Genomic DNA, 288,358 nt, shown 5'->3' on the forward strand with positions numbered 1-288,358 from the left:
CAATCCTTGCGCAAATTGCTGCAGATTTCAGTGCTGGGCCACCAACAAGCGTCAGTGTGCGAATCATTCAACGAAACATCACCGATATGGGCTTTCGGAGCTGAAGGCCCTCTCGTGTGCCCTTGATGACTACACAACACAAAGCTTTATGTTTCGCCTGGGCTCGTCATTACCGACATTGGAGCGCTGATGACTGACAACATGTTGCCTGGTCGGACGAGTCTCGTTTCAAGTTGTATCGAGCGGATGGACGCGTACGGGTACGGAGACAATCTCATGGATCCATTGACCCTGTATGTCAGCAGGGGACTGTTCAAGCTGGTGGAGGCTCTATAATTGTGTGGGGGGTGTGTAGTTGGAGTGATATGACATCCCTAATACGTCTCAATACGACTCTGACGGGTGAAGCGTAAGTAAGCCACCGGTCTGATCACATGCATCCATTCATGTCCATTGTGCATTCCGACGGACTTGGGCAATTCCAACAGGACAATGCGACACGCTACACGTCCAGAATTGCTGCAGAGTGGTTCCAGGAACACAATTCTGAGTTTAAACTCTTTCGCTGGCCACCAAACTCCCCAGACATGAACATTATTGAGCGTATCGGGGATGCCTAGCAACGTGCTGTTCAGAAGAAATCCCCACCCCCTTCGTACTGTTACGGATTTATGGACAGCCATGCAGGGTTCATGGTGTCAGTTCCTTCCAGCACAACTTCAGACACTAGTCGAGTCCATGTCGTTGGCTCTTCAGTATATTACGTGGCTTTAATTGGTGCGCAGCTCACACTAGCAGCTTTTGAGTGTTTACAGAGGCTGCAGTTTGACGTTGTTGGTCTTAATGGCACTTGGGACTCGAAGAGAGATACTCACTGTATTTACCGTTCCTGCTATGGCCACGGTAGCAGGCTTTCGAGTCCATGGAGATTATATTTGAGCGATTAAGAAGTTGTTCGTTATTAGCAGATTGAAATCCGTTTGCGTCGGAAGGTGTAACAGTTTTAAAACGCTGTGAAACAAGTATATCCTTTAGCTCTGTATATCTGCAATTAGTGTGTTTTCGGGTCTGAGCGCTCATTTGGTTGTTGAAATAAGTGGTTCTTAAGGTATTGTAATTGGGAGGATTCTCCAGCCCTCCACTCAAGAACTGCATATAGGATCGAGCTCGGCTTACACCACCATAACTCAAAGGCTATTACTTTGTGTTTTTCTACTTCTCCGAGCGTCCTTCTTTCATTTTCGTACAGCAGCGTACTCCAAACAAATGGCATTAAGAGCTCTTATCTCAGTTGTTTTTCTATGCAACTGGAAGTGAAAAGGTTTCTTCTCTTGTTAACAGCAGCTTTTGCCTGGTGGATTCTGTTTGTAATACCCTTCTTTGATATTCAATCGAATACGATTTCACTCACTGTCTGAGCGAAGGTTTTGACGCCCTCCAGACACTCGTTGTTAAATGAGCATTGGGTAACGGGTTTTTGTTTTAGCTTTGTTATTTTTATTGTAGTAAAAAGCGTTGAGCGTGGTTTCATCCGATCGAACAACTGCGTCAGATACTTGTCGTCTTATATAGGTTTTGCCGAACGCAGTGCCATATTCTGCCTGTTTACATAGCTCTGTGTTTGAATACGTGTGCCTAAACGAGTTTCTTCGAGCGCTTCAGTGTATGAGATATGCACGTATCAAATTTTTGTGCCAATTAGTTTCTCCGGAAACTAATAAGAAATATTTTATAGTCAAGGAAAGGCACAAATCCGAAAGAAGTGGTTTTTAATTTTTTAATGAGGAAGAAAATCTTTACCGATAAACTAATGACAGGAGTTGACGTAGTTTTGCCTCATTTAGGTACAATATTTATTACAGCAAGAAATTCGGGAAACTCGTGTTTCTCGTGTACCGCCATCAGACGCTCTGTGGGAATCACGTCCCTCGCAGCTGAAAGACTCTGCCAGGCCATTTTGTCTCTGGCCAGGCCTTTAGTGATATATGTAATACATAACTGGATCAGAAAACTGTAGTGGACTGACAAGACAGCCAGTCCACAGTGACGGGTAACCGAAAGGCACGCGTTTACACACGCAGGTTTGCTTTAGGTCTGAAACAGGATACGTAATGAATGCTATAAAGAAAAGTACGTAGCTGCTGGAATACCTAACTTTAATCCATCATTTGTATACAGCATTCTTGATGATACAAGTGAGACTCTCTCTAGATATGGTTAATGGCGCCTTGCTAGGTCGTAACCATGGACTTAGCTGAAGGCTATTCTAACTATGTCTCGGCAAATGAGAGAAAGGCTTCGTCATTGTAGTCGCTAGCAAAGTCGTCGTACAACTGGGGCGAGTCCTAGTACGTCTCTCTAGACCTGCCGTGTGGTGGCGCTCGGTCTGCGATCACCGACAGTGGCGACACGCGGGTCCGACATGTACTAATGGACCGCGGCCGATTTAAAGCTACCACCTAGCAAGTGTGGTGTCTGGCGATGACACCACAAAAACTTTTACACACAAATCAATATATGCCATTTTTACACATCTTTATAAGAATTGTAACAAAAAAGTCTTAAGTAATCATCATCCAGTTTTCTCACTGATGACTTCTTCCAAAATATTCGAAAAAGTAAATTTACTTAAGAGTGGCCTCACATTTAAATAGAAATAATTTTCTTAACGTATCAGATTTTGGACTCAAGAAGTCTTACTAGACTAAAGCTATTAATACATTCACATACCACATATTACAAGACTTAAATAACAAAATAACGCAGTTAGCATATTTTATGTTCTGTCCTAAGCATTTTGGTTGCATATATTATACTTCTCTCTTACAAATACTTAAGTTATGAGGAATTCATGCCTTTACAAATAACTGGTGTGAATCATGCTTGACACACAGAATGTAAAATGTTGTGCAAATAATTCAGACAATGTTGGAAGGAGGGAAAGTTTTAGTACTGGGAAGACGTCGTCGAATGTTACAGGGTTCAGTTTCCCACATCTGTTCCATATAAATGTCAATGATCATCCACTTTGCATACATCAAGCCGTTCGATTCTTTTTGCAGACGTTACCAGTGTTATAATTACTACAACTAGAGAGAAAGCAACAGAAGAGATGGTTGATTCCGTTTTTCAAAGAATTATTTTAAGTGATTCTCTGAAAATGGATTCTCTGTAAATTTTGAGAAAACACGGTCATCTACGACATTTGATGTAACACATGAACATGAAACAATAAACAAGGTAGCATGTACCATATTTTTGGATATGTTATTGATGGAAACTTGAACTGGAAGAGGAATATTACTGAACTGCTCGAACAATTATGTCCAGTTACTTCCGCTTTTCATAAAGTTGCTAGCTTCGAATACAAACAAATCAGTCTCCCAACATTTTTTGCATATTTCCATTCAACAGGGTATTATGGAATACTAATTTCTAGGGTAACTCATCACTTTGTAAGAAACCACGGATTTGACAAAAGGGAGAAGTAAGAAAAATTTGTGATGTTCAAAAGCTGTCATCTTGTAGCTATCTGTACAATGAGTGGGGGCTTTGAAGTTCTGGAAACACCTCCACAATATTTACAGGGTGAGAATTACTGAACTATGTGAAATAAAATCATTATTATTTCTGAAAGGTTCGTGTTAGGACGTTCAAACTGTACGGTTGGCAGTGGGAAATCACGGGAATTAGTACGCACTGTATTATTTGGTTTAACGACGGAGCCCATTTTAATTTGGATTGGTTCGTCGACAGGCAAAATTGGCGAATTTCAGGGAATGATAATCGGTATTTCGCAATCTAGAAGTCTCTTCACCCTCAATGGGTGACCGTTGGTCTGCAGCTCCAGTCACGGAATAATCGGTGCGATATTCCCTCATGGCATGGTGACTACCGAACGATACGTCAAGGTTTTGGAAGATGATTTCATCCCCATTATCCAAAGTACCCTTATTTCGACAAGATGTGGTTGATGTAAGACAGAGCTCGACCCCATCGAAGCAGAAGAGTGCTTGATGTCCTAGAGGAGTAATTTGGGCCCGCATTCTGGCTCTGGGGTACCCAGACGCCACTGGCATGGATCTCGATTCACCGCCATATTCTCTGGATCTGAACACTTTCGACTCCTTTTTGTGGGGCTATATTAAAGACAACTGTACAGCAATAACGGCATAACCTTTGCTGAGCTGAAAACAGCCATTCAGGAGGTGATCGACAGCATCGTTGTTTTAACACTTCAGCGAGCCTTGCAGAGTTTCGGTGTTTGTCTGCGCTACATCATCGCCATTGATAGCAGGCATATCGAACATGTCATAACTTAAATCCGTATATCTGTAGCGGCGTTAACATTTTGAATAAGGTATGTGCACGCCGTAGTTCGTAACTGATTTAGGTATCTTTTTTCATACGGTTCAATAATTGTCACTCTGTACATTCCTAATGATATTCGTAAACAATCCATCACAGTTTGTGAGGAGTGAGGTCCATACAGACAAACTGTAAGAAAAAAATGACCTTTATTTTACATTAATGTAGCTGTCAGTGGCTCAGATATGTGTTCAATGTGCAGCAAGAAAAAGTTTTGATCATAAGCGCAACACCATGAAATGTGTGACAGGTAGGAAACTAACCTAAAATGATTTCTTCTGGACAACTCCTTCTATTCCTTAGCCGAATTTTTGTTAAAAGGAATTATTTTTTAAGTTTGGTTGCAGGATTAGTACTGAAAAAATAAATATACGTGCACTAAGATCAAACACAGTTATATACACATATATGGTAAACTGTCTCGTTACGCATCAACCCTATAAAAGGAAGTTGTTGCAATGACTTGTGGAAGATGAAACTAAAACAAACTAAAAAATTGCTGGAGACTTGAAGGTGCTTTTCTCATCACCTTGACAGCGAAGGGGTGGTTATTGCCGGAGAGTGTGATAAATGATGGGAAGCAAAAAGATGAACAACACGTTCCTTGTTGGCGCTAGACTTACAGAAAATTCTTAAGAAGTAATTGAAAAGTTTTCATATGTATTGCTGAATATAGAATCTAATTGCAGGTGCATTCGCTCATAATCGACAAAAAAACAAGGCGTTTATGCAAAGATGCGACGTGTGATACGGTAAATTAGCTAACTTATCGCTAGTAGCGATCAGATGGAGCAGTGGTTCGGACACAGAACTCGGATTCGGATGGACTATGGTTCAATTCCGACTCCGGCCGTGCATATATTAAGCTTTTCCACGGTCTTTCCTAAAAGGTGAATGCCGGCATTCCTCCTTCAAAAACTGATATGGCCGACTAACTTCTCCAACCTTCACGCAGTACCAGCTTGAGCCCCGACTCAAATGACGTCGTCGTCGCAGGGACCTCAAAGCCTAATTGTTCTTTCCCTTTCCCAATTCCTTTCTGTTCCTGCAGCCCTCCATGTCTCCTGGAACTGTAACTTAGAAACTGGGCACTTGCTCCCATTCTAAACACTAAGGCTAGACGCGCAGGAACTATCTTTCGATGGGCCGATCACAGGATACATGTGGAAGTAGGCGCGTAGTCCATCGAAAAATCGCCCGACAAAACTGTATATAACAAGACACAAAATTATCGGCCGAGGGAGTAATGCATACAGTTTCGCACGCTGCGACGTTCATTTCTTATTTTCGCTAGGCCGATTAGCGCGCAGTGCGACAGTTCCTAAACATGGAAACTATTACCTGCGAGGAATTAATTTCTTTGATACAATGTTGACCTGCGCAGTGCGACAAAGAATTGAGATGTTATAGTGATCGCCAAATAAAGTAGAAATTATGGCTGGAAATCTTTGAAACTTTGGCAACAAGATGCACCGAACTATCATCTGCGAAAAAATGCAAACATTTTTGCTAAACATAACAACAATGTATAGGAATAGGTTTTATGTTGGGTCTAGCCCACTCGTCTGGTATAGGGTGCCTAAGGGATGCTTTATTCTCAGAATTCTACACAACAAGCAAATAACATTAGTAGTTTCATTTTTTATAAAGCAGATTGACAATACTTAACTTTTTATTTACAGCAAATGTCGCATGCGAGAGGCGACACGCAAACAGTAATGTGATCTTCGCTGTAGACAAAGTCCAAGTAAGCACTTGATACAGATCACTACAATCTGTTCTGCGAGTGCCGGTCTACAACCGGTCACTAATGTCCGCTACTGACCACTAATGTCCATTCACTTCTTGCAGAGGTCGCTCCTGTGATGGTGCGGTTCTTGTCAGCGAACTATTGGCTTGCGTCGCTGCACCACCTTCTCTGGTCTTATGTCCTTCGTTTCCGTTCCAGCGCCTGTGGTTACGCCAGAACAATTTATATACCTAATTACTGGACAAATCGTTTTATTCCATATGTACACACAACGCTGAAACGTAGTTATTTTACATTTAAATGTTTCAGAATGGAAGTTATAAAAAACATTACTAACAAAAGTGTTTATATATGGTCAAACTCCCAACGAACAAATCCTGCTGACGAAGTAAAATGATCTAAAAATATATACGATTACTTTGAGTTACATGTGAAGCACGTTCATTCGTTGAGGAAATCTGTAGTAATGCTGGCCTTATCTTCTGTTTGGTTGCCATTGTATGGACTCACAAAAATATGAACAACGTAACAGGCTTCTTAATGCTTCTAAAAAAAATAGGGACTTGTGTCGAGATGTTGGCGTAATATTTTGCACTTACTTGCGAGAATGCCAAAGGCATTGCTGACCGATTAACAAATCGGTCATGCATACGCACAGTTATCGGCCGATCGAAAAATCGTTCATGTACGCCTGACCGAAATTATATTTACAGAAGAGGCAGCCCCACACAACAATTCCTTTCGATGACGTTAGTGCTCGTTCTCAGGCTACAAATTGAGTATTACAAGCAGCAGAAAAAAAAAATGGTTCAAATGGCTCTGAGCACTATGGGACTCAACTGCTGGGGTCATTAGTCCCCTAGAACTTAGAACTAGTTAAACCTAACTAACCTAAGGACATCACAAACATCCATGCCCGAGGCAGGATTCGAACCTGCGACCGTAGCGGTCTTGCGGTTCCAGACTGCAGCGCCTTTAACCGCACGGCCACTTCGGCCGGCTACAAGCAGCAGATACATATAGCTTTGTGACAGTATTCACCATCAAATAAACATACTTTTCGTAATGGCCTCGCATTGTATCCACAAAAATAATTGTTGATGAGATTACTGTTAAAAAATAAATGAACTACAACTGTACATAAATGTCCAAATGTTAGACACAATCGACGCTTATGAGTAGGATGTCAGAGGAGTTACAGAACTTTATACACTTTGTTCAGGATACGTGTCCGCCCCTGATAGCTGAGTGGTCAGTGCGACGGAATGTCATACCTAACGGCCCGGGTTCGATTCCCGGCTGGGTTGAAGATTTTCTCCACTCAGCGTCTGGGTGTTATGGTGTCCTTATCGTCATCCTTTCATCCCCATCGACACGCAAGTCACCGAAGTGGCGTCAACTCCAAAGACTTGCACCAGGAGAACGGTCTACCCAACAGGACGCCCTAGCAACACGGCAGTTCCATCAGGATACGTTTAGCAGGGAAAAGTGGCCAAAACATGTAACTATAAGTGTTTTGAAACTTAAAATGCACACTTAATTGTTAAAATAAGACTGTATTTTCTCATCCATCATGCAATTAACCTAGTATGTGCCTAATCTCGCTCTGTTGCGAGACATGTTTTGCAAAGAAGAGGATGTCATGCTTTCCATCAGATCCCCCCAGGGGGTTCACATCCCTTCGGTGAGTAAGTGATTGGCTACTATGGGACACCATCCCTTACGGTGCTACTTCTATATTTTCCTGTTACTTTGCTGCAGAACTGTCCTTCTACCATTCTTTATTCCTCTCTCCCTTTCGATTGGATGGTCCTCTTGGTGTTGATAGTAGCCGGCTTTGGTGTTTTACTTTGGACACTCATTTTCCTCCCTTCTGGCATTCTACAACTATTCGTTCTGAACTATATGGTCGAGTTTTTATAGTTTGACTTGCCACTCCTGTTACAAATTTTGCGGAAGTGCGGACTGTGCAGGGAAGATCGCCCAGCGCGGCGTATATTCCAACTTTTGTTCCGTTCTCTCTTTGCCTCTTTGCTTCCGTGCAAAGGTACTATGCCCCAAACCCGAGCATGGTAACCATTCCTTTGTGGTGGTTCACGAAGCTCCTGCTTTGGTGGTAGCCCCCTGACCATGCAGGAATCGCGTCGTTGGTGCTTGAGCTGAAAACTCACCATGCAAACCAAGAAGTATGTGCCTGTCATGGCTGGGGCACGAGAACTCTGGGCAACGGTTCACTCTCCAGGATACTGTTGCTCTGGCCGGTGGCGCCCATGGAGGGTGTCCTCATTCGGAGAGGATGGACCATAGTGGAAGATCCGCACATGAAGGGAATTAAACTGTCTTCCACTGGTGGTCACAAGGCCCAGTAGTCTCTTCCAGTGGGAAATATTATTATAATGCAGAGAAATACAAGAACAAGACGTTTCCGTCTCTGGCTGCACCGTGGGAAGAGCGACAAGCCAGAACCATGGGTGCGAAACATATCACCCAATACTTGGTATGAACTTGGACTCATAGATATACTTTTCCTGCAATGAAACCATTATTTTTTGTCGAAAACATGAAAGGCAAGTTTAGGGAAATTGCGTCTCTGGGAAAAATGCGAAATGGTTCGTTATTAATTAAAACTTCCTCTGCTGCCCAGTCTACAACTCTTTTGGCATGTGGTAGTTTAGGTGACAAACCTGTGACCATTGCCCCATACTAAACTTTGAACATGGTTCAAGGAATCATCTTCCACAAAGATTTTACTCTCCAAATAGATGAGGGGCTCTGGATTAATCTCCAGCAGGTAGGCACACTTCATCAGACATATACGAAAAGAGCCCAAGAAACTGCATGGATACAGGCTTCTTCGCCTTTTTCTTTGAATGGAATGTCCACCCAGAGAAAGTTAAGATCACAGTATACAGATGTGAGGTGAAACAGTATGTCTCAGAATCTATGAGGTGCTTCAGATGGGCTTAAATTATTCTGCTGCATGACAGACCCAAACATGTGTATGGTCTTTCCACAAAGGTAGTCCTTTTGAACATCCACCATTGTGTATCAAGGCTTGGAATATCACCTTCCATGTTAGGCACTTTGGCAGGTTTTCAGGAAAGGACAGAAGATCTAGAAACATAAATCTATTGTCTCTCCCCCTCCCTCCCATCACATACTCAGGCTCAGAAAACGTGGCAAGTGTGGATGATCACTCTACAAAGGTAGTTCTTTTGGACATACACCTTTATGTGCCAAATGTATGGAACATCACCCTCTATGTTCGTCAGTTTTCCGAATTTTCAAGAAAGAACAGAAGGTACAACTTGGTAACGGTGTTATTGATTTTGAAATTGTCCACGTAGAAGATTAAAACACGCATTTACCTCTACATTAGCTAAGGAAAATTGAATTATAAAATCAGAAGCAACAATTTATAATTATATGACCAATATTTCTAAAGTGAATAAGAATTTGATCCATTAAAGGATGGCATAAAATTAATAAAAAAACAGTAAATATTTCAAAAAAGCTCCTTTCTATTCTGTTCCAACACCTAAAATGTGGGAAAAATTAACATATTACTTACAAAATAATTGTTGTATAGTTTTTAATAATCTTCTACAATTCGTTTGCTGGGGTAGTAAAAATACTAAAAAATTAACAGGAATAAAAATATAGATTGGAACAGATAATAAAGAAGAAACAGACAACTTCGTTAAATTAGTTTTATCTGCTTTTTGTTTCAACTTATTATCTATTAACTATACAGAAATTTTCGATGAGGCAGAGAATTTAATTTCTGTGAATAAAGATGATTTATGAAATCTGCAGAAATGCCTTTCTCAAAATCGAATAGTTTATTTTATACAATGCCAAAAGAAATAAATATTGAGGAATTAGGATCACTAAAAACCATTTGTGTCTATTAAAGTAATTAAACTAGATACTCTAGTATATTTAGAATTCACTAAAAAACAAGAACAAAAATTAGAAAATTTGAATTTACAAGAAAGAAAATTAGAATAGTTTGGTAATACACAACCTTTAGAAAACGAATACAAAAGTATTTTTGAAAAAGAACATAAAATAAGAGAAACAGAACAGGAGAAAGAAATATTTTAGGTGACAATGGCTGGATTTTGGAATAGCTGGAGTTTATAAAATTTATTATTTTGTAATCAACGATAAAGAAAATCTTACATAGGTTGGTGTTTTGGGTGAAAATGATGATAACAAATCTGTGTATATTTTTAATGGTCCAAATAAAAAGTACATTTTTAAAATTAGGGAAAATATCAATATTTGTACAAATGAAGGATTTATTTTTATTCCATGTAGTATTCTTAAAAGGACTATGAAACTTTTTACCATCCTAAAGAGGAATCATTTTTTTGAATGAAAACAGACAGTCTTTCTACTTTTAGTGGACACTCTTTCCTTAAAATGAATTTACTTAAAAATAATAACAATCTTTGAAGATAAAGAAAGAGTTTATCATGTGTTGTGGATTGGCAAGACAGCCAACCCACTATGAGGAAGCCGAAAGGCACGTGTTTAAGCTCACGCAGGGTGGCGTGAGGTCTTGAACAGGACAAGGTAATTATACTAGCAAAAAACGTACGTATCTTCTGGAATACTTAACTTTAATCCATAATTAGTGAACATTGCTCTTGACGGTACATGTTTTACAACACCAATAGTAACTGGTAATGGCGCCTTGCTAGGTTGTAGCAAATGACGTAGCTGAAGGCTATGCTAACTATCGTCTCGGCAAATGAGAGCGTAATTTGTCAGTGAACCATCGCTAGCAAAGTCAGCTGGCTGTACAACTGGGGCGAGTGCTAGGAAGTGTCTCTAGACCTGCCGTGTGGCGGCGCTCGGTCTGCAATCACTGATAGTGGCGACACGCGGGTCCGACGTATACTAACGGACCGCGGCCGAGTTAAAGGCTACCACCTAGCAAGTGTGGTGTCTGGCGGTGACACCACATCATGTAAAGACGAAGATAAAGAAATAATCAAAAATATAAAATATGGCTATATATGAGAAAATTTATAAATGAAAAACTGTGAACGAGTAGAAGATTTACAAGAAGAAATAGAATAAATTATTTCTAATATTACCAACGAAAATCATTGTGCAAATGATGAATACGTTTTAAATTGGAAAATATACAAGACTGGTATTGTTCTAATTGTTGGTTACATGGAGATGTTTGAATTAAAAAATGAATCTAACTTTTAGATTAAAATTAGAACAACTAATAAGAAACAGAAAGGATTGTGTTTGTTGTTTAATTTAAGTTGTAAGTCTATTGTTCAATTTTTATATTTCTATTTTGTTTCGAATTTTTCTGAAATAACTACGTTATGTTGTTTAAAATAGTGGACATTAAAAATTAATTCCAACTAAACTTGCTATATGCTTATAAATATAATATTTTCCAAAAATACAACAAGCATGGATTAAATTTCCAATTACTGCCGAATTTAGGTGGTAAACATTGTATCCGAAATGAAATTTTGATTTTGGAAATCTAAATTAATATATATTATAAACTGTTGCTCTAGTCTTGTAATCCCATTTTCTTTAGGTAATGAATAGGTAAGTGTTCCTTTTAAGCTTCTATCTGTACATTTTAAAAAATCAATAATATGGTTACTATGTTGTTTATTAACTTCTCAACTCAATAATATTACCAATAAATAAATTACATAATTTTGCCCTAGACTTAGAATTAGTCAAAGTTAAACAATCTTTTCCAACAGAATTATTGTTGTTTACTATTACATTACAATCTTCTTTATATTTTCATTGTTTTTGAAAAATTTTAATTACTTGTTAAGTATTTGATATATTTTCCTTTTTAAAAAATCATAAAATCTTCTGTAACGTCTAAATCCAATAAATAGTAATATTCTTTTTCTAGTTCTTCCTAAATTTATTATAATTCTCTTAGAAGTGTACCTAATTTAACATCTGTTATCTCTGTCTTATAACAAATAACATTATGATTTTTATATTTTTCTTTTATAACCTATATTAATAATTTGTTTAGTTCCATTAATTGTTTGTGTATTTGAATCTAATAAGTACAGAACTTTTCTTTAACTGTATAAATAGCCAAATTAAATTTAGAAAATCTAGATTTTAAAATACTTACTGTTTAAAAATACAGTTATTTTGCATTTTTCCTTCACAACCTATAAGCTCTATGATTTTTACAATTATAATGTTGTCAAAAAACCATCCTGTAACTGGTGTAAATTTTCATAATTTTTTCACCATTTGTGTGGATAATATCTTCAATACTTATAGTAAGATTATTGTTATCTAAATTTTCTGTAAGTGACCATAGTACAAATCTCTTGTTGGCTGGTTTCTATTTATTTCCGAAAAGTTTTCTTATAGAAGATTTCCTTCCATTAGTCACAGTAGTAGTAGTAATTTCATTTTCAACCCCCATTTATAAAGGAAAAAATTACATTAATTTTGTGTAAAACAGCAGTTGGAATAAAAGAAGTAAAAACTATTATTAAAAGACCAAAACTTTAATTGCTATCAAATAATATTTGAAACTGGGTGGTTGAAAGCATAGTGATGTGATTTTTTTACCTATATTAACTAATAATTAAGATTATTTTCTTCTTGAATTAAATGAAGGTTAACATGATTTTCGTTTATGTTTGTGTATGGGTAAGAGGATATGCAATGAATTTTTCTTCTTTTTATTAATATGTGTTAGTATTAATGGAATTATTTGATTCAAATTTATGAATGTCTCTTAACTGAACAGGAAGATTAATTTTTCCCATTTTGAATATTTCTACTATTTCTAATCTAATAGTTATTAACCCTTTCTAAATGATCATTTGCTGGATAAAAAAGCTGATTTTACTGAATAAAGGAAACAGTTTTATCTTGATTTTTACATTAATTACAGCTCTTTTTCCTTTAATTTCTTTTTTTTAATCGATGTAAGTAGAAACAGAAATTGTGTTTTGTATGTACACACATAATTGTAAACTATTCATATAAAAGAAAGACAACCAATTTTTTGTTGCATTTCATCGAATTCAGTTAATAGTCTATAGATTGGGTTTTGATAATAATCATTTAAAGTAGTTATTCCTAATAAAATTTCATTACTTGTTTTAAAATTAAATTCTTTCAAAATTTTAATAAAATCCCAAGTTAACTTTAATTGCTGTCCTTCTTAATTAAATATTCTTAGAGTTAGTGATTCATCCTTCTTTAATTTGATTAAAAAATCTTGTGATTCAACAAAATTATCGACATTACTAATTTAGAAAGTTGTTTTTCTAGATTTAAGAGAAGGAGCTTTCTATTGTTACCTGGAAAAATTTTCACTTATATTTCTTGTTTTGTTTTGTTTATTTGGTTTAATTTCGTGACATTTATGTACTAGAAGATTTTGAAATATCATTATCGATATTATTAATACTACCCTGAGTTTTATTTTTAAGACCAGTACATTGTTGTTTATTATGTTTGACATAATTTTTTTAATTGTTTCATATTCGTTATTATTAATATTGTTATCAGATCTTTCGAAGGTAGTGATTAATTGTTGTTTATTAAGTTTAGAATAATTGTTTACTTTTTTCGTTTTACAGGTTTAATGAAGTTGTTCTGAAGATTTTTATTGTATCCATTATCTTTATTATTAATACTGTTAATTGGATTTATTGTCAATGGGATTTATAATAAGATCGATTAATTTCTCTATATTATATCTGGAATCATAATTTAAATTTTTCGTTTTATAAATTCATCAAAGTTCTTTTATATTTCCCTCTTCTTCATTTCTTTCATATTAAAATAATCAATAAATTCCTAGAGATTTTGTGTAGTTACATTTGAATAACCATTTTATTTACAATAATTTTCTAAATCAGCATAATTTACTTCTCTTTGGTGTTCACAAAATTCTATGTTTTGAAATATCTCAGCTTTGGAGTACATTTCCTTTTACTTTTAATTTTCAAAGAAAAATTTAAATTTTTGAAAATTAAAATGTTTAAAGTTGAAATATAGCCTTTGGAAATATTAGTTACTCATATTGATAAAATCAATCTTGGAGAATTTATTTACAAAGAGAAAAATTTGTTAGAGTTTTGATTTTTAAAATAAAGTAAAAAATTCGTTTGTAGAAATAGATGACTTTTTGTTGTGGGATATAGCCAAATCAATATCTTCTTTTTAAATCGAGAAAATTTTTAAAGATAGGCTCTTTGGCGCAGAATTCTCATAAATATACTATTTATGGCCTTCTCATTGACCTTTATCATGCTGTATGATCATTTGCTTTCCTATAGGTTTGATGTCATGTGGCCATCTCGGGGAATGAACTGGCTGACTGCATGGCTAGGAGAGCACTTAATCCCTCCTCTTCCGATTTTTCAACCCAAGATTCGGGCTTGTAGGTGAACAAGAGATATCTATGCACTCAGAAATGAAATGATATCTGATGGGCTTAGTACTGCCCAATCTAATAAATCTGCACAATGGAGCAGACTGTAGCAACAAGGAGCTCATTCTTCTGCCTCACCTAGAAAGAATTCACAGGCCTATGTTACATCTGCATTAGTTATACCAGTATAACCCATAGTTTTATTTTTTGTAACGATCCACCCTAATGAGCCACTGCTACATTGCGGTTATGGATCCTTACAGACAGTGGCAAATGTCTTGGTTGAATGCCCTCTGCTTTTAGCCCTCCATGCTAAGGTTGTACTTCTGGACTCATTGCCTCTAATACTGGTGGATGATTCACTCTTGGGTTTCTCCATGAAAATGATATTCTCAGTTATAAGGTTTTAATCTAGCCCCAGACCTGGGGCAGAGTGGTTGAGGATAGGGAATCTCCCATTTTATGCTAAGTTTGGGGTTCCCTGACCCTACCTCCTTGTACAGGGTATTCGTTCATCCCTTTTTTACTCTATTTTAATAGCTTCTAGATTGGGTTTGCCTCGTTTCTTAGCTGTTCTAGATGTTGCACTCTGTTGAATGGTGGGCGCTCTTGACTGCAATGGATCAGAGGTGGGGCAGCTGTCAGTGATACGTTTCCTGTTGCATGCAGAGACCTAGTTACTTCCCAGTTTCCTTTACCTTTCTTTTACTATTGACTGTATAGAAGATTTCCACAACGTTTTTAGCCCACTCCCATTTACTGTTATGAATCTCCCGATTAGACCAGAAAACGTTCTTGGTAGACATCTCTACTTCAGGATGCATCACTCTTTGATCCAAGGACTGATGCTGTTGTTGTTTGGTTCCTGGCCCCTTCCTTCATGACCTTCAATCAACCAACCAAGCATCTGCAGCAGATGGTTGAAGCGCTCTTTTGGGCACTAGTTTTTATTCCTCAGAAAGGGCTTTCGAAGATGGGCTACAATTCGGCTCCTCAGTAATCCCTAGATATGCTCTATAGGTCCTACATGATATTAGGCAGGTGTACCAGTTCCTTTAATAATGTGATCCATCACGCAGCTGATGCGTACATCTCAGGTCTTCAAACCGATTTCGGAATGGTGAAATGATGAGTTTCGCTCAGCCATCAGGGAGATACACATGGCCTTGAGCCGGTTTAGATGTCAACCTCCTGCTACGAACGTCACAGCCTTTCGAATCGCAAGGGTGAAGTCCTGACCGGTAATCACAGAGAGCAGGAGATGGTCTCAGCTAGTGTTTCTGGACTCGATCAGTCGTTCCACTAGGTCTTCAAGGTATGGGAATCCGTACAGAGGATTACTGTACCAACACAGGGGTGTCTAAAATCTATATCTTGGGACATAGCGAACGCCAGTGCACACTAGTTTGGTTCGATCACTGCCATTGAAAACCATGATCCAGTTTCCTGCCTCCATCGAACATTGGTGGAGAGGGATGGTTGTAATTTTAATTCTACCAACGGCGAGGACTGTAACTGCATTTTTCCATGTGGCAGCTTGAGTGTGCCCCCAGTGAAGACTGAATCCAATGTTACAATACCTTCACCAGGAAACAAAGGACGTACTCTTGTCCCTTTTTAATGCGGTTTGGTTGAATGGGGAGTTTCCTGACTCGTGAAGGGAGTTTATTTTAATGCCACTTCTTAAACCGGGAAAGTAGTTACAGTAGATCCTCACTAGATGCATACGAAAGACACTAGAATGCTTGGTCAACCGTAGTCTTTGGGTCCTAGAATCATGGGACCTACTTAGTCGCTCCTAGTGAGTGTTTCGGAGATATCGTTAAACCCTTGACAACCTCACCGTGTTGATGGCTGAAACTCAGCAATCAGTCCTATGCAGACAGCACCTCATAGAGGTCTTCGATCTCGAGAGTGTCTGTGACACTACTTGGACGCATTAAATCCTGGAACAGCTTCACCGATGGGGCTTCAGAGGACGATTATCAATTTTCCAACAGTCTTTCCTTTCCAGACGAGTTTTTTCGCTATCAGGTCGGAGATACTCTTTCCGAGCTATTCGAGAAAGAAAATGGGGTCCCTCAAGTGTCTGGTCTAAGTATAGCTGTGTTCGTTACTGCCGTCAGTGGTATTACGTCCACAGTTAAGTCTTGTGTTCGATGTTCATTGTCTGTGGACGCCATCTTCTGCTCCTCCTCCAACCTTACAACGTCCATTCGCCAGCTGCAACTAACGATGAAGCGACTGGAGGAGTGGGCAGATAGTACAGGTTTTAAATTTTTCTGAGAGGAGTGATTGTGTGTTAATTTTAATCATTCTTGTCCTCCTTTTAATTTGACTCTTTTTATAATAAGGGGCACTGTCGTTAATTTTAAAGTTCAGTGAACTATTTGGGTTTCACTTTGGATTAACGCAACACGTCAAGGATAATAAGGCCGGTGATTTAAAGGCACTGGATATTTTAAAACGTTTCAGTGACAGGTCATGGGGAGCAGACCGGACATGTCTGCTTCAGTTTTACAAGGAGTTTGTACAGTCTCGCCTTGACTACGGTTGCACAGTTTATGATTCACTACGACCACCTCATCTCAAGATAATTGATGCTGTTCATAATGAGGGGATGCGGTTGGCAACAAGATCGCATAGGGTGATCCCAGTTCCTAGCCTCTGAGTCGAGGCTGGTGAACTACCACTTGTCATCCGGCAGCGGGTCCTCGTGGTGCAACATGCGTGCAGACTGCTCCCCACGTCACAGTCACCGGCATTCCATACCGCTGCTTGCGCTCCACTGGACCAACTGTTTAGAAATGGGTCACGAGCAACGAAGCCATTCAAGATTCGCGTGCGGCAGGACTTAATGGTTCTGGGTACAGACGATATTTCTGTGCTTCATTGTGGCTGGGGTCGTTCGGCATCGTAGTTAATACGTAGATCAATGATTATTTTAGATCTCTCAGATTTCTACTATGACCTCTGTTTTTAAATCCATTCTTTACAGAATTTTAACTGAACACTTTGACTGTGTTGTCGTTTACACAGATGGGTCTAAGCAGGATGATTCCATCGGCTGTGCTTTGTTATTTACTTAGTACATTGACAGTGTATAACGATAAGTTATATGCGATCTTGATTGCACTGGAGAAGACGCTGCGCCTTCCTGCTACCGAATTCCTCATCTGCACCGACACCCCAGGTGGCTTTCAGGGTATCGATCACATGTATCCAGCCGAAAAGTATCTTCAGCTGATTCACGACTCCCCTTTCAACTTACAGAGGCAGGAAATGGATGTGTCATTCTGCTGGGTACCCTGGGTACCAGGGCATGTGGGTATTCAGGGTAATGAAGCAGCAGACACATCAGCTAAAGATGCCAGGTTGAAAGTAACAATCCTCAATGTGATGCTCGTATCCATGCAGTTTCCTCACTATTGAGACAAAACATCTTGCTTCTGTGGGAGGGGAAGTGGTTAGGGTTGGCGGGACCAAGTACTTTTAACGCTCCTCCAACTGTCCTCTGACCCGTGTATTTTTCCTTCTTCTGGAAGACCGACTGGTATGCAGGGCTTGTGGTGTACAGGTTACTGTACGCCACAGTTTAACTGAATGCCTTTTATACCAAGCCACGAGGGCTGCAACTCACTTACCAGCTGACCTATTTTAGGTGATGCTGAATCAAACGTCGTTCGTGCTTTAATATTCAATGTGATGTCTGGTCTTCTCAATAGTGTCTGAGATGGAGGGTTTTAATGTGTTAGTAGGATGGTTGCTCCGTCTTTTGTTTTCCATTTGATCGTGTAGGCTCAGTTCCTTGCTGTACTATTTTAAATGTTGTGCGCTTGTAGTCTACACACACTGAAACGTCCCCTTTGAAAAATTATATACGACTGTGCTTAAACTGACACACAATATTTTTTTAGCGCAAAGCAATCTGACTTTCAGAAATCCCTACAAAGGAACGGCCCTGACTAACATTAACCTGTACCTTTCACAAATCACTTACCTCACCAAAAATCTTCGTTACTCGAACTACTGCAATACAGCGAGCGCCACTACTGCCAGCTAAATAAAATATTCAAACTACGAAGGCACTAACTACTGATAGGCATAGTTAGCAAATGAAAGATTTTAATAGAGAAAAAACAATGTATTTACCTTAATAATCATAATATATATGCCATCCAGTCTTACAAATTTCAAGTCTCCGCCATTTCTCTCCCCACATCCACCACTGCTGGCGGCTCACCTCCAACTGCGCAACGCTATGCGCTGTTAACATCCAGCTACCGCTGCCCAACACTACAATGGCAGACAACAATGCAAACTAGCCACAGACTGCACACAGCACAGCCAGTGATTTTCATACAGAGCGCTACGTAACGTTGCCGATAAGAAAATATAAACAGCCTACTTACAACACACCGCCCTGAGGCATGCTTCTTTTGCTGTTTCGTGTGACAGTGTGATTGAGGGACTTTAGGATGACTGCGGATTACATTGTGTAATTTACATTTTGTTACGTGCTTCTCACACTCACAACCACACTTCCGTTCTCTGAGTTTAGTACGGATGCTGATGAGCTCGCCGTTGAGCCCCCTACACATACCACCACCACCATCGCCCTGCTCTCAGTTGCTGAAAAGCTCATACGCTTGATTTATTAAAGAATAATTGTTGCACGTAATGAGAATCCTATCTGGAAAAATGGTCCAGTGGTTACCCATACTCAGCAATATCAAACTTCCTCATGTCAGCCAGTGAAACGCCCTTGTCTGATTTTGGCGCAGGACTCTAGAGAACGCGCCTCTCGCCTTCCACGAGGAAACAAAGCGTTGCACTGTGACTGGAATGTCGTAAAGCGTCCTGGAAGACGACTTAAGAATTAGCTAACACAGGTGTAGGGTTCGTTATGAATAGGAAGGTAGGGCAGAGGGTGTGTTACTGTGAACAGTTGAGTGACCGGGTTGTTCTAGTCAGAATCAACAGCAGAACAACACCGACAACCATAGTTTAGGTATACATGCCGACGTCGCAAGCTGAAGATGAACAGATAGGGAAAGTGTATGAGGATATTGAAAGGGTAATGCAGTATCTAAAGGGGGACGAAAATCTAATAGTCATGGGCGACTGGAATGCAGTTGTAGGGGAAGGAGTACAAGAAAAGGTTACAGGAGAATATGGGCCTGGGACAAGGAATGAAAGAGGAGAAAGACTAATTGAGTTCTGTAACAAGTTTCAGCTAGTAATAGCGAATACCCTGTTCAAGAATCACAAGAGGAGGAGGTATACTTAGAAAAGGCCGGGAGATACGGGAAGATTTCAATTAGATTACATCATGGTCAGACAGAGATTCTGAAATTAGATACTGGATTGTAAGGCGTACCCAGGAGCAGATATAGACTCAGATCACAAAATAGTAGTGATGAAGAGTGGGCTGAAGTTCAAGACATTAGTCAGGAAGAATCAATACGCAAAGAAGTGGGACACGGAAGTACTAAGGAATGACGAGATACGTTTGAAGTTCTCTAACGCTATAGATACAGCAACGAGGAATAGCGCAGTAGGCAGTACAGTTGAAGAGGAATGGACATCTCTAAAAAGGGCCATCACAGAAGTTGGGAAGGAAAACATGGGTACAAAGAAGGTAGCTGCGAAGAAACCATGGGTAACAGAAGAAATACTTCAGTTGATTGGTGAAAGGAGGAAATACAAACATGTTCCGGGAAAATCAGGAATACAGAAATACAAGTCGCTGAGGAATGAAATAAATAGGAAGTGCAGGGAAGCTAAGACGAAATGGCTGCAGCAAAAATGTGAAGAAATCGAAAAAGATATGATTGTAGGAAGGACAGACTTAGCATACAGGAAAGTCAAAACAACCTTTGGTGACATTAAAAGCAACGGTGGTAACATTAAGAGTGCAACGGGAATTCCACTGTTAAATGCAGAGGAGAGAGCAGATAGTTGTAAAGAATACATTGAAAGCCTCTATGAGGGTGAAGATTTGTCTGATGTGATAGAAGAAGAAACAGGAGTCGATTTAGAAGAGATACGGGATCCAGTATTAGAATCGGAATTTAAAAGAGCTTTGGAGGACTTACGGTCAAATAAGGCAGAAGGGATAGATAACATTCCATCAGAATTTCTAAAATCATTGGGGGAAGTGGTAACAAAACGACTATTCACGTTGGTGTGTAGAATATATGAGTCTGGCGACATACCATCTAACTTTCGGAAAAGCATCATCCACACAATTCCGAAGACGGCAAGAGCTGACAAGTGCGAGAATTATCGCACAATCAGCTTAACAGCTCATGCATCGAAGCTGCTTACAAGAATAATATACAGAAGAATGGAAAAGAAAATTGAGAATGCGCTAGGTGACGATCAGTTTGGCTTTAGGAAAAGTAAAGGGACGAGAGAGGCAATTCTGACGTTACGGCTAATAATGGAAGCAAGGCTAAAGAAAAATCAAGACACTTTCATAGGATTTGTCGACCTGGAAAAAGCGTTCGACAATGTAAAATGGTGCAAGCTGTTCGAGATTCCGAAAAAAGTAAGGGTAAGCTATAGGGAGAGACGGGTCATATACAATATGTACAACAACCAAGAGGGAATAATAAGAGTGGACGATCAAGAACGAAGTGCTCGTATTAAGAAGGGTGTAAGACAAGGCTGTAGCCTATCGCCCCTACTCTTCAATCTGTACATCGAGGAAGCAATGATGGAAATAAAAGAAAGGTTCAGGAGTGGAATTAAAATACAAGGTGAAAGGATATCAATGATACGATTCGCTGATGACATTGCTATCCTGAGTGAAAGTGAAGAAGAATTAAATGATCTGCTGAACGGAATGAACAGTCTAATGAGTACACAGTATGGTTTGAGAGTAAATCGGAGAAAGACGAAGGTAATGAGAAGTAGTAGAAATGAGAACAGCGAGAAACTTAACATCAGAATTGATGGCAATGAAGTCAATGGAGTTAAGGAATTCTGCTACCTAGGCAGTAAAATAACCAATGACGGACGGAGCAAGGAGGACATCAAAAGCAGACTCGCTATGGCAAAGAGAAGTCTACTAATATCAAATACCGGCCTTAATTTGAGGAAGAAATTTCTGAGGATGTACGTCTGGAGTACAGCATTGTATGGTAGTGAAACATGGACTGTGGGAAAACCGGAACAGAAGAGAATCGAAGCATTTGAGATGTGGTGCTATAGACGAATGTTGAAAAGTAGGTGCACTGATGAGGTAAGGAATGAGAAGGTTCTACGCAGAATCGGAGAGGAGAGGAATATGTGGAAAACACTGATAAGGAGAAGGGACAGGATGATAGGACATCTGCTAAGACATGAGGGAATGACTTCCATGGTACTAGAGGGAGCTGTAGAGGGCAAAAACAGTAGAGGAAGACAGAGATTGGAATACGTCAAGCAAATAATTGAGGACGTAGGTTGCAAGTGCTACTCTGAGATGAAGAGGTTAGCACAGGAAAGGAATTCGTGGCGGGCCGCATCAAACTCTTGTAATCTTAGCACCATTCATGACCCCGGCAGATTTCAACTTTCCGAGTTTCATTTTGTACGAACTCAGTAATATACGCTGTGAGGTGAGGCGGAATGCTTCTCGTCTATACCTGTGGGCCTGATCAGAGTGTTCTCCTTGCGATTGGGGTACTGAAGTGTAATCATCCCACATCGTAAAGAACTGATATCAGTGAGTACTCACAAGTTTAGTGGAAGTGGAAGTTTAGTTTAGTGGGACTGAAGATACCGTTTTTCCATTTTTCCTTTTTATTTCCTGGCATACAACGGCATGGGCTGTTTGACACCTCGACGCACTGAGATTTCGAATCGCTTCAACTAGCCGTGTTTTATACTAACATTTCATTCTCTACCCCTAATGAGTGAGTGATCTGTCTTAGATCCGAACTTCTGTCCAGGTGGATTGTTCTCAGGCAAATGACAGTAAAATTGTACCGGGGCAGAGGGGACACTAATAGAGAGGTTTCACTGACTTAGTTGAACACGTTGCTGTGCACCCTGCCGGAGTAAGCGGATCAACATTTTTATTCTTTTGTTTTGCCTTTCACTCTCCACCCTGAAGTTCAGAGTTGGGTATTTGATATCAGACCGACTGTAGAGTTGGGACCTTTTCAGCAGAATAAGAACGAGAAAGTAGCAAGACACAGAAAGCTTCCAGTTGTGATTATTTGCCACATCTTTCTTAGTACAGACTGGTACTGTAGCATTGTATACTAAGTAAACAAATAAACCCAGCTCATCACAGTGTTATTAGAAACAAAGAAAGCTGCTTAGATGATTGGTAGCCCTGCTGAATTTCGTTCGGTCTCACGTTGTGGCATCTCTACTGGAAAATAAGCTCGCCAGAGAAAATTTTAGTCATCCCCTTACTGCTCGCTTTGCAGCGCTTATGGAAACGCCGTCGTTAGATCGCTCGACGTGGAGGCGTAAGAGATTGGGAAGAAGGAGCTATAAGTCTTGTGACTGAAGCACTCTTTCTTTCCGGCAGCGTTTGCCTCGTAGTATACAGGGTGTATCAAAAAGAATCATTCGATATGGCACGTCTATATTCCTGATACTAATAAACATATGCAATGAATTTTGTTTTTGATGAACAGGAAATTCGAAACTTTTTTTCATACCTTTTTACAGGTGTTCGATACGTCACCCTTGAGAAATCGTTCCGACACTGCTGCGAGCATGTCTTAAGTTACAATTTCCACAGCAGCTGTTATGTGATGTCTCAGTTCATTCATTGTTGTTGGCAAAGGAGACACATAAACGGTTTTTTTTATAAGCCCCCACAAGAAATAATCACATGCAGTCAGGTCTGGTGACCTAGGAGGCCAGTAATGTGGGGCTGAATCATTTGGTTTAGTGAAATCCTTTGATTTAAGAATTCCCACATTTCCAGATGCCAGTGTGGCGGTGCCCATCCTGTTGGTAAATGAAATCTTTCGAAGCCGTCTCCAACCGTGGGAAATTAAAGTTTTCAAGCAGATGTGCTTCCTGTAACTGTGTTCTCAGCAGAGAAAAATGGACCACATCTTTTCACGTGAAACTGCGCGAAACACATTAAATTTTGCAGAGTCCCTCTCATGTTGTACAACTTCATGTCGTTCTTCCGTACTCCATATTCCCACATTATGACGGTTCACCATTGCATTTAAATGGAATCTTGTCTCGTCACTGAACACTAAGCGTGGAAGAAAACTGTCATCCTCCATCTTGCCAAAAACGAAATTACAGAAATCCACTCGTTGTTGTTTACCACCTTCACGAAGAGCTTGCAGCTGCTGAATTTTGTATGATTTCATGTGTAAACGTCGACGCAACACACGCCAAACGAACATCGGGGGCATGTTGAGACGTCGAGCTGAACGGCGAACGGATTTCTGCGGGCTCCTTGTGAAACTGTGGCGGATGATTTCGGTTTCTGTGTCAGACACTCGGAGACGCCCCGGTGATTTAACTTTACACAGACAACCTGTTTCTCGGAACTGTTCATGCCATCGTTTAACGCTCTATGGTGTAGGAGGGTCCACTCCATGCCAAGTACGAAAGTCACGCTGAACAGTTATTACTGACTCACACCGTGCAAAACGTAGAAAACAAAAAGCTGCTGTTGTCCCTACACCATTTTTACTAGAACTGAAGTGGACCTACACTGTTGCTACCTAGCGGAAACCGTATAAAACAGGATAGTTTGCTCTTTCCAACAGTACGTTGTTCATGCACATATCTCGAATAACGTAACAGTTATAATTTTTTAAGGTCAGACGATTCTTTTTGATACACGCTGTATATTTATGGAAATGCGGACATGCCTCGAACAAACAAAAATTCTTCCTGTTTAACACCCAAACGTGTTTCGGTGATGTTTTACCATCGTCAGTGGGTTCATTTGTTCTCTTAGTACCACATACGGATGTTTATCCATACACATTAGTATGTGATACTAGGCGAAAAAGTGAACCCAATGACGGTAGTGCAACTTTACGAAAATACGGTTGAATTTTAAACAAGAAGAATTTGTGTTTGACAGATTCGTTGGTGTATCAACGCCGACTGTCAAATGGCTCTGAGCACTATGGGACTTAACAGCTATGGTCATCAGTCCCCTAGAACTTAGAACTACTTAAACCTAACTAACCTAAGGACAGCACACAACACCCAGCCATCACGAGGCAGAGAAAATCCCTGACCCCGCCGGGAATCGAACCCGGGAACCCGGGCCGACTGTCCTATGTGTCTACAAGAAACAGCGCACGCCTCGAAGCACTGCAACACGACATAAAAACAATGGTCGTCAGAAGGCCACAACTGAAAGGGAGCGGAGGGCAGTGTCACGGGTTGCCAACGATAAATAATCGGTGTCAAATCTGAAAGGAAATGCCGCTGTCAGTGAAAGCAGGACAATCTCAACCAGTTTCCGAGCCAGCATTGCGAAGTGAACTGCACAAAATGGACATTCGGTGTGAGGTACTTCCTAAAAGGCAATTGCTCCCATATACAGCTGCACGTCATCAGTACGTGGAACAACAAAGAAGTTACACAGTAGCTGGCTGTAGGCGGACAGTGTAGTCAGACGAGCAGCCATTGTTCCTCATTTGGAATGTCGCATGGCGCCGTGTGCACCGAAATCCCTACGACGTGTTTCACGCGCAGCATGTGTACAGTCTAGTTGATGCCGGAGATAGTTCTGTGATGTCTTGGAACTGATTTCCCATTGCATGACTTGGGTGCAGTCATTCAGGTTGCCGCGAACATGAACCAGAATCCAGAATGAATTTTCAATACGCAGCCGAGTGTGTGCTAACCTGGAACAATGTTCTACCAGCTGAGCTACCCGAGCATTTCTCACGAACCGTCCTCCTCGTGAGACGAGCTCGGGTAATCATTTGGTAGTGCACTTGCTCGCGAAGGCGAAGGTCTCGGATTAGAATCTCAGTCTGACTCACAGCTTTAATCTGTCAAGACGTTTTACGGATCAGGATGTCTAACGCTACCGAATGTTGCCTTCTCGTCTGCAACTTCATTATGGGCATGCTGCGGACATTCTTGGCGTTCCACGAAGGCAACTACTGCGTCCGAAGTGTTGCACGCGTGTGTTCCTGATTTGATGAACACTCAGGAGTGTCGCATCACGACGAGCTCCGTGAGTCACTCGTTCTTAGCCCCAGAGTGTGGAACAGGAGATGAAAATTATCGCTCAACATCCCCGGTATTTGGTAACTCTCCAGCGGCTACTCGGCAATGAGTAGTTTCAGCTGGATATAATATACGCTACAAAAGTACAGACCGTCTCTCTCGCAGAAATGAGCCCCTTACTGAGGCTAAAGCCGTCGGCACACGGACCGTGCTGTTGAACGTTAACGTGGAGCGTGGCAAGTTCAACGTGCTGCTCAACGCTCAGAAACGATGCGACTTGTGCATACGGTACGTGGGCCCCAGCGTGGTATACGCGATCGCAACGCACTCCAGCGGCAGTTGAGGGATGCTTCTAGTTCGTAATCACACTGTTCACTCAACGAGAGCGCATAAAATTCCCACGCTAGCTCTATTAAAACGCACATTTCCTCCATCGTCCACGAAAAGGAAAGTACCATGTCCAATTAATAAGGACACAGGCTTATGGAAGTTCCATTACAAACAGTGCATTACAAATTTGGAATACTTCTCCGCATAAGATTTCATCATTCCCACATTTTAGTAAAAACCCCAAGGTCAGTCTTACACCTTGGCCTCACCATTGACCGTCACCTCACCTGGATCCCTCATCTCCGATCCATCCAATCCAAAGCCCACAACCGCCTCCGCCTCCTCAAACTCCTCTCTGGCCGGACATGGGGGTTGCACCCCTCTACCATCCTCCACACCTACCAATCCTTAATCCGTCCCATCCTCTGTTATGCCAGTCCTGCCTGGATATCTGCCCCCCCCAAATTCTATCAGTCCCTCCAGATCCTTGAGCGTCATGCACTCCGCCTCGCCTTCCGTATCCGCCTCCCGTCCCCCACGCGGATCCTCTATGATCTCATTCCTTTCCCCCATCTGCTCCTCTTCCTCGAACATATCCGCATCCTCTACACCTCCCGCCGTCTTGAACCCCCTCACCCCCTGGTTGCTCCTCTCCTCTCCCATCCTCGCCCCCTGCCCCGTCTTCACCGTTGTGTCCCCCCTACCCTCCATCTATACACCCTCCATCTCCTTTCCCAAGGTGGCTTCCGTCAACTCCCCCTCCCGGATGATGCCCTCTCTCCCTCCATTTATCCTTCCTATCAACTCTGATCCTCCCTCCCCCTCCTTTCCTCTGTCCTTTCCCTGGGCTCCCTCTTCCCCCCCCCTTCCGTCCTGTTTCCTCCCCACTACACCTCTCCCTCCCTCCCTTCTCCCCCCCAGTCCTTTTGTATTCCCCTCCTCTGCCTACCCCCCTCCCTGTCGCGTCTGCCCCCCACCCCTCTTATGGGTCCTCCTCCTCCATCAGCTCCTTTCCCAGTTCCCCCCCCCCTTCGCTTTTACTCTCCTTTCCCCCCCTTTTGTTTTCCCATCTCCTGTCCAGTTTCCCCCCACCTGCTCTCGACTGTGGTGTCACCTTTGCCGACTTTTTCGTGCTGTGTTCTAGTGACTATTCAGTGTTGTGTTGCGAACAGAAACCATGCTGTCGCTGGGTGTGCATTTTATATACTTTGCGAACAGAATCCAGACTGTCGCCGTGTTTTTTTAATTGTCTATTGTTTCCCCTGTCTGCTCCGTATGTATTTTTATTCGCTTCATCATCCCTCTGTTGTTTGTTTTAATTTCCCCATTTTCTTTTCACCTTGTTACTCACTAAGTCCCCGATTTTATCGCCTGTTTTTTATTATTATTTATTCTCCTGCTCTTTGTCAGACAATCTGTAGGCTGCAGAGCGGCGTCCTAAGCTGCTGCCAGCCCGCCCCCTTCGGGGGGAATTGAAATTCAATAAAGGAAAAAAAAAAAAAAAAAAGGTCAGTCTTACTTGATCACTGTTCCTACGCAGTAGCAGAAACTTTGCAACATGTGAACTACGAGGCGTAAAAGAAAAAGGAACAAAATATCTTCATACAAGTAGCGCAAGCTGTCCTGTAGATTAAGCCAATCCAACAAAGTCACCCCTAAAAAAAAGGTGAACTTATATTTACATAACATCAAATATTATAATATATGCTTATATGAAACTAATAAGCTAAAATTGGTCTTCACATCTCCTCTGAAAAAACTAAGATATTGACAAACATCAAGCACTCATGTAAATACCTCAAAGTTCAAGAACAGAAGATTGAAATAGTAAAAGAATTCAAATATCTCGGAGAATGGAGTACTTGGAATGCTGGGGAAAGCAAAGCAATGGAATCCAGAAAAAATAAACTTGAATTGGCCATCCAACTAACAAAAAATACATACAACAAAAAATCCCTTTCATGGGGGTCCAAAATTACACATTACAAGACAGTGATTAAGCCAGAAGCACTGTATGCAGCAGAAACACTTAACATGAATTTCAAAGGCCAAATGGAGAAACTTGAGGTAAAGGAAAGAAAAATTTTAAGAAAAATCATTGGGCCAAAATTTCAAGACAATAAGATTAAATACATCAAAAATGAAACTCTCTACAAGAAAATTGAAAAACTTTCAGATTCTATGCGAAAAAGGAGAATAAATTTTTATGGTCATCTTCTCAGAATGAATTCCAACAGATTAACTAAACAAATCTTTGACTTCTTCCGTAACCGAAAAACGAAGCCCAACTGGTTTAAAGAAACTGAGAAAGACCTAGTGGAATTAAATATTTCAGAAAGTTCACTTATTGATCGAACTGCTAAATTAATTACTAAAGATGAAAACATAAGGTTCCAAGACAAATCCACACAAAAGTCCAAATCCTTCATCTGGGAAGAAGAGAGGAGAAGAAGATCAGAAAGAATGAAGAAATACTGGGCCCTAAGAAAGGAACAAAGCACAAAGAAATGATTGATCCAGCGTACCCCAAAGAGGGTGAAACGAAAGAAGAAGAAAACTAATAATAAAGTATCAGAACCTAATAAAAACACGAATGTTAGGAAAAAAATTTCGGGAGAGTGTAAACGCGAACCACGGCCTCGTTATAAAACTCTTCACTGGCCAGTAACTCTACTCATTACGCTAAACCAACATCACACCTTTGTCAACTAATCAGGTTATGTTATCCCTTGCTGAAATCCTTAATCGTAGATATGTTACTAAGCAAAATTTAATCATAACGAATTGTACCAAGAAAAATACATTTTGGGTCGATCTTCAGTGTGTCGCTGCCTTCAAATAGCCTACTCTCACAATACGCAAGTTACAATAATTCTTTTGTCACGAATATGATGTTTCTCATTATTTTATTGTAACGAATTACACAGTTAACAACGGGTTTTCCTGTGATTCTCAATTTGCATAAACGGCAAATATACATATAGGCTTGAAATGAATGCCAATATGGCGCCTCACAACTCTGTACTGAAGGGAGACGCCGAGACGGAGTGCATGTGACGTAGGTGGCGTTGTGTCATCTCATTGGTCAACGGTCAGACGCACGCTCTGAATATCTGACATGCTAGATATTGCTCTGCACGATCGGAAAGACTCCCGAGCGTGCTATACCACGCTATGACGTCAGAAACTCGGCACGCTCAACGCTCAACGCTCAACGTTCGGATGCACGGTCCGTGTGCCGACGGCTTAACGGAGTGTTACACGGTGCTAGGGTCATGTCTCCTGGAGGGGTGAGTCCGCCGTGGCTTGCGTCGCTCCGCCTCGGCATCGGTACTCATGACGGCAGTCAGCAGCAGCAGACGGGGGAGGGGAGCGGCGCGCACACATAAACACGGCGCGGGGGCAGCGCCGGGGCTCCCCACCGCCTCTCGCAGGCGGCAGGCGGCGCTATCGCGGCCCCCCGTCGCCAGATAGCGGGTGTTTTATGGCGGGGCGGCTGGGGGCGGCGTCGCGACAAGGGGTCGCTTTGTCGGCCGCCGCGGGGGCGCTGTTCTGCCGCTCTCCGCCCCCGGGGGCCGCTCCCCGGCTTATCTGCCGCCGCCGGCGCCGGCGCCGCCTCCGTCTGCGCGCTGCGACGTCCACCTTCCGTACTGCCGGTCATCGCCACACCTAGCAGCCGCCCTCTCTGACGTCCACACGCGCGATTGAAGGGCTCGCCGCAAGAAAGTGCTAACCTTGAATTCACGGGCACTAGTCTGGTCACATTTTCTGTTGTGTTCTCCAGTGTACCGCGCGCTGGTAAGAAGTAGTTACATTTGTACAACTTTAAAGAACTGTCCACGGTATAAACTGTTTTCTGCTATTGCATATATGTTCTTGTCGTCGAATTTAGCAAAAACATTACACGCAGCATCTCAAAATGCTTTCTCTGTTAATTAAATGAAACAACAAGTTTACTAGTCACAATATACATAAATGACCTGGTGGATGACATCGGAAGTTCACTGAGGCTTTTTGCAGATGATGCTGTGGTGTATCGAGAGGTTGTAACAATGGAAAATTGTACTGAAATGCAGGAGGATCTGCAGCGAATTGACGCATGGTGCAGGGAATGGCAATTGAATCTCAATATAGACAAGTGTAATGTGCTGCGAATACACAGAAAGATAGATCCTTTATCATTTAGCTACAAAATAGCAGATCAGCAACTGGAAGTAGTTAATATCATAAATTATCTGGGAGTACGCATTAGGAGTGATTCAAAATGGAATGATCATATAATGTTGATCGTCGGTAAAGCAGATGCCAGACTGAGATTCATTGGAAGAATCCTAAGGAAATGCAATCTGAAAACAAAGGAAGTAGGTTACAGTACGCTTGTTCGCCCACTGCTTGAATACTGCTCAGCAGTGTGGGATCCGTACCAGATAGGGTTGATAGAAGATATAGAGAAGATCCAACGGAGAGCAGCGCGCTTCGTTACAGGATCATTTAGCAATCGCGAAAGCGTTACGGAGATGATAGATAAACTCCAGTGGAAGACTCTGCAGGAGAGACGCTCAGTAGCTCGGTACGGGCTTTTGTCAAAGTTTCGAGAACATACCTTCACCGAAGAGTCAAGCAGTATATTGCCTCCTCCTACGTATATCTCGCGAAGAGACCATGAGGATAAAATCAGAGAGATTAGAGCCCACACAGAAGCATACCGACAATCCTTCTTTCCACGAACAATACGAGACTGGAATAGAAGGGAGAACCGATAGAGGTACTCAGGGTACCCTCCGCCACACACCGTCAGGTGGCTTGCGGAGTATGGATGTAGATGTAGATGTTTACTTATCACCACGACTGGTTTCAAAGGTTTAAACCTCCATCATCAGGTGGATTTACATTTCTTAATACGACATTTGTGGGTGTGTGTTGGTTACGGTTTTTAGAGGAACTTGTGGCATTCTCTGATGGAGAAACAAAACACTATTTCAGAACATGGTTTTCGGTTTCTTTTGACAAAAAATTTAAAGTGTGTCTAACGTTAACTACAAAATAAGTAAAATAAAGTACCGCTAGTGGTTCAAATGGTTCAAATGGCTCTGAGCACTATGGGACTTAACATCTGTGGTCATCAGTCTCCTAGAACTTAGAACTACTTAAACCTAACTAACCTAACGACATCACACACATCCATGCCCGAGGCAGGATTCGAACCTGCGACCATAGCGGTCATGTGTTTCCAGACTGAAGCGCCTAGAACCGCACGGCCACACAGGCCGGCTACCGCTAGTGATCACAGGTTCCTTTCACTGTCGTAACACATCACATGTATACCGTCATATTTTACAAAGAAATTTGGCGTCGGAAACTATTTGGTGCATGGGTCGTATAGCAGAAGAGAAAACATTGTTACAAAGTAAAAAGAATATACGTCCTAACAACATTATTACAGAATAAATTTTTTAAAGGATTTGGAAGTGTTGTTTGAAGTACTGAATACATTCGTTGGAATAAATACTTCAGGTGGCACGAAACAAAACATCATGTTAACAACACAAGTATCTTCATTCTATACATCCAACCAAAAGGCAGAAAACTAGACATCCTTAAAACACCCCAAATATACAAACACCAAACAAAATAACCTGAATCCATCTTAAATGACAAAGACGACAATATTTACAATAGTATCATCTATGTTTTCAGCAACTACCTACGTCATGTGTACATCAACTACCGGCACAAATTGTACATCCATCCGCATGTCTTTAAGCATTAACCAATGTATTACCGCAACCTTTATGCAGTTATTACATGTAACACATGCAATCTTAAGACCCCTTACCTTGTAAAGTTTGCTCTCATACAATCACACTTTCGACCCTCTCTCTCCCTCTCACTTTCTCTTTCTCCAACTGCCTCCGGCCTTTCATATCTGTCTATGAACCCCAACAAAAATTGTTATTTGTGTATAATTTTACCACTGTAGCCAACATGATTATTGTACTTAAAGTTTGTAACACTTCACCTGATTGTATAAATGAGTATGAAGTTTAAGCTATTTTAACTTGTCAAAATCCGATTTATATACCACCTGAAGTATTTATTCCAACGAATGTATTCAACACCTCAAACAACACCTCCAAATACTTTAAGAAATTTATTCTGAAATAATTTTGTTAGGACGTTTATTCTTTGCACTTTGCGACAATGTTTTCTCTTCTGCTATACGATCCATGCACCCAACGATTTCCAAAATGGAATGTCCCAGCGTCTACCCCCAAACTATCATTCCGCATTCAAAGTCTGTTAATTCCCGTCGTGCGGTCATAATAACATCGGAAACCTTTTCACATGAAGCTCTTGTGTATAAATGACAGCTCCGATAACGCACTGCTCTTTTACCTTGTGTAAACAATACTACCGCCATCTGTATATGTACATATCGCTATCTCAAGACTAGTCATCTCAGTACAGATATATATATATATATATATATATATATATATATATATATATAAATTTTCTTTTACCCTTTTTGTTGTAATTTTTGTTTTTGTATGTTTTTAGCCCTTACATCCACACGTCAGTAACGTTCAGGCATAATATTATAAAAATTTTTGCACACAAACAAAACCGGCAATCTAGGAGGGTTCCCGAATTTGTAAGACTGACGTCACAAATTATGACAGTAGAAGAGTGTGTTTCAGTGTGTTAGGGCAATTACTAGCGGAGTGGCGGGAGAAAAAGGTGATGCTTTGACCTGCCAGTTTCAAGTATCGTTGTGCTCTTCTACTTATGACCAGTCCTACTGTGGCTACATTGACGTCGGCTATACGTTTTTATCAAATCAACGAAAAACTCCTCTTGTTCCTGTTGACATATATATATATATATATATATATATATATATATATATATATATATACACTCCTGGAAATTGAAATAAGAACACCGTGAATTCATTGTCCCAGGAAGGGGAAACTTTATTGACACATTTCTGGGGTCAGATACATCACATGATCACACTGACAGAACCACAGGCACATAGACACAGGCAACAGAGCATGCACAATGTCGGCACTAGTACAGTGTATATCCACCTTTCGCAGCAATGCAGACTGCTATTCTCCCATGGAGACGATCGTAGAGATGCTGGATGTAGTCCTGTGGAACGGCTTGCCATGCCATTTCCACCTGGCGCCTCAGTTGAACCAGCGTTCGTGCTGGACGTGCAGACCGCGTGAGACGACGCTTCATCCAGTCCCAAACATGCTCAATGGGGGACAGATCCGGAGATCTTGCTGGCCAGGGTAGTTGACTTACACCTTCTAGAGCACGTTGGGTGGCACGGGATACATGCGGACGTGCATTGTCCTGTTGGAACAGCAAGTTCCCTTGCCGGTCTAGGAATGGTAGAACGATGGGTTCGATGACGGTTTGGATGTACCGTGCACTATTCAGTGTCCCCTCGACGATCACCAGTGGTGTACGGCCAGTGTAGGAGATCGCTCCCCACACCATGATGCCGGGTGTTGGCCCTGTGTGCCTCGGTCGTATGCAGTCCTGATTGTGGCGCTCACCTGCACGGCGCCAAACACGCATACGACCATCATTGGCACCAAGGCAGAAGCGACTCTCATCGCTGAAGACGACACGTCTCCATTCGTCCCTCCATTCACGCCTGTCGCGACACCACTGGAGGCGGGCTGCACGATGTTGGGGCGTGAGCGGAAGACGGCCTAACAGTGTGCGGGACCGTAGCCCAGCTTCATGGAGACGGTTGCTAATGGTCCTCGCCGATATCCCAGGAGCAACAGTGTCCCTAATTTGCTGGGAAGTGGCGGTGCGGTCCCCTACGGCACTGCGTAGGATCCTACGGTCTTGGCGTGCATTCGTGCGTCGCTGCGGTCCGGTCCCAGGTCGACGGACACGTGCACCTTCCGCCGACCACTGGCGACAACATCGATGTACTGTGGAGACCTCACGCCCCACGTGTTGAGCAATTCGGCGGTACGTCCACCCGGCCTCCCGCATGCTCACTATACGCCCTCGCTCAAAGTCCGTCAACTGCACATACGGTTCACGTCCACGCTGTCGCGGCATGCTACCAGTGTTAAAGACTGCGATGGAGCTCCGTATGCCACGGCAAACTGGCTGACACTGACGGCGGCGGTGCACAAATGCTGCGCAGCTAGCGCCATTCGACGGCCAACACCGCGGTTCCTGGTGTGTCCGCTGTGCCGTGCGTGTGATCATTGCTTGTACAGCCCTCTCGCAGTGTCCGGAGCAAGTATGGTGGGTCTGACACACCGGTGTCAATGTGTTCTTTTTCCCATTTCGAGGAATATATATATATATATATATATATATATATATATATATATATATATATATATATATATATATATGTCCATTACCGGTTTCAGCCTTCATATAGGACATTTTCAAGTGGATATGAAAAGTGGCATAAATGTGATAAATATACGGGGTGTTAGGGGTGTAAGTACAGGTAATCTCATCATTGGTACCTTAATATGTATCCATTTCAGTGTAGTTTATTCGTGTCTAACAGTCTTTCAAATATGTCACAGAATTTACTACCAGATGTTTTCTTCGTGGTCGTAACTGTACCGCTAAGTCAGTCTGTCAGTATACACTAACCGTTTTGCGTGCAGGCGTCCAGACTTGACCACCTGACCTGCCGTCCAGGGGAAGACAGCCATTGTGGCTTGCTTTTGCCACCCACTTGTAGGTACTAATCAGCCTAAAAACGAACTATTCATAATATCTACAATTATTAGTCTGCAAATGAAGTAAATACTGATGCAAAGTTGTTCGGTACACTATTCTCAGTCACCAAGAAAAATATCTGCACTTGTAACCCAACACCGTGTATAAGACGTGAAGGAAAGACGAGGCCTACATACGTATAATGTAAGTGCAGCGAGAAAGTTAACATCAGGATTGATGGTCACAAAGCAGATGAAGTTAAGGAATGCTGCTACCTAGCCAGGAAGATAACTAATGACGGACGGAGCAAGGAGGACATCAAAAGCAGACTAGCACTAAGAAAAAGGGCATTCCTCACCAAGAGAGGTCTGCTAGTATGAGACATAGGCCTTAATTTGAACAAGAAATTTCTGAGAATGTACGTTTGCAGCACAGCATTGTATGGTAGTGAAACACGGACTGTGGGAAAACCGGAACAGAAGAGGATCGAAGCATTTGAGATGTGGTGCTACATACGAGTGTTGAAAATTAGATGTACTGACAGGGTAAGCAATGAGGAGGTTCTTCGCAGAATCGGAAAGGAAAGGGATATGTGGAAAATACTGACAAGGAGAAGAGACTGAATGATGAGACATCCGTTAAGAGTTCAGGGAATGACTTCTATGGTACTAGAGGGAGCTGTAGAGAGCAAAATCTGTGGAGGAAGACGGAGACTGGAATACTTTCATACAAATAATAATGACTCAAAAAAAAAAAAAGAAAAAGAAAAAAAGAAAAAAAAAGAAGGAGCAGCAAGTGGAGTGGTTTTGCATTACTTACACAGACAGATGCGGAATCAGCACATGGGAAACCTATGATTTTATCTTGTGATGAATAGTAAAATCATTAAACATAATCAAACCATTTCATATGAAGGAATGTGCTTCTAACCCTGGATAAAGGCTCACCCATGGTAGTTGTGAATTTGTGACTCTCTCGCGTGGGGGTTGGACTTTACGCCGTCAACTTTAGACTTTACCCTCGTGAGCTGTTCCCAGTGACATATTCTCCGGGAAGGAAGCTGCTCCCACGGCGCCTCATCGGCAGCTTGGTGGGACTGAGTCTACTCGAACTCGAAAATATATCCTGCGGTAGCGGATGGTCTGACCCACAACTGGTTGGTTATGTGCACAAGATTACATAATGTTTCGCTGTGTAATTTAAGTTAGCCATTTAAAGTAAAATTGTGCCAGAGGCAGATTCTGCAGTGTTTCTGTAAGTAGGCTGTTTAGGTTTTTATGTTGGTAACGCCACATAGCGCTCTGTATGAAAATCACTGACTGTGCTGTGTGCAGTCTGTGGCTGGTTTGCATTGTTGGAATATTTGCTATTATAGTGTTGGGCAGTTGGATGTGAACAGCACGTAGCGTTGCGCAGTTGGAGGTGAACCGCCAGCAGTCCATCAGAAAGAGTAAATTTGAAATATTGGATATCATGAACTGATTATACAGGGTGAGTCACCTAACATTACCGCTGGATATATTTCGTAAACCACATCAAATACTGACGAATCGATTCCACAGACCGAACGTGACGAGAGGGGCTAGTGTAACTGGGTAATACAAACCATAAAAAAATGCACGGAAGTATGTTTTTTAACACAAACCTACGTTTTTTTAAATGGAACCCCGTTAGTTTTGTTAGCACATCCGAACATATAAACAAATACGTAATCAGTGCCGTTTGTTGCATTGTAAAATGTTAATTATATCCGGAGATATTGTAACCTAAAGTTGACCTTTGAGTACCACTCCTCCGCTGTTCGATCGTGTGTATCGGAGAGCACTGAATTACGTAGGGATCCAAAGGGAACGGTGATGGACCTTAGGTACAAAAGAGACTAGAACAGCATATTACGTCCACATGCTAACACATTTTACTGGTCTTTTTCACTGACGCGCATGTACATTACCATGAGGGGTGAGGTACACGTACACACGTGTTTTCCGTTTTTAATTACGGAGTGGAATAGAGTGTGTCCCGACATGTCAGGCCAATAGATGTTCAATATAGTGGCCGTCATTTGCTGCACACAACTGCAATCTCTGGCGTAATGAATGTCGTACACGCCGCAGTACATCTGGTGTAATATCGCCGCAGGCTGCCACAATACGTTGTTTCATATCCTCTGGGGTTGTAGGCACATCACGGTACACATTGTCCTTTAACGTACCCCACAGAGATAAGTCCAGAGGTGTAAGATCAGGAGAACAGACTGGCCAATTTATGCGTCCTCCACGTCCTATGAAACGCCCGTCGAACATCCTGTCAAGGGTCAGCTTAGTGTTAATTGCGGAATGTGCAGGCGCACCATCATGCTGATACCACATACGTCGACGCGTTTCCAGTGGGACATTTTCGAGCACCGTTGGCAGAGCATTCCGTAGAAACGCGATGTATGTTCCAGCTGTTTGGGCCCCTGCAATGAAGTGAGGACCAATGAGGTGGTCGCCAATGATTCCGCACCATACATTTACAGTCCACGGTCGCTGTCGCTCTACCTGTCTGAGCCAGCGAGGATTGTCCACGGACCAGTAATGCATGTTCCGTAGATTCACTGCCCCGTGGTTTGTGAAACCCGCTTCATCAGTAAACAGGTAGAACTGCAACGCATTCTCTGTTAATGCCCATTGACAGAATTGCACTCGATGTTTAAAGTCATCACCATGTAATTGCTGATGTAGCGACACATGAAACGGGCCAAAGCGGTGACGATGCAGTATGCGCATGACTAGTTTGACTCAGTCCACCGGCTCTCGCAATGTCCCGTGTACTCATGTGTGGGTCCATGGCAACAGCAGCTAACACACCAGCTGTACCCGCTTCTCCTGTGACGGGCCTGTTACGGATACGTTTGCGTGCTACGACCATACCTGTTGCATACTGTTGGCGGTAGATGTTTTGCAATGTGCGGCACGTTGGATGCTCTCTGTCCGGATACCGTTCTGCATACACCCTGCAGGCTTCAGCTGCATTTCGTTGACACTCGCCATAGATGAGTATCATCTCCGCCTTTTCAGAGTTCGAATTCACCATGGTCACAGTTCCTACAACACTACACTGTCACAGACGTCTGGTAACACGGTGTACTACAGTTGGTCTGCGAGCGGAGACGAATGCAGAATAACAATAGCAGCAAGCGCTACATGCGGACACTGCGACAGCTAGACCAAACCACAACAGTGCACTACAGCCACACTCGTAAACACGGTCGTCATCGTAAACATGTCCCTCCAGATGCTGCTCGCCGACCGTGGCCCGTGTTTGTTACAACACGCAACTGAACGTCGGAGGTTTCAAGCGTCATGCCGGCCGCGGTGGTCTAGCGGTTCTAGGCGCTCAGTCCGGAACCGCGAGACCGCAACGGTCGTAGGTTCGAATCCTGCCTCGGGCATGGATGTGTGTGATGTCCTTAGGTTAGTTAGGTTTAAGTAGTTCTAAGTTCTAGGGGACTTATGACCACACATGTTGAGTCCCATAGTGCTCAGAGCCATTTTGTTTCAAGCGTCAACTTTAGGTTACAATATCTCCGGATGTAATGAACATTTTACAATGCAACAAACGGCACTGATTACGTATTTGTTTATATGTTCAGATGTGCTAACGAAACTAACGTGGTTCCATTTAAAAAAAATGTAGGTTTGTGTTAAAAAACACACTTCCGTGCATTTTTGTATGGTTTGTATTAAACAATTACACTAACCCCTCTCCTCACGTTCGGTCTGTGGAATCGGTTCGTCAGTATTTGATGTGGTTTACGAAATATATCCAGCGTCCAGCGGTAACGTTAGGTGACTCACCCTGTATATATATATATATATATATATATATATATATATATATATATATATATATATATATATAATGGTGTTTGAACATTATTAAGGTAAATACATTGTTTGTTCTCTATCAAAATCTTTCATTTGCTAACTATGCGTATGAGTAGTTAGTATCTTTAGTAGTTAGAAACTTTTATTCAGCTGGCAGTATTGGCGCACGCTATATTTCAGTAGTTTGAGTAACGAAGATTTTAGTGAGGTAAGTGATGCATGAAAGCTATAGGTTATTGTTAGCCAGGACCATTCTTTTGTAGGGATTATTGAAAGTCAGACTGCGTTGCGCTAAAAAATATATTGTGTGTCAGTTGAGTGATGATCGGAATAAGTAAAGAGAGAAATGTCTGAGTACGTTCAGTTTTGCTCAGCTGTTTTGAAAATCAAATAACGTAGAGGTTTTCCAGCACTGTCATTTATAAATTTTTTCTACGGGGATGTTTCATTATTAATGATCGTTCTAACGTACATTTACTATCTTTTGCAATGAGAAGAGTTATAGAACCTGAGGTACTATGGCAATGCTTTCTTAGGTATTCCCGGTGCTTTTAATTTATTTGCTGGGGACAGCGAAAACTTCTTTTTGCGTTTGGAAGACGATCCGACCCTACACCACCTGAAGGATGTTTATTAAACAGAAGAATATCATGGAATTCTGTTACATGCGAAGATTTGCACGACATGTTTTCAAAGCTTATTCGTAACGAAGTCGATAAGAATCAGACAACATAGAAAAAAAAATGGTTCAAATGGCTCTGAGCACTATGGGACTTAACATCTATGGTCGTAAGTCCCCTAGAACTTAGAAGTACTTAAACCTAACTAACCTAAGGACAGCACACTACACCCAGTCATCACGAGGCAGAGAAAATCCCTGACCCCGCCGGGAATCAAACTCTGGAACCCGGGCGCGGGAAGCGAGAACGCTACCGCACGACCACGAGCTGCGGACACAACATAGAACACGATAAGTAAAAAGGATGTAAGGTTTTGTGTATTTTATGTAAAGAACCTTTTTCGCGGAATTCTGCAGTACTACTCAAATTTTGTGCAGAGGAATCTCAGTACTGTGGGATATCTACAGGGTGTTTCAAAAATGACCGGTATATTTGAAACGGCAATAAAAACTAAACGAGCAGCGATAGAAATACACCGTTTGTTGCAATATGCTTGGGACAACAGTACATTTTCAGGCGGACAAACTTTCGAAATTACAGTAGTTACAATTTTCAACAACAGATGGCGCTGCAAGTGATGTGAAAGATATAGAAGACAACGCAGTCTGTGGGTGCGCCATTCTGTATGGCGTCTTTCTGCTGTAAGCGTGTGCTGTTCACAACGTGCAAGTGTGCTGTAGACAACATGGTTTATTCCTTAGAACAGAGGATTTTTCTGGTGTTGGAATTCCACCGCCTAGAACACAGTGTTGTTGCAACAAGACGAAGTTTTCAACGGAGGTTTAATGTAACCAAAGGACCGAAAAGCGATACAATAAAGGATCTGTTTGAAAAATTTCAACGGACTGGGAACGTGACGGATGAACGTACTGGAAAGATAGGGCGACCGCGTACGGCAACCACAGAGGGGCAACGCGCAGCTAGTGCAGCAGGTGATCCGACAGCGGCCTCGGGTTTCCGTTCGCCGTGTTGCAGCTGCGGTCCAAATGACGCCAACGTCCACGTATCGTCTCATGCACCAGAGTTTACACCTCTATCCATACAAAATTCAAACGCGGCAAACCCTCAGCGCCGCTACCATTGCTGCACGAGAGACATTCGCTAACGATATAGTGCACAGGATTGATGACGGCGATATGCATGTGGGCAGCATTTGGTTTACTGACGAAGCTTATTTTTACCTGGACGGCTTCGTCAATAAACAGAACTGGCGCATATGGGGAACCGAAAAGCCCCATGTTGCAGTCCCATCGTCCCTGCATCCTCAAAAAGTACTGGTCTGGGCCGCCATTTCTTCCAAAGGAATCATTGGCCCATTTTTCAGATCCGAAACGATTACTGCATCACGCTATCTGGACATTCTTCCTGAATTTGTGGCGGTACAAACTGCCTTAGACGACACTGCAAACACCTCGTGGTTTATGCAAGATGGTGCCCGGCCACATCGCACGGCCGACGTCTTTAATTTCCTGAATGAATATTTCGATGATCGTGTGATTGCTTTGGGCTATCCGAAACATACAGGAGGCGGCGTGGATTGGCCTCCCTATTCGCCAGACATGAACCACTGTGACTTCTTTCTGTGGGGACACTTGAAAGACCAGGTGTACCGCCAGAAACCAGAAACAATTGAACAGCTGAAGCAGTACATCTCATCTGCATGTGAAGTCATTCCGCCAGACACGTTGTCAAAGGTTTCGGGTAATTTCATTCAGAGACTACGCCATATTATTGCTACGCATGGTGGATATGTGGAAAATATCGTACTATAGAGTTTCCCAGACCGCAGCGCCAGCTGTTGTTGAAAATTGTAACTACCGTAATTTCGAAAGTTTGTCCGCCTGAAAATGTACTGTTGTCCCAAGCATATTGCAACAAACGGTGTATTTCTATCGCTGCTCGCTTAGTTTTTATTGCCGTTTCAAATATACCGGTCATTTTTGAAACACCCTGTATGAACAAGTGTGAGAAGAAATGTATGTTTCTCGTAAGCCGGGCGCCAGCTTCGCACGAATGAGGCAGCGGGCCAGCTGACTGAACGCCAAGCGGTAGCCGAGCCGGCGGGCAGCCGGTGATGCGTAAGCCGGCGGCTGACAGCCACGCCGCTCCCCGGCTCCACGCCTCTGCCTGGGATCGGCGGGCGCTGCCGCTTCCAGATAACGCGGGCCACTCTCCCTCTCTCTCTCTCTCTCTCTCTCTCTCCCACTCTGCCCGCACCGCCAGGCCTCGCGGAATTCTTTCCCCCTTCGACGGCGGCCGCTGTGACTTCCGGCAAGAGCGCGTGCCGCCCCCGACTTATCGCGAACTCGCCAGAACTGGGCGCACCTCAGTAGGGAAGTGGTGGCACCACTGCCTCGCCCACCTAACTCGATCGCCGACTACATTTTACGAAGAAGCTCACAACTAACGTCACAGAGGAAACCGTTTCTTTTTTTTTTTTAATAGTTATTTTTTAAATGTACAGGGTTATTACAAATGATTGAAGCGATTTCACAGCTCTACAATAACTTTATTATTTGAATTATTTTCACAATGCTTTGCACACACATACAAAAACTCAAAAAGTTTTTTTAGGCATTCACAAATGTTCGATATGTGCCCCTTTAGTGATTCGTCAGACATCAAGCCGATAATCAAGTTCCTCCCACACTCGGCGCAGCATGTCCCCATCGATGAGTTGGAAAGCATCGTTGATGCGAGCTCGCAGTTTTGGCACGTTTCTTGGTAGAGGAGGTTTAAACACTGAATCTTTCACATAACTCCACAGAAAGAAATCCACCACGACCGATCCATCGGTTTTCCAATATCCTGTTTAAGAAATGCCGAACATAATGATGGAAGTGCGGTGGAGCACCATCCTGTTGAAAGATGAAGTCGGCGCTGTCGGTCTCCTGTTGTGGCATGAGCCAATTTTCCAGCATGTCCAGATACAGGTGTCCTGTAACGTTTTTTTCGCAGAAGAAAAAGGGGCCGTGAGATTGCACAAAACACGTTAACTTTTGGTGAATTGCGAATTTGCTGCACGAATGCGTGAGGATTCTCTACCGCCCAGATTTGCACATTCTGTCTGTTTACTTCACCATCAAGAAAAAATGTTGCTTCATCACTAAGAACAAGTTTCGCACTGAACGCATCCTCTTCCATGAGCTGTTGCAACCGCGCCGAAAATTCAAAGCGTTTGACTTTGTCATCGGGTCTCAGGGCTTGTAGCAATTCTAAACGGAAAGGCTTGTGCTTTAGCCTTTTCCGTAAGATTTTCCAAACCGTCGGCTGTGGTACGTTTAGCTCCCTGCTTGCTTTATTCGTCGACTTCCGCGGGCTACGCGTGAAACTTGCCCGCACGCGTTCAACCGTTTCTTCGCTCTGTAAGGGAAACCCTTACAGAGGCATCCAGAAGCTCTAACTGCGCATACCATCGCCGAATGGAGTTAGCAGTTGGTGGATCTCTGTTGAACTTCGTCCTAAACTGTCGTTCCACTGTTATGATTGACTGATGTGAGTGCATTTCAAGCACGACATACGCTTTCTCGGCTCCTGTCGCAATTTTGTCTCACTGCGCTCTCGAGTGCTCTGGCGGCAGAAACCTGAAGTGCGGCTTCAGCCGAACAAAACTGTATGAGTTTTTTTCTACGTATCTGTAGTGTGTCGTGACCAGATGTCAATGAATGGAGCTACAGTGAATTTATGAAATCGCTTCAATCATTTGTAATAGCCCTGTAGTTCCGTGAGTGTCAGTGAAAAACGGCGTCTTCGCTAACGTTAAAACTAACCACTCACTGCGGTCAACAAGAAATGGAAACACGCTGGAAATGCATGGCTGAATACACACCGACACTCAAAACATTATGACCACCTGATTAATAGTTTGTTTGTCCATCTTTGGAACGAAATACGCCGCTGATTCTGCGTATCAGGGATACGACAGTTGGTAGTTTTGTGAAGGCATGTAGCACTAGATGTCTGCGTACAGGTCATGTAATTCGCGCAAGTAATGGGCCGCTGATTTGCATACACTGTGATGACCCTCGACAGCGATTCAGATAGGTTCCATAATATTTGCATCAGACGCATTTGGTCGCTCAGACATCAACGTGAGTTCACTACAAAAAAAATGGTTCAAATGGCTCTGAGCACTATGGGACTTAACTGCTGAGGTCATCAGTCCCCTAGAACTTAGAACTACTTAAACATAACTAACGTAAGGACATCACATACATCCACGCCCGAGGCAGGATTCGAACCTGCGACCGTAGCGGTCGCGAGGTTCCAGAATTTTTTAAAAAGAGGTGGAGCCCCTCCACGCCCACACCGGCATGATGGCCAACACAAAAGGTCTACTGCCATCTCTGCATAAGGGTTAGTATTCGCTAAAGTGAGGTGTCCCAGGATGTGGGTACTGCGATGTTTGCGTACGTCTGGTTAGGATTAACCATTAATACGCGGTCATCTGGTGATAGATTGGTCGAAATCTGACGAAGGGTAGCGGTTTGAAGGGCAGAGGAAAAAAAGTGCCAAAGCAAGAGCCAAGGGAAAAAAACCTCTGCGAAAGTTAGGTCGGGCGGCAAGAGCAGTAGCGGTTGTCTTGCTGCCTGCGATAGGTTGTGCAAGGATAGGCTTTGTTAGTAGTGGGTATCATGCATGTCGATACCTTGACGTTGTGCGTTTGTGCTGCTCGGCGGCTGGCGCTGGGTGCTGGTACAGAGTCCTCGTTCAGCGTCAGCAACCTGCAGCAGTTAGGTTTGTTATCGGTCTTGTGTCCCAGAAGGTAGCCCCTAGAACCGCTGGCCACTCTGGCCAGCATTTCACTACAATGCTCCTCAAACCACTGTAACACAGTTGTGGCTCCAGGGCATGGAAAGATGACATCACCGTCGGGGAGACGTAAACCATGAAGCGATGTAGGTGGTTTGCTGCTGTCAGCGTGTCTTCGATTACTACCACAGGTCCCATTCAAGCGCAGGAGAATGTCTCGTGTAACATAACACAGCTCCCACCAGCCTGTGTCTGTGACACGCAGCTCGTTTGGAGCGGCCGTTCACCTCGATGACGGCTTTTGTGGGTGTAATACGATGACCGGAGTGGGTGACGTGGTCGGGGTTGGTGGGTAGAAGAAGGTGGCTGTTTTTAGCAATCTTCCTCTTTATTGTTCGTTCTCCCAATACATTTTCCGGTAGCTCAGCCCCACCGCTCGTGTCGTGGTGGAGACGAGCTGATGCAGGCTCTCAGGTAGATGCTATTTTTCTTGACTTCCGGAAGGCGTTCGATACAGTTCCGCACTGTCGCCTGATAAACAAAGAGCCTACGGAATATCAGACCAGCTGTGTGGCTGGATTGAAGAGTTTTTAGCAAACAGAACACAGCATGTTGTTATCAACGGAGAGACGTCTACAGACATTAAAGTAACCTCTGGCGTGCCACAGGGGAGTGTTATGGGACCATTGCTTTTCACAATATATATAAATGACCTAGTAGATAGTGTCGGAAGTTCCATGCGGCTTTTCGCGGATGATGCTGTAGTATACAGAGAAGTTGCAGCATTAGAAAATTGTAGCGAAATGCAGGAAGATCTGCAGCGGATAGGCACTTGGTGCAGGGAGTGGCAACTGACCCTTAACATAGACAAATGTAATGTATTGCGAATACATAGAAAGAAGGATCCTTTATTGTATGATTATATGATAGCGGAACAAACACTGGTAGCAGTTACTTCTGTAAAATATCTGGGAGTATGCGTGCGGAACGATTTGAAGTGGAATGATCATATCAAATTAATTGTTGGTAAGGCGGGTACCAGGCTGAGATTCATTGGGAGAGTCCTTAGAAAATGTAGTCCATCAACAAAGGAGGGGGCTTACAAAACACTGGTTCTACCTATACTTGAGTATTGCTCATCAGTGTGGGATCCGTACCAGATCGGGTTGACGGAGGAGATAGAGAAGATCCAAAGAAGAGCGGCGCGTTTCGTCACAGGGTTATTTGGTAACCGTGATAGCGTTACGGAGATGTTTAACAAACTCAAGTGGCAGACTCTGCAAGAGAGGCACTCTGCATCGCGGTATAGCTTGCTCGCCAGGTTTCGAGAGGGTGCGTTTCTGGATGAGGTATCGAATATATTGCTTCACCCTACTTATACCTCCCGAGGAGATCACGAATGTAAAATTAGAGAGATTAGAGCGCGCACAGAGGCTTTCAGACAGTCGTTCTTCCCGCGAACCATACGCGACTGAAACAGGAAAGGGAGATAATGACAGTGGCACGTAAAGTGCCCTCCGCCACACACCGTTGGGTGGCTTGCGGAGTATAAATGTAGATGTAGATGTAGATGCACGCAGTCCGGAGAACGGACGCCACGTTCGGTCAGCGGCTGCGCAGGCGGTAGGAGGTTAGCGGCACGAGGCCCGGCCCAGCTCGCCCCCTGCAGATGCGGCGGCTCGTGACGACGCCGGGAGTCGCTGGTGCAGCAGCGGGCAACGCCCTCGGAGGCACCGTCACTGATGACGACGACGAGACAGCGACCGAACACCCAGTCGGTCGAACCGAATGCCGAAATCCACCTCTGATGCCGTAAAATAGTGCAGACCGCTGCTGAATCCGCCGGTTACGCGGCGGCGTGTTTATTAGAAGGTTCTCGGTGAGTTGGCCAACGCAACCGCGCCGCACGCGGCCCGCGTCTGGGTAATTCTCCTAATGCTGCATTCTGCCTGTTGATGGCTGCCGCGCACGTACACACATACCGATGCTCGTTGCAAAACTGTGTCACCTGCATAACGCGCCGGCCGGCCTTCGTCCGCCGTTTGCCGTGAGGCTGGCGCATCGCGCACTGAAAGACACTACATCACATCGTACCTTCTAAAAGTAACCCCTTGTCTTCCACATGGAGACGACCATCGACCCTGCACCGAATAAAGGATTCACCCAAAGAGTCGACACGTTTCCATTGTTCGACGGCAGAATCCCGATGGTCCGGTGCCCACTACAATCGTAATTGACGATGTCGTTGGGTCAATATGTGAACTTGCAATGGAGGTCTGTTCCGGAGTTCCATGTTGTAACGGAACATATTAAAGGCTTTACTGTACCGAAGTATGCGATACCCTCCAAATTCAACCAGTTTAACGAGGATTTATGATTATAGAAAAGTTATTGTGTATGTTAACAATGATTGCATAACATATCTCCATAAACAGTCAACCCATTAAATTATACTCAATAACTGACCCACACAAGAGTTTATATCACTTGATCACTGATACAGCAAATGTCATCATGTAAAAACACTAAGTTCATCTTAAATAATTAATATGAAGTACGAAAATTAATGGCCAACTTAGGTATTTTGGATCTACTTAAATAAAAATCACCCAGTGAAACCTATTTGTTCACTAGGAGCGTTTTCACTCAGTATTCACGTAAGCAATCCTATTTTAGACGAAAACTAATGTAATTCTTAATAATTCATGTTATTTACTTATTTATGCAAATTAGAGAAGTCAATTGACAAACTTCTAAAAAACGGCCTTTTTGTAACAAAGAATTATTCTGTCAAGTCAACAAATCTGTCCGTCATTTTAATAACATGTTAAATTATGTCACTCGATGCAAATTAATAACTTTTCTGTACAAATTATGATAACAGATGTACATGTGACTTATAAACTATATCTCTTTTTAGTAGTTATTTGACAATGTTATAAATACAAGCAGCAAGAAGAGTCGGGGGGCAGTCGGAAGTCACTTTGGTAAAGTGTGTTTGTGTGTTATTGTTTGAGGTGGATAAACAAAGCAAAGAACATGTAAAGGAAGTACTACTTTCTGTTGTGTCATGGTCTTTGGTGGACAGTGGAATTAAGATGGCCACCAGAGTAATAAATATTTGAAGTTTACATATTTGTTGGTTTCGCTCGTTCTTTATCATCAAAAGCACATAAAAAACACGGGACCTCATGTTTTTAACCCTAGACAACCAGATGTAGAGCCAGCATCAGCATCGAGAGACAGCAGCGATCCAGCAAGTAGCAGCGATTACCACAACACAATGCATTTCAATGGCGCCAACCTAACATCAAGTGCTAACAAGCTCCGTAAATGGGAGTGAAATAGTGCGATTATAGCAATTAGCAATATCTACGACCAGGCGACCATTACAATGTTCAACAATGTACTATGAACAGAGTGCTCCGAAACACTTTTGCGTGCACCAGCAGTGTGCTGTTCCGGTAGAGATGCCACACATCACCATCTACTCTGTTTTACACAGGGGACAAGCCTCCGAACCCCACGTTCTATGAAGATTCGTGGACGTCCTACCATTTAGCACTTTGTGGTAGTTTCACTCTCCTTTCCGTAGATGCTCACGACCGCGTCACGGAAACAATTGACCAGCTTCACCGTTTACGAGATACTCGTTCACAGGCTCTGTGTAATAATAATCTGCCCTTCGTCAGTCCCTTATCTCAATGGATATCCCCATTTGAGGGCCAAATCTTCTCTAGGTTGATGCACTGTCCCTGTCTGCTCCGCTTACATACTTTTGTTACCGCGTCACCTACCCCCAACGCCACCAGCAGGTATCCAATTTCGTGGTAAGTAGTGGTCATAATGTGTTGCCTGATCAGTGCAAATGCCGATACTTGCCTATCCTGGAGGTTGCGCTGATGTATTTGACCACGAACGGCACCTGTACAACGTCCCCAGTAGTTGTCGGAACAGTGTTCTGAGTAGTTGTGTAAGTAGGCTGTTTACATTTTTATATTGGCAATGCCACGTAGCGCTCTGTATGAAAATCACTGGCTGTGCTGTGTGCAGTATGTGGCTGGTTTGCATTGTTGTCTGCCATTGTAGTGTTGGGCAGCGGCAGCTGGATGTGAACAGCGCGTAGCGTTGCACAGTTGGAGGTGAGCCGCCAGCAGTGGTGGATGTGGGGAGAGAGATGGCGGAAGTTTTGAAATTGAACTGCTATTATATTATGACCTTTGATGATATTAAGGTAAATACAGTGTTTGTTCTCTATTAAAATCTTTCATTTGCTAACTATCCCTATCAGTAGTTAGTGCCTTCTGTAGTTTGAATCTTTTATTTAGCTGGCAGTAATGGCGCTCGCCGTATTGCAGTAGTTCGAGTAACGGAGATTTTTGTGAGGTAAGTTATTTGTGAAAGGTATAGTTTAATGTTACTCAGGGCCATTCTTTTGCAGGGATCTTTGATAGTCAGATTGCGTTGCGCTAAAAATATTGTGTGTCAGTTTAAGCACAGTCGTGTATAAATAGTTCTAAGGGGACGTTTCATATGTCGACCCTTAGCCGAGGATACCTCACTGGAATCTTCTAATTTTTTCTTGTAGTTTGTGTAATTAGTGTAGATTTTGTTTATTGCTATTGCGTAATTGTAGAGAGAATCTCCTTTGTAGTTGCAGTCTTTCATTGTTGTACAGTAAAACAGTTGTGGCATGCATGTAGATTTGCACCAAGTATTTCGCAGCTACAATTAACTAGATATTATTTTCAGTTCTATGTTAATGTGTTCTCTTATTTTTGCTCTTAAAATTGTACTTTTCTGTGTTGTCGTGTGAAATATTGTGACAATAATGGCGTGTGAAAAACGTAATACTAGGCTCCAAAGTAAACTGAGAAATGACAGTGAAGACGAAAGCAGTGTGTTAACGCCACCATGTAATGAATTAACAAATATTCAAAGTAGTAATTTGGTAACTGTGCATAGGGAAATGGAGCGGGCGTCAAATAATGGTGTAGGCAGTGAAACAATTAGTGAACAGGGAAGCATTATCGATCGATCGGTCGGCAACAGCTCGCCTCAGGATTCCGAAATGACAGGACACAATCTTGCAAATACTGTAGATTCAGGTTTTGCGTCCTCACCCTTTTCTCAAATAAGTCAAGACACATTTTCTGCTTTTCAAACTGCAAATATTGCCGGTTCAAATGCATTGCCGAATAGCACTGAGGAACATGTTTCAGACACCAGTGCACTGTTATTACAGTTAATGCAACAAATGGGATAAAGTGTACAAAAGTTAGACACAACGCTTCAACAAAATCACAAACACAGCAACAGTTAGACGCAATGGAACAAAATCTTCACACCACACTTGAACAAACACGTGAAGATTTAACTACTGAGTTACATAACATTGAATCGAAATGTCAAAAAGTCTGTAATGACGTAAAAACACAGATTTGTGAGCATTTTCAACCTATTTTTTCGTGGCACGAAAATGCATTACAGAATCACGAAGCAGCCATAAAAGAACTGCAAACCATTGTTCATGAAAATCATGACTCAGTTGCATCTACCGATTCGGTTACGCAACTTGCAAAAACTCAGGAAAACTTAAAGGGCACAGTAGATTCGATTTCAACACAAATGGACACTCTGAAACTTGGTTCAGAAAAACACACTGAGGAAATGTGTTCACTATCGGAGAAAGTAGCCGAACTTTCGGATCAGGTCACTAGCTTATCTACAAAGGTAGATGATGATCTGAATGACACAAGACCTGTAGCCTTTACTGACACAGAAGAGTATGAACAAATAAGAAAATTCAAACAAAATCAAAATCAAATCAATACACAGTACAAAAGAGAAATCCGGGAAGTACAAGATCAGTTGACGCAGGTGATACAAGAATTACATATTTCAGAGGACACTCGCGCTCCAAAACGGGAAGAGGAACTTAGAAATACGGAAAAGCCACAAAATAATAACACAGGGCATTTCGGTAATTATGAAAGGAATTGGCAATGTGGACCGAATTTTGAGATGGAACCGCCGACACGACGTAACAATGACCGATATGCTACTCGCCGACACGATGACTTTGACTATAAGCTGTTCATTACTACACGTAAATTCAAAACGTTTAAGAATTCTGGCAACGACATTCATCCACAAGCATGGCTCCATCAATTCTCTCATTGTTTTCCTCCCAACTGGTCATTGGAGCACAGGTTAGAATTTATTTGTGGCTACCTGGAGAATGAACCAGCTGTAAGAATGTGATCGGTCATTCACGATTGCCACAGTGAAGGAGAATTTTACCATGCCTTCCTCTCAGCATATTGGTCTCAAGCCACACAAGACCGAGTAAAACATGGCATCATAATGATGAAACATTTCGAACAATCTGAATTTTCCAGTCTTGTGAAATATTTTGAAGACATGTTGCACAAGAATCAGTACCTGTCAAACCCATATAGCCCCTCAGAACTCATTCGCATTTGCTTAATCAAATTGCCTGAACATTTACGACATATTATTTTGGCAGGATGTTGCAAAGCCGACATTGAAGCTTTTCAGGGACTCTTACAAGAATTAGAAATTGACACAGACAGTCACGGGATGCGAAAACAGGAAAACAATCACTACAGGTCACATCCGTCACAATTCCCTGACGACAGAAACAATAAATGGCCACGACAAACCTATTCTTACAACGTAAATCGTGACCAAAACAGACACCACCCATATGACAACCACTGGCAGAGTAATAGTTACAGGGAAAGATCACCTTTCCGCAGTAATGACCATCACAGAGACACAGACGAGAAACAGACGATATGGGAACCAAAACAATTATTATCAAGGGAGACAGAATAACTTTAGATGCAATGGTACAGCGCGCAGTTACGACTCAGGGAGAAATTCTCCACCACGTGACCGACAAGAAAGGAACTATGGAATCTACCGACATGACAACAGACGATATGATCGTAACGACAGACCTGAATTCCATCAGAACTGGCGAGCTTTAAACAGAGCTGTGCCTTCTCGGCAAGGCGAATTTGTGGAAGTTAGGCCTCCTAATCCGAGTAACGATGCGCGGCAACAAAGAGGCAGACAATAACTTGCACCGCAGGCAGCCACCTGCGCCCGCTGGCTCAGGGAAAAATAACATAGACGCTAACCTTGAGAAAAATTCCAATATTCTTTACCGACATATAACACATGTTAATTGCATTAAAGTTGAAACTCTGCGTACTAGGAAGAGTAAAGGTTTACACCACATTTCACATGTAAAACCGTTTATTGAAAGATAATCTGCTTTTTAACTTTGTCTTTGCCATAAAATTTTTCACTTCACATTACTAGTATGGTTTAGAAACTGTTACCATGCAACAATGTTTGAAGTTAAATATCCAGTCAAGAACCAAGAGAACTTATTCAAACAGAAATTACGAATGCATTGTTATTGCGAACAGATGACACAGTGGTTAGTTAATGTGACAGATACACGATTTTATCATGACGCTACTAATGAGCGACAATTTACAATGTTGCTTTTGCGGTGTTTCTGTTTCATATCTGCACAGTTTTTCTGAATTCTTTTGGAAAGTAAAACATGTTTTAGTAGTAACTTTTGTGGTACAGCTACAATGAGACAGCCTTTTCTGTAGCACAACAATACGTTACAGCACAGTAATTTCTTCATCACAATAATAAGCGTAATAACTAAGATATCTATATGCAAAGCATTTCACTTTTGTTTATCATGAGGTAAGTACATTGGCTTCTGCAGAACTTAGCTTTCAGAGGAAAATAACTATGATACTTCCACAAAGATTATCTTACAACAAGATGCACCTTTAGCGCTACAGGACACGCATTTCAGTGATTAATTTTGTACTTAAAACATTTATTTTTAAAGATTTTTGAATTACAAAGAAAGTTTTCCATGATACATTTCATTCCATTGCTGTAATCTGTAACACCTGAGGGTATAATTACATTAATCCTCAGGGGGGTACACGCTTACTTTGTGTACCATGTGTTTGGCAAGCACAAGGAGCCCTAGCTAATATGGTATTTGCTTATACAATTTAACACATCAGTACCATATTTCTCTAACACACAAATTACACAGCTATCTGATCCTTTAACTGAGAGAGACAAACTTTTTTACTACGGCAGTGACAGATGTTTACGTAATTACACCGTTGGATAACTTCACACTTACGAAATTGTATTTTGTCTGTAGTTTGTGAACTGTTCATATTTTCTTGGTACCATTGTGATACTATGAGAGCTTTGAATGATGTATTTGGTAAGGGAGAATGATTTTAAAGTACGTTTGAGGTAGATGACGCTATTTAAATGAGCAGAGAATTTTTTTAGGTTTTGAAATTATTGCAGGAAGCTACGACGTTTTTGAGATTTGACTGAGGTGTTATGATGTTATTTTTACGACGACAATGTGTATTATGCTGTTGAGGTATGTTTATGATCAATAAGCTGATGCTATATGAGTTATTTGATTATGCTACGTATGTTATGATGAAATATTGAAGAAGTGTTGACGAATAAGGTAAGGAATAATGAGTAGTGTTTAGGGACTCTTGACTTGTGAAAAAGGATGTTGGAAACCAAGAATCGTACTTTAAGAGTTATGAAATGTGTGTAAATGCCTGAATGTATCACAATGCCGGCGAAAATTTTTTTGACACTGTTATATTCATAAGATTTTGTTTCTACACATTTGCAACACTAATTCTCGACCTGTGAAATTTTTATATGAGACTGTCACTGTAGCGGAAACTGCTGTTGTAAATATTTCCATAAGAAAGTTAAGTGACCACCTGCACGTGCATCGTCGGCACACAGCTGTGTCAGACACCTGGAGAACAAGCCATTAGGGTGTGCCTTTCCGGAAGCACAGGTAGAAAAAAAAAAGGGAGGCCATTATTCTCGCTATTGACATTTCCTTGTTGAAAGCATACTGTGGCGCTCGTAATTTATGATATTTACTGAAATGCCTAATGAAATGACGAGAAATATTTTTACATCTGCACACCTGATTACGACAAGCGTCTTTCTACGAGAGTTGAGAGAATTTCTACTAACTTATGAAATGTCACATGACTATTGAATGATATTTTTATGCTTTGCTTTTCGTAGTTGCTTATTTCATTTGATATCTGGTTTCCAGCTGTGTTGCAGCATTGCTTTGATAAAATAAAATGCATTTGCTAATGTGAACACTTTCTGTCAACAGAAATAATTATTTTATGATCCACATTCTTTAAAAAAGGAGCATTTGGAAAGGAAAGAACAATTAGAAGGGACTAGTAACAGTAACTGGACACATAATTTTCTTTTCAAGTACATGGTAATATTTTTTTTACAATAAGTTGTTGTGGTGCACCACTTTAATTACATAGACATTAAGATGTGAATAGACATTTCCCTTATCTGCATTGTTGTTTTTACTGTAATATTTTTTTTTTGCTTGAGCTATGTCATGTTTAGGTATAAATTATAGCATTTGCTGCTGCTGTTTGCCACGCATAGTGCTACAAAATTTCACTTTGTATTATTCTGTTAAGCTAGTTTTACTAATTATTTATTTTTATTGTTTGCTGCACAGTGCCTTATCTTAGTTGTAGTACTGCAATTGCTTTGCCTATTTAAAATTTTTTGTCCTTGTGGTTTGTGTTAATTTATTATGTGCTGCTGCATAGCCTTGTCCCTTAGTTTAGCATCTGAGCTCAGTAGATTTAAGTTAGCTTAAGAGGGAGTAGACTATATAAGAAACAAACTATGATGACTTGGAAGAAATGTATTGAGAAGCTATATGAAAATGGTTTGGGCAAAAAAAAAAAAAAAGAAAAGGGTACTGTACAGTGGAGAAAAAGTATTTTTGACAGAGGATGTGAACAGAATACAGAAAGGAGGCTTAGATAGGACTTTTTGTGAATAATGATGAACGAAGGGAGATCTCCATGCAAAATACTGCAGTAAAACAAACCCTGTCCTTTCCTTTTGTCTTATCCCTCTATGTGTTTGTGTACCATTGTGTGTCTGTGTTTTTCCTGTCTTTATGTGTTTAGCTGATGAGAGCTATGTTGTAGAATTTTTCTAATACTCCACTACATGAACTATGATGAGGAATACTGTTATCCTCAAATATAATTGGCATTAATAATATGTTTTTTTACCTTGTAAATATGCTTAGACATTATTTATTCTGTTTTGTTTTAATGCTCATGTGTGAAGTTGATGTTTCGAAAGTGATTCTGATCTTTTATTTTTGTACTCATGTCATAATTCCTGTAACACTGATGTATATGTTTATTTCTATTCTGTTGTAAAGCCTGTACTACAAAATGTTATCTGTATTGTTATGTTTTTTAATGATGTATTTTGTACCTTTGTAATTGTATTCTCATGTTATAATATTGTAATTGACACCAGTTAATCAAATTAAGTAACTTGTAAGTTCCATTTCACTGCACACGTTTCTGTTGGTCATAGTATATGGACAATATGTGAGAAGTAGGGACTGTTAGTGTTTGCACGTGTGTTGATAATTCAGCAAGGGACTGGATAACAGCATTGCTCGTTCTAAGGACAATTCCAAAAAAACTTTGTGAGTGCACAAGTGGTGGTTATGGACTTGCTATATTAACTGCAAGACTTTTCACTGGTGATTGTGCACCCACACAGTCACAACAGATGGCTGCTGGTCATCTCTACCAGGACTACAGTGGGCCTGTCCACACTTTCTACAAGGACTGCAGTGGGTCTGCACCTCTGGTGGCCCACCAATACCACAATCTCTACCAGGACTACAGTGGGTCTACTCTGTGATGACCTACCTACCAATATTCATCAACTTTGACTGACTCTGCTGTGGGTTTGCTCCATTGTGGCCCATTACCTGTCAGCATGTCAAGAGTCAGCACTGTCTTTCCGTTGGAAGGACACCACAACTTCTTCAAGACTGCATGGAAATCCACTACTTCTGTGTGCAATTTTTTTTACTAATGAGACTTTGTAAAAAAACTGTAATTACTATTATGATGAATGATCAGGACTGTCTTTATGGGCTGTGAGAATATTTTAGCTTTTGACCAACATTGTATCAATAAGTGTGTGCATTGGATATCTTTGTTAGTGTAATTATAAAAAAATTTTATGAAATCATTATTGGCCACTGCCCAAAAAAATTTGTAAAATTTTTTGTGGGGAGCATGAGGGCTATGTAAGTAGGCTGTTTAGATTTTTATATTGGTAATGCTACGTAGCGCTCTGTATGAAAATCACTGGCTGTGCTGTGTGCAGTATGTGGCTAGTTTGCATTGTTGGCTGCCATTGTAGTGTTGGGCAGCGGCAGCTGGATGTGAACAGCGTGTAGCGTTGCACAGTTGGAGGTGAGCCGCCAGCAGTGGTGGATGTGGGGAGAGAGATGGCGGAAGTTTTGAAATTGAACTGCTATATATATTATGACCTTTGATGATATTAAGGTAAATACAGTGTTTGTTCTCTATTAAAATCTTTCATTTGCTAACTATCCCTATCAGTAGTTAGTGCCTTCTGTAGTTTGAATCTTTTATTTAGCTGGCAGTAGTGGCGCTCGCTGTATTGCAGTAGTTCGAGTAACGGAGATTTTTGTGAGGTAAGTTATTTGTGAAAGGTATAGTTTAATGTTACTCAAGGCCATTCTTTTGCAGGGATCTTTGATAGTCAGATTGCGTTGCGCTAAAAATATTGTGTTTCAGTTTAAGAACAGTCGTGTATAAATAGTTCTGAGGGGACGTTTCAGTTGTGCGTGCATCATTCAGAGCTCAGTGCATTCGAACGTGGGGAAATTGTTCGACCTCGTAATGTGTGTGCTTCCGTAACCAAGGTAACCGAAGTGTTCCGTGTTCAAGGATCACCATATCGAAGATTTAAACTGCACTCAAGAAAAGCGGAAAACTTCATCTGCTAAGCAACACCATGGCTTAAACTGCGAGTTGAGTGATCCTGACGGACGGTTGTTAGAGGACTTGACTAAAAATAGGAGTACGACTGCTGCGAAAGTCACTGCAGAACCGGATGCTGCACTCGCAAAGCCTGTCAGCAGCAAAACAGCGCGAAGGAAGCTTCATGAGCAGCGAACTGCGAGGCGAGCTGTAATTCTGAGGCGGCCCATCCGTGATGAAAACGTGATGCCGAAGCCGTAACAGCTGGGAATATGAAGCAACGGAAGAATGTCATTTTGTCGTTTGAATCTTCTTTCACACTGTTTTCAATTTCTGGTCGAGTTTACGTCCCAAGAGTGAAACATGGCGGAGGTTCGTTGATACCATCTATAATGAATCACGAACATCCATCTAGTCTGGTAATACTATCAATACAAAATGTGACAACACGAAATATTAATTTTTGTTGGATAATAGAGCAATTTGGGTATGGGAATAGAGGAAGATGTCGTTTAATGAAGAATAAAAGTTAAGTCACTAAGCACAACATTTAATTAGTTGGCGCTATTTTAACATGGATATTAATTATGAGGGAGTTAGAAGTTCAGCCACTAGTGTACTCGATCGCTTCTGCCGTTTTGACTGGGAAATAATTGATGGTCCAAGAAGAGAGGATATAAAATACATTCTGGCAATAGCACGAAAAGCATTTCTGAAAATTACAAATTTCTTAACATCGAACATAAAGTTATATCTTAGAAAGTCTTTTCGGAAGGTATTTGTCTGAATGAAGCCTTTCACGGAAGTACAACATGGACAGTAAACAGTTCAGACAAGAAGACAATAGACGCTGTGATTCCACAGAAGAATGTACACGGTTAGGGAGGTAGATCGTACGCTACTGGCCATTAAAATTGCTACACCAAGAAGAAATGCAGATGATAAACGGGTACTTATTAGACAAATATATTATACTAGAACTGACATGCGATTACATTTTCACGCATGTTGGATGCAAAGATCCTGAGAAATCAGTACCCAGAACAACCACCTCTGGCCGTAATAACGGCCTTGATACGTCTGGGCATTGAGTCAAACACAGCTTGGATGGCGTGTACAGGTACAGCTGCCCATGCTACTTCAACACGATACCACAGTTCATCAAGAATAGTGACTGGCGTATTGTAACGAGCCAGTTGCTCTGCTACCATTGACCAGACATTTTCAGTTGGTGAGAGATCTGGAGAATGTGCTGCCCAGGGCAGCAGTCGAACATTTTCTGTATCCAGAAAGACCCGTACAGGACCTGCAACATGTGGTCGTGCATTATCCTGCTGAAATGAAGGGTTTCGCAGGGATCGAATTAAGGGTAGAGCCACGGGTCGTAACACATCCGGAATGTAACGTCCACTGTTCAAAGTGCCGTCAATGCGAACAAGAGGTGACCGAGACGTGTAATCAATGGCACCCCATACCATCACGCCGGGTGATACGCCAGTATGGCGATGACGAATACACGCTTCCAGTGTGCGTTCACAGCGATGTCGCGAAACACGGATGCGACCATCATGATGCTGTAAACAGAAAAAATTACGCTTTGCCATTCGTGCACCCAGGTTCGTCGTTGAGTACACCATCGCAGGCGCTCCTGACTGATTCAGCGTCAAGGGTAACCGCAGCCATGGTCTCCGAGCTGATACTCCATGCTGCTGAAAACGCCGTCGAACTGTTCGTGCAGATGCTTGTTGTCTTGCAAACGTCTCCATCTGTTGATTCAGGGGTCGAGACTTAGCTGCACGATCCGTTACAGCCATGCCGATAAGATGCCTGTCATCTCGACTGTTAGTGATACGAGGCCGTTGGGATCCAGCACGGCGTTCCGTATTACTCCTCCTAAACCCACCAATTCCATATTCTGCTAACAGTCATTGGATCTTGACCAACGTGAGCAGCAATGTCGCGATTCGATAAACCGCAATCGCGATAGGCTACAATCCGACGTTTATCGAAGTCGTAAACGTGATGGTACGCATTTCTCCTTCTCACACGAGGCATCACAACAATGTTTCACCAGGCAACGCCGGTCAACTGCTGTTTGTGTATGAGAAATAGGTTGGAAACTTTCCTCATGTCAGCACGTTGTAGGTTTCGCCACCACCGCTAACTTTGTGTGAATGCTCTGAAAAGTTAATCATTTGCATATCACAGCATCTTCTTCCTGTCGGTTAAATTTCGCGTCTGTAGCACGTCATCTTCGTGGAGGAGCAATTGTAATGGCTAGTACTGTACAACTAATGAGGTACTGAATCGCATTGTATAAAAAAAGAAATTTGTGACACAACTTGAGTGTAAGAAGGAAGGGTTCGACTGACACGACACGTCCAGAGACACCAAGAAATTGTCACTTTAGTAATGATTGAACTGAAGTTCATGGCAACGGTTTTATATTAATGAACGTGATTCAAGTCATCTTTTAATTTTTTTTTGTATTACTCGCTGCTGTAATTGGTCATTTCAATGATTTTATTCTGAACATAAGACACTATCTTACTAGTTAAATGCAAAGTTTCCTAAATATATATGTTGAACAGTGCACAGTATATGTTATGCACAATGATGGAGGGACATATTATGTTAAGAGACATCAGATAAAATATTTCAAAGATTACATCCGGTAACTATCAAAATAAAATTTGGATCTATGAAAAAAAAAATGCTGTCTGCAAACCAGGGATTGCATTTTACTGGTGGAACACTTAGAAGATGGATCAAATCTACTAAACAGACTGCCTACACACCACTTGCCCGTCCTGTGCTGGAGCATTACTACGCGGTATGAGATTGTCGGAAGATATCGAAAAATCTCAAAGATGTATTGCTCGTTTCGTAATATCGCGAAATAGGGGAGAGACTATCACAGATGTTGTGGTGGAATCATTAAAACAAATACGGTTTTCCTTACGACGACATATTTTCTAGATATTTCGATCGTCAACTTTCTTCTTCAAATGTCAAAACATTTTGTAGACTCCATAAATATTTAGATACTCATTTTTCGTACCTAATGTTGTAGGGTGGAACTACAGAGAAGTAATCAGACAGTGACTCTTTGAACCGCCTGGCAAACACTTCAGAGTGAATTTCAGAGTAACCTTGTTGACTTAAAAGTACGTCTGTAACTACATAATTAGTCTCTAATTCATACTTAAGTGCCTGGCAGAGGTTCATCGAACCACTTTCATTCCATTTCTCTTCCATTCCACTCTCGGACAGCGAGCGGGGGAAACGAACACCAAAAATCTTCCCGTGCAGCCTCTGATTTCCCTTACTTCTTTAAAGCGATCATTTCTCACTGTGTAGGTGGATGTCAACAAAATATTTTCGCATTCGGAGAGGAACGCTGGGGATTGAAATTTCCTGAAATTCTCACGCCGCAACGGAAAAACCTTTGTTTTAGTGATTGGAACACCAATTCGAGCATCATAACCGTGACACTCTCTCCCGTAATTCGCTACAGTAGAAAACGAGCTACCATTCGCTGAAATATTTCGATGTCCTTCATCAATCCTGTATGGTAAATACCCCCTTCCCCCAAGCAGTACTCTAACGAAGCACGAGCAAGCGTAGCGTAGGCTTTCTCTTTAGTATACCTTTTGCATCTTCCAAGTGGTCTGCCAATGAAACGCAGTTTTTGGTTTGCCTTCTCGGCAACTTTATTTATGTGATCGTTTCAATTTTACTTTTTACTAATTGTAATTCCTAGGGATTTAGTTAAATTGACAGCATTGCGATTTATCATGTAACCGAAATTTAGCAGGCTCCTTTTAGTACTCATGTGGATGACTTCATACTTTTCATTATTTAGGACCAATTTCCAGTATTCACACCATACAGATGTCTTTTCTAAATCATTTTGCTATTGATTTTAGTCTTTTGATGGCTTTACTAAACGGTAAAAGACAGCATCATCTCCAAACAATCTGATTGCTGCAACAGTTGTCTCCTAAATCGTTTACATAGATTAGAAACAGTAGAGGACCTGTAACATTTTCTTGGGTAACGCCAGATATCACTTCCATATATATAATGTATTTGCATTTGCGAATATGGACAACCATCAAGTAGTAGAACTGAATGACGACAGTGAAAATTTGTGCCGGACCGGGACTCGATCCCAGATTTCCCGCTTCACATACCACCAGAATGTCTTTCCCCTACCTGCCAGGTTTCGGGACAGAGTTAAGTCGTGAACATACAATAAGCATATCGCAATGAAGTTCAGGCTAAGTTTCGAGCTTCACTATAACTTCAACAATACTGGCGAATGTTGTTCTTTTAAATTTAGTATGTTTTTTTCGTTGCTTCTCCAACAGTGTTCAAACCTCCAGAATGAGATTTTCATTCTGCAGCGGAGTGTGCGCTGATATGAAACTTCCTGGCAGCTTAAGACTGTGTGCCCGACCGAGACTCGAACTCGGGACGTTTGCCTTTCGCGGGCAAGTGCTCTGACATCTGAGCTACCGAAGCACGACTCACGCCGGATACTCACAGCTTTACTTCTGCCAGTATCTCGTCTCCTACCTTCCAGACTTTACAGAAGCTGTCCTGCGAACCTTGCAGAACTAGCACTCCTGAAAGAAAGGATACTGCAGAGACATGGCTTAGCCACAGCCTGAGGGATGTTTCCAGAATGAGATTTTCACTCTGCAGCGGAGTGTGCGCTGATATGAAACTTCCTGGAAGATGAAAACTGTGTGCCTGACCGAGACTTGAAATCGGGACCTTTGCCTTTCGCGGGGAGGTGCTCTACCTTCTGAGCTACCGAAGCACGACTCACACCCGGTACTCACGGCTTTACTTCTGCCAGTATCTCGTCTCCTACCTTCCAAACGCACAGTTTTAATCTGCCAGTAAGTTTCATATCAGCGCACACTCCGCTGCAGAGTGAAAATCTCATTCTGGAAACATCCCCCAGGCTGTGGCTAAGCCATGTCTCCGCAGTATCGTTTCTTTCAGGAGTGCTAGTTCTGCAAGGTTCGCAGGAGAGCATCTGTAAAGTTTGGAAGGTAGGAGACGAGATACTGGCAGAAGTAAAGCTGTGAGTACCGGGCGTGAGTCGTCCTTCGGTAGCTCAGATGGTAGAACACTTGCCCGCGAAAGGCAAAGGTCCCGAGTTCGAGTCTCGGTCGGGCACACAGTTTGAATCTGCCAGGAAGTTTCAGTGTTCAAACCTGTTTTGCGTATCATTGGAGGTCTGTTCCGTTAGATGAGTAGTAGAACAGACACAATGTCATGTTTTGAAAAAATGTTTATTTGACTTTTGTCTGTCGAACGAGGGTATCTCCGTCGTCAACGACGTAACGTGCTACGTTTGCTAGGTGCATGAGTGGCAAGTAACGTGTGATATACACTGATCCGCCATAACATTATAACTACCTTCATAATGGTCGGTATGTCCACGTTTGGCACGGATAACAGCGTGGCATGGAAGCAATGAGGCTTTGGTAGGTCGACGGAGGGAACTGAAAGCACATCTGCAGTCAAAAGTCATGTAATCCCCGTAAATCCCGGGGAGGGTGGCGATGAGCTCTGACGTCACATTCTGTCCCATCGCAGATGTGTTTAATCGGGTTCAGATTTGGCTAGTTGGGGGAGGGGGGCAGCAAAAAATTGGTTCAAATGACTCTGAGCACTATGGGACTTAAAATCTATGGCCATCAGTCCCCTAGAACTTATAACTACTTAAACCTAACTAACCTAAGGACTGCACACAGCACCCAGTCATCACGAGGCAGAGAAAATCCCTGACCCCGCCGGGAATCGAACCCGGTAACCAGGGCGTGGGAAGCGAGAACGCTACCACACGACCACGAGCTGCGGACGGGGGGCAGCACATCAATTGCATCTCGCCACTGTGCTCCTCGAACCACTCCATGACACTTCTAGCCTTGTGACATGGTGAGTTATCTTGTTGAAAAATGCCGCTGCCATCGGGAAATTTGATCGCCGTAAAGGGCTGCACGTGGTCTGAAATTAGTGTACAATACTCCCTGGCCGCCATGGTGTCTTGCACGACTTCCAATAGACCCATGTATGCCCACGTGAATGTGCCGCAGAGCATAATGGATTCACCGCCAGCTTGTCTCCGTCACGAAGTACAGATTTCAAGGAACTGTTCTCCTTGAAGATGTCAGATTCGCGCTCTGCCATCGGCTTGATAAAGAAGGTATCGGGATCCATCAGACCGTGCAACGCTCTGCCACTGCGCCAACTTCCAGTGCCGGTAGTCACATGCCCATTTCAGTCGTGGTTGCCGATGTCGACTGCGGCGCCGCATCGTTAGGACTGCTCCGTGCATTGTGCGTTTAGACACCGTTTTACTCTGCCCAGCGTTAGAGTCTGACGTTAGTGCCGCCACAGTTCGCAACCTGTCCTGTTTTACCAGCCTGCGGGAATTACGACGTCCGACATCGGTAATGAGGGGTGGCCTCCCAAACTTACGACGTCTGGATATGGTTCCGCCAAGTGTTGAATGTAGTACAGCACTCCTCGAACAAAAGTCAAGTCGTTCAGTCTCTGAAATGCTCGCGCCGAGCCCCCGGGTCATCACAATGTGCCCTCGGTAAAACTCAGATAGATCACGCACCTTCTCCATTCTGCATCTACATCTACATCCATACTCCGCAAGCCACCTGACGGTGTGTGGCGGAGGGTACTTTGAGTATCGGTTCTCCCTTCTATTCCAGTCTCGTATTGTTCGTGGAAAGAAAGATTGTCGATATGCCTCTATGTGGGCTCTAATATCTCCGATTTTATCCTTATGGTCTCTTCGCGAGATATACGTAGGAGGGAGCAGTATACTGCTTGACTCCTCGGTGAAGGTATGTTCTCGAAACTTCAAAAAAAGCCCGTACCGAGCTACTGAGCGTCTCTCCGGCAGTCTTCCACTGGACTTTATCTATCATCTCCGTAACGCATTCGCTATTACTAAATGATCTTGTAACGAAGTGCGCTGCTCTCCGTTGGATCTTCTCTATCTCTTCTATCAACCCTATCTGGTACGGATCCCACACTGGTGAGCAGTATTCAAGCAGTGGCTGAACAAGTGTACTGTAACCTACTTCCTTTTTTTTCGGATTGCATTTCCTTAGGAGTTTTCCAATGAATCTCAGTCTGGCATCTGCTTTACCGACGATCAACTTTATATCATCATTGCATTTTAAATCACTCCTAATGCCTACTCCCAGATAATTTATGGAGTTGCTGACCTGCTATACTGTATCTAAATGATAAAGGATCTTTCTTTCAATGTACTCGCAGCACATTACACTTGTCTACATTGAGACTCAATTGCCATTCCCTGCATCATGCGTCAATTCGTTGCAGATCCTCCTGCATTTCAGTACAATTTTCCATTGTTACAACCTCTCGATATATTACAGTATCATCCGCAAAAAGCCTCAGTGAACTTCCGATGTTATCCACAAGGTTATTTATGTATATTGTGAATAACAACGGTACTACGACACACCCCTGCGGCACACCTGAAATCACTCTTACTTTGGAAGACTTCTCTCCATCGAGAATGACATGCTGCGTCCTGTTACCTAGGAACTCTTCAATCCAATCACACAATTGGTCTGACACTCCATATGCTCTTACTTTGTTCATTAAACGAATGTAGGGAACTGTATCAAACGCCTTGCGGAAGTCAAGAAACGCAGCATCTACCTGTGAACCCGTGTCTATGGCCCTCTGAGTCTCGTGGACGAATAGTGAGACTTGGGTTTTTCACACGATCGTCTTTTTCGAAACCCATGCTGATTCCTACAGAGTAGATTTCTCGTCTCCAGAAAAGTTGGTATACTCGAACATAACACGTGTTCCAAAATTCTACAACTGATCGACGTTAGAGATACACACGGACAGCGCGCTCAATGGTACCCTATTCACCATGCGTGTGTCTGACTAGCAGTCATTCCTCGGCAGGTGACGCTGCTACCGCCTGGACAGGTTTATATCGATACTAGGCCGTAGGTCATAGTGCTATGGCCTCTTGGTGCATTATTAATTGCCTATAATGTGCGAAACAGTTATAACGTTGTCGCTTTATTTTGTGGTGTAAGCGGTGCTGCTAGCCAATAAAAGCGGTTTAAAAGCTGTGAGCTTTCTGGGAAAGTTAACCTTGCATTACTGCGCAACTGTTTCACCAGGTATCCAGGCTAGCTTACCAAATTCCCAAGCAGACTAACATCAGTTATAATCTTTTAGTAGTCATCTTACGATAACCGGTGATATATGTATGAAAAGACAATTTAAATAAAAAGAAATAAATCGGTTTATATTTGGACATTTATTTTAACATTGATCATTGTTCCGTTAAAATTTCAGCATATTAAACTTGATTCATAACTAAACTGGAGCCTTGTTTAGGATTGTGAAAATGTGAGTTTGTAACCTTACGGAACACATCAAATATCGAGGCAAGATTGGGAGACTGCATACAACACTGCATTCATAAAATAACACACGAAGAACGTTGAAACATATTCAAGAGGAAATTAACCACAACCAACCGATTCAATTTTCACCCAAAGAAGTTACGTTCTTAGAACAATCCTGTCCGTCATGCAATTACCACACACACACACTGGCATATTAAATTCATACTAACTCTCTGTGAAATCTTCCCACATGCTTTCCACATGCTTCACGTGGTCAACTTGGTTTACGCAAAGAGTGTAATTCCACAATAATTTTGATAATTAAAATAAATTAAATCGAAAAGCAATTTACAAAGGAAAACCTCGAACTGGTTACTAACGTCTTACTATTAACCTGATGGGTCAAACAATTGTATAAGCACGTGGTACTGGTCTCACAAAGTACACCCCACGTGGGTTGAACATAAAGAAAAGTTGATATATTGAAAAATATTGTCAAGACGAGAAGTTATAATATCACGCACATTCGCATTTAAGATTGATGATCTTAGTTAGAGTTACTGATCAACACGTGGTTCCACTTTACTCACAAAGTAGTGACAAAGCAACTACCGGAATATATTCTGAACTTCACACGAGAATTACACTGCGCTGCAATTTAAGATAACATTAGATATTTTAGAGCTAAACCTGAAATAAAGGTGATTAAATTTTCAGTTAGGCTGAACTTAAGAAATCCTTTGTCCTACGGACTTAGCAGACACGCGCTTAGCTGGAGATCTTACCACTTCAGACGCTCACCACGGACAGACTGACCTGGTCCCTTCCTGAGGGGGGGCTCACAAATACAAACGGAAGTGGCCAGAGGGGCAGCTTCCTATACCAACATGACATGGATGGACAGGACCATACTAAGGATAGAAACCTCTTTGCTTTTAGAAAGCGTAGCTACCTGTTCCGACGTTGGTCCTACTGTTCTCTAGCAGACAGGCTTGTCTGCTACCCTCAAGCATGCAACTAGAAATACCTGTACATTTGCTCATTCCCCCCCATGAACCATGGACCTTGCCGCTGGTGGGGAGGCTTGCGTGCCTCAGCGATACAGATGGCCGTACCGTAGGTGCAACCACAACGGAGGGGTATCTGTTGAGAGGCCAGACAAACATGTGGTTCCTGAAGAGGGGCAGCAGCCTTTTCAGTAGTTGCAGGGGCAACAGTCGGGATGATTGACTGATCTGGCCTTGTAACATTAACAAAACGGCCTTGCTGTGCTGGTACTGCGAACGGCTGAAAGCAAGGGGAAACTACAGCCGTAATTTTTCCCGAGGACATGCAGCTCTACTGTATGATTAAATGATGATGGCGTCCTCTTGGGTAAAATATTCCGGAGGTAAAATAGTCCCCCATTCGGATCTCCGGGCGGGGACTACTCAGGAGGACGTCGTTATCAGGAGAAAGAAAACTGGCGTTCTACGGATCGAAGCGTGGAATGTCAGATCCCTTAATCGGGCAGGTAGGTTAGAAAATTTAAAAAGGGAGATGGATAGGTTAAAGTTAGATATAGTGGGAATTAGTGAAGTTCGGTGGCAGGAGGAACAAGACTTTTGGTCAGGTGATTACAGGGTTATAAATACAAAATCAAATAGGGGTAATGCAGGAGTAGGTTTAATAATGAATAAAAAATAGGAGTCCGGGTAAGCTACTACAAACAGCATAGTGAACGCATTATTGTTGCCAAGATAGACACAAAGCCCATGCCTACTACAGTAGTACAAGTTTATATGCCAACTAGCTCTGCAGATGATGAAGAAATAGATGAAATGTATGACGAGATAAAAGAAATTATTCAGGTAGTGAAGGGAGACGAAAATTTAATAGTCATGGGTGACTGGAATTCGTCAGTAGGAAAAGGGAGAGCAGGAAACATAGTAGGTGAATATGGATTGGGGGGAAGGAATGAAAGAGGAAGCCGCCTTGTAGAATTTTGCACAGAGCATAACTTAATCATAGCTAACACTTGGTTCAAGAATCATGAAAGGAGGCTGTATACATGGAAGAAGCCTGGAGATACTGACAGGTTTCAGATAGATTATATAATGGTAAGACAGAGATTTAGGAACCAGGTTTTAAATTGTAAGACATTTCCTGGGGCAGATGTAGATTCTGACCACAATCTATTGGTTATGAACTGCAGATTGAAACTGAAGAAACTGCAAAAAGGTGGGAATTTAAGGAGATGGGACCTGGATAAACTGAAAGAACCAGAGGTTGTAGAGAGTTTCAGGGAGAGCATTAGGGAACAATTGACAGGAATGGGGGAAAGAAATACAGTAGAAGAAGAATGGGTAACTCTGAGGGATGAAGTAGTGAAGGCAGCAGAGGATCAAGTAGGTAAAAAGACGCGGGCTAATAGAAATCCTTGGGTAACAGAAGAAATATTGAATTTAATTTATGAAAGGAGAAAATATAAAAATGCAGTAAATGAAGCAGGCGAAAAGGAATACAAACGTCTCAAAAATGAAATCGACAGGAAGTGCAAAATGGCTAAGCAGGGATGGCTAGAGGACAAATGTAAGGATGTAGAGGCTTGTCTCACTAGGGGTAAGATAGATACTGCCTACAGGAAAATTAAAGAGACCTTTGGAGAAAAGAGAGCCACTTGTATGAATATCAAGAGCTCAGATGGCAACCCAGTTCTAAGCAAAGAAGGGAAAGCAGAAAGGTGGAAGGAGTATATAGAGGGTTTATACAAGGGCGATGTACTTGAGGACAATATTATGGAAATGGAAGAGGATGTAGATGAAGATGAAATGGGAGATAAGATACTGCGTGAAGAGTTTGACAGAGCACTGAAAGACCTGAGTCAAAACAAGGCCCCGGGAGTAGACAACATTCCATTAGAACTACTGATGGCCTCGGGAGAGCCAGTCCTGACAAAACTCTACCATCTGGTGAGCACGATGTATGAGACAGGCGAAATACCCTCAGACTTCAAGAAGAATATAATAATTCCAATCCCAAAGAAAGCAGGTGTTGACAGATGTGAAAATTACCGAACAATCAGTTTAATAAGTCACAGCTGCAAAATACTAACGCGAATTCTTTACAGACGAATGGAAAAACTGGTAGAAGCCGACCTCGGGGAAGATCAGATTGGATTCCGTAGAAATGTTGGAACACGTGAGGCAATACTAACCTTACGACTTATCTTAGAAGAAAGATTAAGAAAAGGCAAACATACGTTTCTAGCATTTGTAGACTTAGAGAAAGCTTGTGACAATGTTGACTGGAATACTCTCTTTCAAATTCTGAAGGTGGCAGGGGTAAAATACAGGGAGCGAAAGGCTATTTACAATTTGTACAGAAACCAGATGGCAGTTATAAGAGTCGAGGGGCATGAAAGGGAAGCAGTGGTTGGGAAAGGAGTGAGACAGGGTTGTAGCCTCTCCCCGATGTTATTCAATCTGTATATTGAGCAAGCAGTAAAGGAAACAAAAGAAAAATTCGGAGTAGGTATTAAAATTCATGGAGAAGAAGTAAAAACTTTGAGGTTCGCCGATGACATTGTAATTCTGTCAGAGACAGCAAAGGACTTGGAAGAGCAGTTGAACGGAATGGACAGTGTCTTGAAAGGAGGATATAAGATGAACATCAACAAAAGCAAAACGAGGATAATGGAATGTAGTCAAATTAAGTCAGGTGATGCTGAGGGAATTAGATTAGGAAATGAGACACTTAAAGTAGTAAAGGAGTTTTGCTATTTAGGGAGTAAAATAACCGATGATGGTCGAAGTAGAGAGGATATAAAATGTAGACTGGCAATGGCAAGGAAAGCGTTTCTCAAGAAGAGAAATTTGTTAACATCGAATATAGATTTAGGTGTCAGGAAGTCGCTTCTGAAAGTATTTGTATGGAGTGTAGCCATGTATGGAAGTGAGACATGGACGATAACTAGTTTGGACAAGAAGAGAATAGAAGCTTTCGAAATGTGGTGCTACAGAAGAATGCTGAAGATAAGGTGGGTAGATCACGTAACTAATGAGGAGGTATTGAATAGGATTGGGGAGAAGAGAAGTTTGTGGCACAACTTGATTAGAAGAAGGGATCGTTTGGTAGGACATGTTCTGAGGCATCGAGGGATCACAATTTTAGCATTGGAGGGCAGCGTGGAGGGTAAAAATCGTAGAGGGAGACCAAGAGATCAATACACTAAGCAGATTCAGAAGGATGTAGGTTGCAGTAGGTACTGGGAGATGAAGAAGCTTGCACAGGATAGAGTAGCATGGAGAGCTGCATCAAACCAGTCTCAGGACTGAAGACCACAACAACAATTGCTCATTCATCCTCTCACACAGAAGGGAAGGGGGATGACAGTATCTTATCATATACAGTATATAAAAGAAAGCGGATGTAGGTTCCGTATGAGACTGTGTGACATGAATTACATATAAACTGTGTTTTAAAGTGTAGTAGTGTGACAGATCGTTCTTGTTTATGTGTAAAAGTAACACGTTCCACTACTCAGTCTCCTCCCAGATAGTCAGAAACGCCACAGTAAATTTAGACGAGGAATTTATGCCATAAATGACAACAGCTTTAAGAAATTAAAATGAAAGGAATCCAACAGAGACCTTTCACAGTTAAGGCACCCGTACTTGTACCGTCGCAAAAGGGGTGACTCTAAATTGACTTCATCTCTTGGGACAGCAGTTACTGCGTGATCATAATGAGTGAGGCATTGGCGGTGATTCGTTTCGACGAGGTGGGGAGGCGGAAGCCATCATCAATCGGTGCGCTCACTGAGTTAATTGCTGCGCCCTCAGAGGGAAAGGGACTGAATGAAGAGGGGGGAGAAAAAAGGCAAAGCAGCCGCTTCACGCACTCGCCGACGTCGCTACTCGCAGCTTCCCCCGCAAAGCCGCGCAGGAATGGAATGCGTGAATCACGGCGCGGGTGCGCGGGAAGTGGTGCAGTGTAGCCAGCCGGGTCGCCGCTGTTTGATTTGGCCGCCCGACGCCTCTTGAAATACGATAGGCGCCGTGGGGCGGCGCCGCGCCGCGCACAGTGATGGATTGCCGCCAAAGGGCGGCCGTGATGAATGGCCGCCAAAGGGTGGCGCCGAGTGTGCTGTACAATGTGCGGTGTGAGCAGGGCGAACCGGTCGCCTGCGACCCGCGTCACCGCCACTCCCTCCAAAGGGCCGTATAAAACACATCCATAAGTCGCGCACCGATATCCTTTTATTCGGTCGGATGGGCTGTTAAATCTCTCTCGAGGATTTTTGACGGTGGTCGAACATGGCACTCACGATTAAGCAATTATCTGCGTGACTCCAACGTTCGGAGGCGGGCAACTGTTGTACTTTCACGCGGACCACGCAGTATTCAAACGCGTGGCTGGTAATCATGATATCTCAATTATCCCATCGAAAAAAATATTTGAACCGTGATTTTTTTTCAGAGAATATTCTTAAGATATTATTTTACACTCCTGGAAATTGAAATAAGAACACCGTGAATTCATTGTCCCAGGAAGGGGAAACTTTATTGACACATTCCTGGGGTCAGATACATCACATGATCACACTGACAGAACCACAGGCACATAGACACAGGCAACAGAGCATGCACAATGTCGGCACTAGTACAGTGTATATCCACCTTTCGTAGCAATCCAGGCTGCTATTCCCCTATGGAGACGATCGTAGAGATCCTGGATGTAGTCCTGTGGAACGGCTTGCCATGCCATTTCCACCTGGCGCCTCAGTTGGACCAGCGTTCGTGCTGGACGTGCAGACCGCGTGAGACGACGCTTCATCCAGTCCCAAACATGCTCAATGGGGGACAGATCCGGAGATCTTGCTGGCCAGGGTAGTTGACTTACACCTTCTAGAGCACGTTGGGTGGCACAGGATACATGCGGACGTGCATTGTCCTGTTGGAACAGCAAGTTCCCTTGCCGGTCTAGGAATGGTAGAACGATGGGTTCGATGACGGTTTGGATTTACGGTGCACTATTCAGTGTCCCCTCGACGATCACCAGTGGTGTACGGCCAGTGTAGGAGATCGCTCCCCACACCATGATGCCGGGTGTTGGCCCTGTGTGCCTCGGTCGTATGCAGTCCTGATTGTGGCGCTCACCTGCACGGCGCCAAACACGCATACGACCATCATTGGCACCAAGACAGAAGCGACTCTCATCGCTGAAGACGACACGTCTCCATTCGTCCCTCCATTCACGCCTGTCGCGACACCACTGGAGGCGGGCTGCACGATGTTGGGGCGTGAGCGGAAGACGGCCTAACGGTGTGCGGGACCGTAGCCCAGCTTCATGGAGACGGTTGCGAATGGTCCTCACCGATACCCCAGGAGCAACAGTGTCCCTAATTTGCTGGGAAGTGGCGGTGCGGTGCCCTACGGCACTGCGTAGGATCCTACGGTCTTGGCGTGCATCCGTGCGTTGCTGCGGTCCGGTCCCAGGTCGACGGGCACGTGCACCTTCCGCCGACCACTGGCGACAACATCGATGTACTGTGGAGACCTCACGCCCCACGTGTTGAGCAATTCGGCAGTACGTCCACCCGGCCTCCCGCATGCCCACTATACGCCCTCGCTCAAAGTCCGTCAACTGCACATACGGTTCACGTCCACGCTGTCGCGGCATGCTACCAGTGTTAAAGACTGCGATGGAGCTCCGTATGCCACGGCAAACTGGCTGACACTGACGGCGGCGGTGCACAAATGCTGCGCAGCTAGCGCCATTCGACGGCCAACACCGCGGTTCCTGGTGTGTCCGCTGTGCCGTGCGTGTGATCATTGCTTGTACAGCCCTCTCGCAGTGTCCGGAGCAAGTATGGTGGGTCTGACACACCGGTGTCAATGTGTTCTTTTTTCCATTTCCAGGAGTGTATTTCATGAGATTTCGATATTGCAGCCCGATAATTACATATTGCCGTAGAATTTCGGCTGACCACCAGATACCCATTTTCGGGCGAGTTTTACAGCTGGAGATTACCGCACACAACAGCCTCTGAAAGACTACACTGGTGCAAATCTGCAACACACCAGATAACTTTAAACTAAGAGTTTTAAAAATTTACACAAGCACACAAACTACGCGCCCCCCTCCCCCCTTGTAGGAGGGATGGAAATGATACAAAACACTAACAATTAAAATATTAACCTTGCCACGGAAGGTGCAACTTGATTTTAACTTCTGAGAAAAGTCTTACAGTGAAAGGTTGGCAACTTTATATAATAAAATGATCATTTAAATAAAAGCCCATGAAATGCAATCTTATATAAACTTCTACAAGGTTGGCCAAACAATAGTTAAGATGCTCTACAGTACACAGATACCGCCTCTCAAGATCATAGGCTATAGTATCAAAGTTTCCAAACATCGAAACATATTTCAGGTATTAGGCCGTTACACTCCAAGCAATAAATTCGTCAACACACCAAATCCGACAAACATGACAGAGGCAGCTACAAACGTACGGTAGATTGATAGGGAGATTACCGAACAACCCCAACCACGTTGCTCTAACCCACCCTTGCTCCACAAGGGAAAAACGGGCTACCCAATTTATAAACAACCACCTTCCCGCGGGTGGGCAAACGGAGAAGAATGGTGGGACTACCCGAAAGCAAAATGTCTGGTGACCTCACCAAGAAAACAAGTAGAATTTAACAAGAGTAAATCAAACAACGTATCACCAAACACTTAACTTCTAATAAACTGCAGTTTTTCGAGAAGACCTGGCGCAGCACTCTCAAATCGCTCTCCCGAACCTTGCGCTGCCAGCCGCTTCAACGGACGCAGGAAGGCGCGCCGATCTCCCGTCTCACGGTTTCGCAGCTCGCACCGGCCATACTTATGTCGTGGGTTGACTCCTGTTGCTCTCGTGTCGACTGCGAAGTTGCTACCCGTCGCTACACGCCGCGGCCCACTGGACTCACGTGGCGACCTCACATGCGCCGACGCTCAAGACGGACAAGTCATCTTGTGTCTTAGTGCGCGACCGACCAACCGATCGATCCAACCGCCAATTAGCAAGCTGGGGACGAGAGACTGACCCAGACTGACTGACTGGCGAGCTCATAGCGCCCCTCAAATGCACGTGAACAGGCAACGTTTCCCCTTTCCCACCAGAGGGAGACACCAAAGCTGCGATTGCCACAGCGGCGCCACCGCCAGAAACGGACGGCGACTGCTTCACACTACGCGCTGCGGCGCACTCTTCAAAACAGCAATTTTTACCACAACTCAATATTATTACGTAAATAATGTTTGGTTTAATGGTGTGTCTCTCTTAGGGTGTTCTGGCGAGTTGTTCTTTCCACTTGTTGCACGATATTTCCACAACCGACTCAGTCACCTTCTTCAGATGCTGCGAGGTTTGATGTTAATGGGAACTCGCTGGCTGGACTCCAACCGCTTTTGGCTTTTAGGATAGGTGCTCCCATTATCAGTCCCTAACCTTACACACTAGTTAACCTCCCTGCTCGAAAAGCTCCAAAAGCAAGTGAGCAACTAAAATTATTTTCTTCCAGCAGTGAGAATGGTAGAAGTGCTACACAATTAGGGAGATCGTGTATTGGGTCTCGGTTTTGAGCTGGAAGGAAAGCTTAATGGTAAGGCCTAGGAAATCATAGTAAGTAATTATTTTCTTTCGTTTGAACAGACATTTATTGAAATGAAATACGTCTTCCGAGAAAACAAACGCTTAGACGCACATTCTTTCCATTTCACAGACCTAGAAATATGTGTATGGGTTCATGAACTAAATCGACACATCTTATGTAATCTCCACAGGGCAGTATTTGGATATAGTGAGCGGCTGCGGTCTGTAATGCAGAAATGATTAAAAACTTGTTACCATGCGTGTGTGTAAGTGTGTGTGTGTGTGTGTGTGTGTCTGATACAAAAAATAACAAGAGAGGAACAATAATGACGCAGATGGTACTAAAATTGTGACAAGAAATATAAACACACTTAAACAAACATACGAAATAATGGAAGCGGAATGAGCAAAAATTGAACTTACAGTGATCGAAAACAACACCAAATTAATGGTAAAATCCAATTTTATGACAATGAAAACGTCATATGATCTCGAAACCTCTAATAAATGCTGTAAAGCTGTCAGCTGCTTCTGTTATTTAAGTGTCTTCTTAACCAGCGACAGTAACAAGACGTACTGTATTAGGTAAATGACACAAGCAAGACAGAAAGGCTATTATGAAAACTTGCGGTTATTAGTAATTCTCTATTATAAGATCAGTCAAGTTAAGATTATAGTATTCACTTGCGCGACCAATTGTTACATGAGGGTTAGAAATGTGGACGATGACAGCAGAAGGTACGAGCAACCTAATGGCATTTGAAAGGAAAATCCTGCGAAAAACTTACGGTCCCGTTAGTAAGGCAGTACTGGAGAGTAAAGTTCAGCCATGAAATACAAGAGCTTATGCAAGGGAAATATTTAGTGAAATTTGTTAAATCTCAAAGAATTCCCTAGTTAGGACATATTGAGAGGATGACAGATGAATGATGCATAAAGGAATAATGAAAGGCAGATTGTATTCCGCTAGAAGGACGGGCCGTCCAATATGTGTGGCTAACCTTACCAAGATGGATATCCATGAATGGAAGAGAAAAGCAGAGATATATGGAAGAAGATTGTTGACGAGGCCAAGGACCATTAAGAGCTGTAGTGCCCAAGAAGAAGAAGAAGAAGAAAATCCCTAAGCGAGATATTCGACTATCTCACCCGGATAGTCATACAATCTAATGACGCGCTGCACTTTTATAGAACCCTTCCAAGGAATCTGCCTCTTCCAATCGCCTTCCCTAATGCAAATGCAAATGTATCATATTCGTCTCACTTCATATCACTCCTACACATACATCTACATCATACTCTACAAGCCACCTAATGGTGTGTGGCGGAGGGTACTTCTGGTGCCGCTATCTGATGCCTCCAACCCTGTTCCACTCGCGAATAGTGCGTGGGAAGAATGATTGTCGGTAAGCCTCTTCGTTGGCTCTAATTTCTCGAATTTTCTCCTCATGGTCAATACGCGAGATGTATGTGGGGGGAAGTAATATGTTGCCCGACTCCTCCTCAAAAGTGCTGTCCCGAAATTTCAATAGTAAATCTTTCCGTGATGCAGAACACCTCTCTTGTAACGTCTGCCAGTGGAGTTTGTTTAGAAACTCCGTAACGCTCTCTCGCCAGCCGAACGATCCCGTGACGAAACGCACGGCTCTTTGTTGGAACTTTCTATCTCCTCTATCAGTCTTACCTGATAATAGATTAACAATACTCAAGAATCGGACGAACAAGAGCCTTATAAACCACTTCTTTCGTGGGTGAGCTACATTTCCTTAAGGTTCTTCCGATGAATCTTAGTCTGGTATCTGCTTTTCCCACTATTTGTTTTACGTGGTCATTCCACTTAAGGTCGCTCTGGATAGTTATGCCTAGATATTTTACGACAGACGTTGTCTCCAGCTGTTTGTCATCAATAGTGTAGCTGTACAGTAGTGGATTTCTTTTCCTATGTGTGCGCAATATGGTACACTTACTTACGTTCAGGGTCAACTGCCGGAGCCTGCACCATTCATCAATTCTCTGCAGGCCGTTCCGCACATTCTTACTATCTTCTGGCGTTGCTACATCATCTGCAAACAGCCTTAAAGAGCATCCGACGCTTCCTACTAGCCTAGCGTATGTACACTCCTGGAAATGGAAAAAAGAACACATTGACACCGGTGTGTCAGACCCACCATACTTGCTCCGGACACTGCGAGAGGGCTGTACAAGCAATGATCACACGCACGGCACAGCGGACACACCAGGAACCGCGGTGTTGGCCGTCGAATGGCACTAGCTGCGCAGCATTTGTGCACCGCCGCCGTCAGTGTCAGCCAGTTTGCCGTGGTATACGGAGCTCCATCGCAGTCTTTAACACTGGTAGCATGCCGCGACAGCGTGGACGTGAACCGTATGTGCAGTTGACGGACTTTGAGCGAGGGCGTATAGTGGGCATGCGGGAGGCCGGGTGGACGTACCGCCGAATTGCTCAACACGTGGGGCGTGAGGTCTCCACAGTACATCGATGTTGTCGCCAGTGGTCGGCGGAAGGTGCACGTGCCCGTCGACCTGGGACCGGACCGCAGCGACGCACGGATGCACGCCAAGACCGTAGGATCCTACGCAGTGCCGTAGGGGACCGCACCGCCACTTCCCAGCAAATTAGGGACACTGTTGCTCCTGGGGTATCGGCGAGGACCATTCGCAACCGTCTCCATGAAGCTGGGTTACGGTCCAGCACACCGTTAGGCCGTCTTCCGCTCACGCCCCAACATCGTGCAGCCCGCCTCCAGGCGTGAATGAAGGGACGAGTGGAGACGTGTCGTCTTCAGCGATGAGAGTCGCTTCTGCCTTGGTGCCAATGATGGTCGTATGCGTGTTTGGCGCCGTGCAGGTGAGCGCCACAATCAGGACTGCATACGACCGATGCACACAGGGCCAACACACGGCATCATGGTGTGGGGAGCGATCTCCTACACTGGCCGTACACCACTGGTGATCGTCGAGGGGACACTGAATAGTGCACGGTACATCCAAACCGTCATCGAACCCATCGTTCTACCATTCCTAGACCGGCAAGCGAACTTGCTGTTCCAACAGGACAATGCACGTCCGCATGTATCCCGTGCCACCCAACGTGCTCTAGAAGGTGTAAGTCAACTACCCTGGCCAGCAAGATCTCCGGATCTGTCCCCCATTGAGCATGTTTGGGACTGGATGAAGCGTCGTCTCACGCGGTCTGCACGTCCAGCACGAACGCTGGTCCAACTGAGGTGCCAGGTGGAAATGGCATGGCAAGCCGTTCCACAGGACTACATCCAGCATCTCTACGATCGTCTCCATGGGAGAATAGCAGCCTGCATTGCTGCGAAAGGTGGATATACACTGTACTAGTGCCGACATTGTGCATGCTCTGTTGCCTGTGTCTATGTGCCTGTGGTTCTGTCAGTGTGATCATGTGATGTATCTGACACCAGGAATGTGTCAATAAAGTTCCCCCTTCCTGGGACAATGAATTCACGGTGTTCTTATTTCAATTTCCAGGAGTGTATATTGTAAACAGCAACGGTCCTGTCACATTTCTACATCTACATCTACATCCATACTCCGCAAGCCACCTGACGGTGTGTGGCGGAGGGTACCTTCACTACCTCTATCGGTTCTCCCTTCTATTCCAGTCTCGTATTGTTTGTGGAAAGAAGGATTGTCGGTATGCCTCTGTGTGGGCTCTAATCTCTCTGATTTTATCCTGATGGTCTCTTCGCCAGATATACGTAGGAGCGAGCAATATACTGCTTGACTCTTCGGTGTAGGTATGTTCTCGAAACTTTGACAAAAGGCCGTACCGAGCTACTGAGCGTCTCTCCTGCAGAGTCTTCCACTGGAGTTTATCTATCATCTCCGTAACGCTTTCGCGATTACTAAATGATCCTGTAACGAAGCGCGCTGCTCTCCGTTGGATCTTCTCTATATCTTCTATCAATCCTATCTGGTACGGATCCCACACTGCTGAGCAGTATTCAAGCAGTGGGCGAACAAGCGTACTGTACCCTACTTCCTTTGTTTTCGGATTGCATTTCCTTAGGATTCTTCCAATGAATCTCAGTCTGGCATCTGCTTTACCGACGATCAACATTATATGATCATTCCATTTTAAATCACTCCTAATGCGTACTCCCAGATAATTTATGCTATTAACTGCTTCCAGTTGCTGACCTGCTATTTTGTAGCTAAATGATAAAGGATCTATCTTTTTGTGTATTCGCAGCACATTACACTTGTCTACATTGAGATTCAATTGCCATTCCCTGCACCATGCGTCAATTCGCTGCAGATCCTCCTGCATTTCAGTACAATTTTCCATTGTTACAACCTCTCGATACACCACAGCATCATCTGCAAAAAGCCTCAGTGAACTTCCGATGTCTTCCACCAGGTCATTTATGTATATTGTGAATAGCAACGGTCCTATGACACTCCCCTGCGGCACACCTGAAATCACTCTTACTTCGGAGGACTTCTCTCCATTGAGAATGACATGCTGCGTCCTGTTATCTAGGAACTCCTCAATCCAATCACACAATTGGTCTGATAGTCCATATGCTCTTACTTTGTTTCTTTAAACGACTGTGGGGAACTGTATCAAACGCCTTGCGGAAGTCAAGAAACACGGCATCTACCTGTGAACCCGTGTCTATGGCCCTCTGAGTCTCGTGGACGAATAGCGCGAGCTGGGTTTCACATGACCGTCTTTTTCGAAACCCATGCTGATTCCTACAGAGTAGATTTCTAGTCTCCAGAAAAGTCATTATACTCGAACATAATACAAGTTCCAAAATTGTACAGCTGATCGACGTTAGAGATATACGTCTATAGTTCTGCACATCTGTTCGACGTCCCTTCTTGAAAACGGGGATGACCTGTGCCCTTTTCCAATCCTTTGGAACGCTACGCTCTTCTAGAGACCTACGGTATACCGCTGCAAGAAGGGGGGCAAGTTCCTTCACGTACTTCATGTAGTACTCCGGATATTACCCTTGCCTCTGTCGATTTAGTTCCGTTAAGAGCGACGTGCTGAGTTCTGTTTGCAATAAAGTCTTGACTACAATCGCAAGTCTGCTCCGATACTCCGTAAGCTCGTATTTTTTTCATTAAATGGCAATGCGGGACGGTGGCAAATACGTTACTGAAATCAAGGAACGCGGCTTCACCCTGAGTGTCGTGTTCCCGTGCGCTGTAGATCTCGTGGAGGAACAGAGCGAGTTGAGTTTCGCAGGATCTCTGTTTGCGAGATCCATGTTGATTTTTATGGAAGAGATGTTCAGTTTTCAAAAACGTCACAATTCTTGAGCATGAAACATGTTCCATAATTCTACAACAGATTGAGGTCAACGATATCAGTCTGTAATTGTGTGGATCTGTCTTACGGCCTTTCTTAAAAACGGGCATTACTTGCGCTTTTTTCCATTCGTTCGGTACCTTTCCTTGCTCAAGCGATCTACGGTAAATTACTGCTAGAAGGGGAGCAAGTTCTTTCGCTTAATCTTCATAGAATCTTATAGATATCTGACCTGGCCTCGATGCCTTTCCACTACTAAGCGACTGTAGCTGCTCTTCAGTTCCACGATCGGTTATGTCAATATCTGCCATTTCGACGTTCGTACGACGATTGAAAGGAGGGACGGTGTTACGATCACCCGAATTCACTATTTCGGCCTTCTCTCTGTTATCTTCCGTTTCGGTGACGGTGTGGTCGCTGAGAGAATGAACAGATGATTTTGACCCTCTTACTGATTTTACACGCGACCAAAATCTCTTAATGTTTTTAGTCAGGTCGGTTGACAACCTCTTACTTTCAAAATCATTGGACGCTTCTCTCACTGCTCTCCTTATGCTCATTTTGGCTTCGTTCTGCTTTTGTTTGTCAGGTTTTTACTTCTCTTGAATCTGAGATGAAATGCTCTTTGCTTACGTAGCGCTTTTCTAACACGCCTATTAAACCATGGTGGATCTTTCCCATCCCTTAAAACCTTACGCGGAACATACTTGTCCAGGGCATATTGAACGATGCCTTTGAATTTTTTCCACTTGTTCTCCATATATCCGTCCTCATCACCGAATATTTGATGCTGACTGCTGAGGTATTCTGAAATTCGTATTCTGCCATCCTTGCTGAGCAAATATATGTTCCTACCTTTCTTAACATTCCTTGTAGGACCCGTCGTCATAATGCTTTCACAGCCTTATGATCACTAATATCTTCCTCTACGTTAACTGGTTCGATAAGTTCAGGTCTGTTTGTTGCCAGGAGGTCTAAGACGTTACCCAGAGCAGTTGTTTCTCTAACTATCTGTTCAAGGTAATTTAGGTACAAGATATCCAGAACAACGCCACACGAATCCCTGTCTCTGGCATCAGTTCCAATCTATACCTAGCAAGTTAAACGTCACCCCCTATTACAAAGGCGTGATCAGGAAAATTCCTAACGATATTCTGCAAATTCTGTCTGAGGCGCTCTACCACTACATATTCTGATCCAGGTGTTCTATAAAAGCATCCGATCACCATTTTTGACCGTTCTTTGTTACTCAGTTTCACCCAGATCATTTCACATTCGGAATCCGTGATAACCTCGCCAGATTTTATCGAATTTCTTACTACAATACCACGCCGCCACCATTGGCGAGTAACCTATCCTTACGATAATCATTCCAGTCTGAACTTAGAATTTCGCTGTCATTGATGTCTGGCTTCAGCCACATTTCTCTTCCAAATACTATCTGTATCGCTTCAGGAACCGATACTAATTCTGGGAGCTATCCTTGGATGGTCCTGCAGTTTACTGAAACCATATTTATCTTTTCTATCTCTGATCTGCGATGACCAGGATTCTCTGAGGTCACTGTGGCTGATTTAACAGGCAAATCGTCTTTCATCCCAAGGGAGGGGTTCTCTAACCTAAAAAAGCCCCATGTGCACGCCACACGTGCACGAATACAACCACCTTGGTTCTGCGTGCCAAACGGATGTTTTGCACTGACTCAGTTAGTGAGAGACGGAAGATTGCTAACATAGGTGTCGGTGCGGCACAGCGACGCAGTCGCAGTAAGCAGAGAGGCTGTGCGTTGGGATGGCAGGTACAGAGGCGGCGGAACGGTGCCCTGTGGAACAGCGGCGCGCCCACTGCAGCGGAACGGCCTCCGGCGCCGTGCTCGCTCAGGCTCGCCTAAAATAAATCGAAATCCGATCCCCTCACCCCTCGCCGCCACCCCTGCCTCTGCCACCCCAGCCTGCAGCCACCGCAGCGGCTTCTCCATCCCCCCGCCCCCCTCTCTTTCTCTCCTCTGCTGCCTGGTTCAGTTTCACTTCTAGCCAAACACTACACTACTCCTGTACTGGCAGTGAAGTTATCGCGCAGGCGTTAACTCCACCACTACCCCAATCATACACGCTTGTAGCCATACACACACTACTATCTGGAAATCTCTGCTTCTTTCTTCAGTTTATCAGCTTTGTACGGATTCGGTACTGTTATTGATATCCAGTATAAGATCAGGAAAGGGTCATGAGACTCAGGTCAACTTACTTCGTTATAATACAGGGTGATTCAAAAAGAATACCACAACTTTAGGAATTTAAAACTCTGCAACGACAAAAGGCAGAGCTAAGCACTATCTGTCGGCAAATTAAGGGAGCGATAAAGTTTCATTTAGTTGTACATCGCTGGAGGCGCTGTTGACTAGGCTTCAGCATCAGTTGATGCTAAGATGGCGACCGCTCAACAGAAAGCTTTTTATGTTATTGAGTACTGCAGAAGTGAATCGACGACAGTTGTTCAGCGTGCATTTCGAACGAAGTATGGTGTTAAACCTCCTGATAGGTGGTGTATTAAACGTTCGTATAAACAGTTTACAGAGAATGGGTGTTTGTGCAAAGGGAAAAGTTCTGGACGGCCGAGAACGAGTGATGCAAATGTAGCACGCATCCAGCAAGCATTTGTTCGCAGCCCAGGAAAATCGACTCGAAGAGCTAGCAGAGAGCTGCAAATTCCACAATCAACTGTATGGAGAGTCCTACGAAAAAGGTTAGTTATGAAACCTGAACGTCAACTTCCCGAGGCGATGGATCGGCCGCCAGGCAGCCCGCGACAGAGCACTTCATCACTGGCCTCCAAGAAGCCCTGATCTTACCCCCTGCGATTTTTTCTTATGGGGGTATTTTAAGGATATGGTGTTTCGGCCACCTCTCCCAGCCACCATTGATGATTTGAAACGAGAAATAACAGCAGCTATCCAAACTGTTACGCCTGATATGCTACAGAGAGTGTGGAACGAGTTGGAGTATCGGGTTGATATTGCTCGAGTGTCTGGAGGGGGCCATATTGAACATCTCTGAACTTGTTTTTGAGTGAAAAAAAACCTTTTTAAATACTCTTTGTAATGATGTATAACAGAAGGTTATATTATGTTTCTTTCATTAAATACACATTTTTAAAGTTGTGGTATTCTTTTTGAATCACCCTGTATACTCTCGCCTGAGTATTTCGATGTGAGGTTGGCCGTAGCTAATTACTGGGTAATTCCTTCGAAAACCATGTCCCGGTCACTGTTTGTGGTCTCGTAAGAGATACAATGTCTGCACACCAGTCCAAATAAATGTAATAGGAAATGCGTGTCGTGTTTGAAAGATGTGGTGTTTGTAGTTTACATCGCGAAATGCGATCTCGGCTCTTCACGCCCACGTTTGAACTTTGGCAATGGTAGGAATCAACAATACTTGCAGCAACTTATAAAAAAACTTACAAAACGAAAGATAAAGTAATCCGGCAACAATTTTGTCGTTAAGGTCAGTACACTCAAATACTGAACTTCCAATATGAGTTGCTGTACAACCAGTTACGCTAACAGCGCAGATACTTTGTATATCTACCATGAAGAAACACTTTCGCAAATTTTTGAGGCTTTGCCAACGGACAAGTTGTAGAAATGGCTTTCAGGTGAGATGTCGGATGTTGCCGTGATAGCGCCACAATATTTCAGCGACGCAACTGATCCACATCTCAGGTGGGACGAACTCACTGCTGTGGCATGACTAAAGTCAGTCTAAATAAGAAATGTGCAGGTTTCGAGGCGCCAAATTAGGTGGCTAATAGCGAAGATTTCCTGATCGGTGGCAGGATGGACGGACTCACTTCCTGTCGGCCGATAAACAAAGGACTCCGAGCACGAGCAGAGGCTGTCGTTGGTGTTGTGCGCTACAGCTGGCTGCCCCAGCGCCCTCTGTTCGAAGCCTCCCGCCGAAATGAGCGTCTGATATGGCTAGTGACCATCCTCGCCATAAGCGTCCGCAAATTTAAGTCGCCACCGAAACATCATCCCGTGAATGATCAATAGTTCCGTCTTGTGGTCGCTTTGGCAGTAACACTGCAAGCGCTTGATCCGATGCTGTTGTAAGTTGGATACGTGCGTCTATGTTAACGAGATATTTTTCGAGCCACGAATTTCCACCGTTTTTATAAATACATCATCCCAGTACGAAGACGTCGACAAGAGACTTTTAGTACTCTTGTGGCCCATATTGCGCCCCATACAGCAATCGACTGCTGCAGAACTGGATGGTCCAGACGTGAGTGAAATTGATGTTGGGCGCATCTATCTTCCACGGTGCGACAAGTGTATAGGTTCCCGAAATGACAAGGAATTTTGTAAACACCAGACCTTCTCGAACCGAGTTAGTACTTCACTGAGCCTACAAAAGCTCTTAGTTCCATTGGTGAACTTAAGACGTGTTTAACTTCATGTTCCTTCAGTAATCCTCCTATTTTCGACGTAACACCGCCTAACACCGCCGACCTACGACAAGACTGCCACTCCTCTTTCTTCATCACTGTCTTCTAGCTCCTGAAACGCGTCAGGCCGTAGTCAGTCTCGCGTTTCATTCTTTTTTTTTCACTCAGCACATTCAATCCATCGATGTGTTAGGTCAAATCAGCCAATAATTTCCGATGTATATTCAAGAGAGCGGTATTATCCGTGAGAGTGGGTAGTGACTGTAGACGATTTCCTATAACTTCTCTTAATTCTAACGTACATGCTGAATTAGTCATCAATTCTGGTAGTTAGCGGCGAGTGAAGACATCGCTCTCACACATGACGCTCACGTTGACCCGACGGACAACACGGGCGGCTGGGGGTTAGCGCAGGCCACATGAGTCCTGTCGCATTCACCGCGGCAGAGGCGGTGTGCGCCTTTCACAGGATTAGCCACGCTCGGGAAAGGATGCGCCTGCATACTGAGTTCAGCAAACTCGCCCTGACCTCGCCAGTTTGCGAATATGGTCTCTCCAAAATACAAACCACCCACGCAAATGACCTGTCCCGTAAAGTAAAATTTCAATCTTGTCCAGTAGCCAAGGGGTGCTTCCTATGTAAGTAGGCTGTTTATGTTTTCTTATTGGCAACGTTACGTAGCGCTCTGTATCAAAATCACTGGCTGTGCTGTGTGAAGTCTGTGGCTAGTTTGCATTGTTGTCTGCTTTTTGAAGCTTTTGCTGTGTTTGTCTCTGATTTTGTTCCATTATGTCTAACTTTTGAAGATTTTGTCCCATTTGTTGCATTAATTGCAATAATAATGTATTAGTGTGAGGAATCTGTTTCTCTATGATTTTTGGCAGTGCATTTTCACCGGCAACATTCACATTTTGACAAGCAGAAAATGTGTCTTGACTCATTTGAGAAAACGGTGAGGACCCAAAACCTAAGTCTACCGTATTTGCAATATTGTGTTCTGTCATTTCGGATTCCTGAGGCGAGCTGTTGCCGACCGATCGATCGATAATGCTTCCTTGTTCACTACCTGTTTCACTGTCTACACCATTATTTGCCGCCCGCTCCATTTCCCTATGCACAAATACCAAATTACTACTGTGAATGGCTGTTAATTCACTACACAGTGGTGCTGATAAGCTACGCTCGTCGTCACTACTGTTTCTCAGTTTACTTTGAAGCCTAGTGTTACGTTTTTCACACGCCATTATTGTCACAATATTTCACACGATAACACAGAAAAGCACAATTTGAAGAGCAAAAATAAGAGAACACATTAACATAGCACTGAAAATAATATCTAGTTAATTGCAAGCGCAGCTGCGAAACACTTGGTGCAAATCTACATGCATGCGACAACTGTTTTACTGTACAACAATGAAAGACTGCAACTACAAAGGAGATTCTCTCTACAATTACTCACTAGCAATAAACAATAGCTACACTAATTACACAAACTACAATTAGCGCAACGCAATCTGACTTTCACAAATCCCTACAAAAGAATGGCCCTGATTAACATTAACCTATACCTTTCACAAATTACTTACCTCACAAAAATCTTCATTACTCGAAGTACTGCAATACAGCGAGCGCCACTACTGCCAGCTAAATAAAAGATTCAAACTACGGAAGGCACTAACTACTGATAGGGATAGTTAGCAAATGAAAGATTTTAATAGAGATCAAACAATGTATTTACCTTAATAATCATAATATATATAGTAGTTCATGCCATCCAGTATTACAAATTTCAAAACTCCGCCATCTCTCTCCCCACATCCACCACTACTGGCGGCTCACCTCCAACTGCGGAACGCTACGCGCTGTTAACATCCAGCTGCCCAACACTAAAATGGCAGACAACAATGCAAACTAGCCACAGACTGCACACAGCACAGCCAGTGATTTTCATACAGAGCGCTACGTAACGTTGCCAATAAGAAAACATAAACAGCCTACTTACAACCGCGGCAGAGGCGGTGTGCGCCTTTCACAGGATTAGCCACGCTCGGGAAAGGATGCGCCTGCATACTGAGTTCAGCAAACTCGCCCTGTCCTCGCCAGTTGGCGAATATGAATACAAGGGTCTCTCCAAAATACAGACCACCCACGCAAATGACCTGTCCCGTACAGTAAAATTTCAATCTTGTCCAGTAGCCAAGGGGTGCTTCCATAAGCGACTTTTTGTGTAGTTTTGACCGGCTGCTGACACCTTGAGCGCAAAAAACTGAGAAGGCAAAGTTAAGAGAAACTTTAGCAGGACGCCCCTTGATAGGTCGGAACTCGGAACCTTTGGGAGCGGGGATATGCCGTAGGACGGCGCACACAAGTTTTTTGAACGAGCAAATGGGGAAGTTAGCATTTGAAGTTTTTCAGCAAACGATACCGAATCTTCCGGAGCAAAAGACTGTTAGAGTATTCAGACTGGAGAAATGCGAGGGCAGTTCAATAAGTAATGCAACACATTTTTTTTCTCAAACAGGGGTTGTTTTATTCAGCATTGAAATACACTAGGTTATTCCCCAATCTTTTAGCTACACAACACTATTTTTCAACGTAATCTCCATTCAATGCTACGGCCTTACGCCACCTTGAAATGAGGGCCTGTATGCCTGCACGGTACCATTCCACTGGTCGATGTCGGAGCCAACGTCGTACTGCATCAATAACTTCTTCATCATCCGCGTAGTGCCTCCCACGGATTGCGTCCTTCATTGGGCCAAACATATGGAAATCCGACGGTGCGAGATCGGGGCTGTAGGGTGCATGAGGAACAACAGTCCACTGAAGTTTTGAGAGCTCCTCTCGGGTGCGAAGACTTGTGTGAGGTCTTGCGTTGTCATGAAGAAGGAGAAGTTCGTTCAGATTTTTGTGAACAATTGTGACAGCACTACCAACAGAGATGTCAAGTTGAGCACTGAGTTGTTTGATGGTGATCCGTCGATCATCTCAAACGAGTGTATTCGCACGCTCCGCCATTGCAGGAGTCACAGCTGTGCACGGCCGGCCCGCACACGGGAGATCAGACCGTCTTGCTTGACCTTGCGGCGATGATGACACACGCTTTGCCCAACGACTCACCGTGCTTTTGTCCACTGCCAGATCACCGTAGACATTCTGCAAGCACCTATGAATATCTGAGATGCCCTGGTTTTCCGCCAAAAGAAACTCGATCACTGCCCGTTGTTTGCAACGCACATCCGTTACAGACGCCATTTTAACAGCTCCGTACAGCGCTGCCACCTGTCGAAAGTCAATGAAACTATACGAGACGAAGCGGGAATGTTTGAAAATATTCCACACGAAATTTCCGGGTTTTTCAACCAAAATTGGCCGAGAAAAAAAATGTGTTGCATTACTTATTGAACTGCCCTCATACAATGATAAAAGCACTGCCTGTCGAGAGGCGGGATGTGGCCTGATGGCGTTGCGGGAATGTAATGCGTTAAGAGTGGTGCTTAAGCGGAGCAGAGACGAATGGGGTGATCGCTCTAGAGACGATACTGGTCGAAAATGGACAAATTCTCTGACATAAGCATCTTTGACAAAGGCCAGATTGTTATTATCCGGAGCCTAGGTATCTCGGAAACGACAAAGCTGGTCGAATGTTTAACTGCTACTGTAGCAAGCATATACGGCGGAATGAAGTGGAGGGACAGTGAAATTATTACCAGGCACTAAATGGGTGGACTTCCACAATCTTCAAAGAATGTGGAGTTTGCAGGCTTGTCGGCTCTCTGAAGTAGGACAGACAGTGATCTGTGGCATCTCTGCCGAAAAAGTCCAATACTGGTGCACGTGCAAGGGTTTTGGGGCACACCGTTCATCGTGCATTCTTGAACATGGAGCTCCGCAGCAGACCATCCCTATGTATTCCCATGACGACCCAACGACACTGTTAATTACTATTGCAGTGGACACGAGACCATCGGGATTCAGCCGTCGATCAATGGTAACGCTTCGGCACTTCCGGTGAATCACATTTTTGCTACACTAGGTCCAGAAACGCTGTCATCGTGGTGAATGGTGGCCCGAAACGTGGAGCGTGCCACGGACACAGGCTGGTGGGAGCAGCATTGTGCTGTGGGAGACATTCTACTGCGCTCGCATGGGACCTGTGGTAGTAATCGAAGGCAGGCGGACAGTTGCGAACCACCTGCATCCCTTCAGGGGTGATGTCTTCCCCGACGACGGTGTCATCTTTCAGCAGTAAAACTGTCCGTGCCTCGGAGCCAGAACCGTGGTACAGTGGCTAGAGGAGCATTATCGTGAACTCAAGCTGGTGTCTGGGCGACCAAATTCACCTGATGTAAGTCCTGAGGAGCGCGTCTAGGTCGTAATCACCGGGTACGCAGATCAGAGGCCCGTTATTTACACGAGTTACATGACGTGTGCGTAGATATGTAGTGCAACATGTGGTGTCACCGCCAGACACCACACTTGCTAGGTGGTAGCTTTAAATCGGCCGCGGTCCATTAGTACAGGGCTATTACAAGTGATTGAAGCGATTTCATAAATTCACTGTAGCTCCATTCATTGACATATGGTCACGACACACTACAGATACGTAGAAAAACTCATAAAGTTTTGTTCGGCTGAAGCCGCACTTCAGGTTTCTGCCGTCAGAGCGCTCGAGAGCGCAGTGAGACAAAATGGCGACAGGAGCCTAGAAAGCGTATGTCGTGCTTGAAATGCACTCACATCAGTAAGTCATAACAGTGCAACGACACTTCAGGACGAAGTTCAACAAAGATCCACCAAATGCTAACTCCATTTGGCGATGGTATGCGCAGTCTAAAGCTTCTGGATGCCTCTGTAAGGGGAAATCAACGTGTCGGCCTGCAGACAGCGAAGAAACGGTTGAACGCGTGCGGGCAAGTTTCACGCGTAGACCGCGGAAAATTGGCTCATGCCACAACTGGAGACCGACAGCGCCGACTTCATCTTTCAACAGGATGGTACTCCACCGCACTTCCATCATGATGTTCGGCATTTCTTAAACAGGAGATTGGAAAACCGATGGATCGGTCGTGGTGGAGATCATGATCAGCAATTCATGTCATGGCCTCCACGCTCTCCCGACTTAACCCCATGCGATTTCTTTCTGTGGGGTTATGTGAAAGATTCAGTTTTTAAACCTGCTCTACCAAGAAACGTGCCAGAACTGCGAGCTCGCTTCAACGATGCTTTCGAATTCATTGATGGGACATGCTGCGCCGAGTGTGGGAGGAACTTGATTATCGGCTTGATGTCTGCCGAATCACTAAAGGGGCACATATCGAACATTTGTGAATGCCTAAAAAAACTTTTTGAGTTTTTGTATGTGTGTGCAAAGCATTTTGAAAATATCTCAAATAATAAAGTTATTGTAGAGCTGTGAAATCGCTTCAATCATTTGTAATAACCCTGTACATGTCGGACCCGCGTGTCGCCACTGTCAGCAATTGTAGACCGAGCGCCACCACACGGCAGGTCTAGAGAGACGTACTAGGACTCGTCCCAGTTGTACGACGACTTTGCTAGCAACTACACTGACGAAGCCTTTCTCTCATTTGCCGAGAGGTAGTTAGAATAGCCTTCAGCTAAGTCCATGGCTACGACCTAGCAAGGCGCCATTAACCATTTCTAGAGAGAGTCTCACTTGTATCATCAAGAATGCTGTATACAAATGATGGATTAAAGTTAAGTATTCCAGCAGCTACGTACTTTTCTTTATGGCATTCATTACGTATCCTGTTTCAGACTTAACGCAAGCCGGCGTGAGTTGACGCGTGCCCTTTCGGCTTCCTCGCCTTGTGTCTAGACTGTCTTGTCTAGACACAACACAACATACCTCCAAAAACCTACCAACCAACTGGAGGACCCCTGATTCGCAGAATCAGTGACGTATTTCGTTCCAAAGACCAACAACCAAGCCATTGATCAGACAGTCAAAATGTTTTAATTCAACAGTGTAATCTTCGTGGTTTCAAACTGTCCAAAACGGGCAATTTAGAGGGTTCACGGCCCAAAGGAGCAGGAAAGGGAAGTATGAAGGACTTCGTCATTGTGATACGCAGAGGAGAAGCTGGTAAGCGTGAGAGAGGGGCGGAGCTGTGGATTCACGAGCAGACGGGCAGCGCAGTGACAGCCCCCGTCCCCACCTGTGACCTAACCGCGCCTCGCCTCCCTCAAATGGCAAAGTGTCGCAGCAATGGCATACGTGTGGGATGACAGACGCGGTGGTTCAGATTAATCAATCAGCCACTGTGTGGTGACCTTTCCGCCAAAATTTCATTTTGTGGTGTTCTATTTCTCTTTACTCACTGCTTGCCAATTGAATAACCACCAGTACTTGAATTTTGCCATTAGGAGTCAGTTAGCAGGATTTTGTGTTCGTTTGGCCTATTTTGTGATAACTTTTCCAGTCCCGTTTCCCTCCGAAGATCATCAGTTATCGCACTTTCACATGTGTATATGCAAGCGTTCTCCCGTGATGAGTATTTGATCTTTGTTTGTTTGTTCTCAGCACAACGCATGTGACTTGTGATCCTTGTTTCATTACACTACCTGACAGTCACTATCACTACTTAATAATTATTAAAATTTAATCGTGGCAGATAACTACATTCCAAGTGATAGGGGCAAGCGTTTCCTTCCTTTTCCGTGCGCGCAATTCCTTTCTGTACACCTTGAAAGGGTACAGTACCACCCGACATTGAAAATAGGTACAACATACTTCATTATTTTTGTCAGAACAACACATTTTTTTTTGTAAAATATCTCAATTTCAATTAATACAGCGAAGCCAGATACCAGTGTGGGAAAGAATGATAGTTTATTTATTTAATTGATCACATGTGCACTCCCACAAAGTAAATCCCTACATCCAGTTTGGTGAGATCTGTGAAATGAATGAATGTATGGTCGTCTGCGAACCGCAGATAGTGAATGTGAATATATGATCATCTTCGAGACGATCCTTTCGTGGGACCAAAGAGATGAAACTTACCTGAGCTTTGAGCGCCTGAAATGTGGCTGACCACTACGGTAGCAAGGTGCTCCCCCACTTCAGCAGAGGTGCAAGAGGACCTCGAGAACGGCCATGTTTCAGCACTCTGCCGCTGGATCTTGTGCTGTTATGACCAGTTTTAGTTGTGCTCCGTAATGACGAAAGAGTGGAGACATGGTATGCATGTGGAATATTTAAGAGTAGTTTGAAATAATAATTTCTCTATTTCAGGAACTTTTGTGGGGAGAATTAAATGTCAGGCAGGTAATATTAATGGGATTGTAGTAATCTTCGGAAGTGACCAACGGTCACAATGAAACCACGTGTAGCAATAAGTTGAAATACTTCCGTGTGCTTAAGTTAAGCTGAATTACTAGCGTGTGTACAATAAGTTGAAATATTTAAGAAATAGCGTGTGTACCATAAGTTGAAATATTTAAGAAATGGCGTGTGCAGGACTTGAAATTAGAGACGAGTACTTCAGCGTGGTGAGTACTGTGTGAGTCTCAAACTGTGTATGAGACAAAAGATAAAGAGAAGTACTCGTCCATGGTATCAGTTGAGGACCCACGTGTGTGATGAATATGTTCTTAATATTACTTTGCGTGATATGATTCCGTGTGACGCTCGATTCGAACTCTGAGAGAGAAGCAAGGTGAGTCGGCCATCTATCCAGCAACGCCACTTGGCTTGCATTGCACAGGAAGACGTGCATATATCTCCAGAGTTCATAGTAGGAAAGTAGAATTACGAAGTGGGGCAGTGTCGTGTGAAACTGGGATAAATATTAATTGAAGTGGGAAAGCTGAAAGTGATGTTGTGACTATTACCTGTGTAGTATTTCATATTGTAGTGTGGTGTATGTCATGTAATTTGGGTATGTGTGGTTTGCATGGGAGAGTAGCGAGGTAGTTTCAAAAGATTAGTGGGTTATGCTTGTTCCTTCTGTACCGCTCGGTCTGGAGGAAAGTTTCGTGATGATGATTGTGAGAGTCGAAGTGTGAGAAATAACAAAAGATCCACCATCCTATCCAGAGAGTGCACTGTAGCGTTAAATAATTACGAGACCATAATATAGAGATTCACCAATGTTAAGCCATGCCAACTGGGCGGAATTTCTCATGTGTTATTGTTGTAGGTTATAGAATTTGCGTGTTTAGGTTATAGAATTTATCGGGTAAATAAGATAGTGAAAAGAAAAAGATTGGTGGACTTTTCCTTCGAATTGTATGTTGTCATGATGTCCCGAATTTATAATGTGTGCGCCATTCATATTGAGTGCGGTGGCCACGTGTTGATAAAAGCCGTTAAATAAAAGACACAAAGAAAATGTGGTATTGCCAGTGCGTAGTGAACAGTCTGAGTTCTGTAAGTCAGATGTGCGCTTCCGTTGCGTATTATTCATACAGGAGGATAATTTGTAACTTAATTGTGAGTACGAGAGTTCATGTTACTCGATAAATAAGAATGAATCCCCTCGCTTGGCAGACCACTCATCTTGTAGGCCTGACTGCTTGATGCCACAGTATGAGGAAGGCATGTGGGTGCGTCTCAACCTGAACCGTAGTGACGGACTTGCACCTTTAGAGAGAATACTCAGTGCATGTCAGTGGCAGAACAGACTGACTAGAGGCTTACCCCAGTGGTGCCTCGCACACCTCACATTATCTGACGTGAACCAGGTGGAAGTCACGGTGACACTTCGTGCGGAATAACCATGTTGCAGGAATACGGTGCTGTGGCGAGGCTCATACGATAAGCTGTCTCAGACGGATATGGCTCGTGCTGTGTGAAAAAACTTTCTAAGCATGCAATTTCGTTGCAAAGAGTAGTGACATCTGGTGACCTGTAAACGTTCCGTCTCTGGTTGTCGGTTTACAGTACACTGCGTGTCTCAAGGACCCATCCGCATGTCCTGGCACTGTGAAACGTCCCCTTAGTTCAATTATACAAGACTGTGCTTAAACTGACACACAATATTTTTAGCGCAACGCAATCTGACTTTCAAAAATCCCTGCAAAAGAATGGCCCTGACTAACATTACCCTATACGTTTCACAAATCACTTACCTCACCAAAAATCTTCATTACTCGAACTACTGCAATACAGCGAGCGCCACTACTGCCAGCTAAATAAAAGATTCAAACTACTGAAGGCACTAACTACTGATAGGCATAGTTAGCAAATGAAAGATTTTAATAGAGAACAAACAATGTATTTACCTTAATAATCATAATATATATACCATCCAGTCTTACAAATTTCAAGTCTCCGCCATTTCTCTCCCCACATCCACCACTGCTGACGGCTCACCTCCAACTGCGCAACGCTACGCGCTGTTCACATCCAGCTGCCGCTGCCCGACACTACAATGGCAGACAACAATGCAAACTAGCTACAGACTGCACACAGCACAGCCAGTGATTTTTATACCGAGCGATACGTAACGTTGCCGATAAAAAAACATAAACAGCCTACTTACATAGCCCCCATGCTCCCCACAAAAAATTTTACAAATTGTTTTGGGCACTGGGCAATACATATTTGTTAAAATTTTTCATAATCGCAATTACAATAACAAAGAAATCAAATTCACACACTTATTGATACAATGTTGGTCAAAAGCTAAAATTTTCTCACAGTCCATAAAGATAGTCCTGATCATTTGTCATAATAGTAATTACAGTATTTGTTTTTCACAAAGTCTCATTAGTAAAAAAAATTGCACACAGAAGTAGTGGATTTCCATGCAGTCTTGAAGAAGTAGTGGTGTCCTTCCAACGGAAAGACAGTGCTGACTCTTGACATGCAGACAGGTAATGGGCCACAACAGAGCAAACCCACAGCGGAGTCAGTCGAAGTTTTGAAGAATATTGGTAGGTACAATGGCAGACAACAATGCAAACTAGCTACAGACTGCACACAGCACAGCCAGTGATTTTCATACCGAGCGCTACGTAACGTTGCCGATAAGAAAACATAAACAGCCTACTTACAACTGTAGTTCGTCGTTTTACTCCTGCTCCGTTGTAAATCTGATGTTAGAAACAAGAAGATTTAAATGCTGTGGAAATACATCCACTGGTTCAAAAATGGCTCTGAGCACTATGGGACTTAACTTCTGAGGTCATCAGTCCCCTAGAACTTAGAACTACTTAAACCTAACTAACCTAAGAATGTCACACATATCCATGCCCGAGGCAGGATTCCAACCTGCGATCGTAGCGGTCGCGCGGTTTCAGACTATAGCGCGTAGAACCGCTCGGCCACTCCGGCCGGCCATCCAGTGGTGCAGTGCCGTGGGAAGCATATTACAAAGGTATCATCCACGTATCGCCAAAACACTGTATGTCTTAATAGGTCGAGATGAGCACGTCCTCGAAAAAATGTTACTTTATCTGGATAATAAAAAAACAGCGATTTTTTCAGTGGTATTCGAGTGAAAAATGAGACTAGAACTCACAATATACACTGAAGCGCCGAAGCAACTGGTATAGGCATGCGTATTCAAATACAGAGATATCTAAACGGGCAGAATAGGGCGCTGCGGTCGGTAACGCCTATATAAGACAACAAGTGTCTGGTTCAGTTCTTAGATAGGTTACTACTGCTACAATGGTAGGTTATAAAGATTTAAGTGAGTTTGAACGTCGTGTTATACTCGGCCTACGAGCGATGGTACACAGTATCTCAGAGGGAGCGTTGAAGTGGGGACTTCCCCGTACGACCATTTCACGAGTGTACCATGAATATCATAAATCCGGTAAAATATCAAATCTCCGACACTGGTGAGGCCGGAAAACGATCCTTCGAGAACGAGACCAACAACAATTGAAGAGAATCGTTCAGTGTCACAGAAGTACAACCCTTTCGCAAATTGCTGCAGATTTCAGTGCTGGGCCATCAACACGTGACAGAGTGCGAAACATTCGACGAAACATCATCGATATGAGCTTTCGGAGCCGAAGGCCCACTCATATACCCTCGATGACTGAATGACAGAAAGCATTATACCTCGCCTGGGTCCGTCAACTTCGACATTGGACTGTTGATGACTGGAAACATGTTGCCTGGTTGGACGACTCTCGTTTCAACTTTTATCGAGCGGATGGACGTGTACTGGTATGGAGACAACCTCATGATGCGGTGACCGAGCGGTTCTAGGCGCTTCAGTCCGGAACCGCGCGACTGGTACGGTCGCAGTTCCGAATCCTGCCTCGAGCATGAATGTGTGTGACGTCCTTAGGTTAGATAGTTTTAAGTAGTTCTAAGTTCTAGGGGACTGATGACCTCAGATGTTAAGACCCATTGTGCTCAGAGCCATTTGAACCAACCTCATGAATCCATGGACACTGCATGTCAGCAGGGGATTGTTGAAGCTGGTGGAGGTTCCGTAATGGCATGGGGTGTGTGCAGCTGGAGTAACACGCCACCCCTAATACGTCTAGACACGGCTCTGAATGGCGGCACATACGTAAGCATCCATTCATGTTCACTGTGCGTTCCGACGGACTTGGGCAATTCCTGTAGGACAATATGACAACCGACACGTCCAGAATTGCTACACAGTGCTCCAGGAACATTCTTCTGAGTTTAAAGACTTTCTTTGGCCACCAAACTCCTCAGGTATGAACGTTATTGAGCATATCTGTCACGCCGTGCAACGTGATGTACAAAAGATATCTCCACTCTCTCATGCTCTTACGGATTTATGTACAGCCCTGCAGGATTCATGTTGTCGATTTCCTCCAGCACTACTTCAGACATCCGTCGAGTCCACGCCGCATCGTGTCGCGGAACTTCTGCGTGCTCGCGGGGGCCCTACACGATATTAGGCAGGTGTACCAGTTTCTTTGGCTCTTGAGTGAATGATAGGGTGCGTCTAAGTTCTTGAGTCGGCAAATCTGAGATGCATGTGTGGTGCTGATATTTCCCCTCCAAAGGCCAAAATTGCGCTGCCAGATGTTTTTCCAACTTCCATGTTGGCTCCCCAATATTACTCATGATTGGGTTATATAGCACGCTGTCTTAATGAATTTCAGTCACTCCGTATAGCTTGGGAGCCTGCGTAGGCGGTTACTCGGACACAACATTAGAGATCTCGCTGTTCTTTAGGATCTCTGAAGTTGTTCACTGTATGGTGGCACATTGATGCTAGCGCGTGTCTTACGTAGCTCAGTACCGTGTTCGCCCCACATCAATATGTCGGCCAGTTGCGCCAACGAAGCATTGTGGGGACGCCCGACGTCTTGTGCGAGAACTACACTCCTGGAAATTGAAATAAGAACACCGTGAATTCATTGTCCCAGGAAGGGGAAACTTTATTGACACATTCCTGGGGTCAGATACATCACATGATCACACTGACAGAACCACAGGCACATAGACACAGGCAACAGACCATGCACAATGTCGGCACTAGTACAGTGTATATCCACCTTTCGCAGCAATGCAGGCTGCTATTCTCCCATGGAGACGGTCGTAGAGATGCTGGATGTAGTCCTGTGGAACGGCTTGCCATGCCATTTCCACCTGGCGCCTCAGTTGGACCAGCGTTCGTGCTGGACGTGCAGACCGCGTGAGACGACGCTTCATCAAGTCCCAAACATGCTCAATGGGGGACAGATCCGGAGATCTTGCTGGCCAGGGTAGTTGACTTACACCTTCTAGAGCACGTTGGGTGGCACGGGATACATGCGGACGTGCATTGTCCTGTTGGAACAGCAAGTTCCCTTGCCGGTCTAGGAATGGTAGAACGATGGGTTCGATGACGGTTTGGATGTACCGTGCACTATTCAGTGTCCCCTCGACGATCACCAGTGGTGTACGGCCAGTGTAGGAGATCGCTCCCCACACCATGATGCCGGGTGTTGGCCCTGTGTGCCTCGGTCGTATGCAGTCCTGAATGTGGCGCTCACCTGCACGGCGCCAAACACGCATACGACCATCATTGGCACCAAGGCAGAGAGCGACTCTCATCGCTGAAGACGACACGTCTCGATTCGTCCCTCCATTCACGCCTGTCGCGACACCACTGGAGGCGGGCTGCACGATGTTGGGGCGTGAGCGGAAGACGGCCTAACGGTGTGCGGGACCGTAGCCCAGCTTCATGGAGACGGTTGCGAAAGGTCCTCGCCGATACCCCTGGAGCAACAGTGTCCCTAATTTGCTGGGAAGTGGCGGTGCGGTCCCCTACGGCACTGCGTAGGATCCTACGGTCTTGGCGTGCATCCGTGCGTCGCTGCGGTCCGGTCCCAGGTCGACGGGCACGTGCACCTTCCGCCGACCACTGGCGACAACATCGATGTACTGTGGAGACCTCACGCCCCACGTGTTGACCAATTCGGCGGTACGTCCACCCGGCCTCCCGCATGCCGACTATACGCCCTCGCTCAAAGTCCGTCAACTGCACATACGGTTCACGTCCACGCTGTCGCGGCATGCTACCAGTGTTAAAGACTGCGATGGAGCTCCGTATGCCACGGCAAACTGGCTGACACTGACGGCGGCGGTGCACAAATGCTGCGCAGCTAGCGCCATTCGACGGCCAACACCGCGGTTCCTGGTGTGTCCGCTGTGCCGTGCGTGTGATCAATGCTTGTACAGCCCTCTCGCAGTGTCCGGAGCAAGTATGGTGGGTCTGACTCACCGGTGTCAATGCGTTCTTTTTTCAATTTCCAAGAGTGTATTTCATGAGATTTCGATATTGCAGCCCGATAATTACATATTGCCGTAGAATTTCGGCTGACCACCAGATACCCATTTTCGGGCGAGTTTTACAGCTGGAGATTACCGATGCTCGTCGCTATGTTTTTGTACCAAACGTTGTTGTATGTATGTATATGAATGTTTGAGTTTACGGTAGACGGAGTGCCCTAATGACCCATCCACATCCCGATTAACTAAGACGTCTACAAACGGTAGATCTTTTTCATTTACATAAACTTGATGTTTTGAAATGCGTGACGTCGCTTCTTCACCTTGGAGCCACACTACAAACCAACTCACTTCCAGAAAAATTTGGTTTCAGTTCCGCCTACTCGAGTGTATTCCCCTCATAGTCATGAACGAGAAAGTTTGGTAGCAGAGAGGACAACTTACTTCCCGAGGAAACGTCATCAGTGTGTTGAAAATATTCACTGTTGAGCAAATATTAAGTTGAGGAGAGGGCATTAAGGAACAAATAATGGCGTTGCCCTTATCCACTGGAAGGACAACCATGCAGAGATCTTGTAGCTTGCTTAGTGCGGCCCTCTCTGAGGAGGAAGTGTGGCTTTTGTCAGGAGGAACTCTCGTAACTGCCCGGCACGCTTCACGTCTCATTTCGTCTGCTGCGCCACTGAAAAGAGGTCTGATAGCTATTTAAGGACGTCTAATACAATCAGTTTAATAAGCCACGGCTGTCAAATACTAACACGAAATCTTCACAGACGAATGGAAAAACTGGTAGAAGCCGACGTCGGGGAAGATCAGTTTGGATTCCGCAGAAATCCTGGAACACGTGAGGTAATACTGACCATACAACTTATCTTAGAAAATAGATTAAGGAAAGACAAACTTACGTTTCTAGCATTTGTAAACTTAGAGAAAGCTTTTGACAATGTTGAGTGGAATACACTCTTTCAAATCCTGAAGGTGGCAGGGGTAAAATACAGGGAGCGAAAGGCTATTTACAATTTGAACAGAAACCAGATGGCAGTTATAAGAGTCAAGGGGCATGAAAGGGAAGCAGTGGTTGGGAAGGGAGTGAGACAGGGTTCTACCCTCTCCCCGATGTTATTCAATCTGTATATTGAGCAAGCAGTAAAGGAAACAAAAGAAAAATTAGGAGTAAGTATTAAAATCCATGGGGAAGAAATAAAAACGTTAAGGTTCACCGATGACATTGTAATTCTGTCAGAGACAGCAAAGGACTTGGAAGAGCAGTTGAACGGAATGGACAGTGTCTTGAAGGGAGAATATAAGATGAACATCAACAAAAGCAAAACGAGGATAGTGGAATGTAGTCGAATTAAGTCGGGTGATGCTGAGGGAGTTAGATTAGGAAATGAGACACTTAAAGTAGTAAAGGAGTTTTGCTATTTGGGGAGCAAAATAACTGATGATGGTCGAAGTAGAGAGGATATAAAATATAGACTGGCAGTGGCAAGGAAAGCGTTTCTGAAGAAGAGAAATTTGTCAACATCGAGTTTAGATTTAAATGTCAGGAAGTCGTTGCTGAAAGTATTTGTATGGAGTGTACCAATGTATGGAAGTGAAACGTGGACGATAAATAGTTTGGACAAGAAGAGAATAGAAGCTTTCGAAATCTGGTGCTACTGAAGAATGCTGATGATTCGATGGGTAGGTCACATAACTAATGAGGAGGTATTGAATATAATTGGGGAAAAGAGGAATTTGTGACACAATTTGACTAGAAGAATGGCTCGGTTGGTATGACATGTTCTGAGGCACCAAGGGATCACCAATTTAGTATTGGAGGGCAGCGTGGAGGGTAAAAATTGTAGAGGGAGACCAAGAGATGAATACACGAAACAGATTCAGAAGGATGTAGGTTGCAGTAAGTACTGGGAGATGAAGAAGCTTGCACAGGATAGGGTAGCATGGAGAGCTGCATCAAACCAGTCTCAGGACTTAAGACCACAACAACAATACAATCAGATAGGTGGAGGAGTGCTTTAGGCGTAAGCGCGAAGCTCAGGTATCATGTTTACTCTGTAGCATAACAGCTATCTATTAAGTTTCGTGTCAGAATTTTTACTTTTCATATCCACAGCTTTTTTATTTTTGTATGAGATAATCTGATTGCAGGAATGATGTCTTCGTGTGAGAATCTGTGACATTCAATATTCAATCTTGAGTCCTGAATCCCAGAGTTATAATAATTGTGTTAAACAGAGTGTCTTCATCCGTTTTCTTTGCCTGGAGAGATGGTTTCCGAACATCCAATAATAGTCTCTGTTTCATCCGAAACATGGTGGCGAGCCCTGATTGAATGCATTGCTCCTTTAATGATGTAGTTTTGTTGAAAGATAATTAAATTAAACAGCGAAAGCACAATTAGTCGTTTTGAACTTATAATTGTTATTGGTCACGTTGCTTTTTCGCCACCAACTGTTAATATACAAAAGTAATACCGATTGCACACTCTTGATTAATCACGATCGAAGAGACTTCGGCCCGCATCTCGTGGTCGTGCGGTTGCGTTCTCGCTTCCCACGCCCGGGTTCCCGGGTTCGATTCCCGGCGGGGTCAGGGATTTTCTCTGCCTCGTGATGGCTGGGTGTTGTGTGCTGTCCTTAGGTTAGTTAGGTTTAAGTAGTTCTAAGTTCTAGGGGACTGATGACCATAGATGTTAAGTCTCATAGTGCTCAGAGCCATTTGAACCGTTTTTTTAAGAGATTTCGGGATTGCAGCTGGTCGTCGTAAACTTCACGGTATTTCAAATGGACACCTGTCAGTCACCTTCAGGTGAGCCATCGAAGATTTCGAAGATTGTCTTCGATCGCTCGCCTGAAGATGGCTGGCATATGTCCAGTTGAATTATAGTCGAGTGAAGTTCACGACGAGCGGCTGCAATCCCGAAATCTCTTCGAACAGTTAATTAGCCGGGAAAATTTTAAACTTGATCCATCATGTTAAATATTTAATCAACCTTGACATAATTTTCGTACTTGTTTCTTTATTTTACTTGTAATACTTGCGACTTTGTTGCACCATCGATGTTCTCTCCCGAATGTGAAGTTTACCAATACTTCATACTCGCTTTCACGACATTCATCGACGCTCCCTCTCCTGCTACCGTCCGTGAAAGGCAGTGCTAATCTGGAGAATTTCTTTACGTTACAACTACATCAAAGAAGCCCTGAGTAAAGGGACGAATTTAGATGTTCACTTATATACAATGGTGTTCAAAATTAAAGCAAAAAACCGAAATTTTGCATGGTTGCGTTTGTTTTGGCACGAAACAGTTTAAACAGGCGATAGCAAAGTAGAAGCAATGCAAAGAATACAGAATGTAAACAACTGCAACATGCACAGCAATAGACGCAAATGTTCTACGTTTAAAAATAAATGGTTGAAATGGCTCTAAGCACTATGGGACTTAACATCTGATGTCATCAGTCCCCTAGAACTTAGAACTACTTAAACCTAACTAACCTAATGACATCACACACATCCATGCCCTAGGCAGGATTCGAACCTGCGACCATAGCAGCATCGCGGCTCCGGACTGAAGCTCCTAGAACTACTCTACGTTTTTTTCCCAACTTAAAGCATTCGCACACAAATTCTGACAACTGATTAATGCGCTCAATATGGGGTCCGACCACCTCTATCAGTAAGTCAGGGCTTACAACGACGGAGCATGCTGTGAATAACGTTACCAATGTCATGTTGAGGCAGTAATGCTCATTGTTCCTGCGGAGTTGCCTGCAAGTTTTGGAGAGTGGTTGATGGAAGTTGACGTGATGCAACTGGACTCCCTAGTGCATCCCAGATATGTTCTATGGGATTCAAATCGGGAGAGCGACCAGCGCACGTCATGCGTGCGGTGTCTTCCGTTTACAAGAAAACATCAACCACTCGCGCTCCATGAGGTCGAGCATTGTCGTCCATCGCCGGCCGCTGTGGCCGAGTGGTTCTAGGCGCTTCAGTCCGGAACCTCGCTGCTGCTACGGTCGCAGGTTCGAATCCTGTCTCGGGCACAGATGGGTGTGATGTCCTTAGGTTAGTTAGGTTTAAGTAGTTCTAAGTCTAGGGGACTGATGACCTCACATGTTAAGTCCCATAGTGCTTAGAGCCATTTGAACCATTGTCGTCCATCAATACTAAGTCTGGGCGCATAATACCTCGCAACAACCATACGTGAGGTCCCGGGACCTCGTCACGATACCTGGCAGCAGTTAAACCTTACCGATTCACCCGCACAAGTTCATGAAGAGCTGTTCGAGTGGTCAACATAATCCCTCCCCACAGCATTAGTGTTCCTACTCGATATCGGCCTCTTTCCACAATGTTTAGGTCTCGAAACATGTCATCAGTCCCCTAGAACTTAGAACTACTTAAACCTAACTAACCTAAGGACATCACACACATCCACACATTCCCTTCAGATCTGTTCCGTCGAGAATCACTCTCTAGACCAGATCGGGACTCATCTGTGAAAAGAACATTGGCCCACTGTTCGACTTCCCAGGTGTTATGTTGACGACTCCACACTAGACGTTCCCTTCGGTGAAGATGCGTCAGAGGCACACACACAGCAGGTCTCCGACAATAATAGCCACTCTGCCGAAGCCTTCTCTATACCGTTTGCTTCGCTACAACACGTCCAGTGGATGCTGCGAGATCAGCTGCCAGTTGCAGTGCATTACTATGGCGGTACCGTCGTGCCTTTACAGCCCACCTTTCCTGATGTCATACGTCGTCGTCCCTGTCCTAGTCTTCAGAATAAAGTTTCAGTCTCTATAAATTGTCCCCTCATCCGAGAAACAACAGAACTATTCACATTAAGCCATCGGGCCACATCAGTTTGCGACTCTCCTGCTTCTTACTATGACCCCCCGACAGCAGAGAGTCTGCTAGGCGTCTTCTCTGTGCCGTAATGCACCGTCTGCGGCTGTATACACAGAGATTGTGGATGTGAGACAACCCTGCAAACATTAGCCCGCTTTATAGGTGACCTGTTGTCATTGCTAACGTGGTTCTCTGTTGACCTGACACCCATCTTCCGTACAGAACACGTTCGCACGGAAATCTGGTTAGCCGGCCGAAGTGGCCGTGCGGTTAAAGGCGCTGCAGTCTGGAACCGCAAGACCGCTTCGGTCGCAGGTTCGAATCCTGCCTCGGGCATGGATGTTTGTGATGTCCTTAGGTCAGTTAGGTTTAACTAGTTCTAAGTTCTAGGGGACTAATGACCTCAGCAGTTGAGTCCCATAGTGCTCAGAGCCATTTTGAAATCTGGTTAACAATTTGTATGATTATATCGTGAATTAGACACAGGACAGGGAAACACATTACATTTTGGACACCATTCCACCTGCCGCAATGAATGACAACTCTCTTTAACTGTGGATACATGTAATACAATTGCTATAACAACTCTAAAGAAAACGATAATACCTGATTACAAGATGGTCAACATCTTCAGCATTTCAGGGCGTGTAAGTGTTTGGGGGTAATACTGAGAAGAATGTGAAATGGGATGTTAACGTAAAGTCAGTATCAGAAACGGCGAATGCAAAACTTGGATCTGTTGCTAGGGTTCTGCAGTGCGTTTGTAATGGAACTCTCACACAAGACACTAATGTGACCAATTCCACAACACTGTTCCAGTATTTGGAGTACTTATCGAGCAAGCGAGACAATAAACATTGAAATAATTCATAGACGTGTTTCTCCTATCGCAACAGACCCATACAGCCGTCAAGAAGGGATTGTAGAAACGCTCGCGGGAATTAAACGGGTAACTTCCCGCAGAATGCGATTGTGCAGACGTCAATTGACAGTTTGTGCTATTATATCGTGAAGTAGACACTGCACAGGAAGGGAAAATAGCGCATTATTGCTTTAATTTTAGACACCTGTGTACAAATAATTTTAATATCAGTGCATCAATAAAAATATGAGCTGACAGCTGTATATGGCGACCTTACAGTGGGATCGGTAGGGTAGATTATGATTGGAAAAAGGGTTAAATGTCGGATATGATGCCACTTTCTGGGAGTGGAAAGCGACTGAAATTCCTCTGGGAAAGGAGAGGAAGTGCATGCAAATGGAGAGAAGGTGGGATCTATAGGCATAGGCGCGGCAAGTGGTCGGAGAGACATGAGGGTGCAGAAACTCGAGTTTACGGAAGAGGTAGGTAAAGCGTAGATGATCTCTGTATTAAAGGAGACGTGGGGATTTGATTAACTGATAAAGGCTGTGGGGAAGCACGGTAGGTGGAAGCGGAAGATAAGGCGGAGCGCAGAGCTGTGTAGGATTCCGTGAGAGAGCTAAAATTTAGCGCGGTGGAGGTCCATGCAGTGCTGGCAAAGTACTTGTACGATTCGCACCAGTAGCCTCCTCTTTACGGAACAGTAAAGCTGGCGAATGTGCGCGGATGTCGTAACTGAGTCAGGAGCTGCGATGGAAACGGCTGCGGCAGATGCGAGGTGCCAGACGCGATAGCGGCCAGGTCTCGGCCTGCTGAGGGAAACGTATGAATGAATCGGGGGTGGCGCGTGCCGCAGTTTGTCGCGGAGTGCCATCTGGCGGCGGCCTGTCGCGCCAGCGAGCAGGTTTCCACAAAGGCGGCGCTCGCGCGGAGGCGGAGCGGCCGGAAACTAATGGCGCAGCGAGAATTCGGATCTGCTATTGAGATGTTTGGTACGGGACGATGGGCGGCCTGGCGAGGCCGGCAATAAACCGCACGCGCCACTCTTCACTGTTTTGGGGGGGGGGGGGGGGGGCTGCACTGACGGTGCCGGTGGAAATGTTGCGTGTTGCGGGCAACCACTGCTCTTCTCTCTTTAGCATTTCCCGCACCTTAAGCAGATACCACCAGCAGTACACGATCGCCCATCTACGCTTTGGTGAATATTTTATGCAAGAGTCCGGACGATTTTTGCAAGGTCGTACGGAAACATTCCTTTCCTTCATTTTCGTAACATCCGTGGCTCCACTCGAATTAATTCTGCGCACTGCTGCTAGATCAGTGTAAACAAGGAACGTCACCAGCCTCGCTTTGAACTGCATGGTAGGGTTAAACAGTTCACGACTCCAAAGCGAAGAACTAAAAGTCCTGTAACAAGCTTATTTTGCACACCTTCGTACACAATAGTGGGAGGTGGACCGCAGAGTGGTGCGGCAACTGTCGTCGTAGGAAAGCTGGACAAGAGCAAAAATGATTAATGAACAAATGAACACAGTAAGCAGAAGACTTATTTAACTTGTATTTCTCAGAGCACACAAAGGCTCATTACAAATAATGGGATAAGGACCAGAGTCCTATCACAGCTATCACTGTACTAAGCGCAAACGACGGTGTCGCAACGAAGAAGTTTCGAGGGCGAGTGCGTCAGTGTCTGCCGTCGGCCGTTGTGTATTGCGTTGGCGGAGGGCGCTCGTAGTCCGGAGCCACTGGAGGTGTGGCTCAGCGGGTGTGCTCCATTGTTCCCGCCAGGTCCCACACGACTGCTATCGGCGTCGCATGGAAACTTGCAGTTCCGCTGTCAACCCTCAAAGAGCTCACGACTCCAACAACTACGAGGGCAGTTCAATAGGTAATGCAACACATTTTTTTTCTCGGCCAATTTTGGTTGAAAAAACCGGAAATTTCTTGTGGAATATTTTCAAACATTCCCGCTTCGTCTCGTATAGTTTCATTGACTTCCGACAGGTGGCAGCGCTGTACGGAGCTGTTAAAATGGCGTCTGTAACGGATGTGCGTTGCAAACAACGGGCAGTGATCGAGTTTCTTTTGGTGGAAAACCAGGGCATCTCAGATATTCATAGGCGCTTGCAGAATGTCTACGGTGATCTGGCAGTGGACAAAAGCACGGTGAGTCGTTGGGCAAAGCGTGTGTCATCATCGCCGCAAGGTCAAGCAAGACTGTCTGATCTCCCGCGTGCGGGCCGGTCGTGCACAGCTGTGACTCCCGCAATGGCGGAGCGTGTGAACACACTCGTTCGAGATGATCGACGGATCACCATCAAGCAACTCAGTGCTCAACTTGACATCTCTGTTGGTAGTGCTGTCACAATTGTTCACCAGTTGGGATATTCAAAGGTTTTTTCCCGAACTTCTCGTTCTTCATGACAACGCAAGACCTCACACAAGTCTTCGCACCCGAGAGGAGCTCACAAAACTTCAGTGGACTGTTCTTCCTCATGCACCCTACAGCCCCGATCTCGCACCGTCGGATTTCCATATGTTTGGCCCAATGAAGGACGCAATCCGTGGGAGGCACTACGCGGATAATGAAGACGTTATTGATGCAGTACGACGTTGGCTCCGACATCGACCAGTGGAATGGAACCGTGCAGGCATACAGGCCCTCATTTCAAGGTGGCGCAAGGCCTTAGCATTGAATGGAGATTAAGTTGAAAAATAGTTTTCTGTAGCTAAAAGATTGGGGAATAACCTGGTGTATTTCAATGCTGAATAAAACAATCCCTGTTTCAGAAAAAAAATGTGTTGCATTACTTATTGAACTGCCCTCGTAGCTGACCTGTCGATCGACTCCTCATTTCGCGAGCTCCAAACCTCTCAACAAAAGTTTTTAACGTCCCTACGCTTCAGCCAGTCAGACTTAGTGGCTGCGTGCAAACATTTTCATCAGCCACTTACCGCCCGCGCTAGATAAACACCGCAAGACGCTGCTTCTATCGAGTACTGGTCAACACCTGGCGTCTATGCTAAATCCCTCGCTTTTCAGGCACCCGCGTAGGCACCATCACAACCCTTTTAGGAGGGTCGGGGAAAGAACTGACCACCACCTGTCCGTTGGAGAGAGCCTGCTTCCCGCCAGAGCTGACTCCACCGCAGACAAAGAATAGCACACACGTGCGGCCACGGAATGAGGTGCGACAGTGTTCATTCAGTCTTGCTACTTCCATTAATATGTGCACATGTTTCTGATTCATTTTTGTCCTATTTTAAACGTTCGAAAGATATACATGCGACATGTTAGCAGATGCTACTAACATGTAAAATCATACATACACTCCTGGAAATTGAAATAAGAACACCGTGAATTCATTGTCCCAGGAAGGGGAAACTTTATTGACACATTCCTGGGGTCAGATACATCACATGATCACACTGACAGAACCACAGGCACATAGACACAGGCAACAGAGCATGCACAATGTCGGCACTAGTACAGTGTATATCCACCTTTCGCAGCAATGCAGGCTGCTATTCTCCCATGGAGACGATCGTAGAGATGCTGGATGTAGTCCTGTGGAACGGCTTGCCATGCCATTTCCACCTGGCGGCTCAGTTGGACCAGCGTTCGTGCTGGACGTGCAGACTGCGTGAGACGACGCTTCATCCAGTCCCAAACATGCTCAATGGGGGACAGATCCGGAGATCTTGCTGGCCAGGGTAGGTGACTTACACCTTCTAGAGCACGTTGGGTGGCACGGGATACATGCGGACGTGCATTGTCCTGTTGGAACAGCAAGTTCCCTTGCCGGTCTAGGAATGGTAGAACGATGGGTTCGATGACGGTTTGGATGTACCGTGCACTATTCAGTGTACCCTAGACGATCACCAGTGGTGTACGGCCAGTGTAGGAGATCGCTCCCCACACCATGATGCCGGGTGTTGGCCCTGTGTGCCTCGGTCGTATGCAGTCCTGATTGTGGCGCTCACCTGCACGGCGCCAAACACGCATACGACCATCATTGGCACCAAGGCAGAAGCGACTCTCATCGCTGAAGACGACACGTCTCCATTCGTCCCTCCATTCACGCCTGTCGCGACACCACTGGAGGCGGGCTGCACGATGTTGGGCCGTGAGCGGAAGACGGCCTAACGGTGTGCGGGACCGTAGCCCAGCTTCATGGAGACGGTTGCGAATGGTCCTCGCTGATACCCCAGGAGCAACAGTGTCCCTAATTTGCTGGGAAGTGGCGGTGCGGTCCCCTACGGCACTGCGTAGGATCCTACGGTCTTGGCGTGCATCCGTGCGTCGCTGCGGTCCGGTCCCAGGTCGACGGGCACGTGCACCTTCCGCCGACCACTGGCGACAACATCGATGTACTGTGGTGACCTCACGCCCCACGTGTTGAGCAATTCGGCGGTACGTCCACCCGGCCTCCCGCATGCCCACTATACGCCCTCGCTCAAAGTCCGTCAACTCCACATACGGTTCACGTCCACGCTGTCGCGGCATGCTACCAGTGTTAAAGACTGCGATGGAGCTCCGTACGCCACGGCAAACTGGCTGACACTGACGGCGGCGGTGCACAAATGCTGCGCAGCTAGCGCCATTCGACGGCCAACACCGCGGTTACTGGTGTGTCCGCTGTGCCATGCGTGTGATCATTGCTTGTACAGCCCTCTCGCAGTGTCCGGAGCAAGTATGGTGTGTCTGACACACCGGTGTCAATGTGTTCTTTTTTCCATTTCCAGGAGTGTACATCAAAAAAAGTTTTGTATCGCTCCGGTTCCCAGAACTCCTGAAGACAGATGTTGACTGTGGATATTGTATCACAGACATAGTCCTTTTGACTGTTCCGAGATGTCACTAAACACGCCCAAAGAAATAAACAACCATGCATGAGCAGCGCCTATTGCATGAACGGGGACCGACTGTTGATGTTTCAGTCCTTCCTCCAGGTAGGAGGTACACGGCTGGTGTTGCCTGTAGTTCAACAATGCCTAAGACGGTCAACACCGCTGATGGATCGCGTCCGCATTGTTACTTTGTGCCAGGAAGGACTCTCAACAAGGCAAGAGTCCGGGCGTCTCGGAGTGAACCAAAGCGATGTTGTTCGGACATGGAGGAGATACAGAGAGACAGGAACTGTCGATGACATGCCTCGCTCAGGCCACGCAAGGGCTACTACTGCAGTGGGTGATTGATACCTACGGGTTATGGCTCGGAGGAGCCCTGACAGCAACGCCACCATGTTGAATAATGCTTTTCGTGCAGTCACAAGACGTCGTGTTCCGACTCAAACTGTGCGAAACCCATTGCGAGGTCCATCTTCGAAGGTGTCGCTGTATGGTGGTACAACATGCAATATTTGGCTTTCATGAGGAATAAAAAGGACGGAAATGATGTATATGTTGATCTCTATTCCAATTTTCTGTGGTTCCGGAACTCTCGGAATCGAGGTGATGCAAAACTTTTTTTTGATATGTATATATCCGTTCTAGATTATCATTTAGTTGGAAACGGCTTGTACTAGAATATGAAGCTATGAACATATACACATGAAAGAGCTGAGCTTTCTTATATGTTACCTGTTTTGTAAATGTGCTCTACTTTGTAACGTATTGCTGCACCAACATCCTCACAGATGTACAAACTGTAACCAGTAATCTTTTATCTTTACTATTTAGACGAAATATTGCTGTATTTTACGTCCGTGATACTCAAACCATATTTCCAAATATTGCATCCAGATTCACATACATAGCTTTAAGGATTAGATAGTAAAGACATCAGAGGATAAAGTGGACAAAAAGACAATGACAGGTGTTAAAAGACGGCATCATTTTCCACTTTTGGAAAAAAAACGGAACCAAATGAATATACTAGAAGAAATTGAAATTTTCAATCACTTAAAAATCAACCTTACGCAATTTTTAGTAAGCAAATAGATCATCTGAGCAATACATTTATTGAGAACTTCAGTCACAGTCTGACTACACAGGAATCACCCGTACAATAAAATGAAATTTGAAATTAAGTTCAACGTCACCTTATGTTTTAATATTTATTTTCATTTTATTTTATTTTCCATACTCTTTCATTTTTCTTACTGTTTTAACTTTCCTCAAGTACTCACACACTATTTTAAATTATTATTCCATTTATTCCATGATTAGCTTTGTTATTTGATCAGTGTAACACATTTGTAAATGTCAAGTTACCAAACCAACAAGAGAGCAACTGTGAATCAAAACATTTCGATATGAAAAGCATAGTTTTCTATTTCAGAACTACAAAATCCCTAAAAGGCTGACAGCAGTCGTCAACAATGAAAATTAATGAAGCAAAAGTGGTACATGACATCGCCTTTTAATGACTTTGTAACTGTGGTAGCTGCTATGAAGAAACGCATAGCATCTTCATAGCAGCTACCACAGTTACAAAGTCATTAAAAGACTATGTCATTTCCCACTTTTGCTGCATGACCAAACCACTAGTTTAATAAGTCATTGTTACCAAATAATTACACAATTATTTGCAAAATAATGTAGAAACTGGCCGAAACCAATCCCGCCAAAGACTAGTTTACAGAGAGACATATTAACACGCGAGGCTATAATGACTTTGCAACTCACACCGATCACCCATAACATTACGACTACCTACATAATAGCCGATATGTATCTCGTTTGGCATGGATAACAGCGGCGACGCGTCGTGGCATGGAAGCAATGAGGCCTTGTGAGGTCGCTGGAGGGAGTTGGCACCACATCTGGACACCCACGTCACCTAATTCCCGTAAATTCCGGGGAGAGGGACGATGAGCTCTAACGCGGCGTTCCACACATCCCAGATGTGATCGATCGGGTTCAGATATGGCGAGTTAAGGACCGGTACATGAATTGTAACTCACATCTGTGTTCCTTGAACCACTCCATCAAACTCCTTGTGATATGCCGCGTTGGTGTACGTGGTCTGCAACCAGTTGGCCATAATGGTGCCTTACACGAGTCCGCTGGACCCATAGATGCCCACGTGAATGTTCCACCGAGCATATTGCAACCGCCTCCAGCTTGTCTCCGTCCCACAGTACAGGTGTTCTCCTGGAAGACGACGGCTTCGCCCCCTCCCATCAGCATGATGAGGAAGGTATCGGGATTCATCAGACCATGGAGCGCTCTGCCACTGGACCAACGTCCAATGCTGATGATCGCATACCCGATTCATAGTTGCCGATGTCCTGGTGTTAACATTGGCACATACCTTGCAAGGTGCCGGGGCAAGCAGTGTATTCAACACTAAATTCTTCTAGAATCTACATATGTAAATGATGCTCTAAGCCCCCCCTATTTTAACTCCGACTTTTGCTGTTGCACAAGGATTAAAAAAAATACGCGAACTGACTCTAATCAACCCTGCCAGTGGAGTAGAAGAGAGTTTGGCACCTGCAATAATTTAATTTGATAAATAAGTTAAATAAACGAAGGTTTCATTAACATAGTGAGGAATGATAGGGTTGCTCTAGCAATTAACAGAATGAAAATTCTGTCCAAAATAACAATATGATTTAATTAAGACTAAACACAAAATAATAAACAAAAACACATGAAACATTTACAATACATCAAATTGGCTCAAATTGGATACTCAAACAAACGCTGTGAATGTGAAGTTGTCCCTAAACTAGATTGTGAGGATTATGACGAAGTGGTATGTGCAGCCAATTCCTTGCAACTCAAATCTTAGAGAAAACACATAGCCAACCCAACATTAATTGCTGCTACCCAAGACAGAACAAAGTTAGAAAAAGACGAACAAGCGCGCTCTGCTGAGCTCTGATTATCACCTAGGAAAATCCCTGTCTGCCGGTGCTGCGGACATACCTTACCAAACTGTCTTCTTAACTGCCAGAACACGATCTGGCGTACCGGAGGCGATGGCTGGTTGCTTCGACGTCCTCGACCGAAAGGCGAGAGCCGACTACCTAGGGCATCCGTACAGGCCGAACACAGAACATTCCCGCCCCCACGACAGTGGCCATGGTTAAACGTTCCAATCAGCAACTCGAAAACCGGCGGAAAATTCCACTCTATTGCCGGAGCACTACCATTCCACCAATGGAGATTCTTGGCGCCAATTTCTGCGCTGATTTTGCTACGTCACGGAGCTATGCCCTGAGCAAGCCAATCACAGTTACTATTTTGCAGAAAGCGCGGGAATTTTCCCCCCACAACTGCCTGGGTACACAAGTCATTCCCACGCCTCGCTGGTAGCCCGCCAGAAAGTGTTTTCGCTAAGTTTTTGCGAAGTAACGGAACCTTTAGCCCAGCCGCTACTTCAGACCCCTCCGGGCGTGTCTTTTGACAATGTCGGCGTCTGCAAAGCATTCACTCAACATCCTCACACCCGTCGGCTTAACACTTTCCAGATCATCAGAGCCCGCCTGTCACCGGACCACCCGGGTGACGAGAGACGCTGCGTAGGAAGTCCGCGTGTGAAGGAATAGCGACTTTTCACTGCATGCAATTAGAGAGGAAAATCGTAAGATAGAAAATGAGAGGGGGCTCATGCCACCTCTCAACCTGGGTCGTCTGCTGCTGAGGCCCAACTTTAGGAGTGTTTGGTGCACTGTGTGTTCCGACACACTTGTTCTCTGTCTGAGGTTCCGCTACAGTTTTCCGCCTGTCCTTTTTCACCAGTCTGCCCAGCCCAAGGCTTTCGGCATCTGTAATAAGAGGAGACCGCCCAACCCCACAACGTCTGGACGTGGTTTCATCCTGCTTTAGCCAAGTTTTGAAGACACTCACCACAGCACTCCTCGAAGACGCGAAATGTAGATTCAGACTTGCTCGTGCCGAGCCTCCGGGCCATCATAGTCAGCCCTTGGTCACGCTCACATTGGCCGCGCCTTCCCCATTATACACACGGGCAGCAGATTCACTGGCACCATATACACTGTGCGTGTGTCTGAATACAGCCATTCCTCGCCATATGACGCTGCAATCGCCTGGACGGTTTTACGAGGGCAGTTCAATAAGTAATGCAACACATTTTTTTTTCTGAAACAGGGGTTGTTTTATTCAGCATTGAAATACACCAGATTATTCCCCAATCTTTTAGCTACACAACACTATTTTTCAGCGTAATCTGCATTCAATGCTACGGCCTTACGCCACCTTGAAATGGGGGCCTGTATGCCTGCACGGTACCATTCCACTGGTCGATGTCAGAGCCAACGTCGTACTGCATCAATAACTTCTTCATAATCCGCGTAGTGCCTCCCACGGATTGCGTCCTTCATTGGGCCAAACATATGGAAATCCGACGGTGCGAGATCGGGGCTGTAGGGTGCATGAGGAAGAACAGTCCACTGAAGTTTTGTGAGCTCCTCTCGGGTGCGAAGACTTGTGTGAGGTCTTGCGTTGTCATGAAGAAGGAGAAGTTCGTTCAGATTTTTGTGCCTATGAACACGCTGAAGTCGTTTCTTCATTTCTGAAGAGTAGCACAATACACTTCAGAGTTGATCGTTTGACCATGGGGAAGGACATCGAACAGAATAACCCCTTCAGCGTCCCAGAAGACTGTAACCGTGACTTTACCGGCTGAGGGTATGGCTTTAAACTTTTTCTTGGTAGGGGAGTGGGTGTGGCGCCACTCCATTGATTGCCGTTTTGTTTCAGGTTCGAAGTGATGAACCCATGTTTCATCGCCTGTAACAATCTTTGACAAGAAATTGTCACCCTCAGCCACATGACGAGCAAGCAATTCCGCACAGATGGTTCTCCTTTGCTCTTTATGGTGTTCGGTTAGACAACGAGGGACCCAGCGGGAACAAACCTTTGAATATCCCAACTGGTGAACAATTGTGACAGCACTACCGAAAGAGATGTCAAGTTGAGCACTGAGTTGTTTGATGGTGATCCGTCGATCATCTCGAACGAGTGTGTTCGCACGCTCCGCCATTGCAGGAGTCACAGCTGTGCACGGCCGGCCCGCACGCGGGAGATCAGACAGTCTTGCTTGATCTTGCGGTGATGATGACACACGCTTTGCCCAACGACTCACCGTGCTTTTGTCCACTGCCAGATCACCGTAGACATTCTGCAAGCGCCTATGAATATCTGAGATGCCCTGGTTTTCCGCCAAAAGAAATTCGATCACTGCCCGTTGTTTGCAACGCACTTCCGTTACAGACGCCATTTTAACAGCTCCGTACAGCGCTGCCACCTGTCGGAAGTCAATGAAACTATACGAGACGAAGCGGGAATGTTTGAAAATATTCCACAAGAAATTTCCGGTTTTTTCAACCAAAATTGGCCGAGAAAAAAAAAGTGTTGCACTACTTATTGAACTGCCCTTGTATATCGATTTTAGGTCGGTGGTCATAATTTTCTGGTTGATCAGTGTATATTAAAAGACAGGGTGAAGAAAGGCAAACCTACATTTATAGCAGTTTCAGATTTATAGAAAACTTTTGACAAAACTGACTGGGGTACACTCTGTGATGTACCTTTTGCATTTCTTGCTTAAGTCTCTTTATTTAGGGAGACAGTGTAACTCCTTGAAATTATGAATATGGCGCGGATGAAATACGGGGACAAAACGTTATTTGCAATTTGTACAGAATGGAGTTTTGAGTCGAACGGCATAAGGGGAGTCAGTAGTTGAAAAGGGAGTATTGTACCCTCTGCCACATGTACGTTCAGGAAGAAGTAAAGGAAATTTCGGCGAAAATTTCGGACCGAAGCGGCAAAAGCTTTGAGATTCTCCTGTGTCATTGAAGTTGTGACAGAGACGGCAGAGTAGTTGGAAGAGCAGTTCAACGGTTCGGATTGTGCCTTGAAATGACGTTATAAGATGAATATCATCTACAGTGAGGAAGGGTAATGGAGTGTAGTCGAATTTCAGAAGGGAATTATAGACTTTTTCATTGGAAGTACGTGTCTGAGTATATTCTCTTGTTTGACCTATACCGGTGGTGTTTTAATAAATGTGTGACATAGAGCTTTTGTCTCAAACCGTAATTTTATAACACGAAAATTTTATTATATCTAAATTTTAACCAAATTGGCAACTCCTGGAGCCATGACTGTTAAGCATTCGTAGAATATGAATGGAAGAACATCAGTCTCCATTCACACACGTGGTTTCCAGTCAGAGCACGATGAACTTACGAGCCATGAATATGCAACTTCCGGTGCCCAAACACATTAGTCCGATGACGAAAGACACGTGACAAAAATTTATAAAAATAACTGATTTCTTTACAATTACACAATACTGCGAATTTTTCCTTGAGAAGTTAGCATTTCCAATACCGGTGTCCGTCAGAGAAATCCGAACTTGTCAGTATACAAATATTTTCCCCTTTTTCAATATTTTTAAGGAGAAATAAATCTGTAAAGTTACTGAAAAAACTGTGGCTATCAATAGTACATATACCTGTAGCCATTCACGCACTTAGTTCAAGTTTCCACCACTAGTTGTCGCTATAGTAGTGGCACTGCAGTCACTGGCGATAGCAGGAAATGCAAAAAACCAAGACAGAGGATTCGAAATATTTAAAAATCAAAGATGGCGGAAAGCACAAAACTCCGAAAAATGCAAGATGGTAGGAAATTAAAAAACCAAGTTGGCGAATGGTGAGAAATTTAAGAAGTGCAAGATGGCAGCAGTGTACCGCTCCTCATGTGGCACTCTCCCCTCATCCTCTCCCTCTTTGCCGATCACAACAAAGTATTAAAATGAGGCACACAATCAGAATGTAGACGCAAGCTTGTATCATCAACTTCGAAGATATACAGTAAAATATAACCTTACTTTCACCTCAATATACGCCAAGATCAAAAATGTGTATTATTTGATCAGTGTAATATTAAAATGATGCAGTGACTTGCATAAAAATGGTGACAAGTTCGAGGATATGCCTTATTTCCATGACCATTGATTTTACAGTCAAAGATATTGCGTGGAGTTGTATATATATATACACATTTCCGTATTTAGTAAGCATAATGTTAATATGATGCGTAAACATATGCATCATTTCTGTAACCTTGATTCGAACGTAAACTGAATTGCACACATACCTCTGAATTTAATCACCTCTGAATTTAATCACCTCTGAATTTAATCACCATAATGTAAAAATGACTATTTACATAACGTAGGATAAGATATTTGCATCTGAATCCAGTACGTACATTACTTAAAAAATAAGTAACTTCCATCTGAATTGCGTAAATTGACGCTCAAACTATGTTTTCATTCCTCACTACAAAAAATTTTATATGTCGCATCTGTAAATTTTATTGGAAAACCATAATCGCCATAAATAATTAAAAATCAACATTTGCTGATGGACTGTTACTAACGATATAGAAGTACGTAGCTACTACTGATCAGTTTTACTTAAAAAACAATATCGCAAAACTTCAAAAATCTGAAATAATATCAATTGCCACCTTACGCTCTTGCTGCAGAGGGCTGCAATTTTAAACACTCATAGTTCGATTGATGTACCATAATATAAGGCATGACAAAGCCTAAAATTATTTATTTTCCACATCTTTGGCGCTTGCCAAATGTTTCAATGCTCTTTTCATGTCAAAAATATCTATTATTTTATCTTGATACAAGCGTATGTAGTGTTTGTATCAAGTATCACAATGTTCACACACACACACACACACACACACATACACAACTGCAGTGTATTTCTTCTTTCACTTCCTGTATTTTGTTACTGACGACGTCAGGATATGAAATAGGTGATATTAAGGCAATTTTTAAAGTTAAATCTGAATGCATTATAGTACGACAAGTCTGTTAAACAATAAATAAGATACAAATCATCTTTTTATTTTTAATTATTCTTATTGTAACGTAGAGGTAGGTATACCGGATTTCCATTACCATTTTGCCAGAAGTTTCCTAGATTTTACCTTGTCTCTACAGTCTTTGCTTTCTAACTGTGATGCGACTGTCCGTAGAGAAGTTGAAGGGAACTGAACATTGCTGCAGTCTGTATGTGACTACATTCGAGTTCTTGGCCGTCAGATGAAGGTGGCAATTTTTAGCTTAAAACTAGATGAATACTTACAAACTTACAGCACAGTTTTTCATATATACTATGCGAAAAACCACTGGTGAATGCAATATAATCAAACTGGCATTTTTCCTGCCGCTACTTGCTCCAACAGAAGTAGCACTTGTACGCTGCTAGTATATAGTGCCCATTAGAATTTTCGCTTTGGCTGCTTCACTGCCGTGCTTTATCTGTGTCATCAGTTTCTTCATCAGCAATCTCTTCTGGTTTCTCATGGTTCGGGATATAATGCTTAAAATCGTGATACCTTGCTCTATGCTCATTTCCAGTGAATGCCACTGGGTATGCGAAGAAGACAGTAACTTACGAAAGTGCCTAGGTACAGCTACGTCTTCCACCTCAGATGCCTCATTTGTTTTCCCAGGCTGCATGCCAGTTAGGTACTGTGTATATTAGCGAGGACCACGACACCAAATTCATTGGGGAAAGCCATCAGCAGCAGCGAACGAGACAGAATCTTCAATAGTCCTTTCCGTCTCCTTCTTTTTTCCCACCTCATATTTTCAGTAGTTGCACTGCTGAAATGTAGTCTGCATACTGTATGTTTCCCGTTCGGTGCGTTTGACGTGTCGTGTGGGTGACTGGTCGGGGATTCGGCAGTGGTAAGTGCAAGTTATCTGCCATACTTACCAACTCAATATTACGCTGTGTAGGCAAAATAACATCATGAAATACAGTGGTAATGAAAGATCACTCACGCTGCTCTGTGCACATACAGGTGACGGTCAATTACCCAAAATAAAATAATTACATCAATATCCTTACACTTGAGAATGTTCCTAATAAAGACATCTGTTTTGCAAGGAAAAACACTGTCACAGCAAGATCACAGTTTACCAATGTATAAATATGCTGACGACATTAATTAATTATTGAGTCGTCTCATCAGTTAGCTCCAAGGAAGAAAAGATGACATTAAAGACATTCATATTCAGTTAAAATATGTAATGCAGTTACAAACTATTGAGTGCGAGGTCAACATTAATAGATGTACAGTTAAACGAAAATTAATGATATTTGTTAACAGATGAGATTATTCAGAGCTATTAATTAATTATCTTTACATGCGCCGAAGGCATCTTAATTTTGTGTGGAAGACTTCTGCAGGATAAATCATAACGACCAGTCCAGGGTTCGATTTGAGCTTTTACCAGTGGCGGGGATGTCTTAGTAGAATCTTATATGTTACTAGCTTGGACTGTGGCGTTACGCATGGTGAAACAGCTATTTATAAATAGATGTTAATGCCGAAACTCACTATTCACGCGTATGCACTATCAGAAAAGCCATCCCTTGTTATATCTTTAAAAGTACATTATAGGTAAAGCTTATTTACAAAATCATCTACATACAGGTATACAAGGGGAATTCGAAAAGTAGAGGCGCATTTGTGAAAGGCTGTACTTATTCTGATGATAGAAAATTGAAACATATTAATAGTATTAATAGTAAGACTTATTAAAAACTTTCAGTGTTCGGCTCCACAAATTTAAATTATATGTAAAGTTTTACTCCAGTGCGTGGGAAATAAACGTCCCAGGTTGGGATGCATAAACTGAAACCAGAGGAGGGGATGGTCTGATGCAGAGGGGGGGGGGGGAAATCCCCCCTGCAGATCGCACACTGGACCAGTCTAAGTCTAAGCAGCTCACAAACGCTACTAAACTGGGGAACATCGATTCACAGTTCTAGGAGTGAATTCTCTCTGCGATAAATAAGAAAACAACTCCTTCTGCTGGATAATTACGCAACCTGCGAGCTGCACAGGGCAGAAAGCTGCTCCAGGACTCACTCCCACAGTCACTGAAAACAACCGCTTTGCAAAAACAGACATAATGTCTTATGGGATAACAGCAATCAGTGATTTTATAATGTTGCTTAAAATCCGTGTTGATTGCAAAAAATATTTTTTTTTTTATTATTCATATGACCGGTTTCGGTTAATTCAGAACCATCTTCAGATCTGATATTTCAGTTACAGGAGTAACCCGTCCAATCCTGCAACTTTCACATGCTACTTCACATAAAATGACGTAGCATGTGAAAGTTGTTGGATTGGACGGTTTACTCCTGTAACTGAAATATCAGATCTGAAGATTGTTCTGAATTAACCGAAACCGGCCATATGAATAATAAAAAAAAAATTTTTTTTTTTGCAATCAAGACGGATTTTAAGCAACATTAGAAGACAACCGCACCGGAACAACATCAGGCTGCTGCCGGACGCGTCTGGAGCTATGTGTAAGCGCTCAGCCTGTCGTCCAGGAGTCTCGAACGCCGAAAGCTAAGTGTCGAACACCAAGTTCGGTACCGAAGAGAGCCTAACACACACGTCCGTATTCATCACGTGTCAAAGACGTGGTTGACTTGCAAGTTTTGCCACACTGACATTCGAGAAATTCTCCGCTTCCTTCGAAATATCGGGAATATAACGTAGGATTTTCTCAACAGGCCACTACAGTATATCTGGAAACTCAGTAGGGCCTGGCATTGTACAAAACTCTCGCCGTTATTGACTGAAAACTTTTTTAGGGGAAGGAGGCAGCTGTTTCCCACACTGTGTGCGGGAAACCGACGGATGCTCTAATACGCATACTCTAGGGGAGAGCGTGTGGCCAGTTCTAGCTCAGCCCAGGACCCCTACTGGATCCTCGTGCCTTTTGGAAACACACTTCGCATCTCCGGCCTAAGGACACCGCCACCAAAAGCGAGACCGTAACAGTGTTTCCGGCACAGAAACACGGGTGTCCCTTCTCGTAATCCTCGCTTTGTGCCCACACATCCCGCAGGCATGCCTCCAGTCACTTCCGTGTCAAACCAACAGCGGAGAAACTCTGCTATGACCTTCCACACTTTACAGACCTTGTGTCTTTTTCCCAGGAAATCTACGCGTAATACCGTCACAATGTATTTTGTGTGATGTTGCTGTGCGACATTTGACTAAACAGTGTTAGGACTACCTTTGCAAGCTCTGTGGTTCTCTAGTGTGTACAGGATCGGGAAATTTATGCCGTCCAAACTTGAGATATTAATTTATTCAAAAATGGTTCAAATCGCTCTGAGCATTATGCGACTTAACTTCTGAGGTCATCAGTCGCCTAGAACTTAGAACTAATTAAACCTAACTAACCTAAGGACATCACACACATCCATGCCTGAGGCAGGATTCGAACCTGCGACCGGAGCGGTCGCTCGGAACCAGACTACAGCGCCTAGAAACGCACGGCCACTCCAGCCGGCATTAATTTATTGTAGATCTAATATGAAGTAATGAAAATAACGTTTAACTTTGTTGCTGAAGTTGCAGCGCCAGTTGCTAAAAGTAGATTTCAATGTAGAAACATATACAGACACAAAAGATGTATAAATGTCTCACTATTTAATACAGTGTCTAATCAGAAGACGTCGAGACCTCGCCACTATGAAAGTATGTAAATGATATTTAGCTGGCGAAGACACAAAATGGGGCTCTGTCCATGAATAATCGAACTTTAGTACAGCCGCCGCTGGAACTCGGGTGAGGGGATGATTCCATGTCGTTGGCAACGGCGTAATCGTTCGTGGCAGCGGAGTAGATGACGGCGCGCGTATTTTAAAGTGCGGCGGACAGGATAGCGCGCGATACCCAAGAAAGTCGCGACACAGTACTGTCACTTGCACTTGCGTCTCTTTTCAATAGTTGTGCCTGGGTCTCGAAGTATACTAAACAGACCGGACACGATCTTCCACGCTGGTACTTGCTGAGTAATGCTGAGTTTGTCGTAACAACGGTGTCCAGGTATTTTTCCTGGAACACCGATGTTAGTAAGATGTGCTGTCTCGTTCTTCTGCAGATCGAAGCCTGAATCTTTGTACACTACTGGCCATTAAAATTGCCACACCAATAAGAAATGCAGACGATAAACGGGTATTCATTGGACAAATATGTTATACTAGAACTGACATGTGATTACATTTTCACGCAATTTGGGTGCATAGATCCTGAGGAACAACCACCTCCGTCCGTAATAACGGCCGTGATACGCCTGGGCATTGAGTCAAACAGAGCTTGGATGGCGTGTACAGGTACAGCTGCTGATGCAGCTTCAACACGATACCACAGTTCAAAACGAGTAGGGACTGGTGTATTGTGACGAGCCAGTTGCTAGGCCACCATTGACCAGACGTATTCAATTGGTGAGAGACCTGGGGAATGTGCTGGTCAGGGCAGCAGTCGAACATTGTCTGTATCCAGAAAGACCCCTACAGGACCTGCAACATGCGGTCGTGAATTATCCTGCTGAAATGTATGGTTTCACAGGGATCGAATGAAGGGTAGAGCCACGGGTCGTAACACGTCTGAAATGTACAGTCCACTGTTCCAAGTGCCGTCAATGCGAACAAGAGGTGACCGAGACGTGTAACCAATGGCACCCCATACCATCACGCCGGGCGATACGCCAGTATGGCGATGACGAATACACGCTTCCAATGTGCGTTCACCGCGATGTCGCCAAATCCGGATGCGACCGTCGTGATACTGTAAACACAACCTGGATTCATCCGAAAAAAAGGCGTTTTGCTATTCGTGCACCTAGGTTCGTCGTTGAGTAGACCATCGCAGGCGCTCCTGTCTGTGATGATGCGTCAAGGGTAACCGCAGCCATGGTCTCCGAGCTGATAGTCTATGCTGCTGCAAACGTCGTCGAACTGTTCGTGCAGATGGTTGTTGTCTTGCAAACGTCCCAACCTTTTAACTCAGGGGTCGAGACGTAGCTGCACGATCCGTTACAGCCATGCGCGTAAGATGCCTGTCATCTCGACTGCTAGTGATACGTGGCCGTTGGGATCCAGCACGGCGTTCCGTATTACCCTCCTGAACCCACCGATTCCAAATTCTGCTGACAGTCATTGGATCTCGACCAACGCGAGCAGCAATGTTGCGATACGATAAACAGCAGTCACGATAGGCTACAATCCGACCTTTATGAAAGTCGGAAACATGATGGTATGCATTTATCCTCCTTACACGAGGGATCACAACAACATTTCACCAGGCAACGCCGGTCAAATGCTGTTTGTGTATGAGAAATCGGTTGGAAACTTCCTCATGTCAGCGCGTTGTAGGTGTCGCCACCGGCACCAACCTTGTGTGAATTCTCTGTAAAGCTAATCATTTGCACATCAAATTGCATCTTCTTCCTGTTGGTTAAATTTCGCGTCTGTAGCACCTCATCTCCGTGCTGTAGCAATTTTAATGGCCAGTAGTGTATATCATTCCTATATGACGTTGTTTTCTATACAGACGTACCTGTGTAGCAGGCTATCGAAGAGATTACAACTCTACACTTCCCAGTACCCGCCAAATGTGGTGGTGGTGGTTGTTGGGATGTTTAAGGGGGACTAAACAGCTAAGGTCATCAGTCCCCCATTCCAAAAACAGGCGAGACAGAAATGCACGAAGCAGGTAAAACCCCAAGGGGAAGGAGACTCCCCCCAGGCCATAAAAGAACACAAGTGTGGTAACGAACACTACAGACACGAAGAGTACAGATGAACACCAGACAAACAGAAACAGAAGAAAAGAAGACGGCCGGAGACTGGTTGACTGACCACGACTACAAAAAAGGGAAAGAGTCAACCAACCGACTACACACTAAAATCTGGAGCCAAATACGAGAGACTCGAGGACAAGAGACACACAAAGGGAAAGGTGCAGGACCTCCCTAAATGGAACCACAAAAAGGACTACCACGGATAAAATGTAAAACGTCATCAGCCACGGAGGCATTGTCGCTTAAAACTAAAGGCAAAGTGCCGGGGAGATTAAAAGACTGCCGGAGGGTGCGCAGTTGGGGACACTCCAATAAAATGCGGGCGACCGTCAGCCGGGACCCACACCGACACACGGGGGGGATCCTGCAGACGCAAAAGATGGCCGTGCGTCAGGTATGTATGGCCAATGCGGAGCCGACACAGGATAACAGAGTCCCTGCGAGAAGACCGCAGGGAGGAGCGCCACACATCGGTCGTCTCCTTGACAGCCCGCAGTTTATTAGGCGCTGTCATGAATCGCCACTCAGCAGACCACATCCCAAGCACCTTACGGCGCAACACCAGCTGCTGATCGCGAGCCGTGAGGCCGATTTCCAAAGCTGGGGCGTCTATCGCCCCTTTGGCCAGCCTGTCAACACAAATGTATTTTGCGAAGTTTTCCTTTCGTTCGCGTTGTTTCATTAACTATTTTGTACCAAGGTGACTTATGTAGGTTCCTAGAACCTGATAGTGTTCCAGACTTCATAGGAGATTACTTCGACACGGCTGAGTCCTCCGCTGTTGTTTGTTAGTCCGTGCGGTTGGGCGGCGTTCGGATGTGGCTGTGCGCTTTTCGGAGGTCTTGCTCTGGGGCGGTTACCAGCGAGCGCCGATCCCGCGCCCGCCGGCGGCCAGGGAGGAGTAATACGGCGTAAAAACAGAGTGGACGCCGATGCGGACGCCGGCCGTTTCATTAGCCGCCCCGGGCGAGGCGAGGCCCGCGCGCAAACAGCGGCCCGCTGTTTTCCCTGTGTAGCGGCCGCCTGCCGCTCTCCAGGGGGCGCCAGCCCGGAAAAATGATCGCCTCGCGCTCGCTCACTTCTGCCGGCCTGTTTGCAACGCAAACACTGCCGCGGGCGCCGGCGGTCGGCTCCCAAGGAGCGGGAAGGGGCGCGAAGCCGCGGCAGGAAGACTGCCGGAGGAGGCGCGGCGTGGCGGCTACGGCGACGAGGCGCCGGTCGCCGTGTCGTGTCGGCTGCCGCGGCGAATCTGGTTGCTTGCCGACCATAGTTGACCAGCCGCTGACGGTAGCCACGGCGGAGACTAGAAATGTTAGTCTACGACGTGCGCTGCACTACAAACCAAAATTAGAACAGAATGAGATTTTCACTCTGCAGCGGAGTGTGCGCTGATATGAAACTTCCTGGCAGATTAAAACTGTGTGCCGGACCGAGACTCGATCTCGGGACCCTTGCCATTCGCGGGCAAGTGCTCTACCAACTGAGCTACCCAAGCACGACTCGCGCCCCGTCCTCACAGCTTTACTTCTGCCAGTACCTCGTCTCCTACCTTCCAAACTTTACAGAGGCTGTCCTGTGCGTAGCTCAGATGGTAGAGCACTTGTCCGCGAAAGGCAAAGGTCCCGAGTTCGAGTCTCGGACTGGCACACAGTTTTAATCTCATATCAGCGCACACTCCGCTCCGGAGTGAAAATCTCATTCTGGAAACTTCCCCTAGGCTGCGGCTAAGCAATGTCTCAGTAATATCCTTTCTTTCAGGAGTGCTAGTCCTGCATGGTTCGCAGGAGAGCTTCTGTAAAGTTTGGAAGGTAGGAGACGAGGTACTGGCAGAAGTAAAGCTGTGAGATCGGGGCGTGATTCATGCTTGGGTAGCTCAGTTGGTAGAGCACTGCCCCGCGAAAAGCAAGGGTCCCGAGTTCGAGTCTCCGTCCAGCATGCAGTTTTAATCTGCCAGGAAGTTTCAAAATAAGAACAGTTTGGTCTGCTTGGCGGTTCCCTCAAAAGGCAAACAGCTATTGAATCCAGCAAGCTCATGTACGAGGACTATTCGGAAAGTAAGATCCGATCAGTCGCGAAATGGATTCCATGGTAATCGAAAAGGTTTTAACTGCAAGAGTTACCAACACATTCCAGCTACGTCTCTACATAGTCGCATCTCCAACTTAGGCTTTTCGCTAATCCTGAACACTCGACTAGAAATCGTTGTCTGTGCGAAAATATTTGTCTTCATAGCCAGCGGTTCTGAAGGAGCCGTTTACGGGATGTGTGCCGGGCGATCAGACGCTTCCCATCGAGAACGCTGCAGGAGCCTCTTTACTGCCCCTGCAGTGTGCGATCCTGAGTTGCGACCGTAGCGGTCTTGCAGTTCCAGACTGCAGCGCCTTTAACCGCACGGCCACTTCGGCCGGCTCTGATTGTGTTGTTTATGTGTTTACTTGTTTTATTATAGTGCATTTGTGTCAGCGACTTCTGTCTCATTTTCCGACCGACTTTCCGTCGTTGCTAACGGCGTTGTCGTATTATTTTTGTGTTGTTTACTACTTTTGTATTTGGTTGTTTTTGTTTCTGAAAATGGTTCAAAGGGCTCTGAGCACTATGGGACTTAACATCTATGGTCATCAGTTCCCTAGAACTTAGAACTACTTAAACCTAACTAACCTAAGGACAGCACACAACACCCAGCCATCACGAGGCAGAGAAAATCCCTGACCCCGCCGGGAATCGAACCCGGGAACCCGGGCGAGGGAAGCGAGAACGCGACCACACGACCACGAGATGCGGGCTTTGTTTCTGAATCTGATGTACTACTGTCATTGTATTATACTGCGTATATCTTGTGAGTTAGATAACAGGTTGTCCACGTGTTGCAGATAACTAAAGTTGTTGTTTACAGAGACTCTGAATGATAACGAGAAGCAGGGCTAGACAAGTAGACTGTGAGCGGGAAAATAAAGCATACGTCATGGAGGAAGAGCGCAATGAAACGGTTGAGGCACAGTTTGAACGTAGGGAGGCGTTGCTGTTGAACAGAATTAGTAACAACGAGGTCGCACAACAAGGAAATCAAGGAGACGGAAGCGATATGTCTTTTCTTGAGGAGGCAGACAATGTCAGATCACGTGTGGTAGAAAATGTGAGCGTGGCTTTTTCATTTGGTGCCCACTGCGTGGATCGTTTACTTCATTAACCGGAATCGTCTTTCATTGCGGAACCAGTGCCGTGTCTACAAGATCGGGACTCGAACCCGGGATCTCCGTCTTCACAAAGGCAGGTGGGTGAGCTACTGGGCCATAAGGAACTGCGCGGACTATCTCGGGCGCCTCACGTTCTCGGCGAGCGCCGCTTATCCGAAGTGCCTATCCGTCACACTCCGGTTCGCAGCTCTTTTCCCGTAGGAGCTAGGACGCATTTGTGCATCCTCACTGAAGAAGGTCGATCCATTGCCAGCTAGGTGTATCAATTATAGGAATTACGGCATGTTCGAAAAAGCAGACACCGCGCATTCATATAACTCTTAGTAACGTTCCGCCGCTTCGGACATCGACAACCACCTAACGAAAAAGTAAAGAACTTTCCTAGTTCAGAACAATAATTTGGACTCTGAGCAAATCTTCTTTTCTCTCCATATACACTGCAGAGCCACAAAACTGGCACACCTACCTAATACTGGAACGCGTGAGGCAATACTGGCCTTACGACTTATCTTAGAAGAAAGATTAAGGAAAGGGAAACCTACGTTTCTAGCATTTGTAGACTTAGAGAAAGCTTTTGACAATGTTGACTGGAATACTCTCTTTCAAATTCTAAAGGTGGTAGGGGTAAAATACAGGGAGCGAAAGGCTATTTACAATTTGTACAGAAACCAGATGGCTGTTATAAGAGTCGAGGGGCATGAGAGGGAAGCAGCGGTTTTGAAGGGAGTGAGACAGGGTTGTAGCCTCTCCCCAATGTTATTCAATCTGTATATTGAGCAAGCAGTGAAGGAAACAAAAGAAAAATTCGGTGTAGGTATTAAAATCCATGGAGAAGAAATAAAAACTTTGAGGTTCCCCGATGACATTGTAACTCTGTCAGAGACAGCAAAGGACTTCGAAGAGCAGTTGAACGGAATGGATGGTGTCTTGAAGGAAGGATATAAGATGAACATCAACAAAAGCAAAACGAGGATAATGGAATGTAGTCGAATCAAGTCGGGTGATGCTGAGGGTATTAGATTAGGAAATGACACACTTAAAGTAGTAAAGGAGTTTTGCTATTTGGGGAGCAAAATAACTGATGATGGTCGAAGTAGAGAGGATATAAAATGTAGACTGGCAATGGCAAGGAAAGCGTTTCTGAAGAAGAGAAATTTGTTAACATCGAGTATAGATTTAAGTGTCAGGAAATCATTTCTGAAAGTATTTGTATGGAGTGTAGCCATGTATGGAAGTGAAACATGGACGGTAAATAGTTTGGACAAGAAGAGAATAGAAGCTTTTGAAATGTTGTGCTACAGAAAATGCTGAAGATTAGATGGGTAGATCACATAACTAATGAGGAAGTATTGAATAGGATTGGGGAGAAGAGAAGCTTGTGGCACAACTTGACCAGAAGAAGGGATCGGTTGGTAGGACATGTTCTGAGGCATCAAGGGATCACCAATTTAGTATTGGAAGGCAGCGTGGAGGGTAAAAATCGTAGGGGGAGACCAAGAGATGAATACACTAAGCAGATTCAGAAGGATGTAGGTTGCAGTAGGTACTGGGAGATGAAGAAGCTTGCACAGGATAGAGTAGCATGGAGAGCTGCATCAAACCAGTCTCAGGACTGAAGACAACAACAACAACAACAACACCTAATATCGTGTAGGGCCCCCGCGAACACGCAGAAGTGCCGCGACACGACGTGGCATGGACTCGACTAACGTCTGAAGTAGTGCTGAAAGGAACTGACACTACGATGAACTACAATTAATTTATGAAAACCACGAAATTGACACCTAACGAAGAGCTTTCACGTCTCGAGAGAGCAACAGCGCCTTGAGAATGCAGCAGGCAGGAATCTGAGTCTGCCTAGCGGCAACAGCACCTCATGGGCCGAGCGTAAAGGATGCTCGCTGCTCATTCTCACCGGCAGCATCGAGCGCGCATCGACAGCTTTTCGTCAGTGTTGCTTGTGTTGTCGTGTGTGTGACATCGTGTCTGGTCCGTGTCTGCATTGCGTGTGTCTGTTCGTAGCGGCATAGTCCGCTCATAATGTCGGCCAAGGGTTCCAAGTCTGCTCCGAGAAAAGGGACAGTCAGCTTTAGTTCAAATGGTTCAAATGGCTCTGAGCACTATGGGACTTAACATCTGTGGTCATCAGTCCCCTAGAACATAGAACTACTTAAACCTAACTAACCTAAGGACATCACGCACATCCATGCCCGAGGCAGGATTCGAACCTGCGACCGTAGCGGTCACGCGGTTCCAGACTGAAGCGCCTAGAACCGCACGGCCACACGGCCGGCTCAACTTTAGTTTCCACAAATCCACGCGTTCCGCGAAGCCCGTATCTTCGCAGATTCATGACTGGCTCGTCGATACCACTCATGGAACATCTAATCAACCACATACTGCCGATTTTTATTTTGCTAACTATGTTCTTTTCGTTAAGTTTTAGGATACGCTGCAAGTGTATAGGTTTCTCTTGCACCATGCTTCTCATTTTTTTTTTAAGTATCATGATGGTCCTAAGTATGGCCCTTCTTGCTGACGTGAAACTCAATTGTACACCGGAGCGCCAAAGAAACTGGTAGAGACATGTGTATTCAAATACACAGGTGTGTAAACAGACACAATACGACGCTGCACTCGGCAACGCTTTTATGAGACAACAAGTGTCTCGCGCAGTTGTTAGATCGGTTACTGCTGCTACAATGGCAGGTTATTAACATTTAAGTGAATTTAACATGGTTGGCGCGCGAGCGAAGGGACACAGCATCTCTTAGATAGCGATAAAGTGCGGAATTTCCCATGGCCGGTCGCTGTGGCCCAGCGGTTCTACACACTTTAGTCCAGAACCGCGCTGCTGCTATGATCCCAGGTTCGAATCCTACCTCGGGCGTGGATCTGTATGATGTCCTTAGGTTAGTTAGGTTTAAGTAGCTCTCCAAGTCCAGGGGACTGATGACCTCAGATGTTAAGTCCCATAGTGCTTAAAGCCATTTGAGCCATTTGAATCACTTCAAGACCGTACCGTGAACATCAGGAATTCTGTTAAACATCAGATCTCCAAATCAGTGCTTCTGGAAAAAGTTCTTGCAAGAATGGGACCAATGATGATTGAAGAGAATCCTTCAACGTGACAAGAGTGCAGCCCTTCCGCAAACTGCTGCACATTTTAAAGCTGGGGCATCAACAAGTGTCAACATGCGAACCATTCAACGAAACGTCAGTGATATGGGCTTTCAGAGACGAAGGCCCACTCGTGTATCCTTTATGAATGCACGACACAAAGCTTTACGCCTCGCCTGAGTAGGGGGGCAACAAGGACGCTGCCCCACATCCCATTATTGTCAGATGTATCCAACATGGCGGCGTGTAGAATTGGCAATAGTGCATGACGTCAATCAAGATGCCTGCCGTGTCGTCAATCAAGATGGCGGATTTCGGTGGGAAGAAGGTCAATTGGGCTACCTCAACTAACCTAAACCCCTCCCCAAGAAAAATGCAGTGAAGTTCCAACAGCATAATCAAGCACACCTCTGTTATCTATCCTAAGCAAGGAAAGTGGCGAGAAAAAAGGACTTGTCTTTATTATTTACCCAATTTCATATACATAAGAAAAGGTGTTCACTATACTTTCAACTACATAGTTTCAACCACATTTCAAGGTCGAGACCGCCACCTCTTCCTAGGAACCTAGTAAAGAAAGGTCATTTGGGCTTTCACTACCGACCTAAGAAAGTTATTGTAAACGAAGCTCACCATCACTAACCTAAGCCTCCAGGGCGCAACCACTTCCTAGGGGTTGCTGGTAAAAGGACTCATCATCAGGCTGATGGAGGGAGGAAGTAGTGTATTTATTTGGGAGCAATTTCTTTAGTGATGGAGTATATGTATCACAGAACACACACTCTGACATGCCCCAGAGCATACAGACCTGCAAACTACTCCTACATAACTCATCTATAAGGCTCTACACACACGCTTGCTAATTGTAAACCGTCAAAAGTAAGGCATTGCACAGCCTACAGACATGCAAACCACTCGTAAATATTGCAATACATTTACGTCCACATAGCCAAACAACTCGTAAATTGTCAAAATAATAATCTATCTAAAAGACTCTGCTTGCTAATGGTCAACTGTCGAAATCATACACCAGCCTTTATTTAAACAATTAGAGGCAGCACCACCACCCATAGCCCAACTGACTTAATTCCTATCGATGCCACTAGAGGACGCTGTAGTGACGCCAGGTGATGACGCAAGTACTGTAATCTAAGATGCGCCACCTAGTGGGTTCACCACAAGCTCCAGAGCCCAACTGGCTTAGTTCACATGGTCGCCACCAGAAAGTGCTACCGTGACGTCAGGTGATGATGCAAGTACGGTTATCCATGATGGTGTCAGACAGCGTGTTCTCCACGAGGTCAAGTACTCAGTACCACCAGCAGAGGACGCTGGAGAAGGAAACGTCTTAAACCTCCTAATAACAAACAACTCTCAACTTATTCAACCTCTTAACGTAGAGTAAGGTATCACTGATCACAAGGGTGCTACGACTACGGGCATTCCAAGGAATTTTAGAAAAGATAGGAAAATATTTTTGGTTAGCAAGAGTGACAGGATACAAACTCCAGAGTATCTGTCAGCATCAAATATTCCTTGCTGAAGACGAAGATGTGGACAACAAATGGAGAAAATTCAAAATCATCGGTCAATATGCCTTAGACAAGTTAGACAAGCGTGTTCCCAGCAAGGCGTTAAGGAATGGAAAAAATCCGCCGTGGTTGAACAGTCGTGTTAGAAAGCTGCTACGAAAACAAAGAGAGCTTAATCACAGATTAAAGAGAAGACAAAACCTAGCGAACAAATAAAAGCTGAACGAAGCAGGAGAGCAATGAGAGAAGCGTTCAGTCACAATGAAAGTAAAATTTTATCAACCGGTGTGGGTAAAAACCTCAGAGGTTTTCGTCTTACGTAAAACAGTAAGGGGTCTAAATCCTCTGTTCATTCAGTGGTACTAGTACGGAGGAGAAAATAACAGAGATGAGGCTGAAATACTGAACACGGTTTCCAGAAATTGTCTCACCGCGGCAATTGTAATTCGGTCCCTCCTTTCGCTTACTGTGTCAACGTCGAAATGGGAGATACTGAGATAATCGATCACGTAACACAAAAGCAACTAAGTGACTTAGCAGCGGAAAGGTCTGAGGACGAGATGAGATAACTAAAACATTCTGCAAAGATTATGCAAAAGAACTTGCTCCCCTTGCACTGGAGTAACGAAGGGTTCCTAGCGACTGGAAAAAAGCCCATGTATTACCGTTTTCGAGAAGGGCCGTAGGACAAATGCACAAAGTCTTACACTTGTGTCGTTGACGTCAATTTTTCTGGAATTATGGAAAATGTTTTATTCTAAAGAATTATGACGCTTGCAGAACGAAAATCTCCTCTGTAAAAATAAATATGGATTCTTCAGAGATCCTGCGAAACTAGGCTCGCTCTGTTCCTCCATGAGATCCATAGCGCTATAGACAAAGGCGCTCAGTTTGATTCCGCGTTACTTGACATCAGGAAGGCATTTGACACCATCCTGCACTGCCGTTTTCTGAAAAGGAGGCGAGCACATTTTTGACTGATATAAAACTCCCTTAAGTTAACAAAATCGACAGTTGTAACTATAATTTCCAGAGTACCCCAGGGAAGTGTGATAGGACCGTTACCATTTACAAAATATTTAAATGATATATAAGAAAGCGTCGGAAGCTCTTTAAGCCTGTTCGCAGAAAATGTGGTTGTCTATAAGAAAGTAGGAACGCCAGAAGACAGTATCGATTTGCAGAATAATCCACGCAGGATTTATGAATGGTACAGGCTCCGGCAGCTGGCCCTGAGCGTGAATAAATGTAACAAATTGTTGATACATATCAAAAGAAATCCAGGACTCTATAATTATACTGTTGATGACAAACTGGTGGAAACAGCATCTACCGCAAGATACACACACCAAAAAAAGTTTTGCGTCACTCCGGTTCCCAGAACTCCGAAGATAAACGTTAGCTGTGGATATTGTATCACAGACACGGACTGTTCCGAGATGTCACTAAACCCACGCAAAAATGTACAGTCATTCCACCTGGAAGGAGGTACACGGCTCGTGTTTTCTGTAATTCAACCATGCCTAGACGGTCAATACCGAGATTCGATCGCGTTCGCAATGTTACTTTGTGCCAGGAAGAGCTCTCAACAAGGGAAGTCTCGAGGCGTCTCGGAGTTAACAAAAGCGATGATCGGACATGGAGGAGATGCAGAGAGACAGGAACTGTCGATGACATGCCTCGTTCAGGCCGGCAAAGGGCTACTACTGCAGTGGATGACCGCTACCTACGCATTATGGCTCGGAGGGAACCTGACAGCAAAGTCACCATGTTCAATAATGCTTTTCGTGCAGCCACGGGACGTCGCGTTACGACTCAAACTGTGCGCAATAGGCTGCATGATGCCCAACTTCACTCCCGACGTCCATGGCGAGGTCCATCTTTGCAACCACGACACCATGCAGCGCGGTACGGATGGGCCCAACAACATGCCGAATGGACCTCTCAAGATTGGCATTACGCTCTTTCTACCGATGAATGTCGCACATGCCTTCAACCAGACCATCCTCGGTGACGCCTTAGACGTCTTAGACGCACCGTCCAGCGAGAGCAGCAAGCTGGAGGTCCCTGCTGTTTTGGGGTGGCGTTATTTGGGTTCGAGTACGTCGCTGGTGGTCATGGAAGGCGCCATAACGGCTGTACGATACGTGAAAGCCATCCTCCGACTTGTAGTGCAACCACATCGGCAGGATATTGGCATTCGTTTTCATGGACGACAATTCGCGACCCTATCGTGCACATTTTGTGAATGACTTCCTTCTGGGTAACGACATCGCTCGACTAGAGTGGCCAGCATGTTCTCCAGACATGAACCCTATCGAACTTGCCTGGGATGATTGAAAAAGGTTATTTATTGACGATGTAACCCACCAACCACTCTGAGAGACCTACGACGTTGAGGAGTGGGACAATCTGGACCAACAGTGCCTAGATGAACTTGAGGATAATACGACGAATACAAGCATGCATCATTGCAACAGGACGTGCTACTGGGTGTTAGAGGTAACGGTGTTTACAGAAATCTGGACCACCACCTCTGATAGTCTCGCTGTATGGTGGTACAACATGCAATATGTGGTTTTCATGAGCAATAAAAAGGGCCGAAATGAAGTTTATGTTGATCTCTATTCCAATTTTCTTTACAAGTTCCGGAACTCCAGCAACCGAGTTGACGCAAAACTTTTTTTGATGTGTGTATCTGCGAATAACTATTGTAGTGAACTGCTTTCGAATAACCCCATCAAATAACCACAGTAGTAGGAAAAGCAGATGCCTGACAGAGATCCACAACAAGATACTTACGGAAATGTTACTCATCCACGAAGGGAGTGACTTATAAGGACCTTTATCGACCGCTTCATGAATGCCGTTCATCAGTATAGGATGCTTACCGATAGATCTGATAGAAGTGATAGAGAAGATGAAACGAAGTGCAGCGCAATTCCTCACGGGGTCGTTTAGTCGGCGCGATGCTCAACTAACTCCAGAAGCAGACGTTATAAGAGAAGCGTTGCGCATCACGGAGAGTTGTTTCCAGGAAGCGTAAAACATCACATTACTTCCTCCCAGATACATTTCGCGAAATGAACACTACGAGAAAAGTCGAGAAGTTAGAGGCAATACAGGAGATTACTTACAATCACTCTTCCCTCGCCATTCGCGAGTGGAACATGTTAGGGGGGACCAGATCGTGACATCGGTCGCATCTCCACTACGACCATTGGGTGGCTCGCAGAGTGTGATGTAGAGTAGATGCAGATATCGTGTGCCGAAAGACTTTTCACGGACGCAGTGTGGCGCACCGAAGTGTCAATGTAGTTTTTTGACATTGACATCTACATTTACGTGGATACTCTGCATATCACACTTTAGTGCCTGGCAGAGGGTTCGTTGAATCACCTTCACAATTATTCCACTCTGGAAGAGCGCAGAGAAAAAACGAACACCTATATCTTTCCGAGCGAGCTGTAATTCTCCTTATTTTATTGTGATGATCGTTTCTCCCTGTGTAGGTCGGCGACAACAAAATATTTTAGCATTCGGAGAAGAAAATTGATGATTGAAATTTCGTGAGAAACTCCCGCCGCAACGAATGTTCTAATGATGCCCATCCCAATTCCTCTATCATATCCGTGACACTCACTCTCCTATTTCGCGGTAATACAAAATGTGCTGCTCTTCTTTGGACTATCTCGATGTACTCCGTCAACCATATCTGGTAAGGATCCCAGACCCCGTAGTTGTTGTTGTTGTGGTCTTCAGTCCTGAGACTGGTTTGATGCAGCTCTCCATGCTATTCTATCCTGTGCAAGATTCTTCATCTCCCAGTACCTACTGCAACCTACATCCTTCTGAATCTGCTTAGTGTATTCATCTCTTGGTCTCCCCCTACGATTTTTACCCTCCACGCTACCCTCCAATACTAAATTGGTGATCCCTTTATGCCTCAGATCATGTCCTACCAACCGATCCCTCCTTCTGGTCAAGTTGTGCCACAAACTTCTCTTCTCCCCAATCCTATTCAATACTTCCTCATTAGTTATGTGGTCTACCCATCTAATCTTCAGCATTCTTCTGTAGCACCATATTTCGAAAGCTTCTATTCTCTTCTTGTCCAAACTATTTACCGTCCATGTTTCACTTCCGTACATGGCTACACTCCATACAAATACTTTCAGAAACGACTTCCTGACACTTAAATCTATACTCGATGTTAGCAAATTTCTCTTCTTCAGAAACGCTTTCCTTGCCATTGCCAGTCTACCTTTTATATCCTCTCTACTTCGACCATCATCAGTTATTTTGCTCCCCAAATAGCAAAATTCCTTTACTACTTTAAGTGTCTCATTTCCTAATCTAATACCCTCAACATCACCCGACTTAATTCGACTACATTCCATTATCCTCATTTTGCTTTTGTTGATGTTCATCTTATATCCTCCCTTAAAGACACCATCCATTCCGTTCAACTGCTCTCCCAAGTCCTTTGCTGTCTCTGATAGATTGAGACCCGTAGTAGTACTCCGAAGAGGACGGACAAACGTACTGTACGCAGTCTCGTCAGTAGAGCTGTTACATTTTCTAACTGTTCGGCCAATAAAGCGTAGTCTTTGGTTTGTCTTGCCCACAACATTGTCTATGTGTTCTTTCAAATTTAAACTGTTCGTTTTCCTTAGGTATTTAGTTGAATTTACAGCCTTTAGATTGTACTAACTTATCGTGTAACCGAAGCTTAACGGATTTCTTTTAGCACTCAAGTAGATGACCTCGCATTTTTCAGTATTTAGGGTCAAGTGACACTTTTCGACCATTCAGATATCTTTTATAACTCGTTTTGCCATTTTTTTTGACCTTCTGATGAGTCTACTAGATGATAAACAACAGCATCATCTCCAAAGAATCTAAGACGGATGCTCAGATTGTCTCCTAAATCGTTTATGTAGACAAAGAACAGCAGATGGCTATAACACTACCTTGGGGAACGCCATAAATCACATGTTTTACTCGACTACTTTCCGTAAATTACTACGAACCTATCTGACAGGAAATCACCCAATCCAGTCACCCTCCTGGGACGATATTCCATAAGCACGCAATGTCATTATAAGCTGCTTGCGTGGTGCAATGTCAAATGCCTTTTTGAAACATCCCCTTAGGAAAATTAATGAATGACAGTGCTGGTAAACCCCTTACGTTATTTGATTTTCAAACAGCTGAGCAGAATTGAACGTACTCAGACATTTCTCTCTTTACTTATTCTGATCATCAATAAACTGACACACAATATTTTCAGAGTAACGCAATCAGACTCTCAATAATGCCTACAAAAGAATGGCCCTGACTAACAATAACCTATACCTTTCATGAATCACTTACCTCACAAAAATCTTCATTACTCGAACTGCTGCAATACAGAGAGCGCCAATACTGCCAGCTACATAAAAGATTCTAACTACTGAAGGTACTAACTACTGATAGGCATAGTTAGCAAATGAAAGATTTTGATAGAGAAAAAACAATGTATTTACCTTAATAGTGTTCAAAAGTCATAATACACTCCTGGAAATTGAAATAAGAACACCGTGAATTCATTGTCCCAGGAAGGGGAAACTTTATTGACACATTCCTGGGGTCAGATACATCACATGATCACACTGACAGAACCACAGGCACATACACACAGGCAACAGAGCATGCACAATGTCGGCACTAGTACAGTGTATATCCACCTTTCGCAGGAATGCAGGCTGCTATTCTCCCATGGAGACGATCGTAGAGATGCTGGATGTAGTCCTGTGGAACGGCTTGCCATGCCATTTCCACCTGGCGCCTCAGTTGGACCAGCGTTCGTGCTGGACGTGCAGACCGCGTGAGACGACGCTTCATCCAGTCCCAAACATGCTCAATGGGGGACAGATCCGGAGATCTTGCTGGCCAGGGTAGTTGACTTACACCTTCTAGAGCACGTTGGGTGGCACGGGATACATGCGGACGTGCATTGTCCTGTTGGAACAGCAAGTTCCCTTGCCGGTCTAGGAATGGTAGAACGATGGGTTCGATGACGGTTTGGATGTACCGTGCACTATTCCGTGTCCCCTCGATGATCACCAGTGGTGTACGGCCAGTGTAGGAGATCGCTCCCCACACCATGATGCCGTGTGTTGGCTCTGTGTGCCTCGGTCGTATGCAGTCCTGATTGTGGCGCTCACCTGCACGGCGCCAAACACGCATACGACCATCATTGGCACCAAGGCAGAAGCGACTCTCATCGCTGAAGACGACACGTCTCCATTCGTCCCTCCATTCACGCCTGTCGCGACACCGCTGGAGGCGGGCTGCACGATGTTGGGGCGTGAGCGGAAGACGGCCTAACGGTGTGCGGGACCGTAGCCCAGCTTCAAGGAGACGGTTGCGAATGGTCCTCGCCGATACCCCAGGAGCAACAGTGTCCCTAATTTGCTGGGAAGTGGCGGTGCGGTCCCCTACGGCACTGCGTAGGATCCTACGGTCTTGGCGGGCATCCGTGCGTCGCTGCGGTCCGGTCCCAGGTCGACGGGCACGTGCACCTTCCGCCGACCACTGGCGACAACATCGATGTACTGTGGAGACCTCACGCCCCACGTGTTGAGCAATTCGGCGGTACGTCCACCCGGCCTCCCGCATGCCCACTATACGCCCTCGCTCAGAGTCCGTCAACTGCACATACGGTTCACGTCCACGCTGTCGCGGCATGCTACCAGTGTTAAAGACTGCGATGGAGCTCCGTATGCCACGGCAAACTGGCTGACACTGACGGCGGCGGTGCACAAATGCTGCGCAGCTAGCGCCATTCGACGGCCAACACCGCGGTTCCTGGTGTGTCCGCTGTGCCGTGCGTGTGATCATTGCTTGTACAGCCCTCTCGCAGTGTCCGGAGCAAGTATGGTGGGTCTGACACACCGGTGTCAATGTGTTCTTTTTTCCATTTCCAGGAGTGTATATATAAATATGTATCAGTTCATGATATCCAGTCTTACAAATTTACTCTTTCTGATGGACACACGTCCAGATCGTCCGCTCTCAAAATTCCGCTGTTTCTCTCCCCACATCCACCACTGCTGACGGCTCACCTCCAACTGCGCAACGCTACGCGCTGTTCACATCCATCTTTCCAACACTACAATAGCAAATATTCCAACAATGCAAATCTGCCACAGACTGCACACAGCACAGTCAGTGATTTTCATACAGAGCGCTACGTGGCGTTAACAACATAAAAACCTAAGCAGCTTACTTACAATTTGAAAGCCCTTGCCAATAGCACTCAACACTGCGTGTGTGTGCAAAGAGCTAGATGTGTTTTGTAACAGCTTCTTAAACTATAAATTATAAGGAGGGCTTGCATTTATTTTGTAGGTATAGCTGTACCAGTGTGACTGTACCACATGACTGAAAATTTATATTTTTTAATTAGCAGAGTAGCAGGTCATTGTCCCGCCAATTTTTTAAATCACCAGTCCTTAAGTCACGGTTTTCTGCGAATTGGAGAGTGGGAGTGAGTTGTAGTGTCACTTCAGAGTTGGAGCGTCACTCGCCTTGCAGACGATTCCCCTCGATGTATTCAGTAACAGGCTGCGGTTTCTCTGACCACTGCACTTCATACGCTTCACCACGCCGGAGGACGCAGCTCGGTAGCGCGGATTTGCAGGACGGTGGGAGCCGGCTAAAGCCGTCGGCACACGGACCGTGCTGTTGAACGTTAACGTGGAGCGTGGCAAGTTCAACGTGCTGCTCAACGCTCAGGAACGATGCGACTTGTGCATACGGTACGTGGGCCCCAACGTGGTATACCCGATCGCAACGCACTCCAGCGGCAGTTGAGGGATGCTTCTAGTTCGTAATCACACTGTTTACTCAACGGGAGCGCGTAAAATTCCCACGCTAGTTCTAGTAAAACGCACATTTCCTCCATCGTCCACGAAAAGGAAAGCACCATGTCCAATTAATAAGGACACAGGCTTATGGAAGTTCCATTACAAACAGTGCATTACAAATTTGGAATACTTCTCCGCATAAGATTTCATCATTCCCACATTTTAGTAAAAATCCCAAGGTCAGTCTTACTTGATCACTGTTCCTACGCAGTAGCAGAAACTTTGCAACATGTGAACTACGAGGCGTAAAAGAAAAAGGAACAAAATATCTTCATACAAGTAGCGCAAGCTGTCCTGTAGATTAAGCCAATCCAACAAAGTCACCCCTAAAAAAAGGTGAACTTATATTTACATAACATCAAATATTATAATATATGCTTATATTAAACTAATAATAAAGTATCAGAACCTAATAAAAGCACGAATGTTAGGAAAAAATTTTCGGGAAAGTCAAGACACGAACCACGGCCTCGTTATAAAACTCTTGCGTTGTCAGTAACTCTACTCATTACGCTAAACCAACATCACACCTTCGTACACTAATCAGGTTATCTTACCTATTGCTGAAATCCTTAATAGTAGATATGTTACTAACTGAAATTTAATTATAACAAATTGTACCAAGAAAAATACGTTTTGGTCCGACCTTCAGTGTGTCTCTGCCTTCAAATAGCCTACTCTCACAATACGCAAGTTACAATAATTCTTTTGCCACGAATATGATGTTTCTCATTATTTTATTGCAACGAATTACACAGTTAACAACGGGTTTTCCTGTGATTCTCAATTTGCTGGTGCTCAGAAACGGCATATATACATATAGGCTTGAAATGAATGCCAATATGGCGCCTCACAACTCTGTACTGAAGGGAGACGGAGTGCTTGTGACGTAGATGGCGTTGTGTCATCTCATTGGTCAACGCTCAGACGCACGCTCAGAATATCTGACATGCTAGATATTGCTCTGCACGTTCGGAAAGACTCCCGAGCGTGCTATTCCACGCTATGACGTCAAAACTGGGCACGCTCAACGCTCAACGTTCGGATGCACGGTCCGTGTGCCGACGGCTGAACACCTGGGGCGCAGCCCGCTGTGTTATTCACGGCGTGCCGATCCCTCCCTGCAGTGTCGGGTGCGCCGCTCCTGCAGCCAGGCAGGCAACGTTCCCGCGCTAAATTTTTCCGGGCAGGCGCTGCAGTTTCCGGGTCAGCGGTCGGCGGGCTGTGATCGCGGGTCCTTGCAAATGAGGCGCGCCCTGTGAATACAAATTGCAGATTGCCGCGCGCGGAACGGCGTCGCTCCGGACCGAGCCGCAACGGAACCGCAGCCAAGAGCCGGCGGGGATTGGGCGCGCCGCCGTTGCTGTTGACACGGCGCGGTCGACGTGTCTGTGGGAGGAACAACGCGACCCGCGAAATTACACACCACCCGTTCAGACTGCCGCTTCTGAATCTGGTATGACATAATTACGCCACACACGTCGTACATCCTGTCCTCTCGTTTATACACACGGGAAAACCGCGCGCAGCTATTACAGACAATACTCAGACTCCGGAATCTAGAAAATATCTGCGATGTTCCGTTAACTATTTGCAGCTGTCCTGGATTACGTCGTCTATGATGTGGAACAGCATAAACAAAAATTTCGGACTGAAAATAAGTAAAAACCACCGACAGGCAAGGAACAACCGCAAATATATTTCTAGAAGCAGTTAAAGTTGAATCTGTTTCATATTTCAAGTACCTAGGAACCATGATCTCAGAAGATAACAGCATTAAGCAGGAAACTGCCGGCCGCGGTGGTCTAGCGGTTCTGGCGCTGCAGTCCGGAACCGCGGGACTGCTGCGTTCGGAGGTTCGAATCCTGCCTCGGGCATGGGTGTGTGTGGTGTCCTTAGGTTAGTTAGGTTTAAGTAGTTCTAAGTTCTAGGGGACTTATGACCTAAGATGTTGAGTCCCATAGTGCTCAGAGCCATTAAGCAGGAAATACTAAGCAGGACGTATAAAGCATCCAATTTTTACAGTCAAATCAGAAATCTTCTCTGATTCTCTGATGATAAAATTCCACGAAAAGTAAAAGCGACCGTGCATCACACCTATTTTGCACCAATCCCGAAATATGGTTTAGAAACATGTAGCCTACTAAACAAAGACGTCATCAGCATTCAGGCAACAGAAATGAGATTCATTAGAACTACATACGAATCAAACAACTAGAAAGCACAAATTCAGGAATAAGGTCAACAGAAAAGTAGCTGGTATTGAGGTTACTGTTACCAGTGTCGTAAAGAAAAGCAGACTTCAGTAGTCTGGACACATAATGAGAATGAATAGACAAAGACCTGCCAAAAGGTATTTCAACCTGAACCTCGTAGTAATAAGACCACGTGGAAGACCAAGAAAAGTGAAAGAGAAAGGACACAAATGGGAGCTGTCCTGGAACAGAGGGGCTATCAAGACATAACGAGATGACGAGCACTTCTACACCAGACCCAAAAAACTGGAGTTGGGAAATGATGATGATGATGATGATGATGATATGGTGTCAGTAAGTTTTCTGTTTAGGTGTATGGCAACATGCTGACCATTTACAGCATTTATTAGGTGCTCAAAAATTCAACGCACATACCGACAGATATGATGACCAGAGCCACCAGTGCATTCCAGTAAGTAACTAGCTGTCAGGAATGCAACTTTATTGAATAAAGAGTATTCAGGAGGACACTGAATGCTATTGAGAATAAAGCAATGTGACATGTATTGCTGTCATTTACTGTTATATTAAGTGATATACATATACAAAAAAGTGTGTGTGTGTGTTTGTGTGTGTGTGTGTGTGTGTGTGTGTGTGTGTGTGTGTGCGTGCGTGTTCCACATATCTTCCTAAACTACTCTATCAATTTGAACACAATTTGGTAGACATGCTGCCTATTGTCTGGCAAGAAGTACTGCAGGGCTAAGAATAACATAGCTCCTATAGTGGCTGCGGTCGGGTGACAAGGTTGGTAACCCCGACATCTAGGCTGTCCTGCATAATGGGCATGTTGTGTGGATGTCATTGGAAGACATTAAGGGGGCTAAATGTGTGGATAATCACAGCTGAGCAGAGATACACGTGGCGAAGGACATGGATAGTGTCAGGAGGAGGATGAGGTTGGCAGATAAAATGGGAGATGAATGATGGGGAAGGAAAAGGTGTAGAGATGTGGGGAGCAGCAGGTGGTCAGGGAGATGGGGTAAGAGGAAATGTAAAGAGAGAGAGAGAGAGGAGGTGGAGATAGACAGGGAGTGAGGCGAGGAGGAAATGTGAGCAATGTGTTATGCATATGGGCATAGTCACGTGTGAAACGCTAGTGCTACAATAAATTTTCGATATGAGCATCATTAACGTGTAGAGCCACTATCAATGTGGCAGGGCACCCCATGCTCGATGGAAAAAGGGTTTCATGTTCTGTATGTGTATGGCCACCGAGAGAAATCTTGCAATTATTGTTCCTCTGACTTCACGAAAATAAATACACTTAGATTTTCACGTGATCCTAGTGAAAGAAGGATAACAGGGCGTAGTCTCGCAGTTCTTGCCATGTGTAGCTCTCCGTGTTATGTACTCCGACCATCAAGCAGGCACTACAGTGCCACATGCAGTTTACTGCTTCAGTGCGAACATCAGGACATCATTACACGTTATACCTCAAAAAAATGTGTGTGAAATCTTATGGGACTTAACTGCTAAGGTCATCAGTCCCTAAGCTTACACACTTCTTAACCTAAATTATCCTAAGGACAAACACACACACCCATGCCCGAGGGAGGACTCGAACCTCCGCCGGGATCAGTCACACAGTCCATGACTGCAGCGCCCTAGATCGCTCGGCTAGTTGTACCTCATATCAATACTTCGGTCACGACTGTAAACGACGATAGTCAGCCAAAGCCATTGCTCGTAAATAGAGAAGACATTGAGGCCGATGCCTTCATGCCACATTCACTGCCCAGTTCGCTCCCTGAGGTGCATGAGAGCCACTCGTTGCGTCAGCTGAACACTGTCTGGTAACGATACACACCATAACATTTTTCTTAGTCTTCTCCATTATCTTTGGAGGAAAATTTTGTTTGTGACCCTGCAATTGATAAGGTATTTTTTGGAAATTAAAGTTTTACATCTGTAGTTTTCTGTTTTATTTTATGCATACAAATTACATTCTTAGTGACTGGTTTTGGGATTGCAGCCCCATCCTCTAATTCGTAGTCTTGTAAACAGCGGAGCTATCGAAGTGGGACCTAGCTTCATCACTGACCAATGATTATTTTAAAAATATGCTGAATCAGTAATGTAAAAGTCATCATCATTAGGGATTAGGCCCTTCAGTCTGTTGAGCCGGCCGTGGTGGCCCAGCGGTTAAAGGCGCTGCAGTCTGGAACCGCGAGACCGCTACGGTCGCAGGTTCGAATCCTGCCTCGGGCATGGATGTGTGTGATGTCCTTAGGTTAGTTAGGTTTAAGTAGTTCTAAGTTCTAGGGGACTAATGACCTTAGAAGTTGAGTCCCATAGTGCTCAGAGCCATTTGAACCTTCAGTCTGTTATAGCTTCACTCCATCTTAACCGTGGTCTTCTTGCTTCTCTTCGGCCAATAGATATTGTTGTGAATTGGCAGGAGCCAATTCACGGGGTTTGGAGGAAGCCGAAAGGCACGCGTTTAAACTCACGCAGGCTGGCGTGAGGTCTGGAACAGGTCAGAGAAATAAGACTAGCAAAACAGGAGGTAACTGGTAGAATACTTAACTTTAATCCACAACTGGTGAACATCTCTCTTGAAGGTACATGCATCACAAGATAAAAATCAATTTATAGTGGCGCCTTGCTAGGTCGTAGCAAATGACGTAGCTGAAGGCTATGCTAACTATCGTCTCGGCAAATGAGAGCGCAATTTGTCAGTGAACCATTGCTATGAACGTCGGCTGTACAACTGGGGCGAGTGCTAGGACGTCTCTCTAGACCTGCCGTGTGGCGGCGCTCGGTCTGCAATCACTGACAGTGGCGACACGCGGGTCCGACGTATACTAGCGGACCGCGGCCGATTTAAAGGCTACCACCTAGCAAGTGTGGTGTCTGGCGGTGACACCACAGATATATATATATATATATATATATATATATATATATATATATATATATATATATAACAGGGCCATTTTGGCAGTCCTTGTGTTATCCACTCTTTCTAAATGCTCTTGCCATTTGCTTTTGTATTCGCACATTCTTTCCCGTATTGCGAATATTCCTAACTATTTTCGTACGCAAGGCTAGTGTGATCCAGTAATAAAGAAATTTCATTCCTGTGGCTTGTAATTAGCTATGGTCTTTCTGTTTTAATGTCCACGCGTGTTTACTATGTAGAATAACCAGCACAGCCATCATCTCGTAGATCTACACCTGTGTTTAGCCGCGCGGGGTAGCCGCTTGGTCTTGGACGCCTTGTCACAGTTCGCACGGCTCCCCCCGCCGGAGGTTCGAGTCCTTCCTCGGGCATGTGTGTGTGTGTGTGTGTGTGTGTGTGTGTTGTCCTTAGCGTAAGTTAGTTAAAGTTAGATTAAGTAGTGTGTAAGCCTAGGGACCGACGAACTCAGCAGTTTGGTCCCATAGAACTTACCACAAATTTCCAATTTTTCACCTGTGTTTCGGTCTGCGCTGCTTTCAGTGTTTTTGCAATAGCTCCACATATTGCCTGGTATCTTGGTATTTATTATTTATATACGTATCGTTATCGTATGAGATATCGCAGCCTACATAGTTAAAATGTTGTATCTGTCATAAAATTCTATCATCGAAATCAATCTTTGTTCTTATTGCGTGTTTGTCTTGAATGCCATGGTTACTGGTTTTGAGGTAGAGTTTATAAAGTTATGTTCTTTATAAATGTTACGTAATAAATAAGTAGCTCTTTGAATATTATCTGCAATGCTTTTCATAATCACTCAGTCTACAGTGTAAGCCAGCATATTTAAAGTGGTCCTTCATAACTTAATTCCAGATGGTACCTGTTTCTTCCATTTGTGTAGGAGACTGTCGGCATAAGTCTTAAGGAGCGTTTGTGATAATACACACCCTTGTCTTACTGCCTGATTAATAACTAATTTTCCCCTGTTGTAATTAGAAGGAATAGGTGCCATTATATGAAGTTTTTACACACATTATTATGCACTGAGGGCAGCCCCTTTCAGCCATTATATTCCATTGTTCCCGCCTTTCTACCTCTTCGAAGACCTTCTTCAGATGTACAAAAGCCATATGCGTCGCCAAATTTCGTTCTCTTCTATTGCTTATTAGCTGTTTCTTCGCAAATACATTGTCAATGCTAGTTCGCTCTTTTCGAAATCCATTTTGTTCGTCTAGTAAGAGTGAATCTGCTATTGACTTTATTTGGTTCCTTAACATACCAGTGCATAGCTGATAGTTTTATACGTTGATTTTAATATACTTATACGTCTGTAGTTTGTATTTCTTTCCCTGTTCTTAAACACAGAAAAAAAACATTTGCCCTTATCCTCACTGTAAGCTAACAGCTCTTTAATGGATGAAGAAGGTGGAGTTTGAGTAAAACTCGTTCGTTCTTTATAAGTTCCAAATTTATGCTCTCTAATCCTGGTGATTTTTCATTCTTTTTTTCTTCTTGTTACTGCCTCTAACTCTCTTAATGTCAATATTTTTTGCTAATTCTCGAGTCCTATCTTCGGGATTATTAGAAAGAGACTCTGAGGTAATTAGTTATATAATTATAGGTTGGTCTCCTTTCTTTAATCTCAACGTTTGTGATCAACAGATGTGGCTTAAAATAAGCCATGTGAAGGAGAACTGTTATGCTGTAATTAAAATAAATAAGCTTCCCTAAATCGTGCCGCACAGTTTTTATAAAAAGCACAAGTAGCTAAAAAATACTACATCAGCTTGCGAATAATCTGGTGGACTTATAAAAAGTATGCCATGTACTCGATAATTGTTTTAAAATTCGCCATATTATGACTCTTTCCGTATCCTCCAGACGATGTAGCACAGAACCTACGTAGAGGAGTGCTGAGCTATCAACAACGCTGGTACAACGTAATTACAGCTGGTCTCCAGAGAGGACGAACACGGTAGAGGGTACGTTACATCCATCGGCCAAAGGCGAATATAAACAGACGTTTGCTTCACTTGGTTGGTCAGTCAGTACAGAACCTGAACACAGGACGGTGCCTCAGCTAGTGTTTCAGAACTCATCTACACTCCACCAAGAAGGAGAACATTGAACACTATAAAAGTAATGTCAGTCATCGTTCATTCGATGTAGAACTACTCCAGTGAAGATTGATCTATATAGCAACGCACGATCTGCATGCGCCAGTTAAGTGCTGTAAAACATCTTTCAGATAATAATTGTAAATTGTTGCTAATGTGTGTTGCCATCTCTTTCTTGCCTTAGCTGTTATCTAACACTATTTCGCCCTGTGACAAAGCTGTATTGTTGCAGCATACATGCAAGAAACTCAATATGTAACCCGACCACTACTATTGTAATTTAGTATGCGTTTACCTAATAACAGAAAAGTTGCCACGTATAACCCTGTTACTAAATTTAATTTAATTTCCAAATAAAGTACACTAGGGGAGGATTGTCCTGTTAATAGGAAAAGCTAATCAATAGAGTTACCCTTTCAACAGGATCCGACCATGTGTTGTGTCTAATGAATAAGTAAATCAGATTATTCAATTCTTTTCCTAAGATATTACCCAGCGGTTAGAAAGAAACGCATTATGAATAGTATTATACTGAAGCTAGGACAGCTCAGCGCAAGTTCATTTAGTGGTTTAAAACATATACTAACAGTCGCTAGCCTATTCAGGCAATGAAACAAGGAAGTATTGGAAAAGCAGAAGGATGAATTTTGCCTCCTTTCTTGCTACTCTTTGCTTCCCCGGATAAATATTACTCCACGTAAACAATGTTGGTGCAGACACTGGAATTTCTTTTGTTTCCTACACCCTTATACATTACGTTTTTAAAAGAGGGAAAGCTCAGTAGATAACTTCAAGGAAGCCACAAAAAATTTGACCAGCAGGATCTTCAGGAAAGCATATTTCATAACCAACAAACAGTTTCTTTAAAGTTCAAGAATGATTGTTCACTAGTAAAATACGGTATAAATTAACCACGTTGTACAAAAGTAGAATACCAAAAAAACCTTATCCGGTGGTTGTAGGCTTGAGTGTCGTGAACGATTACGGTGGTAAACTACCCTCTGAACAGCCTGCAAGTATCTTGCTGTATGGGCTCAGTTTCTCTTCTTGGCGTCGTTCAGTTTTGCGTCCAGTAGCCCAACAGCTTGCAGCTATGCTGTAAGCCGTTTGCAGTCTTCTTCCGAGGCATTTTTGTGCAAATTTGCAGGCAAAGCTTCTCCTGTTCCACAAAGATGTTGCCCCAATCACTGCTGCCTGCAGACTGTGAGGCTTACTTGGCTTACTTCCCACGCTTGCTCTAGGTAGCGCACCAATTCGTCCTTGATATCTTTTACACTCCCCAGAACCACTTTCGTTTCAAACAAAAGCACAATGGGTTTACATAACACATATTTCTTATATTGTTCACAAGCGTGACCATTTCTTACAATTGTCAAATTTTCATCAACATGAACAGTTTATTCACACAAACATTTTAAATACAAAACGTCATCAGAAAATTATTTAACGTAATAGACAATTTACATAGTGTTTTACATACATTGCTCACATAGAATGCAAAGAACTTCAACCTTCAATGCAGCACACTTTACTTTACAGATATAGAAAATATAGTACCAACATCCGAAAATTTTAGAGCAAAAAAATTATGAAAATTTAGATGAACCATAAACAAAAAGTGTCATAGCTGCAGTAACTAATTTCCGGTGGTAGAAGGTTCTGTTCCTCCTACATTTATGTTTGACACCAAAAGCATTTACTGAATACAAAAAATTTAACGCCGAAACTACGTATAAAAGAATTAACAAATGGCTCTGAGTACTATGGGACTTAACATCTATGGTCATCAGGCCCCTAGAACTTAGAACTACTTAAACCTAACTAACCTAAGGACATCACACAACACCCAGTCATCACGAGGCAGAGAAAATCGCTGACCCCGCCGGGAATCGAACCCGGGAACCCGGGCGTGGGAAGCGACAACGCTACCGCACGACCACGAGCTGCGGACAAAAGAATTAACATCTTGTGGTGGTTTTCCATCAAAATGTGCAAAATCACAGGAAGGAAATTACTTAGGAAAATTTTGGACCAATTATAGTGAAAATACGGTACAGAGTACGCCATAATAGTGAATTTTACACAAACACTGAAAAATTACACACATGATTAGCAAAAGAAGGACAGCTTTCTGTAGCCACATATAAATAATGAACACCCACAGACTGACAAAAAAGAGTGTTCACTTAACTCGATAAAAGGAATTGGGACATGGACGATCTCGGATGGTTGTATAATGTAACAAATGCATCAACCCTTCATTTACTTTCAACATGAAACTAACGACAAACTCTCTCACTATACTATACAACTGCAGTAGCGGACAATTTTATGCATGGTGTCATGTTCGCTTCCCTCCGCGGCTCAAGAAATCAGCCTATATATAAAGGCAACACCCTTTTTTTTAAAGTATGGTCGTCATCAGTGCGAACAGTGTTTCGAACATCAAAGTGTTGGCATCGTCCAGTTTGAGACGCTATGTCGCTGCCTTCCTCCGACCTCTGACCTGGCTTACGCAGCTAGTTGTAGTGGGACCTGCAGATTAGCGTGGAATCTGAACCACTGCGTGACGCGGCATTTTTCAGGTCAATATACATTGCCAGAAGCGAAACAAGTGATAAGCGGCAGATTAATATCCTCGGAGTGACCGTGGACCGAACTCACGACCTCTGAGTTTGCAGTATTTATTAGATACAAACAAGGAAATTCCCATTACGAGAAAGGCAAATCCAAAAGGGCGTTACGTTAGGTTACAAATGGAACAGCCGACAAGTAAACTGCCAGGCGTTTCCAGACGACCTTCCTATTTTTACAGACTCAATGGGAATAGCCCTTAGACAAATGCAGTTGTTGGCAGAACAAGCTGAAAAAGTAGGCTTAGAAACCACCTATGAAGAAACCAAACTTATGTCAAACATAAAGGCCGACATATTGAAAACTGAATATGGATAAAATTGAGAGAATCGACACATTAAGGAAGCTAGGAGAAGAAGTGAACAGGACCTTTTTTGCAAGTAAGCCATTAAAGAGAGCGTTAATAAGATAGAAACAGGGAATTACGTCACTGAGGAAGCATATAATAAGAAATCAGTATTTGCTCAAAGCTAAAGTTAGACAACACTCAACAGTAAATCGCCGAAAAGCGCTTTAGGAACAGAATGTTTAACTGTAAATAAAAAAGTGTTGATGGAACCATTATAAGTCACAGGAAGGAAATTACTTAGGAAAATTTTGGACCAATTATAGTGCAAATACGGTACAGAGTACGCCATAATAGTGAATTATACACAAACACTGAAAAATTTCGCACATGATGAGGAAAAGTATAGCTTTCTATACACATGTATTAATAATGAACACTCACAGACTGACAAGAAGAGTGTTTACTTATTTCGGTAAATTAAAAATTGATAGCGGACAGCGAAAAGAAAATGGAAGGGAGATGGACGATCTCGGAATTACTTAACAACATGTTCAACGACTGCCACCTAGAAAAAAAAAATGCAATATGCAAAGGTTTCCATGAGAAAGCCAAGACGATGAGACCAACGTGTATAGAAAAAAGAATAGAGAAAGATCAAGAAATGATGAGAGAAATGTTGAAGGAAAAAATGCAGAAATATTTGAAATAAACTTAGCCCATAGTGTGGATCTTCATATTTTCTCGGCGCAAAGATTGGGCTTCTTCTCCTAATATTTCGGCTGAATACCGTCCAGCCATCTTCAGAGTGAGCCGAGGGGACTGACGCTCAAGCACTTGTTCCGTCCTTTTAAACCCAACCCACGGTCCGCACCACTGCGCATGCGGCCACAGATACGCAAAGTTCCAGAGACGTTCATTGGCGGCGAAGAGGTATGATATATGCATGGAATTAGATCTAAGGTTCCTGCAGGAACGGGACTGAAGACAATCGTTCAAAGCGACAGAAGTGCAACCCTTCCTCAAACTGATGCAGATTTCAATGCTGGACCGTCGCCAAGTGTCAGCATGCGAACCATGCAACGAAACATCATCGATATGGTTTTCGGAACTGAACGCCCCCTCGAGTACTCTTGATGACTGCATGACTCAATGCTTTGCGCCTCTCCTGGGCCCGTCAACACCGACAATAGACTGTTGATGGCTGGAAACATATTGAAACTAGCCTGGCAGATTAAAACTGTGTGCCGGACCGAGATTCGAACTCGGGACCTTTGCCTTCCTCGGGTAAGTACTCTACCATATTTCTGCAAGTGTCTCATTTCCTACTTTCCTCAGCATCACCCGATTTAATTCGACTACATTCCATTGTCCTAGTTTTGCTTTTGTTGATGCTCATCTTACATCCTCCTTTACGGACACTGTCCATTCCGATCAACTGCTCTTCCAGGTTCTTTGCTGTCTCTGACAGAATTACAGTGTCTTCGGCAAATCTCAAAGTTTTTATTTCTTCTCCAAGCATTTCAATTTTGTTTCCTTTACTGCTTGCTCAATATACAGATTGAATAACATCGGGGATAGGCTACAACCCTGTGTCACTCCCTTCCCAACCACTGCTTCCCTTTCACGACCCTCGACTCATATAACTGCCATCTGATTTCTGCACAAATTGTCAATAGCCTTTCGCTCCCTGTACCTGCCCCCAGCCACCTTCAGAATTTGAAGTCTTCTAGTCAACTTTGTCAAAAGCTTTCTCTATATCTACAAATGCTATAAACGTAGGTTTGCCTTCCCTTACTCTTAGATAAGTCGTAGGGTCAGTGTTGTCTCACCTATTCCAACATCTCTACGGAATCCAAACTGGTCTTCCCCGAGGTCGGCTTCTACCAGTTTTTGCATTCGTCTCCAAAGAATCTGTGTTAGTATTATGCAGCCCTGACTTTGTAGTATCATTGCCACAGATACCACGACAACGCCGCGCCAACACAAGGTTGGCAGCCCGTCCGTCGTCTGCCGAGCACAGCGTACTCTAGCGGGCTGTACAGCTCGACGGGACTGGAGTGTGCCTCGTCCACTCCTTAGCTAGATTTCAACCTAGGCAGACGCGTTTCATGAGCGGCCCTCAGCCACTTCCGTAATGTTGGCATTGATTCTCTGAGGAGGGCCCATCAGGCTTAGTCCCTGAGAATTTGTTGTCTTAGTTCATAGGCACCGCTGCAGTCCTACAAACTACTGAAGATAAGTAATTTTCATTGTACTATGTGTTTCTTAAATAACAATCCTTCTCTCTAACAGTGTGCCGTACCGCATTGCAACCTGGACTCGTTCAGCTCCTACCAACTCGGCCTCTTACTTATTTGCAGTCCGCAGCTCGTGGTCGTGCGGTAGCGTTCTCGCTTCTCACGCCCGGGTTCCCGGGTTCGATTCCCGGCGGGGTCAGGGATTTTCTCTGCCTCGTGATGACTGGGTGTTGTGTGCTGTCCTTAGGTTAGTTAGGTATAAGTAGTTCTAAGTTCTAGGGGACTGATGACCATAGATGTTCAGTCCCATAGTGCTCAGAGCCATTTGAACCATTTGAACTTATCTGCATTTAGTAACGAGCTGAAAACACCCATGCGTTTTGTGCCTCTAAAGAGGGAGGCAAAATAGTTCGGTAATTTTCACACCTATCGACACCTGCTTTCTTCGTCTTTCAGCCTTGCATATCTGCTGTTAGTGAGTGCCCCAGTGACGCAAGTGCATCATCGGTTCTGGGTGCTGATGTTGTTGTTGTGGTCTTCAGTCCTGAGACTGGTTTGATACAGCTCTCCATGCTACTCTATCCTGTGCAAGCTTCTTCATCTCCCAGTACCTACTGCAACCTTCTGAATCTGCTTTGTGTATTCATCTCTTGGTCTCCCCCTACGATTTTTACCCTCCACGCTGCCCTCCAATACTAAATTGGTGATCCCTTGATGCCTCAGAACATGTCCTACCAACCGATCCCTTCTTCTGGTCAAGTTGTGCCACAAACTCCTCTTCTCCCCAATCCTATTCAGTACCTCCTCATTAGTTATGTGATCTACCCATCTAATCTTCAGCATTCTTCTGTAGCACCACATTTCGAAAGCTTCTATTCTCTTCTTGTCCAAACTATTTACCGTCCATGTTTCACTTCCATACATGGCTACACTCCATACAAATACTTTCAGAAATGACTTCCTGACACTTAAATCTATACTTGATGTTAACAAATTTCTCTTCTTCAAAAACGCTTTCCTTGCCATTGCCAGTCTACATTTTATATCCTCTCTACTTCGACCACCATCAGTTATTTTTCTCCCCAAATAGCAAAACTCCTTTACTACTTTAAGTGTCTCATTTCCTAATCTAATTCCCTCAGCATCACCCGACTTAATTCGACTACATTCCATTATCCTCGTTTTGCTTTTGTTGATGTTCATCTTATATCCGCCGGCCAGTGTGGCCACGCGGTTAAAGGCGCTTCAGTCTGGAACCGCGCGACCGCTACGGTCGCAGGTTCGAATCCTGCCTCGGGCATGGATGTGTGTGATGTCCTTAGGTTCGTTAGGTTTAAGTAGTTCTAAGTTCTAGGGGACTGATGACCTCAGATGTTAAGTCCCATAGTGCTCAGAGCCATTTGAACCATCTTATATCCTCCCTTCAAGACACCATCCATTCCGTTCAACTGCTCTTCCAAGTCCTTTGCTGTCTCCGACAGAATTACAATGTCATCGGCGAATCTCAAAGTTTTTATTTCTTCTCCATGGATTTTAATACCCAATCCGAATTTATCTTTTGTTTCCTTTACTGCTTGCTCAATATACAGATTGAATAACATCGGGGAGAGGCTACAACCCTGTCTTACACCCTTCCCAACCACTGCTTCCCTTTCATGTCCCTCGACTCTTATAACTGCCATCTGGTTTCTGTACAAATTGTAAATAGCCTTTCGCTACCTGTATTTTACCCCTGCCACCTTTAGATGTGGTTGTTGAAAAATGTGAAATATCGTATGAAACTTTTCAGTACGGACATTTCTATTTCATATTTATCATCAGCGACCTAACAATACTTTAGACCCGAAGTTTTATTCGAATTCGTTAAATTTATGAGTATCCGCCAAACTGAATCCACCATTTTGCATTTGGTAATTCCGTCATGGGATTCCTGCGAGCCTGAGAATCTCAAAAGTACACAGTTTTGTAGGATCTTACAGATGTACATTTTTTCTCTTACGTCCAAGTTTTGAAGAGAGTTGGTCCACTGTGAGCCGGCGCAGCCCTGAGATAGGCCGTGCAGACGTTAAGCCCCGGCGCTCGGGTTTCGCCGCCCCACGACCGACGGCCGAGCGCGCGCCCTACACCCTCCGGCGTGTTGTCGCAGAGCGGTAACCGAGCCGCCGCTATCGGCAAACAATGCCCGCCACCCCAGCAGGACTGGCCAGTGGCACGGTGGGGAAGGGGGGCAGGAGGGGGAGCAGTCCCCTGGGGCGCAGGGATTACACAGGCCAGATCAGAGCGGCCCAGCCCGGCCGGGCCGTGACGTCATGCGGGCGCAGATCGCGTTTTAAGCGACCGCCGCCGCGGACAGCCGACAGCTTTGCATTTGTTTGGCAGGGGGAAGGGGGCAGGGGGGGAGGGAGTGGCAGGGGATCGCTAGACGCGGAACCTCTGAGACTATGGAACCCGCTACAAAAATAAACGTAATCCAAAAGTTAGCCAGATTCTTATAGCGTTCGAGACCGATCTTCTACATGTACGAGGGCAGTTCAATAAGTAATGCAACACTTTTTTTTCTGAAACAGGGGTTGTTTTATTCAGCATTGAAATACACCAGGTTATTCCCCAGTCTTTTAGCTACACAACACTATCTTTCTACGTAATCTCCATTCAATGCTACGGCCTTACGCCACCTTGAAATGACGGCCTGTATGCCTGCACGGTACCATTCCACTGGTCGATGTCGGAGCCAACGTCGTACTGCATCAATAACTTCTTCATCATCCGCGTAGTGCCTCCCACGGATTGCGTCCTTCATTGGGCCAAACATATGGAAATCCGACGGTGCGAGATCGGGGCTGTAGGGTGCATGAGGAAGAACAGTCCACTGAAGTTTTGTGAGCTCCTCTTGGGTGCGAAGACTTGTGTGAGGTCTTGCGTTGTCATGAAGAAGGAGAAGTTCGTTCAGATTTTTGTGCCTACGAACACGCTGAAGTCGTTTCTTCAATTTCTGAAGAGTAGCACAATACACTTCAGAGTTGATCGTTTGACCATGGGGAAGGACATCGAACAGAATAACCCCTTCAGCGTCCCAGAAGACTGTAACCATGACTTTACCGGCTGAGGGTATGGCTTTAAACTTTTTCTTGCTAGGGGAGTGGGTGTGGCGCCACTCCATTGATTGCCGTTTTGTTTCAGGTTCGAAGTGATGAACCCATGTTTCATCGCCTGTAACAATCTTTGACAAGAAATTGTCACCCTCAGCCACATGACGAGCAAGCAATTCCGCACAGATGGTTCTCCTTTGCTCTTTATGGTGTTCGGTTAGACAACGAGGGACCCAGCGGGAACAAACCTTTGAATATCCCAACTGGTAAACAATTGTGACAGCACTACCAACAGAGATGTCAAGTTGAGCACTGAGTTGTTTGATGGTGATCCGTCGATCATCTCGAACGAGTGTGTTCGCACGCTCCGCCATTGCAGGAGTCACAGCTGTGCACGGCCGGCCCGCACGCGGGAGATCAGACAGTCTTGCTTGACCTTGCGGCGATGATGACACACGCTTTGCCCAACGACTCACCGTGCTTTTGTCCACTGCCAGATCACCGTAGACATTCTGCAAGCGCCTATGAATATCTGAGATGCCCTGGTTTTCCGCCAAAAGAAACTCGATCACTGCCCGTTGTTTGCAACGCACATCCGTTACAGACGCCATTTTAACAGCTCCGTACAGCGCTGCCACCTGTCGGAAGTCAATGAAACTATACGAGACGAAGCGAAAATGTTTGAAAATATTCCACAAGAAATTTCCGGTTTTTTCAACCAAAATTGGCCGAGAAAAAAAAAGTGTTGCATTACTTATTGAACTGCCCTCGTACATCTACATGGATACTCTGCAAATCACATTCAAGTGCCTGGCAGAGGGTTCATCGAACCACCTTCACAATTCTCTATTATTCCAATCTCGTATAGCGCGTGGGATGAATGAACACATATATCTTTCTGTATGCGTTCTGATTTCCCTTATTTTATCGTGGTGATCGTTCCTCCCTACGTAGGTCGGTGTCAACAAAATATTTTCGCTTTCAGAGGAGAAAGTTGGTGATTGGAATTTCGTGAGAAGATTCCGTCGCAACGGAAAACGCCTTTCTTTTAATGATGTCCAGCTCAGACCCTGTATCATTTCTGTGACACTCTCGCCATATTTCGCGATAATATAAAACTTGCTGACCTTCTTTGAACTTTTTCGATGTACTCAGTCAGTCCTATCTGGCAAGGATCCCACACCGTGCAGCAGTATTCTAAAAGAGTACGGACGAGCGTAGTGTAGGCAGTCTCCTTAGTAGGTCTGTTACATTTTCTAAGTGTCACGCCAATAAAACGCAGTCTTTGGTTAGCCTTCCCCACAACATTTTCTATGTGTTCCTTCCAATTTAAGTTGTTCGTAATTGTAATACCTAGGTACATAGTTGAATTTACGGCTTTTAGATTGGACTGATATATTGTGTAACCGAAATTTAACGAATTCCTTTTAGCACTCATGTGGACGACCTCACACTTTTCGTTATTTAGGGTCAATTGCCACTTTTCGTACCATTCAGATATCTTTTCTAAACCGTGGTTCAGTTTTTCTATCTTCTGATGACTTCATTAGTCGATAAACGACAGCGTCATCACCAAACAACCGAAGACGGCTGCTCAGATTGTCTCCATAATCGTTTATATACTAGATAAGGAACAGCAAAGGGCCTATAACACTACCTTGGGGAACGCTTAGCTACATCTAAAATGTAATGCAATATTGACTGTCAATCGACAGTGAGTTTCAGTTACAATTTTTTGTTGGTTTCTTCAGCTGTTCTCAACCCCCCCCCCCCCCCTTTCCAACCACTTTCCGACATAGCAATGGAATTATATAGAAATTTATTGATACAATTTCCAGGATCGCTAGATGTGTCATTTTGTAGCAAATAACCTCAAGTTTCACATAAAAGTGGCAAATGTTATTTTTGGTTCGATGTGACTACCATTTCTGACGCGGCAAACACCCCACGCGTAGTCAATTTCTTCCCACACCCGTTGCGGCAAATCGTGCGTAACTTGTGAAACGGCAGCGTAGATTCCATTTTTCGGGTCGGCTACATTGTTTGCTAGGGGAGGAACATACACAATACGCACAGTCTTTAACAAAAACCCAAGAGAAAGAAATCCAGTTGTGTCAAACCTGGAGGGTGAGGTGGCCATGCTATTTGGCCTTCACGGCCAATCCACCTACCTGGGAAGCAGTTATCGAGGAAATCTCGAACTTTTGCCAAGCGTAAATTGCAGGCCTACTTGGAGGTTTTTAGCGTATTCAGTGTAAAATCCGTACCGAACAGTTGTTGCAGAGTTCGTTTCATGACACGCCAGCGAAAGTAGCCATTTTAACTGTGTTGTTCTAATCACCATTATCATCATTTCATCTCCATCGACGGGCAAGTCTCCGAAGTGGCGCCAAATCGAAAGACTTGCACCCGGCGAACGGTCAACCCGACGTGAGGTCCTAGCCACACAACATTTTTTTGACTGTGCTCTACGCTGGCGCTGCTGGTGGCGGAATAGGGTTCTGATTCACTACGTGCATCAAACTTGAGCTTGTTTGCTACAAAATGACGCACTACCGATTCTGTAAGTTATCTCAATAAAGTTCTATATTATTCCACAAAGTTGTAATATTGTATTTTGATGCTAAAATTACAAAGTTGCCAATATTATAAATTACCACAAATAAGTGAATTTATTGGTGTTTCGCAACACTGGTCAGCCACACTGACAAAACCAGAATAGACGCCTCTCTCTGGTCCTCTGTCTTACAGATACTCCTGAACGTCTCTTAACTGCTGAAGAAGTTCTCATAGACTACACGGCAAGTGGCCAAATCGAAAGACTATTTAGTAACAATCGCTCTTTCAGTTTTGTGCATGGTGGACTCCTGAGTGTTCTGCACTAAAACAGGAGCATTTCGTATACTACTACCATTTTCAAGACCATGATTTTGCGAAACTGGATTTTCTGCTTTGGTTGCTTTGAAGACAGGATAGAAATCTCCACTAGGTACAAAAGAACTCAGAGTATCTAATTCTGACATTAAACCCTCGTTCGACAATCTTTGTTCTGAAAGCCAGGATTAAGGGAGTCATTAATAATTAACTTGTTTTTAATTTATTACTGAATAGTTATTTATTAAATGCATTGTACAGTACTGATATAATTATATTTATAAGCGTACTATATCAGTGTAAATGCGGATTTTAATTTATAAGTGAGAATGTATTTTGATTGGCTTTTCTTTCAGTAAATTGATAAATTTTGATCCATATCGTTTTTCCTTTTCGATAAACTGACGCCCCACTGTTAGTGTTATCATTCCTCCCAAAGAGAATGGAGGTGCGTCCTCCCCCCCCCCCCCCCCTTCGGCATGAGACTCGCTGGTTTTGAGGTACAACTGGCAGAAAACTTTTTAAATTATATTTCAAGGAACTCATTGGCTGTTTCAGACTTGATGAAGGTAACGAATCAGCTATAGCGAAGCATTTAGACGAAACAAGACTCAGTGCGTCAATAGATAACGGTCTTCAAGTGCTGCACAGTTTAGAGAATAGTGGAAAATCGACTCTTGGAGACAATGGAAACGTACATAGATGGCCAAAGGCGGAAAATAAAGATCCTAAACGAAATTACAGATTTCAAGAATCCACATTTCTTCACCAAATTCAATTCAGTACTTTTAAAATAGAAAGTATGCAAAGATTAAGAATGTATTCCAGTAGCGATATCTCTGCAGTACTCTAAAATATATTTTATACTGTTGCTATTAACTGTCACTATCTCTACTAGTTACAAATGTTCCTTCAGTCAACATCATGATGCATCAGCTAGGTAAGAAAAAGACATTGCAACTGACATACAGGGTTTCCCAGCTATCTTGTCCACCCAAAATATCTCTGGAACAATAACAGCTATTGGAAAACGACTTTCACCGGTATCAATGTAGGGCTGGGGCCCATGAATGTACATATTTGGAAACATTCTAAAACGAAAGCATAAGTGTTTTTTAACACAAACTTATGTTTTTTTAAATGGACCTCCTATATTTTTTCTTCAGCAATCCATAGCATGACAAAGCACATACACAATGGCGTGGATTGCATCGCAATATTCCCATTACATCCCGAGATATTGAGATGCGAATTTGACGCTTGAAACACCCGACATGCGCACGTCCTGAGGCTCAGGCGTGAACCCCGTAATCGCGATGTGATTGACATGTGTAATCACACCTCCATACTTATCAAGAGGTCTGTATAACGCGAGTACCGACGCATCGATAGCAAAATGGAGACAGGCTTTGTTATTTCTACTATTTTTGTCAGATATAGGAAAAATGTCTAAGTGGAACTGGACTCAAAAGCTTCGAAAATTTTTGGGGAAGAGATCAAATAACCAATTTGCAAACCGTATAAAGGAATTTCAAATATTAGTTAGCGAACTTGTGTTAGTCTGATCTGTTTTAAGAATGAATTACGACGAAACGAAGATCATGATGAATGAATGAACGTGGGAGGGAAATTTGTATGCTGGATGTACACAACTGCAAAGTGTCACAGGATATGTCTGTATGGATGAGATTATAAATACGAAAGGAAACCAAACAGAAACATTTAGACGTGGTAAATTGGGCTGGCAGGCTTGATTAACATACCTTACTCTTCAGTTTTCAAGTGTAAGATGTCTGCTGGGGTAAAGCTAGCACGTTTTGACGAAAATATAATACGAGTATTAACTTACGGCTCTAGCACTGCCTTTAAATGAGAGCATTGTTAGAAAAATCATAGCACCTCAAAGACGAATAGAAAGATCAATGTTGTGCTACACAAAGAACGACAGAAACAAAGCATTAGATATCAGACGTACAACAGAGATTAGTGAAATAATGGAAAGGGCAATATCAATGGACTGATCACGTCCCTCGAAGAAAGGAAGGCAGACGGTCAGAACAAATACTAGAATGGAGCCTAATTAACCGAAAAGACCTAGAGGAAGAGAACTAGGTAGATGGGACGCAGACTTAAGAAAGACAGCTGGATTCAGTTGGCAGTGGGAAGTTCAAGATGGACAGAAATGAGAGAACCGGCACAGATCCTGTGTAGCACACTGACTCAAAGAGGCAACATGAGCGACTGACTGAAGTGGCTGACGATGAATTATATGCGTTGCATTGTTATAATTAAACCGACGGTGTTCCAAGTGCTGCAGTACGGGCTGTATACATCACAGCACGCTCAAACAAGGTATGTTCATTAGTCGGTGCGCTCGTGAGGTACGCTAAAAAAAATAATAGTTGTATTTTCTGCCACCAGGTGAAAATATAGCGTTCCAATAAGTCAGGATGTGAAATGTTTCCTACTTCAAAGTTCGTATGTTCATTTCTTTTGTGAAGCGGTTGTGTGTGTAGTGTTGGGAAGGTTTAAGTTCCCCACACGAAACGCGATGGATACTGAGAATAAAGACCGTGAATTGCTGGTAAAGTTGTTTTATGAGAACGTGTAAAGTTGATGCATTAAGTTGTTCTGAAAGCTGTGCTGATATTCAAGATAATAAAAGCGGGTTAAAAGCTGTGAGCTATTTGGGGAAGTTATCCTTGCATTACTCTGAGCAACTGTTTCACCAGTTATCCAGTCTAGTTTACCAAATTGCCAACCAAACTAACATTAATTATAATCTCTTAATAGTCATCTTACGACAACTGGTTATATATATATATATATATATATATATATATATATATATATATATATATATATATATATATAAAGAGAAATAAATCAGTTTATATTTGGACATTTATTGTAACATTGACCATTGTTCCGTTAAAATTTCAGCATATTAAACTTGATTCATAACTAAACTGGTGCCTTATTTAGGATTGTGAAAATGTGAGTTTGTATTCTGACGGAGCACATCAAATACGGAACCAAGATTGGGAGACTGCATACAACACTGCATTCATAAAATAGCACACAAAGAACGTCGAAACATATGCAAGAGAAATTTAACCACAACCAACCGATTCAGTTTTCACCCAAAGAAGTTACGGTCGTAGCGCAATCCTGTCCGTCATGAAATTACCACACACTGGTATACTAAATTCATACTAATTGTCTGTGAAATCTTCTCAAAAAGAATAGCTGAGGGCTACTTTGAAGATTACACCACATGCTTCAAGTGGTCAACTTGGGTTACACGAAGACTGTAACTCCACAATAATTTTGATGATTAAAATAAATTACATCTAAACGCAATTCACAAAAGAAAAACCTCAGACTGGTTGCTATCGTCATACTATTAACCTGATGGGTCAAACAATTGTATAAGCACGTGGTACTGGTCTCACAAAGTAACCCCACGAGGTTTGAACATAAAGAAAAGTTGCTACATTGCAAAATATTGTCAAGACGAGACGTTATAATCTCACGCACATTCGCATTTAAGATTGATTATCTTAGTTAGAGTTACGGATCATCAACATGTGGTTCCACTTTGCTCACAAAGCAGTGACAAAGCAGCTACTGGAAAATATTGTGAACTTCACACTCGAATTACACTGTGTTGCAATTTAAGATAACAAGATATTTTAGATCTAAACCTGAAACAAAGGTGATTAAATTTACAGTTAGGCTGAACTTAAGAAATCCATTGTCCTACAGACTTACCAGAGACATGCTTAGCTGGAGATCTTACCACTTCAGACGCTCGCTGTGGACCGACTGGTGTGGGCCCCTACTGAGGATCCCTCACAGATACAATCGGAAGTGACTAGAGAGGCAGTTTCCTATACAAACATGACAAGGGACAGACAGGGCCATACCAAGAACAGAAACCTCTTTGCTTTTAGAAAGTGTAGCTACCTGTTCCGATGTTGGTCCTACTGTTCTCTAGCTGTTCTCTGTTCTTGTCTGCTACCCTCAAGCATGCAACTAGAAATGCATTTGCTCATTCATCCTTTCAGACAGAAGGGAAGGGGGACGACAGTATCTTATCATATACAGTATATAAAAGTAAGCGGATGTAGGTTCCATATGAGGCTGTGTGACATGGATTACATATAAACTGTGTTTTAAAGTGTAGTAGTGTGACACATCGTTATTGTTTATGTGTAAAAGTAACACGTTCCACTGCTCAGTCTCCTCCCAGATAGTCAGAAACACGACAGTAAATTTAGAAGTGCAATTTATGCTGTAAATGACAACAGATTTAAGAAATTAACAAGAAAGGAATCCAACAGAGACCTTTCAAATGGCAGCAATGGAAGTGCTGCATTGCGGGAATATCGGACACAAACAGCTGTGAAGGGCCCCCAGGTCAATACATGGGCTTAAGGAATACATCAAGAACTTAGAAGAAACAGGTAAATGAGATGATACGTCAGGGAGTGGGAAGAGGCCTGTTCCCATAGCAGCTGTTGATTAAGTTTCGTTACTATAGTCGCCCACGCAGCTCATACCTTATATTCACAGGAACTGCCTCTCCCTTCGTCAGCTGTGCCCATATCATGATTTTCATGAATGATGTGGCCACGCCACTTGTCGCTTTCCAGGTGAAAGATTTGCTTCGAAACCTTCGGTAACGACCGCATCACCTGTAGGCGATTTCAATATCTGTGGCCTTTCAGATCCCCCAACCTAAACTCATGTGGCTTATCGTATATATGGAAGATCATGTCTATCAGAGATTTACCATAATCCTTACTGATCTGGAGAATAGCACACGATGACCTATCACTCTGATCACACCGGATATGCTGCGAGCATGTTGTGTTACGGATGCAGCATGTTGCTGAGTTGGGAGACACATGTCGTAACTTGTGGCCATATGCTAATAAACGTGCCGGGACCACCGTTATTATGTTTGATAGTTCCTCCCCATTTTCTGCATCCACACCACATTCTGGCTACTCACAGCGCCATATTTTCGCCTGGTGGCAGGAAGTGGAACAATTATTTTTCAGTACACTCCGTGAGCACACCGATAAATGAAAATACACACGATGTTTCTGCGTTCTGCGATGTATGCAGACAGCGCTGCTGCACTCGGAAGACCGTCTTTTTACTGTAACCACCCGACTTACTGAAATGTTTCAGTACAGTGTTAGAATGGGACATCTCATATTTCATTACGTTTAATTCAGCCCATCTGGTTAGCTGGCTGTACACGTGCAGACTTCTGTGACAACCCAAAACCGTGGGATATTTGTAACGGATCTGGCCCGCCTGTCTCAACTCCATCGTTTCCAATAACGTGTAACGCCCAGTCTTCCCATCCGCATCCAGTCTCTCAGCTCCGCCCCCACACGTGTGTGGCGCAGATCGGCGGATTGTCGTGATTTATCCGCGCACCCGGTACTGCGGTGTGTGGTCGACAGGCTAAAGGCGATGGGTGACCAGTTTCGGTAGCTGCGACCGTGTATCACCGAAAGTACGTTGTTACAGTGCGGCTGCGTTTTATACATTATTTTATTGTAATACATTTTTATAGTTTGTAACTTGTTTTTGTTGTTGAAGGGAAGTTAGTACGGACGATACTAGGAAGAAACCTGTGGCAGTCGTAGGCGATTACTACGATAAGTACTGATATATTTTTCGAAAGAAAAAATGGGTCTAAAATGGAATATCGAAAGGAAACGTTGCAGAAATGTGGACCTGATGTAGAACCGTGGCCGTTCCTCCGACAATCTGAAGGTTCGATAAGCTAGTATGAGGGTGTTCCTGCTCTTGTGTGAACTACAGTAATTCGCTGTACTTATAAAATAATGGGCATAACAAAGTTATGATTAAAACGATAACCAACTCAGTACAACAATTTTTTTTATTGGCACTCACCATACACAATTCATCATCCCCCCCCCCCAACCCCTTTGCCCTTCTTTCAGGACGCCTGTGCCTTTGGGAGATACTTTATGAAATTATGTACACTGCGTTCCTTAGGTTGGCCAACACGCTGTTAGCCCTAAAACTCTAAAGGTGGGAAAAGTTACATTGTTAATAAATCATTGTTAATTTTACTACTTCATATTTTATGCAAAGGAAGCCATCATTTTCAGTTTATGCACAAGTTACCAATAATTAAAAGGTCTCCAGTGGTTTATCGCATACAAAATGAGTACAAAATGCCCTGTTTTACACCCCTTACTGACAATACCAGATTGTCGTGAATCACGAAATAGTACATCAACATCTACATGGATACTCTGCAAATCACATTCAAGTGCCTGGCAGAGGGTTCATCGAACCACCTTCACAATTCTCTATTATTCCAATCTCGTATAGCGGGTGGGATGAATGAACACATATATCTTTCCGTACGAGGTCTGGTTTCCCTTATTTTATCGTGGTGATCGTTCCTCTCTATGTAGGTCGGTGTCAACAAAATATTTTCGCATTCAGAGGAGAAAGTTGGTGATTGGAATTTCGTGAGAAGATTCCGCCGCAACGAAAAATGCCTTTCTTTTAATGATTTCAGCCCAAATCCTGTATCATTTCTACGACACTCTCTCCCAGATTTCGCGATAATACAAAACGTGCTGCCTTTCTTTGAACTTTTTCGATGTACTCCGTCAGTCCTATCTGGTAAGGATCCCACACCGCACAGCAGTACTCTAAAAGAGGACGGACAAGCGTAGTGTATGCAGTCTACTTAGCACGTCTGTTACATTTTCTAAGTGTCCCGCCAATAAAACGCAGTCTTTGGTTAGCCTTCCCCACAACATTTACTATGTGTTCCTTCCGATTTAAGTTGTTCGTAATTGTAATACCTAGGTATTTAGTTGAATTTACGGCTTTTAGATTATACTGATTTACCGTGTAACCGAAGTTTAACGAGTTCCTTTTAGCACTCATGTGGATGACCTCACAATTTTCGTTATTTAGGGTCAACTGCCTCTTTTCGCACCATTCAGATATCTTTTATAAATAGTTTTGCAGTTTGTTTTGATCTTCTGATGACTTTATTAGTCGATAAACGACAGCGGCCAGCCGCGATGGTCTAGCGGTTCTAGGCGCTCAGTCTGGAACCGCGAGACTGCTACGGTCGCAGGTTCGAATCCCGCCTCGGGCATGGATGTGTGTGATGTCCTTAGGTTAGTTAGGTTTAAGTAGTTCTAAGTTCTAGGGGACTGATGACCACAGATGTTAAGTCCCATAGTGCCCAACCAAACGACAGCGTCATCTGCAAACAACCGAAGACGGCTGCTCAGATTGTCTCCAAAATCGTGTATATAGATAAGGAACAGCAAAAGGCCTGTAACACTACCTTGGGGAACGCCAGAAATCACTTCCGTTTTACTCGATGACTTTCTGTCAATTACTACGAACTGTGACCTCTCTGACAGGAAATCACAAATCCAGTCACATAACTGAGACGATATTCCATAAGCACGCAATTGCACTACGAGCCGCTTGTGTGGTACAGTGTCAAAAGCCTTTCCGAAATCCAGAAATACGGAATCGATCTGAAATCCCTTGTCAGTAGCAGTCAACACTTCATGTGAATAAAGAGCTAGTTGTGTTTCACAGGAACGATGTTTTCTAAACCCATTATGATTTTGTGTCAATAGACAATTTTCTTCGATGTAATTCGTAATGTTTGAACACAATATATGTTCCAGAACACTGCTGCATATCGTCGTTAACGATATGGGTCTGTAATTTAGTGGATTACTCCTACTACCTTTGTTGAATATTGGTGTGACCTGTGCAACTTTCCAGTCTTTAGGTACGGATCTTTCGTCGAGCGAACAGTTGTATATGATTGTTAAATATGGAGCTAATGCATCAGTATACTCCGACAGGAAACTAATTGGTATACAGTCTGGACCAGAGGACTTGCTTTTATTAAGTGATTTAAGTAGTTTCACTACTCCGAGGATATTTACTTGAACGTTACTCATGTTGGCAGCTGTTCTCGATTCGAATTCTGGTATATTTAATTCGTCTTCTCTTGTGAATGCATTTCGGAAGGCTGTGTTTAATAACTCTGCTTTGGCAGCACTGTCTTCGATAGTATCTCCATTGCTGTCGCGCAGAGAAGGCATTGATTGTTTCTTGCCACTAACATACTTCACATACGACCAGAATCTCTTTGGATTTTCTGCCAGGTTTCGCGACAAAGTTTCGTTGTGTAAAATGTGGCATCTCGCATTGAAGTCCGCGCTAAATTTCGAGCTTTTGTGAAAGGTTGCCAATCTTGGGGATTTTGCGTCTGTTTAAATTTGGCATGTTTGTTTCGTTGTTTTTGCAACAGTGTTCTTCTAACCCGTTTTGTGTACCAAGGAGGATCAGCTCCGTCTTTTGTTAATTTATTTGGTATAAATCTCTCAACTGCTGCCGATATTATTTCTTTGAATTTAAGCCACATCTGGTCTACACTCATATAATTAATTTGGAATGAGTGGAGATTGTCTCTTAGGAAGGCTTGAAGTGAATTTTTATCTGCTTTTTTGAATAGGTATATTTTTCGAAGATTTGGGGATTACTATATTCAGTCTCGCTACGACAACTGCAATCGTAAATTTTACGAGTGTTGTAATCCAGGGTTAAGCACATGATCATAATGTTTTGGCTCAGCAGCGAGTATAATAAATGTGCTGTGTGTTTTGCAACTCTTGCTACGATTTTAGTTGCAACTGGATCCACAGCTGAAATAAGTTTACGAAGAACAACAAGCAGCCACATTGTCATTACTTTGATTAGGATATCTGTTTATTTTCACTTTCACTACCGTAAAGTTTCTTCTGTGTAGCTGTTTTCACGTGTGTGATATAACGCCGCAAACGGACAAATTCGTGTTAGGGTCCAAACTTACATTGTTTTAATAATGAATGACTAACGACAATTTTATTCCTAAAAGAAATAAGTCCGTGTACGGTGTTATAACACACACCTGAAAGTAGCTGCACAATGAAAACTGTGGAGCAGTGAAAGTGAAAAGAAACTTACTTTGTTTTCTGTGGCGCTAAGTTGTAGCAGAAACGTTCTGCATCCAGGTTATCGACTGCTAAGCATACTACAGTCTTTTGCTGGAAACGTACGTCTCTAGGCGATACTTTGGAGGTATAGTGACCTGACAAATGGGACGTTCGCACAACAGATTTGTGGGACACGATACACAGGCGTACTACTTCTCAGTTCCGCCTTTCGCCTGACGACTTGTCCTGCTTTGCAGCGCTTGTCGGACCTCTACTTTCGACGCTGTGTTTTGAGTTGAGGATACTTTCCGATGGCGATTACGGTGAGGTCGCGGCCTGCTCGTGCCGTTTGGCATCATATTTTGTTTGCGCCGCTTTCAGGTCTATAGGGCTACTTTCAGTCGTGTCCAGACTTAACTTCGGCTATTGGAAGAGAGAGATCTTGTTCATTACTAGCGGAAAAGTGTCAATGTTTAAACCGTCCATCAGTGAGGTTACTGTATGGGCTTCATTACATTCCCACTGACTTAACATTGCTTAAAGGACTTTGGTGTGTATGGAGTTTTCTTTTGTTCTGTTGTTGATACATCGTGGACTTAGAAACAGGACAAGCGCCAATTTTTTGTTTGTTACTGTTTATTGAATTTCTTATTAATTATTAAGAATTTATCTAAAGCATCATTGATCTGTACCCCTTCCCCAGTAATTTAGGAACACTGTACAATATTTGAAAGGCATACATGTGCTCGTATATTCATATTTCATTCAGACTTGAGTCTAGAACGAACTTTTCAATGTCTCATGACTTCAGTGGAATTAGTAGCGAAAGCGAAAGCGAGTGCCTTCAGCAGGAATGTTTGCATTCCTTGCATGCATTTACAGCTCGTAAGGTAAGTCAACGTCGCCGAGACTTTGAGACGTCTTGCTTCTTGAGATTATGTTCGGGGTGACTGTTATATTTCATATTCTCTGTAGATAAACGTTAGACTTTCAACATGACGTTGTTCATCCTTGTAGCACCTATAAGGCAGGTCACATTCACAGTTCTGATTCATGAGAGGATAGTAGCAGATGTAACTACGATCCTACGTTCTGTCAGATGTTCGTTAGCACCCCGTTTTCTTCCGCATTTCGCAATAGAAGCATCTTGAATATTTCAAGTAAACTGTGGTCGCATAGAGCTAATAATAATTCTTGGGACAAATCATTGTATAAAACGTGATAATATTCAGGGGAATTCACCGAAGTCACATACGGTATTTCATGTACTCAATTCGTTTCAAAGAAAAGGGTACAAGGCTTTCATTGTAATTCAAAAAACTTTAGTTTTCCCTCGTATTTTAAGCGCATCCAATGCATAAGATGGAAATTAAAGTATAATACATCCAGTAGTTAACTAGCACGACTATTGTAAGTCACAAGTGTTTGAAAACCCTATAACTTTTTACAGTTGTGGAAGGGGATACGTGTATTGTGCTGGTGATGGATAATATTCTTATTTCTCATTCAAGATCAGTTTTCGTCCGTCGGATGCAGACTGCATGGGCACAACGTGCCAGGTATTGTTTTACTTTGTACTATTCAGTGCTTTTATCATCTGTTTCATTTACTGAGTGAAGTACTGGACCTATGTTTAATCTGCAGTAACACAGCAGACTACAAAACTAGCGACGCTCTTTTTAAAACGGTGTAACATCACTGCTACCTGGTAAATGAGTGTGTTAATCAGACAGGGCCTATACCTGACCTGACCGCCCCCAGACAATAAGCGGAACCAGTTTCCCGTGAAAACAGGTCGGGTTAGTGAACGCCCTTCTGAGATGTGGGCTCATTCTCAACGTCTCTGGGGTGGTCGCGCATCCACATATTCATGCTATTAGCTCCTCTTCCAGAAACGAAGAAGACGTTACAAAGGACACTGCAGTTGGTCTACTCATGAAGGCAAGTTTGCGAATCATAAATGAACAGGCATTGAATCTCGAAGGATTATCGATGGTAGCCACTGACAGTGAAATATGGTGAATGTGTCAATGATCTATTTTATCTCATTACGCTCATCAGTGAATAGTTACTGTATGCTGAAGTATGCAGTAGTCTAAGAAGTGTTATAAAAATTAATAAAACATGAGTTGTACAGTTGACACTGCGTAATCACGAAACATGAGCACGCTGATTTTCGGAAGTAAATATTAAACTAAAAGGAAGCAACCTAACTTCTATAAGATCATCCACACTAAATCAAGCACTAATCCAATAAATAATATTCATTGTCTACAGAAAACTCACTGGCAATGCACATGAAGCAACACAGTAAATTGTGTTGAGCGCAGAGGAAACACTCTCAAAACTGCGGCTTAATTAATTAATAGTCTCGAGCTGCTCCAAGCATTGGGTAAACTGGATAACAGTTCTTCAGCTTTTAAAATATTATGGGCTATTGTGCTCCTGTCGAAAGAATTCCTATGACATACCCATCGTTTCGTCCTCACCTGCGTAGGACATCTTCAGTCGAATGTTGTACCGTCTACGTCATCAGATACACCTTCAGGCTCTTTAATGACTGCATTAAAAGCTCATTTCCTGATTCTTCTCACACAGTTGCGTGACGTCCGCTACTGCTGTCGCCTGACATTTAAACACTGGCACTACTCAGTCATTCAGTTATGCACCGTCTTCTTTCCGATTAAAACTAACATACAGAAATTTCAAAGAAGGGCGGCTTGCTTTGAGTTATTACGAAACAGAGGAAAGAGTTTCACGGATCTGTGTGCCAGTTAGGGCGGCAACCATTAAAACAAAGGCGTTTTACGTTGCGGCACGATCTTTTCACGAAATTTCAGGCACCAATTTTCTCCTCCTAATGCGAAAATATTTTGTTGCCGCCTACCTAGACATGGAGTTGTCCTCGTAATAAAATAATAGAAATCAGTGGTCCCACGGAAACATTTAGATGTTCCTTTTTCCCCCGAGCTGTTCGAGAGTGGAACGGTAGAGAAATGACTTGTGAGTGGTTCGATGAACCCTCTGCCAGGCACTTAAAGTGAACTGCAGAGTATTCCTGTGGATGTGTATGCAGACTGTCGTACTTAGCAAAGTTTATCGCCTCACTACGTAGTCTACGGTAGTACGCGCTCGTGGCAGCCAGTACCTGAGCCTTATCAAATCGAATCTAATGGTCTCGTGGTTGCAAAAGCGTGTTCAGCAACGTCCGATCGATCTTTTCGTGCACTTTCACAGTTACCTTTCTGTTCTTTCAGTCGTTTTGTAGCACCCAGAGACACGTCTCCACAACTATGGTCTCTGCTTTTTGCAGCTGCTTATATCCTTGGCCAATCTTAGATGTTCCTGTATGTTTCTAGTGGGTTTGTAGAATATGGCAATATTTTTTTTTCCATTTCGATCTTGCCTATGCGTTCAGTGACGCCTCCAATGAACGGCTTGTAATATTTGTACTTCGCAGACAGCCCCTCAACGTTTTCTGCGAGGTGGTCTTAACACCAATTCTATTTTAGTTCTTTCACAATGGCTGATCTGTGAACACTTACGACCACCGACGACCAGTTTAAATCTGGGGCATCACGTCTGTAGGCGGCACTCATTTAAATTACTTCTGCGGTACGTCTGGTTTACCTACACTGTTAGTCGGGTAATTTCATTAACAGTTTTCATTGAGGCATTAAATTCACATAGACAATAGTTTACATTTGTACAGCTTCTAAACTCATTTTTTCTTAAATAAAATTGGCACTTTTCACTTGTTTATTGATTGAGAACCACACAATTAGGCCTACTCTCACAATTTCGATACTTGTACTGTGTTGCTCTTCTTTCCACATCACTATTGGTATAAATGGCCCTTCAAACTGTAATACTCTTTCCTGTTTCCATTCTAATCAGAAAAATTATCCTTCAGACTCTGACTGTCAGCTCACTTTACAATGCACTTCACAGAGGTGATTAATTTTTAGCATATTGTACTGTAGCTTTCCGTATATCTCGTGCAACGTGTCACCAGCCCTTATCACAAGCGCCATTATTTCTGTCTCAACTTGTAACACCATAGGTCTAATGCTCAACTGATTTACACACCTGGAAATGGAAAAAAGAACACATTGACACCGGTGTGTCAGACCCACCATACTTGCTCCGGACACTGCGAGAGGGCTGTACAAGCAATGATCACACGCACGGCACAGCGGACACACCAGGAACCGCGGTGTTGGCCGTCGAATGGCGCTAGCTGCGCAGCATTTGTGCACCGCCGCCGTCAGTGTCAGCCAGTTTGCCGTGGCATACGGAGCTCCATCGCAGTCTTTAACACTGGTAGTATGCCACGACAGCGTGGACGTGAACCGTATGTGCTGTTGACGGACTTTGAGCGAGGGCGTATAGTGGGCATGCGGGAGGCCGGGTGGACGTACCGCCGAATTGCTCAACACGTGGGGCGTGAGGTCTCCACAGTACATCGATGTTGTCGCCAGTGGTCGGCGGAAGGTGCACGTGCCCGTCGATCTGGGACCGGACCGCAGCGACGCACGGATGCACGCCAAGACCGTAGGATCCTACGCAGTGCCGTAGGGGACCGCACCGCCACTTCCCAGCAAATTAGGGACACTGTTGCTCCTGGGGTATCGGCGAGGACCATTCGCAACCGTCTCCATGAAGCTGGGCTATGGTCCCGCACACCGTTAGGCCATCTTCCGCTCACGCCCCAACATCGTGCAGCCCGCCTCCAGTGGTGTCGCGACAGGCGTGAATGAAGGGACGAATGGAGACGTGTCGTTTTCAGCGATGAGAGTCGCTTCTGCCTTGGTGCCAATGATGGTCGTATGCGTGTTTGGCGCCGTGCAGGTGAGCGCCACAATCAGGACTGCATACGACCGAGGCACACAGGGCCAACACCCGGCATCATGGTGTGGGGAGCGATCTCCTACACTGGCCGTACACCACTGGTGATCGTCGAGGGGACACTGAATAGTGCACGGTACATCCAAACCGTCATCGAACCCATCGTTCTACCATTCCTAGACCGGCAAGGGTACTTGCTGTTCCAACAGGACAATGCACGTCCGCATGTATCCCGTGCCACCCAACGTGCTCTAGAAGGTGTAAGTCAACTACCCTGGCCAGCAAGATCTCCGGATCTGTCCCCCATTGAGCATGTTTGGGACTGGATGAAGCGTCGTCTCACGCGGTCTGCACGTCTAGCACGAACGCTGGTCCAACTGAGGCGCCAGGTGGAAATGGCGTGGCAAGCCGTTCCACAGGACTACATCCAGCATCTCTACGATCGTCTCCATGGGAGAATAGCAGCCTGCATTGCTGCGAAAGATGGATATACACTGTACTAGTGCCGACATTGTGCATGCTCTGTTGCCTGTGTCTATGTGCCTGTGGTTCTGTCAGTGTGATCATGTGATGTATCTGACCCCAGGAATGTGTCAATAAAGTTTCCCCTTCCTGGGACAATGAATTCACGGTGTTCTTATTTCAATTTCCAGGAGTGTATTTTGCTTTTGTTTCATTTAATATTACGTCATTGAGCTTCTGTAAATGTGTTTGATTGAACATATAACACAAAATTGTATACTCTTTTCTTTGTCAAACCTTTGATGTCGTGATTTGATTCTAATGCAAAGTAGTGTATCTTTCATTTAAACTCTTTGTCCCATTTGGAGGGAACAAAACTTACTGTACATAATTGTAATTTTGTGTGAATAATTTTTTGTAGAGATGTCAATATGTGTAAATGTTTTGTTTTATTTAATGCATTTGGTTGCTGTTATGTAAATTGCTGATCCTCACTTAGGGTTCTTAGTTAGTTTGTATGTAAATGGTGTAGTGGTTCCCCTCGGGAACGGAACTGTGTAGCGTGCGCAAATTGTGGTTGGCCTAGGTGTTAAAGGTGGAACTGATAGTCAGTCGGAGACGAGCTACGAGTCGGAGACGAGCTACGAGTCTGTGCACTGCCATGTAAATGTGGCATATTGTGCTGGTTCCGAGAGAGTCTTTTTCCTGCCGCTTTCCAATGCCTCTGAAGAATGGATAAATAGCTCGAAATATTCTGGGATTGGTATCAATCATCGCCACCAAGAAATGACATAATCCAGCAATTCTACCTGCAATTCCACCTACCAACATGCAGTTGCCACCACATTGCGCAATCATTACATCGGAATACTACAATGATGTACAGTGAAGGATCAGCTTAATGGATGTGTTAGTGTGCTCAAATATAAGATAATTTATATCTGAATTTATGTACCTACCCTGATTTTTCTCCTCATCATAACACCTCTCAGGTTCCTCTCCGTTTGAGCTAAAGTGATATCCGAGTGTCCTTACTAAAAGAACATTAAAGCCCAATATTTTGCTCATTAATGCCTCTTCAACATAGTAAAAAGAAAGTTAAAGTTAATGTGACAAGAGAGTGAGTTAAATTCAATGATGCTTGCTGAAAATAATTTTCCTAGTAAAACTGCTTATTAATGTGTTGTTGGCAACTTCAAATTAAAAGTCCTTAAGACTGAGGCTTATAAAGTTTTGCTTAGTAAATGATCACATTACTGCCTGTTGTAAATCGCAGAAGGTGAGTCAGTATCTTACATATATGTTAATTTTGTGTCTCATTGTAGTAAACGTAGAAAGCTGCAGTTGTGAAACGTTATATATTCATGTTTGCTAATTGTTTGTCTCTCTTGTGTATTAGAAGTGCATATTAATAGTAATGTTATAAAAACCATTCACTTTGTGTAAGCCCTGAAAGTAATAGTGTGTTTCGGTATCTGTTACAATTTTGCAAATAGTTTCTGCTGCTCTGTTAGTTTCAATCTTACTGTAAACATATGTGTGTGTCAGATTTCACTGCACTCGCGTGTGACAAAGTATAGGTTGTGTTGGTCCGTTATAGTTACTTATACCTACTTTCTTAAACGAGAACGTTAATCTTTATCTTGCCTAATTAGGCTGGCGACCGTTTTCCTTATTCTATAAACAGCTAGGCAAAATTTTGTTTGTTACTGTTCAAATATTTACGTAATTCTGACTTTCACTTCCGATAAGCCACCTCCGTTAGGAACAACACGGTCAACCTAGCAAAATTCCTCTCAGAGGGTAACACTGTTCTGTTGCTTTATACCATTATTAACCCAACAAAATAATTCTGTTTTGCAAATTGCCTCCAGTTTTGAGGTTATGGTATAACAGTAGCAGACGGTAGTGTTATAAACTACATGTCCCTCAACGGACTCTATCTCTTCTGTTTTTCCAATTTTTACATTAATATTACATTCTATGGGCACAGTAATTAACTATCATAAGAAGTGCGTGTACTCTGACTGCACAGATATAAAATTTACGTTGATCATGTCACATAATAAGATTAATTAAAGAAGAAGAACAATCATAAAGCCGGCCGGAGCGGCCGAGCGGTTCTTGGCGCTACAGTTTGGAACAGCGCAACTGCTACGGTCGCAGGTTCGAATCCTCCCCCGGGCAATGTGTGTGTGTGATGTCCTTAGGTTAGTTAGGTTTAAGTAGTTCTAAGTTCTTAGGGGACTGATGACCTCAGAAGTTAAGTCCAATAGTGCTCAGAGCCATTTGAACCATTTGAACAATCATAAACACGCGTAGATAAATTCCTTCGTGAAACGAAGGTTACTTGAACATTTCTATGCCGTTATGACGGGAGCTTTATTTTCAGTTTTGATGATATGTGTATAATAAAAATCCAGCAGCTTAGAACATTTTCACCATGTAGCAATGAACAACGTCTCGCAGCCAGAATGAGATTTTCACTCTGCAGCGGAGTGTGCGCTGATATGAAACTTCCTGGCAGATTAAAACTGTGTGCCCGACCGAGACTCGAACTCGGGACCTTTGCCTTTCGCGGGCAAGTGCTCTACCATCTGAGCTACCGAAGCACGACTCACGCCCGGTACTCACAGGTCCTGAGTTCGAGTCTCGGTCGGGCACACAGTTCTAATCTGCCAGGAAGTTTCAACGTCTCGCAGGTTATAGGTGCGGGCTACTTTACCAATCCGTTGTGAAAACCGCAAGTTAAACGAGGAGATCATCATGACAGAGCTTTCGCTCCCTAATGAAAATCGAAATACAGATACTTGACAGACTTTTGTTCATAAAATACAGTGATGGCAGTGGAATGTGTCGCACTGAGAAGCACCAGTTCCGTGTTTGTCGCATTTTGTGGGTGTTCATCACGACAATCTATACCGTTTTTGTAGAGAATTTCTCTCGACGGTACGTCTCTAGGAGACGAACAGGTCTGAGTGTCGAGAATCGCTACTTCCTCTGATTTTTCTGTGGGTCGTCTAGGATTCGTTGACATCGATCTGACTGCCACCAGAGGGCACGAGAGATCCGTCACTGAACTCCACGTAGTGCCATTCTGTGTTCCAGTTGTCTCTGGCACTACACTTATGTTACCTGTGCTATGGTGAAAGTTGTAAACGACGCATGGCAAATCGAGGAATCAACCCAGTTTCCGGTAAAGTGTTTGCGACGGTTCGTGTTGGCACTCCGTCTATTAGTAAGTGCCAGCCGAAAGGTGTAGTCCTTGCGAAAGGACCTATGTCCACTCTTCTCGCAATGTTGTCCTGAGTTCATCCCGTCGAACTGTAGCCAACTGTGTGAAAGATCTGTCGGTATGATGCTTCCCATCCACTTAAAAAGTTCCAATAACGTTGAATACCCAGAGTGATAATTATGTAGTCACACCGAACTTAATCTGTGTGGATGGCTTCTTCCTGTACTGAAAATAAGCTCGTATAAGAATGAAATTTTAACCAACAGATTATTTGAGTGAGAAATTTTTCCGAGACGTGGCGTCACTGTTCTAAAGGAACAGGAATGTAAAGCATCGTGCCTTATTCTGCCGCGTTTGGTGGGCGAACAACCAGTAATACACCACTGGCCATTAAAATTGCTACACCAAGAAGAAATGCAATTGATGAACGGGTATTCATTGTACAAATATATTATACTAGAGCTGACATGTGATTACATTTTCACGCAATTTGGGTGCGTGGATCATGAGAAACCAGTACCCAGAACAACCACCTCTGGCCGTAATATGGCTCTGAGCACTATGGGACTTAACATCTATGGTCATCAGTCCCCTAGAACTTAGAACTACTTAAACCTAACTAACCTAAGGACAGCACACAACACCCAGCCATCACGAGGCAGAGAAAATCCCTGACCCCGCCGGGAATCGAACCCGGGAACCCGGGCGTGGGAAGCGAGAACTCTACCGCACGACCACGAGATGCGGGCTGGCCGTAATAACGGCGTTGATACGCCTGGGCATTGAGTCAAACAGAGCTTGAATGGCGTGTACAGGTACAGCTGCCCATGCAGCTGCAACACGATACCACAGTTCATCACGAGTAGTGACTGGCGCATAGTGACGAGCCAGTTGCTCGGCCACCATTGACCAGACGTTTCCAATTGGTGAGAGATCTGGAGAATGTCCTGGCCAGGGCAGCAATCGAACATTTTCTATATCCAGAAAGGCCCGTACAGGACCTACAACATGCGGTCGTGCATTATCCTACTGAAATATACGGTTTCGCAGGGATCGAATGAAGGGTAGAGCCATGGGTCGTAACACATCTGAAATGTAACGTCCACTGTTCAAAGTGCCGTCACTGCGAACAAGAGGTGACCGAGACGTGTAACCAATGGCACCCCATACCATCACACCGGGTGATACGCCAGTATGACGATGACGAATACACGCTTCCAATGTTGCGTTCACCGCGATGTCGCCAAACACGGATGCGACCATCATGATGCAGTAAACAGAACCTGGATTCATCCGAAAAAATGACGTTTTGCCATTCGTGCACCCAGGTTCGTCGTTGAGTACACCATCGCAGGTGCTCCTATCTGTTATGCAGCGTCAAAGGTAACCGAAATCATGGTCTCCGAGCTGATAATCCATGATGTTGCAAACATCGTCAAACTGTTCGTGCAGATGGTTGTTGTCTTACAAACGTCCCCATCTGCTGACTCAGGGATCGAGACGTGGCTGCATGACCCGTTACAGCCATGCGGATAAGATGCCCGTCATCTCGACTGCTAGTGATAAGAGGCTGTAGGGATCCAGCACGGCGTTCCGTATTACCCTCCTGAACTCACCGATTCCATATTCTGCTAACAGTCATTGGATCTCGACCACCGCGAGCAGCAATGTCGCGATACGATAAACTGCAGTCGCGATAGGTTACAATCCGATCTTTATCAAAGTCGGAAACGTGATGGTACGCATTTCTCCTCCTCACACGAGGCATCACAACAACATTTCACCAGGCAACGCCGGTCAACTGCTGTTTGTGTATGAGAAATCGGTTGGAAACTTTCCTCATGTCAGCACGTTGTAGGTGTCGCCACTGGCTCTCTGAAAAGCCAATCGTTTGGATACGACAGCATCTTCTTGCTGTCTGTTAAATTTCGCGTCTGTAGCACGTCATCTTTGTGGTGTAGCAATTCTAATCGCCAGTAGTGTACATAGACATAGCCTGAAGCGAAGAGTGAAAATTTGTATCAAGGTCAGGAAACGAATCCGGGACTCCTGCTTACGTGCGATGGTGAGGTGTTATTCCAGAACATGGGGAGCCTCAGCAATTCTGTTCGTGTGTAAACAGCAATTTAAACTAGACTCGGGCACCAGTAAGAGTTTGGATCGAGGAGAGATGCGTGCCAGGGTAACCCGTCCAGTTGTGAAATGCTGTGCCAAAGTTACTTAGTGGGTAGTAAGATGGAAAACTGGATTCGATTCCAAGTCGTGGTAAAAATTTTCACTCGCCGCTTCAGTCTGTACACATAAAACCTTTACACACTGTTTAATCTTGAGGGGCAGCTGCCACTCTTTCCATCACACAGTGCATACCTGCGAGTTTCTCAAAGTCTTGTGATAAGTTTCTAGTGCAGTCACCACCATGCAAATTGTTTGGGGCTGGGTTGTTTAGGGGAAGAGACGAAACAACGAGGTCATCGGTCTCATCGGATTAGGGTAGGATGGGGAAGGAAGTCGGCCGTGCCCTTTCAAAGGAACCATACCGGCATTTGCCTGGAGCGATTTAGACAAATCACGGAAAAACTAAATCAGGATGGCCGGACGCGGGATCGAAACCGTCGTTCTCCCGAATGCGAGTCCAGTGTGCTAACCACTGCACCACCATGCCTGTAGCAGTGTCAGTGTAAGTCGAGCCCTGACAGTTTGGAGTGGGCTGGCCGCGGCAGCTTTCCAGGCGTACCAGCAACGTAATGCGATTTTGTAAACACGTCTACGCCAATCCCTCAGTGTTGTCACAGCTCTGCAGACGGCTACAGTTTTCGCCTGCAGCCGTTAGCACTTGAGAACTGAAAGCTGCCAACAACAGTACGAGCTCTCAGGGATCTACTTTCGCCCTATGAACTGTAGTAGAGGAAGACGTGATTGTATTCCGCTCGTCTTTCGACGCAACTCAGTAGAAGGAAAAACTAGGAGGGCTATTTTTATTCAATGTCGGAGGCGCGGCGAACGGCGGCGAAAACCACCGACGGCACCTCGGCGAGTGTGTCGGCTCGCCGGAAGAGTCTGTCGCACGCGTGCTGTGCTGCAGTGCGCGGCGTGCGCCAGCCACCAGCCGCGATATAGCCAATTAATGAGGCAATCTAAATGCATGATCAGCGGCTATCAGTCATTAATCAGAGCCGCCCCGCGGTCGGCTGCGGCGAGGGTGGCGGCGGCCCCAGGACGGCACGGAACGGGGGAGCCGAGGGCGGCGTGGGGCGCGCGGGGGCGGCGCGGCTCGGCGGAACACAACGGAACACACGGGGGTGGTGAGTGGGTGGGGGGAAACGGGGGTGCCCTGCGCGTCTGCCGGCCTGCCGAGCGGAAAAGGCGCCGGGGCAGCCCTTCTGGTGGCTGCAGCGTGCCACATGCGCACAGTTTCGTGAATGGAGGGCGTAATATCAGAAATACGTACCCCACATGTAGGCTGCAGACAACATTTCAACACGTCGACCAACTGCCTGCTTGTTCTGTCTCGGGTTCTTTGATCGACGTTTGTTTGATGATTTTTCAGCCGTTTCGCCAGCAAGAGTGATTGGAACAGTCAAAGCTTCACCTTCCATTGAATCCTGGAGTCGATCTCGCGGCCACAGATTACACGTACCTGATGGCCTAACGTCTGAGGGCTTGTCTGAGGTTATTTCCAGTGCAGTTCTCCCCTTGCTCCCTGCGATGGTCATTTGCTGCTGCACAAGACTCCAAGGACCATTCACCTGCAGGATTTCTTCTTTCTTGTTGAAGCTGTTTTCATGCTTCTGTATTTCTATAGTGTAATAGGATGACCGGAGCAGGTGACATGGGGTTGTACGGCGTGGCTGGGTAGAAGAAGATGGCTTTTTTTTTAGCAATCTTCCTCTTTATTGTTGGTTTTTCCAATACATTTTCCTGTAGCTCAGCCCCACCGCTCGTGTCGTGGTGGAGACGTGTTGATGCACGCAGCCCGGGGAATGCGACGCCGCGCTCGGTCAGAGCCTGTGCAGGCGGTAGGAGGTTAGCGGCACGAGGCCCGGTCAGGCTCGCCTCCTGCAGACGCGGCGGCTTGTGACGAAGCCAGGTGTCGCCGGTGCAGCAGTGGGCAATAGAGATGGGGGATCCGCTCTTGAACTGATTCATAGAGTTGAATCTTTCAAAGGAGTGAACAATCAGTGATTCAGAAAAAAAGAACGGTAGCTCCAAACGTTTCCCACAGCAGAGAGAGAGAGAGAGAGACGGAGCATATCAGCAGCGCCTCTGCTGGTCACAGCACGCCACACAACACAGCCAGCGCCGGCCTCTGCCCTGCTTCTACCTTGGCTGCCTGCATTGTGCAGTGCCCCATTGGATTTTGTGTTTCACATATGCCGTGCCGTCTCTGTGCGTCGTCTGCCGCGTGCAGTGTCTGGCGCAGCTTAACTTCGCATCGCACTCTGTCGGCGATCGTTTCAGTCGCACGTCCTGCCCTCTGGGCAGTTGATGCGAGCAACAGGACAGAGAGCCACCTATCGGATAACATAGGAACTACTTGCAACAACCTGCTCACAAGGGAACGGACGATTTGTCTCGGAGCGGGTGAGTGGTGGCCGTTCACCGCTCCCCCAACCCTCGGAACACGCCCGCTCAACGCTCACCCCACCGTTCTCGACTCTAGCCAGAGCGTTGAGCAAAGCGACTCAGGTGTCACTCTGGTCTCTGCGGTCTTAGCTCACGCAGTAATACAGCTCGCGGCTCGACCTGCTCGACTCAGCGCCTCTGCATCGGAGTTCGTCTCTACTGGATATTGTTCTTCGTAGTAATACCGCTATGTATATTACATTATTATGTTATGTATACATAATTTGTTTTTATTTTATTTTTATTTGTTTAAACTGATCAGATTAGGTTCCTGACGACTCCTCTTACTATAGGATTTTTATTATGGACACTCGAATTTACGCTTTAATTACGAGCGAACAGATAAACGTATCGCAAAATGTGATACACCAACATTTTCCTTGTTGTATTCTGCGTAAGGCTATATGCAGCACTTTCGTTTTACAGTCAAATTTATATTTTTTTTCTTATTCTGGTACGGATTTTGCGATTTTAGGCGTCTTCGGAAGGAAACGTTCAATTTAAAAATATATGGCTTGCAATGTATTTGTATGAGGTTAATGAAATTTTAATACACTATAGCCAAATATATTGTTAATGTAAATCTCAAGTTACAACATTTTCCGATCACCCAAAAAACCACGATAGTGCAAAATAAATCAATAATCAAAAACTTTGTCATATCGTGGAAATTTCAATAAACAATACAAAATTCTTACTCATTATCTGTGTTACTTCAAAATAGGATCAAACAAGATCAAAATACAGGTATAGTCCTGGAATAAACCAAGTTTAAAGGGCAATGTGCCTTCCATTTATTTTCTATTGTAAATGAGTGGTGAGTCATGAAAAAGGGCTAATTCATTTCAGGCAGTGAACAGTTCTGATCCGATCTCTGAAAAGAACAGTTTTGCCCATCTCTAGCGGGCAATGCTCTCCGCCAGCCGGTCCTCAGGGACAGTGTCACAGATGACGACGACGTAACAGCGACCGAACGCCCAGTCGGTCGAACCACTGCCGACGCCCACCTCTGATGCCCTTAAATAGTGCAGACCGCTGCTGAATCCGCCAGTTATGCGGCAGCGTGTTTATTGGAATGTTCTCGATGAGTTGGTTAACGCAACTGCGCCTCAAGCGGCCCGTGCCTGCGTAATTCTGCTAATGCTGCGTTCTTGCTGTTGATGGCTGCCGCACACGTACACACATACCGACGCTCGTTGCAAAACTGTGTCACCTGCATAACGCGCCGGCCAGCCTTCGTCCGCCGTCTGCCGTGAGGCTGGTGCATCGCGCACTGAAACACACCAAATCACAATTTCGCACCATATTTCCTCAAAATAGCCCCTTGTCCTCTGCAATAGCGTGTGGGGATGTGATAACTCTTCCCTACAGCAAGAACTTCCTTGTCAGCGAATTTTACTATCTGGTAGGTCTCCCACAGCACGTGCTCCGCCATGGCCGATTTCTTCATCTGCCTGAATCTGCGGTTACGCTTATGTTCAGTGAATCTGGTGTTAACTGATCGTCCTGTCATTTCAACACAGACTTTCCTGCATATTTTTTTCCTTTCCTGACCTGAGACGCTCTTTGTCTGTTTAAAAATAGTCTTTCCTCCCCGTTCACGCAATATACGACCGATTTTGTCAGTTATTCTGGCAGGAAGGCTGTATGTGACACTTGTTTTTCCGATGTGTCGCTTTGTGGAGTATCTGATTCTGTGACACTTCTTGTGCAACTGGTGGAGAACCCAATGCTCCTTGCACTGACATAAGCTGACGCCAGCACACCGATCAGCAAATACGAAGCGCGAAGAATGATTAGTAAGCGCTCGATGAAGTGCACCTATCACGTTAGTGGCCAGAGACACACCCACAAGTAACAAGCCACCTACGCCCTCTCCACAGCATGTATTTAGGCCGCCGCGGTTGACCAGAGGGTCTTACATGTTCACTCACTCACTCACTTATCCAGTTCGGTGTTTGTCAGTTTACTCACAGAACAGGTTTAATTCATCACAGGGTACTACAGTACATAGTGACCAGACTATAGCGAGACTGTTACTAACCTGGCCTGTACCACAAACATTGACTCCAGTCAAGTTAAATAAATGTTCGAGTTCATGTAAATAAAGAACCGTATTAATCCACGTGTGCATTTGTGTTGTAAAAAGAGGATACCGCTCACTCGTAACAACATCCTTTCCCCTTCTTCCTCGCGACGCAAGGCTCTACACTCCTCAGAACGCTTTTCAGGTGTTATATATCTCGTCTGAACTGCTGTGGCTCACATAATCGTCTTGCTAGCGCCACGAGAGTATTAATCATACCTGTTTCTGGGCTCAGATGGTGATTTGACAGTGATTCGTCGACACACAAGTTGTTGCTGTAGAGAAGACCTGTCACACCCACTTATTCAGAGAAATTACAGAAATGCACAAGCATGACAACAGATTAAACGAGAAAGAAGAAAGCCTCATGGTGGATGGTTCCTAGATTCTAGAGTTGCGGTGAACAGCTATTGCAGATGGTAAGGGGAGAAACGCACCGAATTTGTCCACGGAGGGATCAGTAACATTCAAATCAGTTGATGGCCGAAAGGAAGCAACTGGACCATCTCCACCTATCCATCACACAATAAAAGTTCGATCCAAGTACCAGTGATCCGTATGGCTAAAGTGTGCAGGAGCGCCATGATGCAAGACGTGTTCAAAGACCTGATGTATGTTATTATCGAACAAGTTTGTGTCCTGACCACATACTGAGGGAGACACGCAACTGCTGACGATATGAAACAATATTTCTCGTGGATTTTCGTTTGTCCGTATTCACTGAGGTGACAAAAGTCATGGGACACCTCCTATTGTCGTGTCGGACCTACTTTTCCCAGTGTAGTGCAGCAACTCGACATGGGACGGATTCGACAAGTTGTCAGAAGCCACTGCAGAAATATTGAGCCATGCTGCCTTAATAGCAATCTATAATTGCGAAACTGTTGCCAGTGCAGAATATTGTGCAGGAACTGACCTCTCGACTATGACCCACAAAAATTCGATGGGATTCATTTCGGGCAATCGATGGCCAAATCATTCAATGGAACTGTCCACAATGTTCTTCAAACCAATCGCGAACAATTGTTGTCTGGTGACATGGTGCATTGTCTTCCATAAAAATTCTATCGATGAATCGCTGCAAATGGCCTTCAAGTAGCTCTGATCAGTTCAGTTTGATGAGAGGCCCCATGTAAACACAGCCCATACCATTATCGTGTCACCACCAGCATGCACAGTGCCTCATTGGCAACTTGGGTCTGTGGCTTCATAGGGTCTGTGCCACTCTCATACGCCACCAACAGCTCTTACGAAGTCAAATTGGAACTCATATGAACAGGTCACGATTTTTTACTAGTCTAGGATCAACACATGTATTCACGATGCAAGAGTATTGTGACAAAGCTTGTTCTGGCACACTTTGCATTTTGATAGCTGTATCCAAGATGGCGGCTATGACGTCATCCAAGATGGCGGCTTGTATACTTGGAGAGCACATGACATCATCCAAGATGGCGGCAGTGACGTTATCCAAGATTTCAGTTTAATGCAAGAAGTTTGAATTTTGGCGAGAAGAAGGTCAATTGGGCTACCACCACTAACCTAAGCTCCATCTCCTCCCCCCCTCCATAAAATAGCGGAAAGTTCAAATACCAACAGGATAATGCATCACACCTCTACTAACCTAAGAAAATCGCAGGAAGATAGATCACTTAAGCTAACCTAAGTCATCCGACTTACTCATCTTCCTAGGAACTGGCGCCAAATTTGAATTTTGGTGGTAAAGGAAGTTCAATTCGTGTATCTCTACTAAGCTAAGAAAATGATTTGAAAGAAAGGACACTTGGTCTACCTCCACTAACTTAAATCACCCAACCGCCACCTGCTCCTAAGGAATCATGAAAAAAGGACTAGAACAGTGCTGGATATAAGTCTTTATTTTGCATGCACCAGTCTTTATTTGAACAATTTCATGCAGCACAGCCATCCAGTAAGTTCACCACGAGGTCTGGACTCCAACTGACCTATTACACGGTACTACCACCAGAGGGTGCTCTCGTTGTTGTAGTTGTGGTCTTCAGTCCTGAGACTGGTTTGATGCAGCTCTCCATGCTACCCTATACTGTGCAAGTTTCTTCATCTCCCAGTACCTACTGCAACCTACATCCTTCTGAATCTGCTTAGTGTATTCATCTCTTGGTCTCCCTCTACAATTTTTACGCTACACGCTGCCCTCCAATACTAAATTGGTGATCCCTTGGTGCCTCAGAACATGTCATACCGACCGAGCCATTCTTCTAGTCGAATTGTGTCACAAATTCCTCTTTTCCCCAATTCTATTCAATACCTCCTCATTAGTTATGTGATCTACCCATCGAATCATCAGCATTCTTCAGTAGCACCAGATTTCAAAAGCTTCTATTCTCTTCTTGTCCAAACTAGTTATCGTCCATGTTTCACATCCATACATAGCTACACTCCAAACAAATACTTTCAGAAATGACTTCCTGACACTTAAATCTATACTCAATGTTAACAAATTTCTCTTCTTCAGAAACGCTTTCCTTGCCATTGCCAGTCTACATTTTATATCCTCTCTACTTCGACCATCATCAGTTACTTTGCTCCCCAAATAGCAAAACTCCTTTACTACTTTAAGTGTCTCATTTCCTAATCTAATTCCCTCAGCATCATCCGACTTAATTCGACTACATTCCATTATCCTCGTTTTGCTTTTGTTGCTCTCATCTTGACATAATTCAAGATAGTGGCGGGAAATGGCGGGAAACAGTGTCTTTGCCATGAGGTCTGGGCTCAAACTGACCTAGTACACAGTACTGTCACTACGTAATCCAAGATTATCGTTAGAAGTATGCGAAAGTCCCGTCACCCCCCCTCCCCCACCCTACCTGCATACAGGTGCTGAGAGAGAGATGCTACATAAAATAAATGTCATGTGACCATGGCCTCCTGCTGGGTAAACAGATCGCCAAGTGCAAGTCTTTTGATTTGACACCACTTCGGCGACCTGTGTGTCAATGGGGATGAAATGATGATGATTAGGACAACACAACACCCAGCCGCTGAGCAGAGGAAATCTCTGACCCAGCCAGGAATCGAACGGAGGTCCGTAGGATTTACATGCTGTCGCACTAACCACTCAGCTATCAGGGGCAGAATGCAATGGATGCCTCTCAAGTGATTCTAATGGGGAATGCACCACATGTATAGCCTGTGAGTGCGCGAATAGTGACGTAATGGCCTCTAGCTCGCACGCAAAAACTGATGCCACAGATCGTCTTCTAGAAATATGCTAGCAATTCTAACAGAACACACGTGACACATCGCGCACCTAATGTATGAAATAAGTAAGTACTTAACTCCAATATAATTTTGATTGTATTCAATAAAAGAACGTATCATTTGGAGATTCAATGATAAAATGAGAAGTTTGAGGTTTTGTCACTAGGAGCACAGTCATCATTCACTCATGACGTAGAACCCCCCACTCGTAGAATGCTGTGGTCGTATTGGCTACTGCATCAGTGACATGATTCGACATCATAGAAGCTATATAAACTAAGCCACAACTGAACTCGCCTTCAGTCTCCTTCTGTACTTCTAGGAGTTTCCCAGAGGTCAATCGTCGTACTTTCATCATCATCATGAAGCATACCACCAGAAACAGAAGAAACAGCAGCAGCAGCGGCAAGCGCCGCCGAGTAGATGAAGATCAGTTACCTGGTAAGTACTTTTTTGGTGTTCAAATATTCTTTTGAGCCACACACCACAGACTGCCGTGTCCTTTAACGGATTCTGTGCCTGTGTTATGTGTTTTCTGTGAATATCAAATATCTGTTCTTCATCTACATTTATACTCCACAAGTTACCCAACGGTGTGTGACGGAGGGCACTTTACGTGCCACTGTCATTACTTCCCTTTCCTGTTCCAGTCGCATATGGTTCACGGGAAGAACGACTGCCGGAAAGCCTCCGTGCGCGGTCGAATCTCTCTAATTTTACATTCGTGATCTCCTCGGGAGGTACTAGTAGGGGAAGCAATATATTCGATACCTAATCCAGAAACGCACCCTCTCGAAACCTGGACAGCAAGCTACACCGCGATGCAGAGCGCCTCTCTTGCAGAGTCTGTCACTTGAGTTTGCTAAACATCTCCGTAACGCTATCACACTTACCAAATAACCCTGTGATGAATCGCGCCGCTCTTCTTTGGATCTTCCCTATCTCCTCTGTCAACCCGACCTGGTACGGATCCCACACTGATGAGCAATATTGAAGTACAGGTCGAACGAGTGTTTTGTTGATGGACTACATTTTCTAAAGACTCTCTCAGCGAATCTCAACCTGGCACTCGCCTTACCAACAATTGATTTTATATGATCATTCCAATTCAAATCGTTCCGTACGCATACTCCCAGATATTTTACAGAAGTAACTGCTACGATTGTTTGTTCTGCTATCATATAATCATACACTAAAGGATCCTTCTTTCTATGTATTCGCAATACATTACATTTGTCTATGTTAAGAGTCAGTTGCCACTCCCTGCACCAAGTGCCTATCCGCTGCACATCTTCCTGCATTTCGCTGCAATTTTCTAATGCTGCAACTTCTCTGTATACTACAGCATCATCCACGAAAAGCCGCATGGAACTTCCGACACTATCTACTAGGTCATTCATATATATTGTGAAAAGCAGTGGTCCCATAACACTCCCCTGTGGCACACAAGAAGTTACTTTTACGTCTGTAGACGTCTCTCCATTGAGAACAACATGCTGTGTTCTGTTTGCTAAAAACTCTTCAATCAAGCCACATAGCTGGTTGGATATTCCATAGGCTCTTACTTTGTTTATCAGGCGACAGTGCGGAACTGTATCGAACGCCAACCGGAAGTCAAGGAAAATGACATCTTCCAGGGAGCCTGTATCTAATATTTTTTGGGTCTCATGGACAAATAAAGCGAGTTGGGTCTCACACGATCGCTGTTTCCGGAATCTATGTTGATTCGTACAAAGTAGATTCTGGGTATCAGAAATGACATGATACGCGAGCAAAAAACATGTTGTAAAATCGATGTCAGAGATAAAAAAAGTGGTTCAAATGGCTCTGGGCACTATGGGACTTAACTTCTGAGTTCATCACTTCCCTAGAACTTAGAACTACTGAAACCTAACCAACCTAAGGACATCACACACATCCATGCCAAAGACAGGTGGACTTTCCTGGTTCAGCTTTGCGGCAGAGGCCTGGTAACGGGAGTGGAGATCAACGTTCAAAGCCGACATGTAGCGCCACGCGGGTGGCACGACGGGACGTCACCTATGCGGGTTTCCCGTTACAGGTGCCCTCGCGATTGGCTCTTTTACATCCACGAGTTATGGACATTTTCGTTCAAATTTCAGACGTTGAACCAACTGAAAATTTCTCTCTTATCTTCTGAATGGAGGAAAGCTTGGTCTTGTTAACTGATCAGTTCGTTCCTCTGCAGGTTCTTTGGTCTCCGCCCGTGGAGGCGAGGCAGACTGGAGTTTACGCAGAAATTAGCTAGGCGCGGATCTGTCGAGTCTGAGAAAAGTCGATGTGCTGATGATTATGACGCGTTGCCTCTGTATACACTTAACTGGTGAATCTGGATGGGAATTAGTCCAGAGTTTTCGAGTAGAGAACTCTGTGTAACTTTACAGTTAGTTGTTAAAAGCAGTATGGGGTTCATGCGAGTGATAATTCGCCATCATTCAACTAAACTTCAAATGTGCCAGAACTTGATCTATGCCTAGTAATGGTTCACCTCGTGGATAGTGTTTCTGATTATGTTCTGTTTTTCCTTTGTGCTGCGATGCGCAAGCCTTTTTTAACTACTCAACATTGGTCAGAATTTGGTGAACAGTATCTTTGGTAATTCTCAGAATGCCGCATCATTTAGTATTGGTCCATCGTAGAAAGTTAATGGTAGACTGTCACATGAAACGTGACAGTCGAAACAGGTTTCTGTCTTCAAAGTAGTGTCAAAAATAAGGCATGAGGATAACATACACTCCTGGAAACGGAAAAAAGAACACATTGACACCGGTGTGTCAGACCCACCATACTTGCTCTGGACACTGCGAGAGGGCTGTACAAGCAATGATCACAAGCACGGCACAGCGGACACACCAGGAACCGCGGTGTTGGCCGTCGAATGGCGCTAGCTGCGCAGCATTTGTGCACCGCCGCCGTCAGTGTCAGCCAGTTTTCCGTGGCATACGGAGCTCCATCACAGTCTTTAACACTGGTAGCATGCCGCGACAGCGTGGACGTGAACCGTATGTGCAGTTGACGGACTTTGAGCGAGGGTGTATAGTGGGCATGCGGGAGGGCGGGTGGACGTACCGCCGAATAGCTCAACACGTGGGGCGTGAGGTCTCCACAGTACATCGATGTTGTCGCCAGTGGTCGGCGGAAGGTGCACGTGCCCGTCGACCTGGGACCGGACCGCAGCGACGCACGGATGCACGCCACGACCGTAGGATCCTACGCAGTGCCGTAGGGGACCGCACCGCCACTTCCCAGCAAATTAGGGACACTGTTGCTCCTGGGGTATCGGCGAGGACCATTCGCAACCGTCTCCATGAAGCTGGGCTACGGTCCTGCACACCGTTAGGCCGTCTTCCGCTCACGCCCCAACATCGTGCAGCCCGCCTCCAGTGGTGTCGCGACAGGCGTGAATGGAGGGACGAATGGAGACGTGTCGTCTTCAGCGATGAGAGTCGCTTCTGACTTGGTGCCAATGATGGTCGTATGCGTGTTTGGCGCCGTGCAGGTGAGCGCCACAATCAGGACTGCATACAACCGAGGCACACAGGGCCAACACCCGGCATCATGGTGTGGGGAGCGATCTCCTACACTGGCCGTACACCACTGGTGATCGTCGAGGAGACACTGAATAGTGCACGGTACATCCAAACCGTCTTCGAACCCATCGTTCTACCATTCCTAGACCGGCAAGGGAACTTGCTGTTCCAACAGGACATTGCACGTCCGCATGTATCCCGTGCCACCCAACGTGCTCTAGAAGGTGTAAGTCAACTACCCTGGCCAGCAAGATCTCCAGATCTGTCCCCCATTGAGCATGTTTGGGACTGGATGAAGCGTCGTCTCACGCGGTCTGCACGTCCAGCACGAACGCTGGTCCAACTGAGGCGCCAGGTGGAAATGGCATGGCAAGCCGTTCCACAGGACTACATCCAGCATCTCTACGATCGTCTCCATGGGAGAATAGCAGCCTGCATTGCTGCGAAAGGTGGATATACACTGTACTAGTGCCGACATTGTGCATGCTCTGTTGCCTGTGTCTATGTGCCTGTGGTTCTGTCAGTGTGATCATGTAATGTATCTGACCCCAGGAATGTGTCAATAAAGTTTCCCCTTCCTGGGACAATGAATTCACGGTGTTCTTATTTCAATTTCCAGGAGTGTATAAGAAGGAAGCTACACAACGCGCATCAGTTAGTTAGAAGCTTTAATGAACAAATCAGAAACATACTATCCTATTAACACCCTCGTTTGTTCAACTCATTCGTCCTTTGGACGGCTGTGCATTACATCTTCATTTATATCTACTTCTGCATGACACTTGTAGGCCGAAACATTATGAGAAACCGGGCATGGCGAGGGAGAATGCCACCGGTTGACGCTGTGGGCTCGTCTATCAGTCGACCGTAATGTTATTGCACCTGGCTGTGAGGGTTCTGCAGTCTCCTTATGGTGAACTTTGATCGTGATATTTCACAAGGATCCGCTGAAGCACTGGATAGTATATGCACAAATTTCTTGAAATCAATCGCAGTGCTATGTGTTTTCCTCAGGCACCACTGTACTTACAGGGTGTTTCAAAAATGACCGATATATTTGAAACGGCAATAAAAACTAAACGAGCAGCGATAGAAATACACCGTTTGTTGCAATATGCTTGGGACAACAGTACATTTTCAGGCGGACAAACTTTCGAAATTACAGTAGTTACAATTTTCAACAACAGATGGCGCTGCAAGTGATGTGAAAGATATAGAAGACAACGCAGTCTGTGTGTGCGCCATTCTGTACGTCGTCTTTCTGCTGTAAGCGTGTGCTGTTCACAACGTGCAAGTGTGCTGTGGATAACATGGTTTATTCCTTAGAACAGAGGATTTTTCTGTTGTTGGAATCCCACCGCCTAGAACACAGTGTTGTTGCAACAAGACGAAGTTTTCAACGTAGGTTTAATGTAACCAAAGGACCGAAAAGCGATACAATAAAGGATCTGTTTGAAAAATTTCAACGGACTGGGAACGTGACGGATGAACGTGCTGGAAAGGTAGGGCGACCGCGTACGGCAACCACAGAGGGCAACGCGCAGCTAGTGCAGCAGGTGATCCGACAGCGGCCTCGGGTTTCCGTTCGCCGTGTTGCAGCTGCGGTCCAAATGACGCCAACGTCGACGTATCGTCTCATGCGCCAGAGTTTACACCTCTATCCATACAAAATTCAACCGCGGCAACCCCTCAGCGCCGCTACCATTGCTGCATGAGAGACATTCGCTAACGATATAGTGCACAGGACTGATGACGGCGATATGCATGTGGGCAGCATTTGGTTTACTGACGAAGGTTATTTCTACCTGGACGGCTTCGTGAATAAACAGAACTGGCGCATATGGGGAACCGAAAAGCCCCATGCTGCAGTCCCATCGTCCCTGCATCCTCAAAAAGTACTGGTGTGGGCCGCCATTTCTTCCAAAGGAATCATTGGCCCATTTTTCAGATCCGAAACGATTACTGCATCACGCTATCTGGACATTCTTCGTGAATTTGTGGCGGTACAAACGGCCTTAGACGACACTGCGAACACCTCGTGGTTTATGCAAGATGGTGCCCGGCCACATCGCACGGCCGACGTCTTTAATTTCCTGAATGAATATTTCGATGATTGTGTGATTGCTTTGGGCTATCCGAAACATACAGAAGGCGGCGTGGATTGGCCTCCTTATTCGCCAGACATGAACCCCTGTGACATCTTTCTGTGGGGACACTTGAAATACCAGGTGTACCGCCAGAATCCAGAAACAATTGAACAGCTGAAGCAGTAGATCTCATCTGCATGTGAAGCCATTCCGCCAGACACGTTGTCAGAGGTTTCGGGTAATTTCATTCAGAGACTACGCCATATTATTGCTACGCATGGTGGATATGTGGAAAATATCGTACTATAGAGTTTCCCAGACCGCAGCGCCATCTGTTGTTGACAATTGTAACTACTGTAATTTCGAAAGTTTGTCTGCCTGAAAATGTACTGTTGTCCCAAGCATATTGCAACAAACGGTGTATTTCTATCGCTGCTCGTTTAGTTTGTATTGCCGTTTCAAATATACCGGTCACTTTTGAAACACCCTGTATTTACTGTGATGTCACATCTGTTACCGATAATGGCCAGAGGAGGCCAAGTGCAGTGATATCGTGGTCGGGTAGAACGTGGTAAGGGAAGTACACAAGCGGAGCGGAAATGAATGGGGTAACAATCGTGGTGACGACACGGGATGCAGATGGGAAAGCTACTGACACAGGTGACTTTGACGACGTGTGGACTGTTACGGCCTGGCCTCTTTCAGTAACTGTGCCAGATGAGGGCGCTGCTTAACAATATATACAGTAATGAACGTATCTGTAATGTAATTGTCAATTGACAATAAACTGTAGTGTTTTTTTAAATCTTGAATTCATTATCATAACCTTTAAATGATAATATTATGCCAATTCTCAATCTTCCGATTCACTACTAGGGCCACTCAATGACAGCATTAGTAATTCAGTTGTGCACAGTAAACTTAGTGCTAGGTCTCAAGGATATGGCTGAGTCTTGATTAATCTCAGGTTCAGATAGGTTTCACTTTCCTCTCATACTCACACGAAGTTTCGCAAGGAAATTAGCAGAAGTTGCGTACACACATTATTTCATATTTTACTGTAACGTACTGGTCTTTAGTAAGACTTTGCACATAACAACTTTTTATTCTATGGTTTTGCACAACTAATAATGTGACTGATTCGTCTCCAACTTTTAATAATTATATCTTTGCAAATTTTTGTATGGAGGGTAATCGCTGCTCTTCTCAAGAAGGAAGATAGGAGAATGAACGTGCTTTGTATAGCATCTGTTACAGTATACAATGTAAAATGAAAATTGTTACGAAAATAATGCTGTGTTTACTTACTACAGTTCACCATTTTATCCAGATGCTTTTTCATCACTGCCATTGCTAATAAGAAGTTGAGAAGCTACGCATGGATTTGTCACATACTTTGCTTTAGGAACGTATTATACAAAAAAATGTCACAAAAATGTTATCAGATTGTTATTGTAGCCAAGTGATAGAAGATAAAAAAGGGATTGAATACTGGAAAAATTCCAAGTAGCTGCTTATATTTTTACAGAGTCAGGAGGGACTCCACTGAACAACATACCAAAAATGCCAACTGCTGGGGTAAGTCCAAGGGGGCATGTGTCTAACATTCTGCGTGGTGTCTGTCTGTTCTAAGTCGTGTCTCCCTATCATTTTCGCGCAACGACGCTCTGAGCGTGTTTTTTAGTGAATTGACTAGTTTGAAACTGAGACCTGTTGCTGGTAAGGAGACGCCAGATCACACATGACATGTAGAGTTCAGAAGAGTTCAGTGAGACAAGCGATGATATAATCAAATACTTAATGATTTCAGCGTCAGCTCCACTGCACTCCCTGTAAAAGAATCTTAATACTAACTAAATTTAGTGGAAGGGGTTCAAGGCTTTCCTATTTTTAGTTAGCGGGTAAAATAACGTCGAAACAGCAGTTAAGTTTACCATTGGAATTTTTATTCTACTCACAAAACATTGTTTATAAATTGTATTATTGATAAAAGGAAATATTTTAATACAGGATGATAAAAACCAACTGCGTTCAACAAAAATATGAACGAATATTCAATGAATGGGTTTCCAAGTTCTATAATGGATCGAAGGATGACCTATGCCATATTACATCTATAATCTAGGTTTAAATTAAGTTTCATAAAAGAGAAAACTATCAAAAATGGTCTACAGTGACGCACAATTATCTTTAATTGCTTATTTAACTTGTCGTAAGTTACAGAGGCTGATGTGGCTTCTCAATAATTATGTAACAGAAAAATCATCGCATTTTATATTTTAACTTCAAGTAGCTAACGTGAATACCACAATGTTTAATTGACGATCGACACTATTATTACGTAAAAAGGGGATGTAATAGATGAGACTTCTGCAGTTCTGAGTGAAGCCTTATGCGCTCTTATGTAGCATTGCGTGCTTTCATTACCTTGTCGGTGGTTAGGCAGCGTCAGGGGCAGCTGGTGGCGCAGCTCCACACACCTCACCGTCTCCGTAGCAACTCTCTCGAACTTATCCTTACTACTGTTTACCGAAGTTGGTTTAAGAAAAAGGCATCTGGCTGTGTTTTCAACTGACCAGTCAGCGCCTCAATGTTAACCTCAAGAACCGCCTACAAAAATTCTGTCTATCCAATGAGAAACGTTATACTTTTCGCGGTGGGGCAATGTTTTTAATGTTTGCTACGTAACAGAGACGCGTATAGTCTCACGCTAAAACTTGCAGCTGGTGTGGCCCTTTTAGTGTTATCGTAAGATCTATACTGTTCTTATGCAGGACTCTATCTTTTAACGTCCGCCGCTCGTGGTCTCGCGGTAGCGTTCTCGCTTCCCGAGCACGGGGTCCCGGGTTCGATTCCCGGCGGGGTCAGGGATTTTCACCTGCCTCGAGATGACTGGGTGTTTGTGTTGTCCTCATCATTTCATCATCATCCAGGAAAGTGGCGAAATTGGACTGAGCAAAGATTGGATAATTGTACGGGCGCTGATAACCACGCAGTTGAGCGCCCCACAAACCAAACATCATCTCTATCTTTTAACATGGGCTGGGTATGGACCTCTTGGCGGTCGGCTGGCGATGCTGGTGTCCCATTGTTCCGCTCTTATCGTAGGGCCTCCTAGCCTACACGGCTCTGCTCTCGGCTTCTCTTCTCGTGTCTCCCTTCGGAACTGCGTCTGTTTCACGGTGGGAAGGCTTGACATGCATTTAGACGTTCTTGTGTTAGTCTGTGGTATTCCATTTGCTCACTCGTTGATCGTATTACTTTGGTTAATTTAATGTCAGGATTTATTCGGAGATATGTGACATATTGCCAGATTTGCTATCATGTCAGGGTTTCCGTGGAAGGTGTTGGATTTGCCTGACACCTTACAGGTGATCAGTCTTTTAAGGATCTTTCTTTTATGTTTTTCTTGAAAAACTTGAAAACAGTGCTTTCTGGAGAAAACGTTTCCCAGTATGAAATGCAATTACATAAAATTTGGTACAAAAAGTGCCATTCATCTTTTCTCTAGGATTTATCGTTTCGATGTTACAGGAGATGGAAAGATCACTGATTATTAAAAACAGAATTTTAGTGGAATATTAGACTAATGTCATTATTAAATGAACTGGGTTAAGGTCAAATATTAAATACTTGGGCCATTTCCGAGTATAATGGAATAAATTGTATTCTGACGGTGTTACAGGAGGGGGAGAGGGGATGGGGTGCAAAATAGAAGCGCAAGGAAAGATAGATCACAAACATTCGCTATGCATATCCGCTTTTCATAGATGTGCGACGTAAAGAACGAGCGGTGATTCCTCGCCCTGGCTGCCACACTACTTGATATGGAGTAGCTACAGGGTTTCTCTGAAAGTTACACAGACTCTCTGCACTGCGCCTTACGAATCAGCGTCGACAGGGTACACAGACATGCCTGGGGGTGTCTTTTTTCCTACATGCTGCATTAACACTAACTACATGGAAGACACATATGAGTAACTTGCAATACTAATGCAAGAAACGCATATGGACAGAATCTATGTAAACCTCTGCACACTGTTCTGCACTGATAGAGGAGAAACCGATTCTCTGTGATCCTGTACGGCAGCTGTAGCTGGGATATTAACTGAGTACTTGTTTGCACTTGTTGAGTGAGTTTTTATGTAAAAAGCCTAGACAGCTGAGGGTGTCAACTGTCTACACACTGAAGAGCCTGTCACAAGTATAACATGCATTCAGTGTGTACTCGTTAATCTCGATATCATTGTCTTCACTGTCACAAGCCGAAATACTATTCACAGCACGAGTGCTATCAAATGCATCACCCCAGCCTCTGCTTTTCCAACATCTGAAGTGGCCCAGAGTCTCAAATTGTCTCCCTCTGCAACAGAAGCAGGACGCATAGACGCTATGGATATCAGATGTTTCAACACTAGTCAAGCAGTGAATTTTAGCAGGTTACTGTTCTACACCTTTACGTGATGCGTCCCATTCCACCATATATATTCACATAATTCATAGCCAAGTGATTACAACAGGGATACACGGCTTTACGATAGGCTGACAGAGACAGACAGCAGCAAAATTTCATATTTATTTATCCAGACCCTTCCTCACGAGCACTACATACATCACTGACAACATCACACTTAAAAACTAATCACTTCTCAGCCACTGTTTATAGAAACATATTTTATATACCAGCTCACTTAACAACTGCAAGTAAATACTCATTTAATAAATTGTAAGTAGCTCCGTGCTCACGGTGAGCACGATGTATGAGACAGGCGAAATACCCTCAGACTTCAAGAAGAATATAATAATTCCAATCCCAAAGAAAGCAGGTGTTGACAGATGTGAAAATTACCGAACTGTCAGTTTAATAAGTCACAGCTGCAAAATACTAACGCGAATTCTTTACAGAAGAATGGAAAAACTGGTAGAAGCCGACCTCGGGGAAGATCAGTTCGGATTCCGTAGAAATGTTGGAACACGTGAGGCAATACTGACCTTACGACTTATCTTAGAAGAAAGATTAAGGAAAGGCAAACCTACGTTTCTAGCATTTGTAGACTTAGAGAAAGCTTTTGACAATGTTGACTGGAATACTCTCTTTCAAATTCTAGAGGTGGCAGGGGTAAAATACAGGGAGCGAAAGGCTATTTACAATTTGTACAGAAACCAGATGGCAGTTATAAGAGTCGAGGGGCATGAAAGGGATGCAGTGGTTGGGAAAGGAGTAAGACAGGGTTGTAGCCTCTCCCCAATGTTATTCAATCTGTATATTGAGCAAGCAGTAAAGGAAACAAAAGAAAAATTCGGAGTAGGTATTAAAATTCATGGAGAAGAAGTAAAAACTTTGAGGTTCGCCGATGACATTGTAATTCTGTCAGAGACAGCAAAGGACTTGGAAGAGCAGTTGAACGGAATGGACAGTGTCTTGAAAGGAGGATATAAGATGAACATCAACAAAAGCAAAACGAGGATAATGGAATGTAGTCGAATTAAGTCGGGTGATGCTGAGGGAATTAGATTAGGAAATGAGACACTTAAAGTAGTAAAGGAGTTTTGCTATTTAGGGAGTAAAATAACTGATGATGGTCGAAGTAGAGAGGATATAAAATGTAGACTGGCAATGGCAAGGAAAGCGTTTCTCAAGAAGAGAAATTTGTTAACATCGAATATAGATTTAGGTGTCAGGAAGTCGTTTCTGAAAGTATTTGTATGGAGTGTATGTATGGAAGTGAGACATGGACGATAACTAGTTTGGACAAGAAGAGAATAGAAGCTTTCGAAATGTGGTGCTACAGAAGAATGCTGAAGATAAGGTGGGTAGATCACGTAACTAATGAGGAGGTATTGTATAGGATTGGGGAGAAGAGAAGTTTGTGGCACAACTTGACTAGAAGAAGGGATCGGTTGGTAGGATATGTTCTGAGGCATCGAGGAATCACAAATTTAGCATTGGAGGGCAGCGTGGAGGGTAAAAATCGTAGAGGGAGACCAAGAGATGAATACACTAAGCAGATTCAGAAGGATGTAGGTTGCAGTAGGTACTGGGAGATGAAGAAGCTTGCACAGGATAGAGTAGCATGGAGAGCTGCATCAAACCAGTCTCAGGACTGAAGACCACAACAACAACAACAAGTAGCTCCGCTGCGTGAACATGTCCTCGGTCAAGTTATTTTATCTATTCACATAATACAACTGGAAAGAAAATGCTGGGGAGATAAAGTCCGACTGTAAACTGAAAATGGGGGAAATTGCGTTTCCTAGAAGGACGCTACAGTGCACAGATTACCACTTATTCAAGAAAAACGTAAAAAAGTCACCTGAAAACGCCTCTACCTCTAAGATAACACTCCACAGCTCGGGAGTTTTAGAGTGCTGTTCATCGCACTCCCTCCTACCACTGTACAAAAATTTGCGACTGCACGAATTTTTTCCCTAAATTTCCTTTGCTGTAACAACTTGTACTTACTATACCATCCAGTATCTTTGTGTTAAGCTTAATACTGATCTTATTACATTAGATTACAAGTATTTTTTGTTCCATAGAACCACAGCGTGGAGATGCTCAAGGGCGTAGAACATGTACTAAAATTAAAATACACGACAGTTTTTTAAAAGATATATTTGATGTTCCTTCCAGATATACATTGAGTGAAATGATACTCATTGATGTGAAAGAAGTCAGAAAATCTTGAACACGTTTTGGTTTAAGAAGTTATTACAAACATGCCAAAAATATGTAAATACATTGTGCTATTGCAGCCACGTGTCATCAGAGAGAAAAACGGTTTACAACGCTTTTCACTTTTTTACGTTGGTAACATAACTTCACCGGAACAGTGCACAAGTCAGATTTTCCGTAACATTTAGATCATGTTGTCATCTCGCGAATGGACGCAACCGGAGCTGGTGCGCCGAGACAGTTTGCGACTGGCGCCATCGGTGGCGCTGGAAGTTCTCCGCCAACCACAAGTTCGGCCCAACCAGCAACCTCCGCGCCGCCGTCAGTGAGATGGACTTCTGCGTTGTGACAAGCGGCGGCCACAGGCAGCAATGGACGTTTCATAATCGCCGTTGGTGTCCGACAGTTCTAGTACGGAGTTCCAGGGTTGCTGGTCGCAGCTACAGTTCGCAGTGGAGATCAGCCTATAAGTCGAGTCACCTACAGCCTTCGCATAGGGATTAACAGTTTGGCGCCCTGGAGGGACGTAGTGTAGTTGACACTGTATCCAGTAACACAGGCCTTGATAGGCAACTGCTTAGTTGTATCTGTCCACTCGCAAATCCAGCGAATTGCTGTACATCCTGAGCGTCGCAGCACAGTAAAGTGTAAACAGAGGGGTCCAAAAAAATGTATCCACTTTTTAAAAGTCCACAACTGGCCAACTAATTGACGGAGTTGTCTCATCTTTGGTAGTGTAATAGTTTGTAGTTCCGGCAATCGCCACACAAACGTTGTATTGCGTTGTTTTGTTTTGTCAGATGACAGTCGCCAAATAGTCAATGTTTTGTTCTTAATTGCACCTAGTTACTAGAGTAAACATAGCTGGCGCAAGGCTTACATTTGATGAAAGGAAGTCCGTTTTTACGTACGAAAACATTAATGAAGTTCAACGGCAATGGCAAAATGAGTATCAAACAGAGCCACCAACACATTTAACGATTCGTCGCATTCGAGACAAATTTGAAGCCAAAGGCTGTGTTAAAGATGTACACAAACAGCGATCTGGACGACCTGTAACAGAAACAAGTCCAGCTAACTCCCGTCGTGTGTTACAACAATTCACTCACTCACCACAGAAGTCTGTGAACAGTGTGCCCGTGAAACTGGAGTGAGTCGCTTAAGTGTTCGGTGAATTTTGAAGACAGCAAAGTGGAAGTGCTACATCCCACGATTTCTACACGCAGTGAACGAGGACGGCCCAGATCGTAGAATGAAGTACTGCGAGTAGTTTACTAACATGGTGCGCAACGATGAAGAGTTTGCAGAGATGATTGTGTGGTCTGATGAGGCACAGTTCAAACTCAATGGGACAGTAAATCGCCACAATTGCATCTTCTGGGCCGAAGAAAATGCGAACGTCCGTGTAGACAAAGCCATGAATTTTCCAGGAGTAAATGTGTGGTGTGGGTTGTCTCACCGGGGCTTGATTGGGCCATTCTTCTTTGACGACACAGTTATCAGTGAGGTGTACCTTCAAAATCTTCAGACATCCATTTTACCTGCCATCCGAGACTTGTATGGAGACGGAAGAGTTGATTTTCAACAAGATGGTGCCCCAGCCCACCACCAAAATCGTGTTAGGGCGTATCTCGACGAAAATCTACCAGGAAGATGGATAGGCCTTAGAGGTGCTGTGGAGTATCCACCACGTTCCCCAGACCGAACTCCTCTGGATTTTTACCTGTGGGGAACAGTAAAGCACGTCGTTTATGCACAAAAGCCACGCACATTGGATGAACTTCGACAATCCATCGTACATTCATGTGCAAATATCCAACTGAACACGTTACGGTCAGTAGTTCGTGCTGCAGTTCGTCGGCATCGTTTGTGTGTGGATGTTAATGGTGACCATTTCGAACACCTACAGTAATATCTTCAAGTTGTACTTTAAGCTACACTTTCACCAAAAATGAGACATCTATTAATTTGCAAGTTATGGACTTTTAAACAGTGGATACATTTTTTGGACCCCTCTGTATTTGTGTGTCACTAACTGGTTTACACAGTCACAGTTCTTCCATCAGCCTCGGAGCACCTACACCGAATACGACATGAGTGAGCCATTCTACACAGATGACCCGTACACATCACTTTACTTGTCAGTCAGTTCTACTAGAAAATTGGGCAAAGGAGCAGAAATAATCACCGGTAAATAGATCGTCTGGTCTACTTTTAAACAGAACTTCATTAGCAGTGTAACTTTTCATGGCTGCTGGCAAGTTATTCAAAATGTCTGTTTCTGAATAATGGACACTTTTACGTTCCAAAGTAAGTGACTTTAAATATTTGTAAAGGTTATTATTATTTACAGAGTTGATTGTATGAACTGAGCTGTTGTTTCGAGGAATAAACTTAATAATTTTGACAAAATTTATTAAAGAATAAATATATGGCAGCAGTAGTTAGTATGCCCAGTTCCACAAATAGGATCTTCTTGATTATATACAACAAATAATTCATATTACAAGCTTTTTGACGCAGAGAACTTTGCTTGACTTAATGAGTTACGCAAAAAAGTGATGCCGTGTTACATTATGGAATGAAAGTAAGGAGAACATGACACTTATTTTGCTCTTATATACCCTGTGTCTGACAAAATTCGCTGTTCAAGCTGAAATTTGTTGATGTGCTTCAGCAGTTATGTGACATGCTCTCTCATATGAATTTATCATCGAACTGAAATTCCGAGAAAACTGTAACAGGATGTTATTTCTGTATTTGCTTTCTTATACAGGAGCTTTATTAATTCCAGCATATTTCAGCCAATCAAGAAATGTTCCAGTGATAAATGACTGATAACAGAAATAACTTCATAAGTCACTGTGTTCACAAGGACACTCTTTAATTAAGTTTGTTGATGTTTTATGATAAATATTAGAATTTTTTGATTTTGAATGTTTTATGATGGACATGACTTCGCTATTTTCTTGAGGCTGTATCCAAATTATTCATATTACGTATGTACCCTGCACAAAGCATAAAGAATTGTTGATCATTTTCTCTTCCTGACATTCACTTTCATAAGTCAATAAAGACTACTATAACTTGTTTAGAAAGACGCTTATAACATAGATTAAATTAGATGTAGGCTATTTTTCGTTGCAATAGGTCGATAGTGACGAGACCCTTCAGGATGTAGAAGATGTAAGAAAACTAAAATATCCAATAAATATTTTCAACCAACAACAAATATGTTAGTGCACCTTCCACAGGTCTGAAATGAAATGGTGCTCATGGAAGTGGTATAACTAAAAAATTCTTAAACACATTTTCATTTAAAAGGTCATGAGTTCCTTTCATACAGCTCCACCCACTTCATAACTTACCCCTTTGTAATTCTTTCCCTCCCCCTCCTTCAAACATGTCACAAAACTTATAAATGTTCAACACAATGAGGTGCGTATCATAATTCTTAGGGTATTGCAGCCATGCATCACCAAACAGCAAATAGAGTAGAAGTTGTCCACCAATAAATCCTTTAGGTTCCTCTAAAACGGAACGTTCAAAAATGGTTCAAATGGCTCTGAGCACTATGAGACTTAACTTCTGAGGTCATCAGTCCTCTAGAACTCAGATCTACTTAAACCTAACTAACCTAAGGACACCACACACATCCATGCCCGAGGCAGGATTCGAACCTGCGACCGTAGCGGTCGCGCGTTTCCAGAATGTAGCGCCTAGAACCGCTCGGCCGGCAACTGAACTTTATTTATGGCTGCTGGTACGTTGTTGAGAATATGTGTTCCAGCATAATGGCCATCTTTCTGAGCGAAAGTAAAGGTCTTTAAATCTTTGTGAAGAATTTTCTTATTTCTGTTGTTTATTTCAGGACCTGAGCTGTTGGCCTGTTAAAGAGATATATTTTAATGACAAATTTCACCAAGGGACAAACATAATGGGAAGCAGCAGTTAGTATCCCTAGTTCCCTGCACAGACCTGTGCTGGACCTTTCGGTCGCTCAGCTGTTACTCATCAGGTGACTGCGAGGTGTCATTGTACACGGACCAAAATGCTACTACACCTACAAGCGGAGTGCTGCACCACAGCTACTGTATTTAGGAAATGTGTGTGTGTCGTGTCAGTAGTTGTAACATGTGGTAATGTGGTAAAATACTTTGTTATATGATGTTCCCTCTTACTATCCACCAACTATTTTTGATTCTGCTTAATTTGTGTTTAATGCTATTGTATAATAGGTAAATTTCCAGTGTTTCTTTCAGTGTTATATGAATTCACGAACATTTCGACAGTAACCCAAGGATTTTGTAAGTTTTCATACGCAAGTCCTGCTTTAATTCATTTGACTAAAGGCACAGTAGTTTAATATTTGGTCCTTTGGCTATGATTCTGTATGTCTGCTATGTATTTCGGAACTGGACGTGAGAATCCCTACATATTCGATATTGCAGAGTAACTGTGAACCCAAAGAAGGTGTATTCTAATGCAGCCAGTAACAGCGGGTTTGGCAAACTGTTATCATTCATTAAATTACCACTCCTTCATGCACCGGGGGAGACGAAGTTTATACATCATGAGGTACAGTTGGGATAACATACCACCGCTTCTGGAATGAGAAAATTGCCACCAAGCTATTCCCTGATGTAGATCTTCAGTAATTTCCCTAAATCGGTCCAGAGAAATGCACAGATGGTTCTTTTGATCGAAGGACACGACCGATTTCGTTCTCCATCCTTTCGTAATGTGAACTTGCGGTAATGACCTGGCCATCGACGACACGTTAAACTCTAATCGTCGTTATCGTAGGCGAAGTAAGAGGTTCAAATGGTTCAAATGGCTCTGAGCACTAAGGGCCTTAACGTCTGAGGTCATCAGTCCCCTAGAACTTAGAACCACTTAAACCTAACTAACCTAAGGGCATCACACACATCCATGCCCGAGGCAGGATTCGAACCTGCGACCGTAGCGGTCCCGCAGTTCCAAACTGTAGAGCCTAGAACCGCTCGGCCACTCAGGCCGACGAAGGAAGAGGTATAGAGACGTTACGATTGGTGCAGTTTGTACACTACATTTGTTGCTTTTCTGAGTGCAGATAAAGATGTACATGGTGAACCCAAACTCCATTGGTAAACTTTCGGAGGTTGTTCAGGAATATTTTCTTAGTATTTTGGAATAAAGGAGCCACGGTCTCTGATGGCTCGCTACAGAGTAAATGCATTTCTTGTGATTCATTACCAATATTTGCCTTTGATTGTGTATTGCTCGTAAAATATTTACAAGGAGAGGTCGCCAGTCGTGGGAACGAAAGAAAAAAAAAAAAAACACCTACACGACGATGTAGTTTAAGGTCAAAAGTCCCACGTCCTGCAGTCATTCATCCTGGTGTGCCCTAATGTCCCAGTAATCGGCGAATAGAGTTCTGAATTTTGCATTATGATCTTCTTTTTAGCTTTGGAACAGGGATATTTAACAGACAGTTTGCCCAGCGTAATGGTTAACTAAAGGGGTCAGCTACAAAAAACTGTGAGTTCGAATATCATCCGGAGCTTCGAATTTTTTATTTTTAAATCTTTCTCGAAATGACTTCGGTCATTACTTTTATTCAAGTAATTGGGTTAAATTTTTTTTAATTATTGTACCTTGTCAACTACTTCGCTCACCGTATTAATTTTTTAAATAGCTCTCATTTTTTCTTCCTGCCATTCTTTTTTCAGTTGGATTATTTACACATGTGTTTTAATTCTTTTTAGTTATCTTTGACTATATTCAAACATTTGAAACTGCCTATGCATCACTAAAAAAAGGAAGAGGAAAAGATAGAGACGAAACAATCTCTTTATATTGACTGTACACTGGTGTCAAACACATTTTTTTCATTACAGGATGTACTTTTCTATGGTAATCGTCACAAAAACATTTAAAACATAAATTCTTATTACAATATTTGCAAAGTAATACACCGGGAGATTTAAACGAAAGGAGGGAATATAAACAAGACGAAATTCAGACAAACTGAGGAGTAAAAATAATGAATGCAATAACATGGACAGAAACACAGGATTGTAAACGGAAGAGATTAAATCGAGGTTAATATATAATTGTAGTTAAAATCAGATAAACAAAGATTCCAATTGGACAAACAATGATAGGAAGGAAAGTAAAAGCAAATGAAAAAATTATACAGTGATTACAATGGTGTGACAAAAAAACACAATTAAAAATTACATTTAAAGAAAATAATCGAATAAATACAATCACAAAAGTCAGCACATGAATAGATTCGAACCTACGACCTTTCACACGTGAGTATCATACCTTAAACATTACTCTGCGAAATATCTTTTTTTCGAAATTGTACACGATCATGCGAAATTCCAAAACTATTTTTCGTCCGTTACTTGCAAACAAGGGTCCACCAAGGGAATGGTTGCAGGGTGTGATATCTGGGACTTTAACCGTTATCAGCGTATCGGTAATTTCAATATGTCGACCCGTCGCTGGGAACCACTCCTTGTTCGACGAGAAAGTAAGTATCGACGGTATGAGCTAAGTGTCTTAGTTGGAAACAAACTTGTTCCATTCGCTCCCGGTGATACCTGTTGACAACAATAACACCTACTCTATTCTTCGCAACGAAGTGTGCATACGCTACTGCTCGGCCCTGTATCGGTTTGTTTTTCCCGGCGGTGCTAATTTAGTTTACCAGTGATACACAACGGTGCGGAAAGATTTACTGGTGGGGAGATGGCCGGTACGCGCTTCCTGTGTGTGCAATGCAAGAGCGGCGCAACGACGCCTATACTGGCTGACCTCATACCGCAATGACGGCGACCACATCACAATACTGTTTTGAACTCTTGTCGTTGTCGTCCTCTGTCTCAAAACTGATTTGCTGCAGCTTCCCACGCTAGGTTGTTCTGCACAAATCTGTTCATTTCTACGCAACTGCTGCAACCTACATTCTTTCTGTGGTCGAGACTCGGCCTCCCTCTTCAGCTTCTACCCCCCCCCCCCCCAAGCTACCCTCCACTACCTGACTGCTCATCAGTATCCTACATACGTATTTAACCTTCAATATTTTCCAGCAATAGCTTCCATTCCACTCTCGTATGAAGCGTTTGTCGTTCACGCTTCTCTAGTCCAGACAAACAGTTCCTAAAAGAGATTGCTAACAATTAAGAGCTATATCTGTGGGGCCCAGGACCACTTTGTGATCACTGGGGCGTCACGGTTGTTTCCATTTGTGCGGTTACATGAGCCAATCAGCGCCCTACGTATGACAACACAAGCAACGTCCACTTACGAATGAAGACATCATTATCACGTGATATGTCACACCATGCTAATCTATGACGTCATTCACGTTCAGAGAGTGCACAACTAATTCTCTTGGAATGGCGGTGGCCCTTAAAACGAAATAGATCAACGCAGTACAGAGTTATAGCAGTCATTAGAATGAAACAGTCAATCACAGAATAGCCCCAGCGCATCCAGTTCGCTGTGCCTAAATGTATCTGAATGATCTCTAATTTTCTGCACTACATTCAAAAGTATTTATCCAAAAATTTCTATAAAGAGAGGGTCATGCACTCATACTCATACACTCTCTCTCTCTCTCTCTCTCTCTCTCTCTCACACACACACACACACACACACACACACACACACACTTGTCTAGATAGCGTAAAATGACGTCATCTAAAAATGCCAACTATATTTTCATACACATATGTTATATACTCTACTGCCTCGTCAGTAAATTTCATCTCACATCAAGAAATATCATTGGAATCTATGTAGCATTCTCTATGGAATGTGGGAAAGAGTATAAAACACACTTTACAAGACAATGTTTGCACCAGTTGCATTTTTCAGTTTGTTTAAAAAACCAACGACTTCTGCCCCCAATGCCATTATCTAGTGCTACATATTATCAAACAGTAAAATAGAACAGAATTTATCAAATGTTAGGATTAAGCAGCAGCAGCAACCAAAATACATAAATGTTCAAAAAACTGTTCTATGATGCTTGTCAAGTGTTACAGTGGTATCTCCACATCTAAAATCCGAAAAGGATATTAGCATTTCAGTCTGAGGCTACGTTACAGGTAGTTCATAAAATGAACTCAAGTGTCCGTATTACATATTAAAATACACGTGGCTGACTTATTGGCACTACTTAAACAAATTATAATGTAATTGCTGACCACTACTCAATCTTTGAACTCCCATTAAATTCACCAAAATACATAAAAACTTTCAGAATAACATTCCGAATCACACAAGGGCATTACTGCTGGTCTAAACTACATTTTAAAGTGCACATTAGGAGAGTAAACAATGTTATTCCTAAATTTTTGCGTGTACATTATCTCAAGTTTGCAAAAAGCAGTTTCAGCTAGTTTACCATTCATCCATAAATCTTCCCCAGGCCTGGAAAGCTTTTAGCACAGGAATATAATAGGAATACTTACTTCCAGCCAATCCTTTTTGGTTATACGTCGAACGACGATTGTCCAACAAAAATTTCTGCGAAAATGGAGCCTCTGAAACACGTTTCCCCCATTAGCACCGTCTTACACAGCCTTGGTTCATTTGGCAACTTAGCAAGTTCATCATTATTTCCCTAAGCACTTCAATCCTCGAAGCAACATGTTCTCCTATGTGACTTACCATTCTGCAACTGAGTCATTCGCTTTGTTTTCCACATCAATTGTTACCTTAAAACAATAATTGACGCTTCTCTAATTTCTTCTTCAATGGATATTATTTCATTATCGTGTGAATTATCGCCTACCGCTTTTGAAGTTAACAAGGAAACGTATCAGTTCACCAATTGATTTGGATTATGTCAGTTGTGAACATGAAGAGCGTTTTAATTGCTTCCCAAAGAGTAATTTATGTCATCATCTCTCAATTTGTATTTAATGCTGTGTTAAAGAGTTGGATGTATTTATAGCATATGTTTGGATTTAATGCTCTGTAGAAGAAATAGCTTTGTTTGAAGTCATTGTTAGGACTGGGAATTTTCTTTTTTGACGATTCGTCAACATAATTACCATAATCTTTATCGTATTCATCATCAACTTCTTCTTCTGCATCACTTTCTTCTGCTTCTTCTCAACTTTCTACTTTCATAAATACATTTTTCCTTCCTACATTCTGAGCCTTCATCAACATCATCACCAACCCCCTCATCACATTCATCTCCTTCTTCTACTTCTTCTTCTCCACATTTGCTTTCATAAATACACTATTTTCTTACTCATCCTGTTCGGTCTTCTTTTCGATTATTTCCTCTGACAAAAAGTGGTGAAATGTTTTGTATCCTACTATAGGCACAGCTTGTTTAGGGTCTAAAGTTGATTATAATATAATATCTCTATTAAGTGACAGTAAGATAGCACATAAATATTGTATTTACTGTTTCTTTAAATATTGATTCACTGTACTCACTGTGAATGATAGGAATAAATTTGAAAATTAAATAGTGTTAAAATATTATCTCGATTACATTATAGAAACTGATGTTTTCTTGTCTAATTAAACTATAGAATTATGTATGACTATAAATATTATAACCAGCAAAATCAGTTTTCCTTTTTGGGTAGAGCTGCTGAAGTGTCATGAAACGTATTCCACATTTATTAGCGACCTTCCTCAGTTAAGAACTAATTATTACTTCTTTTGTCCCTTAATTACACAGGGTGTCCGAGAAAAAGGTTCCAGTACTTACAGATGATGTAGTGTGCAACGAGGGAGGAAAACATGTTCGTGGAAATATTGGTCGTAAGTCTCATATATATGGAATTATGGCACGCGTGTTTATTGGGAACGTATCTGTCACATGGAGCACTTTGGCACGAGACAAATGAGGAAACAGCGTATCTACTATACGTATGTACTAGACACTTATGCAGCTCAAAGTGTTACCGTTTATATGAACTACGCACGCAACACAAGAACACGCACAGTGTTTCACAGCATACTACAGTAGGTAGCATATTAGTGAGGTACATTTTTTTCGTCTGGTGTACCTTTCTTGTTCATATGGTGCATTCTTTGTTATGACACAGTAGTAAATTACTGTAATTTGTTTTCTTCTCCATTACTGGAGGTACACCTCCCAATGGAGGCTCACTATTCGACACTGAAGATGGCAGATATGGTCTTCTGCTAGGGGCAAGCAAATGGAAGCAGCCTACGTCCATGTAACCTGTATGTTGTCAAATATCCGCGACGATGTACGCTATCTGCAAAGATTTTTAGTGTTCTGTTGCAGCAACTTTCGGAAACGAGATCCTTTGTACCACGTACACGGGATCTTGGCAGATCTCGAACAACAGGCGCACCTGATATGGAGTAACAGATATTAGAACATGTGGAGGACATTCTGGAACGAGTGTCTGAAGAGGTGTTGGAGATGCTGCTATGTCTGGACTGTTCTGCAAGAACAGTTGCGTTATCCCTACCATGTATAACGAGTCCAAGCTCTGCTGCCACACAGTCGGCCCGCCATATTAGGATTCTGCCAGTGGTCTCTCCAAGCGTGTGCTCATGATCTGTAGTTCTTGCCGAAGGTGTTGTTTACTATTGAGGCATTGTAAATTACCATAATACGTACATATGGGCAGATGCCAACGCACAGGCACCTGAAGAGAGACAACACCAGCACATTTAGTATCACCATTTGGGCAGGCATCCAATGCAAAGACTGCTAGATCCCTATGTTCTGCACAACACACTGAATGGTAGGTATCGTCCTTCCTTAGGAACCAATTATCTGTGTTGCTGGAGAATTTACCACTACATGAATGATGGGACACCGTCCCATTTTCAGCTTCTGGTGAGGCCATACTTGATACGAGTCTTTTAGAAGCGATAGAGGGGGGGGGGGGAGGGGGCGGGAGGGGCAATACCTGGCTCTGAGCGCTCTCGTGACCTTTACCTAGTGGACTTTCAACTATGGGGACATGTAAAGACCTTGATGTATGCGGTCCCAATAAAAGGTCTTTACTACTGGAAGACGTGTCAATCCCTGCGACAGAATCTGCCCACAACGACGGGTGTTCCACCAACTGTCATTCCGTCATTCCTTGAGCATGAGACATAGAAGACTGCATTGTGCAAGTTGGCGGTCACATGTTGTGAAGAACAGTGAAGAGAAATCGTGATCATGGTAGTAGACCATAACTCCAAAGATATAAAGTTGATGACCAATGTTTATAGCAACTTGTTTCTTTCCGTTTCTTCCCCTGTTGCCTTTTACATCTTCTGTAAACACTATAACATTTTTCCGTACACCCTGTGTGTTTCTTTTTGTAATTTTTCAAGTGGCCTTCACAAGGGAAACCAGGTTGTTACACCAGTAGAAATCAAAACAAAATGCAACAAACTACATGTACGTGAACATTTTGTATTCAGATACGAACTGCCCCATATTTCGCGAAATATACATACTTGAGGGTTTCATCAGTGCATATATGCAGACGTCATCAAGTCTAAACAAGATGTCGACTAAGCAAGCAGAGAGTTGTTTTGGTGGGCTGTGACTTAGTGAATAACCAGCAAGCTTAGACTTACAAGGTCAGGATTTGTTCCCACAGTCCTGTTCTTGTCAGCTACTGCAGGTTTGAGAGTTCGGCTACTGGAGGATGTCAGCTACTGGCGAAAAACTGCACTCATTTCGTTCCGTCTCTGCTATATTATAATGTCGGTGCCTCGTTAATAAATGCTTCAAAGAAATATGGAGAGAGATGGAGGAGAGGGGGGGGGGAGGAAAGAAATTTACGTGTTGCATTATGATGATGATGACCACGAGCAGATGTAGACATATTGTGTGTAATTTCAGAGACTGTATTAACTCACCCACAAAACTGTATCAACTTGTCACAAAATTGTAATATCTTGTCTGCCTCCTTGGTTGTGTGATCAGCGCATCGCACCCGCGCAGCAGGGCCCGGGTTCGATTCCTGGCCGTGTCGAAGATTTTCTCCGCTCAGGGACTGGGTGCTATGTTGTCCTCATCATCATTTCATCATCATCACGCAAGTCGCCCAGTGAGGCGTCACAGGAAAAGAATGGCAGCTCTGCAGCCTAACTTTCCCAGGAGGGAGCTCTTGGCCATTAATGCCATACGATCATTTCATTTCATTCCTTTGAAGCATCTTGACCCTGAAACTATATCAACTGGTCCCTCTTTTCCCACAAATTCTTTTTTTCCTATTCACAGTGTGGATTTTCTATCCGCTGCAGTCCAGCCGTCATAACTTATTTTATGTCCAAACGTAGAAAATTGTGGAGACTACTTTTCATGCCACATTTCGCAATAAAATTCTCTGAGGAACACCTGATTTAATTCGACTACATTCCGTTCCCGTTGTTATACCGGGTGATTAAAAAGTCAGTATAAATTTGAAAACTGAATAAATTACGAAATAATGTAGATAGAGAGGTACAAATTTACATACATGCTTGGAATGACATGGGGTTTTATTAGAACCAAAAAAATACAAACGTTCAAAAATGTCCGACAGATGGCGCTTCATCTGATCAGAATAGCAATAATTAGCATAACAAAGTAAGACAAACCAAAGATTATGTTCTTTACAGGAAATGCTCAATATTTCCACCACCATTACTCAACAATAGCTGTAGTCGAGGAATAATGTTGTGAACAGTACTGTAAAGCATGTCCGGAGTTGTAGTTAGGCATTGGCGTCGGATGTTGTCTTTCAGCATCCCTACAGATGTCGGTCGATCACGATACACTAGCTACTTCAGGTAACCCCAAAGCCAATAATCGCACGGACTGAGGTGTGGGGACCTGGGAGGCCAAGCATGACGAAAGTGGCGGCTGAGCACACGATTCCCGGCGGGTTCAGGGATTTTCTCTGACTCGTGATGACTGGGTGTTGTGTGATGTCCTTAGGTTAGTTAATTTTAAGTAGTTCTAAGTTCTAGGGGACTGATGACCATAGATGTTAAGTCCCATAGTGCTCAGAGCCATTTTTTTGAGCACACGATCATGAAAATGGTTCAAATGGCTCTGAGCACTATGGGACTTAACTGCTGAGGTCATCAGTCCCCTAGAACTTAGAACTACTTAAACCTAACTAACCTAAGGACATCACACACATCCATGCCCGAGTCAGGATTCGAACACGATCATCACCAAACGACGCGTGCAAGAGATCTTTCACGCGTCTAGCAATACTTCGTGTTTTTTTTATTTATTCTAATAAAACCCCATGTCATTCCAAGCACGTGTGTCAATTTTTACCTCTCTTTCTACATTATTCCGTGGTTTATTAAGTTTTCAAATTTATACTGACTTTTTGATCACCCGGTACTTTCCTCGATATTTATCATATCTTTTCAAGACTCTAACCATTCCATTAAACTGACGTTCCAGGTTCTTTTCCCTCTCCGGGAGAATCACAGTGTCATCGACAAACATCTACGGGTCAATATCTTTTTGGTCTGAAGTTTAATCCCGTTGCCAAAGTTCTCAATGTTGTGCTACACCGCGTTTCGTGTTATTCATTTTGGTAATCCTGTATTACATTTTTTTTCAGAATTGCGGGTTTATCTACACATCTACTGCTGATCACAGCATCTGCTGTAGAGGGAGGAGCTTAGAGCCGAGAACAGGACGTCAAAACGCAACGCTGCCGAACAGACTGCATATTGCAGCAGTTCGTTTTGGCACAGGACCGCAAAAAATGGTTTTACTCGGGAGAGAAAAAAAAGGGGCAGTGAAACATGCGAAGTTTCGTACTGTGGTACTGTTGGCAAAAAAAGAGGAAACACGAAGGAACTAGAGAGAGAGAGAGAGAGAGAGAAAGAGTAAGGTGGGAGCGAAGGACGAGGTGGAGCCGATTCGAAAATTTGCGGAATAAACTTGGAAGACAAAAGGGAGACTTGGACAATTCCGCGGAGCCGGTGCGGGGTGGAGACGGCAGAGGTGGCCGGCGTCGCATCAGCGGCGAGGGCGGAGCAGGCCGAATAATTTCCAGGGCAGCGCGGGGGCGGGGTGCGGAGAGGACGGAGGGGGTGAAAAAGGCGGCGAAGCGGGCGGCCGAGAGCGGCCGCGAAGGCGGGGTAATGGAAGAAGCGCGGAATGAGCCGGCCCTCGCTCGCAGCACGCAGATGGAGTAATTTAGCGGCGGGCCGACCGGGCACCTGGACGGCGCAGAGCGCGGCCGGACGCGGCCAGCATCCCGCGCACGTTCCGCCGAGACGCGCCAAAAAGGAGGGAGGGGCGGAAAAAAAAAGAGGACGAAAGGAAAATGTGTGTCCTTCATCTCTTCGCGCGAACCCATCTCTCTTCTCGCTTTCATCAGCGCTCTCGGCCATTCTGCGTCGAGGGCTCCGCTGCGCCATCGAAGCTGTGTCCGAGCATAAGTGACGGAAATTTGTTACCGCACTCGCAGCGGTGCGTTCCACAGGGTCCCTTCACTTCCCTTCCGCGCAGCACGGTTCTCCGGAGCCGTAGCGCGTGTAAGTAAGGGTGCTTCGTCCATTCACCCCGTCAAAATACTGCGCTCAACTGTCTCATCTTCTCCCCGGCCCTGAAATATCACTTGATGACGGATATACACTCCCTCCTATGCACTTCCAGTACCGCATTGTGTGAGGTGAGGTAACAGTATCAACGACTATCAGTATCGCTTCCTTCTCCTCCGATCTTCTAATTTACGAATCCCGTTCGACAAATAATGCCTCATATATATTTTCACTGAAATTACAACTTGCACTTTAGGGAAAAGAACTACGTACCACCGAGGAATTATCCGAATGAAAGGAATCGGTAGATGCTGAAACGTCCCCTTTAAAAAATAAATGATTTACTGTGCTGATAAACCTCTTACGTTATTTGATTTTCAAACAGCTGAGCAAAGCAGAACGTGCTCAGACATTTCTCTCTTTACTTATCCTCATCATCACTAAACTAACGGCCGTCCGGTGTGGCCGAGCGATTCTAGGCGCTTCAGTCTGCAACCGCGCGACCGCTACGGTCGAAGGTTCGAATCCTGCGTCGGGCATGGATGTGTGTGATGTCCTTAGGTTAGCTAGGTTTAAGTAGTTCTAAGTTCTAGGGGACTGATGACCGCAGCTGTTAAGTCCCATAGTGCTCAGAGCCATTTGCACTAAACTGACAGACAATACTTTTAGCGCAACGCAGTCTGACTTTCAATTACCCCTACAAAAGAATGGCCCTGACTAACAATAACCTATACCTTTCATGAATCACTTACCGCACAAACTACTCGAACTACTGCAATACATCGAGCGCCAATACTGCCAGCTAAATAAAAGATTCTAACTACTGAAGGCACTAACTACTGATAGGCTTAGTTAGCAAATGAAAGATTTTGATGGACAACAAACAATGTATTTACCTTAATAATGTTCAAAAGTCATCGTATATATCAGTTCATGATATCCAATATTACAGATTTACTCTTTCTGATGGACACACGTCCAGATCGTCCACTCTCAAAATTCTGTCATGTCTCTCCCCACATTCACCACTGCTGGCGGCTCACCTCCAACTGCGCAACGCTACGCGCTGTTCACATCCAACTGCCCACCACTACAGTAGCAAATATTGCAACAATGCAAACCAGCCACAGACTGCACACAGCACAGTCAGTGATTTTCATACAGAGCGCTACGTGGCGTTACCAACATAAAAACCTAAACGGCCTACTTACAGTGTGATGTGCATTTAAAGATAACCAAATGCTTACCATTTCACAACAATTCAATAAATTATTCAAGACAGCTTCACAAATTGAGCAAGTCAGTAACGTGTTGGTCTACCTCTGGCCCTTATGCAGGAAGTTTTCCGGTTTTAGCACTGATTGATAGAGCAGTTGGACTTCGGATACTGCGTTAGATGGTCATAATGCCGAGCTGGTTCGAGGAACCTGCCCATACTGGTCCAAACGCTCTCAATTGGAGAGGGATCTGGTGACCTAGCAGGCCAAGGTATGGTTTGAAAAGCACGAAGACAAGCAGCAGAAACTCTCGCCGTATGCGGGCGGCCATTATCTTGCTGAAATATAAGTCGTGGATGACTTGCTACAAAGGGCAACAAAATGAGGCGTAGAATATCGTCGACGTACCATTGTGCTGTAAGCGTGCTGCGGGTAACAACCAAACGCGTCCAGCTATGAAATTCAGTGGCACCTCAGACCATCCACTGCCAGTTGTCGGGACGCATCGCAAGAGACATTTCACCGCTGTCTGGGACGTCCCCAGAAGTGTGCTCTCTGGTCAACGGGGATCAGCTCGAAAATTCTACTCCAGTCAACGAAATTCCAGGCCGAATGTGTCCGTCACCACTGTATACAGGCTTATTGATTCACACAGGGCAATGGCAGTCGGCGCAAGGGCCGCCGTGAGCTTGAGAGGTGGCACGAGCCCCCTCTCATTTTCTGTCTTACGATTCTCCTCTCTAATTGCATGCGATGGAAAGGTGCTATTCCTTCACACGCGGACTTCCCACGCAGCGTCTCTCGTCACCCGGGTGGTCCAGTGACAGGCGGGCTCTGACTTTGAAAGGGTAAGCCGACAGGTGTGAGGGGGTCGAGTGAATGCTTTGCAGACGCCGACATTGTCAAAAGACACGCGCGGAGGGGTCTGAAGTAGCGGCTGGGCTAGAGGTTCCGTTACTTCGCAGAAACTTAGCGAAAACACTTTCTGGCGGGCTACCAGCGAGGCGTGGGAATGACTTGTGTACCCAAGCAGCTGTGGCGGGAAAATTCCCGCGCTTTCTGCAAAATAGTAACTGTGATTGGCTTGCTCAGGGCATAGCTCCGTGACGTAGCGAAATCAGCGCAGAAATTGGCGCCAAGAATCTCCATTGGTGGAATGGTAATGCTCCGGCAATAGAGGGGAATTTTCCGCCGGTTTTCGAGTTGCTGATTGGAACGTTTAACCACGGCCACTGTCGTGGGGGCGGGAATGTTGTGTGTTCGGCCTGTATGGGTGCTCTAGGTAGTCGGCTCTCGCCTTTCGGTCGAGGACGTCGAAGCAACCAGCCATCGGCTCCGGTACGCCAGATCGTTTCTGGCAGTTAAGAAGACAGTTTGGTAAGGTATGTCCGCAGCACCGGCAGACAGGGATTTTCCTAGGTAATAATTAGAGCTCAGCAGAGCGCGCCTGTTCGTCTTTTTCTAACTTTGTTCGGTCTTGGGTAGCAGGAATTAATGTTGGGTTGGCTATGTGTTTTCTCTAAGATTTGAGTTGCAAGGAATTGGCTGCACATACCACTTCGTCATACTCCTCACAATCTAGTTTAGGGACAACTTCACATTCACAGCGTTTGTTTGAGTCTCCAATTTGAGCCAATTTGATGTATTGTAAAAGAGTTCACGTGTTTTTGTTTATTATTTTGTGTTTAGTCTTAATAAATCATATTGTTATTTTGGACAGAACTTTCATTCTGTTAATCGGTAGAGCAACCCTATCATTCCTCACTATGTTAATGAAACCTTCGTTTATTTAACTTATTTATCAAATTAAATTACTGCAGGGGCTAAACTCTCTTCTACTCCACTGGCAGGGTTGATTAGAGTCAGTTCGAGTATTTTTTTTATCCTTGTGCAACAGCAAAAGTCGGAGTTAGAAAAGGGGGGGCTTAGAGCATCATTTACATATGTAGATTCTAGAAGAATTTAATGTTAAATACACTGCTAGCCCCGGCACCTCGCAAGCTCAGCTCCCTTTCTGTTCCTTGTGGCCACTGACGCACCAGGTGCACATCGGATCGGTGATAATGACGAATCCGGGGCTCTGAGTGCCTCTCTGAGGATTGCTCGGTCCTCACCTACTGCCGTCTCCCTGCGTCGACCGCTTCCTTCCTTCTTGACGCCGTGTCCGGCTGTGATTGACCCACTCCTGCCAACATCGTCGAATAGTTTCAGCGTTCTTATTCAAGTGTCGAGAGATTCGCCAATTACTCCAACTGCCCTCTTTGAGCCCAACTACTCATCCTCGCCGGCCGCTGTGACCGAGCGGTTCTAGGCGCTTCAGTCCGGAACCGCGCTACTGCTACGGTCGCAGGTTCGAATCCTGCCTCGGGCATATACGTGTGTGATGTCCTTAGGTTAGTTAGGTTTAATTAGTTCTAAGTTTAGGGGACTGGTGACCTCAGATGTTAAGTCAAATAGTGCTTTGAGCCATTTGAACCATTTTTACTCATCTTCTCTCAAAAGCTGACGCCTGCTTACGTTGATCTCATGCGTGTCGGTCAGCCACAGTTACTGTCCAGCTAACTACACGGAATGAAATTCACGAAGACTTTTTATCCTGAAACTTCCTGACAGATTAAAACTGTGTGCCGGACCGAGACTCGAACTCGGGACCTTTGCCTTTCGCGGGCAAGTGCTCCTGCGAAGGAGAGCTTCTGTAAAGTTTGGAAGGTAGGAGACGAGGTACTGGCAGAAGTAAAGCTGTGAGGACGGGGCGTGAGTCGTGCTTGGGTAGCTCAGTTGGTAGAGCACTTGCCCGCGAAAGGCAAAGGTCCTGAGTTCGAGTCTCGGTCCAGCACACAGTTTTAATCTGTCAGGAAGTTTCATATCAGCGCACACTCCGCTGCAGAGTGAAAAATCTCATTCTCGACTTTTTATCCTTGTATGAGCAGGTTGTTTGTGTACTATCCTAACCAGATGCAGCGTCACAAATTCATCCGCTGTCAGCTAAAGTTTTCAGTTTTGCATTTTACGTCGATACCTGTAAGAACATCCATTTGAGGCCGATTAGCCTAAGTACTTCGTGGTGCGTGAATTTTTTTGTCTTTGAGTGTATACTCACATAGTTAACTAGAGTAAGTTGGACAGTTATAAGCATTTCACTCTCACGTAGAAAAAATAGAGCAGTGTTTAGCACACTGGACTCACATTCGGGAGGACGACGGGTCAAACCCGCGTGCAGCCGTCCTCATTCAAGTTTTCCGTGATTTCCCTAAATCACTTCAGGCAAGTGCTGGAATGGTTCCTTTGAAAGGGAACGGCCGACTTCCTTCCCTATCCTTGACTAATCCGATGGAACAGATGACCTCTCTGTTTGGCCTCCTCCCCCGAATCAAGCAACCAACCACCGAGAAAATAATGTTAAGCAACAGTTTTCTCGTTTGTTTGCACGAATGAGTCTGCAGGACACACTGGAACCCTCGCGTATCTGCGCCACAACACGCCACCAGAGGCGGCAGAACAAAACGAAGAATGGCCGATGATGAAGTGCTGTATGGTGAGCTAACACGCTGATCTTGAGGGGTAACAATGCTGCAACAGTCAGTGCTGAGTTGGTGGAGATCCACAGCAACAATGCGCCGTCATACGACTCAGTAGTTAGGTGCCACAGACGCTTCCATTGTCAGAAAACAGGTCAGAATGTGGTAAACCGTCCCTCTTTGAAGAACCGAGAAACGGCAGTGAATCGAAGCCTTGGCACCCGGAGACCGGCGCCACACAAATCGAACCAAAGAGGAGAAAAGTGAAAATCAGTCGTGCATCCGTCCCCGACATCTTGAACGACTTTCTGGACATGGACCGAACAGCCACAGCAGCATACGACTGAAATCTCTCGACGCACTGACGAAAGGCTGTCAACCTGAAGCTGTCCGCAGCCGCTGCTTGCTGCAGAAGTACGCCACAGCTCATTGTGCGTAGCACGGTCGTGACAGCGGCTTCTCTCGGACGTCGCGTTTTTTTTTTTTTTTTTTTTCTTCCTGAAATGGCAGTTAGTGACCTCTTCTGGCGTCCTCGGAACCAGTGCGTGGTGGGCAGTTCCAGATTGCCGACGAGGTGACTTTCGTGTTTGTAAGCTCCCCACTACGTGTTTCTGCATGCAATTCGGCCCAAATTTACCTCCCACTATATAAAAGGTTTACGTATTACCCACACTATGTACCCACAAACTTGTATACTAACTTTTCACTAAACAGAACCTAATTTGAACTGAACTGTAACTGGTCTGAACACAGTCTGTCATTTCATTAAACGCGCAACTGAAGTGAAATAGTTATCTGGCCCTAATCAAGATTTCCACTAACATCGCGTCTTCACAACATTGTTGCAGATTGCTCGAAAGCACAACAGCAAATACCAGTCAGGTAATGGCTATGTTAGGTTTAAATTTTTAAATTTTCCGAACAATGTTCAAACTGTTTGCTTACCATATGGTGCAATGTGGTAAGGCGTAATGATAGACCTTCTTTAAGCAGTGGGATGGGAAAGGAACTATCCCCAATATAATGTTATTTGAAGGCAGTGATTTTGGAATGAAGTATGTATTCAAGAAGACAGAGTAAAACTTAACATGCTCTTCACACATAGCATTGGTATGAACAATACTATGCTTAACAAAGTGAACAATGATTTAAAAAGGGTACAATGTCCCAATGTCCCATAAGATTTAACACACATTTGAACATTTTGAACGCATGACTGAGGGAAGTGGGGTGGTCTTTCTGTCAGCTCCGAGGAAGTGAACGGCGTTAATTAGCTGACAATAATCATTCTGATAATCATTCTGACAGATCAGGTGATCAGTGTTACAGTCTTACCTCAAACTTCTTCTCTGAAAAAGAAGAAAAATCTTTTCGCCGTTCAATATATACATCATATTCATCCTGGTTGGCAGCTTGTTGAACAGCCAAAACTCAGACTTCCACAACTAAAATCTCCTCCAATTCAAAGATGTTTGGGAAAACTGTGTCGCACTACAGGGTCAGTACGCAGAGGAGAACAACACCATCACGAGATTTGGTGGCACATGCTTGGCTTTTTCGAGGTGATGAGTAAATCGTTACGACCAACCCCAATAGCCACCACCATTCGTTATACACTTGTGCACATGACGAACAAGAGAGTGCGTACTGCGCTCCCAAAAATCGGTATTAACGGGCAAACAGGCAGATAAAGCTGCGAGCCTTCAGTGGAATGGAAATGATCGAACGTGGATTGTAGCTGGCTGACGGTGTGGTCTCACGAATCATGTTGTTGCCTATAATCAGACGACGCACGCCATCGAGACCAGCGAAGGCCAAATGAAGCATTTCGTCACGAATCCGTGCAAGATCTGGTTTAAGTCGGAGGTGTGTCTGTAATTGGGTCCGCTCTCAAAGGTGACCAGTAACATGAATCAGGACGTTTATTTAGACAATCTAAATAATCAAGTCTTGCCTTTCAGTCAACATCTACATGATGAGTGTGCATTTGTACCACTATTTTTCAAGACGACAACAGCAAAGTTCATCGGGCTTGAAGAATACGTGACTGCTTTTATGAATAATCCCCCACGCTATTACATCTCTACTGGGTTCCGAAATCACCTGACCTGAACGCCACAGAAAATCTGTAGGACATGTTGGGACAGCGGATAAAACGCCGACATCAGCATCCCCACAATTTGGTGGAACTGCGCGATCAAATCCTCAGCAATTAGCTGTTCCTGTATGCGACGTACGTGCACAATCTTATGGACTTACTTGCTTACCGAATCCCGGCGGTTATCAAGTCCAGGGGCTGAATTACGCGGTAATAAATAACGGTTTTAGTGATTTGTATAGGGTGATTAACAACAGCAAAGTTCATCGGGCTTGAAGAATACGTGACTGCTTTTATGAACAATCCCCCACGCTATTACATCTCTACTGGGTTCCGAAATCATCTGACCTGAACGCCACAGAAAATCTGTAGGACATGTTGGGACAGCGGATAAAACGCCGACATCAGCATCCCTACAATTTGGTGGAACTGCGCGATCAAATCCTCAGCAATTGGCTGTTCCTGTATGCGACGTACGTGCACAGTCTTATGGACTCAGTTCCTTAGCGAATCCCGGCGGTTATCAAGTCCAGGGGCTGAATTACGCGGTAATAAATAACGGTTTTAGTGATTTGTATAGGGTGATTAACCTTTTGTGCGGTAAGCTTGCGTGAAGTAGTGTCTCTGACGTTCGTCTGCTTTTGAGTTTGATCAGAAGAAATCTATTACTTAAATGTTCACAATAACTCTCTCTCTGCCCTACCTTCCTATTCATAACGATTCCTACTCCCGTTATACCATTTTCTGTTGCTGTTGATATTACCCTACACTCGTCTGACCAGGAATCCTCATTTGCTTTCCATTTCATTTCGTGAAACAACTAAATCAGGACTAAGCCTCTGGATTTCCCTTTCCAATTTTTCTAGCTTATCCATCGCGTTCAAATTCTGACATTCCACGCTGCAATTTGTAAAGTGTTACATTTTAATTATTTTTCCAGTCTTTTTGCGATGTCGCCTCCCTGCTGGCAGACCACTCGCGTAAGTCCGAATGGGACACATCCAGAATATTTTACCAATGAAGAAAAAACCTTGACACTAATTCCATTACAGGCCATTTGCCGCGTGGATTTGTTACGTTTCTTTAACGAAGCGATATTCGTTAAGTTCTGCATTCTAATGCCGTTGATCATCGGAGGTTATTTTATCTGTCAGGGGCAGCTTTCTACGTCAGGGGCAAGTAGGTGTCCAGAATCTTCACCCTCTTTGACAAGGTCGTTAACAGAATGCAGACGGATTCTTATGCGGGGATCGAACCCGGTACTGAGGACGTTTTGGTTACTAGTCGATGAGGCTACCTCAGACGACGCTCACAAAGTAGTTTCGTAATCCTCCTATATGGGTTGCCAGGAGGCATAAGGGCCTCGCTTACCAGGATGGCAGGTGTTTTGAAGCGCTTACTTTGAAATAAACGTTTCAAAAGCACTGGAAGCAGCCAGTATTTTGGAGTGAAGTGGTAAAAGCGACCGGGGGAAGACCACTGAAATTTCCGGCATGCGTTTGGTCAGTCTCACTGGCCGAAAGGTCTGAGTGTTAAATAACTTCGCGTAGCTGTTTGGGGGTTCTCCACCTCGGGGCGGTTGACCGACAGCCGTGGCGCATGATGAAGTTGCAGAATCTGGAGTGGGGGCGTTGATTGGAGAGCGGAATTGATTTCGGCTTCCGAACTATTTGTTTCAGCACGTTGGCGTTCCCGAGTGCGGGTGTTTAATGCTCAACGACGTGACCGTCTGGTAGGCGAGTGTTGCCGGGTATCGATCACGCACACTCGCAGTGGTCGGAATGCTAAGACTAGGCTGTCGAGGACAGCAGCTGGTTGATCGGTTGGTAACCGAGACGAACTTGGAGAGGTTTTCGTAGGAACAAATAAATTACACTCCTGGAAATTGAAATAAGAACACCGTGAATTCATTGTCCGAGGAAGGGGAAACATTATTGACACATTCCTGGGGTCAGATACATCACATGATCACACCGACAGAACCACAGGCACATAGACACAGGCAACAGAGCATGCACAATGTCGGCACTAGTACAGTGTATATCCACCTTTCGCAGCAATGCAGGCTGCTATTCTCCCATGGAGACGATCGTAGAGATGCTGGATGTAGTCCTGTGGAACGGCTTGCCATGCCATTTCCATCTGACGCCTCAGTTGGACCAGCGTTCGTGCTGGACGTGCAGACCGCGTGAGACGACACTTCATCCAGTCCCAAACATGCTCAATGGGGGACAGATCCGGAGACCTTGCTGGCCAGGGTAGTTGACTTACACCTTCTAGAGCACGTTGGGTGGCACGGGATACATGCGGACGTGCATTGTCCTGTTGGAACAGCAAGTTCCCTTGCCGGTCTAGGAATGGTAGAACGATGGGTTCGATGACGGTTTGGATGTACCGTGCTCTATTCAGTGTCCCCTCGACGATCACCAGTGGTGTACGGCCAGTGTAGGAGATCGCCGGGTGTTGGCCCTGTGTGCCTCGGTCGTATGCAGTCCTGATTGTGGCGCTCACCTGCACGGCGCCAAACACGCATACGACCATCATTGGCACCGAGGCAGAAGCGACTCTCATCGCTGAAGACGACACGTCTCCATTCGTCCCTCCATTCACGCCTGTCGCGACACCACTGGAGGCGGGCTGCACGATGTTGGGGCGTGAGCGGAAGACGGCCTAACGGTGTGCGGGACCGTAGCCCAGCTTCATGGAGACGGTTGCGAATGGTCCTCGCCGATACCCCAGGAGCAACAGTGTCCCTAATTTGCTGGGAAGTGGCGGTGCGGTCCCCTACGGCACTGCGTAGGATCCTACGGTCTTGGCGTGCATCCGTGCGTCGCTGCGGTCCGGTCCCAGGTCGACGGGCACGTGCACCTTCCGCCGACCACTGGCGACAACATCGATGTACTGTGGAGACCTCACGCCCCACGTGTTGAGCAATTCGGCGGTACGTCCGTCCGGCCTCCCGCATGCCCACTATACGCCCTCGCTCAAAGTCCGTCAACTGCACATACGGTTCACGTCCACGCTGTCGCCGCATGCTACCAGTGTTAAAGACTGCGATGGAGCTCCGTATGCCACGGCAAACTGGCTGACACTGACGGCGGCGGTGCACAAATGCTGCGCAGCTAGCGCCATTCGACGGCCAACACCGCGGTTCCTGGTGTGTCCGCTGTGCCGTGCGTGTGATCATTGCTTGTACAGCCCTCTCGCAGTGTCCGGAGCAAGTATGGTGGGTCTGACACACCGGTGTCAATGTGTTTTTTTTTCCATTTCCAGGAGTGTATAATCGTTTCCGTGGAATTCTGAGTGTGGTGTTTTGCGCTCTTCTTTCGCTATTGACCCTGAACTGTACTCCTGTTCTGCTGCTCTGCAGATTGTGGGGAATATCGCTAGCAGAGAGTTTGGTGCGATTTATGGACTGTTAGCTGTTTACACATCGCAGTACATTAGTCGGACCTCGGAATCTTTCTGAAAGGCCGGCCTGTGTGGCCGAGCGGTTCTAGGCGCTTCAGTCTGGAACCACGCAACCGCTACGGTCGCAGGTTCGAATCCTGCCTCGGGAATGGATCTGTGTGATGTCCTTAGGTTAGTCAGGTTTCAGTAGTTCTAAGTTCTAGGGGACTGATGACCTTAGAAGTTAAGTCCCATAGTGCTCAGAGCCATTTGAACCATTTTTCTGAAAGTACCTCGCTATAAATAAACTTCCGCTACCTGAGCTAGTGTATGAGGAAACCTATACACCGTGTGGGCACCCAATTTTATAGGAATGATGTTCAGACTGTGCGCCGTAGGTACTACGTTGTTAGTAGTCATGATTTGCCGCTGGGCACCAGTAGTGGTACGGCGACGTAGGATGTAACTCTAGCATCAGTGTGCATTCCAATTGATGGCAGTCAAGTCGTGTCTGGATGAAGTGAGCAATGCTTTACTCGTAAAGTTGTTTTATCAAAATAATAGCTGTAGTGCTGCTGCTTTTAGCGAATTATCGTCGTAAAAAATTACAGAGCGCTTCTCTTTACACACCGGCGTTGAAGAACACGGTTTGGAAGTTCGAAGTAACTGGTGATTTGGGGCTTCCTACTGAGAGAGCCACAAACTGTTGGAGTTACTATTGCTGCGGCTAAGAGCGCTGGACTCAGTGTGCAATCTTCAAGCAGTGAGCTGTGTCACGGCAGCTGAACGCTCCACGTTGCACCCTTTTGTTTCGGGCAGCAGGTGAGAAATCTATGGTGTGGTTTTAGGCTGTCGTTGATGTCCGTCATACTAAGCAACGTTTGTAACCTACAATGTAATAGTGGTTCAAATGGTTCAAATGGCTCTGAGCACTATGGGACTTAACTTCTGTGGTCATCAGTCCCCTAGTACTTAAACCTAACTAACCTAAGGACATCATGTGGTATCACCGCCAGACACCACACTTGCTAGATGGTAGCTTTAAAGCGGCCGCGGTCCATTAGTAGATGTCGGACCCGCGTGTCGCCACTGTCAGTAATCGCAGACCGAGCGCCACCACACGGCAGGTCTAGAGAGGCGGACTAGCACTCGCCCCAGTTGTACGACGACTTTGCTAGCGACTACACTGACGAAGCCTTTCTCTCATTTGCCGAGAGACAGTTAGAATAGCCTTCAGCTAAGTCCATGACTACGACCTAGCAAGGCGCCATTAACAATATCTGGAGAGAGTCTCACTTGTATAACCAAGAGCGATGTACCACAATGATGGAATAAAGTTAAGTATGAACGCAGCTACGTACTTTTCTTTATAGCATTAATTACGTATCCTGTTCCAGAATTCACACCAGTGGGCGTGAGTTGACGCGTGCCCTTTCGGTATCTCCGCCTTGTGTCTAGACTGTCTTGTCTAGACACAACACATCACACACAACCATGCCCGAGGCAGGATTCGAACCTGCGACCGTAGCAGTCCCGCGGTTCCGGACTGCGCGCCTAGAACCACTAGACCACCGCGGCCGGCGTAAAAGTGGTACTGATTAACAAATATTATCTTCTCATATGGAAAAGGTTTTTTTTCTTTTACTGCTTTGTATTTTCCCTTCTCTATGTCTTTGCAAACGTTTCCACAAAGTTTCATTGTACTAAGATTACTCGTTTGTAATGCAATCCCCCTAAAGTAGCGAAAGTTTAATCATAACCACGCTGTAACTGGGTTGCTGGAGGGTTGCAGGGATCAGCGACACGTGCATGGGATCACTTCATAGATCGCAAGTGTCTGTGTGCAAATTGCAGAGATCGCCGCTGATCGCTCATAGAATGAAAATCTCGGGAGATCTGATGAATCGCGTGAGACCTGTGGCTATGTGGCTGCCTGAGTGCGACCTATTATCCTGATTGTCAAGCATGGATGGGGACTATGGTTTGCCCACGACGAATAATAAATGTACAATTATTCACGGAGAGTGAACTACTCTGAGAAGTGAAGCTGAGGCCCTCGGAGTCTGTCGTGATTAGCATTTTCAAGCTCATGTTGTAATAGTAGAACTGACAAGAAGTTCCTATTAAGAATCACGAAGCACTGGGCACCATCTAACGAATCCGTGTTATTTATGAAACAATTAACCCGCCAGGGTAGCAGAGAGCGCTAACGCGCTGCTTCCTACACTCGGAAAGGCGCGCCGGCCCCGGATCGAATTCGCCCGGCGGATTAACTCCAAAGGGCCGGTGTGCCGGCCCTCCTGGATGTGGTTTTTAGGCGGTTTTCCACATCCCCCTAGGTGAATACCGGGCTGGTCCCCACGTTCCGCCTCAGTTACATGACTCGCAGACATTTGCAACAAATTCGCACTGTTCCATGGCTTACATTAGACACAGACAGCTGGGGTACACTGATTCCTTCCTGGGGGATATGGGGTGGCGGCAGGAAGGGTATCCGGCCATCTCTTAAACTTACCATGCCACAATCGATTAACCATGGCCAACCCTGCGGGACAAGGCTCAGACAAAGAAAGATTAAAGTATTTTACTTCTAAAGAAATGACTTACCAAAGTATTAAGTGAGACTTCATATAATAGAACTCCCAGTCATACATCTTATAACAAGATCTATGGCAATCAGCATTGGTGCTAATGACAACATTTCTACATACGAGGAAATTGCGAAACAAATTGTTTAAATAACTGCAGTTAAAGTATAATACTAATGAGTGAAAACAGAATTGAGAACTTGCGAGGTGCCAGGGCTAGCAGTGTATTTAACACTAAATTCTTCTAGAATCTACATATGTAAATGATGCTCTAAGCCCCCCCTATTCTAACTCCGACTTTTGGTGTTGCACAAGGATTAAAAAGATACGCGAACTGACTCTAATCAACCCTGCCAGTGGAGTAGAAGAGAGTTTGGCACCTGCAATAATTTAATTTGATAAATAAGTTAAATAAAGGAAGGTTTCATTAACATAGTGAGAAATTATGGGTTGCTGTACCGATTAACTGAATGAAAGTTCTGTCCAAAATAACAATATGACTTATTAAGACTAAACACAAAATAATAAACAAAAACACATGAAACATTTACAATACATCAAATTGGCTCAAATTGGATACTCAAACAAACGCTATGAAGGTGAAGTTGTCCCTAAACTAGATTGTGAGGTTTAAGACGAAGTGGTATGTGGAGCCAATTCCTTGCCACTCAAATCTTAAGAGAGACACACAGCTAACCCAACATTAATTGCTGCTACTCAAGACAGAACAAAGTTAGAAAAAGACGAACAGTCGCACTCTGCTGAGCTCTGATTATCACCTAGGAAAATCCCTATCTGCCGGTGCTGCGGACATACATTATGGAACTGTCTTCTTAACTGCCAGAACACGATCTGCCGTACTGGAGGCGATGGCTGGTTGCTTCGACGTCCTCGACCGTACAGGCCGAACACACAACATTCCCGCCCCCACGACAGTGGCCGTGGTTAAACGTTCCAATCAGCAACTCGAAAACCGGCGGAAAATTCCACTCTATTGCCGGAGCACTACCATTCCACCAATGGAGATTCTTGGCGCCAATTTCTGCGCTGATTTTGCTACGTCACGGAGCTATGCCATGAGCAAGCCAATCACAGTTACTATTTTGCAGAAAGCGCAGGAATTTTCCCGCCACAACTGCCTGGGTACACAAGTCATTCCCACGCCTCGCTGGTAGCCCGCCAGAAAGTGTTTTCGCTAAGTTTCTGCGAAGTAACGGAACCTCTAGCCCAGCCGCTACTTCAGACCCCTCCGGGCGTGTCTTTTGACAATGTCGGCGACTGAAAAGCATTCACTCGACTTCCTCACACCCGTCGGCTTAACGCTTTCCAGATCAGCAGAGCCCACCTGTCACGGGACCACCCGGGTGACGAGAGACGCTGCTTGGGAAGTCCACGTGTGAAGGAATAGCGACTTTTCACTGCATGCAATTAGAGAGGAAAATCGTAAGATAGAAATATGAGAGGGGGCTCATGCCACCTCTCAAACTAATAAATTATTATTATTAGCACACTGAAAAAATGTATACAACGCTCTTGGCGTCAGTGGCAAATCTGTTATAACCAGACGAAATTACTTGTATAGTCGTCTAGCCATAGCTGTGGGTTTTCTGATTGGCCCATTAGAACTGCGACATATGAAATATTATTTAACTTTTTTACATGAGTGAATGAAACGATTTACTTAACTTGATATCATCCTTTGCACAAGAGCACTTGCTGATTTACAGCTGACTATGAAAGCGTCACTTTATGCACTAATTAACAAGCTGATTTCTGGAATTACAAAGTTCAACGTTTACAAAAGTACGTTTCCATCTGTTACTTCAGTTACTCTTGAGTCCTAATCGATGCCGTTGACTGCTTTAGCTGAGGTCACTAACTGGGGCAAAGCGCTGTATATTGACCTCCGTGCGAGGGCACTGCTGGCAGAGAGAGAGGGTGTGACTTCCTTCAGCCTCTCCCATCCGTCGTTGCAGATTGCAGCTACACCTCACTATCTTCTGTGGCATCAGCATGCATTGCTAATTTGGTTCAAATGGTTCAAGTGGCTCTGAGCACTAAGGGACTCAACTGCTGTGGTCATAAGTCCCCTAGAACTTAGAACTACTTAAACCTAACTAACCTAAGGACAGCACACAACACCCAGCCATCACGAGGCAGAGAAAATCCCTGACCCCGCCGGGAATCGAACCCGGGAACCCGGGCGTGGGAAGCGAGAACGCTACCACACGACCACGAGATGCGGGCTGCTAATTTGGATCTGGCACAGCGATCTCTGGAGGATTCAACAAAATTGAATTTCTTCTGTTAGAAAAAACGTTTCTCAACAAGTTCAGTAAACTACAGTCGTGTTCTTTGTTTTATAAATTTACTTTTTTGAAGCATCCATGATAATACGGAGATAAACTACAACTGCTACCAAACATAGCAGTACACTTTTCGTAGCTGAACTTCTCCACACAATGACGTTTGTAGCACTGACTGAAATTGCTCGGCAAATACGTCGTGTGTGGTGCGGTCGTTTCGGGCGACCGACTGCAGTGACATGCCATGAGATGGATGGCTGCGATCCAACGTTCACGTGCGAGGCCCTTTAGTCCTTTTGTACATATGCATTCTTCAACGTAACACGTTTTCTCCGACAATGGATGGTACTTTGCAGGGAGCTTGGTTGCAGAAAGCGTTTTGGCTGTGTAGGTAATGGACCTCCTGGAAAACAACTGACCGACTTCTGGAAGTGCTGGCTGGGCAATGTCTTCTTCATCCAAGGAAAGAGAAAGAAGTCAGTGGAAGCCAACTGAGAGAATACGGAAGACGAGCCAGAAACAGCATGTGTAATGTGTTGTGAGATGGTATGTCGTCGCGCATCAGATATATCCCCCTGAACAGTCTACAGCGACGCGTCGTACTGAGGGCCTGTCGCAGCCTCGTGATGAACTTTCAGTAGTGCGCTCCTGTGACGGTGTGCCCATTGGGTACATAGTGCGTTAGCAACAAAAAGCACTCAAAATTGTCTTCCCCGATCATCGTATGTTCTCGGACGGCGGTGACCTGTATGCGCTGCTTGCTTTGCTCCTCCATCTCAGAGTCGTAGTGATTCACCCAGCACTCGCGCTGTGTGATCAGGCGGCTAAAGAACGCGTCTGGATGGTTCTGACACAGCTGCAATATTCCCGTCGCTGCCCCGCATCTACAGGCTTCTTCACTTAGTGTGAGCAGTCGCGGAATCTAGCGGGCGGTTGACACGGTCAAAATGTCAATCAAGTTGTGAGGAACTGATTCGTGATTGATTTTAGCATTTCCTACTATCTCCTCGATTGCGATACGCTGGTCTACAAGCGCTAAAGCCTACACCTCCCTAGTGACTTCCGTCTCATCGTTGTTCGACACTCGGCCTTGTTTGACGACGCAAAAAGTGCGACACCTAACGAGATGGCGGATTCTCACTGTTGTTGTTGTTGTGGTCTTCAGTCCTGAGACTGGTTTGATGCAGCTCTCCATGCTACTCTATCATGTGCAAGCTTCTTCATCTCCCAGTACCTACTGCAACCTACAACCTTCTGAATCTGCTTAGTGTATTCATCTCTTGGTCTCCCCCTACGATTTTTACCCTCCGCGCTGCCCTCCAATACTAAATTGGTGACCCCTTGATGCCTCAGAACATGTCCTACCAACCGATCCCTTCTTCTGGTCAATTTGTGCCACAAACTTCTCTTCTCCCCAATCGTATTCAATACTTCCTCGTTAGTTATGTGATCTACCCATCTAATCTTCAGCATTCTTCTGTAGCACCACATTTCGAAAGCTTCTATTCTCCTTTTGTCCAAACTATTTACCGTCCATGTTTCACTTCCATACATGGCTACACTCCATACAAATACTTTCAGAAATGACTTCCTGACACTTAAATCTATACTCGATGTTAACAAATTTCTCCTCTTCAGAAACGCTTTCCTTGCCATTGCCAGTCTACATTTTATATCCTCTCTACTTCGACCATCATCAGTTATTTTGCTCCCCAAATAGCAAAACTCCTTTACTACTTTAAGTGTCTCATTTCCTAATCTAATACCCTCAACATCACCCGACTTAATTCGACTACATTCCATTATTCTCGTTTTGTTTTTGTTGATGTTCATTTTATATCCTCCCTTCAAGACACCATCCACTGTATGCTTTGTAATGTACCCCTTCTATTCAAGCTACAGTTTCTTTCCTTATTTTTCAGTATTACAATTTTGTATCGCATCTGCAGATATCATGTCGTATTCAATTCCCACGGTGGCTGTCGGAGCCGGTGGAGCATATGGCGTTGCCAGTGGACGGTGGTGTAGGGCGCTGTGGCTAGATTAGATTAGATTAGATTTACTTTCATTCCAATTGATCCGTAGTGAGGAGGTCCTCCAGGATGTGGAACATGTCAGAAAAACAACAATACATGACAAATATTTACAACTAAAACAAATAAGCTAATGTACCATTCCACAGGTCCCAAGTGAAATGATCGTCATTTTTTAATGAACACTAAGAGTCATTTTACAAATACTAATGCACTGAATTTAAAATAAAAAGTTTTCTATTTATTTATAAGGTAATAAACATGTAATACAACTACTGTAATACTTATTTACAATGAACACATTACTGCACTGAAATGGTGCAGAAGTTAGATTATACTTACACACTTACACACACACACACACACACACACACACACACACACACACACACACACACACACAAATTTTCAGTGAACACATTACTGCGCTGAAATTGTGCAGAAGTTATGTTGTACTTATATACAAACCAGTTGGTTTTACTAAGAAATTCATCAATGGAGTAGAAGGAGTTGGCCACCAATAAATCCTTTAGGCTTCTCTTAAACTGAATTTCATTGGTTGTTAAGCTTTTTATGGCTGCTGGCAAGTTATTGAAAATGTGTGTTCCTGAATAATGCACACCTTTTTGTACAAGACTAAGTGACTTTAAATCCTTGTGAAGATTATTCTTATTTCTAGTATTGATTCCATGAATTGAGGTGTTGGTTTGAAAAAGTGATATATTTTTAATGACAAATTTCATTAAGGAATAAATATATTGGGAAGCTGCAGTTAGTATCCCTAGTTCCCTAAACAGGATTCTGCAGGATGTTCTTGAGTTCACACCACATATAATTCTTACTGCACGTTTTTGTGCCCGGAAAACTTTAGCTTGGCTTCATGAATTACCCCAAAAAATAATCCCATATGACATTATGGAATGAAAGTAAGCACAGTATGCCAGCTTTTTCATTTTTATATCCCCTATGTCTGACAAAATTCGCATTGCAAACAGAGATTTGTTAAGATGCTTCAGCAGTTCTGTGGTGTGCTCCTCCCAGTTGAATTTATTATCAAGCTGTAATCCCAAGAATTTAACACTGTCCACTTCTTCTATCTTCTTGTCATCGTATGTTAGACGTGAGAACGTCCGTTACGTCGGCAGCGAGGTACGTAGGGAAAGCGCAGTTACTCTGGCGCGAAGCAAGTTATCTTTCTTAATGATGTTTGGTTTGTGGGGCGGTCAACTGCGTGGTTATCAGCGCCCGTACAATTTCCCAACCTTTGCTCAGTCCAATTTCGCCACTTTCCTGGATGATGATGAAATGATGAGGACAACACAAACACCCAGTCATCTCGAGGCAGGTGAAAATCCCTGACTCCGCCGGGAATCGAACCCGGGACCCCGTGCTCGGGAAGCGAGAACGCTACCGCGAGACCAAGAGCGGCGGACTATCTTTCTTAATATCTGTTAGTAAAAGTCGCTTTTTGGAATACAAATACTAGGAGTAGTTACAGGCCAGAAGTACTCACAACAACTGTACAACCCAGAAATCGATCGTCTTAGTAAATAAATGAATAATGTTTCAGCTAGCAAAAATTTACGAACGTATACGAAAAGTCACGAGTGTTAAGTACGGGGTACAGGCTGCGCGCCATAGTCGCCAGACGCCGATAGGCCGCCTTCCGATCTACACTCATGCTCATAAATTAAGGATAACTGCAGAATGTGGAGCCACACAACGTGGCACTGCGCAAAAACTGGCGCTAAAAGCATAGGCACATAGGGAACACATAAGACACAGATTTGTAAGTCCACGGTATTGGCGATAAGTTGAGAAAACCGTCCCGAAACACATGTGCTTCAAAACGCCACTGTTTCCTGCGTATGTACCCCGATATGAATATGGGATATGATCACCATGCACACGTACACAGGCCGCACATCGGGCTGGCGTACTCTGGATCAGGTGGTCTAGCAGCTCCTGGCCTATAGCCTTCCATTCTTGCACCAGCGCCTGTGGGAGCTCCTGAAGTGTCGTAGGGGTTTGAAGGCTTGCAGTGATATGTCGACCGAGAGCATCCCAGACGTGCTCGCTGGGGTTTAGGTCTGGAGAACAGGCAGGCCACTCCATTCGCCTGATATCTTCTGTATTCAAGGTACTCCTCCACGACGGCGGCTCAGAAGGAAGGTGGAACCCACTGCACCCCTGAAAAGGCGGTCATACTGGTCAAAACGACATCCCGATACACCTGACCTGTCACAGTTCCTCTGGTCAAAGACATGCAGGGGTGTACGTGCACCAATCATAATCCCACCTTACACCATCAAACCACGACCTCCATACAGGTCCATTTCAAGGACATTAAGGGGTTGGTATCTGGTTCCTGGTTTACGCCAGATGAAAACTCGGCGAGAATCACTTTTCAGACTGTACCTAGACTCGTCCGTGAACATAACATGGGACCACTGTTCCAGTGACCATGTACTGTGTTCTTGGCACCCGGCTTTACAGGCTCTCCTGTGACCAGGGGTCAGTGGAATGCACCTTGCAGGTCTCTGGGCGAATAAACCATGTCTCTTCAGCCGTCTGGAGACTGTGTGTCTGGAGACAACTGTTCTAATGGCTGCGGTAAGGTCCCGAGCAAAGCTACCTGCAGTACTCCGTGGCCGTCTGCGGGAACTGATGATGAGATATCGGTCTTCTGGTGGTGTTGTACACTATGGGCGTCCCGTACTGTAGCGCATGGACACGTTTCCTGTCTGCTGGAATCGTTGCCATAATCGTGAGATCACACTTTGTGGCACACGGAGGGCCCGTGTTATGACCTGCTGTGTTTGACCAGCCTCCAGTCGCCCTAGTATTCTACCCCTCATAACGTCATCAAAATGTGTTCTCTGAGCCATTTTCAACACGGTCAACGTTAGCACACTTATTCGCTGCACCGTAGTCTGACATGCACCAGCACACCTCTGCATATGTGGACTGCTGCCAGCGCCACCGTGCGACGACCGCAGGTCAAATGCACCGCATGTTCATACTCCGAGGTGATTTAAACCCGCAAACCGCCCACGCGAGCGTTGTTTCACCATTTATCAAAAAAATGGTTCAAATGGCTCTGAGCACTATGGGACTTAACATCTGTGATCATCAGTCCCCTAAAACTTAGAACTACTTAAACCTAACTAACCTCAGGACATCACACACATCTATGCCCGAGGCAGGATTCGAACCTGCGACCGTAGCAGTCGCGTGGTTCCGGACTGAGTGCCTAGAACCGCTAGACCACCGCGGCCGGCTCACCATTTATCAGCATTATCCTTAATTTACGAGCTTGCGTGAAGTTCTGCAGTAGGACGATGCTCTAAGGAAATTGTTAGTTTAACGTTATTAATTGTGTGTATATTATCTGCTTATGGTGGTTAGTAAATAAATACGTCATAATGGCACCCCTTTTGAACGTTATTCGGAATAATATCGTTTCCCGCTTCTTCAATTAGGATCACTGAAAGTATAACTGCACGTTACAGAGAAGCCGACGACGTTAATACTGCTTCTGCGACGGACATAAACTTCGAGAGCTTCTCGAAGAAGAATCCTGCACGACGACTCTCTAAGACAGTCCAAGGACAGATTGCTTAATCTTCACAAAACTTTGATGAACGGCTACTCATACTGTATGCCTCTCATACCAACCTTTACGGACTCACTGGCTAAACTGAAACATTTCGGGAGGTTTAGTACAAGCTGTGGGTTCTCGCACTAGGCATCCCTTGCGAGGGATGAGCTGATCGCATCTGGGTAAATTGCAGCGGTTGTGTCAGACATCTTTTGAGTGTAAAATTGGATCGCAGTTGGATAACTCGTGAGGCAGACAGTATTTGTAACAAATTTGTGTGAAGAACAAGAGATGCAGGTCGACATAAAAGGAAGCACAAAGAGAACCATAACTGTAAAAAGTGACTGAAAATTGTGATTTCAGCATAGCAGCATTGGAACAGTGTGAGTCGCGTAATGCAGAAAGTGTGTCGCCGGTCGTAATACACAATTCGCGTCAAGGATTACGAAGCTTTCCCGAGTGAAACTTAACGGACGATCGTGTAGAGGACGTCGTGGCGGACAAAAAGGGATGACAGCGACTTCTAGCGTGGCAAGGCAAACCGAACAACGCAACGCGATGGCATCGCGCGGCAGGCACGTCAACACAAGATTTTGGTACACACATTGTGTGCGAACACAATAAATTAACTCGAAGAAAACGGTCTATTGAAACACAGTCAATATGGGTTTAGAAAACATCGATCCTGTGAAAGACAACTAGCTCTTTATTCACATGAAGTGCTGAGTGCTATTGACAACGGATTTCAGAAAGAAAGACGAGTGACCTACGTTTAGAACCAAATACCCCCTGATATGTCTCCGCTTGTAAAATCTAGAAAAGGACCAGTAATTAGAAGGAGTGATACGACAGGAAACGAGGAGCAGGAAGTGACAGTAGATAGTTTAAGGGCAACAAAAACATGGCTGAGTCAAACACTCAGGCAGGCGTCAGTGAGTGCACGAGTGAAGCTAACATAAATAAAGACACAGAATTTAGTTTGCAATAAATGTTCGCAGCTGTGATATCTAAACTAGAAGCAACTAACGACAAAATGGAAGACACTAACAACAGTTAATTGAAACCAAGCAAAAGCTACAAGCGACTAACAGTAAGAAGAAACTGCTAGGGATACTAAACGACAGTTAATGAAAGTCATTTAGGAACCTAACAAAATAGCCACGTACAAAACAGAGAAATACATCATGGAGATTGAAAAAGAATTTAAAGCTACACGAGAAAATATATAATGTATTAAAGGACCAAAGGGCAGTTCGATTTCACAAGGAGTACTCTACAGTGAAACTTCCTGGCAGATTAAAACTGTGTGCCCGACCGAGACTCGAGCTCGGGACCTTTGCCTTTCGCGGGCAAGTGCTCTACCATCTGAACTACCGAAGCACGACTCACGCCCCGCCCTCACAGCTTTACTTCTGCCAGTACCTTGCTTCCTACCTTCCAAACTTTACAGAAGCTCTCCTGCGAAACTTGCAGAACTATCACTCCTGAAAGAAAGGATATTGCGGAGACATGCCTTATCCACAGCCTGGGAGATATTTCCAGAATGAGATTTTCACTCTGCAGCGGACTGTGCGCTGATATGAGACTTCCTGGCAGATTAAAACTGTGTGCAGGACCGAAACTCGAACTCGGGACCTTTGCCTTTCGCGGGCAAGTGCTCTACCAACTGAGCTACCCAAGCACGACTCACGCCCCGTCCTCACAGCTTTACTTTTGCCAGTACCTCGCCTCCTACATTCCAAACTTTACAGAAGCTCTCCTGCGAACCTCGCAGAACTATCACTCCTGAAAGAAAGGATATTGCGGAGACATGGCTTAGCCACAGCCTGGGGGCTGTTACCAGAATGAGATTTTCACTCTGCAGCGGAGTGTGAGCTGATATGAAACTTCCTGGCAGATTAAAACTGTGTGCCGGACTCGAACTCGAACCGGCACACTCGGTCCGGCACGCAGTTTTAATCTGCCAGGAAGTTTCATATCAGCTCACATGCCGCTGCAGAGCGAAAATCTCATTCTAGTGCTGTACAGTACTGGCGCCTTTTTTTACCTAGCTTGCATTTATCATGAATCTCGCGCCCAGCGCTAAGTCCCAAGCAACTGGAAAAAAGCTTAAGTGACTCCAGTATATAAGAAGGGTAACTTATGTTTGCTGCAGAATTCTTGAACATATTCTCACTTCGAATATAATACACTTTATTGAGACTGAGAAGGTTATGTCCACGAATCAGCATGGTTTTAGAAAGCATCGTTCGTGCGAAACTCAGCTTCCCTTTTTTCACATGATATAATGAGAACTATGGATGAAGGGCAGCAGTCAGGCGCATACGGAATAATATAAGTCACAAAATTCACGCTATATAGTAGCACAGTCAGAGTGTATGAGTATTAAGAGAAACTAAAGTTTTAATAATTTTGGGATGATTTATGACAGTTTAAGGAACCAGTGCAGACGGTGCAATGCTAATGACCTCTCAATGGCATAGCTGAACGTGGCCGGGTGAGTTAATGAATGGTCACCGTCGTGACGGGTTCATCTAATTGGTTTGTTAGTAAATAGATAAGGTGAAGGGTATTGACCCCAAGAAAGGGAACACAGAAAAATTGTAAACACAACTGTTTCATGTAAGGATTTATAGTTGTTGATAAATAAATAAGTAAAGAACAAATATAATGTAATAAGAATTACAGTTGGAAAATAATTTTAAGCCGGCCAGGGTGGCCGAGCGATTCTAGGCGCTACAGTCTGGAACCGAGCGACCGCTACGGTCGCAGGTTCGAATCCTGCCTCGGGCATGGATGTGTGTGCTGTCCTTAGGTTGGTTAGGTTTAAGTAGTTCTAAGTTCCAGGCGACTGATGACCTTAGAAGTGAAGTCCCATAGTGCTCAGAGCCATTTTTTGAATAATTTTAAGGCAATAGTAAAATAGCAGTGTTTCGTGTAGTGAATTAGTTGTTTATTATGGACTAACTAACTATATTTAAAAACAAATCACTAGTTAATAAAAATAGCAGTTTATAAAGTTTTTTAATTTGTCGCTTGGGCGGAATTACAAATAAATTATTAAAATATTCGACGTATGAGAAATACTATTCTTGTTATTTTGTTTCTAATATATGTGTTTTTGTTGCGTGTCCTCATACTATGGTAAATGTAATCATGGATGGGAACACGGGAAATGTCGGAGCACTGAGAGCTGAATCAGATGAACAATCTGAAACAAGAGACAACTTCGACCGTCGAATAACAGTGTTTCGCGCAAAGAACGGGCCTGAATAGTAAGCAGTTTTTAAAATACAGTTATGATTGGCAGTAAGACGAAGAGACGTGAATTTCCTGACTGCATTGTGTATATTGCGTTTGTTGATTTTGTCTCTGTATAGCGTACATCGTGAAAAAGTGCGTCAATGGATTTCTTTGTGATGGCCAGTTAGACGCTGAAGAATGTGAGCGAAATGCATTTATTATTTTTCTAAAAGTATGGTAAATCAGACAACATTTTGCTGATGTTCTGAGCAAATTTATTGTAGATAATCAGTATCCTGAAATTTACAATTACTCTCTTTTGTGTATATCTGAATTGTTATATTTGATATGTTACTGGTGTTCAATGATTTTCCGTTTGAAAGAGTGACGATATTTAGTTTTGCGAGAGCATGGGAGGTAAAATTCAAAGATTATCTTAATACAACTAATCAGAAGGATAAGAGAAGCTGTTCATTATCTAAAAAATGTGACCGTATCTCACGAACAATAAGATTTTGCGTTTATAACATTTAAAAACGAAGTACTGAAATTATGTTGATGAAAATAATTAACATAAAACAACTTGCGTAAAATGCGAACTGACCTAACTGCACACGTTCTTCCTAAGAGCTAAAAGTCTGCGTTGCTATTGTTTCCAAAGTTACAACTTTGTTTAAAATAATGTCGCAATTTTGAAAATAAATTACCGAAGGATATGTGTAACGTACCTTTTCTGTCCCTGCCCCATTTTAATTCTTTATTTTCCAGTTTCACAAATTTCTATCGCTTTTGTAGCACTCAGTGAGTAAAGCGGTACTGCAGAACGCACACAATCGGGACTGTGGACCATATGGCGTTAACAGTGGCCGCCGCTGTGCGGCGCTGTGGCTAGATGGCTAGACCTGAGAACGCCCCTTACGGGAGTAGCGAGGTATGCAGGGAAAGCACAGTTATTCTGACGCGAAGCAATTAATTTTGTCCGACAAATATTTGCTAATAAAAGTCGCTTTTTCCAACGAAAATATTATGGTAGGGGTACAGGTCATTACTACTTCCTTATAACAATATTACAATTCCAGAAATCAATCAAGTTAATAAATAAATTAATAATTTTTAAGCTAAGGAAAATGTATGAACACGTACGAAACATCACGGGTGTAAAAAAGAGGTACACTCAGTGAGTAGTCAGTCGCTGATAGGATGGCTTCTGATCTAGTTTTCTGTGAAGACCATTCTCTCAGGAAATTGTTAGTTTTCAATTAATCATAATTAATGGGCCAGTATTATAAGTTTAAAGTGATTATTAAATTCAAATGGCTCTGAGCACTACAGGACTTAGCATCTGAGGTCTTCAGTCCCCTGGTTGTTAAATTATATACGAGGGCTGTTCAGAAAGTAAGCTCCGATTGATCGCGAAATGGGAACCACAGTGAAAATTAGAAATGTTTTATTTTTAACAGTTAGCTACACCATCCAGCTACTTCTCTACGTAGTTGCCGTTCTGACTAAGACATTTGTCGTAGCGTTGTACCAACTTTCCAATACCCTCATCATAAAAGACAGCCGCCAGTGCTTTCCGCCAATTCTCTACGCTGGCCTACAGCTCGTTTTCTGTGCCAAAAGGTTGTATTCATAGCCAGCGGTTCATGTGAGCAGAAATGAAACGCAGGGGGAGTCAATTACGGGCTGTATTGTGGGTAGTCAAACATTTCCAATTGAAAACGATGCAGGAGCATCTTCATTGCCCCTTCAGAATGCGGCTGAGAATATTGCCTTGTAGAAGAAACTGCACGACAGTTATGTAATGTTGGCTGTATAGCTTCAGGCGAAATTCCTCACCAGGTCCTCGTACTTGGCGGGAGACACTATTCTCTAGACAACTTTACGCGATCACTGTGAGCTCAGAAATGAGAGGAGTGACGTGATGCTATCTAGGGTCATACTAGAGACACTGCCGAACACATCTGTGCAAAGCTTTATCGGATTATCATAGTCGTTTCCATTTCGCGATCAATCGGAGCTTACTTTCTGAACAGCCCTCGTACATCGTAATGGCATCCACTTTGATCGTTATTCCGAACAATATAGCTTCTCGCTTCATCACTTAGAATCAAGGGAAGTAGAACAGAACTTTACAGAGAACCCGACGGCGCAGATACCGCTTCTGCGAGGGACATAAGCTTCGAGAGCTTCTCGGTAAAACAGGTAGAAAGATTCCTACACGACGACTATCCAAGGATTGCCTTAATCTCCGCAAAACTACTATGGAAATCCACGCCGTCATACTGTACGTCTTTTGTACCATCCTCCACGGACTCACTGGGTAAACTGAGTCATTTCTGGAGGTGTAGTGGAGGCGGGAGCTTCTTGGAACTTCCACCAACTCGAGAAGGACTGCTGCAGTGCTGACCCCCTTCGGCTCCAGCATCAATTTACGCACGATACACGCGGTTATGTGTGTTCAAGTATCGCTAGCGGCATGTTAAGGTAGTGTGACGCTCGTATTTCAATCTGCACCTAGGCCACCATTATTTCCTTGCAACCGATCAAAAATTAGTTAGGTACCTTTACTTTTTCAAGGTGGTAGTGTAAGATTACTGTCCCTATCAGGGCGACAGATGTGCAGCTGCTCCTGGCGGTTATTTTAGTAATTTTTCCTGCTATCGTTCTCTGATATGAAAGCTTTACCTAGATAACACGTTTCGTTATTAGAGAAACGTGGGCATATCGCCTAATACTAACACGTGACTCTTACACTTTTAAAATATTAAAGTTGTCCTGTTGAAAATGGAAAATGTCAGTTTGATATAATAACAGTACAATTAATATTACTTCAGTTTATTGTCAACAGTGCCTAAGCTAACCCACCCTTGTGTCAGCAGTTAAGCTCATTTCACGGTCGTAGTGCAGAAACTGTTGATTTATTGTATTTTCACATTTATTAAACAGGTAAACGCTGATCATGGAAGCATTTTCATTTACCTTCTACTGTCCACATTTTCTTACTGATTAACAGTAAATTTCATAACGAATACCGTGCGCCTTTCCGCGAAATTGTTGATGTACTTACACACATTTTATTGCGAAACAACGTGACACGTTCGACTCTTAATTATTCCTTCTAGCAAATTTGCGCTCAACTTCGAAAATTCTAGAAACTAGCGATATGTAAGGACTATTGTACCGCTTCGTCATAACATCAAAAGCAACAGTACTCCTTATAGTAACCAAAACTTTATTACTATCCCTTGTAATCAGAGTATCACCAATGAACAACGAAAATTCTACATATTAGCATACGTTGATCTATATGGAGAACACAGTCAGTTCCCACAACAGACAGCACAAATAAAGGAAAGAAAGCCGGCCGGAGTGGCCTTGCGGTTCTAGGCTACAGTCTCGAACCGAGAGACCGCTACGGTCGCAGGTTCGAATCCTGCCTCGGGCATGGATGTGTGTGATGTCCTTAGGTTAGTTAGCTTTAATTAGTTCCAAGTTCTAGGTGACTGATGACAATTTTCCATCCAGATTAAGAATCGGCATAATTGTATACGAATGTGTTGTGGCATTGATGATAGTTGAACTTGAGCACTGTCATGCACGTCATATAAACTGTATCGAGCACTTCGAAACGCGCAAACATCAGCTTTTGTAACAATGCCTTGTCCGTTCTTGAATATCTGTAGTTTTTCTTATGGACTACACAGTTATATTGCTGTGGACATATTCGAATTCTATTCATAGTTGTTTTTTTTACTGTACTGTGGATTATCTTCCACGTACGTAATTATGTTTCGTACCCATCCCATCGGCAACGATTATCTCTATTACATTTCACTGGAGGCGGTATTTCTGGCTCCCCGTCCGACAAGGATGAACTACATGTTTTAGTCTCACTTTCACTTGTTAAGCACGTATCGTCACTATTTTAATTCTCATGTACATTGTCTGCACAGTTTAGCGTATACGACACCACACATTACACTGACTCATCTTGCAGAAACGCTGATATTTCATTGTCTGCTACCTCTTTCTCACTCCGTTACTTTCTGACGCAATGTAATCTTCGGCAACTGTTGTTGTCGATGTACCGCAATGTTTGCTTTGTTTATCGTTGCCATTGCTGTGCTGTGTATCAACACCACTAGCCTTGTAGCACTAATTACTCGTCGACTAAGCAGTTCAGCTACGCTCCATAGCCTCGTGGTGTGATCCAGTCCCTCCCATTGTTGCCATTATAAAATGGTTCAAATGGCTCTGAGCACTATGGGACTTAACATCTATGGTCATCAGTCCCCTAGAACTTAGAACTACTTAAACCTAACTAACCTAAGGACATCACACAACACCCAGTCATCACGAGGCAGAGAAAATCCCTGACCCCGCCGGGAATCGAACCCGGGAACCCGGGCGCGGGAAGCGAGAACGCTACCGCACGACCACGAGCTGCGGACGTTGCCATTAGCAGCCAATTTGTGGTTGCACGGTAGACAATATGTGGGGCGTCGCATGCCACGAAGGTCATTGGACTTTCGCGAGCCGGCCGGAGTGGCCGTGCGGTTGTAGGCGCTACAGTCTGGAACCGAGCGACCACTACGGTCGCAGGTTCGAATCCTGCTTCGGGCATGGATGTGTGTGATGTCCTTAGGTTAGTTAGGTTTAATTAGTGCTAAGTTCTAGGCGACTGATGACCTCAGAAGTTAAGTCGCATAGTGCTCAGAGCCATTCTTTTGACTTTCGCGAACTCGCACTCAGGGTATTCCTTGTTACATGAGAATCATTGTACTTTGTTTTGTAAATATCGGTTTTTTCTTTGCAGTAATTTTATTTTATTTTATTTTTTTTCTCAGGACCTATCAGCTCGTAGATCAGAGTCACTGCCAACAGAATCAGCTGTTATGGTGCATTCGAGAGGAGTGTCTATGTTTATACCAGTGCTGAAAACTTAATTCGTGTCTTCAACCTGAAAGACAGTAAGCTCCATTAAAATTTAATTTATGCAAATGTTCTGAGTAAGGACCAGACCTATAAGTTCGCTCTGAAATACTATGTAATATGAATCATATTCGTTTGATAAATGACGATTAATAAACGTAAAGAAACTTCTGTCAAACTTTGTCTTAAGTATGTTTTTCAGCTTTTCCACTATGTAACTTTTGATGTAGAGCCTGTCTTCTCCATCTTTTTCTTCCAGCAGTGAGTACAAGCATAAATCACTGTCTGTAATTTGAGAAACGTGCGTATTTTTCCACAAACCGCTGACAACTGGGCAACAGGATGCTTGGCACATGCAAGCAGCGGCTGTTTCCTGCACACTTTAGGGTGATGTTGCTTTTCTTCCAACTTGAAAACTGTTTTATGTGTTAGGCATATTAGTACGCATCATCGTATCACCTAAAAGGGACCAAACATTAAGTAGTCGTGACCCCATTTTTCATTGTAAACAATTCATATTTTTTGCTACAGACTACTTAGAAATTACGTGTCGCCAATGTTGAAAAAGACACTTCACCATGAAACTGTAAGGTACGAAGGAAATCAATGTTGTTTGTGAACTGGTTTCCACACAATCGAATATTAGGTATTATACAGGCTGATTCTGATTGACTTTTGAAAACCCCCGAAGCGACGTAGATGACAGTGAGACAAGAAATCTGAGACAGTCTGGGTCGCAATAGTCCGGAAAAAACCCAAAAAGTGGATGACAAATGTTGAAAATGTGACGTCACCAGATGAAGTAGCTCGCCGCACTTGCTGCCTGTCGCACCTAGTCATCCCAACACAAGTCAAGTGTTCACATTAGTGTGACGCCGGGGCTATGTGCGCGACTTAAGCGCGTGGGGTTCACGGTTCGAGTCATGTGTTTGGCAGGCAGTAATTACTTCACTGCGTTAGGCAATTACATGTGTACATTGAGAGAAGATTCATTGTTTTATATACCAGTATCGCGGTCTCCGCTAGTGTACTGCACAGCACAGTAGAATAGTACCCTACTGTACTGCGTCGCAAGCAAATGAATATAAGCTTCCGGACAGCTTCGTCACCAACAAACGACCTACGTTTCCTTCACTACATAATGTCTGCAAATGAAGACAGAAGAGACAAACGAGAAGAAACACCAAACATAAACAACGTTCAAATGGTTGAAATGGCTCTGAGCACTATGGGACTTAACATTTGAGGTCACCAGTCCCTTAGAACTTAGAACTACTTAAACCTAACTAACCTAAGCACATAACACACATCCATGCTCGAGGCAGGATTCGAACCTCCGACCGTAGCAGTCGCGCGGTTCCGGACTGAAGCGACTAGAACCGCTCGACCACCGCGGCCGGCAAAAACAGCATTCACTTGCTTACAGCGAGGACAATGATTTTGTGAGTTCTACGTTTACAACAGATCACATTTACAAAAGGTGTTGGAAACCTGCACCATTTTCTCGAATACAAGAGTTGCATCGAAGAATCATTCCTTCACGCCAAAGGCTAATCGTTGCACGTGCGGCGAGGTACGTCATATGGTGACGTCAGATGTTCAACATTTCTCAACCAGTTTTGGGGTATTTCCCGACATTTGCTGCCCCATCTGTCTCATATTAAATCACTTGTCTCAACGTCATTTTCGTCGCTTCAGAGGTTTTTAAACGTTAATAAGAATCTCTCTGGCTGTGGTAAAGAGAACACTCAAATTCGAAGGAATTCGGGTTTTAAGTGTATAAAGAAAATACTAACATAAGGAGTTGATATAGCTTTGCTTCATTTGAATACAGTATTTTTTACGGCTAATGAGCTTTTGTTGTTTACAGCAAGAAAACCAGAAAACTCATTTTTCTCACGCACTGCCATCAGCCGCAGTGTGGGAACCGCTCGTTAATTTTCTGTGCGGGAAATCTCATTACTACAATGGTAAAGGTTGAAATATTGACATATATATTTTTTTACTTTTACGGTCCATCAAACAACTGTTCACTAATAGCCGGCCGGGGTGGCTGAGCGGTTCTAGGCGCTACAGTCTGACTAGGTGCGGCAGACAGCACGTGCGGTGAGGTACGTCATCTGGTGACCTCACATGTTCAACATTTGTCATCCACTTTTTGGGGTGTTTCCGGACTATTGCGACCCAGAGTGTCTCGTATCAGATTACTTCTGTCAGCGTCATCTACGTCGCTTCAGGGGGTTTCAACCGTCAATCAGTATCACCCTGTATAATACCTAACATTCGAGTAATACACAAGATTTCAAACATACAGAGCGTATTCGCCCACATTTGGCATCAGACACAGCTGTTAACTCGGTTGCAATATGGCACACTTTGCATGCGCGCTAAATTTTGGCGAACTTTATACCGTCATTTCTGTGGCCAGGTTGTGGTTAAGATTTCGAGCAGTAAACGTATCGGCGCAGCAGGGACCGGTACGTGGGATGCTGCCCTCACCGCGACCAGGAAGCGGCGGCGGCCCGTGCGGCGCAGTCTGGGGCCCCGCATCACATCACGCGGACGCCCCGCTGGCAGCGGCGGCAGGTACAGCGGCGCCGCGGCCGCCCTTTGTCCCGCCCAGCGGGCGGCCGGCCTCGGCCCTTAATGAGCCGCCCTAATGACGCGGCGCGGCCTTACAAGGCCACCACGGCGCGCCCGCACTCCCCAGCTCCGTGCAGCAACAACAACAACGACAGTACACCCACCTACTTGTTGCCACCTCGACGGGTTGTAGCAGTCTTGCGTCAGCCCTAAACAAGTTGTTTCAAATGGCTCTGAGCACTATGGGACTTAACTGCTGAGGTCATCAGTCCCCTAGAACTTAGAATTAAACCCAACTAACCTAAGGACATCACACACATCCATGCCCGAGGCAGGATTCGAACCCGCGATCGTAGCGGGCGCTCGGTTCCAGACTGTAGCGCCTAGAACCGCAAGGCCACTCTGGCCGGCCTAAACAAGTCTGTCATCTGACAAGGGAACCTCCCCGTCGCACCCCCGTCAGATTTAGTTATAAGTTGGCAAATTGGATAGGCCTTGAAAAACTGAACACAGATCAATCGAGAAAACAGGAAGAAGTTGTATGGAACTATAAAAAAATAAGCAAAATATACAAACCGAGTAGTCCATGTGGAACATAGGCAACATCAAGGAAAGTATAAACCTAAGAGCGCCGTGGTCTCGTGGTTAGCGTGAGCAGCTGCAGAACGAGAGGTCCTTGATTCATGTCTTCCCTCGAGTGAAAAGTTTACTTTCTTTATTTTCCCAACTTATGATCTGTCCGACGTCTCTGTTCACTGTGATAAGTTTAGTGTCTGTGTTTTGCGACCGCACCGCAAAACCGTGCGATTAATAGACGAAAGGACGTGCCTCTCCAGTGGGAACCGAAAACATTTGATCGCAAGGTCATAGGTCAAGCGATTCCTTCACAGGAGAACACGTCTGATATGTTCTATACGACACTGGTGACGGCATGTGCGTCACATGACAGGAATATATGTCGACCCACCTAACTTGTACACTTGGGTAATGGGTAAAAAGATTCTTCTACCTTGCCCGATTTAGGTTTTCTTGAGCATACATACTACGGCGCACTTACCTCGCATCGGACGGACGGACAGATAATAATTGTCTGAAAATAAAAAATTATACTCTTCACTCGAGGGAAGACTTGAACCAAGGACCTCTCATTCTGCAGCTGCTCACGCTAACCACGAGACCACGGCGCTCCTGAGTTCGCACTGTCCTTGATGTTGATTATCTTTTGCATGGACTACTCAGTTTTTTATATTGCTTATTTTTTTCATAGTTACACACAACTTCTTCCTGTTTTGTCGATTGATCTGTGTTCAGTTTCTCAAGGCCTATCCACTGTGCCAACTGATAACTAAATCTGAGGGGGGTGCGATGGGGAGGTTCCCTTGTAAATACGTGCGGCACTGCCGGAGTGGGAGGGGGGAGGTCGTGCCACGGAGGTGGAATAACACCGCCGACCCCACCCCCACCCCAATATTTTTCGAAAAGCAGGTCCAAGTTTTTACTCTTATTTGACAGAGATCAACATCACTGAAGGAATATATTCAAGCTTAGCTAATTATACATACTGGAAGTTCTTCTCCATTAAGAATTAATAGATTACACGATTTACTAACATGCCAGTAAATCACTTAGGCTGAGGTAATACAAGTCATGGGATATCGATATGCACATATGCAAATAACGATATTATCGCGTACACAAGGTATGAAAGGGCATTGGCGGAACTGTAACCAGGTGATTCACATGAAAAGGTTTCCGACGTGATTATCTCCTGGCTGCACGACAAGAATTAACAGGCTTTCAGCGCGGAATGGTAGTAGAAACTAGACGCATGGGACATTCCGTTTAGGAAATCGTTGGGAACTACAGTATTCCGACATCCACAGTGTCAGGGTGAAACATCCACTTTGAAAAATTAATTAATTACTGTGCTGATAAACTTCTACCTTATTTTTCAAACAGCTGAGCAAAACTAAAAGTACTCTGACATTACTCTCTTTTCTTATTCTGATCAACACTAAACTGACACACAATATTTTCAGCGCAACGCAACCTGACTTTCAAATATCCCTACAAAAGAATGGCCTCACTAACAATAACCTATACGTTTCATGAATCATTTACCTCACAAAAATCTTCGTTACTGGAACTGCTGCAATACAGCGAGCGCCAATACTCCCAGCTAAATAAAAGATTCTAACTACTGAAGGCACTAACTACTGATAGGCATAGTCAGCAAATGAAAGATTTTGATAGAAAACAAACAATGTATTTACCTTAATAATGTTCAAAAGTCATAATATATATATCACTTCAAGATATCCAGTATTACAAATTTACTCTTTCCGGCAGACACACGTTCAGATCGTCCGCTCTTAAAATTCTGCCAATTCTCTCACCACATCCACCACTGCTGTCGGCTCACCTCCAACTGCGCAACGCTACGCGCTGTTCACATCCAACTGCCCAACTCTGCAATAGCAAATACTCCAACAATGCTAACCAGCCACAGACTGCACACAGCACAGTCAGTAGTGATTTTCATACAGAGCGCTACGTGGCGTTACCAACATAAAAACCTAAACAGCCAACTCACAAGTGGTATGAATACCAGATTTCAGTCGTTACCTATCACCACGGAGAGTGCACTGACCTGCGGCCTTCACTTAACGACCGAGAGCAGCGGCGTTTCCGTACAGTTGTAATTGCTAACAGACAAGCAACACTGCGTGAAGTAACCACAGAAATCAACATGGGGCGTACGACGAACGTCTGCCTTAGGACAGTGCTGCAAAATCTGGCGTTAATGGACTATGGCAGCAGACGAGCGACGCGAGTGCCTTTGCTAACAGCACGACGTCGCCTGCAGCGACCCCCCCCCCCCCCCCTTGGCTCGTGACCGTATCTGTTAGACCCTACAAGACTGGAAAACTGTTGACTGGTAAACTGAGTCCCGATTTCGGTTGGTAAGAGTTGATTGTACGGTTCTAGAGTGGCGCAGACCCCACGTACATATGGACCCGAGCTGTCTACATCTACATCTACATCCACATTTATACTCCGCAAGCCACCCAACGGTGTGTGGCGGAGGGTACTTTACGTGCCACTGTCATTACCTCCCTTCCCTGTTCCAGTCGCGTATGGTTCGCAGGAAGAACGACTGTCTGAAAGCCTCCGTGCGCGCTCTAATCTCTCTAATTTTACATTCGTGATCTCCTCGGGAGGTATAAGTAGGGGGAAGCAATATATTCGATACCTCATCCAGAAACGCACCCTCTCGAAACCTGGCGAGCAACCTACACAGCGATGCAGAGCGCCCCTCTTGCAGAGTCTGCCACTTGAGTTTGTTAAACATCTCCGTAACGCTATCACGGTTACCAAATAACCCTGTGACGAAACGCGCCGCTCTTCTTTGGATCTTCTCTATCTTCTCCGTCAACCCGATCTGGTATGGATCCCACACTGATGCGCAATACTCAAGTATAGGTCGAACGAGTGTTTTGTAAGCCACCTCCTTTGTTGATGGACTACATTTTCTAAGGACTCTCCCAATGAATCTCAACCTGGTACCCGCCTTACCAACAATTAATTTTATATGATCATTCCACTTCAAATCGTTCCGCACGCATACTCCCAGATATTTTACAGAAGTAACTGCTACCAATGTTTGTTCCGCTATCATATAATCATACAATAAAGGATCCTTCTTTCTATGTATTCGCAATACATTACATTTGTCTATGTTAAGGGTCAGTTGCCACTCCCTGCACCAAGTGCCTATCCGCTGCAGATCTTCCTGCATTTCGCTACAATTTTCTAATGCTGCAACTTCTCTGTATATTACAGCATCATCCGCGAAAAGCCGCATGGAACTTCCGACACTATCTACTAGGTCATTTATATATATTGTGAAAAGCAATGGTCCCATAACACCCCCCTGTGGCACGCCAGAGGTTACTTTAACGTCTGTAGACGTCTCTCCATTGATAACAACACGCTGTGTTCTGTTTGCTAAAAACTCTTCAATCCAGCCACACAGCTGGTCTGATATTCCGTAGGCTCTTACTTTGTTTATCAGGCGACAGTGCGGAACTGTATCGAACGCCTTCCGGAAGTCAAGGAAAATAGCATCTACGTGGGAGCCTGTATCTAATATTTTCTGTGTCTCATGAACAAATAAAGCGAGTTGGGTCTCACACGATCGCTGTTTCCGGAATCCATGTTGATTCCTACATAGTAGATTCTGGGTTTCCCAAAACGACACGATACTCGAGCAAAAAACATGTTCTAAAATTCTACAACAGATCGATGTCAGAGATATAGGTCTAAAGTTTTGCGCATCTGCTCGACGACCCTTCTTAAAGACTGGGACTACCTGTGCTCTTTTCCAATCATTTGGAACCTTCCTTTCTTCTAGAGACTTGCGGTACACGGCTGTTAGAAGGGGGGCAAGTTCTTTCGCGTACTCTGTGTAGAATCGAATTGGTATCCCGTCAGGTCCAGTGGACTTTCCTCTGTTGAGTGATTCCAGTTGCTTTTCTATTCCTTGGACACTTATTTCGATGTCAGCCATTTTACTGTGCAAGCCGGTGGTGGTTCGATAATGATGTGGCGTGTGTTTACATGAAATGGGCTGCGTCCTCTGGACCATCTGAACCGATCATTGACTTGGATACCACTTGCAACCATTCTCGGACTTCATGTTCCCAAACAACTATGGAATTTTTGTGAATGGCAATGCGGAACACATCGGCCGCAATTGTTCGCGATTGGATCGAAGAATGTTCTGGACAATTCGAGCAAATGATTTTGCCGGCCAGCACTCCCGACACGAATCCCATCGAACACATATGGGACGTAATCGAGAGGTCACTACGTGCACAAAATCCTGCATCGGCAACAGATTCGCAACTATTGATCGATTATAGAGGCAGCATGACTCAATGTTTCTGCAGAGGACCGGTGACCAAGTAGTTAAGTTTTCTGAAACTACAGTTTTAAGTGCTACCACGAACTATTATCCACGACTGTATAGGGAGGCTATTGAAATTTATAAACATGAAGATAATTTTAATAGAAAAGAAGAGGCTTTGAAATTGAACGAGATATGGACAATGGCGTTACAGAATCGATAAGTGATTTTTATCTATGACGGACTATTATCGATAGTTACATTTTATCTTTGAGTAGTTTTCTCTCTGCTACTATGTGCAAGCTAGAACACGCCCACTTTCCTCGGTATTTAGGCCACTCTCCGACGCCCGACTCGTCAGTCGGTAGGACTCAACAGGACCAGCTATACCTCTGAGGATGTCCAACGTAGTATTGGACGAAACGTTAGGAATAGAAGTATTCCATGGACCACGGCCATATAACCCGGAAGAATTATCAACAACAGTACTATCCGGTCGTGAAGGCCTTCACTGTAGGACCTCCAACGACTTGAGTCTATGCCACATTGAGTTGCCACCCTAATCCGGGCAAAAGAAGCTCCGACACGCTAACGGACGGCATCCCATGACTTTTGTCGCCTCTGTGTATATTATTCATCAGAAAGAAAATATTCCAAGTTATAATGAACGATGTTGGAGCGACTACTAGTGATGAAGGAGCGGGGTAGATAAGTACGAATCTAATTGGTTTTCCTGTCAGGCAACAAGGATGGCAACGAGGCAGACGACTCTTAATCTTTGAAAACAGAATTTGAACTCTTTCATCTACGATACGACGTAAAATGCCTCGAAGAAACAAAGTATGTTTCGTCTCTATGAAAAAAGAAGTTCGAGGATAAATTGCCAATGTTGAACGCAACTATAGTGTTCTACGACGACTGATGAACTACCTGCGTTTAACAGTGGCACAGGTGGGACTCATTCACGTAGCAGTTTGCGGTGTCGACAAGTTGCTGTTCGATCAGATAGACTTAATATGTGCTGCTAGAATATTTATAACAAATTTTGATCAAAATGGTTCAGATGGTTCTGAGCACTATAGGACTTAACATCTGAGGTCATCAGTCCCCGAGACAGAACTACTTAAACCGAACTAACCTAAGGACATCACACACATCCATGCCCGAGGTAGGATTCCAACCTGCCACCGTAGCAGCAGCGCGGTTCCTGACTGAAGCGCCTAGAACCGCCTGGCCACCCCGGCCGACGTCACTTTTTTTTTTTTGCAAGTATTTTTGACTTTTTGACGTTTCAAAAAGAAGCTAAATAAAATCGTGTATATAAGAGGCTTTTCATTTACATTGCCAATAAAAATCAGTTTGAAAAACTATAAAGTTTGAAAGTTTCCACGGTTGTTTAGGACATAATACATAATCATAGAAATACACACACTGTCGATAAATTTCACTATTAATATTATCCAGTTTTTCTAGCCTCGTTAATCCAAAAATACGTTTTCAACGAGGCATAAATTGTCACGCCTTAGGAATTTCCACTCTCATTGAAATATATGGTCTGAGGCACCCAGCATGCTGGAAAAACCGGTTTTAAATCCTAATTTTTTCAAGGATGCGCATCTACCTAAGAACGAAATCTGTTTGAAACTGATAACAAGAGATATATACCGGTCAAAATAGCCGGGTTTGAAATAACAAATATTCGGTCGTTTTTTGCTATTATTTCCAGCAATAAACATAGACATCGAATAAAGGCTCTGAGCACTATGGGACCCAACTGCTTTGGTCATAAGTCCCCTAAAACTTAGAACTACTTAAACCTAACTAACCTAAGGACAGCACACAACACCCATCCATCACGAGGCAGAGAAAATCTCTGACCCCGCCGGGAATCGAACCCGGGAACCCGGGCGTGGGAAGCGAGAACGCTACCGCACGACCACGAGATGCGGGCACATCGAATAAAGGTTTTGAACATTTTTAGCCTCTATCAGACTCTTGGATTACACGTTTCATGACACAGTGAATCAAAATATGAATTATGTACATAAAGGAAAACTTTGTCCGTCCACCATTCGCTACTGCTGTCTAAAAGTAATACTGCAAAAAATTCACCAGCATTTTCTCCCACTGATTCAATTTCTTTTTACTCTGCTCGAAAGTTCTGTTGTAATCGACGATGATATACCATTTTGACATTACGGATATTCACTACTAAAAGGGGAGATCTATGATTGGAGAAGTATTTTTCGTGTCAAGTTTTCTGTTTCCGAGGACTGGAAGCAGATGAAATCACATTATGTGGACATAAGCAGCAGGTCAGCTAAATTCCGTGTAGTTGATCATGAAAGCTGCATATAACGAGCATGAAGCTGGAGTCAAGTCTACAGTATGCTTGTAAGTGCAAATGATCAGCATTTCAGTGCAACCGCAACAGAGCGCGTGAGGATAGCGCCCTCTTCAATCTGTGCATAAGCAACGTTACCGAAGCGGGTTTCCCATTCAGAAACTGTAGCTAAATGTTCCGAGTCTCGTGTGGAAGGCGGAACGGTCTGCCAGCACAGCTATCGTATGAATATCGACTCGCTACATGCTAGCACTAGACAGATACGAGCTATAGACGTCCCAGCACTCAAAACTGCATCTCACTGTAGTGGGAAGTATGTGTCCCATGAACCACGAAAGGGTAAACAGTCTGGTTAAACTGGAGGTAAACACAACCAGGATAACCAAAAACGGATTGTTTCAACGGTGATCGCCATCCCTATTCCACAGTAACGTTTGAGCTATGGTCTGCAGCGTCACAGCACGGCCACCATCGTTGCGGCGTTCCTTAGCGCGGAGACAAGGGGCGGCGTGCCGACTGTGGTGCAGAAACTGCAACCCTGCACACGGGAGAGGCACCATGCACTCTCTCCGGAGAAATCCCGGTTCCGCGTACTGCGTCACGGCAGACGTATCCAAGTGCCGAATGTCCGTGGGGAACGAACGTTGCCATATTTCACTTGTCGCCGCCATACGGTGCCGGCACGTAGTGTGGTGCATGGCACGTGATGCTCTTGCGTACCTAATACAGTCACCTGTGTATCGTGTAACCGGTATTTTTCGAGAGCACCCGATACGTTTCCCAAGTGTTGAGACTCCAGCTTCCAGGTTTCTGTGACATTATTGTTCAACAAGACCGAAAGGCAGTTTGTGCTGTCCGCACCTATCTCGATACAGAGGCTGTTCGACTGTTACTGTTGAATGATACCTACCCGTGCTTGAACTAGGGGCATCCTATGCGAATGGTTAGATTGAAACCGAACAGATTACTCGTTTGGGTAAAGTATGTCTCATTCTAATAATACGAGGGTGAGTCAAATGAAAACCGTAAATATTTTTTAAAATATTATTTATTGTGCAGAAGTGGCACAAATCTGTATCACTTTTCAACATAATCTCTCCCACGCTCAATGCAAGTCCTCAAGCGCTTACAAAGTGCGTAAATTCCTTTAGAAAAAAATTCATTTGGTAGTCCGCGCAACCACCCATGCACCGCGTGGCGTACCTCTTCATCAGAACGGGACTTCTTTCCTCCCACTGCGTCTTTGAGTGGTCCAAACATATGGAAAACACTTGGGGCAAGGTCTGGTGAGTATGGTGGATGATGAAGACACTCAAAATGCAGGTCTGTGTTGCAACTGTTATACGGGCAGAGTGGGGCCTTGCATTGTCATGTTGCAGAAGGACACCTGCTGACAGCAATTCACATCGCTTTGATTTGATTGCAGGCCGCAGATTATTTTATTAGGAGATCTGTGTATGATGCACTGGTGACAGTGGTCCCTCTAGGCATGTAATGCTCCGAAATGACGCATTTTTCGTCCCAAAAGAAAGTCAGCATAACCTTCCCTGCTGATGGTTCTGTTCGAAACTCTTTGATTTTGGTGATGAGGAATGGCGCCATTCCTTGCTCGCTCTCTTTGTTTCCGGTTGGTGGAAGTGAACACAGATTTCGTCGCCAGTAACGATTATTGCAACGAAGCCATCACCTTCTCGTTCAAAGCGCCGAAGAAGTTCTTCACATACATCAACATGTCGTTCTCTCATTTCAGGAGTCAACTACAGTGGCACCATCATGCAGACACTTTGTGAAACTGGATCACATCATGCACATTGTGGTGTGCTGACCCCTTGACCAATCTGTAAACATGCTGCAATGTCATTCATTGTCACTCGGTGGCTTTCCTTCACTATGGCTTCAACTGCTGCAATGTTCTGTGGAGCCACAACTTGTTGTGCCTGATCTGGACGCTGAGCATCTTCCACGGAATTCACACCATTTGCTAACTTCCTATTCCATTTGTAGACTTGCTGCTGTGACAAACATGCATCACCGTACTGAACTTTTATTCGTCGATGAATTTCCATAGGTTTCACACCTTCACTATTCAAAAACCGAATAACAGAACGCTGTTCTTCCCTGGTGCAAGTGGGGCGGCCATCTTTATACTGATACTGCTACGGTATGTGTGCATCTGCGCTATGATGCCACCTACAGGCCATTCTGCACGCTGTTTGTAGCACGCTTACCAACTTACAGGATAACGGCGCGAAATTTCGATTTGTTTTTACAAATTTAAGGTTTGCATTTGACTCACTCTCGTATTATGAGTTGATTAGTAATTAAATCAGTTTGGATTGCACTGAGTCACTGGGATATTATCTCTCTCACTATCATTTGATCAAATTCAGAATAAGACTTTCGTATTAATACCAAGTAAAATATTAAGAAACTAAATGGTCAAACCAGATGGCTCTGAGGGAGCCAGGTTAAAAGTTGGATGAGCTCCACATGTAAGGTTAAGAACACAATACAGAAACCATTTAACACTGTTTAACGAATAAAATCGCAAGTAATGTCAATTACTGACAAAAATGATCGTTAAAGGAATACTTGATGCTGCTTGTATGATACATTAGCTATTTCAGTGACTATTTCTTAACGTGTGGGAAAGCCTCGGTTTGGTATAAGGAAAGTTTCGTCTCATCTGCATGTACATGCACATTCCCCCACAATACTCACACAGAAAGAGAACCACGTAAGGATAAAATTTATACATCAGACTGAAAATCGATGGGCCAGAGAAACGTTAGCTTTATTGATCTTGCGCGTGGTGGGTAGGGGTGCGATACAATACAGATATACATAAGATGAAACCAAATTCTCATACGATTCGAAATTCAATTTGGACAGCACGCTTGAATGAATAATAAGTTGAGCTTAAGGCTTCCAACGTGGCGGAAAGGCATGTGGTCTGGTTTAGCTGACTGAAAAATACTCTGATAGTGCTTCCTCTTTAACGCAATGCTTCATCTCAGCATCCTCTCAAGAAATCCACGTCTTACACTCGTCCCTCTGATAACGATTTAACGTAAACGCCCCAATTCATACCGCTTCTTAGGACGACTCCTAAACACACGATCTGGTGTGCTCAAAATCTTGACCGCTGATATCGTAATCAAATTCTACTGTGTTATTTCTCTTTTGTTATGCGCATTAACTTACATTTATCCTCATTCAAAGGGGACAACCACCCATTACACCGAGTGGAAGTTTTGTGCCGGAAATTTTGTGCCAGTCTTTCTGGAATTACTTACGAGCGTCCAACAGCGTTACTTTCCGGCGCACAACATTATCATCAGCGGGCAATACAATACTTCTACATCTACATCTACATACATACATACTCCAAAAGCCACCTTACGGTGCATGGTGGAGGGTACTTTGTTCCAATGCTAGTCTTTTCCTTTCGGCACCACTCGCGAAAGGAACGAGGGGGAAACGATGGCCTGTATGATTCCCTGAGAGGACTAATTTCTTTTGTTTTCTTCACTGGTCTTACGCAACATGCGAAGTTGATGGCGGTGGATTTGTTCTGCTATCAGTCACAAATCCTTCTTCTGTAAACTTTCTCAATAATGTTTCGCGAAAACAACGTCGTCTTCCCTCCAGAAATTTCCATTTTCGTTCACGGAGTTTTCCGTAACGGTAACGTCCTGATCGAAGCTTCCAGTAATAAAACTAGCAACATTGGTCCGACTGACTTCGATGGCTTTCTTTAAGCTGGCCTGCTCAGGATCCGAAACTCTGGACCAGTACTCAAGAATAAGTCGCACTAGTTTCCATAGGCGGTCTCTTCTACATATGAACCACACTTTCCTCAAAATCTCCCAATAAACTGAAGTCGGCCATTGGCTTTATACCACGGACCATAGCTGCTCGTTTTATTTCATACTGCTTTACAACCTTACGTCTCGATATTCAATCGCTGTAACTATCAAGCAGCACATCACTAATACCGCAAACATTGGACGATCGTTTTTGCTGCTAATCTGCATTAACTTACATTTCTCTACATTTAGTGCAAGATCCCAACAGTCACACCGAAGAGAAATTTTGTCAACCTGTATGCCCCTACAGCCACATAATGACGATAGTTTTCCGGTAGCTACATCGTCATCAGCAATCTGTCGCAGATTGTTTACATGTGCGTTTCATAATTCCTCCCCTTCCACCTTCCACCCCTGACGGTACACTTGTCTCTGATGAACGCCGTCCAGTTTAGCGTTCTGGAGAAGTATTGGAGCCACACATATATCTGGGAACCTATTCCGTATTACACTCCTAGCTTTGTTAACAGTCTGCATAGAGGCACCGTGTCAAACATTATCTGGAAATCTGGGAATATGGGATTGGTCTCAAATCCTTCATCCATGTTTCGCAGATTATGGTGCGAGAAAACCGTATACTCTCTTTTGCACTAGCTTTCTAAGTCCGTACTGATTTTTGAAGAGTAGCTTTCCTTCCTGAGATTTTTTTTTTTTTTTGCATTCTAATTTCGAATATGCTCAAGAATTCTGCTGCAAACCGACTTTAAGAACTTTGGTCAAAACCTCAGCCCCGGCATAAAGGGGAAACTACGGTATAAAGGGGACACTAAACGGGCAAGGGAAGGTGCGGGCCATTTATCATAAGTCATTTGTTACTTCAACAATCTATCATTGCGCAGATACCAAAACACTAACAAAATACAAATGATAACAGCTGCTTGTAATGAACGTAACTAAGAAGCCGCAGCTAGTGAGTGATGGAAATTAGTGCCAGGAAGAGATTAAAAATTAGAACAGAAGCTTAAATTTCAGCAGAAAATTAGATGAAATAATTAAGGAAAGGAATGCAGGCAGTTACTCCAAAATTTCTTCAATTAACAAATTGATGATTATTTAGTTAATTTAAACGAATAAGACGCAGCAATTTAGGGAGGACTAACAAACAGGTAGTACAATCAAATATAACTCAAACACGCGCATTGCGCTGAGCAACAGTGACAGCCAATGATGCTGAAGATCACAATTCCAACATTTGGTTGGTCAAGGGGGAGGGGGGGCATTAATGAATATATGGGGTGTAGTAACATGAAATTCCAAAAGTCTGGTCTGTCGAACTGAGACCCGTTAAGTACTAACTGCAACGTAACGTTCCAGTACTGGTGGTGGTAAAAGTCTACCTAAGTAGGTACGTTACCGTCGCTTTGACCTGTCCTACCGCTCCTGCAAGCTACCGTCTGTAGTAAATGGTTTTTTAAATTCGTGTGGTCCACGAAATTACTAGCCCCTGCGAGTTATTGCTGGGTATTAGTAATTTCTAGCGGAAGGTTTTAACGAAGCGGTAAAAATTTGAACGCAACGGATAACGAATTTTTTTTTGAACCACTACAGAAGGCACCTGTACAGGGCTTAATAGGCAGTATACAGCTTTTATTTGCTTTCATGACACAGAATTCGACTGTGGTACTGACTGCCACTTATTCTTTATGATGGACGGAGTAAATAATCAGTCGAGGGTAGAGATTAATTGATATTTATTCAGTACCGATGGTATTTCAACAACTAGTCGTGTTCCTCTTGCAATGTACATCATCAAAACCGGTCTCTAGTTAACATGGTTCAGTTTCGCCACGTAATTATGGAATGGGACAGAGGATCGCAGACCTGGCTTCAATGTATTTTTATGCAACCGCACAATTATACCTAAACCCTCGGTTTTTACATTCAGTTGCTATAGATTGCTCAGAACAAGTTCCGCGAAGAAAATACAAGCAAAACTAGGTCCGGGTGGAAGAGTATTTCGCAAATCTCTATCAAATCAGTGGGCATTAAAATCCGATACTTTTCCTAGTGGAACGAGTATTTTACTTAACGCACAACATCGCCAACAGATGAAATCGTTATGGGGGTGCACAAGAAACATCACTTCAATGCTGTTCAACCCACATGGCCAAGTTTCAGTAGCCAACAGAAACCCAGAAAAATATGGACACACACGATTATTCCTTCCCCATTTTACACTCGCTCACTATCCTATGATTATTCATACAATATATTTTCAGACCGAAACTACAATTTATCAATGCGGCGGTTGCTCCAACCGACCACGTGGCGCGAAAGCAAGTTCACAAAGAAAACATATGGAAAATAAATAAAAAAAACCCAAAATACTACTGTAAATGGAAGATGAGATTAAAATACATTGAATAAGTGAATTTCCGTTAAGCACGGAGCAATAACGTGACCGTGAGCTTAAGGCACATGGTGCGTTGCCTGAACAAGGCACTAACGCAAGGTCTACTGAAATTCGAGTAAATTAAGAAAATCAATTCCCTTATGGGGTTCAGTGGTAATTTCGCGCCTGATTTCAACATCTGGACTTCATTACAGAGCAGATTTCAGGCAATCTAATACCTATGTTAACATTACCAAAACGAGAGCTGCGTCTCCATGTCTGTCCAGCAACACGACCCAGGAAGAAGTGCTCCTCTAACCGAATTCGGCTGACCGTTCCGCTTACAAACGTGGTGGGGGTGGCGCGCCAACCTGACAGAGACAATACGCGCGCCTACGTGTCATCTTTGCCCTGACCTGCAAACTCGGTCTCTGCTAAACTTGTTCACGCTTGGGGGGGGGTTGGTACTACCCTACCCCAGAACGACCATTCCTGCAGTGTTACAATCTGTGCCTAAAGCTTTCTACTAGTTCACACACTCACTCATTTATACCGTCCAGGCCACACAAAGGAAAGGAAAATGGGAAACGTGGTACACAACAGAAAAAAAATTCAATAAATAACACAGTTTAGTCCATTCTCTCGTTTTGGACACCAGCTGAGGTATTACCTTGTAGTGTCTCTTGCAGCGGTCTCTCCACGATATTTTCAGAAATTTTATAAATTATATAACTCAGTACATATCTCGAAATATCTCTTCTTATCTTACCGATTATCAATGCAAAGTATTTTCAAGCCCAATTATTCCTTGGAGCGTCCATTTACTCCATGGAATAGCTTCTCTGCTATCTATGTTTTCTCTTATGAAAAGAATGGGGACTTCTTGCCGATTAGTCGTGAAAGAAGGATGTATATGTATGTATTGTTGAGCTAGTCGCCATCTTGATGAGATTCTGTATGAGAAGGAATTTAATACATGAACCAAACTAAAGTAAGTGTGTTCGCGTATTATTTAACGGATTATTATTATTGACAGTGTCTGCTTACTACGCTGTGTTGCACGGGATCAGTGGGGAACGTCTGATTTACACTGGACGAACCTGCCGTTTTGTACGCTCAAGATATCCAGTAACTTCAAATAAATTGGCTAACACGGTCTTACCAGCAGATCTACGGTCTTCCCCATGTGATCACCGAAAGTTAATAATTATTACAAATGTTTCCAGGACATCGACTGACAATTTTCGTCGCACCGAGACTTCGAAATTGCTTCACTGCCTCATTGAATTTAAGTTAAGCTTAATTTAATCAGGATAGAACAGTATTCAACTGTGTGAATGTGATGAGCCTGCTTTGTCAATGAAAATTCCCTTAATATACGCATGTTTTTACTATCCTGATCAGTGAAGCTAAATCAGGCCGGTGTGAGAGAGGTTTTTAAATTTCAGATCCCATACAAAATATATTAAAACCTGCAAGAGAAGAAACTCTTGCTAATAATTTCTGCGTGCTAGCAATTTAATAAAACATTGGAACGGTACAACAAGTTACGTTTCATAATATTTTATGCAACTAGCACAGGAACAATTCTCATCCAATATTTGATCAATCAAAGAAGCCCTTTGGATTTAATTAAGATACTGGCATGTAGATACTGGCGTGTAAAAATAATAAAATACCTTTTAAAAAATTGAGCATTACGCCAGTATTAAAACTATACCATAAAAACCAAACTTTAAACAGGGAAAATGTGGAAGAAGCAGGTGCGGCTGGCCAGGTTCAGCAAGATGGTTAGAATAACGAGAATTTCAGGTTAAATTAAAGCGCGATTACTACAAGATAAGAACTCAACTTATGAGGGTGCCGTAGCAAGCCAGGAGGCTGCAACGTCTCAGAAGCTGCGGTGAGACGGGAAGCTGCGCGCGATGAACAGGCGCGTGACGGATGACACCCCGGGGCAGCGCCTCCGAACACTACGAGTAGCACGGAAAGCCGAGAGCAAGGAAGCACACGTGTAATTCATGCATAACAGGCACAGAATATATGAAAATGCTCAGACAAGAAAATCGATGCGAGCGTGGTCCCAAGCCCCAACGAAACCTTACGCACTACAACAAGGATATTACAATAAGAATTACTAAGAGGATTAGCCGGTTAATATTAAACTAAAATATAACAACAAGTTAATGTAACATTCAATAAATCACAGGGCTACTCAAACACATTAACTTGAGTGACTTATAAAGTAACAGACAAAGCCTGAGTACTAACACTACAGTAGTGATTGTATTTAGAAGAAAATATTACCTTTTTTGCAAGGGAAATTCTCATCAGAGTTATGGAACTTAATTACCCAAATGAGTCAAGATTCACTGGGCCGCTAACGTTTGCTTACCACGACCGTAGGAAATTTTGTTGTCATTCATCAGTCAGGGATGCAAAAACTTACGATACAAATAAGACTCAATTTCGACCTCATTGGTCACTAACGCACTTGTCGGCCTAGGACATATGACACAATTTCTGGCCCGAATGAGAAGATAAGCAGACATTGAACAAGTTGCAATTAAAAGAAATGTTAAAACTCGTCAATTACTCTCTCTGACAATTTCAAAGAGAGGTACAAGAAAGTGAATTTAATACTTGAGATAGAGCGACTGAGAACCATAGGCAGTCAAGTGTAGCGGGAGTAACTTCAACATGGGAGCACATGTGTCAATCAGGTAACGAGTACCTTACCCAAAAGGGCAGAACAGACGGCACCGGAAAATGAACAACACTTCAACACCCACAGCAGCAGCCAAGCCTCGTTAATCAAGGGTAAACCCGCTGCGTGGACGTTAGGCCCAAGTATTGCCGACCAACACAACTCTACCGACCATCGGCCGCTTAGACAATGGTGGGCCCTAAGCTCCGTGAACAGCTCACGTACGTCACATATGGCGCTTGTCTCTCTCTCTCTCTCTCTCACACACTGACTGCGACCGACTGCCTGCCCAAGCGGTCAACAACCCGCTCGAAAACTCAACTAACAGGTGACCGAAGAGCCACCCGACGACTAGACAGAGCTGAATCGCGTCAATAGGCGAAGATGTAAGAACATAGAACGAGCCCACATGGTTCACTGGTCTGTAATTTTGCAGGTGTCTTTTTTCTTTCGTGTCGGTTAGAACTTTGCGCACTGCGAGAGATTTGCAATAAATGCAAGGCAAGTAGCGGCCATTTTCGAAGACTAATCTCTGTAAAAGCCGAACTAAGACTTCACTTGAGCCTGACAACTTAATCGCTTGAAAGACGATTATCGTTAATGAAGTAAAATATCCACGCAGTGGACACCAAGCGAGAAGCTACTCCTTATGTATCAGATCTAGAGTGTAATAATAAAATGGGAAGGAAATGTTAATTAGAACTCAGGGAGAAGTTGTAGTCTAATTGACATTCTATTTATTCATCTTAAACACGACAAGGCAACAAAATTATTAAAGAAACATCACACAAACATTTTGATTTCACAAAGGCCTTACTAACATGGGATCTATGGTGGAAAAAGTGATCTGCTGGGGACAGACACACGACACTAACCAGAACACTAATCACTCTATCCGACTTCATACACATGAATCCAGGTTATGGCACCAAACTATGCCACCACCAAGCATCTATATTCTACTACGCCACCACCAAGCATCTATATTCTACGGTAAGGCTTACCATATTTCCTTCCCTAGAGCACCCAAACAAGACCATTAGCTACTGCCCTCCATTTCATCATGATATAAAGAGCATAATCCCTATGAACACGAATGGCATTACACCGAATCAGAAGTGACAGTGCCCTGCAATCTCTCACGCTTTCAACTCCTTCCGTTGCTTCTCAACGCCAGGAATGCCTATTTGCATGTCGTCCATACAATAATCAGTGCGACAGTCAAATAATTGCATGTCTGCACGGTCCTCCGACGTATACGATTTTTTTGAACTCTAGATATAAACATTAGCTTTGCTTTTGCTGTCTTCTATTGCCACATCAGACAGGTCGATCCTATATGATCATGTCTGATAAGGTGTCTATGAGTATTGAGATCAAAACAGGTTATAGTGCAGATCCTTGAGGAATCCACATGATAACCTTTGTAAACATATCGAGCACAGTAGCGATCACAATGAAACAGGAATAGAATATTAAACTGCACTGTCTTGATCCCATAAAATTGCATTTATTCATACGTGGTAACGTGTAGAGGTGATAACACAGAGCAAAAACTGTGGACACCACCCACTAATGTCGAAATCGACAGCATCTTTGGACCAAACTCCAGTGTTGACGTGTGGAGACGACGGCACATAGCAGGAACTTTGGAAACCACCTTCTGATGTCGATATCGACATCCGTTTTGGACTATACTCCATCGACGTTGCCTTTCGACCACACTCCAGAGACGACACATGGAGATGATGACACGGAGCATGGACTGGCATCGACAATGATGTCATCTTTGGACCACACTCAAGTCAAGACGTGTGGAGACGATGACACAGTGGTTTTATGTGATTAAATCTGTTCTGCATAATATTTTAAGATTCTAATTTTTTGTGTCTGTGCATTATCGCCGTCGAACATAGCGTAGACGTTTCTGTTAGTGAAATGTTCCTCGAGTCAGTCACAAACCGGAGGGCGGTCGGTACGAGTTTATGTTGCTTCTGTGAGTGGCGATTCGTCAAAGAAGCTGCCGAGACACTGGTATACTGCGCTGAACCGCCGATCCGGTCGCAGCAACTCAGCAACGATGTCTGCAGCAGGGGAAAGAAAGGCAATTTGCAAACCAACAGGCTTCACAACAGCCTAACCGTGTACCCTATATCGACGGTCCGCCGCAGATAAAATTATAAGTTCTTTCACAGTTACTTGAAAAATCCATAAAGAAAAACATTAAGCTGTAGCAGATTTAACCTAGAAGATAAGAATAGACGCAGCAAAATTCACCAGTTCCTGTTGTAGACAAGTTTTATAGTAAAAAAAAATTTTGACAGTTCACCAGTCACAGAGTTTCTATATATTCGTTGTGCGGTCTGACACTCCTTGATATCTTTGCCAGAATAAATTGAAATCCTCCTGATTTTTTCCTTAAATAATTAATTAATGTCACTAATAACTCAATCCTGTTCTCATTCAACGAAATATTCCACTTTAAAATCGATCCTCCCAACCACAATCGCCGATAAAGTTTCAAAACAGAATCCTAACACACTTCACAGTATCGATTATTTTCAAATTGTCAATACGTGTCGACTTCTCATTAATAGAACTTTAAACTAGTTAATTATTGAAAATCGTCCACACTCCTGATAAAATTCTGCCGGGATCTCTTCAAGCAGTCTGAATTTTAATAAAATTTGCAAATTTCCCACGTAAGTAGTATTTACGATGTATATCGTAACAACAGAGTCAACTGACTGTTTTAACTTCCAACTCGAAGTTTATTTAACAGTTGATAAGCAATTGACATCCACTTACAAACTTTATCATTCCCACATTCATCATTGAACTCCTTTTCCTTTTACAAAAAAACATAAAACATATTTTAATAATGGTCAGCTAGATGTTTCAACGGTTCTTCCAGGCGCCGGCCGTCAACTGCGATGCAATAGTGGTTAGTTCTCGTCGTCCGCTGCATCTGGAGTCCCCACTGGATCGTCTTGCTGCCACGCTCGACATGAAAGAAAACAAACAAAATCTTTTAAATAACAAGTCTCCACTTAACATACTATATATATATATATATATATTTCCTGGCGTCGCTGAAGCGGTAAAGAAGCGCGATGTTTCCTGATTAGACTTTTGAAACACCACAGTACGATCAGGTCGGCTATACAAGGTGATTCCCTGACGATGTTCAAACTGTCAAGGATGACGAAAAAGGTTGAATGTTTCAGTTTCATGTAAGGAACCCGGGTTTGGCAATGACCGAGCTGAAAATATAATCGAAAATCGTTCCGTGGACATCTCTTTTTCTGCAAGCGCGTTGCTTTCCGTGTTTTGGGAGGAAGTAGTATGGACCAGAACAATAAAAAAGTGTCTGGTTGTGATCAACTCTAAACTGCATGCCTAAATAGCTATGAAAACTTGTTCACTTTCGTTAATGTGAAACACATTCGTTCGAGTGAACATGTGCACACTGCCCTTAATTTTCGAGCCCATATTTAAACTCAACCTGCGTCCGAATAGGCCTCGGAAAGCCCAACGGTAGCGACTGACCACCGCGTCATCCTCAGCTGGCATTCGTCATTTGATGTGGATATGGAGGGGCATGTGGTCAGAACACTGCTCCCCAGGCCGTTTTTCAGTTTTCGCGACCGCAGCCGCTACTTCTCAATCGAGAAGCTCCTCTATTGAAAGTTGCTGGCAGATTAAAACTGTGTGCCGGACCAAGACTCGAACTCGGGACCTTTGCCTTTCGCGGGCAACTGCTCTACCACTAAGCTACCCAAGCACGACTCACGCCATGTCCACACAGCTTTACTTCTGCCAGTACCTCGTCTCCTACCTTCCAAACTTTACAGAAGCTCTCCTGCGAACCTTGCAGAGCTAGCACTCCTGAAAGAAAGGATATTGCAGAGGCATGGCTTAGCCACAGCCTGAGGCATGTTTCCACAACTCTCTTGGGTAGCTCAGTGGTAGAGCATTTGCCCGCGAAAGGCAAAGGTCCCGAGTTCGAGTCTCGGTCCGGCACAGAATTTTAATCTGCCAGGAAGTTTCATGTCAGCGGACACTCCGCTGCAGAGAATCTCATTCCAGCTCCTCTATTATCCTCATAAGTGTTGTGTGCATGCCTTGTGCCAACAGCGCTCGACCGATCGGACAGTCACCCATCCAAGTGTTAGCCAAGCCCGACAGCGCTTAACTCCGGTGATCTGACTGCAAGAAACATATATACTGGAATTTTCTCCTTGTGTTGCTTCGTACTACCACCTCCCAAAATATGGAAAGCAAAGACGTCCAGTACAAGATGTCCAATGTCAGAGGTGTTAGGACGATTTTCGCTTGTAACATTAGACTCGATCGTTCCCGGCCCAACGTCACTTACCTCAGTCTGCCTTCGCCTTCATCCCTGAACTTCTGTAACAGCATCAGGGGAATCCGCCGGTATGCAGCGGTTAGACGCTGTCCGCCACCCGCAACGGCCACGGCCGACAGCCGGCTAAGAGCCGCGCAGCTCGGCGCCGTGCTGCGCCGCGCCGTTAATTGCGTTCGACAGCTGCAGCTGGAGCTGGAGGCGTCCCGGAAACGCGGCATTTTCTGTCGCAAATTGCATCGGACGGGCTCGTCGGCGCTTCCGCTTTAATTCGGGCCGGGACGCGGCCGGATATTGCCGAGCAGGAAGTCCAGTCAGCCGGAGCGGCGCGTCTGCCGGCGCCTGGGGGCGGCGGGGGCGGCACGCGCCGGGGCGGCGATTCGCTCCGTGTAAGCGGCGCGGCGGGCGCACCTGCCGGCCAGCTGGGCCGCCGCCTTCGGAGCGCTCCAGCGCTGCGGGTTAAGCCGCGAGAGCGGTGCGGCGGGGAGGGGCGTGCTCCTGCCAGCACCTGGGACGTTCCCAGCTCACCCAGAAAATATGTCATTAACAACTGGCTTAGAACTCGGTTATAATACGTGCGAGTTCTGCCTACTGATTACCACGTTTGCGTATTATGACCCACGTAACTCTTTATTTTCCCACAGACCGCTAGCTGTGCGAGGTGCCGGGGCAAGCAGTGTATTTAACACTAAATTCTTCTAGAATCTCCATATGTAAATGATGCTCTAAGCTCCCCCCCCCCCTATTCTAACTCCGACTTTTGCTGTTGCACATGGATTAAAAAATATACGCGAACTGACTGTAATCAACCCTGCAAGTGGAGTAGAAAAGAGTTTGGCACCTGCAATAATTTAATTTGATAAATAAGTTAAATAAAGGAAGGTTTCATTAACGTAGTGAGAAGTGATGGGTTGCTCTACCGATTAACAGAATGAAAGTTCTGTCCAAAATAACAATATGATTTATTAAGACTAAACACAAAATAATAAACAAAAACACATGAAACATTTATAATACATCAAATTGGCTCAAATTGGATACTCAAACAAACGCTATGAAGGTGAAGTTGTCCATAAACTAGATTGTGAGGTTTAAGACGAAGTGGTACGTGGAGCCAATTCCTTGCCACTCAAATCTTAAGAGAGACACACAGCTAACCCAACATTAATTGCTGCTACTCAAGACAGAACAAAGTTAGAAAAAGACGAACAGGCGCGCTCTGCTGAGCTCTTATTATCACCTAGGAAAATCCCTGTCTGCCGGTGCTGCGGACATACATTACCAAACTGTCTTCTTAACTGCCAGAACACGATCTGCCATACCGGAGGCGATGGCTGGTTGCTTCGACGTCCTCGACCGAAAGGCGAGAGCCGACTACCTAGAGCACCCGTACAGGCCGAACACACAACATTCCCGCCCCCACGACAGTGGCCGTGGTTAAACGATCCAATCAGCAACTCGAAAACCGGCGGAAAATTCTACTCTATTGCCGGAGCACTACCATTCCACCAATGGAGATTCTTGGCGCCAATTTCTGTGCTGATTTTGCTACGTCATGGAGCTATGCCCTAAGCAAGCCAATCACAGTTACTATTTTGCAGAAACCGCGGGAATTTTCCCGCCACAACTGCCTGGGTACACAAGTCATTCCCACGCCTCGCTGGTAGCCCACCAGAAAGTGTTTTCGCTAAGTTTCTGCGAAGTAACGGAACCTCTAGCCCAGCCGCTACTTCAGACCCCTCCGGGCGTGTCTTTTGACAATGTCGGCGTCTGCAAAGCATTCACTCGACTTCCTCACACCCGTCGGCTTAACGTTTTCCAGAGATCAGCAGAGCCCGCCTGCCACCGGACCACCCGGGAGACGAGAGACGCTGCGTGGGAAGTCTGCTTGTGAAGGAATAGCGACTTTTCACTGCATGCAATTAGAGAGGAAAATCGTAATATAGAAATATGAGAGGGGGCTCATGCCACCTCTCAACTGTATTCCGCGACAAATTTTGCAGACAGTATTCACAAGTACCACTGAATGTGTCAACAAAATTATATCACTGTACGACACATAGTGCAGAAGCTCTTACGTCAAATACTGAGATGCATAAAAAACTACCATATCATGTGTGACGTTTTAATTTATTACTTCCTTAACACTGATTCCATTAACAAATTTCGCAGACAGCAGCCGTATATAACACTTGATGTACCTGCAAGATTATATCAATGTACAATACATAGCACAGGAAATCCCACGTCATAAACACATTATTACGTGGAAGAAAATGAGTTCATTGAATCATTGTTCATTTTCGTAGTCAGATGATTTCCTTTATCATTGACTTTATGGATGATGATTTACTTGTGTCAGATATTACTGGGCAAAATTAAGATAGTTAATCAAAGATTTCAACTAAAGTATCCCACCAGTACGCTAGGGCTAAAACCATATTACACCCCTACACATGTCATACAAATATTAGTTTTGGCATTACACTAGACAACAAATTTTAACTTTATGTTTTACACAAAGGCCAAAATAGTTAACTTACATGGATCTGAGAGAGCTGAAGTTGAAAAGCTTCGTTCAGGTTTGGAAGTTATTGAAATTATTATGTTCTTCACATATTGTAGAGTGCCTTTGTCTAACAAGCGCAGACATATATTCATCAAACATTTAACACTGGTTTTGAGTTTAATTCGTTGCACTGATCACAAATATGCAGTCCGTTTTTCTATAATGGCTCTAGTTTTTTAGATACAAGCTGCTGAAATTTATGTGTTTTATTGGGATAACGATACATATATTCAAAATTTTTGTTAGGGACAAGAATATCTAAACGGATTTTTGCAATTGAAGGGATGCAGATAGGCTCTAGTTTTTAGATATTTGTTATGCTGTTTCACTGAACTATAATATGAGCAACGAAAAATCGTAAAGTACAATCTATTCATGAATCATCTGGAAAAATAAATGAAAGTACCTTAGGTTAAGTACACGAAAAGCTACTCAATGTAAGACACACCTTTAACAGCAACCTTGTTTACTACACGCGCTTTCTCTCTGTCTGCCGCTAATGGAGAAGATGTGAATCTCTCTGTAGACTCCACCAGAAATCTATCAACACTGAAGCACTGAATCTCCCTTGGTACCGATGTTCCATTACAGAGAATTATTGGTGCAAGCTCTCACTACATTCATTACAGTCTTCGGAGAAAACATCTATGCGTGAGTGAATAAAGTACATTTTGAGTGACATATTGCATTTCAGTATCTCGTAAGCACATTTAAGTTCATTCACAAGTTCAACGTAATTTTCAGCTCTCCTAGCGCCCAAGAGCAATGCCGTAACTTTTGAAAGCATTGCCAAGCGTTCAGCTCATGTGGACTGAGAACACACTCGAACAGCTGGTCTCCAAGAACCTAGTCTATTTGTGGCTGCATGGATACTCCCTGCTTGATCTTCTCAGAGCATTTTCCACGCAGCTTGTAATTTTTCCTCCTATCTACGTAATTCTGTAGCTCTCACTTCGTTCGAGCAATCAATCATTCATGATAGGAAACACAGTCATAGCTCAGTCACTCAAAATGATTCAGAAATTTTACTTGTTAGAATGAAATCAGGCGATGATTCTTCTTCTCTGCAGGCTCGTGCTTTGCGGCAGTCTGCTAATCTGTACAAATAAAATACCTCGTAATTTTGGGAGCGTTGTATAATCAGTCGGGGAACCTCAGATCAAGCGGATATTTGGCTTTGATGAAGTTTAACCTTCCGAAGAAGTAATGGAGCTCTTGGATTATTAAATGCAGGTTCGTATCCAGTCTTTCGGAAGTCCCTTCTGATTAACAACTACGCAATATATCGATAAATATCATTAATTCTCAAATTTCAAATACACACCTTTTATTTGAAGGAGCCATCTATATATATTTCCTTTTAATCGTACAGTTCGTATCAGTTATCTTCTGTGATAAATCTCAATAATCAGATTACAGTTCTTCCAAACCAAGCTCAGGCTAATCGGCACGAAGACAATCTCGGGAGCTTTTTTTCTTCTCTTTTTTTTCTAACAACCACCAGAGAGAGTACTACAAAGAATACTTATGCGCTCATGGAGTAGCTATTGTATGCACTACTTTTCGCATGGATTCTGCGAGTATGAAGATAGAAAATTAGTAAACGTCATTCAAGGGTAGAATTGTATCAGAATAATTCATCGAATGTAAAGAGATATTACAAGCTGTTCAAACGCTCACTCACTTATTCAATGGTTTTGCAAATAAATTCACGAACACTACCTTCATATGTAGTAGTGGTAACATGACTTTATCGATATTTAGAAGTGGTTACCATGAGTCATTTTTCTTGCCAGACAATAGCGCTTTTCGTCGTGGTCAGACGTTCTGTTCGGAATGTAAATCCTTAACACTATTGCCTCACACACAAATGTAGCAACAGTACTTAGTGTACCCACCTTGAAGGCCCGTAAGCATACATATGAGCCTTTGACGCTTATCATTTGTCGAAGCTGTGTGAAATATGTCTTACCATGATGTAACGTTCCTCTGCTAGGGCTGTACATGCCATGCAATCGAAGGAAGCACGTTGCAGTTACGTAATGTACTACTTTTCGAACCATCTATGAAAAATCTCCAGTCGTCTTATTTGTATACGACAGTGAGTTCTTGCATCAAACCTAACATCGGTACAGTATGTCACTACATTTATTGTGCTGAAAATCATTTTGAATGGATTTTGACTCTGGCGAAAATTAGATACTCGAGTTGTATCTTTCAGAATATTCCACTCCATGAAACGAGAAGCTAGGTGTTCCGCTTTATGTCTTTAACAAGGTCACTGAGTCGACTGGTGGGCATTTTGTGCATTTCACTAGATGGTGTTGATGTAAAGATGTGTCCGTTAGACGTGGAAATATGGCTCGTGCCTGGTCTTCATCTTCGCTGACACTACAAAAGTTTATTGCTGTGAACACTATAGGATCTGGAACTGTTAGAGTCACTCCATGAAGAACTGGTCACGTATCACTTGGATACAGTACGATGCTCTTCTTTTTCTCCTTAAATTCTTTATCGAGCGGAAGACCCATGCAGAAGTAGCAGTCTGTTACGTGGCTTGCAGGTTCGCACCAAACAGCCGGCACTGCAAAACACATGGAAACTATTTTTTTCTTTCGTTCATACACTCAGGATTGATGAACACGTCGTTCAAGAAACATGAGAAGACCATGCTTTGGTGTACTCAGCGGCATCCGAAATATAAGAAATAAGCTTTTTCCATTGTCTGCGAAAATGATAGCTTCCTTAATCCAAAAACCGCATCTCATCTGACCAGGCCACGGTTTTCCAGTGGTCTAGGGTCCAAACGATGTGGTGACTAGTCGAGGAAAGGCACTGCAAGCGATGTCGTGCTGGTAGCAAGGCACTCGCGTTACTCGTCTGCTTCCACAGCCCATTAGAGCCACATTTCGCCTCACTGCCCGAACGGATACATTCGTCATACGTCCCACATTGATTTTTGCGTTTATTGCACCAACTGTTGCTTGTCTGTTAGCAATGACAACTCTACGCAAACGTTGCTGCTCTCGGTCGTTAAGTGAATCGTCGGCGACTGCGTAGCCCGTGGTGAGAGGCAGTACCTCAGCTGTGGTATTCTTGGCACGGTCTTCACATTATTGATCGCGGAATATTAAATTCCCTAACGATTTCCAAAACGGTCCCCTGGGTGAATTCGATCTTTCCCCCTCCCCCCCTCCCACCCTCAGGAGTGAGAGCGGCCTTGAATATAACGAGCCCAAGTGGGTTGAAAGGGTACAGTACCGCCCGACATTGAAAATAGGTGCAACATACTTCATTATTTTTGTCAGAACAACACATTTTTTTTGTAAAATATCTCAATTTAAATTAATACAGCGAAGCCAGATACCAGTGTGGGAAAGAATGACAATTTATTTATTTAATTGATCACATGTGCACTCCCATACAAATAAATCCCTACGTCCAGTTTGGTGAGATCTTTTGAAATGAATGAATGTATGGTCGTCTGCTAACCGCAGATAGTGAATGTGAATATATGATCATCTTTGAGTCGATCCTTTGGCCACCTTTGGTGGGACCAAAGAGATGAAATTTACCTGAGCTTTGAGCGCCTGAAATGTGGCTGACCAATACGGTAGCATGGTCTTCCCCCACCTCGACAGAGGTGCGAAAGGACCTGGAGAACGGCCATATTTCGGCACTCTGCCGCTGGATCTTGTGCTGTTAAGACCTGTTTTAGTTGTGCTCCGTAATGACGAAAGAGTGGAGTCATGGTATGCATGTGGAATATTTAAGAGTAGTTTGAAATAATAATTTCTCTATTTCAGGAACTTTTGTGGGGAGAATTTAATGTCAGGCAGGTAATATTAATGGGATTGTAGTAATCTTCGGAAGCGAGCAACGGTCACAATGAAACCACGTGTAGCAATAAGTTGAAATACTTCCGTGTGCTTAAGTTAAGCTGAATTACTAGCATGGGTACAATAAGTTGAAATATTTAAGAAATGGCGTGTGCAGGACTTGAAATTAGAGACGAGTACTTCCACGTGGTGAGTACTGTGTGAGTCTCAATCTGTGTATGAGACAAAGGATAAAGAGAAGTACTCGTCCATGGTATCAGTTGAGGACTCGCGTGTGTGATGAATACATTCTTAATATTACTTTGCGTGTGACGCTAGATTCAAACTCTGAGAGAGAAGCAAGGTGAGTCGGCCGTCTATCCAGCAACGCCAATAGGCTTGCATTGCATAGGAAGACGTGCAAATATCTCCAGAGTTCATAGTAGGAAAGTAGAACTACAAAGTGGGGCAGTGTCGTGTGAAACTGGGATAAATACTAATTGAAGTGGGAAAGCCGAAAGTGATAGTGTTGTGACTATTTAGTGTTTGTATTCCATGTCGTAGTGTGGGGTATGTCTTGTAATTTGGGTATGTGTGGTTTGCATGGGAGAGTAGCAAGGTAGTTTCAAAAGATTTGTGGGTTATGCTTGTTCCTTCTGTACCGCTCGGTCTGGAGGATAGTTTCGTGATGATGACTGTGAGAGTCGAAGTGTGAGAAATAATAAAAGATCCACCATCCTATCCAGAAAGTGCACTGTAGCATTAAATAATTACGAGACCATAATATAGAGATTCACCAATGTAAAGCTATGCCCACTGGGCGGAATTTTTCACGTGTTATTGGTGTAGGTTATAGAATTTGTGTGTTTAGGTTATAGAATTTATCGGAATAAATAAGATAGTGAAAAGAAAAAGATTGGTGGACTTTTCCTTCGGATTGTATGTTGCCATGTTGTCCCGAATTTATAATTTGTGCGCCATTCATATTCAGTGCGGTGGCCACGTGTTGATAAAAGCCGTTAAATAAAAGACATAAAGAAAATGTGGTATTGCCAGTGCGTAGTGAACAGTCTGAGTTCTGTAAATCACTGATAGTCAGATGTGCGTTTCCGTTGCGTATTATTCATACAGGAGGATAATTTGTAACTTAATTGTGAGTACGAGAGTTCATGTTACTCGATAAATAAGAATGAATCCACTCGCTTGGCAGACCACTCATCTTGCAGGCTTGACTGCTTGATGCCACAGTATGAGCAAGGCATGTGGGTGCCTCTCAGGGCAACTTGACACCGGATGTGTAACCTGACACCGCATGTCAGAAACAACCCTGCCCACATCGTGGATCAGAGGTTTTCGTGTTATGGTAATAGAAACACTATGTATGACTTGTATAGCATACTAGCTATGGGGAACCATAAACCAAACTCATGTGCGAATTTTTATCTATTACGCATGAATGAGTATTCACTTGCTTTTTAGGTTCAAATGAATCTAAGCACTATAGGACTTAACATCTGAGGTCATCAGCCCCTAGACTTAGAGCTACTTAAACCTAACTAACCTAAGGACATCACACACATCCATGCCCGAGGCAGGATTCGAACCTGCGACAGTAGCAGCAGCGCGGTTCCAGACTGAAGCGCCTAGAACCGCTCGGCCAGGGCGGCCGGCTGCCTTTAAGGAAACAGTGAGGCTCTGTACACATAGCGGGTAGAGTCTAGCTGGATATGTCTGCTGGACGCCGTTGTCAGTTTTAATGATCCAGCACTTGGCTGTCACGCTGTACACGAACAATCAGCTGACCTTTCGCTGCCGTATTTTGGCTGCTGAGCGGTGCGGTTCACGCTATTTTCAGATAAACTCCTACCTGGCGTAGATAAGCTGTAGATTGTCGAATAATGAGGTTAAGAAGTTTTCATCGCCGGGTATTGCAATGATTTGTTGTTACTGTGATGTGTTAACGCATCGAGATTACTACGAAGTGCTTCTGTGTGCAGACAGAAGACGCAGCCACATGGTACTGGTAAAGTTTACGCGCTGCGACAGGGGTAAAATTGCGTAGTGTGTTGTGTATGACTGAAGCGAAATCCCTGCAGAGCCTAAGTTCACAAGCATCTACAAAGGAGCCACGATCAGGATCAGGTAATGAAATAATTCCTTCTCAAACAGGAAAATATCACGTAGAGAGACACCTAGGGGGAAAAAAGTTAGATATAGTATCTAGGACCACGTGCAAAAAAGACACTCGATTTGCAATTAAGAGAAATAGGAGAGAAATAAACCACCGAAGAATCTGTTTGATTTTGCTGAAACACACAAAAAGCAAGCGAATCCTATAATATTTTAATTGTTGTACAACAACGCACCAACAGAAGACTGGATTCGATGTGCAAAGTGCGAGAAGCTCTGGCACGAACGTCACTATTGTTATTTAGGTTCTGAAAAGTTAATTTGTGACGTCTGTTAGATAGCATTGCTGCAAATTGGGAATTTTTATTTTTTACTACGTCTTTTTCATAACCCACATATTTCATTAATAGCTCAAATTTTACGTTAACAGCAACTATTGAGCGCTGAGAAACAAGGTTCGTTAGACAAATGTATACCCCTAATAAGATAAAGAGGAAGAATAGTCTACTGCGTATGTTTTTCTCATTTTAACTGTGGTGTCACCGCCAGACACCACATTGCTAGGTGGTAGCCTTTAAATCGGCCGCGGTCCGTTAGTATACGTCGGACCCGCGTGTCGCCACTATCAGTGATTGCAGACCGAGCGTCGCCACACGGCAGGTCTAGTCTAGAGAGACTCCCTAGCACTCGCCCCAGTTGGACAGCCGTCTTTGCTAGCGATGGTTCACTGTCTACATACACTCTCATTTGCAGAGACGACAGTTTAGCATAGCCTTCAGCTACGTCATTTGCTACGACCTAGCAAGGCACTATATTCAGTTCCTATAATTACTTCAAGAATGTATTCTGAACAGATAATATTGTGAATCATGTACCGTCAAGAGCGACGTTCATCATTAATGGATTAAAGTTAAGTATCAAACTAATTACGTCCGCTTTCTGAATTCTCATTCCTTGTCATGTTCCAGACCTCACGTCAATATAGTTCTTCCCTGCGTGAGCTAAGACGCGTGCATTTCGGCCTCCACTCGTAACACGGTGTTGGCTCTTCAGCTAGCACAAAATTAACCATATTACACAAATTTGCTCCTCTAGGTATGCATGTCAACGAACATTTGCTGACACTTGATAAACTACAAAGTGGGGCAGTGTCGTGTGAAACTGGGATAAATACTAATTGAAGTGGGAAAGCCGAAAGTGATAGTGTTGTGACTATTTAGTGTTTGTATTCCATGTCGTAGTGTGGGGTATGTCTTGTAATTTGGGTATGTGTGGTTTGCATGGGAGAGTAGCAAGGTAGTTTCAAAAGATTTGTGGGTTATGCTTGTTCCTTCTGTACCGCTCGGTCTGGAGGATAGTTTCGTGATGATGACTGTGAGAGTCGAAGTGTGAGAAATAATAAAAGATCCACCATCCTATCCAGAAAGTGCACTGTAGCATTAAATAATTACGAGACCATAATATAGAGATTCACCAATGTAAAGCTATGCCCACTGGGCGGAATTTTTCACGTGTTATTGGTGTAGGTTATAGAATTTGTGTGTTTAGGTTATAGAATTTATCGGAATAAATAAGATAGTGAAAAGAAAAAGATTGGTGGACTTTTCCTTCGGATTGTATGTTGCCATGTTGTCCCGAATTTATAATTTGTGCGCCATTCATATTCAGTGCGGTGGCCACGTGTTGATAAAAGCCGTTAAATAAAAGACATAAAGAAAATGTGGTATTGCCAGTGCGTAGTGAACAGTCTGAGTTCTGTAAATCACTGATAGTCAGATGTGCGTTTCCGTTGCGTATTATTCATACAGGAGGATAATTTGTAACTTAATTGTGAGTACGAGAGTTCATGTTACTCGATAAATAAGAATGAATCCACTCGCTTGGCAGACCACTCATCTTGCAGGCTTGACTGCTTGATGCCACAGTATGAGCAAGGCATGTGGGTGCCTCTCAGGGCAACTTGACACCGGATGTGTAACCTGACACCGCATGTCAGAAACAACCCTGCCCACATCGTGGATCAGAGGTTTTCGTGTTATGGTAATAGAAACACTATGTATGACTTGTATAGCATACTAGCTATGGGGAACCATAAACCAAACTCATGTGCGAATTTTTATCTATTACGCATGAATGAGTATTCACTTGCTTTTTAGGTTCAAATGAATCTAAGCACTATAGGACTTAACATCTGAGGTCATCAGCCCCTAGACTTAGAGCTACTTAAACCTAACTAACCTAAGGACATCACACACATCCATGCCCGAGGCAGGATTCGAACCTGCGACAGTAGCAGCAGCGCGGTTCCAGACTGAAGCGCCTAGAACCGCTCGGCCAGGGCGGCCGGCTGCCTTTAAGGAAACAGTGAGGCTCTGTACACATAGCGGGTAGAGTCTAGCTGGATATGTCTGCTGGACGCCGTTGTCAGTTTTAATGATCCAGCACTTGGCTGTCACGCTGTACACGAACAATCAGCTGACCTTTCGCTGCCGTATTTTGGCTGCTGAGCGGTGCGGTTCACGCTATTTTCAGATAAACTCCTACCTGGCGTAGATAAGCTGTAGATTGTCGAATAATGAGGTTAAGAAGTTTTCATCGCCGGGTATTGCAATGATTTGTTGTTACTGTGATGTGTTAACGCATCGAGATTACTACGAAGTGCTTCTGTGTGCAGACAGAAGACGCAGCCACATGGTACTGGTAAAGTTTACGCGCTGCGACAGGGGTAAAATTGCGTAGTGTGTTGTGTATGACTGAAGCGAAATCCCTGCAGAGCCTAAGTTCACAAGCATCTACAAAGGAGCCACGATCAGGATCAGGTAATGAAATAATTCCTTCTCAAACAGGAAAATATCACGTAGAGAGACACCTAGGGGGAAAAAAGTTAGATATAGTATCTAGGACCACGTGCAAAAAAGACACTCGATTTGCAATTAAGAGAAATAGGAGAGAAATAAACCACCGAAGAATCTGTTTGATTTTGCTGAAACACACAAAAAGCAAGCGAATCCTATAATATTTTAATTGTTGTACAACAACGCACCAACAGAAGACTGGATTCGATGTGCAAAGTGCGAGAAGCTCTGGCACGAACGTCACTATTGTTATTTAGGTTCTGAAAAGTTAATTTGTGACGTCTGTTAGATAGCATTGCTGCAAATTGGGAATTTTTATTTTTTACTACGTCTTTTTCATAACCCACATATTTCATTAATAGCTCAAATTTTACGTTAACAGCAACTATTGAGCGCTGAGAAACAAGGTTCGTTAGACAAATGTATACCCCTAATAAGATAAAGAGGAAGAATAGTCTACTGCGTATGTTTTTCTCATTTTAACTGTGGTGTCACCGCCAGACACCACATTGCTAGGTGGTAGCCTTTAAATCGGCCGCGGTCCGTTAGTATACGTCGGACCCGCGTGTCGCCACTATCAGTGATTGCAGACCGAGCGTCGCCACACGGCAGGTCTAGTCTAGAGAGACTCCCTAGCACTCGCCCCAGTTGGACAGCCGTCTTTGCTAGCGATGGTTCACTGTCTACATACACTCTCATTTGCAGAGACGACAGTTTAGCATAGCCTTCAGCTACGTCATTTGCTACGACCTAGCAAGGCACTATATTCAGTTCCTATAATTACTTCAAGAATGTATTCTGAACAGATAATATTGTGAATCATGTACCGTCAAGAGCGACGTTCATCATTAATGGATTAAAGTTAAGTATCAAACTAATTACGTCCGCTTTCTGAATTCTCATTCCTTGTCATGTTCCAGACCTCACGTCAATATAGTTCTTCCCTGCGTGAGCTAAGACGCGTGCATTTCGGCCTCCACTCGTAACACGGTGTTGGCTCTTCAGCTAGCACAAAATTAACCATATTACACAAATTTGCTCCTCTAGGTATGCATGTCAACGAACATTTGCTGACACTTGATAATACACAATGGGACGAAATTAGATAATTATAAATAAAAACATGTATGTATGTGTGTGTGTAGGCTGCAAGGCTGCACATCTCCCCCTAAACCACTGGACCGATGGCAAACAAACCCGGTACACATATCCCTGACTGTGAGGCAACAATCCCGGGGGGGGGGGGGGGGGGGGGGTAAGAACCACCTACCTGTAATAGGTCCAAGAGATATGACGCCATAAACAACTAGATGCGTGAAAAACTGACGCATCATTCACGACGTGTAAATTTATTACTTTTTTCCTACTAACTCTAACCGCAACATGTTTTGCAGATAGTACCAACATATGCTGCTGAACATGCCGACAGAAATATGTCGTTGAAGGACACATAGATCGACAGATAAAACGTCATTGTGCCGACAGAAAACTGTTGCTGAAGGACACATAGATCGAGAGATATAATCTTAGAAAGTAAAGTATTCGTTTCAAAATACAGGAGCAGTCGGCACATCCTTCGAGGATAAAGAGTGAGTGAGTGCTCAGGAACCTGTAGCGGACAGAGTGACACTCGCTTCTGTCAGGATTCCCCTCGCTACACTTCACTACTCTACACTGCACTGGGTGGGTGGTCGGCAGAGGTTGGGCCGCAGCGCGCGCAGCTATTACGGCGGCAAACCGCGCGTGAGATGGCGCCCCTTCCCAAAACACACGCAGACACGCACACACAAGCGCGCGTCGCATCGACGTGCGCAGCCCGCCCGCCGCCACCACCAATCGCGTTTCACGCGCCCGCGGCCTATGGGGGGCCCGGCTGGCCCGCAGAACGCCGCTGCTGGGCGGGTTGCCGCACCGCAGGCGCAGCGACGCTCCCGACTGCCTCGTTCGCGTTCTAACACGTCAATTAACTTGTATGTGAATGGGAGTACTGAGAAACGGCGCACGTCCAAAAAACTAAACGTCTCGGGAGATACAAAAAACACACCATGTCTTATACTCCCTTGTCAGGAAAGTTCCAGGACAGGTTTCTTTTATTTCTGAGTTTGCAGAACTAAAAGGAAACAAATGTTGTTTATACAGGGTGTTTCAAAAATGACCGGTATATTTGAAACGGCAATACAAACTAATCGAACAGCGATAGAAATACACCGTTTGTTGCAATATGCTTGGGACAACAGTACATTTTCAGGCAGACAAACTTTCGAAATTACAGTAGTTACAATTTTCAACAACAGATGGCGCTGCGCTCTGGGAAACTCTATAGTACGATATTTTCCACATATCCACCATACGTAGCAATAATATGGCGTAGTCTCTGAATGAAATTACCCGAAACCTTTGACAACGTGTCTGGCGGAATGGCTTCACATGCAGATGAGATGTACTGCTTCAGCTGTTCAATTGTTTCTGGATTCTGGCGGTACACCTGGTCTTTCAAGTGTCCCCACAGAAAGAAGTCACAGGGGTTCATGTCTGGCGAATAGGGAGGCCAATCCACGCCGCCTCCTGTATGTTTCGGATAGCCCAAAGCAATCACACGATCATCGAAATATTCATTCAGGAAATTAAAGACGTCGGCCGTGCGATGTGGCCGGGCACCATCTTGCATAAACCACGAGGTGTTCGCAGTGTCGTCTAAGGCAGTTTGTACCGCCACAAATTCACGAAGAATGTCCAGATAGCGAGATGGAGTAATCGTTTCGGATCTGAAAAATGGGCCAATGATTCCTTTGGAAGAAATGGCGGCCCAGACCAGTACTTTTTGAGGATGCAGGGACGATGGGACTGCACCATGGGGCTTTTCGGTTCCCCATATACGCCAGTTCTGTTTATTGACGAAGCCATCCAGATAAAAATAAGCTTCGTCAGTAAACCAAATGCTGCCCACATGCATATCGCCATCATCAATCCTGTGCACTATATCGTTAGCGAATGTCTCTCGTGCAGCAATGGTAGCGGCGCTGAGGGGTTGCCGCGTTTGAATTTTGTATGGATAGAGGTATAAACTCTGGCGCATGAGACGATACGTGGACGTTGGCGTCATTTGGACCGCAGCTGCAACACGGCGAATGGAAACCCGAGGCCGCTGTCGGATCACCTGCTGCACTAGCTGCGCGTTGCCCTCTGTGGTTGCCGTACGCGGTCGCCCTACCTTTCCAGCACGTTCATCCGTCATGTTCCCAGTCCGTTGAAATTTTTCAAACAGATGCTTTATTGTATCGCTTTTCGGTCCTTTGGTTACATTAAACCTCCGTTGAAAACTTCGTCTTGTTGCAACAACACTGTGTTCTAGGCGGTGGAATTCCAATACCAGAAAAATCCTCTGTTCTAAGGAATAAACCATGTTGTCCACAGCACACTTGCACGTTGCGAACAGCACACGCTTACAGCAGAAAGACGACGTACAGAATGGCGCACCCACAGACTGAGTTGTCTTCTATATCTTTCACATCACTTGCAGCGCCATCTGTTGTTGAAAATTGTAACTACTGTAATTTCGAAAGTTTGTCCGCCTGAAAATGTACTGTTGTCCCAAGCATATTGCAACAAACGGTGTATTTCTATCGCTGCTCGTTTAGTTTTTATTGCCGTTTCAAATATACCGGTCTTTTTTGAAACACCCTGTATGAGGGTCGTTCAGTAAGTGATGGAGCACATAAATTTCTCAAGGTCTCCACTATATGATGGATGAGGTAATGACGCCCAACCCAACTTGGCGATGTGTTCCTGGGATCTGTGTTTGGGCGTTCATTATCGTGTTGGAGCAAGATTGCTGCTGGATTCTTGTCCGATAGAACACATCAGAAACGGTCCTTGAGTTTATTCAGAGTCCTCACGTATGCCTCTAACCTGACCCTCTTGGCATCACAATCCCAGAAGACTGTCACCATGACTTTTCCAGCAAAGGGGTCATTTCTTCGTTTTTGGTGAATGAGGATGATGCCACTCCATGGCCTGAATTTTTGTTTCCGGCGCAAAGTGGTGCACCCAGCTTTCGTCCGTGATGATCCGTGACAGAAAGACCTCTCCGTCGGTCTCAAAACTATCCTACAATTCAGATGAAATGGCCTTTCTTTGAATCTTGTGGTCCGCTGTGAGCATTCGTGGAAGCCATCGTGAGCAGCACTTTAAATATCCGAGAGTCTTGATCATTGCAGACGCATTTCCAATGCTGGCCGACAACTGTAGAGCCAATTGTCGAGTAGTGATGCGACGATCTGCACGAATAATGGCATCCGCGCGATTCAGTATGCCTGGAGCAGTGACTGTGTCAGGACGTTCCGAGCGTGGCTGATCATGGAGCTCTGTTTCTGCCTTTCCTGAAGCTGTAACTTTCTTTACCCATCGCCCAACTGTACTCCTATCACCTGTAACATCGCCATACACTGCACACAAACGTTTATGGATGTTCACCACGGTTTCTTTTCCTGCACACAAGAATTCAATAACAGCACGCTGCTTGTAACGTGAGTCGTATGTAGACGCCATTTTGCCTCTGTACTACGGCTCTGCCATCTGCCAGAATGGTTCGAAACTTCATCGGTGCACAGAACAAACATCAAATGTGTACGTATATTTATGGATTTAAAAAAAAATGTGGGGCATTACTTACTGTTCGACCCTCGTACGTCCCCTCGTATATGAGCAACCTTGAAATGACCTTGGCCACATTTGCGCCCAAATTCACTAGTTATGTTACTTAAAATCCGTCTTGATTGCAATTTTTTTATTATTATTCATATGACCGGTTTCGGTTCATTCAGAACCATCTTCAGATCTGATATTTCAGTTACAGGAGTAACCCGTCCAAATCAAGCAACTTTCACATGCTACGTCACATGTGACGTAGCATGTGAAAGTTGCTTGATTTGGACGGGTTACTCCTGTAACTGAAATATCAGATCTGAAGATGGTTCTGAATGAACCGAAACCGGTCATATGAATAATAATAAAAAATTGCAATCAAGACGGATTTTAAGTAACACAAAGTCACTGATTGCTGTTATCCCATAAGACATTATGTCTGTTTTTGCAAATTCACTAGGTGGCAGGGCTGTGTTTACCAACAGACTGTTTGCTTTCTCGGAGCATTAGCAACGATGTGAAAATGGATGCTGAGTGTGACCAAAGAGTGAAATTAAGTTCTACGTTAAGCTCGGGGAAACCCTTAGTAAAACGTGGACAATGATTGTGCAAGCATATACAGACGGAGCACTTACACGAATTCGTTTTTCTAGTGGCGGGTCTACAGCACACATCGATGCAAACGTGGAGCGTGTAAGACAATTATTGCAAGAAAACAGTCATGTAACTGTGTGTGCGATATGAGAAGAAATTAATTTGAATCGTGATGTCTCTCATATGCATTCACCTGAAGGTTTAGGGAAACTGGAACTTGATGTAAAACTCGTCCCTCACACACCAAAATACGAACAGAAAAAGGACAAATGAAGAATTTCTGTTGAATTACTGGACAGAGCCAGGCGTGATCCCACAATTCTGCCAAAGATTACTGCTGGTGTTACTAGTATTACCCTTACACGAAGCGTTAAAGTCGTGAATGGCGGAGTTCTGGATCACCAGACTCGAAAAAGAGCGAAAGACAATTTTCGAGAACAAAGACAATGTCAATCGCATTCTTTGATAGTAAACGATTAGTTCACCATGTGTATGTTCCTTCATGTCAAGCAGTGAGCCAAACTCCCTACATCGAAGTCTTGAAACTTCTGCGACAAGCAATTCGACGTCGCCGTCCTGATTTGTCGAATTCTCACGACTGGTTCTTACTGCATTACAACGCAAGACCCCATACTGCTGAATCTGTTAGCGAATATCTGGCCAGACATTCTGTTATTGCCATCCCACATCTATTGTATTCGCCTGTCCTCTCGCCTTGCGGTTTTTTCTTATTTTCGCGAGTGAAAAGGCGACTGAAAGGAAAGCTTCATCAGGATATCGCAGACATTCAGCGGGATGTGACAAATGAACTTACAAGCATCGCAGATGAAAATTTCACTGCATGCTTCCAAGACCTCCAGTAACGTTGGCAACTGCATGTAGATAGTCAAGTGGACTATTTATATAGGAGCTAGGTCATTACTTGGTAAATGCAATTTTGTATTTAAAAAAAAAGCTGTCCTAGAAATTTTCTGACAAAGGGAGTATTATGCTGAAATTCCGTTTTTATTCTCATGTCTCGTTAAAATGAACGTAGACTGATCAATGCTAATCCACTAGAGAAATCCTTTGTTCATTTTGTTGACATTAAGTTAAAATTTATTAATTTATTGAGGAAAGATGTTTGCTTTCTTGATGTTTCGTATAAATAAGCATTTGTCATATTTAACTGTGGACAAAAATCAATCAAATTATGCCTATTTTCCATTCTCTTTGACATTGTACTCGTACGCCAAAACATGGTTCATTCTTGAACAGATATTGGCCAATTGCATGTGTCAGAGTAGTAGTCCTGGATGACTTCTTCTTTTGGCAGGAGCGATAGAAATCGCATTAAGTCATTCATTTTCTTGTCATTTATAGGCATACGATGTTGATTAGCTTGACTTACAGGGTTGGTGGAATTATACATGGTTCAGCCAGTTGGAATATGTCTGCTCCGTCAGTGAATGGTCTAACTTCGTAAATAGCAAGACTTTCATGCACACAGCAGAACTCCATGGATTGTATTACATGAAAATGCCCTTTTTTTATTTCTTTGTGTAGCCCTTCCCAGAGCACAAGTGAAGGCGTTTAACATTTTCATTTACATAGGGTGTTTCCATAAAAGCTTGCAAAAATATAACAGGACATAGAGAATGACCGAATAATGTGAGGTAGGGAAACGGGTAGGAGATGCCAGTTTAAGGAGACATGAAAGTAAACTTGACGACAGCTTTGTATAGCATTACTGTTTTCCAGCTTATTTACAGCCAACATGCTTACAAATTTACACGTACTGTGGTGTTTATTAACATGTACTTTCTTTATTTCCTGCAAGGTAACAAGGAAGACGAACCTGATTGCAAGGAAGTGTCGATGCAGGTTTTGTTTACTTTACTTGTCCATAAAGTAGCTCTGTTTATCGTGTTTTCATTGTCCATGACAGAACGTATTGTGAATCAGCGACAGCCCATTCAACAGCCCATTCATTCCACAGTGCTATTCAGAGACGTGCAGTACAATACGATGGAGGAGTACTGGTACAGTTTCGCAGAACTTACTGACATACATCTTGTGTATGGGAAAGTACGTTGCAATGCTCTCTCTGCTGAAAGTCAGGACAGGGAATGATTTCCTAACAGCCATCATCCGTCGTGACGAGTATTTCTCTCGATGGACGAATTCGGGAGACTGGATCATTGTAAAGCAGAAACGAGGGACATGGCAACATGAGGACCACGCCAGGGATATTTGTTCGACGATGTCATCCTTGCACTAAGGTTGATGGCTGTCAGTTTTAGCACACTTTGTAAGATACAGTGCAAATGGTACGTTCATTGTGTCGGTGCTAGTATCTGCATTTAACTGCAGCTAACTTTATTCCTGTTGTCTCCTTAAGCTGGCTTTTCCGACCCCGATTCTCGATCTCAAATTGTTCAGCGGAGCATCCTCTGTGTTCTGTTAAAGTTTTGCACGTTCTTACGGAAGCACACTCTATGATCAGAAAGAAATGAATAGATTTCATCGGCATTTTTCATGCTAGTCCTTCATGATGAAGGTAAAGTCTGGCTCTTCCTCTCGATATGCGATGTACGTTAAAGACATTTACTGAAAGCTGACACAAGGAAAACATGTCTTGTATTGGTATCTGAGGCAATTCCTAGTGCTGCGTATAATCAACCGGCCGGAGTGGCCGAGAGGTTCTAGGCGCTGCAGTCTGGAACCACGCGACCGCTACGGTCGCAGGTTCGAATCCTGCCTCGAGCATGGATGTGTGTAATGTCCTTAGGTTAATTAGGTTTAAGTAGTTCTAAGTTATAGGGGACTGATGACCTCAGAATTTAAGTCCCATAGTGCTCAGAGCCATTTGAACCACTTTTTTTTTTGTTTTGCATAAAATCAAACGGGAGGCGTGCAATGTCATTTTACCACCAGTAACAATATAAATCGATTAAAACGAACAGTAAGAGGCACTATCGATTGTTTTCTCTGTAACAGTGTTGACGACTTAAAATTTTACATGAGCGCTTTCTCCTCTGTTTAAGTGATGCGATGGCTGCATAAGAATACTTATGGAATTTCTCTGTATGATGATCGGCCTATATCTTTAAAGTACAAAATCACAGGTAACTCAATTTTGTCACAAAATGGACATGTGGAGTTCTCAATATTCCTATTCATTTGGTGTGGTGTTCGAATGCTCTCATAACTGTCTTGCGCATAATATTTCTCATACTACAAAGTTACTGTTACATCGCTGTTTTTTACGTAGTTATTTTAACCCCTCTATTTCAGTCTAATGAACACGCTGCAAGTCACTGTACAGTTCAAAATGGTTCAAATGGCTCTGAGCACTATGGGACTTAACATCGGTGGTCATCAGTCCCCTAGAACTTAGAACTACTTAAACCTAAGGACATCACACACATCCATGCCCGAGGCAGGATTCGAACCTGCGACCGTAGCAGTCGCGCTGTTCCGGACTGAGCGCCTAGAACCGCTAGACCACCGCTGCCGGCTCGCTGCACAGTGAACGATGCAAGTCACATTGTACCAGTATTATCAGTTTGATTTCGTGTTCCAGTTACATATTAAACAAGGGGAAATGACTTTCTTTAGTTTACAACTCACACTCTGCGTGCCCTTTTAGCTGTTGTCTCATTACGACTGGTCTCTGCACCAGATATACACTGGTGGCATCATAATTCTGGCACAGCCATCTTCCTATCTTCTCTGAATTTAGCCAACAGTGTTTCCCGACAGCTGCATCGTCTTCCTTCCAAGAATTCCCATCTAAGTTCCACGAGCACTTATGTTACATAGCCGTATGGCAAGCTGTTACGATGCTAGCAGAGAACCTCAGAATTTGTTCGGTGTTTCTCGCCGTGCTGACCCCGTACTCAGGAATCGATCTTGCTTTATTCTTGTTTGCGATTTCCATTACCGACATACCGTACATTTGTTGAACCCTTCCAACAAATCCAAATCTTCCATCCTCCTTCCCTACTGCTAACATTACGTGTTCATGCATTCCATACCGATTCTCACTATTACCCCTAAATACTTACACGATGTAACGTTTTGGAATTTGCTTCAGTCTCTCAATGACATATTCAGCTGAAAGTTTCTTAAAAGGGCTACATTAGATACAGGTTCATAAGATAAAAGCCCTTACATGATTTAATAGTCTCTTTTAAGAGCACCGTACGGTGCAGCCTACTGAAACTTTATCTTTTCTGATTCATCATCTGATCACTTTTCATATAACAGGGGGCCGCATTAGGCCAATGAGTAGAACTATAGATGTCATTGTGCGACGGCGATAACCGATCAAACCCACACAACGGTTACGATAAAATGTTGCGTACTACAAGGCAAATGATTGGAACAAAATTCTCAGGGATGTTATAGCTTCCGACGGAAAAGCAGTTAACGAAAGAACACGACTGGTATTCAGTCGTTCGCCCCCGAACAATCCGTCTACAACTTCTCCTATTTTTCTGCTGAAACACATTCAGAATACAATACAAATTATGCATACGGTAAGAAGACAGGGTGGTAGTTATTGTTAAATAATGAAATCGACTAATTATACTGAAACAGGTATATATTAAGCCATCAAATTCAATAGAGTTAATTCACATGTTATCAGCACAAGCTCCCATTAAAGAAAGGCAGAATGTTAGGCAGAAAGCAAGTGAAACAGTCGCTATAATTTTTTTTCTCAGTGACATTACATTAACACCCCCCCCCCCCCTCCCCGCAAGTGTAAAGGTTTCTTTAGTAATAAATGCTCATTAGGTTTAAAAAAGCGTTCGCTGGTATGTTGACAAGAACATATTTTTTCAAATGTATTTAGTACATTGCCTTTTTCTCTTATAATCGTTCATTTGAAAGTGGATGTTTCCCTCTACACACGTGGTGAGATGCTGTCGGTTTTTTCCCCGTTCTTATTGGCATTATCTTACACTTATCCACTTTTAAAGGGGGCTGTCTATCGTTGCACAAAGTGGAAATGAAGCCCAAGTCTTTCTGCAGTTCTTTACGATCGTCCGACGACAACAGTTTCCAATAAAGAGCTACATCGTCAGCGACCTATATTGCAGTGCCCCTCATACTATCCGGTACGTCGCTTATGAATACTGGAAACACTGGAGTTCCCATTACGCTTCCTTGACACACACTCGATGTTAGTTTTCTTTCTATGGGACATCTGCCATCCAGCATAACATACTCGATTCTATTAGTCGAACATCCCTCGAGCCAATCACATACTTGCGAACGCACTCCGCACGATTGTAACTTACTCAGTACTCGACACCGGGGCAGTGTCGAAGGTCTTTGGGCAGTCTGGGAAAGTGCTCTTCAGCCACTGTGTTGTTTGCTGGATGTTATGTAGCAGCAGAGGAATCCATATTTCACGCGCGTTGGGTTTTGTGAATCCGTTATTGCTATTTTCAGCGAAATTTCTCCTCCACGAATTTCATGACGTTTGAGCTTGGAATAGGCTCTAGGTTCAAATGGTCCAAATGGCTCTGAGCACTATGAGACTTAACATCCGAAGTCATCAGTCCCCATGAACTTAGAACTACTTAAACCTAACTAACCTAATTAAATCACACACATGCATGCCCGAGGCAGGATTCGAACCTGCGACCGTAGCTGTCACGCGGTTGCAGACTGAAGCGCCTAGAACCGCTTGGCCACAGCGGCGGCGCTCTGAACTACGTACATGTCATTTTTGGTAGAAGGCCCTTTCGAAAACCTGCAGTGGATAATGAAAGTGAAAATAAAATAACATCCTTTCAGTTCTTGTCAGTGTAATACTAATTTGTAGACATAGACAGTTGTGCTACAAACTTTAATGAATGGACAGGCGAATAAATAGCAATAGTAAATAAAGGACTTACGCGTGCATGTTCATGGAGGGACGAGTAGAGGACAACCACGTACCGTCGTGCACACTATATAACATAGTGGGGAGTTACTAAGTGTCTTTTTGGATCAATGTATGAACAGTTAGATAACTGAAGGAAATAAGTACTCAGAGGAAATACCACAGGAGGGAGAGACATTTTAGGATTGGAATAAAGTCTTCAGCTTCACATGATAGCTCCCACAATCGAAGGCTTATCCGAATCTGACGCGTTACGTTACCAGAGTGCTTTTTACCTAAGTACACCGTTGCGTAGCGCCTCGTAAGAGACATTTCTACGAATGGAAAATGGAGGTGTCAAATAGATGCTCTTTTGGCTTTATTATTTTGATGATGTGACTAAATTCTGCTATTGGAGACCACGTAGTACAAAAGAGTGTCACCCTGTGACGTCACCCCTAAAATTCGGCGACGCCTCATACAGCAAGATGTCGACAAATGTGAGGAATGGCGACAGCTCAGAAGTTCATGGGATGATATTACGTTGGCACTAAATATCCCCATTAGTCTACCAATCTCCACCACAGACGTGTCACACGTTGGGAAGGCGGTCGCGCCCCCTCTAGCCCAAATTTCACACCGCCTCTGTGATGCAGGTCAGACCGCGACATCGACTGTTGAAATCACGTGGTTTTCATATGGGCTGCCGAGGAAAACATTTCAGACACAACACCGTCTAAAATCTACAAGAAACGCCACACAGAGAGCCCCATAAAGGGCGTAAATGGAATCATCCTGTAAGCAGGCTGTTTATGTTTTCTTATTGGTAAAGAATAAGCGCTCTGTATGAAAATCACTGGCTGTGCTGTGTGCAGTCTGTGGTTAGCTTGCATTGTTGTCTGCCATTGTAGTGTTGGGCAGCTGGATGTTAACAGCGCATAGCGTTGCGCAGTTGGAGGTGAGCCGCCACCAGTGGTGGATGTGGGGAGAGAGATGGCGGAGATTTGAAATTTGTAATACTGGATATCATATATTATGACTATTAAGGTAAATACATTGTTTGTTCTCTATTAAAATCTTTCATTTGCTAACTATCCCTATCAGTAGTTAGTGACTTTCGTAGTTTCAATCTTTTATTTAGCTGGCAGTAGTGGCGCTCGCTGTATTGCAGGAGTTCGAGTAACGAAGATTTTTGTGAGGTAAGTGATTTGTGAAACGTATGGGTTAATGTTAGTCAGGGCCACTCTTTTGTAGGGATTTTTGAAAGTCAGATTGCGTTGCGCTAAAAATATTGTGTGTCAGTTTAAGCACAGTCGTGTATAATTTTTCAAAGGGGACGTTTCAATCCTTTCACTTGGCGCGTTGGTTCCCACATTTTTCGCTGTCGGAAACGACAGTTCGCAGCGCAGTGAGCAGCAGGACAACGTTCTTGACAAATTTGCCCTCTGCTGCTACTCCCTGTGCGTTTCAGTTCATCTCTTAGGAGATAGCGGGGGGCAACCCCACTGAAGGTGATAAACTCCTTTGGGGCGTGCCGTGACAACAATTTTTGTAGTGCCATACCGGGTGGAAACACTAAGGACCATTCAAAACTATCTGTCGAAATATGAACGCGACCCTAGACAGTAAAACCTTTTTATGCTTTCTCAGCCCTCCGTTTCCCCACCATCCTGTGGCGTGATCACGGAAGTGTTCGATATTGACACGTGCGCGAATAAAATGGCGAAGCGTTCCCGTAAAACCACGCAGTTCGGGAATGTCATCGGCGTCATATGAAGGGGTGCAATGTGGATAAGCCACGTGGGGTGGCCGCACGGTCTCAGTCGCGTTGCCACGGTTCGCGCGGCTGCCCCCATTGAACGTTCGAGACTTTCCGCGGGCATGGTTGCATGTGTTGTTCTTAGCGTAAGTTAGTTTAAGTTAGTAGAGTGTAATGCAAGGGACCGATGATCCCAGCAGTTTGGTCCCGTAGGAACTTGCTACAAATTTCCAAAAATTTCTAACTGTTCTAATGTGTGTGACTCCCTAAGGGACCAAACTACTGAGGTCATCGGTTCCTACTTACACACTACTTAAACTAACTTACTCTAGCAACACACACACCTATGCCCGAGGGAATACACGAACCTACGGCGGTAGGGGCCGCGGAATCCTTGACATGGCGCCTCAAACCACGCGGCCACTCCGCGTCCAAAACTTTTTCCAATGTGGGTATGAGTGTGAAAAACCTTTCCGTCCCAAGACACGTCCACAGTGGCGACGAGTAGAATTGTTGTGGAAATTCTTTTCTTAAGCCTCATATGAACTTCTGGGCTATGACCGTTTCTCCGTCGGTGTGGACACCTTGGCGTTTGAACAGTCGCTGATCCGGATGGTATCCTCGCAGGGCACCATGCTTTCCTACCATTACAGTGGTTGTAAGCACGTTTGAGTCAACTTAGGCGTGGCAATGGAAGACAGTTACTGGGTTCCGTAAAAGTGATCCTTTAGATTTGTTGCGGAGTGTACCTGCAGGAAGTTGCTCCACCAGCAGTACTAGAGTCCCGCGTTGTTGCTGCGTATTTTGGGTACATATCAGCAATGTTGACTGGAACAATATTCAGGACAAATATTGGCGTAAATAAGGCCCGCGTAAACGAATATTGGAGTGTTCTGTTGCTCTAGGACGTATTTGACGTCGTTGGCCTCTAGCACGTGACGCGTGTGTGAGTGAGTGTGTGTACGCCTAGCGCACGCAGGCGCTCCTGCGACCCCACATACGCAGTGTGCGTCGTCGGTCGCCAAAGGGAAGGCGGAACGCGATAAGCGCGGGCCGCACAATGGCGCGTGCTGCCGAGGCGGCGGCGCCGGCTTATCTGCACCACGTGCCGCGCACGTGTCTGGTGTCTGCGCCAGCCGTCTCCGGGGACTCCTTCCACCCCCACTCCCTCCCCTCCGATCACTAGCCAACCCTCCGATGACCGCTGTCGCCGATGGGCAAGCGGCCACTGATACCGCCGCATCCAGGACTCCGGAAAACAGCACACATCCTATGATCACGCAATTCTAGCAGACGTAAGTCACGTTGAATAGGTTTTTTTTTCCTTTATTAAATTTCGATTCTCCCCCTAAAGGGGCGGGCTGGCAGCAGGGGTTAGTACGCTGCTCTGCAGCCTACAGACTTTTTAAAACGTAAGAAGAAGAGAAGAAACAATAAAAGCAGGCGATAAAACGGTGACTTAAAGTGTAAAACGGCGGAAAATTGTGGAAAGTTAAAACATAAAGCAAAGGGTTGGCAATGCTAATAACATACACAGGAATCAGACAAGTAACATTGTAGACAGACAATTAAAAAACATGGCGACAGTCTGGTTTCTGTTCGCAAGAGATATAAAAATGACACCCAGAGACCGTATGATGCCTGTTCCCAACACTTCCGAAAAGACACACAACACTGAACACTCACTGTAAAGACAAAGGCACAAAGATGACACACCCTAGCCAAGGGCAGATGGTTGGAGGGGGGGGGGGGGGAACCTGGACAGATGAACAGATGAGGGGGGAAACAAGGAGGGAGGAGAGGAAAAACGAAAGGGGGGGAAGGGAGGGAGAGGACACATAAGGGGGGGGAGGGGTAGGGCAGACGCGAGAGGGAATGTGAAAAGGCAGAGGAGGGAAATGCAAAATGACGCAGGGGAGAGAAGGGGGGGGGGCAGAGAGAGGGTAGGTGGGGAAAAAAAAGGATGGAAGGGGGGGAGAGGGAGCCCGGGAAAAGGACAGAGGAAAGGAGGGGGAGTGAGAGAGTTGATAGGAGGGATAAATGGAGGGAGAGAGGGGGGGAGGGGGAGTAAGCCACCTTGGGAAAGGAGATGAAGAGTGTAGACATGGAGGGTAGGGGGGACACAACAGTGAAGATGTGGCAGGGGCGGCGTGTTGAATAGGTAGTCGCTCTTCTGTGTTTCATAGAGGGTGACTCCAAGACGTTTTGAGAATTTTTTTTTTTTTGCGTTTTTTGTACGTGCCATAGAGATAACAATTTATTAAGTAGGTAGTACATCACACATTAAAAAAAAAGAAAGAAAAAAATACCAGCAACTTCCTCAGTCCTAATGTAGCATATACAGGGCGAACCTCAATAAAACCGACAAATTGCAATGACGAATTTCTGACTGGAAATGGAGGAAAAATGTTCTATGAGCATGAGTCCGGAAATTTATTGTTGCCACGCTAGATGGCGCTACCGAATGAAAGTTCCCCTTAGCACGTGCTGTGTGTTCCTTGTGTGGTACAGGCTGTGCAATTGGCGCAGCGTACTGTGAGCTGCAGAATGGTCCAGTATTCGCGTCGGGAACAAGAGTGTTCGAGTACGGCCAAGCACATGGAAATTGTCGAGAGGCAACACTGCTGTCTGTACCAAATCAAGTTCCCTCACAGAGACCAACCACATCACACAACACTCTTTTCGGGCGTTTATGTCTTT

Source organism: Schistocerca cancellata, chromosome 9, assembly GCF_023864275.1.
Source record: "Schistocerca cancellata isolate TAMUIC-IGC-003103 chromosome 9, iqSchCanc2.1, whole genome shotgun sequence".
In the NCBI taxonomy this organism is placed as follows: domain Eukaryota; kingdom Metazoa; phylum Arthropoda; class Insecta; order Orthoptera; family Acrididae; genus Schistocerca; species Schistocerca cancellata.